The 247,500-nt window shown below is 43.0% G+C and overlaps 9 protein-coding genes and 1 long non-coding RNA gene across 15 annotated transcripts in view; 5 read left to right on the plus strand and 5 right to left on the minus strand.

Annotated features, from left to right (window-relative positions):
- Positions 1–6,764: 6,764 nt before the first annotated feature.
- Positions 6,765–8,460, minus strand: ascl1b (achaete-scute family bHLH transcription factor 1b). The gene has a single exon (XM_030054549.1). The coding sequence runs from the start codon at positions 8,296–8,298 to the stop codon at positions 7,687–7,689; it is 612 nt and encodes a 203-aa protein (XP_029910409.1). The 5' UTR covers positions 8,299–8,460; the 3' UTR covers positions 6,765–7,686.
- Positions 8,461–16,715: 8,255 nt separating this feature from the next.
- irf7 (interferon regulatory factor 7) lies at positions 16,716–22,074 on the plus strand. 2 transcript variants are annotated; one of them, XM_030054547.1, is made up of 10 exons: positions 16,716–16,814; positions 17,512–17,665; positions 18,090–18,261; positions 18,353–18,441; positions 18,625–18,676; positions 18,835–18,966; positions 19,243–19,445; positions 20,123–20,324; positions 20,505–20,620; positions 20,804–22,074. In XM_030054547.1, the coding sequence occupies exons 1-10, from the start codon at positions 16,807–16,809 to the stop codon at positions 20,969–20,971; spliced, it is 1,296 nt and encodes a 431-aa protein (XP_029910407.1). In that variant the 5' UTR covers positions 16,716–16,806; the 3' UTR covers positions 20,972–22,074. The 2 variants fall into 2 exon arrangements, with proteins under 2 accessions (XP_029910407.1, XP_029910408.1); XM_030054548.1 differs by lacking the exon at positions 20,804–22,074 and having other exon boundaries at positions 20,123–20,313; positions 20,505–20,586.
- A 560-nt stretch (positions 22,075–22,634) lies between these two features.
- Positions 22,635–36,588, minus strand: phrf1 (PHD and ring finger domains 1). 2 transcript variants are annotated; one of them, XM_030053329.1, is made up of 20 exons: positions 36,499–36,588; positions 35,554–35,630; positions 35,076–35,223; positions 34,829–34,963; positions 34,459–34,652; positions 34,257–34,340; positions 33,937–34,070; positions 33,655–33,746; positions 33,148–33,326; positions 32,491–32,623; positions 32,222–32,346; positions 31,922–32,112; positions 31,626–31,748; positions 31,291–31,445; positions 28,437–30,741; positions 26,851–28,025; positions 26,538–26,614; positions 25,919–26,083; positions 25,595–25,723; positions 22,635–25,151 (listed from the first exon to the last, which is right to left on the minus strand). In XM_030053329.1, exons 3-20 carry the CDS (start codon positions 35,161–35,163, stop codon positions 24,999–25,001), a joined length of 5,637 nt encoding a protein of 1,878 aa, XP_029909189.1. In that variant the 5' UTR covers positions 35,164–35,223; positions 35,554–35,630; positions 36,499–36,588; the 3' UTR covers positions 22,635–24,998. The 2 variants fall into 2 exon arrangements, with proteins under 2 accessions (XP_029909189.1, XP_029909188.1); XM_030053328.1 differs by having other exon boundaries at positions 35,076–35,227.
- A 2,012-nt stretch (positions 36,589–38,600) lies between these two features.
- Positions 38,601–40,136, plus strand: LOC115360125 (uncharacterized). Its single transcript, XR_003928309.1, has 2 exons — positions 38,601–38,780; positions 39,261–40,136. It is a non-coding gene; the product is annotated as an uncharacterized LOC115360125 (long non-coding RNA).
- A 2,140-nt stretch (positions 40,137–42,276) lies between these two features.
- On the minus strand, positions 42,277–80,601 carry rassf7a (Ras association domain family member 7a). Of its 3 annotated transcripts, XM_030054224.1 has the most exons (7): positions 80,509–80,595; positions 75,999–76,130; positions 48,721–48,915; positions 47,081–48,021; positions 44,573–44,747; positions 44,353–44,460; positions 42,277–42,586 (listed from the first exon to the last, which is right to left on the minus strand). In XM_030054224.1, the coding sequence occupies exons 3-7, from the start codon at positions 48,821–48,823 to the stop codon at positions 42,555–42,557; spliced, it is 1,359 nt and encodes a 452-aa protein (XP_029910084.1). In that variant the 5' UTR covers positions 48,824–48,915; positions 75,999–76,130; positions 80,509–80,595; the 3' UTR covers positions 42,277–42,554. The 3 variants fall into 3 exon arrangements, with proteins under 3 accessions (XP_029910084.1, XP_029910086.1, XP_029910085.1); XM_030054226.1 differs by lacking the exon at positions 75,999–76,130 and having other exon boundaries at positions 80,509–80,601; XM_030054225.1 differs by lacking the exons at positions 75,999–76,130; positions 80,509–80,595 and adding an exon at positions 67,832–68,246.
- A 3,882-nt stretch (positions 80,602–84,483) lies between these two features.
- On the minus strand, positions 84,484–98,789 carry lrrc56 (leucine rich repeat containing 56). Its single transcript, XM_030052776.1, has 13 exons — positions 98,662–98,789; positions 97,278–97,452; positions 95,740–95,827; positions 95,246–95,306; positions 93,837–93,933; positions 92,728–92,925; positions 88,649–88,826; positions 87,836–88,102; positions 87,395–87,462; positions 86,618–86,760; positions 85,894–86,042; positions 85,246–85,560; positions 84,484–84,842 (listed from the first exon to the last, which is right to left on the minus strand). Exons 2-13 carry the CDS (start codon positions 97,437–97,439, stop codon positions 84,667–84,669), a joined length of 1,902 nt encoding a protein of 633 aa, XP_029908636.1. The 5' UTR covers positions 97,440–97,452; positions 98,662–98,789; the 3' UTR covers positions 84,484–84,666.
- A 953-nt stretch (positions 98,790–99,742) lies between these two features.
- On the plus strand, positions 99,743–119,625 carry LOC115360678 (GTPase HRas). Of its 2 annotated transcripts, none has more exons than XM_030053742.1 (6): positions 99,743–100,008; positions 111,124–111,280; positions 113,369–113,547; positions 115,079–115,238; positions 116,033–116,157; positions 116,396–119,625. In XM_030053742.1, exons 2-5 carry the CDS (start codon positions 111,170–111,172, stop codon positions 116,150–116,152), a joined length of 570 nt encoding a protein of 189 aa, XP_029909602.1. In that variant the 5' UTR covers positions 99,743–100,008; positions 111,124–111,169; the 3' UTR covers positions 116,153–116,157; positions 116,396–119,625. The 2 variants fall into 2 exon arrangements, with proteins under 2 accessions (XP_029909602.1, XP_029909603.1); XM_030053743.1 differs by having other exon boundaries at positions 111,127–111,280.
- Positions 119,626–125,496: 5,871 nt separating this feature from the next.
- Positions 125,497–134,016, plus strand: tsg101a (tumor susceptibility 101a). Its single transcript, XM_030053946.1, has 10 exons — positions 125,497–125,538; positions 126,308–126,395; positions 126,520–126,585; positions 127,378–127,541; positions 127,938–128,064; positions 129,848–129,905; positions 130,331–130,425; positions 131,693–131,895; positions 131,992–132,231; positions 132,371–134,016. Exons 1-10 carry the CDS (start codon positions 125,497–125,499, stop codon positions 132,458–132,460), a joined length of 1,173 nt encoding a protein of 390 aa, XP_029909806.1. The 3' UTR covers positions 132,461–134,016.
- Positions 134,017–134,655: 639 nt separating this feature from the next.
- Positions 134,656–142,812, minus strand: ldha (lactate dehydrogenase A4). The gene is made up of 8 exons (XM_030054114.1): positions 142,698–142,812; positions 139,503–139,628; positions 138,443–138,560; positions 138,142–138,315; positions 137,387–137,560; positions 137,104–137,221; positions 136,132–136,255; positions 134,656–136,003 (listed from the first exon to the last, which is right to left on the minus strand). The coding sequence occupies exons 2-8, from the start codon at positions 139,626–139,628 to the stop codon at positions 135,839–135,841; spliced, it is 999 nt and encodes a 332-aa protein (XP_029909974.1). The 5' UTR covers positions 142,698–142,812; the 3' UTR covers positions 134,656–135,838.
- A 16,165-nt stretch (positions 142,813–158,977) lies between these two features.
- brsk2a (BR serine/threonine kinase 2a) overlaps positions 158,978–247,500 on the plus strand; it is a 192,266-nt gene continuing 103,743 nt past the window's right edge. The window contains 1 exon segment of the mRNA XM_030054053.1: positions 158,978–159,352. Within this exon segment, the coding sequence (XP_029909913.1) occupies positions 159,259–159,352 (94 nt within the window). The 5' untranslated portion in view covers positions 158,978–159,258.

Below are 247,500 nucleotides of genomic sequence, written 5' to 3' on the forward strand. Positions count from 1 at the left end.
CCTGGTCCTCTCTAGCCTCATATTCCCCTTTTCCACCAAAAAGTTCCAGATCTGAAATCTGCCGGGTCTTGCTCATGGAAAAATGTTCCAGGGGCAAAATGAGCACTCAAAGCTCTTGCGTGTTTGCATTTCCATTGCATGCTGAGAGGAGCAAATTTAATGCAAATAGGGAGGAGATGACTAGTCATTCTGTGTGTGAGTGACAACAGCAAAACAGTGAACGCGGAAGATGTCAGAGCCTTTGTTATGTTCATAATTATTCACTACAGCGCTGCTGTGATGTTGCACTTGACTTTGGAGAGGAGACGCGTGGGGGTTTCAAAATGAGATTTGGGAATGCAAGAAAAGTAAGAACTGAAAAGAAAAACTTGCTTCACATAGATTAAAGGAGATCAGCTGTGACAGGGCATGCAGCTGCAAACAGACACAAACAGTATATTTTTTCTCTAAATTACAAGCTGAACAATCTCTTGATAGAACAACCCTTTTAATACTTTGTGTTTCATAGCTGTTATGTTTTTGTGTTTCTTGCATCATATGTTTAACCAATCGGGGATGTTCAGTGCTAAAACTCCACCCCGCCATCCCGGACCCCTGGGAGCTCAGAGAGTACTAATTCAGCTGCATGGACAATTTTGGGGCCAAGAAACCCAACCCCCAGGGCAAAAAGATGGATTGATTCCTCTAGGGGGAAACAGGGGGTTCCTGGTTCCTCAAAAGGATTCCTGTGCTCTGAATCCTCCTCTCTTGTGTACAGTGAGATCCTGCCTTCCTCTCTCTTCCTAGTCTCACTGTTATGCACATCCCTACCCCTCTAGCTTCTTACTTCATCTTTCTTATCAATCCCAGGCCAGACTTCGCTAGTCACATGCCAGTCTAAGACACTGAAACTTCCTGCTACACTACAGCTCAAGCTTATAGTGCAATCATTGTGTCCATCACTCTCTTTCCATCAATGGAGCCTCAGCATTAGCCTCAGCTCTCCTCTTCCTCCCCAACCCTGGCATTAGCCCATGCAAGCCCAAAAAACACATCTCCCTCTCCAGCTCTATACAAGCTGTCCACTCTAGGCTGCAGCCTCTCTGAGCCATCATTACAGTCATTAGGCAAGAATAAGCTCTGTATCACAGGAGTCCACCAGCATCCAGTTTAACCCAGCACAATTAGCACATCCGTTGGAGTAGAATTACCCTGTAAAATGAGAATGCTCAGGACAAAAGAGGCAGGAGAGTTGGGATTGAAAAAAGAGGGTAAGTGTGAGGGAAAGGGGGAGAGAGAAGGAGAGGAGAAATAAGGGAGGACAGGGAGAGATTAAAATTGTTTGAATTGAGTCCACGCTCGCCCCATTCATTTGGTATTCTGCTCAAATCAGGGCTTTTGTTCAGCCCGGCGTAAAGTAGTGTCAATCATCTCGACCCGGTTTTGTAGAATGGGGAAATTTATTATGAATTTGCTCCTGCAAATAATGAGGACTACCCCCTGCCTGCTCTCCCTTTCCCTCCTCCCCTTCCCCAAACTACCTCCCCTCGCTCCCTCCTTGCCCCCACCCCCATATCAATGCAGCAGAATAGGCAATAGAGAGTGAAGTTAGCAATCTCAGGGCCACTCGCACTCTGGACCCACATCAAAGTGACAGAGACGTCCAATCAGATTTGTCTTACAGGCATTACATGATGAATATGGTGCGGCCGCAGCACAAAAGCGCCTTTGTGTCTCCTCCGAGCAGAGACTATTCACAGCCCGCCACAGCCAGCCAGAGTGGAAGTAAATGGCCAAAAGGGCCCAGGCCAAAAAAAAGCACCCAAACTTGTGCAGCACAATGGCCCATGCAAATCACTGCCCCCACCACCTCCACCCCAACACACAACCCCACCTCTTCCATCCCTCCACCCTTCAGCCCCGAGCTTGGTTCCTCCTCTGCTGGGTCGTCTGAAGTTTAGGGCCTATTCACACACATACTGAAGTGTCAGTTAAAAGTGCTGAGCTGCACGCATTCAAACTCCTTTTTCCATCCTCCTTATTTGAAAAGAGAAAGATTTCTTTTTTTAGAAAGACAGAAGAAAAACATGAGTCGAATAACTGACTTTTTTGTCAGAGAGTAAGAGCGACTTGGCGGCTGTGAGCAGAGGACGCCTATTTAAGACTTTTGCTGTGGGGAAAGAGGATTTCTAGCACTTTGGAGCGCCCTCATGACATTTGCTTGCATGAGGTAGAAAAGATAAAATGAAATCTGATGGGCCCCATTTGGCACAGAGAAAGCCATTGTACGTGCTTTGTTTAAAAGTTCCAGGTATCCATTCCTTTGACACATGATGAACAATACGGCTCAGTGCATTGAGTTAGTAGGCCACTGAATCTGACTTCTTTAGAACTTTTTTACCAGATGCAGATGAGGAGACCAAAAGACCTAGAAATATGTAATGCAAAGGATATATATCTTGACCTTTTTCGGGGAAAAAACACTCCAGGAACTAAAGAGCTTAAGACTTAAGTAAGAATTAAATTGCAAGGGACTGGACTATGTTCACGTTAGGCTGCATCTAAAGCAGATACTCCACATGCAGTTAGATTTCAGTATCCATCAAGGCATCGTGATAAGTGTGCATGCATATAGCAGGTATTTTCAGCTGCATTGGTTCAAATTTAAAGGTAGATTAAAAAACAAGCATGAAACCATCTAGACCCATGGTGCACCTGTATGTCTGTTATTTTCCAAAAATCAACATGACAAATTCACAAATGCTGCTTCACATGAACAATATTAAAGTAGAGAGAGATTCAAATACTTTTTTTTTTTTTTTTTTTTTTTTTTTACAAGGATAGATTATCAGCTACAATACAACTTTGACGAGTGTCACTTTGGCATTTCCTGGTTGGACACACACAGTGTCAACTTTGACAAGCTGCATCCAAAGCGCACTGTGCATGTGTCCCACAAGCAACACAGTCATCAGAATAAAATGTTACCATTTTACATTTCTGCAAACCAATTGATATATTGAGGAATCAATAATTCTGAACCAAAAATTTGTTCCATATCTACATTTAGACTGACAGCCAATGTGGTGGAGCCTGCGTCAACATCACGTGAATGTAAGGATAGCTCCTTACCTTCTTTAGCCACCTTTGTTTGCTTCGTTTGACACCAAAACTAATTGGTTATGGTCATGGTTAAGGTTACTAAATGTTAGCGAACATTCACTAAAAGTAGTTAGCTAAAAACAAAGCTCTCAATTAACACAGGGTTCGAATTGCAGCCTGCAGAAAAAATCCTGTTGATTAAGCCATCCGCCATCCCACCTACCTCTTAACCTTGTGTTTGTCCCTCACTTTATAAAACATTGCAAAACTTGAAAAAGTGACATTTCATTGTAACTTTGATCCACAAAAACATTTTTTCCAACATTTTTTTGGCCAACAAATGTCCCTTGCAGATCATCAGTGAGTGAATAAGGAACCACAATTTGCCATGCAGAGCAAGAAAAATCAGTATTTGGCATAAGAAGTAGTGTATCCACTACCCAGGGCTTCACTAAATCACTGGCAAAGAGAACAACAGAGCTGCCTGTGGACCGGGTGAAAGGTCATGAACCTTTAGCGCCTCCGTTCACCGACCTTCACAACAGACGCTACACACACATTACTGCCCCTTACTCTCACTGAGCTTTCTGTCTGGAAGTCGACCAGTGTGTGAGTGTGAGTGAGTGTGTGTCTTTGACTGCGTGTGCACATACACAGGTATGTGGCAGTGTGATTGCATGTGCATACACCTCTGTGCATGTGTGCATGAGTGTACCCCAAATCAGCCGAACATTTGTTTTCCTTGTATGTTAAACATAAACGTGTCTGTGCCGCTGCTTAAACATTAACACCTCTGTAAGCACTGGCCAAGGCTGTGCACCATCTATCTACACATCCTATCGGCGCTTTTATCTCTATTCATCTTGCCTGTATGTTATGCTATGTACAACAGTATGGATGATTTCTGCAACTGTAGGCTACAACTGTAATTCCAGTCTAATTTCACAGCAATTATAAGGACTAGTATGCTTATTACATTTCTGCTGTTTGTTGGGTGCATTTTAAAGAAAAAAAAAAATAAAGCATATGAAGTAAACATTTATGGCACTTTCACATAGCCATTTGTTATACAGTGCCAGATTTATTCTATTTAGGAGCCATTCAATTAGAGCAAAGTCAGTCTTGGAATTTTACGGTCTAAAAATAAATATGTTTTCTGCCATGACAGGAGAACTTTTTAAAGACAAATGTAGACAGGTTTCTGGCCCAAGAGCCAGTTTTCCCTGTTTTATAAGTCCAGTGGCCCACTTACTGTTGAATCTGGCCAGCAGTGGTTAATGCACCTGTTGCTCAGCAGAGAGAAGCGACTCTGGTGTGTGACGGGGTGAACATCTTCCAAATACTGACACTTGATGAATGGGTGATGATTTCAACAAGTGCACCTCTTCCCTCCTGAGCAATGTTCAATTAGAATAAAATATGTGTCTCTTTCTCCCAGATGTTCTTTTACTTTCTACTACTCTCTCAAAAAAAAAAAAAAAAAAAGAATGAATGAATGGATATGAATATGTGGAGCAAAGGCTACATTCCGGAAAATGAGATTGAGAAGGTTGTAATTAAGCACAATAAACATTTCAGCGAGTGACTTGCAAAAGTCTTAGAGGAGAAAAAAAATGCTCCTTATAAGTAATTTTGTAACAGATACACTTGGCAAGTGGCAACATTCATTTTTCCAGTCTGGCACCCACTGCTGCTTGTCATCGTGGATTCTCCTTCCAAATGATTCACGTTGTGGGACATAAACACTGGTGAACGTTATTGCCGGCGGGGTCAAAACAAAAAATGTATATAGCACAACAAGACTGTTGAACTACCTCCACAATACACATTTCCAGCGCGCTTCCCATCCGATATTGCAATCCATATAAACGACGCTCATCTGCTATTCATGCAAAATGATCAAGTCTTAAAAATCCGCAGAGTGCTCTGATGCCTGCATTCAGGGCAACAGCTGAACCCCCACCGGCGTCTCCGGTATCATTATCTTGGCCAATTTAGTCATATATTGTGTTCTCGGTACGTGCGCAGCCGGGATTTCCAAAGCTTTACGCATACATCAGGGGTTTATGCATGAAAATGCTCATGCATGACCGAGTTGTCTGTGATTGATTAGTCATCATTTGATTGCCCCAAAGTGAACATCGCCCTCGTGTATTGTCAAAGTGAAAATTACCCACCGCCAAAGTGACATGAATAAATCTATTTTCTGCCTTGCTCCCTCCCTATATCTTAATGGCCCAGGAGAAAATTGCATATCCATCTTAGGGGGACAAGAGACAAGCGTTTATTTTCACTTGTGCCCTGGCCTCTGCCTGACACTGAAGGACATTAGAAATAGCATTTCACGCGTATAATAATGGGCCAGCGGGGTATTTCTCTCCAACACTGGTTCTCTTTTTGAGTCCTGGTGACGTAGAAGGTTATATAAAGCAAAGAGTAATTAATGTCATTTATCACTTATTTGAGTTTGTCCTGCCTTTACCGACAGGACTCACAGCCAACGCGAGCCGTTGACCAATGGGAGCGCCAGAGCTTTTGTCACAGAGTGGCAGGCACGTGGCTTACACCTGCAAGCTGCAGTGTGTGTGTGTGTGTGTGTGTGTGTGTGTGTGTGTGTGTGTGTGTGTGTGTGTGTGTGTGCGTGCGTGTGTTGGAGGGGGCGGGCATTTTCAGGTACAGGACACAATGCAGATCCCATTTCTGTTACTTTTGGTAAAAAAAAAAAAAAAAAAAAAAATCCAATTATCCATCAGTGAAATATGCCACGTCACAGGTTTGACCTTCCCTGACCCGCGCAACTGCTCACAACTTTATCCCCCTTTGATTCAGTATTCCCTAATGTCTTACTTATGTATTTTCTTCAGCATATAGGAACTATAAGGCCAGTCTTAAGCATCTCAGCATCTCCACTTATTTATTAATTTTCCCACCCACAGAGAGCTCCAGGTGAAATTAAACTCGTTATTTTTCATTCTGCCTGGCTGATTTTGGCATCAGTGTTTATTTATAATAGACGATCTGCCATAATACGCATAATGAGGCGCAAAGGCGCACACAATAGTGTGCACAATGGGGTGTTGTGCTCTCCATTTCGCAGGAGATGGGCTTTTTGATTGGGCTGTGTGCGTCCTGAAAAACACAGTTGGGGATACAAGCAGTCTACAACCCCGGGTTTTATTTAGATTGATCTCAATCGGGCAATAAGAATTTTGACCCTTTGCATTGTCTTGCTGACTTTCCCCAGGCCGTATTTCAAAGTGACTATACCCCTTTGAGAGGACTGAATTGTACCCCTCGGCCCCCTCCCTCCTCTCGCTCCAAGCCCTCTGGGCTATTGGGTAAAGAGAGAGCATGCAAAAGAAACAATGCAATGCATGAAACGTAATATTAATCTCCCCGTCCTGAATGCAGACAAAGCGCAGTAGAAGGTGCACGTCTATAATGGTTATTGAGTGTTCACCCAGCTGCGCAATTTTCCCCGTGTGCCCAACCAAGTCGGGAAAAGGTCATACCGGGGCTTTGAATAGAAGAAGAGAAGCTCCCTAGTTTGCTCAATAACCACCCCCTAACACACACACACACACACACACACACACACACACACTCCACATATTAGCATGTACAAATGTGCAGTATGAACTAAAATGTAAACTGATAAAGAAGCAAACCATTACAAAAGCACGTAATATAAATAGATTCATCTTTATTTATAAAACTTGTTTTACACAAAATATATCTGTTAAAATCGTATATTTACATTTTAGGCTACGGGAAATGGAGAACAAGTGCATACATTGATAAAGGTCTCCTTGTCATCTATGAAAAGAAAAGAAAAAAAAAACTTCAATCTGTCACAGGTAGTTGTAGCCTTGATATTGCTGTCCAGTCATACGCATACATGCCAACTTACTGCCTTGCTGACAGCTGGCTATCACTGTCAGGGGAGTGGCAGTGGCTGTTGTTCGAGAACATTTGTTTAACTCAATGTACAAAAATATTTCTTCATATTAAACAATGCATTGTATAATACAATTCCGTTATCAAAGGAAAACATGTACAACAAGAAAGTTCAAATCAGTTGACGCATCATCTTTGCTGTATCTTCCAACAGAGGTGGCAGCTGAGGAAGGCAGTCCTGCTCTGACAAAACAGTCTTCAGACAAGTCCTCATGAACTACAGCACAGTCTCTGCTAAGCCAGCTGTTTCTGATATTAATTGCACTTATTCAAACATTAGATCAACAATTCTTTACTTCCACGCATCAACTTGACAGTGTGTCCATATCCCTTCTTCTAGTAGGAACTTTAGAGCGACTGTTTATGCTTTGCAACAAGAGTGTCTCTCTCTCTCTCTCTCTCTCTCTCTCTCTCTCTCTCTCTCTCTCTCTCTCTCTCTCCTGCTTTGCTCCTGCAAAAGCAGCCCAGGATAAGGGAGGGATGCAACAGATCACTTCCAAACACAGAGAGCACACGCCGATGCCTTGCTTCTAGTGCAAGACTGATGATCGGATGCGTTTGTCAAATGTCAGTCTTTGTCAGCATTTCTGAAAGAAGTCGGTCGCTTTGACGCGCACATGCTGCTGTGTAGTTTCGCTGTTGTCAGTCTCAGTACCTGTCGAACCAAGTTGTAAAGTCCAACAGCTCCTGCTCCTCTGAGCTCAGGGGCTCGTAGCCGCCCTCATCTGATGAATAGGTGGAGTGAGGCGACTCAGGGTCGGCAGAGTAGCTGTTGGAAAGAGTCGGGGATGGTAACCCGCACTGGAAAGCAGCCGACACAGCGTCATGTTCGTCCAGGAGCTGCTGCAAGGCCCTGATGTACTCCACCGCTGACCTTAGGGTCTCCACTTTGCTCATCTTCTTGTTGGCGGCGCCGTTGGGCACATGCTGACGCAGCGTCTGGAAACCCATGTTGACCTGTTTGACCCGGTTCCTCTCTCTTTCATTCCGCCGGGCCACGGCCACAGGTTGCTGCTGAGGGATGGAGTAGCCGAGGCCGTTGAAGCTCAGGCGCCGCTTGCAACGTAGAAGTTCCGGTGAGCTGGAGCGCTGTCTCTTCAGCACTTTGGTCTTGCTTTGGTAGCCGGCCGCGCTGGTGTTGGGGTGCACCGCCGGGACCGCGCAGTCCTGGGCCGGGGCGTGCAAGGTGATGGTAGCGCGTCTCTCGGTAAGTCCAAAGGTGCATGCATTCTGCGTGGTGGTGATGGTTGTAGTTTCCATCTCGCCAATGCAAAGACAAGGTTGTGGATGCACGGGACAGCTGGAGCCTCAAACGCTCTGAGGAGGAAGAAGCACGGGAAGGCTTGGCAGTGCACAGCTCTCGTGTCCTTCGCGTGGGGACCGTGTGGCTTGCTTGAGTCCAAGTCTCTCTTGACTGCGCCTGCTTACTCCACGAGCCGATCTGACCCAAACTTTGGCAGCACTCCTCTTTTTCAACACGCGCCCCCACACACACCCCACCCACCCCTTTTGGAGACGCACGCTTCGTCGCGAGGCCCCGCCCCCGCTGTGTGATTCTTCTGCTCGCCGACTCCCCCGGGCCAGGCGCGTGGCTCCGGGAGCTCAATAAACAATCCCGAGCTTTCACTGCGCCGGGAGCACGCGCTGGGCTCATTTACATTCCAATGTCTCTAACTTGAAGGCCCATTGGTCGATTCAAACGGCCTGCAACCGTGCGAAAAGAAAGAAAGAGAAAAAAAGACAGAGAAAGAAGAAAAAATAAAAGAGAGAATGAAAAAGTGAATGGTTTGGTTCTTTGAAATGCCTTTTGAATTTGACAATGTACCCCTGGCAAGTCTTCAAATTATCAGTCTTCCCCCCCTTCTCCATCTTTCTCCTCTAGCTCTTTACAATCACAAATACCAAGGACGCTGTCTCCTGTATCCAGGCTACAGCTTTAGAGAGGAAAATAAATGGCAAGCGTGTCTCTGAGCAGAGTAATTGGCAATTATAAAGCTCGCATAGAGACACGATTAATTTAAAGGTAAACATAATGTTTATGACATGTGGGAGACCCGAGGGAGCATATCGCAGCCGTGCTTAATGACCCTTCAAATGAGTGCGCTGCAGGTGCAGTTTGTCGGCACTTCCTTCAGCCAGGATAACAGCCAATCCTTATAGAAACCGTCTTCCATAAGTCCAACACGAGAAGTGTAGGTACCAGTCTCTTAGTGATGAACCACAACTGTTTTATATGCATTACACACACGCCAATTATAGTATTGAAGACCGCTCCTTTCCTATACCAGCAACGCAAAAATGAATTTACAGTGCAGATCCACCGATGCTGCGGTGCTGCTTTCAGCACCACGTTTGACTGGACAGTTAACGGCACTATTGGTCAGCCTGTAGACTGGCATCGTCGTCGCCAAATATATATATAGGCCAAATATATGGGCTATGTGTTTGTTTGTTTGTTTGTTTTTTCCCCTCAGTTTGTATTTTCACAAATTCTTAGAGATACTTCATATCCATGAAGAAGTCCTATTTCCGCAAACTCTGACAATGAGATATTGCTCTGCATGGAAATGTGGAAGGGTGTCGCTGCCCGAAGGCCACTTACGCCCTCTGGCGGCCAAATATTATAACTAACCTGTTCATTTTCTCATCCTTCTTTTCTCATTCTCATCTTTTAATTTTCAGCTCTTAGTTCAGTTTTTATTTTATTATTATTAATAATAGTAATTTACTCATATACTTTATGTAGATAGATAGATAGATAGATAGATAGATAGATAGATAGATTCATATTGACTTTATAGCATTTTTTATTAATAATAGTAAAACAAATATCTTATTACAATTAATAATAATAATAATAATAATAATAATAATAATAATAATAATTGTTATTATTACTGATTAATAATGAGCACATGCTTACATTGGTAGAAGGTGGAACCTTCAATTTCACAAATCACAGGTCTTAATTCCCTTATTAATTAAATTAATTCTTGATTCTTGATAGGTTAAGAGGTGTGTGTGTGTGTGTGTGTGTGTGTGTGTGTGTGCCTGCATGCATGCGTGTGTGCGTGCTTGTGCGTGCACATGCAGCCATCCGATACTGTCCATATCAACTTCGTATTTTCCCCTTCCCCATGAGCATCAGCCAAAGCTTACTTAGCGACAAACAGTCCAACTGAAGCTGGGAGGGCAGGTGTATGATTTTAACAGTGGTACAATGTCTCTTCCCAGGTATAACTCATACATATACTTTATATAATTGGGATAAGAAAAACAATGCTTCTGTCACATACAGGTGCAAAACACACAGAGAACAAGAAATAACTAAACTTGAGCGGCTTTGGGACTTTACAGTATATTTCCCATACCATACTGTATTATATTTGAATCATACAGTAATTTAATTGGTAATTTGAAAAGAGTTTGACAATACATTTGCCTGCAGGACATAGTTTAGCTGATAGGCTGGAAAAAAAGGGGAGATACGCCTGCACTATACTGAGTGGGCTAATTCAGCATTAAAAAGAAAAAAAGAATAGAATTATCATGTGATGAACCTCGAGTATGAACTGGAATTTGACTAGACAGGAATATAATTCACCATCATGTATGCTCTGCTAGGCTGCAGTGAATGGTGGCTGCTTTGGCATGGTATTCCCCAGTTTCAAAAACCCTTTATCTTCCCCTTTCACTCCTGCCTGGCCTTCCCCTGTTGACACCAGAGGGCGCCTTGTGAATACAGAGGGGAAGCCCCATGTTTGAAACCAATTATTCACTTTCACACGATGCAACTTTTCCCCCCCAAGTTAGGAAGTTAATTATTATATCATTCTCCTTAAGTTCCCTTATTCTTTTTGGCGTGTAACTTAAAATGTCACCCTTCGGTGGAGATAATTTTGTGTAACTGCTTTGCTGCCTTTAGTACTGGATTACTGGAACATATTAAGAATATCATGAAATGCTCTTAGTAAGTTTAGGCAAATATTTGTGTGCCCTACATTGGTGGAAATACAATGGTGTTTAAATTAAATTTCCATTTATTCCAGAACATATTATACACTACCTACTTACATTGCAAAGGCCAGTTTCCTTTGCTTGAAATATAATAAAGTGGCCTTTGTACAATTTGAATCTGTTACAGCGTTCAACATTAGGCCTATATCCTGAATGCAAGATCAATAAGATGAATGAGATAAATATTTATAAATGCAATCTCTGTAAATTGTCTGAAAATTTTGTTGCATATGTAATATATGCAGGTATGTCAGTTCATCAGGTAGTCAGTATCTCATCACTGGTCCTCACAAGCAAAAAGCAAACAACTGATGAACAGATAAAGATGATCACATAGAGCAACACTCTTACCTTTACTCTCTCCACATGTCAGCTCAGTCATTGGTTTGTTTTTAGCTACAAGGCCATCCTTGGTACACTCCCTTATTATTTATCTTATCTTGCTACATGTCCGTGAAAAGTAGCTCCTATGAGTTGGGTTCGCAGGACATTGACTGTTCCTGAAGCCTCTGATTCTTCTTGAGGCTTTATCCTACACGATTTGGCTTGCAGTACAGTTGACCACAATATACCTCTAAATCATCTGGTGAACCACAGTGGCATCCACTGTCCCAAATTTCCAAGGGTTTAAATGGTGTTTCAACAGTGTTCAGCAGCGTTAAGATTCAAGATTCAAGATTCAAGACAATTTTATTAATCTCTTTAAGGGCAATTTTATTGGACAGCTCGCACAACAACATACGCACAACACATAAAACATGGACAGAAAATTGATAGCGGTCTGTAAATTTCACTAGTCGCCATGATAAATTACATTAAAATGTGAACAAAGCACCAATAAATATGTTCATTAAAAATAGGAATAATAATAATAATCAATACAACACATGATGATAAATTACATAAGGGTACACAGTACTCAATGCACAATGCAATTCATGAGGAAATGTTTAGCAATTGGACAGCAGAGGGGATGAAGGACTTTGAAAAGCGATTACCCTTGCAAGCAGGTTGGGCATAACGACGCCCTGAAGGCAGTAGTGAAAATACAACACCCGGAAGTACTTAAAGTGACTTCCTCAGAACCTGTTGTTCCCATAGAGAACCTAGGTCTCTCCAATGATCTTGGAACAGATTTTCACAACTCTGTTCAGGCTATTCTTGTCTCTAAGTGACAGGTTGTTGAACCAACAGATGAAAGAATAAGTTAAAAACATCATAAGTTAAGACATCATCTTCTCTCTCAAAGTTGACCTCATTACACCCATTCTGCCTCCCCTCACTGGCTCCTCAATCAGCCAATACACAATATGGTACATGGACTTGTTAGCCAAAGCCCCATCTCTTGTTGTTTGTGAGCACATTAACCCCAAGCATCACATTTCTCTTTGTCTCATCTGCTTATTTATGTTATTGTCATTTTCCATGTTACTGTCCATTTGGCTATTTGTCCTGTTATCGATTTCACCTTCTCACTGCCAAATAATTTGTCCTTTGAGAGAAGCTTTTATGAAGGGCTGTATAAATACATAAACCTGACCCTGGTGATGAAACGTGCAATTTCCTCCTCACTCTTTGAGCCACTTAGTCATTGTCTCCATCTCCATATTTCTCTTTCATAAACACGTACACAGATACTCACCCACACAATCACACAAATACACGCACACACACATAAATAGGTAACAGTGTCTTGAAAGTTGAGTGCCTTTCAAGCTGAGGCGTGCTCAAGTCCCATTTACAGGTAAGGGTGTGTCAGGTTATTTCCGATAAGGATAACAAGTCCTATTAAACAGCCTGAAACTACAGAAGTACAACAAAACCCTGACTGTTTATATCTCACCAGCCTACAAATCACTGAAACCTCCCTGGTGAATCAGCCATACTGCTTATCATATCTAAAGAGAGAGAGAGAGAATGATGATGAAATATGTTTGTTTACATCTGCATGTGTATATGTGTGTGTAAATGGTGATAAAGAGTGGTGACAAAGCAGGGGAAGCACACAAGCCTGCTCTGCAGAGGTTTAGTATCACAATATTAACTAGAATTCCCCAAAATCCCCTTTAAAACATGATCATTGGAGCCTAAATTTCAGGCTAAAAATTTAGGCCCAGAACTGAAATCCATATTGTTCTGGAAAACTGAATGTGGGCCTGTCTTGACGCCTAAACTACCTTGCTTGTGCATTCTTGATGTATTGTTTCTTGCACACAGAAACTGAAATGAACCATACAATCAAATATTCTGTCACATCGACATCCAGTACAAAACCAGCATATTTTCTCACCTTCTTTTTCAGTGAAAGGCTGTCTGTGACGCCTGACTATTAGTTGATGCAGGCAAAGTAATGCTGCCAATGATATTGCCTTTGCCTTGTAAATGACAGTGTGAATAAGGATGTGAAAGCCTCCTTGTGTTGCCTCTAAATACTGAGCGACATCCTTCCTCAGTAAAAGTGATAAAATGTTTCCTACCGGGGCTATGTTTAAGGAGAGAACAGTACTTCCCATGAGCAGGAAGAGGGAAGTGATCCAGTAAAGAGTGTTACCGCTTCCCTATTACTTAGAACAATATGATCATATGAGGCTGGATTCCATAAACTGTTACAATCTAATGTGCAAGTGTGTGATGCTTGGGTTATTATTACTCACGCAGTCTGTGGTAGGTATGGAGATGAAAAAGGTCAAACAATGAAAAGCAGCTCTTTCAAAGACGCAACTATAAAGAGAAGTGGACAAAGTGCCTTTCAATTTGCATGCTAAAGCAACACCTTCATGATACCTGACTTTGTGCTCTGTGACTGGGGAATAAATGGTTAGATAACACCCTGGAATGAGGACGAGAAGTTGTGCATTTGTGATTTCTTGCTCAGTGAAGTTATGAAATGCTGATGGTGGAAAGAGGAAGTATAATTTTGGTCCAAGCTGCGTGGTGGTAAATGGTAATGTAGAGCTCATTTCATTCAGATGAGGGCATCCCCACTGCCACCGACACCCACTGGATGATTATAAATACTCTGTCTCACACCAACACATGACACAACCATACACCTGCAAGGCTCTAATTCTGAAAGTCCCATGTAATACACTTGAATGAACTACACATGCAATATTGATGACAGTAAATTCGGTATCGTCTGAATTCACTGGAAGTGATTTGACCTGGCTTTAACAGGTTTCATCAGATGCTATTTTAGTGAACTATGGCTCTCAACCAAAAGTACATCAGGTCAAACAGGCAGGGCTTCTTATATTTATCCAACCGCTGTTTGAGAGAACAATGTGCAACTCATCATCATCTATATTTGGCAATCACTGTGAAAAGCCTTCAGGGCATGAAAGTGGAGTCTTAGAATGAGTCTGTGTATTTCTGAATGAAAATGTAGTTGTGTACTGAACATGTTGGGAACTCTCTTCAGAGACCTGTAATGAAGAACATTGCCTTTTTAATATTTTGAACTTTGAATACTGTTTGTGTCCTTGCATCACTGTGTGCATGTTAAGTTGCACTCCTTGCATTAACTGAATGCTGCATTTCTGTTACTATGTTGCAATCAAAATACAGTGGAAAGATATGCATCAGCCCCGCATGACACAGTCATCCCACAAGTCAGGGTTGTAAAGCACAAACCAAGCAAGATTTCATCACACGGCTCAGTGGGAGAGCATCCGAGAAGCCTGAGTCGAACATTACTTGGTTTAAAATTCATGGATTAATTGAATTGCATTTATAATCAGTACCACTCAAGAGGACATATGGCTACTTTTGTCATGCACAGACCCACCAGATGTGAGCCTGTGACTCATAAGGGGGCCCTCGCACAGTTCAACAATCAAAACATGAGGGCTTGGCTGGGACTACACGTTATGAAGAAGCTTTTCAGTCATCTTCTAAGAATTTTACAGAGATACAAGCATTTCTGCAAACTTCCCAGACCACAAGGAATAAAATCTCTAAATACTATATTTAGAGCCCAAATCATGCCATCTCTGTTTACTTTACCACACAGTGAAGTGTATCAGATTATTAATTCATTTTATCCAGAATCCCTTTTCCCTTTTTCTGGGGATGATAAAAGGCAAATCTTCCTCCTCTCCTTTGGATGTTTTACCCACAAGATTTTTAAAAGAGGTGCTTCAGATATTTTGGCAATTTTGAACAAGTCTTTATCTACAGGGGTTATTTCTCCAATTTTTAAATCAGCTGTTGTCCTGCCTGAAATAATCAAACCTTAACACTGATAATCTCAATAATTTTGCACCTCTATCTAAATGACCCTTTTGCCAAAGGAATGGAGAAAGGGGTATATTCTCAGCTCATATCCTTTATGAATAACAACCCACTGTTTAAAAGGTTTCATGCCATTTTTTAAAATTCATCATAGTACAGAACCTGTACTTCTAAAAGTCTTCCCTAGCTATGCAAACATCATATGTGGCATTCCTCAAGGTTCTGCTCTCGGCCCTCTTTACTGTTCTCCATTTACATGTTTCCACTGGGTCAAGATATCTGTAACTCAAATATTTCTCTCCATTTATATGCAGACAGTACACAAATCTATTTATCCGTAAATGCATCAGACCTCAGTTACCTCACTCATAGACTGTCATAACTGTCTTGCAAACATAAAGTCCTGCATATCCAGTAACTTCTAAAAAAAAAAAAAAAAAAAAAATGACAAAACTGAAGTAACAGTGTTTGGACCCAAAGCTCTCAGGGATTATGTAAACCAAACTTTAGTTTCCCAAGGTTTGCAGTGCAGAAATCTGGGAGTAATCTTTGATTCAGACCAGAATTCTAGCAGTATCACCAATATCAGTGGCATTCAGGGCCGGTTTTAAACTGTATTACTAATTTTTAAATCACTGGTTGTCCTTGACCCCCTCTTAACCCTTAACTGTTACATTGTCAACCTTCTCTGGTCTTGGTCCCCAGGGTGAGGCTTGAGACAGAGGGTAGCAGTCTCAAGGGCTCCACCACTGATATCGGACAAACTCCTTTAAAAACGGTCCACTTTTCTTGTTGTTTTATGCATTTGTTTGCTTATTTATGCTAACATTTTTATTTCATCATCTTTTATCTGTATGTCTAATTCTTGATTTCATTGTGCATTTTCTGTGTTTATGTCTGTGAAGCACTTCAGAAACTTGTTTTTGAAAAATTCCATACAATTAAAATGAGGATTATGATTATGGGCACGATGAAGATGATGATGATGATGATGATGATGATGATGATGACTATTATTATTAAATGTGCTATGCAAACAGTATTTCTGAGTGACTTTGTCTAGACCTACTAATAAAGCAATCTACTATGGCGAACAGCTGGATTATCTTGTAAATGTTGATGACTGCTGTGATTTTGAGCATGACGCAACGATCCACATTGTTTCCGATAAACCACTTTCACTTTCACATCAGGCCTGCAGGATAGGGATGCCAACTTCCCACCCCTTATTTAATCGATGATCCCGAGTGTGCATCCTGTCCGACGGGGTGTGCCTTCGATTTGGCAACCATAAGCATTCTGGCAGTCTGTTTCTTGCCCCGAGTGAGGGAGAAAGTCTCGCTTCTCCTTGAATCAAACGCACCCCTTCGTGCTATCGGAAATACCGGCACCACAAGGACTCTCCTCCCACTCAGCCGGAGGGGGTGTGAGGCGATATAAAAGCATGCGACTATTGCGATGCAAAGAAGCAGTGTAGCACTTCTTTAAGAACGCCGAGGGACCACGACTGTAGAAGAAATGCAAAGGTAGGAGGAGTGCATAAAATATCAAAGATCAAAATCTCTCTCTCTCTCTCTCTCTCTCTCTCTCTCTCTCTCTCTCTCTCTCTCTCTCTCTCTCTCTCTCTCTCTCTCTCTCTCTCCCATCTTTCTAGTAATGTTAAGCGGGTTTACATGTGTTGTGATTTCGTCAGAATGCCAGGCTGATGGCAGATTTGTACAAGGAGCTTCATTCACAGGCTTGTCTGTTCTGCGCCTTTAGAGTCAGTAAATGTGTTAGTAAACGTGAAATCTTCAGTTTGGCCATTTGTTGACTCTCAAGAGCAAACTTAGCGGTTTTGCCCAAACCGTTTACGTCATACATAAAGCCTGGAGCAGTGCCGAGTGGGATGGTCCAAGTCTCTGCTCGCTTTGGTGGAGCATTGTACTTTAGGCTCTGCAGAGTGCATGCACAGTATGAGAATAGAGTGTGACTCTGTCTGGTTGCTGTCGATGGATTATAAGTGTTTTTATTTCCTCTTTCCCCAGAATGAAATGTTCATTTAAAGAGCAGTGAAAGTTTAAGACGCACGCACGCACGCGCACACACACACAAACACACACACACACACACACACACACACACACACACCACACACACGACAGTACAAGACAGTTAATGCACTCTGCATAAACTTAAATTCTCTCTCTGTCTCTCTGCCTTTCTCTCTCTCTCTCTTCACAGTCCCCCCAAGCCACAGTTTGCCAACTGGCTCATAGAGCAGGTGCAGACCGGCCAGTACAAGGGCCTGTGTTACGTGGAGCAAAACAAGTTCAGAGTCCCCTGGAAGCACAACTCCAGAAAGGACTGCAACGATGAGGACAGTAAAATATTCAGGGTAAGTCAGTTTCCTGTATCATGTGACTGCGGTGCTGTGGGAGGGTGGAAAAACCTGTTTTGATAAAGTGTTTATGGCCTTGAAAGTATTTACTGTAATGAACTTATTAACACCATAAGAGGTCTAGAAGGCATAGTAAAACTCCCAAGTCCCTCTTGGAATATTATAGTGATAGGAGATAAAAATGCAGTTACATATTATATGGCCATTTAATATAGTACCACATGCACAAGTTGTTATGGGGATATTATATTAATTGTTCTGGGATGGATTGCTTCACTCCATTAGGGTCAGAGTGCTCATTATGGCAGGTGTCAGTTACAGCTGGAGACAAGTAAAGTACTGTTTTGTCATTTGCAAGACATGGCTAATATAGATTGCAATACTGTTGCTTTATTTAAATTGTCATTTTAATGGTTCACAGGCATGGGCAGTGGCAAGTGGTAAAATCAATGAGTTCCCTAACGACAAAGCCAAGTGGAAAACCAACTTCCGCTGCGCGCTGAACAACCTCACCAAGCGCTTCAAGATGGTCAGTGATAATTCCAAGAATTCGGAGGATCCTCATAAAATCTATGAGATCATCAACACTGAGTGTAAGGCATTAGTAATCCAGGACTTCCTTGGGAGTAATGCGGGACCATTTTGAATCGGATGACTTATAATGTGTAATATCTTCCTCTGCAGATAACTACGAAAGCCAGCAAACAGACGACTCCCCTGATGATTTCGACATCTACAGCTCCCCGATCGAATACTTGCCTTCAGGCACTGAGGTAGAGTACTGGGTGCAACCACCACACTGTAGCATACATTAACACACTCTTCACTCATCTTTATTCTATCATGTTAACTGATCTCCCACTGGCTTTTTTTTCCCTCATATTATTTGCCGCTCTTTATCTGAAATGCTAAAGTTTTGTCTCTTTTTCTTTTCTTTTTTTTTTTTCTCCTAACAGCACATTCTTCTCAACCATTTAATGACCTTAGACCTTGGCAGTAATCAAGCAGGTACAGTGCCTTATCCTGTGAACAGCAGGAAATTATTCTATTCAGCCATTCCTGTCCTTCAACTTGTTAATTTGGCGGAAGGATGTTTTTGTGATTATAACGCATGGCTAAACGGGGGTGATCTGTGTTTAATTGTTTTTAACTGTTGACCGTGACAGAAGAGCAGCAATGGACAGAGAACTACGGCCAGCAGCCCGCAGCCGTCCCTGTCAGCTACCCTGCCATTCAGCCTGCAGCAGCAGAGCCACTGCCGGGCTCAGGGACCCACACACAACCACCCATCTACTGCCGTATGTTCAGCCGCTAGATAAACCACATTCCTTAAATATAGTCCATATGCATTGTTAAAACTTTAGTCCAAAATAGCAGCATATGGCAGAAGTTCAGCCGTTTTTTTTTTTTTTTTTTTTTTTTTTTTCAGAATTGTTCAGCCATTATACACAATTTTGTCTTCCCTTTAATTCATGTGTTTAAGTCTAAATTTATCCAGTTAGATTGTAACTGGACACGTTTGTACACAAACTGTAATCCTTAACATTTTATTGTTAACTGTTTTCTCTTCACAGCAAATCCAGAGCCAGTGTTCAGCTCACCTCCCCAGCCATCCATCTATGACCTGGAGATCTCTATCCACTACAGGAAAAGAGAAATGCTAAAGTTTTCGCTGCGCAGTCCACGTGTGCAGCTCCACTACCAGCAAGAGGCCCCTGAACTCAACGCCCAGCCCATTTGCTTCCCCACCACTGCCGGCCTGCTGGACCGCAAACAGGTACAACACGATTTTCATTTGTTGAAAAATTTACCTAAAAAATTGAACACAGTTACAGAGGCAACTGTTGGCAATGTGACCTGCATTCATTGGTGCACTTTGTGAAGCAGTTACTTGAGAGAAGCAGAAAAAAAAATCAGTGTTAACATAAGATTATATTATCTGTCCCATTGCAGAACAAAAGCCTCTTTCTAGACTCACCATTCTGCACCGATGTTCAAAAACTGTACAGGAAGAAATTCAGCAGAAAAGAGGAAGAGATACTGATCTCTGCCTGAGCTGAGCTGAGTAGGGAACGGAACTCTTATTTTTTTTGTCCCAAGTATAAAAACTTGTTCTTACCATGCTATCACTCCCTCCACCTGTGTGTGTAACCCACTGCAGCACGCAGCAAGTCCATGTCTGTTCTGTGGTTAGAGCTGAAAGTCTGGTAAAGACCTGAACTGAAACTGAAACTGAGGTCTACGTAAAGCAGGCAGGATGAGGGAATGTGGGTATACCCACCCAGACAAATTAATGAAAGGAATGCATTGAAGATCACATACTGGGGAAATGTATCAGTATTACAAAGGATGGGATTTTGTCTTTTACATTGATTTATATTGCTGCATTAACCTGTGCATTTTTATTGTATGGCATTAACAGTTTTTTTCTCAACACAACTTCCTATCCACCAGATTGAGTACACCGAGCGCATCCTTAATAGCATCCAGAGAGGCCTACTCCTGGAGGTACGGGACACAGGGATCTATGCCTGCAGGCAGGATAGGTGCCATGTGTTTGCCAGTACAAATGACCCCAGTGTGGCCCATCCAGATCCAAGGAAGCTGCCCCCAAATACCATGATTGAGCTCCTCAGCTTTGAGAAGTATGTAAATGGTAGGTGTGGATGAAATCTGTTCCCAAGAGGCATTTTTACAAAACAGAGCTAGCATTATTGAACTATTGGCAAGGCTTGGGTGTTAAGAAAGTCTAATCCGTAAATCTAGTTAGCTTTTGTCTGAAGTCAGCTTTAGGTGTACAGTACAATGTTCATGCTTTGGCCTGGATGTGTTTCAGAACTTAAGCAGTTTAAAGAGAACAACGGTGGCTCCCCTGACTACACCATCAACATGTGCTTCGGAGAGAAGTTTCCCGATGGAAAACCCCTGGAGAAGAAGCTCATCGTAGTCAAGGTAGCGCTCGGTCTTATCTCCTGTGACCATCACCTTGCAAACACATAGGGGTTCAGCCTCCTTAGAATGTGTAAAATCTAGAACCACAGTTCAGCTGTCATCGTTCTCTCTCTCTCCACATAATCTGTCTTTTGTCTTCCTCTTTTTTTCATCTCACATCTGTCTCTCCCTCTCCTCCTCCAGGTGGTTCCTCTGATCTGTCGACACTTTCATGAGATGGCACAGCTGGAGGGGGCCTCATCTCTTCACAGCGCCAACGTCAGCCTGCAGATTTCACACAACAGCCTCTATGATCTCATTAACTCTGTTTTCAGTCTGCCGATAGCTGAAGATCCGTTGCAGGTCTTCTAGACTAGATATTGCAAGTTCACCTCCCACTGACTTCTTCTAGCCCTCTATAAAAACTCCCAAGCCTAGCCAAATGGCGAGCGAATCCTGTGGCATCCTGAACATGGCAGCTGAGGCCACAAGCACAGTTCGAGGTTACCACACTTAATGAAGCTCCATTCCATTTTGGGCTAGAAATATGTCTTATGTTTTGCACTCATCTTCTGTTCACTTTATGAATTCTTTTCTAATAGCACTCTTAAAGTATTGGAAAATGCTGACTTTATTAATATCCTTGCACCGTTGATCCAGGTAGATACAGAATTGTCCAGTATTGGACTGATATTTTACTTGAGTTGATGTTATCAAAAGGCCAGTGGTCTGGAGTTATACTAGAGTTTTATACAAACAATTACTTGTAAAGGTCAAATCATCTCCATAACGTGTGATTCATTTGATTTTATATCAGACAGAGGAAGGCTAGCATGCTGTAAATCTGTTCTCACACGTATTTTTGTAAAATATTTCTTGCAAAGTTAGGGAATCCATGTGTCATACTTTTTTATTTATGTGTCATAACCTGTGTGTTGTTGACAATACTTTGCACTTTTGCTGGGTCATGCTGTTAACCATTACTGTTATTTTGCTGCTGTTCATCATTAACATTCAAACTAAGCCTTTAAACACTTGAATCTCACCTGGACTGTTTCTGCTACCCATATACACTGATTTGCCGTCTCATGCAGCCTGTACTGTTATATACATTACTCAGGAGATATATCTGCATCAATAAAGACTGCCGGCTGATTATTGGCTATCATAACATGTTGTTTTATACAATTTATACAATTTTTATATGATTTGTGTGAAGGATTTTTGTCTGGTTGTATGTCACATTCAGGCCCTTTTGCATTGATAAGATGCACTGACTCCATGCTACCAAGGCCATAGGCCTGAGGCATGCCAGACACAGGGAGACAAGACCAGGCAGATTTGCTCCTTTCATGAACACAGAGCTGTTGACCTCTAACACACTTAGGTAAGGATATCTCCTCTACATAAGGCATGCCAGTGAGCAACCCTCAGAATTGGTGTGGTATTACTCATTCACACTTGTAGCGCTCATACTCTTCTCTTCAGCTGATCAACAATAAACATCCTTTGCATAAGACATGACAGTTTCCTGAAATCTTCACTTTTAGACTTGATCATAATCTCACTAATTTTCCATCACAGTTTCCATAGTGTATCTGATCATCCTTGACACCTCTGCTCATTATCTACCCGGAGACTGGAATAACAAGGTACAGGGCAGGTATTTCAATAGCATCCTTGCAAGCATACACTCGAGCAAACCAGTTTTATGACCACTACAGGATTTTCTCAAACCTTTACCCTAGTCTCTGTGCAGTGCCTACCTTTGTCCATCGTAATCTGACTAGGTGATTGTTAACCTGTCACATGGTCACTGTGATAGAGGTGTAAGTATTTAGTCCAGATGAGGATTTACTCTATATGGAGGCAATATACAGTGAAAAACAAAATGCAGGGTGAAGGAAATGTTCAACAGATCATGAGACCAAACTGTTAAGGAAAATTCGTTAAAGGAGTTCCCCTGATGGACCTTCATTGCATTCCCTCAAGTTCATTCATTACATTATTTAATGATGATGCAAAATAAAGGTCACACATTGCCATTTTTTTAATTAAAACATTGTCCCAAAAAAGATATTTACAAATGATCATGCAGAACCTCTGTTTTCCATCCGCCGTGGCTCAGATTGAAATGGTAACACCAGAGAAGTCAGGTGGTTACAGGCCAAGACACTGCAGTGGTGCAAATGCCACTATGATCCTGATAGTTCATCACCTACATGAAGCCTCGCCACAGAAGTGTCAATCCAGTCAAATGTTACCACTTCAAGCACCTTAATCCTTATAGAGCATCCACTTAACAGGACTGAACATGAGCAAATAAAAGCGGAGTTAAACAAAGCCTTTTCATAACGATTTATCATGTTGTGTTCCCTCTTTGAAACACCTGGCCTATTAGATCAAGTCAATCAAGACAGTGAAATACATTCAGATGAACATGAGCACCTCTTGTCAGTTTCTCACTCACACCTCCATTTCATAGACCAATAAATTTCAGTGACAAGGAACAAGGCAAGTCCACCCACTCCCAGAGTCTGTGCTGTATCTGTACTGTAGGCACACACGCTATAAACACAAATCCTCAACAAGCAGAGATGATTTTTCTTTCTCTCTTGAACACATACTCAACTTAGGTGTAATATGTTCAATCAGGATTAGCAAAAGATACCAAAAAGACTCCGGTTTGCCTAAAAAAATGTGCATCCAGATCATGATTAATTTAACACAGACTTCATAGTTGACAGTGAAACAATACAACCATGTGTTTGCTCGTCTTATTCCCTCCCATCTCAACATTTGTCAGTGCTGTGGTGTCCTGCATAGGCCCATGTACTTATAAAACACAGCCAATGTGAAATGCATTCCATTAACTTCAACATATGGAATAGAAATCGATTTGATATAAGCTTGCAATTATCAAATTATCAAATATGAGATTGCTAAACAGATGCATCGCAGCTGACGCACATTTTAATACAAGAGGAAATGTGGTTTATATTAATTATCTCCGTGGACAAGAGAGCACCAAGTTGGACAGCAACAAAACCTGCGCTTGAAACATGATTTGCATGAAGGCGGGGTTGTACCTCATTGGGTCACAAGAAGCAAATTCTGTTTGACAATCCCTCTAACTGAAATAAAATCAAAGTTATACTACATACCGAGTATATAATGTGTTAAGTGTTAAGTCTGCTGCTTGATACAGAATGCCCCAGACACATTAAAATTCACTTATTCAGGGAAACAGTGTGATCATTTTTATTTTTCCCTGTTTGGCACATGAACCAATGAGCCACTTGCTACGTAGTTCTCCCCATTTAAATTATAGGCTGATAAAAAGACAATGGTGAGTTTCAAAACTTTCAAAGAAGTATTTTAAGAAAACACAGAAGTCAAAAGATGACGTCTACTATTGGAGAAGTGGGTCTTTTTCATTTCACACTTCGGAGCTAAAATCAGCTCTACTACGCTGGCCCCCCGTTTTTCCTGTTATGCACCAATGTTCATTGTGGATGGTTAATTATCAGTCATCACAATGCAGCTTAGCTCAGTAGTTCAATACATAAGTCACTTAATGTTATGTTAAATCATAAGTCATTATACAGTACACGCGGACATCAGAGATGTGGAAGACCGATAACAGAGGCATTTGAAAATACAAAACATAAATCAATTAAATTTATGAACCATAAACATTCAATCATTCACGACAGGGATCCAAACTGAAAGGTAACATACAAGTGGATATCAAATCTATATTATTTACAACCAAATCTAAAATTGTTTTATTAGTCTACCTATATTTTTCTACAAAAATTGCATAACAGTGTCTTTCCTCAATGTGACAATCTTCTTAAATAAATCTCTTCTTAAGTAAATCTCAGCTTATTTTCTATTCCATTTCTTAACCAACAAAATTGCTTGCCACTGATAAATACCCCTTCCCTCCCACAAAAACAAAAAGGCCATAGAAAACTAAAGGTCCACACTGCATCCTCTAAGACATTATGCCTGTAGAGGAAAGCTACCTGAATTATCACTCAATGAGAGGGGTCTTTGAGATCTGCCTCTTTAAGACACAACCTCTGGATCTCTCATTAAGCTTTGAAGCAGAACTACACAATGACCGGTGATGGCAGTGACAGTCCGAGAGCGACACACCACTGGGTTTTTCTTCAAGTGATCAACAAAAAAGTGTTTGTTTTCTCAAAAATGCATGAAAATGCAAAAGTGGATGCAATGGAGAACACCCCAGTTCCACCTCAAAGCAGTGAACAGAAACAAATATAGCACTATTGAGTCCACACCCAATGGTATGATCCAGTGGGAATAACACAAAGATGAGTATGTTTGAGTGCTTGGGAGGGGTGCTGCCGTTCTTGGCCACGTTTCTTCTTCATGGACTCTCAGAGTTTTTCATGGCCTCTGCTTGTGTCTTCCCTTCCTCTCCTTTCTTATGTTTCCGGGCGTGTTTGTATTTGTCCACGTATGCCTTGACCAGATTGGCCACCTTCACTGGGTTGATCTCCCCACTCTTGCTGTGGCATACCTGATGACCAGGGGCAGAATTACATGCAGGTTACTCAGGAAAAAAAACAAAAACACACTCAAAAAACAAAACAAAACAAACAAAAAACACCGACATGTACGCCCTTTTCGAATGGGTTTAGTTTTACAGTAGGATGTCAGGTTTTTTATGTATGACAGATGTCCTCAGTAAAATTGGTCTTGCCCGAATCAAACATGTCCTTTCCTTTGATAAATTTAATCCTGTCCAAATGGAAACCCATGTATCATATTTAACAGACAGACATGTTCGCAAAGGTTATTATCAATATCAGATACTACAGGCCCTTTATCTGAACTAATCCTGCTCAAATAAGCCTTTAGTCACAGAGAAATATCCCAGCTGATTTATCAAAAAGCTACTGGGCTTAAACTTCCTGAGGGAATGAGTAAGCTTTCAATATCTTGGCAAAACATATATCCCACCTTCTGGACCGCCTTGCGTAGAATCTCTTTGTATTCATCTTTGTTGATATCTCTCTTCTGGTAGAATGGCTTGATGGCTAGCTTCACTTCCTCTATAGCTCTCTCTTGCATGTGCAGCTTCTTCAAATACTGTGGGCAGGAATGAAGCATCACTCATGTCATATTGAATCACAATTATTCTCAGACCACTGAGGCCCCAACAGAACATTCAGAAATTTGTGCTTTAATTGGCTTGATGTCTGTTCTATTTATTATATACAGCTCTGCATTTGAGAAAGCAGAGATAACATGACTCTATTCTGAAACAATGAAAGCCCACTTCACCTTGTCTTTCCTCGACAGATCCCCTTCCTCTGCCTCACTGGTCTCCCCTTGCCCAGTGGTAGATAACCCTTGAGGAAGTACACCATCAGAGCTAGAGGAGGCACTGAGGTTACCAGCACCACCCTTCTTAGAGGGGTCAGTGCCAGGGACAGCACCTGGGGTGTCCTGTGAGAGTCAGGGGGGGTGTATGCAAAATAATAAATTAGATATTGTGAAAATAAGAGAAGAAAAAAAAAAACATCAATGGATGAAAAATGAAATGGATGAAATGAAAAATGAAAAAACAATGGATAACTGCAGATAAAAGCTGTGGCCTGCACCACATCATTTTAACATTATCTTAAAGACTGTTATTTTGGAGGAGTGGTTTCCTCATCAGCATAACAAAACAAGTTTTGGTTTCCATAGTTCATGTTTAACTTTCATTTCGCCTGAAATCGTTTCAGCATCAGTTGCAGTTTCAGTCACATGACTAAGGCAACGACAACACAGTTGCTCACTTTAAGTAAAGACTGCCACCCTCTGGTCATTTAATCACTGCAACAGACAGAAGGCTTCTGAAATAGCTGGATGCTGCATGTATCTGAGTGGCTGTGCAGTAACAAGTGGCGGATCCTACCTGACTGAGTGACTGAATCGAGGAAGAGGGTCTGCGAGCTCCTTCTTGCTTCAGTTTCAGTTTATACAGCGCCAGCTCTGAAAAGGGGGGAAAAAGATGAGAAAAGAAACATTCAAAAAGCTTTTAACCTGAGAGCCATATATGTAAAACATTTTTTGATCCCTGCTTAGTAAAATAAAGATTAAATATTCCAACTTTTTGGTAACTGATGTGTGTATCAGTATCAATGAGAAAAAACAGCCATATAGTCCATTATATGTTCTTGTTAATGTCTATTGGTAGAAAGCAAATTAGATCTACTGGAAATACTCACTACTTGCAGATTTCTCAGGTTGAGGTCCATCTGGCTCCTGTATGTTCCAGGTAACCCTTTTCACTGGGGTTTTGGATTTGGCTCCAGTTGTGGCCGGCGCCTGCTCTCCTTCACTCTTCGCCTGCTCCCCTTCCTTCTCCTGTTTGACAGTGGCACCACTTCCCTCTGTCTTCTCCGACTTCACAAAGTCAAGGTTGTCCAGCATCACGTCCACATTGAAGTCATCGTCAGACTCTGAGAGCTGCTCAGGTTCCTGCTTTACTGGGGCTGTCAAAACAACAGGGCTTGGTTGTCCTGTGGGGGGCGCTGATGCTGGTGGAGGAGAGCTTTCCCTCTGGAGACTGTCTGCTGTGACAGCTGAGGATGTGGAAGGTTGACTGGCCACTGTCAAAAACGAGGTGACATTAGTGGGTGACTGATGGCTCATCTCTGGAGAAGTGGGCTCAGATTTAATTGTGACAGTTTCATAAGTTTCTTTGATGGGAACCACTTTCTCTTCTTTGATGTCCTTATCTATGTCTTTGACATCCACTGGAGGTGTTTCAATTTCTTCTTTCTTGAGTGGTTTTACACTTGGAGAGTCTTCAAATATATCAAGAGAAGGCATTTTCTCTTTTTTGATTTCTAGTTGTGTGACCAGTCCTGTTGAGGCTTTGCTCTCTGGCCTGAGGTCTTTATTTTCCTTTTTAACCTCAGAAACGGAGGTGCAGGATGGCATCTCACTCTTTTTCATTTTAGCATCTTTGACTTCTTTGATGGAGCTTCGAGAGAGATCCTTCTCTTTCCTCTTGTCTTTTAATTGTCTTGTGTCTTTAGAGGATGAACTAGAGGATCCAGATGCTTTCTGTGAACTCTTGGATGATGCCTCTTTTTTCCTCCTCTCTCTTGAACTGGATCTAGACCTGGGTCTCTTTTTGTCTTTTGATCGTGATTCAACCTTGTCTCTTGAATAGTGCGATGATGACTGCGACCGTGCGTAATCTTTCCTCCTTTCCCTGGATTCTGATCTGGACCTGGACCTTGATCTTGATCTTGAGCGAGACCGACCACGCCTCTTATCTTTTGATGTCCGACCTCTATCACGATCACTCCTTCTGCCATCATCCCTCTCCCTGCTCCCTCGCTTAGATTTCTTCCTCCTTGATCGTTCTCTGCTGCTAGAGCTGGAGTCAGACCTAAAATCCATAATGACAGATAAGACCCTTAACTGAGAGACACTACTGGCTTCTCAGTTCTAAAGCAATCTTTACACAAAGCATTTTCACCCTGTTATTTGTGGATCAGAATCTATTAGTTTGACATCTGTATAAAGGTTTCAAACCAGGGAAAAGGGGGGCTAAAATAACCTGGATCTGATCCATTTTATGACCTTGGAGAAAACCAGTCAAGCCTCCAGGTCATGGCTATGCCAAGGTAAAATATGGAAACAGAATTCTTAATTATATTAATTCTATCCTGGTTTTATCATAACATTTTATTTTTTATTACTGTCAGCTGTGTAAAGACGGCTAAAGAAACCAAAAAACACATTACATGGTTGGCACACAGAATACTAAGCAAATGATAAGAGTCAATTACATATTTACCTGGATCGTCTTCTGTCCTTGGATCGTGATCGCTGCCTTTTCCTGCGTGATCTATCAGAGGAATCAGACTGAGAGCTGTCTGACGAGGAGCGTGCCCTCCTCCTTTCTCTCGATCTTGACCGCCTGGTAGCCCCCTCTCTGTCTCTGTCTTTGTCTTTGTCCTTGTCCTTTCCCCTCCTTCTGCCTCCCTGTCCTGAGGCATGTCGGTCTTCTCTCCGACTTCTGCCTCTCTCTGAGCTACTTGAGCTAGAGCGACGCTCCCTAGATGACCCATCTTTTTTGGAGTTGTTCTTTCCATGGCCCAATTCCCTGGCTGGGGACCTGGACTGGGAGATGGACCTGTTTGGACTGTCCTTGAGCTCAGATTTGATCTCTGCCTTTTGTTTTTTCTTGGTGGGAACTGAGCTGGATGCTAATGAATCCGTCTCGTGGATAGAGGGAGTACTATTGGAGGTTGGGACCGTCTGCCTCGTCTCATCCCCTGGATTTTCTCTGTCACTCTTTACAAGATCAAAGCTGCCAGGAAGACATGGTGTGGATTCTGTTGTCTCTAATTTCAAAGGATTTTTTAAGCTGTGGCCACAAATTTCAGGTTCCCTGGCGCTGGAGGTGGGAGCTGAGCTGGATACTGATGAATCTGTTTTATGATTAGAGGAGGTACTGTTGGGAGTTTGGACATTCTGCCCTCTCTCCTCTCCTGGGTTCTCTGTCTCAGTCTTTACGTGGCACAGGCTGTGAGGAAGAGGTGGTGTGGAATTTGTCATTACTGATTTAAAAGATTCTCTAGCATTGGCTAACCCTGGTTCTTTCTTAATTTCAATGTTAGCGAATACTGATAGTTTCTCAAATTTACTATCAGCTAATCCTGGTTCTTTCTCACGTTCATTATCATGTAATGTCTGTTTCTCAAAACTAGTGTCACGTGATCCTGGTTCGTCGTTAACGTCAGTGTAAGGTGATGTGGTTTGTCTCTTAAAATTACTATCAGCTGATCCTGGTTCTCTCTTAACTTTGACATGTTCCCTCAAGGCACCGTCCTCTTGTGATACATTATCCTGAGCATTGGTCCTCCTTGGTTCCTCCTGTGAGATCTTAATCTCCTGTGTTTCAGCTTTAACCTGAACCAAGCCTTGCTTACTTTGCCCTAACACTTCTTTCCTTCCTAGACCAGGAGCCTTCCTCTCAGATGTTGTGTGCTGGGTTTTGCTGTCATGACTCTCTCCGTCACCTTCACTGTCTGAGCTGTTGGAGTCTGACAGAGTGGGATGAAAGGGATCATACACATTACTATCTTCCCTCTCCTTTTTGACGGGTGTACATGAGGCCAGCAGCATCTGTTTATCCCTGTGCTGCCGTCTCTTTCTTGCCTCCTCATTCTCTGTATTCCAGCTCTCCTGTGTACTCCTTCCAACAACTGTGGATGATGTATTGCTTAGCCACCGCGAATGCCACGAGTTCCCACTGGAGTTAATGCGGAAGCTCACTGCTGATGATGATGCTGATGAGGAGGAAACGCATGGCTGGCTGGCTGAAGAATCAGTGGAGGAGGAGGAGGAGGAGGAAGAGGTGAACGAGTTAGAGAAGGATGATGAGGGACCTGCTCTGTCAGGTCTTTGTCTGTGGGTCTGACCGTCAGCCCTGCCTTGCTGCTGGTCTATACTTTTCTGCCTGTCCTTGTCCCCAGCAAGATTGTTAATACCCGTTTCAGGCAAGCCATTACTACTGCTGCTTCCCGTACTACTTCTGTTACTGCCACTACTACCATTGTGACTGGTGCCACCATTTGTGAGACCACTGGTCTCACGTTTTATTTTTGGTATCCTAGGCAGCACTGACACATCCACCCACACAGGCTTCGTAGGTGGCTTTTTAGGTTGGGATGATGATGATGATCTATATTTGCTCTTGGAGCTGGAGTCTGGATTGGGGTGGATTGAAGAGGAGGCGTTCCCTGTATAAGATTCACTGCGGGCACTAACTTCACTGGTTCGCCGGTGGTTAAGTCCAGGAGCGGGGCTGGGTCTGTTGGGGTGGGGGGGCTGCAAGCGAGAATGACCTGCAGGTGGTAAATGAGAATGGGGAGCTGCCTGGGTATGGCTGGCCTGGGAGGGGGAAAACGGAGACAGGCTAGGAGAGCTCTGGGAGGAGGAAGGTCTTTTCAGGAGGCTACTAGAGGATGCTGGTAGGTCTCCGTTACGTTGCAAAGAGAGAGAGCTGCTTCCTGGGTTTGGTGGCAACCCTGGGTTGGCCCGAGTGCTGGTTTCTCCTGAACTGCTGCCGGGTTTCAATGCGGGTGACAAATTCACTGTAACACAAGAAATTTGTGAATGATTAAAATGCAAATGTTAATGTTAACAGCTGGATAATCAAATTCTCTGATGTGTTTAATGATGACAGGAAGTGAAAAATGAATTCAATATCGCTAATGTTTCCCAAGGATATGGTGCAGGACAAAAAATCAGAGCTTATGCTTGATCAGAATCATCCTTCATTTGTCCAGGAAATGTTGAGTGTAGGCAACTTAAACCTACACTTGGGAACATAATAACGGCACACACACAAAAAAAAATTAACTAAAAAGAAAATCCAGCATCAGGCCTTATCATTCAACCTAAAACAATCAGCACAATTATCCACATGGTGGCTCTTGCACCTGTGGACAAGCCACTTTGAGATGGCTGAGGTTCAAAGCAGTGTGGACTTTGAAACATATTAAGAACAGCAAAAACAATACTACCAAAAATCAAGGCCAGTGTGACATCTGAAAGCCTGATACAACATTGACGCTTGCTTAAACAGTGTTTTAATCACACTGGTGACAATTTAAAAAGAAATAAGCCATACACACACTTACTTGGCTTTGTAGCCTTGAGGGAGCCATCTCTGTTGATGACCACATCCGAGCTGTCCATCAAGAGCATGCTCTGCCCTGACAGGATGCTCCCCAGCAGGTCAGGCACAGGGGTGGCCTCCATAATGCTCGCTGGCTGGGGGATGTCCATAGCCCTCCTGGTATACCATGGCAAAATCAAACATGTAATTAGGCTCGCCATAATTCCCAGACATTTACCCAAATTAGATTCCATATTGTTTACAACAAAGCTTGTGTGGAACAGTATGAGATACAAAATGTACGAGCAAGTGTGATGTTTATGACAATACATGCCAAGGCAATGGGATGAGTGATACCTGGAAAAGCTGGCAGTGATTGGTCGTGCTACAGGCTGATGAGAGCGAAGGGCAGAGTGGGAGATGCCTCGTCTCTTGGCCTCCAGCAGAGATGTGACCCGGGCGTGCTGCTCGTCATCCTCACTGATCAAGCAATATCAACAACATTCAGTTTTGAGAGATAAATTGACTAGATATCTGTACAACTACTTAAAATATCTAACATTGTATGTCTTAAAGACTTAAATGCGTACTGTCCATATACCTGAACAGCTGATGGTGCTAATCAAACAATGACTAACAACATATCTTATTACCCATCAACAAATGGATCCAAGTCACATGGATCTCCATATACAGAGAGGGAGGCAGCGCCTATGTCAGCCCGCATGCTGCCCAGACTGTGCTCTGAGGGCCGGTACACTGTGGGAAGAGATGAGCCCTTCTTGGGCTTTGCAATCCCAAGGTTACGGGCAATACGGCCACGGGGTGTTTGCTTTTTCACCACCTAGTGGAAGCAACAACACAGAAACATACTGATAAGATTCAGTGTGTCAAATATACACAGTTAAATAATGAAAAACCAACTGCCTCCTTCTGGGGTTGAACAGACTCACCATCTTTTTTCTGGATTTTGTTCTCCTTACTTTCCGTTTCCGCCTCTTCACTCCTGTACTGGCTGCTTTGCCCTTTTCACCTTTACCTGAGGATGTCTTCTTGCTTTTGCCTTTTCTCCGCTTAACTATAAAAACATTGACATTCATCCCTCAGCACTAACATATTACTATTCAGACTTCATGCTTACATGTTTATAAATCCACATGCTTACATTTTCACTCAGCTGATTTTGGTATGTGTCATGTGTTTGAATGTGCATGTGTCTTACCTGTCCTGCGCCGGCGGCTAGACATGGCACGAGGTGTGAGGTCCCGTATGTACACAGCTGTGTTGAGCCCAGCCACCACGGCGTTTATAGTCTCATCCAACCAAGTGGACTGCATCAGATACCTGGGAGCCAACTGGTCAGAGAAAGGCTGCATCAGACCCACGGACTTTCACACACCAGTCTACCTAACTCCCACACATGCACTACCCTTCAAACACAATCTCTGTGATTACCAATAAATTTAAACAAATGCCAGAAACACACATGCCAAAATTTCTCTTTTTTTTTTTTTTTTCAGAAACACCAAAAAATGTTATCAAAAAGCAACAGTCTTTGATGAGTCACAAATGTCATCTCTATAACTAATTTGCACCGTAACAAATTTCACTTGCAGGATCCAACATATGTAGCAACATGAGCATACGTTGTAATAGTGAGTTATTTTATATGGTATTAAGACCACACTCAAACAACTGGAGTCGAGGTTCTACCTTACATGAAATGCAAAGAATCCACAGCAGAATCCACACCTTCAAAAACTCTCTCTACTGAAAGGCCATGGTTATCATTATGTTTCAGCCACTGGGGCCTGCATAAGACATAGTAATAACTTGTTAAAAAAAAGCCAAGACAGAAGCGCCACGCCTCATGCCAAACCTGTGCTGTGCGTGCCTGTGTGATGCGATGGCGGTTGACGTTGGCGCGAACCCTCTCGCTCTGTTGGGTTCGGGCGATAGCTCGGGTGGGCCCTGCCGCAGAGGATCGGGAGCGACTGGTAGTGGGACGGGCGCTAGAAGAAAGGCTCTCTGTCTCACTGAGCTCCTCCGCTGAACCCCCTGGGTCAAGAAGATTTAATTGACTCATGTCAAAGGATATTGTGAAAGAATGTCTGAGTTTATACAACATTCTGTTTTGTCTGATAGTAGAATTTTTAATGTAGATTTTGTACTGCATGATGTTGTGAATAATTCTGTAAGTTAGGGAAAAAAACATGCTATAATACAATATTTTCCAAGACCAATAATTTACCTAATTCAATTATGTAAAGTAGTTGTCAAAAAAATTGTCAGATTTTTTTTTTTCTTTTTCAAAAGACTGCCTGACTGTAAAAAAACATTTTTTTTTTGAGAAACTTCAAAGTGCACAAAACTTAAAAAGGCTTACGTGAATGACGGTTATTGGCTTCACACTCAGGACAGAACCATTCCTCTACAGGAACAGCATCCAGAGGTGGTGTGAGACACTCCATATGGTAGCTACAATAACAACAACAACAACAACAACAACAACAACAACAACAAAAGAGAGAGAGAGAGAATAAAAGAGAAAAAAGTGAAAAAAGGATGCCAAAGGCACTGACAACATTTATTTGTAAACACTTTGACAAAGTGGACGATTCCAAAAATAGCTTTCCAAACACAACACAAGCATTTCTCTCCCTCTCACCCTGCGTCACACCCGTCACAGAGCAGGAGGCGGTCCTCGCGGTCACTGCCCCCACACACCTCACAGCTGGTGTGCTCCAGGTCCAAATCCACCGCATCTTCTTGACCTTCCTTCACAGGCTTTTGCACTGTGATCTGAACGAAACCATGACAACAGATATAACACACAGGCAATCACTCAACAGAAGGGATATCAAGTATAATGGCTGTTGGATAAACAAAGGCTGAATGAATGACTAAACAATGAGCAAAAATTGAGTTCCAAAAAAATCAAACCAAAACAAACAGACAATTATGTGCGTGGAAGATGAATGCACTCACCATCTTCTGCACTTTGCCTCCAAAACATTTCCTTAGGTATATGTTGCTGAAGACAATGCGGTCTACAGGGCACGAGTTTGCATTCTAAACAGCGAAGAGGAAAAACAGAGATTAGCACTGATGCATTCTGCTTCCATTAAAATGTCCTCTTAGTAATACAATGCTTGCTCCTTTGACTTCCACGACATAAAGTCCGACCCACCTTGGACCACTCAAGGATGCAATCGAGGCAGAAGTAGTGCTCACAGCTCTCCGGTGTGGCCACAGGCTGGCTGCTGAATGAATTAAGGCAGATGGGACACTTTTCTGTGTCTTCATCTGAGCTAAGCAACGCGAAGTCAGCAGAGGTTCCTCCTTCTGCTCCCTCCACAGCCTTGCCATCTTCCTCCTCCTCGTCTGAGAAAAGCAGGCACAAAGATATTATGGGTTATACTTGAAAAATAACTAACATAACATCTTAAAATGCTGTATTGTAACAAGTGATCACTCAAAATATAATTATAGAGGATATTATTCATATGCCTAGCAGAAAACTACTCTGTGTAGCTTATCGTACATTCACAGATGCTCACCATCACTCTCATCCTCCTCATCCTCTTCTTCTACCCCCTCACCATCTTCCTCTCCATTAAGGTCATCATCCTCTTCCTCCTCACCACTGTCTGAACCCCCATCCTCAGAGTCCTCTCCAACATCATCTGAGTCATCTAGAGGCAAAAACATAAACGTAACAGACAATGGGTGAGGATTCAACAAAAGCACGTCTTGATTCATTCATGAACTCCATTTCTACTGAGGAAAACAAGTTATACACGCTACCTGAGATGGCCCACACTGCTGCCCTCTTTCCTTTGCTGTGGGATGCATTGTGGTTGATCAGCTCATCCTGGCTGTCGTCTTCATCCATGGCTGACCATCAGAAGATCACCAGAACAGTTCTCTGGGACTTATTCTCTAAAAACACTTTCTGTCTTTGCAAGAGAATATATAAGGAATAAATAAAGTTTGCACAAAGTTTTTATTTATCTACTTATTGATTTCCCCACATTGTTCACATTCATGCAATAACTGTCATAGTCCATATTTAATGAGTAAAAAAGATAATGAAAGACAGTGGGTCCAAGGTGATAGTGCAATGAAAAAAATACAAATACAGTAAAAAAATAACCAAGACAAAAAAACATTACTTTATGGTGCACTAATGTGAGGTACAGTATTGACTTGTTACAAAAGTGTACTTGCTTACCAACTGAGAATAACAGGTAAGACTCACTGCATGTAAGCTAAAGCTACTCACCTTGCAAAAGACAGGTGATGAGGTAATGGCTTTGAAACCAACTTTATGGCACTACAAGATGATGCTTCACTTCAGTCCTTAAGGACAGACAGCACAAAAATTACACTGCAATCAGCAAAAGTGATAAAAGTGGCACCAACACATTGCAACAGATAAAAAAAAGAAAAGGCAGGCTGACCCCATCGTGCACAGTTTAACTTGTGCAGATGAATGGGAGTTGAGAGCATTAATCAGCAGGGTCACCTTTCCCCATTTCCTTGGCAACTTCACAAAGGAAACTGCACCAACTGGGGCAACATGTAAACAACTAAGAACGTGTAAAGGTGCAAAAAGTCATGCAGTGAAGGAGACAGTGGCAGCGATCTTAGCCAAGCCCACATGTGACAGTTCAACAGCACTACTGCCTGCAAATATACAACTAGTTTATTTTAAAAGCGTTATGAAGCCCACCGAGACAGTGGCACTGGACGTCCCATGAGGGCAGGGCACATCAGCTGTCTAAATATACGTCTCAAATTAGATTTATACTGATTTTAGGGAAACGTGTTACCCTAGCTAGCCTGCAAACTCTGCTAGGCTCATGGCTACATTTGTAAACAAAGAAGAAAACCAGATAGCAAACAGGCGACACACTACACCTCAAATAAAATGTAAAAGCAACGTGTCACACACGCACCAATGGGCTCTGAATAATACATTTGTCGCTCTGTAACATTCGTATTGTTGCACAAAAACGCCAGCAAGCCAGTTTAGCTACGCTTTGGCTAGTAACATTAGCGTCAGCATTAGCCTCGGCACTGCTAAATTTAGCTAGCGTCAACTGAGGGCTTGTTCGGGATCTGCACTGAGGACGTTCATAAAGTGGGGCACTGCCAGGCAATTTTCCATTTGGCGCACATAACGCTGATGTGCTGTTCAAACGTCCAATGTGTATTTTACACCTACCCTATTTAGTTGTGTGAGGCATGTTTTCACTGATTTGAAGTCTCCACGGTTGTTGAGTGACACCGCCGGCTGGGTACGGACGGAAATGGCCGAGCGCACTCAGATCACTGTGGCACTCTTAAAGAGACACACGAATAACTTCACCCGAGGCTTCACCGTCATCTATCAATACCTTAAAACACATAATTGATCACATCAGCAGTTTCAATCAAACGTGTTTGACCCTCCTGCTTGTTGACCCCATTTTTTGCAATAGACAAAAATAAATGAACACAAAACGAAATGATGTACAATTCAACATAAGCATGGATGTAATGTGCCCTTTAGGTTCAGTCAACACACTTTGTGATTGCTGAGTAGACTGACATCAGTATTTATATCTTTAAATCATAGCTGCACATCATAATAATGAGTAGCAAGCTGCTGTAAGTTTTTAAAGAGGAAGGCCTTTTGAAAACAGTGTTGATTTTAATGTTAATAGCCCTATTAGCCTAGAGTAGGGTTGTTGTTTTTACAGCAAAGTCATATTTATCTTTATTTACCACCGCATCACTCCCTAAAATACACTGAATTTCGTTTTTATTTAGTTCTCTGCTCAAGGCATGGGCTACATCATGTATAATTTCTTTAAATTTATACATTCACTTTTTACAAACATTAGTGTCACTGAATGAAGAAGCCTTTCTGCAAGACTAACGTGAGCTGTACTGAATACCACATTTTGTGAATTAAACTACACACAAATGTGCAGCGGATTTATCAAAACAGCCATCAAGTGTTTGTCGCCCCCTGCCGGTGACTGTAAATACAGACAAAACAGCTGTTACATAACACGAGGTAATCCTGATTTGCTACTTTGTATAGTGAGGTAATGTGTATCCTGTCTGGGGACTTTTCTCTAAATAACCCCCGCACAGCTGTAAATAGACCAAAAATGGCTTAGGGAGGGTTAAACCTCGCGCAGATAAATTGTACAGAATGTGTCATGCGGAGTCCGATCGTGTCATATCACACACAACTGAGAACGCCATGTTCCCTTTCTGACAGGACCACATCAGACGCTTTATTGTTATTACCTATAAAGCAACGAAATCCTTCCACCAACATGCCCAGCTAGTTCGACAATAATTTATTTTTCGTGCTTTACATTAGAAATCCATGTGGCGTGGTGTCAACTCATAGTCAACGGTGACAAAAATCATTCCTAGAGACCGAGCGCTACTGTAGATTATCACATTAGTTTTGCTGTAATATCCCTTTAAGATATATTGTAAGATTATCATTGTTCTTTTCATAAGTGCAAATCTCAGATCTCTTAAAGTTAAAAGTTGTGACCCTAAACATGATTATTATTATTATTAGTAGTAGTACTATTACTATTATTATTATTATTGTTGTTGTTGTTGTTGTTGTTGTTGTTGTGAAACTTACATTCAAAGCGATATTATTTAAATTCATGTTATAGATACTAGAAACTACTAGGTGGCCATTCCTCTCAGGCGGATAGGTTGGCTGAAAAATTGCGTGTTGCCTCTGTCATCATCATCACCACCATCATCATCATCATCATCATCAGATCACACTGTCATGCTGCATCCTTGGTACGTGCACAGCCACACTCTCCTCATGGCAACACTGTACACAAGCAAGCCGAGTTCAACCACTTTGAACTGTAGGGGTAGGGGCGTCCTTTGTCAAAGCGGCTTAAAATGCGCCTTGCCCGCCTCTGAGCGCGGCTGCCAGGTCATTTTTCTTTCTCTGAGGCGAAAGAAACGTTTGTCTCATTGACATTTGCGATAAATAATCGAGGGGACCGGAAAAGTGTCGACGTGAAAATGGTTCATTCCTAATATAAGACGTGCAAAACCGAACGCGCCGCACCCCAACTATAACTCTACAAATCGACTAAACCCGCTGGCTGTGCAAAGCCCGCCTCCTATGTGATCCCATTTGTCAATTATATTGGACGGGCGAGTCATTTAACACCAAGCGGACACTCCACTGGTTGCACATGATGCCAGTTCCTTTTAATTTGCATAACCAGGTCAGGTTGCAGATGCAGGGGAGTGGGCAGGGTTGGGGTAGTGCAAGTGAACTGAACTTCTACGTCGGTGTACACTGTATTCCTAAAATGCACCTAACTTTAATAATGTGCTATGATTTATTTGTGAGGAAAAAAACACTGCCCGTGTCTGGATGCATGGTGTACAGTCTCACATCATCGTCATCAAATGATTTTTTTTCTCTTTAAAAAAAATCTTCCAAAAGAAAACTTGGGACTGGTAAGTAGCTCCCTTTATCTGCCATAATTCTTTATTTCGTCAATAAGGTGTTGATGCACGTATCCAAAATATCCACGGCGCTCATTAATGCAATCTACATAGTTTGCTTTACAGTTTTCTTTAAATTTAATTATCAAGCGTTTTAGAAGTTGATCATGACAGGTGAGACTGAAAGCATGCCAAATATCTCGGGAACCAAATGTATTTTGATATGATAGATTGGATGTCCAAGCCAGCTGAAATTTCCTGCGTACCGTAGTTTATTTTATTTATTGTCTGGATGTGAAATAGATTTGGAAACTTGATAAAATACATGTAGTTGAGGTTATTTGATTAAATATTCTGAATTAATAATCCATCCAAAATATTGTAATCATACTAATGATGTGAATAAGACACATAAGCCTCCACTGGGCATGTAATTATATCTGATTTAGTGCTGTTTTGATACAAAGCCATATTGTGTGTATTATTCCACAGATGGTGTTTTGGTGGGGTTTGCGGTATAATCGGTGAGATCTAAAAGCAGGTAAGCCACTGACTAACGCACATTGTGCCAGTTTCCAGTTCCACTGTGCGTGTGACAGCGGCTAACCTGGTTTTGGGAATACTTCTCACACTTTGGCCCGTCCTAGACCAGCCGCAGCCAGACTGGCCTCCTTGTATCTGCAAACAGTTCATCATGTCCTATGCACATTGTTGGGATAGGTCTGGCCATCATCACTGCCCTCCCAGTGGTCTCCTTTTGTACTGTATGTACTTCCTCTTATGTACAGTCACCCTGCTCAGGGCCTGTAGCTTATGCATTGCCCTCTTATGGAGCTGACCTCTCTAATGCCACCTACTGTCAAGAACACTGGTGAGTGTTTTTTTGGTTATTTTTTTTTCTCCATTTTATGTCTCATCTGGGTGGTTTAGCAAAGATAACCATCATCATTAAAACTCATCATCGTCCTAAAGCTCTCTTGTTCCCAAACTGAGGTTGAGGGGCTCTTATAGGGTTCCTTGAAGATGTTCCAGGGGGGGTCTTTCAATTACAGCAACTTGAATTTGATTTGAGGATAGAACAAAGACAGAATGACATGGCAGAAACTGTACTGAGGTTTCACTTTCACTCTTATTTCTGCAGCTATTGTTAACACTTGTCGGGTTCTGTATGAAATTATAAACGCAAAACATGTACATGTTCCATGGAAGAACATGGTCTGTGGCCTAATGTGCATCGATTTGAGGGGCTTTGACACAAAAATGTGTAATGCGATAACTTGTATCCATCTCCATACTACTCATATGTGTCATTTAAGTGTATGTACAAAAGTATTTCTAAAGTGACAAGTAAATTTTGTGCTCAAATCACTTGTGGCATCAGCTTTCTTTTTCTTTTTATTGTTTGTTTGCCCATGTAAAGCTTGTGCATGGTTTCAGTGAGAATGGTTTATTGCTTCTGGTACATTATTACTAAATGTGACACGGAGGAATACTTAAGTGCAGTATGTCAGACTCATTAACTTGTGGCCCATTCATCATCATAATGTGGACGTGCAGATGCTCACTCCTCACTCCATCAAGAGAGCTCCATCCCAATCATAAAAAAAAAAAAAAAAAAAAAAATGAAATGAATAAAGTGCTAGTGATGCTATGTCTGACACAACCTGTGCTCGGTAAATTCACACTGATCAGTAATCTGCATAATTATATTTTACGTCTTTGAGTCCAAAAGTGGCAAAAAGTTCAGCTCTCAGATCCCTTATCTCATCTCCTCATGTAAATGTGGACAGGGTTCATGTGGAGTGCTATTGTGCTTATGACCAAAAATAATTCCCTCACCATGGTGTCCTGAAACATCAGCATAATCTGTTAATGTTCTCCTGTTTATGAGATTGGTGTCACTGGGGTTAGATTTTAGGTGGGTGAAGCTGAATGTGTGTCACTGTGTATAACTGAGAAAATAATGCATGTGCAACAGGAGAGTCTATTAATGGCCAGTGGTCATCCAAGGATTTCTTTAATCCAACATCTTGTGTTTTTTTTTCACTTCTCATTAGTGGTCACATGATCTAACATTGAATATTACACCACATAGCTGTTATCTAGCATTGCCTAGCACCACAGTCCGAGATTTTGTGCCCTAGCTGGTGAGAAAATAAAAAACAAAGACTGGTTTGACTTTGTGCATAGGTGTACGTGTTGGCACTAGCCTTCAGGTTCACAGGTAGGCGTCAGTAAAGTTGCACCAGCCCATGGGCTTGTCCAGACAGTGGGAGCTTATCTACCCCCTGCCAACCCAGACAGCTACAAATCTTATCTCGCTAATCCCATTCTACATAATTATCTTAATATTAAAACTGACCCTCTGACACATAGTAAACTCTAAACTCATCGGAGTTAACATTGGTCTAAGTGAAAAAGATGATGCTGACCAAAAAATATATGTCTATCAAGTAATGATATTTTTGTACATGTGTGTGTAGATATAAATGGGAAAAGCATATGTGCTTGGCTTGGGACTCTGGGACTACCTGACCAGTGTGAGCAGGAGAAAGTATTTATAGAACTCCACAGGGTTTCTGTCCCGGGCTAGTCGGAGCACTGGGGAAGTTCACGTCACTCAGTTAAGACGGCCAGCATATTTACTCTCCAGGGTAAACAAACAGGCAGGGGGTGGAGGAAGAAAGCGTAATGAGGAATGTGAATGCGCAGAGTTGTGTAATTGTGTGTTTATTCTGTCGTGCTGAGCTGATTTTTATCGCAAACCTGTTAGGGAGGCAGAAAGTAACAAAAAGATGAGTTACTTTCTTTTTTATACTAAGATAGACTGAATAAATGCTTCATTCACGATGAGGTGTAAAAGAATCTAAGATCTTCTGGGGCCAGATATCCTGCTGCTGGTACAAACAAAGACGCAACTTCATGTTGATAGCACTGATGTATATGAGGAGCATCAGAACTGCCAGCATGTATATTTGAAACTGTATACACTGTTGGTCAGCATTATCAAATGCTCCAAGGTCAGCAATATAGCTCTGTCCTTTCATGGCAGCTAGTCTTAGGACATATGCTTTAGAGATATACCATGTTATAAAACCAATCACAGCAGCAGCTGGTGACGCCAGGATGTTTGCCCGATTTCCTTCTGCACCCCAGGATGCATTTTGTGAACGTTCCTATCATCCACTTGTGAATACTACCTTTGAAATGCTCAGAAATGATTGTGCTGCATTATAGGACTCACTGTACCACAAGTAATGAGGAGAGCATACATTTTTTAGTGCCTATAATATATTCATAATGCATTTCACATAGGAGTTTCATGGGACTGGAATTTTTAGAAAGTGTGTACACTGGCATGTTAATTATTCACTGCAGGACATTCCTGATGCACTGCACCTCCATTCCTTGTTACTGTATTAGTAAACCAACCAGATTATAATAGGACATGGTTCAGTAAAAAGGGCATTGAGCTCAAGGTGATTATAAAAAACAACTACACAACAGGTTACCTAAAACACAATGCACAGTTTTTTATTATACTTAAATACACAGTCATAATAATAATTGCTCTAGGTAAAAGTTTCCTAAATTATTTTACAATTCATACATATACTTTGCAGTGTTTACAGTAGCAAAATGCTGTAAATATATTTGTCATATGTATATACAGTATGTATATAATGATAGATTGGATAATGATAATAGTTACAAAGAAAGGGGTTAAATATGAGGTGACGGTGACAGAACAGTGAACAAGTTTCCCTTGGCCCTGTGGTCCATGTTTTATCTCCATGACGACTCTCGGGATGTCAGGACTGCAAGACACACAAAAATAAGTGGGGGTGATGATCCTTTTGTTTGGTTCAGTTTCACACTTTTCGGTAAAGATACAGCAGGAGAGACCTGGGTCAATAAAGATATTCACGCATGCCTATGATGAACAGATGTTGCCCCAGATCACTGATACAGTCCAGACATTAGGTAAATGCCTTTACCCTATAGGGAGGTTGAGGACTGTGTTTGAATTTGACAATCTGATCACAGATCGGATTATCAGAACCAGTGTTCTGGGACAGTATTTGTTTCAAGCATGCTTCTACATTAAGGACTGAGATGTCTGGAGACTCCAAAGCAAGGAGAGGTTGTGTAATCCCACAAAAAACACCACCCACAAATTAGAAAGGAAAGAGCATACTCAAACACACATTACTTTGACCTGTCAGTGTATTAGACGAACATATGATGAAAGGCTAAGTGCTATAATAAATATTGCTTTAGGTGTGTTTTGGGTTTTGGATCATCAACTGCGGATAATAGGAACAAAGAGTCCCAAGGCGCTGAGGACAACAGCTTTGTTTGTTCACTTGATGCTTATTATTAGGACTTGGGTAAGTAAGCTCACCCTAAATCTACAGTATGCCGAGGCACAGTGCAAGTTATGACAGGTCAAATGTTAGGTGTGATGACAGCAAAGAACCAGGAGCGTCCATCCTAATTGAAGAAAAGAAAAAAATAAAGGCAACATCTTGACAAACCTTGGTCCTTTTTTTTTTTTTTACTACTGAAATGTATTTCGTCCATCAGCATGAAGCCTGACAAAACAGACTAGCAAAAGCTATAAGCTCCCTACAAGTATCTGTATCACCTTCAAACAAAACAGCAAAATACATTTTGTTTGTAGTAAAATGAGGACCAAGGTTTGTTTCACACAGGAAAAGAATGGGACAGTGCAATACATTTTGCAGAGCCCTCTGTGAAAGGCTCTTGCTCTTTGGAAGTCAAGCATCACCAAAGTACAAGGCATTGTATAGATATACCCCCTTACATATAAATAATATCCATACATAAAAGGCAAACTTAAACAACATTTTTCGTATCTTTCCATATCACAGTATAAAAACACCACTACAATCAGAATGTCTGTTACAGCCATTCCCCAGTGCGAAGTGTTACATGATAATACAGCTTATTTATAGTGAAAAGCAGCTGTTGATAGAAGGTTGCTGACTCGAGGGTGGGGAGATCACTCTGTGTCACAGAGTGGAATTAGGAAGGAGTTCCCAGCTGCATGAAAGTAAAAACCAGAGCAGCTACTGTTAGTCCAGAAGTAAACAGTGAGAGAGAAGAAGGGGGAGCTGCGGGGGTGGAGAGAACAAGAAAGGGTGGGCAGACACAAAGAATTAAAGACAAAGTGTATAAATCATGAAGAGTACAGTAACAGGGACTGAATTAGAAGAAGGGGATGTTGATCTACAGCAAATTAAAATGGACTGTAGAGGCAGTCAGGGACAGGAATCAGCAGCAGACTGAGGGATAGGTGCAGGAGACTGTCAGCGAGGGGATGGTCTTTAAAGGTAGAGGACAGGGAAGCTGTTGAGAAGCAGCAGGGACCCTCCACCATGCAGATGCCTCCACTACCCGACACCAGAAATGCTGACTGTAGCCACAACGTATGAACCCAACAAACTTGGGAGAGAAAGTAGGGAGGGCAAGGGGCTCTGGGGCCACAGGACGGGCAGGACAGGGCAGGGCAGGGCGGGGGGGGGCAGGAGAGGAGCAGCAGGGTCTCACACATACACACCCTCAGGGTTGAGACTGGACACCAGAGGGTTCTGCAGGTTGCGTGGATGTCCCAGGAACTGTTTGGCAGTGGGGCGAGGCAGTGATTCCAATGGGACTACACTGAGGCCTAGAGGAGAGAAAAAAGGGGTTTTAGGGCGCCAATCAGCACTCTACAGTCCAATACCACAAAACGGTGCACCTGTCAGTGCTTTTATTTATGTGGCTGTTTGTGTTCATACTTCCGTTCCTGTATCCATCCTGCAGTAGATGTGCCAGTTCTAGCTGCTCCAGTTGCTCCTGAAGCTCTGTGCGTGAGTGGGTGTGTGCTGGCAGGACACCTGTCTGTTGAATAAACTGCTGCAGGTTACATTGCCTCAGCTCCTTATTGAGCTCCTCCAGCTCCTCCTGCTTGGCCTGTGAAGAAGAGAGCAAGGAGCAGGGAGTGAGTTTGTGAGCTAAACCCAGTCAGCCCTTGCTCACTAAACCTGAACACTTTGCATCACTGTGACTGAAAGTGGATGTCACCTGCCAAAATGGCATACACCTAACAAGCCTGTTAACTGTCATCAGCAAATGTAATGTTCAACTGCATAGTTGGAGTAACAGTACTAACAATAGGACACCTACAGCAGTATTATACTAAATAGGACTGTCTTTCCTTCAGCCCATATTAATTGTAAATTCATAATATTTTTTGACCATTAGGGGGCAGCAGAGTCTACAACACTTCTCTCAGAGTGCTGGTGGACAACACCGCCTATCAGTCATCATCAGACTGTTCAGCAACACTGAATCATCACAACTACTGTCTGCAGCCTTCCGATTCCATCAGATACCAAAAGCCTGGGGCATAGCTATGGGGGGGAAACATAACAATGCACATTTGTCTGCTGTATTTCAAAGTTGTCTTGTTAACCTGACTCCACGGGAAAGATATCCGGCAGCTGTGATTATTGATAAGGTGGAATGCAGACACAACCTCCATAGAGACGCTGGCATCACCCTTACACACGCAGATTAAACTTTGACGCACACAAACAAGCCAGTCAATCAGCCTTAATTGACTATCTATTTGTGCTTAATCAATGTGTCTGCACAGCACAGGGAGCAGCAGCAGCCTGCTGTGGCTCCTGTCCCCACGTCCAGAGTGTGTGTGTGTGTGTGTGTGTGTGTGTGTGTGTGCGCAATTGATGCTGGATAGAGACAGCCTGCTGATGCAGTTAACACCTGCAGGTCTTTGCCTAATGACAGGAACGCTATGCTCATAACTACCAACACTTAATCACTCGGCTGGCAGCTGTGCCTAAACTCATCAGATGAGCTGACTGACAAGACACCCAAGCAGACACCCCTTGTGATAAAAGAACAATGTATGAAATTATACTATATATATTATACTTTATTATTATACTCTATATAGTACCAGGGTTGAAGTGTCATTAAAAAAAAAAAAAAATAATAATAGCAAACTATTTCTTCCAGGCGCCTTCCAACTGCCTGGGTGGTACATCTTGATGTCTGCAATGTTTGAATAACGTTACTGTATAGGCCACATTACACGTGTGAAGAAAGATAAATCTCACGTTTCGTTTGCTGCAGGCTCCTTTCTAGCTCATTAGCAGCTTCTCGTGCTTGCCTACTTAACATTCAACTTGACCACAGCACAAAGTCCCACTGTCCCATAACATCTCTTCCCAAGTTCCATAGACCAGGCACTAAATCTATCATGAGCTCAGTGCCTCACTCCCTGAGGCAGACACTCTCCTGTTAAAATGACTGACTGGAACAAAAAGCAGCTTTTCACTGTGTTTTAATCAGTTTTGTAGCCGGTGGCACACAGCAATAACTTGGACCCGATTAGGATGAGAAGTGGATGCAATGGTCTTATAGTCCGGATGGTCTTTACAAATGAGGATTGTGACAAATTCAAACAGTAAAACATTAAAAACTTTCAGGAACACTGACCAAAAACATTTTCACTGCACATCTGTTTCCGTGTGACAAAACACTATAAACAACACCTTCTAACACACCAGAATAAAATGATAGAATTTTCCTCACTTCTCTGGGTGGGACTAGTGTTTGCCTCAGCTGCATAAAGTGGATAAGTCGAGTCTCAGGTTTCATGTGGATCATGAGGGAACTTGAGTTTCACTTCAAACTGGGTTAGGCTTTTATTTGGAGGATACAGCATACAACAGCACTCATATCTATGACAACAATCATCAAATGTAAACAGACAAACAATGACACCACAAACCTCAACAAGTTGAGGCCCGGTTGATTCAATAATTGCGGCCATCGTACTATCAAACAATCCTCTTTATTCTCTTTTTTCCATATACAGGGTACAAGCAGAAGTAGATACTGTCAATGTAATATAAACACCATGAGTAATCATGTGCCGTGAGCTCACAGGATAGATAATACCAGCCAAACCAGTTCACCTAGTCTTAAAGAGATGCTTCCAACAACAAAACATACAAGGAGGAATCTCTGTATACAGTAAAGTCATCATGTTTCCTGAACTTGGTTTATTTCTCCGATCATTACAGTTAATTGTTTCTTTTTATTATCATTTTTGAGTGTCTTTGCACTAGTGTGTGTCTGCTACAGTATGCAGGTAGGAGAGGGATACGGGAGATAGGATAGGTAGAGGAGGGTCTGTACTATATCCCTCTAGTGACAGCACAAGAGCTGATGTGGACTTACAGCCCTTTCTCCACGACCCTGACCTCTCTCCTTACCTGCAGCAGAGACTCTGCCTTGCCCAGAGCCTTTTCAGTCTCAGATAGCTGCTCCTCCAGCTCTGCCTCATGCTTCTCCTGGCTCTGGAGCTCTGCCTTCACAGCATCAATGGACTCATCAGGCCCGTTGGCTCTCCCAGCTTGGAGCCCATCTGCCATACTCTCCCGTTGGATCTCTTGCTCCAGCTGAGCCGAGCGGACCGAGAACTCATGGAGCCGCCGTCCACAGTCATCCATCTTGGCATGAAGCTCCCCTAGCCTCCTCCTCATTCCTCGCTCCCTCTCCACCTCGGCTTTTAGCTCATCCTCCCAATACTGCTCATGGGCCAGCTCCGCCTGGTTCCTCCGGAGTGCTTGCTCCAGAGCATCCATCTCTTCCTGAAGGCGCTGATCAGAGACTGGTGAGGGACAGGGAGAAGGCGAGGGACGCTCCCAGGCACGTGAATCCCTCTCTAGGGTTTCTAACTGGGCTTCAATGGCCCTCAGTCTTTCCTGCTGTTGAAGAACCTGCCGAAAGACCTCCTCTTTAGACGGGCCTGCAGGTGGTGAGGGAGAAGGGGATGGAGCATGAGGGTATACAGGACTTGGAGAAGGGGAGGGGGAGGCTCTTTGTTCTGGAGAGTCTCGAGGAGACCCCCTGAACTGTTTGACTTTGGTTCTTGGAGATGTGGATGGCCCCAGGTTGAAGGTGAGGGACTTCTTGGGCTGGCTGCGTTTGGAAGGCTCTGGCTCTGGATGCTTGGGCAGAGGGAGAGGGGTTGTTCTGTCTTGTTTAGACCCAGGCCCGTCACTGCTGCTAGGGCCAGTGCGGCGCAGAAAGAACTGAACTTCGCTGCCATGTTGGCCTAGCTTGGCCAGAGACTCCAGAGGCCTCTCTGTGGCCAGCAGCTGCCTCTCTGTGTCCCTAAGACGCTGGATCAGAACATAACGGCCTGTCTGACCTGTGGACAGAGAGACAGATACAGTCAATGCAAAGACACACAGAACCAAAGGGAAACCACAAAAAAAAAACAAAGCACCGAATCTGACATACACCTTGACAAAAAGAAGAAATAGGAAAGAGAAGCGTAACTCTCTTCCTTGTGTTTTTTTCACTTCAGTCTAATTAAGGCAGTGAGTTTGCCTATGCAAGTCATGATGAATGAGAAAATGACATCAGACACATTATGTTGACGCCAATCTCTCCCTCCCTGCCATTGAGAATAGAAATAAAAGGCAGCTCTATAAGACTCATACAACATATAAAAATGTTCAAATAAACTGAAGTTTCCACAAGGACCCTGAAATTAGGACAAACCCTCCCTAATGACTGGCTGGCAGGCAGCTCACTCATGGAAGGAGGAGAGTGCTAAATCTGGAGTTGAGTTGTTTAATGCTGCCGCGGCGTATGGCTTGAGCACAGCCTGAGGATACAGGGATGGAGCATCGGCTACAATCCAAACTGACCCCCAGACAGTCCAGTAGGGCACTTCATTTAGGTCAGAGCAGAGTGAAAAGGTGAATATAAAACTCTGATTTGTAAAGGTGATGTTTTTAAGTGTGCATATCCCCCAATTATCTATTCATTTTGGGCCTTTGGAAAAATAATAATGTAACTAGTAATATTATGTTTTCAGAAAAAGTGAGCTTTAGATACTCACCAATGGCCTGGGCCAGAGCAATGACCACATCCTGACAGGAAGTCTCCTCTGACAGGCCACATACAACCCGCACCACACCATCCACCCACACTTTTAACTCCATCTGGGACCAGGCAGGGTGAAGGCTAAAGGTGGTCTTCAGATCAGTTCAGGTCTGCTCGGCTTGATTCAGCTCAACGCTGCATGGCAATGACTCTGCAAAAGATGGATAAAAGAAAAGACTAGTTAGAAATATGGAGACGCAAACCATAATGAATCCAAATCCTGGCTCCCAGCTGTCAGAACAGACTTGTGACAATGAAGAGACAGCAGTGTGTTCTTGCAGGTTACATATAGTTAAGTGCCATTTACTCCTGGCATTAAAATGTGTCTTGAGTGATCGGTTTGCGATCCGATTGCATTTATTCACATAAAAATCCAGGTGTAACTGCATCCAAGACATTAGGGGAGGATTAAAATTGGGGAGGGATTAAACTCTTTGGCATGGATTAAGATCTGGTTGCTTAAATCACCTCAGGAGGTGGTTTAAGCAACCAGATCCAAAAGCAAGGGGAGGAAGAGAGCAATCAGATTTCTATCTGGCTGCCACTTTTTGATATTATAAATGTAATGAGGACAGATCACATATGAATCAAATCTGGTCAGTTATATTAATGCCAGGTGCAAACAGGGTCTTGCTCAAGTACATTTAAAAAAAAAAGATGGACAGACATCCAATCTAAACTTGTAGATCATGACGTAATCCCACCTCAACGTATGACACAATTTGCTGCTAATGTATACACAACCCATCGCCAGCTGTCATACACAGCATCCCTTATCAGCCATCTTCTGTTGAACACCTAAGGTGTCAGTTTCTATACCAAACAGTACTTGACGTCAGTTGTGCTGTTACTGAGTGTTACTGAGTTGTATATTTCAACTCCAGAAGCCCAGGGGTAGAGCAGTGTAGCATTTTGTTAAGTTCCCAGTGGTTAGTTAAGAGCCCCAGCGGTATCTTGTGGACCTGGGAGCATAAATGCCAATCTGTAACCCAATTAAACGCTCTGCTGCCCTCCTTCAAAGCCGTTATGATAGCTTACTGCCAAGGGGAACGGACAAGAAAACTGGAGCAACTCAAGTGTGTCTATGTTTGGGAGAGGATGTTTGTGTGTGCAGAAAAAAGAGAGAGACAGAGCACATGCATGTGTGTGTGTGTGTGTTTGTGTGAGAGATCCAGTTTGAACCCTCTCAGCAGGACCAGAACTGGGTCTCATCAGACTTCAGAGAGTGGAGCAGCAGGTAGTCTAGCACAGGTCTGGACAGCATGCATAAGCTGGTTTCACCTAAATGAATGTTGTCATGTTCAATACTCTCTGTCTGAACTTTTATGGCTATGCTTCAAAACAAGGTAATAATATACCGCAGTGCTCATAAAAAAAAAAAAAAAAAAAGAAAAAAAAGAAAAAGAAAAACGAAAAGCCTCGGGCGGTAGTAAGACTATCTATAGAACATGGCAAAGTAAACAAAACTTTGTAACCTAGGTGGGTAAAAGACAACTCTTCACACAGTCAGACAGATGGTGTTCTCTTTTTGTGTCTCTCTGGTTCTCAGTGGGAGGTGTTTAAAACTGAGCCCCTCCATTATCTTGCCCCTCATTCAGAGCCTGGCTGTGCTCCACTGGTTGCCTATAGGGGAGCTGCTTTGGAGGAATGCACTGACTTCATCTGCCAGCCGGAAGAATTCCTGCTTTTCTTAACAAAGCACTAACCCTGGCCTGCTCTCCCCTCCTCTGCTGCTGACCTGGCCGCCCCCTACCACCATTACTCACCCACTATTTAGATGCCAAACACAAACTCGGCTGGGGAGCAACAGCCTATCTGATGTGGCAACAACATCACACAGAACAGCTCAACATGACACCACATACAGAAGGAATGACAGCCCAGGACAGAGAGTGAGCCTGCAGAACGAGATCACAGGAAATGAGCGGGTGATAAAAGGGATGGATGATCACATGAGGTAGATATTCCTTTGTGCGAGGCGGTGTCATCTGGAGGAGAAATCTGATCCAGAAAGGGAGTGCTTATCAAACCCACAAACATCAGAAATTCCAGCACGATAGAGTTGTCAATATTTTTCTTTGAGAGAGCACAGGGTGTGCAGTGTTGCAATACATAATCACCACGAACAAGGCGTGGACACACACACACACAAACACGTGTACACACACACACACACAGAGTATACAACCAATTACTCATATACTTAAAAATGAGGCTTATCTCTTTCTGTTACAGAAATGTGAGCATGAAAAAAAATTCAAATAATTGCCAGTATCACTTATCTATGGAGGACTAAAAGGGACAGAATGAAATAAATAAATACATCTTTAAATAAATACTTAAAAGTGTCATTAATTAATTAAAATGGGAATTAAATAAATAAATGTGTCATTAAATAAATAAATATGTCATTAAATAAATAAATGTGTCATTAAATGTGTCATTAATTCATTAAAATACCAGTTCATTTAATGTAAAAACATATATATAATTATTTCATTATTTATTTAATTATTTCATGGACCGGTGTTGCAGTGCTTCATGAATTAATTTTATCTGTCAAACTCACCCATCAAAGTCAGTGGGCGGATCCTAACACCTGATTGGTTACCCGGCACAGCAAGCCAAGACAGATCGACTTCAGATAATCGATTGATGCAGAGCAAGTAAACATATTCTAGAGTGAAAGTTTTTAACTGTTTTGCTTAACCCAGACGCTCAGGTTGCATAACCTACAGCCGAGAGACTTTACTAAACATCAGGTAAAGCACGCTGCAAGAACTGAGGCTCTCTGCTTTGATGTGGACACACTACGCCAGCACGGGATTTTACCTGCGTCTACACCGGCAGCCACCAGGGAGAGGAGGGAGCGCAAGCGGTGCAAACGTAAACAAATGAGGGGGAAGAGAGCCGGGATCCACGCTAGGCTACAGGCTACAGGCTACAGGCTACAGGCTACAGGCTAACCCCTCCAGACCAGCAGGACCGTGGCTCTTGCTCTCTAATGTTCGCTCCCTCGACAACAAGCTGGACGAGCTACGCTTGCTAAGAGACACCCGCAGGAGAGAGACTGCTGTGTGCTTGCTTTTGCGGAGACATGGCTCCATGGAAACATCCCATCCCTGCAGGAGTAGAGCACTGAACACTGTCAGAGACCCTCTCCCCCGCTCCACAAATACTTTGAGCTGCTTCCATCAGGCAAACGGTGAAAAGCAAAACCGCCAGAATGAGCAACAGCTTCCTCCAGAAAGCTGTTAGACTTTTAAACTGCTGACTTTACCATCAGTCGGGGATCCTAAGTGAATAACTCTATCTCATTTTGTGTGCACTACTGCTGTATGTGTAGCTTAATGACAATAAAGCTTGATTTGATTTGATTTGATTTGATTTGATATTCTGACACACTTGGTGGCGCAACCTTTACTTGGTTCAAGCAAATGGGGGATTTGCAGGAGCAAATGTTACTGCGGTGCGCGATGCGTGGTAGATAGGTGCAGCCACAAAATGTCGAGAAGTTGCCCAGAACTACTCAGAGAAGCAGTAACTTTAACTGGAGAGGCTCTCAGCAAAACTCCTCCGGCTCCGGCAGACTTCCAGGCTTCAGACCTAAGCAATCGATTGGGCTAGATTCACGTTAGTCCCGCCCACTGACTTTGATGGGTGAGTTTGACAGATAAAATTAATTCATGAAGCACTGCAACACCGGTCCATGAAATAATTAAATAAATAATGAAATAATTATATATATGTTTTTACATTAAATGAACTGGTATTTTAATGAATTAATGACACATTTAATGACACATTTATTTATTTAATTCCCATTTTAATTAATTAATGACACTTTTAAGTATTTATTTAAAGATGTATTTATTTATTTCATTCTGTCCCTTTTAGTCCTCCATACTTATCAGCTTTGGTAAGAGCTCATGCAAAGGAATGCTACCTTACAGGCCTGTGTTAGAGACAAGCATGCAGGCTCCTCACGTTGACAGACACACACACACACACACCAAAAGTAAAACACTGTATCACAGATGCAACAGTTAGTTGAAGAATCGATTAATTGCCAACCATTAAAATGATCATCAACTATTTCAAATGTGAAGGGGAATGTGGATGAGGCATATCGTGACCGTGGGATTGCGGTAATCTGGTTATCGCCACAGCCCGACTCCTTACCAAAGCTCACTTCCTTCATCTTCACGTCACGGAACGCAAAATGTTTACAACCCCTGATCAGAGGTTGAACTTTTCACCTCTTTGTCTCTTTCCCAGTAGGAAATTAGGCCCTTCTTAATTAGCTTTGATGCGATTTGCATGCAAACACTGCTGACACTCTGCAGATATGAAACCTAAAGATTTTTTTTTTCTTCTGTCCAAGAATTCTATTCATCAACAGTCAAAAGTAAGAGAATGCACACACACACATGTACACACACACATTCCTCCCAGACTCCCAAGATTGTCACTCTCCCATGATGCTTCATTGTTGTACCTCCTGGCCAGTGAAATGTGATCAACTGCACTAACAGGAAACAAACAGGCCTGTGAGTCTCAGGTTGCTGCCTATTCTCACTGTCACAGGCACAACAACACTGAGAACCAGACATCCGCCTGACCCAGCTCATGTCACCGCGCAGCCCTGCAGCCCTAAGTCAATTCTCACAGTAATACAGATGATGCAGAGGCAGCTTTAAATTGTTTCAAAGGTCTAAATGAAATCTAGCTTCGGAATCGGGAGGCAAATGGGCCAGTAACAAATAAGGTGTTCAAAATAGTCCACAATAATGTATTATAATTATAATAATGTGTGTAACTGTTTTTGTTTTACAGTGGTTGAAAGATGGAATTAATATTTTACAATTTTAAACCTAAGAAACCAGTTATGAGTGGAAAACAAATACTTTTCATGTATTCAATAACAGAAAAAATGGTAATCATGGTATCTAAAAGTCACATGCCATTGTAAATTCCCCAAGAAATCTGGATTTATAGTTTTTTATAGCTATTTTCTTCAGGTGTCAACCATTTCTTTATCCCACAGGCCTTGAATGTCAAACGTCAGACTAATGTAAATAATGTATAAAAAAAGACTAATGACTTATATCAGTGTCTAATGTTTATAATTTTGTAGATAGTGTATGTCAATACACTTATTCCACAAAGGTTAGGGTGCATCTACAGTAACACTACACTCAAACATGTAGATCTCGACTCAAACATGTAGATCTTGGCTGTGACATCCACACAAACACAGGCTGCCAACCAATCACTGCTCAAAATCAGCCTAACTCTAACCCCACTGCACACACACCCATGCTAATCCAAGCAACCAAAGCATTCAAAAGTCATAATTTTATCCACATGACAAAACTCCACACCTCCAAACCTCTAAACCCCACCCCTTAGCCTCAGGGCATCCAAAAGAAAGAGGAAGACAGAAAACGGGAAATCTCCACACCCTCACCCCCTACCTCAACATTTGCCCTAACCTAACCCATCCCACCCAAACCCACCAAAACACTCCAGCATGTCAGAGAGAGAGAGAGAGAAATAAAGCATAAGTACAACTTGCTTTAGAGGTGATCAAAAATAACCTGAAGCAATCAAAAATCTGTCTCTCGCTGCAGATTGAGACACAAACACATCCACAGTAAAGCCACTTGAGGGGCTGAAAAACCGGCTAAGAGATTAAAGAGAATATGACGAGTGAAAGAGACAGAGTGAGAGAGGGAGCGAGGACGAGAGGGAGAAAAATGCCGACAGACGGGCAGATAGACAGAGGAAGAAAGACTGGAAGAGAAAAGAGCAGCGATTAGAGCCATGTGCCCTTCCTTCTCTTCCCTCTCATCATCACTCACCCATCCAGCTAGCCCGCTCCCTGTCTTTCATCACCCTGCCTCTGCCTCTGTCTGTCCCCCTTCAATAACAGCTTCCCAACTCCACAGCGAATTCAACTAAAGGCAGAAGTGGTTAGCATCACAGGGCAGCAGACACGCGGGGCATGATTCGGCTTGTCTGTGTGCCACTCTGTGTGAGCAGCAGTGTCAGAATCAATAGGCCTTTTGGACAAGCTGAGCACGAAGACGCTTCCATATGCCACGCGACAGCTGCTCACATGGAATCAAGCATGGCACATCAAGCCTACACACGCGTTTGAACATCTGCAGATAGGGCAAATTCTCCCCGTCATGTATTAATTAAACGGACACTTTATGAAATGTTTTGATTTTTTCATTATTTAAAATAAAACACATAATCCCATCTGGCTAAAAATGAGAACTGGATGTTGCATTTCTACATGGGAGATGTCCAATGTTTTTCATACACACGTAGGTGTGCATGCACCATAAATCAACTTTTTGGTCCACCAGCCACCGTGTCTTGTAGACTCCCGAATTCTACCAGCCACTCATATTTTTTAAGCAGCCACTATTCAACTTCAAGCACAGAGTTTGCAACTTTCGCATGCTTTGTTTAGATTTTTTACCAACATCCATTAATTCTCAAATAATATAACTTACAACTGGTCCACAGGAATTAAAATAAGTGAGCACAGCAAGCAGATGCTAGGCACTCCCACCTCACATTTCAGAAAAACAAGATACATGAACATAATTTCTTGTATAATCACGGAACCGTGTTTATTAAAATAAACTGTATACTGAAAAATTACTCATTTCAACTTAAAAAGCTTATTTGAAAAACCATCCGATGATAGTTTAAACTTTCCAGAAAAGACACCCTGTGACATCAAACAGTTTTTTATCAGGTCACCAATTACAATGAAAGGAAAAAGCTGCTGCATTTTTATGGTTACAATTCATCAGCATCAACAAGGAAGCAATTTGTCTTGCTACTGTCAGGGGCATGGATTTGACAACACAAGCAAAACAAACATTTTAGCTGGAGGGGTCATACACCAGTAAGTTTCACATCTCCCCTTTATCATTATGTCACCACTTTTCTTTGAAGAGACGCCTTTTTTTCTGAGGTTCACCTAAGTCAGACTAAACGGTCTCCTGTGAGGTAGACACACCATCAGTCTTTTCAGGATCTGCCGGCCTCTTCACTCCAGATAGATAACACCACATCTTGAACAGTTTAAACTCTGACACTCTTGAACCGCTAGTGATAACAAGTTTAGCTCTGATGCTATCGCTCCTAGCAGCAGAGCCTGAATAAATATTAGACAGTGCTCTCTCTGGCTGTCAGTATTGTCAGTCATGAGAACGTGTGTGTAGTGTACTGCATCACGACAGGTGTAAGGTCTAACTGGTCAACTGTGAAACAAATTGCCAAATCCTATGCATCATGCAAAAATCAGGAGTGTAAGAAAATATCGGTGCACTTCAGTATCACAATATTATGTTTTATGAGAATGTATCAATTTTTAATTAATAGTTTACATGCAAAGATTTTTGGCAGACAGTGGTTTATTAAACCCTTGCCCCACTAGATAGTAGTGTTATAATTTATCTTCAGTCATTTGACTCTTCCACTCCAACTTGTCAACATAAACTGAGACAGGAAGATGTAAACACATATCAGTTTTCGAAAAATTAGACTTTACAAATACTGGAACATATCGCCTTGCTTACAGTATCACAATATATTGAAATACAACCCTTGTATCCGCATACGTCTCATATTGCCAGAGTCTTGCCAATACACAGCCCTGTAATTGGTTTTTCATGTTGGTCAAATGCCTTTTCTTGTCGAGGTACGTGGCTGCTGGCAACTCTCAACTCGTATTTAACCTGCCACCATAGCTAGTGGGTTTGGCAAATGTACACACCACTACATTACCTGCATTTGGCTGGCGGCGGGTGCTAACCTCCCACCTTGGCACATGCACATGCATGCATAACAATACAAACATACTGTACATATACAGGCATGCAGATGGTTGAATCGTACACACCCTAAAACCTCAACTTCCCTCGCAAGAGACAGAAAGGTTGATTTGTGTTAGTCATCTGCAGTACTGGGAAACATACCATTGACAATAAAGGTTATAAGAGGAATTTCCAAGTAAAGTCAACAATTGGCCTACAGGAAGTGTATTCTCCCTGTAGGCCAATTGATAACTTTACTTGTGTGACTGGTCTGTGTGTGTGTGTGTGTGTGTATGTATGTAAACTACGGATAATTTTACCGTGCTTGTGCAATGTTCAGAGGTTAGTTGTGTGTATGACTGTGTGTGTGCATGTGTGCCTGTGTGTAGAAAAACGAGTCATTCAGTCCTATCTTTATGACAGCCTTCTCCAGCTCAGAGCTTTTTCTGTGCTATCTCTGTACTCACAGAAGGCCAAGTGACAATGACAGGAATAAAAGGTAAATGTACATCACACACGGCTTCACATCTGAACACACACATGCACGCAAGCACACACACACACACACACACACACACAGACACACTGAGGAGACACAAAGACAGAGTAATTGCAGACAAACACACAGTTCTTGACAAAACATCTAAGTGTCCCTATCAGTATCAACACAGAGAATAGGACCCTAGTCCATGCTGGTTTAAGTGCAGTGCAAAGAGACATGAGGCCAAGCCTTGCTGTTAGTGGACAATGGACTGAGCCCCGGTGCCAGGGGAAGCTCTGCCCTCTGTGCCACCCTGCTCCAGGTTGGCAGGGACAAACAAAGACTGGAAGAGGCAGTACCACGCTGGCACCGAGCAGCCTGGTCCCATCTGTACTGTAGAGACACTACTGTTGTTATGGTTCCTCGCTCAACAGACAGTGTAGTCTTTTTTGTGGCCTCTGGCATTGTTGAGTTGTCTGCCACACCATGCCAACAGCTTTTACTGCCATTCTTCTCCGTTCACATGTTACGGCTGATAAAACTAATAAAAGTGAAACCAGATAATTTCTTTCATCCTCCCTCACCTCCTGCTTTGCATTCCTCCCCCTCCTCCTTCACCATCCAATGTTTCAGTCTACCCAGTGAACGCAGTAAAGCAAGAGTTTGTGTGCAGACCAATGAGACCAAAAATACCCACAAAAAGTCCACAACATGCTCATATTTAAGAACGGTGTACTAATTATTTAAAATGGTTTGAAAAATTATCCTTTTTGTACAGCAATTAGAAGTTCTCTGTGGAAATCTTGTGATGAATCACATTACCCATGAGATTCATCAAAAGATTTCCACAGAGAAGAGTTTTCCAGTCGCTTCTTCAGGCTCAGACAAAATTTTAAGTTGTAATTGGCCAAAAAAAATTTTTTATGGTGGAAAATCTTCACAGTAATAACATTTAAAGTATGTCATTTCCAATGCCTGTTTGTACACTGGTGTTTTGACAAACACACTTCCCAGGTGTTTCAACAGCAGAATGTTTCCATTTTCAAAATGCATACCAATGTGAAATGGTCTTTAAAATTACATGGAATACTCCATGCTGCTTTAGGCTCTAGTCTAGTTTAAATGTCTGGTCTAAAAAAGGTGACTGTAGTAAAATCAGTTTTATTGTTTAAATAAATCTCTTCTTAAAAAGCACTTTCATAAACAAGCCATTTTGTAATTGCCACTTTCTTCTTCTTTTATTCTATTCTTACACTTCAAAAATTGGACTGTACAAATGTCTTTCATATAGCTAGGCCAGGCCTAGCTATATGTCTTTACTCTTTTTTCCTTAATCAGTCTATTAATTGTGACTGTCTGACAGAAATATTTTCCTCCAGATCACACATAAAAAGACATAAATGGCCACTAAACAAGCCTTAAGACACCAGTAGCTCCCAGAACACCACAACACCCATGCAGAAGTCATTATCACAGCAGGGCACCAGTGGCTGCGGTCAAAGAGCAGGGAGTGGTCCACCAGGCATGTGAGGAAACTAAATCTCACATCTGAAGGGGTTGCATGACGGACTTTGATTCCTAGCTAAGTTTCCAACACAGACACACCTCTCAGACTGCAGCTAATTTGCCTTTATGGTATGTGACAACTCAGTAAAAAGTTGGAAAAACAATAGAGTCACAGCTGGATGATTTAGTTAAGTCTGGGAGGCCTTAACAAAACATCAAACAGCAGTCTGTTCGCTTTGCAGTACGTGCACAGAAAGCTCTCCTGTTGAAAAGCCAACAGGGCTCTCTCCATGTGTTTGTTTGCTGTGGGTGGAAATATACCTTTTAATTTGTTTACAGGTGTTTGAGTATATGTGTGTGTGTGTGTGTGTGTGTAAAATGTGTGTTTTTGTATACAAGTCATAGTGAGTGCGTGCTTGCGTGCATGAGTGTGTATGTTGCTGTTTCTTTTCTCCCACAGAGGAGGGCCAGGCTGCAATGGGCTCTCTAGACACACTGCTTGCTAATTAGACTGAACGGTTGCCTGGTTCCCAGCGAACGGAGCTTCGCTGAGGCTTCAGCACACCTGATGAATAATGCATTTTTTCACAGCACATTAATTTCGCAAATATTTCTCTGAACAAACTCCAAATGCATGTGACCAACCAGCTCTCTGAAATATCCCCCATCCGCCTGTCTCTCTTCTATTGAGATGCTAATGATTTAACACAGAGGAATCAGAAACACTGCTAATAAGCTTTAGTTGGCGTACTTGCATAGAGGGATCCTTCACTACAGCCTTTAGCGCACTCCCCAATGTAATGATTGGCTTGTTCAAGTGTGAAATCTCTATGAGAGTGGATCAGTAGTTCATTAATACAGGGGACACCTGTGACTCCAAATGAAGGGCAAATTAGTGGTGACCTAACAATTAGAAAATCTTGTTACTGGAAGGTCGCTGGTTCAAATCCCAGATGAGCTGGGAAAATCTGGCTGAGGAAAGTAAATGAGCATTGAACTTAACCACCAATAACTCAAGTGGAGCTGCTCAGTGGCCACCAAGACCAAGGTATGATAATCTGTAACTGCACGCAAACACTAAAATAAACTCATGTGCGCTCAGTCACCAGTCCCTAGTGTAAAAAGGCAAATATAAGCACACTGCCCTATGGCTTCATGTGTAAATGACATTACCTATTTGAAATGGTTTCACTAATATAAGACTAACTTATTTTGAGAAAAGGTGATGCTAGAAATAGTAGACTAACTCTGTATCTGCTAAACTTACCCAAAGATAATAAGTGAAGACATCTAGTTGTGAAACACACATATCTGAGTCTGAGTGATTGATGACTGACCAAGCTTTAAATGTGGTTATTGTGAGATACTCCAGTGGACCAGACATCTAAAGCTGGCCTAGATGCAGCCTTAGAGACAAAGAGTCTGTTCATCACCTGTGGCTGTCACTACCCCTGGAGACACAGTGTAAAACAGCACTTAGTGTGAAATCCCAGTCATCATGAATCACCAGCAGCACTCACTCAGAGAGATGGTAACCCTGCCTGAACTGGAAGAGGGAGAGGGGTGAGTTTGAAGGGAGGGGTTATAATGCAGAGGGGAGAAGGATACAAAGAGACTTTTTTGAAAAGTTTAAGAATGCAGTTTTTTGATATTGTTACATCTACCAATATAAGGCAGGTCTTGTACACTTTTGAAATTCAATGAGAGAGCAAGAACAGATAAGAGAAAGTCCACAGAGTGTCTGGCAATGATAGTTTACAAAGCCCTGACCACTTAACAATGCAACTAAATCACACACCTTGCAACATGAAAGGCTTACTCATACCTGGATTGCTGCTATTCACTCGCTTGCTCACTTCAACCCTGGAAATTGAGCGGAGGCGAGTATATTAGAGGAGAGGAATTTGTTTGCGCTGACTCATGGATCCTCCCACACAGCCAGCAGCTAATGGTGAGAATGATAATGCAGGCTTGCTCATAGCCTCTAGAAGGCCGGGCAGAGCTGGCCTGTGAGTCCACAGAGAGCTCAGCTCCACATGAGTGGCTTGGCTGCCTGTTAGCTGAGGCCAGGCGAGCACAGGAGTTCGTATTGTTGGTGGGGCCGGGGAAGAAGGCTCTCAGACTGCTGATGGGCACCCATGTGTAATTATATACTCCCCACCTGACTCAGCAATGTCCGCTAGGGAAGGAGGACATCACTCTGTTCCCAGCCCCATTCACACACCATACACACACAAAGGGAAACACGCTCATGTACATATACATTATGCACACAATATTCACATTACATTCCCATAAATACTTGAGACAGAAAGACACGCAAAAAAAAAAAAAAAAAAAAAAAAAAAAAAAAAACAGCCAAAATTAACGTGCTAGGGGGCTGAAAGACGGCAGACGGACTGACTCGAACCAAATGATGATACCACGTCTGGGTCTCCAGCACCACGATGTAAAACTGGAACCCACTCATTTTGAAGGATGCAATTTACACCAAACATGCCTGGATTTTGGTAGCCTTTAATTTAACAAGACAGTCTATTCATAGCTCATTTTCTTTTTTGATGCATATGTGCGTGCTTCACTCTCACTTCTTGTGTGTGCGTGTATGAGTGTGTGTGTTTGTGAGTGTGTGTGTGTGTGTGCGTGAGCAAGAGGAGTCAGGAATGTCACGGCCTCCAGTGCCACAGGTTTGAAGCTAAGCTCATTAGTAATTTAAAGCTCTCTTCCATGTCTGCTCATATCAATTATTCACTCCTGTTTTTTTGTTTTTCTTTTTTTGGAGTCTTATGTTCTTAAAGCACAGTATAAAAAAGGCTTCCAATTACCCAACAGCACTCTAATTAGGTCCAAAATGTAAAACCATTTTCTGGAAGCCGACATCTATGTTATCCAAGTCAATGGTTTGACTAATTATATCCAAAAGAGAAGTGAAATGAGCACAAGCAAGTTGCAGTTGCTTAGCGCAGAATTCAAGGTATGGTTATCCAAAATACAAGAAACATGAATGGGCTAGTTATCGTAATTCAAACAGCTGAAACTCCTCTAAGCAGTGTAATGGGGAACAATGAAAGAAGGGTGTTTTGTTTTTATGTTATGTATTTATTTGGTTATTTATTTTAAAACTTTGATTCCATGCAACCTATGATGCATTGTAAATTTACCAATTTTCATTCTGGATGAAGGTAATACGGCCACTGCCAATAAAATGGCACACAAGCAGGCTTCTACACATAGCTTAGTTTGTGAGTGTCATTCAGCGATGCCCCAAAGACTTAGGTTGAGTCTTCGGTAGGCTGTCATCAGTCCAGCAAAGAGCAGGTGTGCATACTTCAGCAGGGCTGGACAGATTAGTTAACAGTAAAAATATATGACTCCTGCAGAAAAACATGGACCCATCTGTAGAATAAATGTTTTAACAGATGAGAGCGCGGCATTCCACCCAGCCCACCCTCATTCCCAGTCGTCATTCTTAGGTCATGAATGCTACACAGATAGTTCACAAGTACTACAGCTAGCATGGTTCATTCACCGCTGGTTTCAATTAGACCCAACTTTGAAAATGAAAGCCAAGGTTCCTGACAGTGACTTTCTTTGAACTGCCGGGGTGTCGGAATAAAAGCTACAGGCTACACAGATTAAAATGTTGCTCCATGGCTAAGGTCACTCTGTTACGCAAAAGTTCTCATCTCACACCCTCCTAATATTTACCTAGGGAGTGAATGGTTGTTCCAGCATACCTGGCCCTTGGAGAGAGGGATACGGACAAACACAGCCATGGAGAGAGAGAGATAGTGTGTGCGTGTGTATGTACACACATGTGTAAACATTCACATAACCTCAGGAACATGTAAAATCCCGATACAAACAGAGGAGAGGCTCTCTTTCTGTTGCTATAAGGGAGACTAAAAACAAGGCTGTGCTGTATGTTGAAGTGAGGTTAGAACTTGACAGCGTCTGTGTGTATGTATGTGTGTGTGTGTGTGTGTGTGTGTGTGTGTGTGCATACATGTGAAAGAGTTGGGGGTGCTCAAATAGTACAAGCACTCTGAAATGTACGTTTTGAAACAATGTGTTGAGTTTAGCCAATAATAAAGCCTCACACATCCACACAGTTTTAAATTGCTCTGCCCACCTGTATATGTACAGCCTTACTGTCGCCATCTAAGTGAAAAACACTTTATGAATGAAATGTGTTATTGTAAATGGGTTGGAACAGAGAGATTGAAGCCGTGCAGACAGGTTGGTTAATGTGAGGAATTTGTCATATAAGGCAGAAAGAAACATATCAGCAGGGAACCTCTAAAGTGTTTTCCTACCACAACAGTGTCTGCCTTTGTTCAGTATTTTATATGAAACTTGAGGAAGGCATAGAGTGTTACTAATGTGGGATAATCACAGTATCATGTGTTAGGATAAGAATAAAGAAAAACTGAATGTCTTAACTGATGGTACAGGTTGAGTGTGGTATCTGTTTGTGCTGCCTGTGCACCCCAAGATTTGTGATGGGCCTCTCAATGGGCCTGATTTATAGATTGGTGGGGAGGCATCACATGCAACTCTGTCTACCTTCATTGCACTAAGGAGGAGTAACGATCATGACAATTACAGCAGTGGGATGGATGAACGAACAGTCTCGATGAGTAAGGAAAAAGCAGGAGAGGCAGGGTGTAGATTTACAGTGTTATTCCCTGTATCCTAGAAGCACCTTTGGGAACAAGGTTGTATATCTGTCTGAGGTGGCCTCTCATCACAAGAAACCTGCTTTCTACCCCTCTAACTCACTATCACCAGGATACTTTCATCATGGATATACACAAATATGTGCGCGCACACACACACACACACACACACACACACACACACACACAGTTTAATACTGACAAGGCTGCTGTTGTTGAGTTCACATAAGAGAGATAAGTCGGCTACCCCCTGGGAATGACAAAGAGGGAGGAGAGGGATGGAGCAAGGAGGGGGGAGGGCTGGATAAGACGGCACAAAAAGACGAGTGTTTGTGAAAGAAGGAGTAGGGTGGGGAATTTTCAGCAGTAGGCAGACAGACACAAACACCAAGTCTGAGATATATCAAAATGAAACTGTCCAAACAATTTCTATGGTAAGGGTAGCTATAGTGAAATGGAAACGACGACAGATGAGAACTTTGGGAAGAGTTGGACATCGGTTAGGCACCAGAAGTCTGTACGACAGGATTGTTGATATTAATGTGAAATGGTCTGAGTCAAACATCGCACCTTGAACCACAATGAATATGGTAACATAACACTGAGAACATGACTTATCTATTCATCTCTACGGATGGGAAATGTGTCCACTCTGCTCTCCTTGTCATCAGACTGTGGGAGGAATGCTGGTCTACCACATGAAGAGGCAGGATCTCACATGTGAAACAATGTGCCTCGCAGAAGAGGTATACGTGTGTTAAGGGTATACACTGAGCAACCAACAGAACGACTTCTCTGTGTTTGCATGTCTGACTAAATATGAGCTTATGCAAGCATGCACATTTGTGTAGCAGTATCCGCCAGCTATGAGCAAAATTTGGTTGCTTTGCTTCGCTTGATCATATAGATCTATTCAATGACAGCACCGACTCCAGGCCTCTCAGCATGACGGAAGAGACTGTCAAAACCACCTGCCTCTCTCCTCTCCTGTCAGTTGATTTAGTGATTCCAACCCCCGAGGCAGACATCTTCTCCCCCTGTGCTGGCGTCTTGACCCCCCTCCCAGCCCTGTCCTGGGCCCTTGGCGGAGGCACCGCGTTATTTACTGCCTAGAGAGGTCTGTGTGCAGAGTCAACACAGCATGGCTGGGTGAACACGGGAGCAACCCATCGCCCAGTCTCACACACATACCCACGGTTGCGATCAACACAAACACAGTCACATGACCCTCCCTGAGGACTGGCAGAGAGGCTTACCTTGTTACAATCACTACACACAGTTGAATTGAGAGCCACAGACAGACAGAGGGACACACACAATCATGTCCACACTTATGACCATAGCAACCATGGTGGAGACAATGCTGCCACCAACCCTAAACAGTTCCTGAAGGATGGAAAAGGTGAAGCTATGGGTTTGATAAAGTGAAAGAGCAGACACCCATGAAGGAAAAATCCATCTGACATGACAACACTCAGGTAAGCTTTACTGTCAGCTGGATCCACTTAGGAACATATCCTTAGGTGGACTAAGCTACACAAAGTCATTCTGACAGTAGGAGGTTTAATCTAACCTCTGACCTGGACGTGCTGCAGGATTGTAGAGGGTTTAGGCCAACAGACTTTGATGCTCACTGACCTAAACCAGACCTTTTCTACATTTCTCTATAGCTTCTCCTGAACAGGTGGACTGAGGATAAAACAGCACAATGCATAGCAGCGGGCAACAACCCTTCTTTCTGTTTCTGGTGGGTCCACGAGCTTGTTTTTCTAGCAGATATATGTGCTGAAGTTCTGCAGCTAGAAAAAGCAGAACCCCAGTGATATTCTTTCTCCAAACCCCTCCTTCCACATCCTCTCAGTAATTATAACCTTTCAGCTGACAAATCTACAGGCCCTGATGTGTTTGTCTTTGCTTCCTCTTACAACAGGTGAAGTGAAGCCTGTGGAGGCTGGGCTGAATGCCAGGCTCTTTCTGGTTCCGCTGGCCAACTACATATCAGCCTGCCTGTCACACCAAAAACACCTAGAGAGTGAGGGAGGCGCTCTCAAGGTGCGATCCATCACAAAAAAAAAGCTTTAGCCAGAAATTTTGATAAAGAGGATGACATTTTCTTTGGTCGAATGAGAACTTGTAACATTGTGCACTGGGTTGGGTATTGAATACAGTACTGGCACGATGTTCCCCTTTATCTCATCCAGTGGAAAAAGAAAGTTGGCTATAGTAAACTCTGTAAGGATAATTTATTTAGAGGAGTACAGATGATTTGATAAATTGAAAACTGGGTTGACTTTGGATTGGAAATAAGGGGTGTGAAGGAGGATGAGAAAGCAGGGTGTGAGAGATGTGCATGTGAGGAGAGGAGGACTGGATCAATCTTTTATCACTGCAGTGTGCTTTCATCCCTAATGGATCCGACATGAGCATAGCACAGCACTACCTTCCGTCACATTGCACAGGCAGGGGAAGGACGCTCGGAGAGAACAAGACAGAGAGCAAGACAGTGAGGAAAAGCAAGACAGAGCGACAGCGTGAGAGAAAAAGAGAGCAAGGGAGGGAGAGAAACTGGTTCAAAACACCAACCCAAAAATAATCACAACTCAAAACATGCAAACATATTTCCTCGCACAGACATGCTGTCATAGCCTTTCCAATTACCTCTGGCCCTGAGTGCATCTGCAGGAGGTGGAAAACTCTCCTGATAAGGAAGGCAAGAAATTAAGTCACTTCACAGCATGAGGATGAATGACTCTGAAAATTCACGTCATGAATCCCAAGAGATATCTGGCTGTGCTTGGATGGACAAGCCTCCGTTGCTATCCGGGCTGAATGATAGACACACTGACAGAGACAGACAGACAGACAGAGTATGGCGTTGCAGGAGAAGAGTGGAGTCCATCTGTGTATTCGAGCAGTGCAAGAGCAGTAAAAATAACATTGCGGAGAACAAGACATGCCGACTCTCAGAGGACACTCCACTCTCTCCATGCTAAACAGCCTCATTCATGTGATGGAAAATGAGAAATATCTAGGCAGCGAGAGAGAGAGAAGAGGAGAGAGAGAGAGAGAGAGAGGAAATGAGGTGCTAACTGAATAAGACTGTTAGGAAAGTAAAAGTTTCACTATGCATTCAGACTCCTAGCAACCACAACCCCACACTGCAATGTGATTTTAAATTTAAGTGAGTTCATCGGTAGGTGTAGAATTCATAGCTGGAAATACAGGATAAAATTTAGCAATGTTTAATGAAGCAACATTCAAATAAAAATAAATAAAAACTGAACAAAGATAACAACATTTAATGTTGTTTTTGTTCTATGATCTTCAAGGAAGTGAGCCGCATGTTGTCCTCAGACCACATTTCTCTGGTTGCAGAGAACGAATGGACTCCAAACAACTGGTTTCTCCAGTTGTGGGAAGGTTGTACACACAGTCAGCGTCACCGCTTCATACAACTGAGCGGGATGGAAATTGGGACAACTGAATGTAAACAAGAGCACATAATGCACAACTGAAAAAAGTAAGTGGGAGTTTATTTAAAATGGATAATTAACACTAAAATAAATGCATAAATAATAAATGGAGGGGACTATTTAGAGTTAATAGCCTAAATTCTGGACTCAAAGCTGTCCATGTTGCTTCAGTTTCGCTCTCACACAACCATCTATTATGCTGACATTATCTGTGTGAAACTAAGTTCACTGTGTGAAACAGACAAACACAGATAACACATGAGGTATGGCTGCTTACTCCCACGGTCAACCAGGAAATAAAAATCACCTCTCAGGAGGTTTCTAATCGATTACTCTGATTGGCTAACAAATGCAGCCTGCTAATGAGCTCTGAGCCCCCTTATCTGACACACACCATGCTGAGAAATGCTAACTGGGATGCCAGCCATGCATAATGATGAGTCAATGTTTAAAAAGGCTTCAAGTGGCTTGGTGCATAAGACTTAGACTACGTGGGCATTTGAGATCTGCAGAACATTAACAGTTAAATGTGTTTGGAACCAGCAGCGAGTAGGGTGAACTCTGCCCTTACCCTCCATGAATTAATCTTTAATCCTACAACGGTAAAGGGAGCTCTGTGCGTGATAGGAGGCCTGCAAGAGATAGCTTACTCACTTGTCTACCTTACTGTAACACAGTAAATGCACATGCATGAAAACATGCATAGTGAGGCCTGCTGCCAAAACTCAAACCCTGAGAGCAACCTTGATGAAAAAGTTAAACATAAAGAGAAAAAAAAAACACACACCAGTTTCACCCAAACAGGTTTAAGTCCTATTAGGTATGTCATATAGGAGTACTGGGTGATAGGTCTAGCGTCAACAGGTACATTTAAAGACACAGTACAGTTGTCCTAAGACTCAACATACACACATATACACACACCTACGGAGTTCATAGTCTGACATAGTTGTTGTTCAAAAACACAATTGGGAACATTCAAAGCTACAGAGCGGGTAGCCGACTGTAAAGAAACTTCCCAACAATGACATTCAAACTGGCAAGGGCACACACACAAAATCCCTCTGAGAGAAACCCTGTCACTCACCAGGTGGGGGGATCGTTCCCTTCTCTTCAGCGCCTTTTCTCTTTTCTCCCTTTATCTTTCTGTTTGTCTTTTTTTTCCTGTCTGTGTCTCTTTCCTCACTCAAGGAAATCCTTTCCTCTGACAGAGCAGCAGAGCAGGTTGAGCGGCTGGTGTGTGAGGAAGCAAGTGGGTATGTGTGTGAGGAGTGTGTGAGTCCAGCGGAGGTCAGAGGCAGTCAGACGTGGACGCAGGAGATTAGAAAGGCTGTCGCTGCTGCTTCCCCGCTCTCCCTCTCTCTCTCTCTCTCTCTCTCTCTGCCTTTTCTTCGTTTGCTCGCTGGCTGCCTCAGGAATGTACCTCTCCTGGGTGTCCTCACCACAGCCAAGATCTGAGAGACTGCATGAGTTTTTTTTCTCTCTCGCTCTCTCTCACTCACTCTACCCCTCCTCCTCCTCCTCGTCCTCTCGGTCTCTCTCACCCACATAGAAACACACCCTCCTTAGTCACACCCCCCTCTCTCACTCTCCTTCTCCCTTTCTTTAACTCCGCCCTGACACACTCTGCTGACAGAGCAGGTACCTCCCCTTCTCAGGTAATTTAAGTGACAAAGGTTTTCATCTGTCTATGTATTAATCTCTATCTGTCTTTCTGTATCACTTCTGCCAGTTATTCTATCTCATATTTTCTATATCATCAAGCTACACAAGGACGTGTTTATACAAAAACTCAGAGACAGGCAGAATGAACTGTCTCTGCAGCTGTGTGTGTATGAATTCATATAGATATGTGTGTGAATGAGACGTAACCTGAGGCTGTAGACTTATGCCCTCTAGCCTACAGTCACATGAGCAGCTGATTATGCAAATGAGTCGCCCAGGTGATTTTCTCTTCCTTTTCCTGGAATGAGGTCATAGTCCAGCACTCCAGGTGCCAGTGTGTGTGGTTGTACGTGTGTATGTGTGTGTGTGTGAGTGTGTATTTGAGTAGAACAACGCCCTGTGGGAAAATGAGAGAACAGAGCAACCTAAATCTGACCAGTCTGGTCCAGAGACCAACACATGCGCAAACTATCACAACAAAATATCACAACAAAAACCTGACCCATTACAAAAATATGTCCCTACCTCATCCTCTGTCTCCACAAACATAATCCCCTTCACACACACAAATACATACACACGCAGACACATACACACACAGAGCCACCAAAGACGTGCATGACCAATGGGACCGGCAGTGTGTGGGAGCCTCTCAGCAGGAGTCAAGGCCTGTTTTCTATTAACACCTCTCCCTCTATCTCCATATCTCCCTCTATCTCAGATTTGACCCATTTTTGCCTGTTTTTCTCCCCTCCACTGCCATCTCTCCCCCTCCCCCACCTGAAACTAAAGGCTGGCCACAGATACTTGGCCTGAGACAGAGTAGACCTGTTGAGTCTGAGCTTAAGTGGAAGTCAGACAGCACTGTCCCTCATGACCATCCTGAAAAACACCAAAACCAATGTGGTATTGAGTGAAAAAATATGCTGATAGATTAGGCTAAAATATAACCTATTTGTGTATGATGAATACGAAAATCATATGACTAAGCATACAGTAATAGCCTAAGCTCAACATCTGCTGATGTCAGCTCTTACTCGTATTGTGTGCAAAATGAACGGCTTCATGAATAAAGCATAGAATGACACAGCTCTTAGCAGGGACAGGAATGATCAACCAAGTTATCAAAATAGAAGATGACTGCAAGCTTTGGTCAAACTTATTTTTTTCTTTCAACATTCACATAGAACCATTCAATTGATAACTTCTGTCAGTCCTTTTCATATAATATTTGCAGTGACTTTAAGCCTCTTCCTGACCATTTTGCAATTTAGTCGAGGGTTGATTAACAGCTGAATTTTAGACTGCTTCTTCCATCCATCCACTCATTAATCTTGCGTGAGCCAAGAACACCAGGATGATAAGAAGTTGTAAAATAAATGCTCTTGTCAGAAAAACGGTGGTAGGATTCTGGGCTAATGATGTGCAGAAAAGTAATTCAGAAAGTGGAATGACCAGCCAGAGGTAATGCAGGAAAGGCTAATAACAAAAGAGAAATTACTGCCAGTCTCAGAATTAATTCTTGAGCTTCAACCACATTGCTGCACAACAATAAAAAGTGCTGAGGTAATAATTTACATCTTGCTTCTGCCTAAGATCACTGTGATTATGGAACTGAAAGCGACAATTTGATGAGAGACGACCATTTATTTGGTCTCACGCTCACTTTGCGTTTATGTGACTTCAGACTGTGCTCTGGGCTAGTGTGGGCAGGCTGTTATAGCACCAAATAACAAGTGTGTGCATTATATAAAGCACATGCTCCAAAAATAGATTTCTGGGATTAATTGCATTAATTTGATGAATTAACTCACACAAACAAAAGAGCACATCAAAAAATGTCCGCCCCTAGCTTTTAGCCAGTCTGAGTCAGAGGCCCTCGGAGAGTCGGTTCACATCTTGGCCTGTTTCACTCTTCTTTTTACAAAGTAAAGCTTTTGGCACATCTAAGAGCTGTGTTGTCTGACAAATCACTTAAACTACATTCTAAAATAAAAAGGAAGCAAAGTGGGGTGAAAACCCCTGAGGCACGGCTTAGGCACCAAGGGCCACAGTGAAAAAAGGCAAAAGTGCCAAAGAGAAGTGACGTTTTAAAAGCCAGCATACCAGTGAGAAGTAACTACACTATGGTTCCTGACAGGCGTTGTTCCTCAGTGGGCTGCTGGAGCCAATCACATGCTTGTCAATCATCACATCCATACCAAGTTTATTTACGCTGCTAGGCAGCTCTGAAGGAGTGAGTAAGCAAAGGCTTAAAGAGAGTGAGTCCTCCTTATTAGTTTGAGTGTCTGAAGACAGAGAGACAGCAGGGCTCAAATCATGACTGTTGGGTAATGGTATTGTGATGTTGGGGATTATCAGTCCAAGACTTCACTGACACCTTCCAGGCATTCCTCAGGGTACCTCCCACTGCCGTACCTCCCTCATCCCACCCTCCCCTCCTGAACCCACATATCATCCCTCTCTTTGAGAGTGACTCAAACATTCTTGCAACCCCCTTCCCTTCCCTTCCTCCTCCTCCTCCTCCCAACCTCCTCTGCATTCAGCAAAGACGCAAAAGAAAACACAGATGAGGTCTAAAAAGCTTTCTAATCTATGCATTCAGCAGAAATCCTGCCTCATTTCCTCCTTCTCTACCACCTAGCCCAGCCAAACAAAGAGAGAGAGTGGTCTCAAATCCATACTCCAGATAGCTGTCAGCCTTCAATCATAACCTACTAATAAGTTAATTCTGTGACAAGGGAGGGGTATAAATCTGTCCAAAGAGGGGTAAGTCAGCCATATCTCAGCTCAGAGGAGACAGGAAGATGGCTCTCAGACTCAGAAATAGACTGGATGGCTCTGGCAGTGGCTCAATAGGTTCTGTGGTGGGGAGCAGAGACAGGGGGATACATGCTGTTAGTCTCTTTGTTGGCCATTATGCACCAGGCCTGAATAGCATTAAATTGGGCTATGGCTTGCCCCTCCCCCTCCCCAATGTCAAACCCCTCCCTCCTTCTCACTCTCTTTATTCAGGCTTTCGTTGAAAACAACCATCAACAGGTGGAGAGCAGGACAGTCGAGACTTAAGCCTAGACAGAACGAGAACTGATAGCTCTATTCCCAGAAGCTAAACAACTAACAAAGTTCTGAACTTCTGTTGACATTGGTTTTCATAGTCATGGCAAGCAAGGCAAGGTAGTAATGCTCTGTTTGTGCCAAACAGGCCTAAGTATAGCATTGCTGTCTCATTATGGTCAGGGTAATGCCATTGCTTCTGTAGTATAGCTATGCCTTGTGTATCATTAAAACAGGCAAGATGGCTTTCACGACCGAAGGTAATTGCACTGTTCAGACTTAAATATAGCACATCCCATTCCAAGAACAGACAAAGACTTTTGTTTTCTTCCCTGCAACCTGGCTTAAGAGATGTTTTGTGTTTTGGAACCGACTAAATTTCACTATATCATCTCTTTACAAACATCAAGAACTGCACTGACTATGTTATTTTATGGGAAAGTGAGAGGGCAAAAGGTGAACAGAGGAAAACAAAATGAAGAGGACGGGTGACTAAATCAACACATAGAGCGTTGGTAAACACACTTTGCATTGCTCCAAAAACAAGCAAGGATGGGAAAGAAAAGACACACACACACACAGCCTTCAGCTTTCCCTCTGAGGACTCTTTTTCAGGCTGCACTAACGAAGCATATGAGTGAATCTTGGTTTGGCTTTTAGAGCCTTCCAAGTTGTCAAGATTCTGGCCAAACTTTGGCATCGATCCTCTCTTTTTCTCCCTCTTTATTCAGAAACCAGTACAGACTGGCTCGGGGCAAACACATTCCTGAAACAATGTGACGTTGAATTTTTTAAGTGCTGTATGACAAACTACTTTGATATCAGATGAAGTAACAAATTTGGACCTAACTCTAAGGTTGTAGCCTTGTCCTTCATTACTTTGAAGCCATCCTGTCAGATATAGATAACTAGAAACTCATTAGGTCTCATCTTGTTCTTTCATCCAGTCTAACCAGATCAGTTTGTTCTCATGCTTCTGCTGAACCTGTAGCCTCCCCCCCTCTCTCTCTGGAGATAAAGTTGTACCATTAGTATCACACTGTGCTGCTGAGCATTGTTCGTCTCAATAAAGAGAAATAGGCTACAGCCACCCTGATTGGTACTGAGCGGCAGAAAGATGTGATGGTGCTGAGACAAAGAAAAAGATGAGCTGGAAACACACCAAGTTGGATCATGGAATGATAGGGACAGAGCTGAGCCCAGTGGCCTGTTCACTGCTTGTCCCCTCTGAGTCTCAGACTCAACTCAATTCACAAACACTACCCTTTAATTTCTCTCTCTCTTTCTCTCTTCCTCTTTCATGCAAGGAGTTCTGAGTGGACCAGTGAACAAAAGCTTTCCAAGGTTAAGTCAACAAGATGTTCCCGACAGTAACCTCCCCCATACAAAGCTCTGATCCTGGCAGTGCCAGGGACTTGTCGGGATGGAGCAATGGGGGCATGAATACCATGTGCAATGAACACAGAGAGACGGACAAATGGGCAGGAGGGCTGAGCTACAAACAAAATCAAAACTATCAAGAGTCTGTACATTTATATATCTACTTCCAGGGCCAGTAATTTATTACCACCTGGCTAGTGTCGTAACATTTTGAGCACTATTCTTCTTCAGACATGCCCTGAGCAGAAGTGCCATAATGTTTAAACTTAACAGTAAACACACAAAATGTTACGACATGATCTAGATGATAATAAATTCCTGGGAGCAGATACATAGTGTGCAGACTCTGTTTAGGCCTATTGTTCTTTGACTGCTGTAGTTTTGATCCTGCACCTATTGTTATTTTTGAATGTGTGTGCATTCCTGGACTTTTCTTCACAAACAGAATTATACAAAAAGAACCACAATGAATGTGATAGTCTGACACTGTCGAGACAAGGTATTTGCCTAAACGGGGTGTTTGAGAGTTGGATTGATGATGACCTCAGTAATAACAAAAGCCAATGCAGGGGGGCTATTGGATGGACAGGAAGTATGGGTTAGGGAAAGGGGACCTGTCAGGTGGCTGGGGGTCAGGGGTCAGAGTGGACAAAGGATGTGTAAGCCCCATATAGACCAAGGGAGAGGCCCACAGGCTGCGGTCACTGACTGTCTTCCTGAATATGTATTCCTAAATTTGTGTATCAAGTCTAAATGCTTTATAATTTGTCCTCCATATATGGTGAACGGTCACTTTCACTTTCCCATCCGCTTATTCCAAAGAGCTTTGACAATACTGCTCTATCTAAAAGAAAGGGTTATCCAAACACCTGCAGGAACAATAGCATTTAAAAGCTTCCCCTGCACTAGACCTGTCATCTCTTTTCCTCTGTGGCTTTACTGGATCAAAGGACAGCTCTAGCTGTGCTATGGTGAGAAAGTCAGCCTTGTAGCTAAAATCATCCCCCTATAAGCGTACGCACACAAAAACACACACACATACCACACACAAACAACACATGATGATACTGACGCATAATGAAGCTGGTTCCCTCTAATCATGTCATTCTCACAACAGACTTTGTAGTTTTTCATACCGAAGAATAAGAGATGCAAAAAGGATTCACCAGAGCCTGAAGTACAGACACTTAAAGACCTGTTGAATTTTAACAAGGCTGGTGTTGCTGCCATCATCATCTTTATCGGGTGGTAGAGGGTTTGAGTGCGTGCAGGAGTGGGTATGTGCATGAGAGTGAATTAATGACGCATTTGTCTGTGTGTGCATATGTGTGTCTGTGGCTACGCTGGATTACTAATTAATGCTAAGACAGAGGCCATATGTGTGGAAGTCTGTGCGTCTCTCCCACATATCTCCCACATATCAGCAGGAATGTGAGGATTGTTGGGTCAGCAGTGGTGACATCATAGCAGCCCATCAGAAGCAACAACGAGGCCTCAGTGCCAGTTTCCTCTTGATTGCATCAGCCATGCGATAACAGACTGTGGATCGATGACACCCACTCCAACCCCGCTTCCTCCTCGCTTTATTACTCTTCAGACACACCAACATTTGATACAGACACGCAAACATTTAATATGCCTGAACACATCATATTCATAACTCTGGATCCACTGTTCAAGTATATTATACTTAACAATATTGAGTAACGGGAATCTCCCCACCACTGTGGAGTCTCACCTGCTCACGCAGGTAACAACAGACATGAAATGCATCCATGGTGGCCTATTTTGTGGCTTCTAACATGAACAAAGTGTATCTTTTTAACAAGCGCCGGCGCCCCACCGGATGACCTCACATAGGCGTCAATGGGACTCTACACTCTTCACCTGCTTTAAATGGTCTAAGGTCAATAGCCTTAGAAAAATGGCGCAAGTGTTTACAAAGAGACAACAGCACAGCCTTAGGGGAAACAAAGCTTGGTATAGGAAAGCGTACGTGTGTAGGGACTATTTTTCAAACAATGTTGCTATTCTCATTATTTCCTGTGGTCAGATCAGCAGTCAAAAAGGTCAGTGAACCTAGCTAGCGCCACTTTGTTGAACAACATTATTCTCATTAATATCTGCCACTTCTGCCACAGACAGGCTTCTTTTATTTATACATTACTTCTCTCTGTAAGACTCAAGTATCAGACAACAGATGCTATTGTGTGTGTGTGTGTGTGTGTGTGATTGCGTGCTGAGATGATCCCATAGGGCATCAGATAAAGTGCACCTGAAGGAGGGACCGGGAGCAGGCTTTCAGCGTTGCCGCGGTAACTGAAACACAGAAGTGACCACCTGCTTTGTATAGAGTAGCGAGAAGAGCACCACTTCAAGACAGTTGTGTCAAAAAAAAAACAAAAAAACAAAAACAAAAACAAGACAAAAACATTCACATAAAGTGGCTCGATTCCAAAACACAGCCCATATCGTGTTTGTGCCATGATGAGGCATGCAGAGCAGAGAGCGCACAGCTGTTGAATCTTTCATGGAACATAAAAAAAGAACCAAGCCATTGTGCTGCTCTCATTACAGCGCACACAAACTTTGCCCCATCTAGACTTTGTGGGTCATGTCGCCACACTTTTGGTTACAGCCTGCTCTGCTAGACAGTTTACACGAGAAGACAATCCAACCAAGCTCAGGGACAGTGCGTTGTTGAGTTCGATGCCCTACCATGACAAATTCATATCTGACATACGCTGTAGGTTAGCAGCCACCGCATGCCCTAACGCTGGAGCTAAATACGAGCTTTGAATGATTCATTATCAGCTTAATATCGCATAATCTAATTGCATATAATCACAGTGCTAAGCCAGCATATTTCTAAGAACCTCAAGTGATGTTACCATGGTGACTCATACCATCGATAAGAGCATCTGTCAGAACAAGATAGATGACTTACTTAAATTCAACTTAAAATCCAGAGTTCGAAATGTACAGTCATTGTTTTAAGAGTCTCAAGAGTCTTGTCTCTGCTGCTTACTTAGTATTATTCTCACAAATAATGAAAAACAGGTTTGGCAATGTGGTCAACTGCAGGAGAAACAAAAAAAAAGTGTAAACTCTGCACTAAAACCTCTGCAAACAAGGCCATTTGTTTCACTCACCTCCTGCAGTCTAACGGTCTCTCTGACTGCCAGCCTGATGAAAAAGGAGTAGAGAGAGAGGAGGAAGAGGGAGAAACCAACCCTGTCACTGTCTCTGTGTGTCGTGCTGCTGCGCTACCTGATCCACCAAGCCTGTAGGAGAGAGAGAGAGAGAGACTCAGAGCAGTGGAGAGGGGAGGGGGCAGCAGCACAGAGAAGTGAAGTGGTGCCGCCATTCCCCGTCACCCTGGAAACCAACGCTCTTTCAAAGAAATCGGCCAATGGCAAACACCGGCAATTGTGTTCAGACAAAAAGTCACATGACTGCCGAAACGCCGCTCCCTATGCACAGAGTGAGGAAAAGAGAAAAAGAAGCGTGGGGGTGTGTGAGAAGGGGGTTGATAAAGAGAAGAAAAGGAAAAATAGGGAGACAAGACAGACAGATATGGGGTGGAAGATAGATCCTGACAGTGGCTACATAAGGAAAGAGGGCAAAAAAGAGAGAGAAATGAAAAGACGGGACAAGCAGTGAACAGGCCACCACCAGGTCCAACTCTGTCCCCTTCTCCCTCACTGTCCCACCACCATCACTGCTTTTCGGCTACTCACTACCAAACCGGGTGGCTGTAGCCCGTCTCCATTTACTTCCTGAGAGGAACAATGATCAGCAGCACAGCATGAAGATAATGTTACAGCTTTACCTCCAGCTGACACTCTTAAACATCACCTATCAGGCTATTTATATACTCAAAGTATTAGGAACTCGTTCCGCATTCGACTGTCAAGAGGACTAAAAATCCTCTTCAACCTGTCTGGTCACCTTGATCTCTTCTTAAGTAAACTCCACAACCTTTAACTGGGATTCAGCTGCTCAGCCTCCACAGAGAGAGTAGTTTATCTTAATCTTTTGTTCACTGTGTAAGTAGACTGCCTGCTGATAATGTTAAGTGTTAAGATGAGGGTTGTTATAGTTTTTTTTCATTCGTTTTTAGTTCTTGTTAAGTTATAGATATATAAATATAGTTTAGTTGTTATTTAGTTTCAGTTCCAGTTCTAGTATATTTAGGAGAAATGATCAAAGTTCAAAACAGGTATTTTGTATACCTTTGTGGTGGGTATTGTGTACCAACAATAATGATACATTCTTTTTAAAAACAAATTATTTATCAGTACATGCACAACTAACACAATGCTGGGACCTCATGGTTTCATGCTGTACTAACAATACGCACTAGCTAGCAGAGTCAACAGAAATCTAAATTCAGATAATTTAATTCCAAATAATCCTAACCATGATTCTGGCATTTTCAAGCATTTCAACATTTCTGTGTGGGTTGAGCAAATGACAACTCTGGCACTTCTTCTGCGCCTAACAAGTATGTCTACAGGATAGCACCATCTCTTTCCACAGACAGAACTAAGTAAAAATAGTCAGCAATTCTTCGCCGAAAATTCATTCTCATTTTACTTTGCTAAAATCTTGTTTATCTAAACAACACAAAAACTCTTTGTACTTATATAAGGTTCCGTATAGTACTCTTACCAGTAGAAACGATAGTTGTACTTTAGCTTTATTTTTTCAACGCAGTCTCCATTTCTCAATTTTAACAGCTCCTTTTCCTCTTATTTTACTAAAATACCCTCTGTTAGGGTTTTGATGCATGGAAGCCTAGTTGAAGGAGCAGTGGTAATCACTTGCCACTCTGTCAACTGCTCACGTCAGGGAATAAAAATTACAGCTAGAATTTCAAGTGTTGATTCCCAATGGAACATTAAATGATGCAGCTACAGATGTTGGGCAGTAGGTTATTACCCATACTGAAATCACGCATCTATTACTTTCTCAGCAACAGACACTTGAGCACAATCATCTGCTTCATAATATGTCGCCGCAGCCCCACTAAATTACCCTACTTCAGCAGTGGGAGACAGGTTTCTGTCTCAGAAAACCATTTACCAAGTGAAAAGGGCCCAATTACGCCTCTACAGTGTGGATGTGACAGGACAGCTGATGAGCCATGGAGAGGCAGGAAGAAGGAGGCAAAGCCAATAGTATCCAGCACATGGACAGCAATGACAAGCCTAAGCCTCTGTCATTGATTTATCTAAAAAGGTAATGGAGAGGACTAGCTGAGGATTAACAATTCTGTATCAGCTTGTCAATAGATTATAAGCACATTCTGGCTGTGGGCTTACCCACAGATTCTTGGGATATTATTCTGAATGGAACATGCGTCGTGGAGATTACGCCGAGTCATAAAATGACATCAAATCTGTAGCCTGATCCAGCTTCAAAAGAGAGCAGAACAATCACGTACAGTATGCAATTCTGTTTTGTTCAGCCAGCTCATAGCCTATATGTTCTGCTTCAGGCAAAACAGAGGATTGAGCTGGCATGAATATAAAAACAGAAGTTGGCTGACTAGGTTTACCCTTTTACAAAGTTTAATCAATCATATGAGTCATTGCTTGACAGGCGCATCACAAGACAACAGACAGGCTAGGTGAAGTTTACGTCTATTGCTGTATGTAAGAAGCCATGTAATTAAGCGAACATGGTAGCTGGTTTGTGCACAGTCTAAGGGGCCCAAGCTTCCCCATGCTAGTTTGCTCTGAAGTGCATCTATATTACCCAGCAAAAAAAGAAAATTTACTCAAACAGAAAGGAGGTCTGAGAGAAAAACATTAGAGTGCAGAAGCTGATTTAGGGTAGAATCTCAGACAGCTCGGTATGATGGCATCATTAAGTTGGTGAGAAATCCTCTGAGGGAATGGTCTTTAGGTCATGCCAAAAAGATGCCTGTCATAAAGCCACCGTGATAAACAGACTCTGTGAGATGAAGGTTGTGTGTGTGTGTGCATGTGTGTGTATGTGTGTGATCCTCAGCTGGTAGACAAGCCTTTTTGTGTTCCCTAGTTTGAGGCAGCTGGACAGATGAGTCACCATGGAGGGATTTCATCAAGGGGAGGGGAGAAAGAAGTCAAGGAACTAAACACTTTACTGTCAAGCTTTTGTTCCACTTTTCAATTTATTCCTGCGGTATGACCAGAACTGCAAATGTATTCATATCTTGGGAAAATACTCCACAGCATAAAATTGATTTTCAGTGCAGCACTAAGCCTAAATCCGTTCCCAGAATCACTGATATCTGGCTGTCTAAATTTAATTTTGCCTGGCTATATCATCAGGCCAATTCGTCTAAGGGTTTTAGATTGTATATGATCAGCCTGAATGGCCATAAGGAGATGATGGTGAAGATGACCAGAACAAAAAAAGACTGAAGAACAATGGGATCAATCTCTCTCTTTCACGGTCAGTCACACATACACACACATACAAACAGCATCTGACAAAAAGCAGTTAAGCATTACCCTTGGCATCTTCTCCCTCCTCACACTAATCAGAAAGTGAAGACCGCACACTCTTTGCAAAAACATCAAAGCTTCCCCCTTTTCAAAACACGCATGTCCAAATAAATAAATAAATAAATAAAAAATAAAAATTTTATAGCTAAAACTAGAAGGCAACAACAACAATTTATAAGGGACTTCAAGCAGCAGATACTCACTTGGTTGCACACCAACATGACTGAGGACAGGAGGGGTTCCCAGACTTTTCTGGATCCCTCCTTTAGACCTCAGACCACAGTCTGATCCCATAGATCCACATCTAAGGTTTTTGCTGTGTCTAATGTTAGTGGCAGAATACATAAACAGTGAATAGTGTGAAAGCTAAAATGAGAGCTGATATAATTTACTCCTTGCTGGGAACTACTAATCTTTTTTTTTCTCCTCATAGTGGGGTCTACAGGCTCCCAGGGGTCCTTAAGAAGCTCCTATAGGCAAAACAAGGATGAATGAATGTGTAAATATTATAACATTATGGCTTAACCTCGCTACTTTGAATTTATTTGATAGTGTTAATGTATTATGACATCTATACAATGTAGCTAGCTGAAGCTTAACACAAACCAAAATCATGGGGCTAAATTGCCAAATGGTGGCCGGCAGTTTAATTAAAGTAAACTTGGGCGACATGAAAATGAAAAGGTCTGAAAACTCCCAGTCTGGGGCTATGTAAGAGATTAGCTGGGAATCCAAATACAAGTGTGAGAGTCGTCTTCTAACAACTGGTAACATCCAAGACACAAAATGTCAGTGACAGACAGCTAAAAGTTAGCATGACCGATTTTTGCACAGGACATTTTTCAACTTTGCGGTGTTGCTGTTACTTTCCCGTAACGTTGGCGTCAGCTGCTGCTCTAATATCACCTGTTGACACCGGTTCAGATGCAGGTTTAGTTAACTTAAACCATGTTAGCCCAACTATTTGAAACCCCTCTATCAGTTATCCATGAAGACCAAAGTGGGAGAAAGTTGTGCCCGCGTGCATTGACCTCCCATCCTCCGGCAGGTGCACCGCTGTGAACAGCACGTGACGCCTCACCTGCCGGTGTTTGTTCAGGTATTCGAGTTTCACATGAGCTTGGCAGAAAAAAACAAAGGTGCAAACACTGATGGTGCAACTTACTGGCCATATTGCGGTCATTCTTAGTGCGAAAGACAAGTGAGTTGCCGGCTCCATCTCCGTCCGCGGCGGAGTCCACCACGCGAGTCCGAGGGAGGAAAAAAAAAAAAAAAACTTCCGGTCAAAACTTCCAAAATAAATGTCCTATTGAGGAACGTGAGCTGTGTAGAGTTCTTCCTCTTCTCCTTTCTCCCTTCGTCTTTTTTTGTTCATAGAGTTCATAGCGCAGCAGTGAAAATAAGGATATGAGGAAAACTTAGAGGTAGCTTGTGCTGTCTTTTCAAAACTGCCCATGTCATTGTATGTAGTAACAATGTTATAGGACATTGACATTTTAGAGCTGCAGCACAAACTGATGATTTAAGGAGGTGAAGGCCTTGGAGTCTGAACCTTACAAACTAAATAGCAAGCTGCTACATGCTTTTCCAAAGTCCCAAACACACTGCCATAATATTATGTACAACATGTATGCTAAACTTTCAGTACAAAGAGCTGCTCAGTAGATTTGGCCTAGTTTAGTAGGCATAACCTAACTCAAAAAATGGCATCAGTAAAGAGCCAAATGTCGCAATTAACTGAAGTGACTAAAAATAGTGGACAGAAACAATAGAAGTTTGGTATTTGCGTGACAAAGTGACACTTCCTCAAGGCTAATCAACATTGGAAAGTGAGTCATCATTCTTCTGCGACTGCTCAAAGCACAATGCCACAACAGTTTCTTGTGGCTTTTGTTTCTGAGGAAATAAATAGATTATTAAGCATATCATTAAGCCCTCATCTTTTTCTAAAAGCATGCCAAGTTGTTGTAATATAAAATTGATGCATGCAGTATTACTAGGCCAAGAGAAAACATGTTTCTATCCCATTCCCCTAGCATTTTCTTTTTTCCTCCTCAGCAACAGGTAATTCCCAGTGCCTGGTGTTGTTCTAAGTTACTGAGCACATGACCTTCTGACAGAATGAGCGGAAAATGCAGAATTACATCCAATATATCAATTCAACACAACAAAAACATGAGCTAAAGGGATGCCTTTGTTTGACTTGTAATTGAGAGTGGGGAGCACCTTAAATCTCTCTCAACCTCTCTCTCTCTCTCTCTCTCTCTCTATCTCTCTCTCTTTGTGTGTGTGTGTGTGTGTGTGTGTGTATGTGAAATGCATCTCAACTGTATTTTCAGCAGACACATTTAATTGTATTGTTAGGGCATACAATTTCATCATCTCTACAACTATCAAAGGTTGGATTAAATTCAAGCACTTGAAGGGTAATTTGGTTAAGTTTATGTAATTTCTATACACCTTTATTGACTACATGTCTGAATTTGGCTGTAAAAATGTCAACATAAATTTAATTATGCTGCCTAAATACCTTCCAGGGAATGGAATGTTCCTTCCAGCAGGATTCTGTTGTCTTCCATACTGTACAAACAGCTTTTCGCGGGCCTGTCCCGACTCATACTGTTGGCTTTTTCAGTTACACCGCCTGTTGGTAAAACTTGCCTGTCTCAAGCCGGTACAAGAAGAAAGTTTCCTCTTATAATTATCTGAACATCCACATTCCATGACAGTTGTGGTGGTGTGAGGTGATTTGCAGTGGTCTAATATAATTACTGTACACCTATCTTCTTGGCTGCAGTTCCAGCTGGGAAACATTATGTATGCAGACTGATGGTAACTTATTATGTGCGCTTCCCGTCTCCGATTGCTTTGATGGAGTCTGTTAGGGACCGTATAACTGCAACCTATCTGACATGATCATAAATCTCATCCAATCACAGGAGCCAAACTGTTATTTCTGCTAGTGCTATTCACAGCATGTGTTGACACAGTTTTCTTCACTTCAGTCAGTTAACAAGGCAGACATGTATGCCATATCCCATATTCATTGAACTTTGGTGTGTATGAAAGAGAGAGAGAGAGAAAGAGAGAGAGAGAGAGAGAGAGAGAGAGAGAGAGAGAGAGAGAGAGAGTCAGAGTCATTTTGTTATTGTTTACTCTATTATCTAATATCTTAGCCTTAATAACATCATCTTCCCTCAATTTTTTTTAAACATCTCTCGGGAAGTCGCTTCACAAAGCAAATTTCTTAAGTGGTAGTATCGCAGGCCTGCTATAATTGCCTTTTTAATTTGATTTGTTTAAAAGACCATCTCCTTGGATCCTGCCTTCTCTAATCACAGCAGTGCTTTCTTAGATAAAAGACAGTGGAGGCATGCTGTATGATTATTACATTTCCTGCCCATAATAACAGTAAGTGACCAGAATTGCATAAACAAGACAAATCATTACTGACCATCGCTTCAGCCATTTGTCCTAGTGTAGCTGCTTAACTATATAATGTACATGAGCGGCAACTGCTTCTGTTTTAAGAAAAATAGTAGTGTTTCTGGCAATAACTGATTACTTTCAGGAGTACAAAGTATACGAAGTGCTGAGGTGTTGCCGAAGATACAATGGTAAACATTCTGTATTTACCTACACACACCAGGCCCACCTGGTTTGCCATATAATCTGGTAATAACTGGGGACCGGAGGCAAGCTTCTCACCAGTCAGATTAGGCTGCCAGTCTCAGCCAGCTGTGAGAATGTCCCCTTACAGTGAAATTACAAGTCTATTCAGAGAAAGTAGGTGGACTCCATCCCACTTTCCCACCATAAAAGGCCTCTTCTTTCATTCCATTCTCCTCAGCCTGTGTCAGGGGAAATAATGGCACCAGCAAGAGGGGAGCGTGGTTGAAAACGCCCGAGCAAGGGGGCCAAGCAATCCCGCAAATCAGCCAGCTGTGTAAAAAGAAGATGGCTAATCAAGAGATGATTGGAGGAGGTGTCAGTGATGGTAGAAGATGATGGAAATGTGAAGATGAGAAATGCACTCATCAGCCTCGTCAAACAAGTCCTCTACATTCTATATAAAATCTGTTTCTAAGGACACGTGTGCATGTGTACACACACACACACACAAATGCATTCCTGTCTGACATGTGCGGATCTCTAAATCCCACAGTGGTGCTGAATACCAGCAGTACACTGTGGTTGGGTGACAGCCTGTGCTTTGTTACTTTGCTTCCTTTATTTGCATCCTGTTGCTGCAGACAACAGTGAAACATAAATGACAGGCAACCAGAAAGTGTGGTTTTGTGTGTGCATCTTTGAGTGTGTGTGTATGTGTGTGCACATGTGTGCGCAAGTGAGTGTGTGTTTCTTTCAGGTATTCCAGCACAAGACTGGGCAAGTTGAAAAATGTCAACGTGGTGGTTGTAGCCATTCCACTGAACTTGCAACATTTGGATGCGGGTAAATGAAAATGAAACCAGGACTCTTCTAAATTTTACAGCCTTAGGAGCCAATCTGTCTCTGGGTCTGAACCTCCAAAATAGATCCCAAGTGTGGAGCAGGACAAAAATCAGTCCAAGGTTGGCCTTCACAGCACTGTATGCCCTGTCTGTGGATTATAAATTTCCCACAGCACATGGACGCAATTAGAATCTCAGCTACAGTAATACACATAAACTCTAAATGTGCTTGGTTTGCTCTAGTTTAACACTCACTGTATTCCATTTTATAGATCAGAAAACATTTCCCCCTAAATTAACAGTGTGCAGGGCCAAAATTAGTGTACACTACATATACATATATATGTACGCTGTACATCACACTCTCACTTTAATTGTTGTACACTGTCTTTGTGATCACAGGTGGAGAGAGAAAGGTTTGAATAATCAGTGTCAAGGTGCTGGACTGTATGATTTGTTTGATCAAGGAGGTGGGGGGGTGGGGATTAGATTTTTGATTTAGTGTTCACAAATGGCGCCCTCAAGTGGCAAAATTATGATAATACATCATGACTTCAATATCATCACTCCACAATGTTCTTTCTGGAGGGCATTAATCTTTCAAATAAATAAATAAATAAATAAATAAAATGCATTCTAAAAAAAAAATAAACACATAAAGTAAACAGAACAGCACTGAATTTAACTGTTTATATGTTTTTTTATTCAATAAAATAAATTTAAGGTAGAGTTATAACAATTCAGAATTTCACCCTGAGAAATGCAAATGTGAGGTATTATTTACATTAACATGTAGTTATTATTCAGATAAAAACAGACAGGCTAATCAGATACCTTGTTCTCATCATCAGTACAGTTATGGTCTAGTCTCAGTCTAGGTGTGAGCTCCCTCTGCTGGGCTGGAGTGTGTGGTGCAGCTGGTGTTTCTGCAGCGCTGCCATAGCTGTATGAGGACGCATTATTGTTGGTCTGTTCAGAGGTTTGGACGGCTGATGCTTGTTGACAGACTGCACTCTGGATGCATCCATTTCTGTACTATAAAAAACTAAAAAAAAAAGAAAAAAAAGAAAAAAAGAAAAACATTTCTAAATATCTGAGACAGTGTTAAAACATATACTGAATATACGCATAAGATATAAACAGAAATCAATCAGCTGAAGTTTCATTCAAATGAGATATTTGGAAAAAAAAAAAAAAAAGGTTTATTCCTGCAAATGCCTTGTTGCTATTTCATGGAAACTGACATTTCTACTATATTCAGTAATCTCAGGAATTCAGATATTTGCATACCAGTGTTTTTTTGTTTTTTTGTTTTCAAAATGCATGTATAACATTTCATAAGAATGTTATTAATGGAAAAAGCTGTTATTACAGCTCTGGCAGTTGTGTTTACAAAAATACATACTGTAAACACTGATATCTCAAAGGAATCTTTAATAAGACCATACCATGGGTTCGTGAGCCCTCCAGAGAGTGGTGGAGATTGGTGGTTGGCCGGTGGGGTTTATGCGTGGACGGCGGGATTTTGGGTCTCACCACTTCCTGGCCCCACTGGAGTCGCATGTCTGTCTTTGCCGGGGATGAAATAGGTAAAGGCTGTCCACCGGCCAACCTGCGCTGAAGTCTTCGTGCACGAACCCCTGATGGCTTCTGGCTACCAGCAGCTGCCGTGGTGCTCAGAGGAGGAGAAGGGAACAGGGTGGTGTCCGGGGACAGGGACAGTCGAGCCACATCACGGGATAAGGCTTCTCCGTTGGACATGTCTAAAAACCATTGTTCAGAAGACAGCAGTTACAGCCAGGAACACAAATTAAAAACCATTTCTTTTTTTTTTTTTCAACATTTCAACTGTCATACAGAAATGATCATCCTAGAAATGTAGTGTTTCCCCTTACAAAAGCACAAACACAGTATTCAAGTAGGACTGTTTTTATAATCTGTATCATGTATGTTTGAATGTTTCTAATTTACATCTTATTGTGAGTATGTTACCATCACACTTATCACTTATACATTCACTTCTCAGTATTTTTTAACAAGCAAAAGCAAATCTGTTGACTGAGTGCTCATCTAGGTAATCTGGAGAGGTAGGTCACCTTCCCTCTCCTCTCCGTCCTCTTCATCACTCCCACTGCTCTTTAGAACTCCAAGGCCATCTTTGTCATCATGTTCCTCCTCTTCTTCATCACTGTGCTGAATAGTCAGGACCTGTGGTATTTTTTCCATCTCTATGGCCTGCAGACGTCTGTAAAACAAATTACTATTATTATTTTTTTTTATTTCCTTATCCATCCACCTTGGCATCATCAACCATACCTTCATGTGAGTCATGTGAGTACCATCTTGTCTACTCTAACAAAGTGATAAGTAGAATGAATTGCTCTGACTATGGCCTGAATCAGTGTGAGATGCTTTGAAATGATTCATTCACGATAAAAGAAAGAAAGAAAAAAAACATTGTGATGATCTAACAGATGCTATAAATTGCAACCTTTTGTCAATTAAATTTCTTCCTATAGAATATATAATGTGAAATTAATTCCATTAACTGTTTTTTTTTTTTTCACATTTTAGAAGACAAAGGGCAGTCTTACATTATTGCAAATGCTTACTTAATGGATCTGACATTTCGGCTAAAAGCACTGAATCAAATTGTTGATTTGAATCGCAGTTTGCAAACTTGAATCATTGTTCCAAAAAAGAAAGTTGTTCTTAGATCAAATCACCAACTAGTGAATCATACATTGAACTGAATCTAATGTTAAACCAAAGATTCACCGCCTTTGTCACGGAGAAACGAGGTGAATAGGTGGTCAGTACTTGCTGTGCCGCTCTCTCCAAGCCCTGAGCTCAGCAAACATATCACTGCGCTCTCCCATATCAGGCTCCTCAAGGTCGTATGTGTGTTCCGGGACATAGATGGGCAGGTCATGGGGTGTGAACATGGATATGGTGGGCGCCGTCTGTGAGAGCAAAGAGGAGGAACATGAGCATGAGCGGCAGGAGAGAGGAAGATAAGATGCGATACAGGAAATGATATAATATGGAGGATGAGACAGCACAAGAACAATCTGAGAAAAAAGAAAGGCGAACGGACTGAACAAGAGGGGGCGATAAGACGAAGAGAGAGAGAGAGAGTGACAGCAGCTGTGTGCATATGGCAGTATGACAGATAGTATGGTGTTGGCAGTGAGAGTCCCATCTGTCATGTCCCCTCTGACACAGCTGCACCCCCCACACCTCTCCACCCCTCCATCCTGTGTCCTCCCATCACCCGGCCTGTCCTCCCAGGCTCCTGTCCTCCTTCTAATAATGATCTCCTTCTGTTTATTCTGACATGACATTAAAGAGATGAGCTGCCTGTGCCAGCCAGCCATAATGGTCTGTCACAGCCCATAAAGATTTCCCTTCATTCAGGCTTCTTTTTGCTTTCACTCTGCAGTAAACACTCCTCTCTATGGACCACAACATGCAACAAATGATAAGGTTAGTATGTTAGTATTCATTTATTCATTGTCAACCTTTGTTAGGGACAAAATGTTTTCTTGCTGAATTGTAGGAATTTGGTTGTTTATTATTGTGATGCATGCCACCTACCCTCAACTTTTCTCGCCTTGCTCGAAGAGCCTGAACCGGGTTCCCACAGAACAGGATCTTTCCAGCTCCTTCAAAAATCAACAGAAAAATTTTAGCACATGAAATCACTGTTTTCTGACAAGATAAAATCCTCCTGGTGGCACTGCTGAGCAAGGATTACCATGGAGGATGTTTTTTTTTTTTTTTTTTTTTTCTGCAGGGTGAGGTTAACCAGTGTGAAATCAAATTATCTTGAAACAAAAAATGAAAATGTAGTGAGGGAGGAAAAAAAGAATATAGCATCTGAGTTGTCTCATGGGTCAAGAGCTATACCTCAGCAAATATTTCTGTCAAATATACAAAATAACACTAGTGAAGGGTTCACAACTGTAATGACAATAAGTCTTTATTACTCCATGGGGAAGATTATCAATGTGGAGAACATCCAGCAGAGTGCCTTACCATGTGTCAGGATGCTTGTGTCTGGATCCACTGCTGCTGGGTCTGACTCTGCAGACCCAGGTCTGGATCCGGGAGGAGAAAGTAGTCTGGACCCTGTGGCTGACATGGGCCTGGGCCCAGAGAGGGGCCTGGGGCACGCTGATGACATGGGCCTGGGCCCAGAGAAGGGCCTGGGGCATGCTGATGACATGGGCCGGACACAGGAAAGGCTGGAACTGGGATGCTTGGCAGAGCTGTTGTAAGGATATGTAATATCTTCTGTCTCCTCTACAGTGAAAAAAAGAGTGGTCCACAGTCAGTGATACCAAAAACAATATACACATATAACATATTTACAGGCCCACCTTTGATTTGAATCAAGTTTGGGCATATTTTCTGGGAATATCAGAGAAAATCACCGGAGGTGTAGGCAAAGCAGACTAAGAGAAAGTGGGTATAAATGAATCAATACCTGATCACAAAATGACTCCTGAAATGGTAAGTCAATTAATTGATTAGTCGATGGATATTAAATTTGGTCATTGTAATCTTGATAATGCATTTGTCATTTTAATAATTTATCAAGTAAGTATCTAGGGATGGATTCAGCAGTATTCAGTAATTTTGAGATTGTGGTGATGGGTGAATTTGTGGGTTTTGATGTTTAAAATTTGTTTTCACAGACACAGAAAGCCAGTGGGATTGATGAATCAGAAGGAAAGATTATGTTTTTTTTGTTGTTGTTTTTTTTTTTTTATAGGTAGTATTCACACAAACACACATACACATATGCACAAATAAGAGGAACTGCACACGCCACACACACAAACATACCATCGTCAGCAGCAGCTTGAGTATAGTTGCAGTCTCTGATGGAGTTTCGGAGCATGGCCCAGTCTTCTCCCATGATGCCGCTGCAGCTCGGCCCGTCGTCCTCTGCCCTCACATTGTCTAGGTAACGCAGCTGAGGGACCAGCTCCCTCACAGCAGCCCGGTATCTATACTCTGTCGTCTGGGCGGGAGAGAGGGAGAGGAGGCAGAGGGAAGAAAGAGAGAGGAAGAGGACAGAGAGGGGTTTGAGAAAGTGAGAGATGAGGAAATAGAGAAGAAAATTAAGGAGTCAAGGATGGTGAGGAGAAATGAAGTATGCCAAGATGATTACGGACACTATCACTATAATGCATGCAGAATAGTATGAAGTCTGTCTGGTAAAAGAACCCCGGTAATCTCACAATCAACTCCTATAAACTATATACAGTGACATCTATCTCCTATTAGACTATTTTGATAGTATTATAGACTGCATCATGCCCCCATAGATGACAAAGAACAAGAAAGTATTGTGATGGGATGAGAGCATGACAGGTAATGCTGAAGTCATCATATTGACTCATCTTAAGAAACAAAGCAGCAGATGTTACAGCCCATCAAGCCGATGATTTACTAGCAATCCACAGGTGGATTGCTGCATGTGCCAAGAGCTGTTAGCCAATATCCACAGAGTCACGTTAAGATAATGCATATTAGCTACCCTGCAAGCAGTCCTTCTGCATTCGGTCTTGCCCACAACGTTTCCTTAATGAATCTGTGGAACTTAAGTTCTAAACAACGAGACAAAAGGCATCGAGCTGTGTGGGTTGATAACTGAATGCTAATAAAGCCTATAATGTGCACTTTGTACTGGGGTCTGGTCTTTTATCTGTGAAGAGAGAGCGAGCAGGAAGAGCCCAGTAAAAGCCCTGCGCTACTGAGAGATCAAATTAGAGTTCAGTGCTCCTGCCCTTCACCAAACCACACAAGAGGAATGATAGTTTGGCAAGAAAGCAAATCCAAGGACCCCTCACTCACTACAAAGAGCAGGCCTAATGCATATTCAGCTCAGCGTCTCCCCTCATTGCCCTAGTTTCCTAATTAATGCTCTGCTGGTGGGTGTAAATAAACACATTCACACTGGCCCAAAAACCCACTGCATAGCGTGTCTAGAATCAATGCATGGTGGAAAAGCAGCCTTTTTATATCCAGCTATACTCAATATCATATAATGTTGGGTCATGGAAGAGTTTCTGTTAATGTACACAACATTAACATTAATGTATGAATCACATTTCCACAGAGATCAAATAAATAATCATGTTAATTAGTACAGAAATAAATGCTGGCAGTGATATCCATTAATAAATAATTTTTTCTGTGACATGATGTCTCCACAGAAGTGTATGTCTGTCAGTTGTGTGCCTGCTATGTTTGACTAGTGATGTCTCCTGCTCTCCCGCTGTCCTGTCCTGTGTGTTGAAGGCACAGATACAAAGCAGTGCAATCACACAGATGCTTTCATGTCTCCAAACAGGATAATTACATTTTGGACATTATCAAACAGACCCATGAGGCTGCTAGCCTGCTAGCACAGGAGAGACAACCAACTGTCAAACGGTATATATCACATCAACAAGATACATTTGCAAGGGGACAACATCTGCCGAATGCGGCCCTTTGATGTCAGGGATTCTCCAGCTCTTGTCAGGACCGCTGCAAGTCCCACCGAATGAGGATCCAGGAATTCTCTCAGCACGTCCTGCTGCACCTCAAAAACAGTGATGCCCACTTTGCTCTCAGCATCCCTAAGTCTTAAATGTTATCCTGCTCTTCTCTTCTTTCCCTACACAGGCAACCTGCAGCTGCTCATAGAGATGTACCAATATATTATTTTTGAGACTGATACTGACATCCGACACATGACAGCCAATACCAATATGTATATTTGTAGGAAGCCAAATACTGGCAGTAAAAATAATATTGGACCAATGCTGATATTACCTCTTAAAGCTGATATTGAATGTAACCAATAGTCTGCTGATATATATTTTAGTCCATTCCTAGTTGTTCACATCAAATTCAAAACCATGGTTTTGCCATAAGAGCCTGCTGAGTGAGCTGTACCCCTCTACCTCCATGCCTCAACACTCCAGCCTCAGTGCTTTACTGCAACTGTGAGTTTATGTTGCATTCAAGACACCTGGGAACTGGGAAACTGCCTAGTTCCAAACAGAAAAAATGACCATTTGAGCAGCCCTCCAACTCAGAAATCCTTGTCAAAGAAAAGGAGTTCTTCACAGAGCTCCAGGTTCTCTGCAAAGATGTCATGTAAATGTAAATCAACATGACAGCTCATAATGAATTACATGGGATTATCATATGAATAGTACAGTGGGTGGAAGGTACAAACCAATAACAACAACATGGAGTTTCAAGTTTCCTTCTGTGCATGGTATACTTTACATTTTCATTACTAGACACTGTGTTTGTGCTTTTGAAAGATGTATTGTGGCTCTGAAAACAGCAAAACAAAATGTAACATTCTTCTAGGCATTCATATTTTTCTCCATTTACAAGTAGGAATTTTCCCAGTTCCTATTTCTCTAAAATGCAGCATTAGCTTTTCCGTCCCTGCGGTGACCTTGTCATTGCTCCACCCATCCTCAGCTCCTCTCTCTCTTAGCTCACAAAGGCTGGAATGACCTTACATTGCTGCCCTGACTTCAGTCAGGACAACAGGGTCACTCCCTGTCTTCCATCATGCACTGAAACTCTTTTCATGAAATATTTCTTGTCCCCCTGGATTGCATTTCCCCCTCCCACATTTTCCTACCCGACTACCTCCATTTGTTAAAATCTTGAAGTACAAAATATCTGCTCTATCCTTCTCCTTCTGGTTTCCTTATTTCTGAGCACTTCTAGGACTAAAGTTTTTCCTTTCCCCCACCGATCCTTTGCATTTGTGTCTTATGTATTTGTGTGTGAATGCCTTATGTGAGTGGGTCTGTCTTCTTCTTCCAACCACCTCCACTCATCCATCCCCTCATCCTCTCCACCCTCCTCATCCTGTTGCGATGGCTTTGTGGCTGCTCATCGTCCCTGTGCTGGGGTGCTGTGTTGTCTGCCTCTATTGAGGCTTCCTGCTGCTTGTTCTGTTCTCTTAGATTTTCCTGCTAGTGTGTCTTCTTTAGGTCATTTCATATCTTTTGTAAACAACTAATTTAATTTAATTTTAATTTTAAACTGGCCAGGAAGGGGCCCCCTCTCTGTGGTTCTTTTCAAGATTTCTCTCCTTTTCCCTGTTTCATCAGTGAGTTTTTTTTGGGGGGAGTTGGGAGGGTTCAAGTCAGGAGTCATCCTGCTGTCTTTGATGTAAAATTGTGGGCCAGTAAAGCCCTTAGAGACTGTAAATAGTGATTTGGGGCTCTAAATAAACTCAAACGTGAACTTCTTACACAGTTAATCCAAGGTCAGAGTAATATCGTGTTACATCTCTCTGGCAACTGTGGATCTGACCATCACATTGCTTATTTTTTACTGCTTATAATGACATTTTTAAACTCAACGTGCTATTTCACCCAGTGCAAGTCTTCCTGAATAAGAGTATAAGCTACATGCATAAAATGTAAATGTGAAACATGAAAAGTTGGCTCATTTTAGTAAGCCATACACACAGAACACACTGAAAGATAGACAAAGATACACACATCCCTTCATCTGAGCCTCCCCTCTGGTGTGTATTGCACTGATGAATGCAATCCACGCCACATTATTCATCATGATACAACTGCTGTTCAAAAAACAAAACAAAAAAAACTGTTAGTCTTAACTACACTGTTGGTCTTAACTCACTGCTGTCTGTGACTCCACTTCAACTGTAATATTGCTGATTTGTCAAGATCTCTGTCTGCTGTGACAGAAAGGACAGACAAGGACCCAGGCAAGGACATACAGATAAGTCAAATAAAGCAAAAGCCAGCATTTGAAGTTTCTGATGTGAAACCTGCAGAGTATTGCAATACACCTGAGCCATCTGTTTTTGCAGCTGGTGATGACAAATGCATATAATTCAACGCAAACGATTCTGTGCTATTATGTACCTGGGTAGCGGTGGGGTTTGGGCGCACACACACAGGGTTTCCTTCCAGGGTTAGCGTGTCAAGTTGGCTACACAACCCCAAATACGAAACTTGGGCAAGGTCATCCACATCATTCCCTTCCAGATCCAACAGCTGTAGGTTCTCCAGCATCATAACCTGGCTCAGGTCCGACACACTGTTATAGGGCACATACAGCTCCTAACAGAGGGAGAGGATGTACACAGCGCAGTGTGCAGGAACATGAGGAAAGATATTGAGCCAGAATATTTAGATGAACAAAGAAAGAGAGTCTTATGAACCTCTTTTCTTCTATTTGTTTGTTAAGGAAAATTCACCTGCAATGTAAACAAACATAAAAAGACCAAAGAAGACCATGTATTTTCAGTAATTTACATAAGCATGTTTAATGATGTTAATGCACCGTGTGTGCTAGCCACAACATTGCAACCTGTGTTGGTTTGAGAATATCAATCCATTTGCATGAGTGTGAGAATCAACAGAATCAACAGTACAAACAGCATCAGCAAATGCAAACCTTTAATTACAAGCCTTTGCAGTCTGACATCTAGCTAGCCAAACTTAGTGAAAATGAAAATGAACAGAAAAAAATGAAATGCAATGTTTGTGTGTAAAACTGCTGACGCTTTTATTAAAAGTCATTATGTGACCCACATTACTCCTAATTTTTTTGCAATACAAGATAGTTTGTTGTTAAATGCATTTAAATTGCATGCCATGTGTAAATCATGCACTGTTTTGATGGCTATAATGAAAACCAGCAGGTCTCTCAATCATCCCCTCTCTGTCTGCCACCTGGGGATTCACAGCTTGCTGATCAAATTGATTACATGGTGTCAAACTAAAGTAAGACAACACAAAAGAAAAAATGTGTTGTAATATCTTTGATCCTTTTAACTCAATCAGTGATTTCACAGACTTTGCCGATGAATGCATGTATGAGTGGTTGCAGCTATTGCAAATATGTGCCTGTTAAAAACTTTTATGAACACTTAAGTTAAGAAAGTAATAATAACGCTAAAGAATATTTCTTTCCTATATGAAGGTTTTTGTAAATCTATATTGAACCAACTGTAGCCTACAAACTCTACCTTGAGAGAAAAAAAAGAAGTGATGCCCTCGAGGTCTTGCAGGCAGCAGTGAGACATCCACAGCTCCTGCAGGTGGGAGAGTGTGGTTCCCAGGTCTCTGAGGAGATGCAACAACACATACTTGAGTTAGAGGTAGGAGTAGAAGTTTCACAGCACTGTAAATCACAGAAAAGGCAGAAAATGCTGTTGAGTCCCTTGGCCATTACAGTCAGAAACTCCTTGCTCTTCCCTCATAAGCAGGATTCTCTTCTGCCTAATACTTTTCCCTCCTGAACCTTCCAAAGGAACCTCAGTCAGTGTATCTACAACCCCGTAACGCCCTTAGCACCACAGCCCCCACAGCCCAGAGCAGGAAACTATCAGAGACTGTGCACATCCGGCTGGCCCTTCTTTGCTCCTCTCAGGGTGTGGCAGACATCTTCCCTATCTTTATGTAACAATTCTCCACTTGTGCTGCCGTAAGAACAATTCACAATGTGTGTGTGTGTGTGTGTGCGTGTGTTTGTGTGTGTCCCATCCTGGAAGTTTATTGCTTCCTTTGTATCCGATATGGATGACACAGCTGTGGCTGCAATCAAAACCGATAGGGTGATCCAGGAGAAGCTGTGCCTATTCCCTGTCATTTCCACAAACAGTGAAGACACTGAAAGCTGAAACACCACAAACCCCCCTGTATCCTGTTGTGAGACGGGCAGGTGAGCCGCTTCCCCGGATGGATCTTTTTCCCTAACCAAAAACGATGATGAAAATCTCATCTGTTAGTGCATGTCTCGTTTGATTTACAAGCTACAACATTCATCTTCCGCAGAGAGACAGTCCTCCAGTTACAAGTCCCTTTTGGCCCGCTGTAGTGGAAGCAAAGCAGCGCCCTGCACCTGACTACAGTCATACCACAGACTTCCATCACTTCACAGATCCCAGTCAGCTCTCACCACCTTTGCTTCCCAGCACAGTCATTGAAATGCATCCCCAGCCTCCTGCTAAAGGGCGTCTCCCCACGTGAATGTGGCCAGTCTAAACCATGACAGACAGTAATCCCCAAGGGTCCATCACCGCTCTGGTTCCAATTACAGCTCTCTTTGTGGAAAGATGGGCAAGCTCCATGCTTTGGACCTGCTGCTTTGTTCTCTTCAACACATCCTGAATATCAACCGAACTGTAGCGTGAGAAGAAGTATGTATATCAATAACGAAAACACCGCTTTTTTCAAGACAGGATCTGCCTTTCAGTCTCAGCATTTGCAGCTGGTTTGCCTTCTGTATTATTCCATGAGCTAATACCAAGACGTGTGTTTGTGAGTGCATGCGTGGGTGGGGAGGGGAGTTACTTTCGAGGCAATATAATAACCTTAGAGAAAAAAAAACAAAACAAAACAAGATGATGGCTGCATTGTATACTTTCATGCTTACCTTACTGACATGATCACACTGTTGTTCATATTAAGCTGCACAAGCTTGGGCAAGTAGGCACCTACAAGATAATCAGATAAAGAAAGACATATCTCTTTCACATCACAACAGGGTGACTACTTGACTGGGCCTTAAACTGGCTGCCTGGCTCACTTTCAGCCACACCTCATCAGGTGTTTAAATTGCATTCCCGAAAAGGAGCGGAACCTATGGCGAGTAGGTGTGATTCACCCATGTACAGACAATGCTCCCTCATGCCCACACGTGTAGGGTCTAGAATTTTCTGAGGACAAATGTAAGCATGACGGAGATGTTCCTATTCCATTATCACCTCAATCAGCTTACACTGTGGCAGGAAAAACAGAGTGGAAATCTACTACTCTTGATTTGTGTGTGTCACTACAATGCATTTGGTTTGGTCTCTTACATAGAGTATATAGAGATAGATAGACATTGACATATAACACAGTATGTTTTTCCTGATCATCTCTTACCAAAGTTACCCAGAGTGTGATTTCGAGTGTCCACGCAGATCTCCAGCGAGGTCACCTGGCAGAGATCTTGGGTTCCACACAGGGATGCCTGGGAGGGACAGGAAAAAGCCTCACACACTGTCTACCGGCTGATCTTTTACCTTTTGGTTCTAGATATTGCCGTCTTTCAATCTCCTAGTTACATACTGTAGCCATGCTTTGATACATCATTCAGCGTTTCACATAAACCCTATTCCTGTGACTTTCACACAGGGAATAATGTAAAGTGTATGACGCCAATCTATCTCCCCACCTCACCTTGAAACAATGTTGTGCACAAACTGTGCTCATGGGATAAAAGGCAAGAGCAATTCAGTTGACAGATTCTGTAGTGCGCCGCCCGCCTATGAAAAGCTACAGCCTGCTCGACACTAACACCACAGCTGATTATGGATGGGAATTGTTTCGCACTGCATGCCTTTTGGCTCAGTATAATCAGAGCGACGCACATGCACCACAGATAAATCACACAGATCCCCAGTAGCTTAATGGCCCGATCTCCCTCCATGCATCCAGCTGTCTCTGCCTTTCCCTGGCGGAGACCAACACCCCTGAAAAACCTCATGAAATTACCACCGAGTATGGCAGGAGCACTGTGATTTACACAAGCCAGACAAATAAATCATTTTAAGACTAATGTGGTATAGAAAAATCTAATTAATTTTGACAACGTATATCCTTCCCCCATTTTCCCCTACTTACTTTTCATAAAGCAGTCAGACATAGGCTTAAAAGTAAGGAAAGCAACAATAATGGAGTCATCTCATTATAATATACATTAAAAAAAAAAAAAAAAAAAAAAACACGATACAGAAGTGTTTGATCTTATGTCTTTGATGACATGTGCAGTATGCCACTCTTTCCTCAAGACCAGGCTCTATGGGCAACATTATGGGTCAAGGTAAATGCGTTAGCCATTGCTGTTAAACAGTGGTTCCCAGAGTGGGTCCAGGTTACCCCAAGGGTCTTTGGAGAAGTTCCAGGGAGTCCCCAGGGAAAAGGAGCAATAATTTAATTATTATTTATTTTCACTCCTTGTAAGTTAATACAATAAGAGTATGTACAACAAAGATTATTTTGATGGGGGAAAGTAGGCAGTGCGAGCGAGAGGGATGGTAAATCTGATTGTTGACTACAAATATCAATCATCTTTCTCCAGAACTGCTGACTCTACCTTTAATGCAAATCTATTGTGGAATCCTTGATATGGCAAAAAAAAAAAAAAAAAAGAGAAACCCCTGTTGTAAAGAACAATGAAATTAAAATAGCTGTAAAATACAACAGCACACACTGTGATTACATATTGCTTTCATAGTCCACAAGTAATCCCAGACACAATGGCTATCACACAGATTAACCTGACTAATGAATGGCCAAAGAAAAGGCCCAGCTTATGTGCGTATGTTAAACACATGACAGACAAAAACTAGGGAGAACATTACAGTTTTAATAAGTGGGATGAACACTGACCGCATCCTTAACCAGCTCCATGACCTTACCAGTTTATTTGGACTAAGGTAAGGCTCCACTTCAGCTTGGGCATCCTCATATTCTTTACTGGCAGGCGTGGGGTTCAGGGGGCCTGATCCACTAAACTCAGTCACCACCACCCGAGGTGTACCAGGCCGGACCTGAGGCACAGACCCATGACTGCAACTCATCTCTCCCGGTTACCTGAATGAATTAAATGAACAACAACCATGGGTGCAATTTCCACCGCTGACAACAATCCACTGCCAAGAACAAATGGAGAAATATGGACAGTTGTCACATTGTTTTGTCAGTACTGAACACTTATATGGATGCACTTTCTGTGACAATGTAATAGGACAGGGGTTTTAAATCTGTCTTTTCAGGAGGCCTCACACACTCCAGATTTTTGGGCAAGCACACCTTAATTAATCAACATCTCAGGACGGCCTGGATTAACTGCATAACTTGTGCTAGTCCGAGAATTAAACAGATATGTAGGATGTCTGGAGCTCCCACAGCTCTGGATTGAAAACCACTATAATAGGATAAAGCCTCTAAATCATTACTATACAGTAACAGTGACGGTAAGCTAGGCCCTGTGTGTCTTTTCGCACAAACAGAATAGAACAATAAGCACAATTTTGAGCTGCAATAAAAGTAAAGCATAAGTATAAAAACATAACCAAGTTGAATGTTGACATTTAACCACATCACATTGAGGTGTATCATATTTGAGCAAGCTAGCAGGACTACCCTGAGTCATGTAAAGTTGTGTAAAATAAATAACTAAATAAATAACTTCTTTTTAATAGAGCACCTGTCATACAAAGGATGTAGCTCGGGGTGCTTTACAACAAAATAAAGACAATAAAATGCTGACTACTAAGACACAAAGAAAGACATTAAGAAACAAATTAAAACAAGGGTAAATTAAAAAGGCAGTAAAATTAGCAATAAAAATATGCAAAATATGTGGAGGGGCAGTAAAAACAGAACTTGGTAAGAATAATAAAACATGGAAGAGACAGTAAAAGGTAGTTAAAAATAAAATGACAAAGTAAAATAAATAGGATTGTTGGACAGCAGCAGAAAATGTAGGCGCCCTAAGAGGAGCAAAATATTGTTTAAAAGGCAAAATGTATTATTGACAAAAATAATCCATAAATAAATAATCAGACCGTAGCTAGGGCCCAGAAAACAAATTATTTTGTCAACGAGGATCTGGGAAGATCTAATGATGGCTAACTCCTTGTTAGCCCTTGTTTGTGTCAGCTTTGCCTCCATGGATGTGGCTGCTATTGTTGACATGAGGCAGCAGGGCAAAAAGGAGTTAACAGTTATTTTAAATTCCCATCTTATCCCTACTATATTCAACGCTAACCTTCAAAAGAATTTTTATATTATCCGTACCTTTTACTTTGACGGTATTTTATCCAGTGTAGCTACATATTCACATCGAGTTCACTTTGCATGGCACGCAAGCAAAAGTTTGGTTGACAACTGCACACCACTTCCTGGATACGGCGCTCGGAGGCGCTTGGCTCCCTGGGATGTGTAGTCTATATCCTCAAAACCAAAAAATACGGACAAAACGAGCAAAAGAAGCAAACAAACTCTACCTTCTTCAGCTAAAAGTCAATTAACCGGGAAAGTGAACTGTAAAGACATTTATTTAAATTTCACACAGTCGAAATAGTGTTTGTTTTTATAAATAAATGTCAGCATTGATTAGCTCTAGCCTACTATAGTCCCAGCTGTTCTTGAGATACTAACCCACTAACTGGTATATTTAACCAACAGTTATCCTGAGTTACTAATAGGCCGTCACTCTACTGTTATTTAAAATATTATTTGAAATAGTCTTGACACGCCCCCGGTTGTCAGATGCTGCGTTCAAGTGCTCTCCGTTAGCTCCCGCTTCCCAGGTGTATGTGCTCACTGAAACGCTGAAACGTCAAAATCACAGGAAAGCTGAACTTGTAATAAAGCCAAGTGGCACTTGGAGCCGCACAGAGCTACTTTTTGCCTTAATGGCAGAATGACAAATATGTAACACCCGTGGCTGTATTCATAATCCCAATCTATCATAACTAGACTATGTTAAGCCTAATATTTTTAACTAAATAGTAAATAAAGAACACACAGCAAAATGAATTTATTGCAGGCCTATAATGGAATGAAAAATAGTGACGATAACTAAACATTTAATCGTGCTGACACGGCTTCATTGATTTCTGTTTCTTAAAGGTTGCATTTTCCTCATGCTGGGTCGCTCGTGCGCGCACACGCTATGATTTCCATATTTCCGACAGCAATTAAACTCAGCAGTAACATGCATGGTAACCGGGGCGGTTCTATGTTTGATAGAGCTGGGCGTGGGCTCAACACTCCTCATCCTCTCTCTCTCTCTCTCTCTCTCTCTCTCTCTCTCTCTCTCTCTCTCTCTCTCTCTCTCTCTCTCTCTCTCTCTCTCGCTCTTTCTCTCGCTCTCTCTCTCTCTCTCACTCTGGAAGCACATTGTTCAACGCGGGCCCATTTACCCAGACCGAATGAATGCCTTGCTGCATTTTTACTGAAAACCAAACAGTTTCTGTGGGGAGAATAAGGTGCGGATATTTGACGACGGCAAGAAGCGGACCGAGAAAAACTGATCTCATCAGGCTGAGGCTGAGAAGCCATTGAGTTGATTTTTTTTTTTTCTTCTTTTCCCGGTAGACGAACACGTCGCTCTTGCCGCTAATTAGATCTCTGCTTGTTGTAAGTATGCAGTGCACATTCCAGTGTGTGCGAAATTTGTCGTTCTCCACTTAAAACAGGGACTGTTTTGCTTTTATTGTCCAAATGATAGGTCCGCTTTAAAACGCCTTCTGCATTTTGGAGATCAATGAAGATTGCGGACTACAGTTAACAGCGTACATTGTAATTCACACCCGGCAATCTTTCTCTATCTGTCTGTCTTGCTATTAGTGTTGGGAAAGGGTTTGCAAATTTTGGGGGATTTTACGCACGGCTCAGTTCATCATCATGCTTTACATTTCAGCCCGATAGGATAAACAATCCCCCATGAGTTCGGATGTTCAAAACTTGGCCAAGGAGGGACTGCTGTGGATATTTTACCCATCCCTGCTTATTTCGAAGAAGAAACCGAGTGTATTTAAATTCCCAGGTCGTGAGAGTGTTATCTTATGTGGCTTCTAGTGTTAACATTGTAGAGACAAACTAGACCAGAGGGCTATTGACGATAGTGGCCGCACAGACTAGGGTGACGCCCCGTCACACTGAGTGAAAACTGAATGTAGCACTGCGGAAGTTACATTCCATTACAAGGCGTTTGGAAGGCTGACTTGGAATAAATTTTATTCTAGGAGCTGCTCGTTAAACTTGTTCATTAAGTTGAAAAAGGGGAAACTATGCCCAAAACCAGTCAGGACTGCAAAGGAGGCTAAAGCTTACCACACTGTTGAGGCATGTTGTTATCTATTAATATTTATGAATTGAGTTTATCCTCCTCGGGCTGACATAAATGACAGAATCCAGAGTAAATAGCACATTAAACAGCATCACAATGGCATGAGGATGAGGTCTCTTGAGGATACAAAGTAGAAATTGCTTTTCTGAACATGTAATTAAATTTTGTACAGTCTGTATTGGTGACTGTTTGCCTAATGACACACTGGGTTGACTACCTCCCTCTTTATTCACCTCTGCATCCCTGCTGCTGACCAAAGCATCTATTCTAGGACTGAACAATATGTGATTTGGGTCCTTCAGTGATCATCATATGTCAACAGAGCTATGGATTTAAGTCAAGAGGTCCATTTACAGTCAAGTGAAATCAATGTGTGTAGGGTTCGATGTCCAAGTCCAGAATTGAAGCAGCTGGCTGCCACCAGGACTTGTGCCAGCCAAGATAGAGGTGTGATGGTAATCTCTTGTCCCTTTCTCTGAACAGCTGTAGACTGGGCTCTGCTCAGCAGCATGCCTGGTATGAGACAGCCTGCTCTGGATATCAACATCACATTTTGCAAAAGAGAAACTGTTCATATGCCTCAGTTCGTGGTGATTTCATCTGTAATGTGTGCAGGCCAGTGTGTGTCTGTGGCTGAATCAGGGCTTGGGAGAAGCTGTCAGGCATGTTGGTACGCAGATTTTAGGGATGGTCCTCCAGATGTGAAGTGCTGTTGTAGTGCTGACTAGACATGGTCTTTGTTCATCTGCTTTGCAAGTTGCTCCTCTGTACCATGCGGTGTGTTGTTAAGTGAATGCTGATAAAGCAAGAGGTTGGAGTGTTTTTGTGTATTTGGAGAGCTGACTGAAACTTGGCGAGATCTTCCACAGGCTCACTGACAGCTTTGTGCATCCATCTCACAAAATGCTTTCTGTGCAGAGTGCTTTTATATGGTATGTAGACACACAGACACAGACACACACACTCAGAGGGAATAAAGCAGATTATTCACGTAATTCTCAGATTTCAAGAAGACCACTGATGAATTTAGAGATCTCTGGTGTCTGATGAGCCTCATGCCCCCCCCTCCCACCCCCCAGCTGGCAGTCCTTTGTGTGGAGGTCAGCTGGCCTTTTCATCTCCGCTGCTGCCTCCACCATCTCACCCTGCCCGAAAAGCTGAAAGGATGACCCAGTAGGGAAAAGGTCACTCGGGCTCCAGCGCCTTCAAGAGCTGCTGCTTTAAGCATGCATGCACATAAATACACGCACAGATACACATTAATTCATGCTGAAACCCTATATCGACTGGTTGATGAGGGAGAAAACTTGACGATGAAGTGTTTGTTAATGGATTTTTCTCTCTGAGTAAAACTGTCGTACAACCCAGTCTTGATGCTTTTTATGCCATCCCTCTCTAAAGGAGGAATCCCATGGATAATTATATGGAGAGCCCTGTGAATCTAAAGGATTACAGCCACCATCCCCATCCAGTTTCTCTAACTGGATTGATGAATGAGTGAATTGATAGACTCCATGACTCTGGGTTGTGTTAAGCCCTCCGTTTCATGTGTTGTGCTCAGAGGATAGAATAGTGATTCCTCAGCTGCCTGTCAACACTGATGTTTAAATGCCACTTAGGACGATGATGTCATTGGAGAGCAGTGGAAGGGGGTGGTCGGCTATAGAGGCTCCAAGATGGGTCTTGGACTGTCAGTATTCGACCATGATACATCCCTGGAGAGGTTCTCCTTACCATCATTGCTCCATTAAAAATCTATTATGCCTGCAGTGGGCTTGTGGCTCTGCCAGTATGGATCCTTTAACCAATTAAGCACTTTAATGGAGAGCAGAATGCATGTGGAGAGAGATGGCCGCTCTTGTGCCCTACTTACAAAGTGTGTGTTCTTTTGAAGCAATGGGATTGTTTTCCAGCTTAAGAGAGCCTCTATGAAATCACAGAGACAGGGATAAAATTAAGCAAGTTGTCTCGACCGTAGCCATCAAGTGTTTTGAAGATAACACAGCTGGATTAGCAGACAAAATATTGGCTTCGATAAGAAGGGAGTTACGGGTCCTTAATGTTTATTTATTTATTTATTATTATTATTATTATTTTAAATTTTATTTCCTCCTGGTTGATCCTTCCCTCCTGCGGTTTGTGTGCCCTTGGCGTTTGGAAAGAAAGAGTAGCCCTCTTCCCTCCCTCACCCCGAGCCACCCTTCTCCCATCACCCCTCTCACTGCTCTGTGCTCGCACCCTCAGTAAGCTGTCATGTAAGATTATCCTCTCGGTCCAGGCAGGGCTCTAGGGTTTCAAAACGAACTGTTAATTTCCCAGGCTGGAGGTGGCAAGCTATAAATAACCCTAAACACAGACGTATAGTGCTCCTTGAGCGAAAGGGAGCAGCCATGCAGAGATTTTGTGGACCTGGGAATGGAGCGGGTCAAGAGCTTGCAGACACCGCAGCTGTAGCCTGTCCCTCAGTCATATATGTGAGCAGTGATATCGGGATGCCTCGTATTCTCTTTTGATGAACTGACTTGTTATCCTGCTATGGGAATCTCTAATAAGGTTGGCTACAGGATTTTTGTGTCTCTCAGATTAGCCCAACATGCAGCTATATTTTGAGAAAACGATAAAATAGGCCACATTTTGTTGTTTTGTATCTTTGTGGAGCAGTGTGTATTCTTGAGTGTGTCTTCATGTGCAAATGGGGACACATGTTGTACTTATGGGACTAATTAGGACTCTTGTTGAGGCTCACGGTGCTCTGACACTAATTACTGTACAATATGACAGGACGGAGCAGAAGAGGGTATGGCTGGTGTGTATGGCGCCGCCTTAGGTACAGGACAACCAGGGAGATTTGGAGAATGAGTTGCTGTCTTCTTTCCTTGTGTGTTGATGAAATACATAAAAAGACAGTCAAAGATAGGCCTACACAGCAGATAAGGATCCCATGTGATTTTTTCCCCCCTCATCTCTCCATTCTATCTGCACGGCTCAGCTCAATGCACTGACAACAAGTGGCTCTGCAGAAATGACAGCAACTCTATCAAAGATTAATTTTGTTATTCATCTCCATATGTATGTGTGGATTATTAATCAGCTGCTGCCATGGCCTACTTTGAGAGGAGATGGCACGACTGTCTGTTTTCCTCCATGCGTCTGCAAGTAGCAGGCCTAGGGTGTTTTGAATTTGGGTGTTAGGCTGTAAATTTCAGGCGTTTGGCAGGTGCGCACATTCAGATGTGGTTGTTTAAGAGGCGCACAGTAATTAAACGTGTCAAAATCTGGAGAGGTGTGTGTGTCAGAGTGCACCTGTCATTCTTAAGTTTTTTATTCATTGCTCTCTATGCAGTTCTGCACTTTACCCCATTTACCACGTTTCACTACGTTGACAGATTAGGCTGATGTTTGTGTGTGATTGATGTCTTTGTAGGCTGTGTGTGTGTGTGTGTGTGTGTGTGTGTGTGTGTGTGTGTGTGTGTGAGTGAGTGAATATGCATGCAGTGAGGCTGGAGAGGTCTGATACAGCAGTGGATATTATTATGGTGGACTGATAGATGATGACTCAGGTTAATTCAGGCTGAATGGGGCAGTCAAGGTCAGATTACTAAAGGTGAGGTTGAAGGATCACACCGGCCCTATTTTGACCTCTAGTCAACAGTTAAGCTCTAGTCAAAGCAGTTCACTCCCTTTTGTGTTTAAAAAAAAAAAAAAAAGTAAAAAAAAAACTGCTCTGTGAAACTTGAAAGGTGCTACACATGGGTAATTTCATCATATTTGCCAGCACGTACTTTAGCTTACATTTCCGTAAATCGATTAAAATTTGCATACATGAAGGGATCTGTTCTTCAGGCACGTTCAGATTCTGCTCAGCAGCTCTCTTCAGCGTTGTTGTGAGCAGATGTGACTGACAGCTCGGAGGGCAGAACCCCTGTATATCGGTCACTGATGGGCTGAAAGTTACACCCATATGAAATTGTTACTGATTTGATCTGGAATGGACTCAATTTAGTTTCTATGATTGCACCGTGAAACAAGAAAACATGTTATTTACACATTAAGTAGAAACAGAGGGAGTCCTTTCTGCTCCGCCTGGTATACATCTAAACTAAGCAGGTAGCCCCAGTTGCACCACCAAAGAGTTGTCAGCATGTGGACTCAAAAACTACTTTGAGCTTTGAACACAGAACACATTTGGTATTAATTTGCAATGTTTTAGAGCGTAAAACACTTCTCGGCATAATGCATGGTTTTGAAAGCGGAACGTATTTGTTATTATGTGTAAATTTGAAGTGCTTACAATACAGTAACAAATTTTAGAGTTTTTCCCATTTTTTTGGAACATGAATGCATTTCTTGTCTGCTGACCACTCCAAACACTTTGCCCATTCGCACTACACATTAACACACTGATGACAGAGGCTACCCTGCAAGGTGCCAAGCTGCCCATCAGGAGCAGTTAGGGGTTCAGTGTCTTGCTCAAGGACACTTGGACACACTCTCTGGAGGAGCTGGGGATCAAACCAGAAACCTTCCACATTACCAGACCACCGCTCCACCTCCTGAGCCTGGAGTGAATTGGAGTAAATTAGCGCTAACTTGTAAACTACCAAAGCATATTCTCTAAACATTCACGCCAGGATAAAGTCAGATTTTAATAAACCAAAGCAGAGTAGAAGGCCACAGAAGAGGATGGTGAGAGGCGGAGGAGTGATATCTGTCAAGCGTAAAATCTCACCGGCATACCTGTCCTCTTCCTCCACACCTTTGCAGCCTGCCAGTTTGGACTGGGAATAAAATGCAGCCTGATCTCATCACTGATCTCATCTAAATCAGTGGCACACCCATAGTTGCCTCTTTCAGTGGAATGGATCAAATAAAATCTCCCCCGTTATTTTAGTTTTTAATATTTGTTTTTCATGTCGTGGCTGCCAAAATGAAGTAGTGGCGCCTCGACCAAAAGAGCTCCAGTATGAATCCTTGCCCTGTCTGTAGCATGTAGCCTACAGTGTCTCACCAGCCAGTGAAGGTCTCTGCCTGTGCCAGCATCTGTGTCTACCCTGCAGAAAGTCTCTCCTCTGCGCACAGCTACTGTTTATTCAGCCAGAGGAGACTATGGGGAGTGAGGCAAGCTCTGTGGCTCCCGCATGGTCTCTGTACTCCAGCCAGGGCGAGCTGCACCATGTACCAGGTTGATTTATTTACAGTGAGGAAAAAGGAAGTTAAATGTTTGGCCACAAGATTGAGGGGTCAGGGTAATTCCCTTCCTGTTGTGCTGGAGAATTATAGCAGTCGGAGTGTTTTTACAAGGAGGCTACTGTTGATATTGGTGATGGTGTGGAGAGCTACCTGTTCCATTAAGGCGATGGGATGGCTCACTGGATGTGTTGCAGCATCATGTGTGTGTGTGTGTGTGCATGTGTGTGTGTAAGTGGAGTGTTCCTTCTGTCAGCAAGTGAGCAACAAGTTGGCTTTTCCATCAATCATTAACATCCAACCTTCTGCACATCAGCGAGTCTGCACAGTCACACACATACACACACACCTCAGACACACACAACACAAACAGAGGCTCTGACAGAGGCGCATGCAGATTCTATTAATACAACACCTCACCCAGGGACAAATATAGGAGTTTCTTGGAGTGTGTCCGTTGCTTTTGACTCCCGCCTTAGCGTTAGCCTTGTATGGGGAGTTTTCTCTGGACGCTCAGGCATTGTGCTCTCATCAAACTGTCCAGAGGCCATGTTGATGTCACCTGTTACTCCTCTCCACAAGTAAAGGAACACTTCATCTGTGTGTGTGTGTGTGTGTGTGTGTGTGTGTGTGTGTGCGTGTGAGAGAGGGAAAGAGAGAGAAAGCACAAGAGAGAGTGGGTGTGCATGTGTTACAGCCTAAGTGTTCCACTCAGGCCAGCCAAAGCGTTGATGTTAACCGCTGTTCAGTGTGAGAGGAGTTGGAGTAGCAGGACTACATGGAGCTGCTCTCATTCTCCTCTCTCTATTTGGTCTTTATGTGAGTGATGACAGTTTGTGCCCTGCAGAAGGTAAAACGGCATACATGAATTCTGCCGCACATAAAACCATGACAGGCTGATAACACCCTGCAGCAGGTGTTACAGGTTAGTTATCTCAACGTTTAACCCTCCTCAGAAGGAACACAGGGAGCGCAATGAGACGCTGTCGACGAGCGTGTTGAGATGTTTAACCCCGTGTGACTTTGTTCCACTCTGTGTGCCATGGTTCCACCCTACGCACCATTGCTCTTTACAGATCTGAAAGCAAAAGCTAGGTCTGAGCCGCCAGGCTTGAGAAACAGTCCCTGCAGAGAGGAGGTGTCAAACCATGTGCCGAGAAGTGCAGAGAGGCTGCAGGTTATCGGTCCAGTCAAACGCAACTGCAGGAGATTTCACTGATTAGTTCCTCCTTGAGGGTGCGTTTATCAGTGAAATTACCTGGTGTCGTAAGTAAATAGTTAGTGACTGATGCTCATGGTTCCAAAATTTTGGTAGTTGATTCCAGTTCCAGTAAAATCCCATGATACTATCAATGCCAATTTCAGTACCATAGCAAAACAGAAATCCCATTCAACACACAATTATATATTTAAAAACTTTGTGCAAGCCATAACAAGTTAACATTATTTGTTTCAGTATCCAGGTTATATTAGAATAAACAGAACACAGAGTTACACATGCAACATTGGCTATAGCCTTCAAGTAGAACAGAAAGCACTGCAACGAAATATGAATTTCAGCGTAGAATAACTGTATGAAATGTCCAGCTGTAACAATAAGTGATAAGATCACGTGCTCACATTTCGATCCATAGTCTTATACACAGGACTGCAACTTTACAGGATCATACCATTGATTTTGAATATTTGACCTGTTTACTACAATTTACCCATTGCATTTTATATTGCAACACCATTTTGCAAATCATGTGGGGGTACTAAAGATGTCACAACTTAGAATGGAAATCCTTTGGCTAATGATATGGCCATCCTTCATAACCCATGGAACTGATAATTCGCCATGCAAAGCAAATGTTTCCCTGGGAACTATTTTCCAGTGGAAGACCGTTTCACTCAGCCCAATTTCAAGCAGTTTAAGTTATCAAATCACAACAGTGCTTGGTACCTAATTATCGATTTTTGTGACATTCTTAGGTGTAATCCTTGGTTAGAATGACTCTTGCGGACTCTTAGCCCAGGATAACACATGGTTTACATGAGGAGGAAATGTTAAGTCTGTTAGGAAATGATTGCAAAGTCTGTGTACCCAGGGTGTCAGGGTGGAGCAGATACAGATACAGATAACAGGGCCACGCGAGGATAATACTCTCCTGTCACTGATGTCATAACTGCATATTGGCTACGTGGTCCAATTTTATGGTGAAAATGGAGATGGCTTAGCTTGCTGACCTCTCATAGTCAAAGGATTTGAATATCACTCGAGCCCCAGTGTGAGCGGCTTTGCTGTATATCCAGTTCTGTTTTTCAGTTCATTTCTAGAGCACATTTCACAAATAAAACTGCAAAATACACTAAATAAAAGCTGTACAATTAATCGAAATCCCATTGCAATCACAGTATGGATCCAAATTGCAGCAGCTGCAATTTTTTGATAAAGGTTAAATGTGATTTTTTTTTTTTTTTTTTTTTTTTTTTTTTTTTTTTTTTTGGGATGAAGGTTAAAGTTAAAGGTTAAATTGTTGAGCCACAGAGATGCCCTGGCCTACAAATTATAGTCTCCAGACATGTAAAAAATAATAATAAACAAATAAATAAATAAATAAAACCTGATGTTTCTGGTGCAGACCCCAGCAAAAATCACATCTTCATTTTATTTATTTATTTATTTTTTATTTTTTTTTCCAGTTAAAATGAAAATTATAATGTGGGAAAGATCGCTCCCACTAAATTGCAAATATTATTGCAATCGCAATATATGTCAAAATAATCATAATATGATTTTTTTTTTTTAACCATATTGTGCTGCCATGCAAAATACAGAACAAAAGTAATATTGCTTTGGGTCTCAGAGTAGACACTTTGATTTATATTTTTTGAAGCAGGAAACATGCATAGCTTAAGACTTGACTTCTTGAGCACTTCTGTAAAAGAGAAAGTGAAAGTGAACGTACAACTTCCTCCCTCTACCTTCCCCAACTGGCTCATGGGAAGGTACAGGAATCCCCAGTGATTTTCCCCTGAGCTCGGTCGGTAGCGGTGACATCACTGTGATAACATCAGCTGACGACTCATTGTCTTCAGTGTGATGTCAAACGGAGGCCGTATCCAAGGGAGGGTCCTGCAGTTGCCATGGGCCGTCAGCAGAATCTTCTTGCGGTTATCTCTGGGGTTGTTGACACTTGCCTTTGATTTGATCTCTCAAAAACCGCCACGATAGATTCAGCTCTTCCGACCTCCTGACTCATTATATGCTTTTGTGTCTTATGGTGCACCAGCGTGCCGTCGTCAGGTCAATATCAGGGTGTAGATTTAGCAACTGTGTGATGAATTAGCCGTACAATGAGTCACACAAACGCATCTTCACCACAGCTGCCACTGTCTTTACCGACAACACCCATATGACTTCTTTCTCTGCCCGTTGACTCACCTCCCCTGGAATTTCACTGGCCAGCAGAGTGGTGGTGGTGATGTCAGCAGCTGTGTGTGTGTGTGTGTGTGTGTGTGTGTGTGTGTGTGCGTTTGCTTGTGTCTAGGCACATATGCATGCATGCTTCCAGCTGACTCGATATTTGACACTGTGACAGCGCAGTCAAAACAAGCTCACTTTATTCCAGATCTCCCACATCCATTGAGCATGCTTGACACACCAGCGTGCGTGTGTGTTCCACGGTAACCGAATCACTGTGCTAAAATCTGGATTACTTGCACTGTCATTCTGCTACGCTGCCGATCTCCGCCCGTCTCTCTGCCTCATCCCTGCACTCTGCTATCTGTCGCTGTATCAGTCCGTTAGTTACTAAGGTGTGAGTTTACAGCACGCTCTAGCTGAGTTATTGTGTGTAGATTCAGCAAAGCACCTCACGGCTAAAAGGATTTTAAAGGCTGCCTTACATAAATTGTTGCTTTTCCCTCCCAGCACAGCTATAAATTCCAAATAAACATACAAAGGTAAACCAAAAAGGTGAAGCCTAGCCTAAATCACAGAATATGCATTTGATAGCCTCATTGAGCACAGGTTTGGAGATGGACTTCCCCTTTGGGAATGCAGTTTGAATTTTAGCTGTTATCATGTTGTTTTACAAATGCTTTCCTTCGAGATCTTACCCAGTAGGTCCAGAAATTCAAGTAAAGTTATTGTTTACCTCTTAAGTGTAAGTGTGTAAGCTTGGGCGTATGTGAAATGGATCTAAGTGCTGTTTTGTCAAGAGACCGATGTGTTTCTTTAATAATGCACCTTTGATTTATGGCCATGGCAGCCCTGTAATATTGACTAGACCTATTAACCGGGTTCAGTGGGTCCATTGGGGGCAACTGGAGACACACCTGGAGTCATAAAGTCCTCTTTTAGGCCTCTTATTCTGTTTTCCCCTGGACTGATCCTCATGGAAGGACACTACACAAGCCACCAAGAAACAGTTCATCTATAGGAATCGTCTCGCTTTATTATTAATCGTTGAATTGATCTGGTTCTTTCTAAATCGGGGAAACGAATGCAGATCCCTTTCAAGGATATTTCAAAGTTTTTAACGCGTCTTTGTCACATGAAATCATTGTTTGCTGTGTTCTCGGCATTGCTTATAAATTTGGTAAACAGTGACTGGCGTATTGTTATTTCCTCCAGTCTCTCAGATGCGCTGCTCGCCTCGTTCTCTGTAAGCACACAGAGGTAGGCATCAGTAATGTGAAGCCTGAGTGATGAGGATCAGTCTGCCAGTGTCATGCCCCTCTCTCTCTCTCTCTCTCTCTCCCTCTCTCTCTTTTTTCTCCTTTCCCTCCCTCTCTGCGCTCTCCTCCCTCTCATACACACTCTTGCTGCTCACATTGAGCGAGAGAGGATTGGAACATTGAGTACCTTCAGCGCATTTTTCACATTCCCCTCTGAGGGTCTCAACCTCAGCCCCCACTACACACACACACACACATACACACATGTACGGGCGCGCGCACGCACACATCACCAGTGCTTTTCACCGCTGGGTAGAGATGGTTTGTGTTGTCTGTAACAGTGGTTGTGAACAGACCCCCCCCCCCCCATACAGTGTAAGCCATGTGAGGAAAAAGACATTTAGGCAGTCCAGTCGCAAAGAATAGCTGAGCCCTTGTCAGAGCTCTGTTGTGGCTCTGTTCAAGCTTGCCAATGCATATGTCAGAGAGATTTTTTTTTTTTTTTCACAGCGTGCTAACCTGCCCTTTTCTCTGCTCCCTTTTCCTCTCAGCAGCGGTGGTGTGTGGTGAGCAGCAGCAGCAGCAGCAGCGGTGAAGATGACGGAGTATAAGCTGGTGGTGGTGGGAGCTGGAGGTGTGGGCAAGAGCGCACTCACCATCCAGCTGATCCAGAACCACTTTGTGGATGAATATGACCCCACCATCGAGGTATGACTCTCTCCTGCACATTCTACAGGTCATTCCACTGGGGTAGCTTCTGTTTTTGGTAGGGCTGGGTGACATGGACCTATTCAGTCATCATGGTGTCATCAGATCTCTCTCTTTATTGATTATTGTGATAACATTGCAGGAGGATATTAATACACAAGAGATGTTTGTCAAATAATCATTAATAATGTGGATATGATGGCAAAATATAGTTTTTCTTCAAACAAGGTATAAAAAAAAATCCACCATTTGTTTCCAATGCTAATGAACTTTTTCAAGAATTTTCAAGAAATCAAATGTTTTTTTTTGGTTTTTTTTTTTGATAACAGCATGCTGATTTGCCATTTACTGCCTGGCCCCAAGAGTTATACTTGCTCCCAGAAAAATCCTAAAACAGTGAAAACTGTATTGGAAACAAGTGGGATTATTTCATTTTATTGTCAGATTTTTTTTTTTTAAGCTTAATTTAAGAAAAAAACAAACAGATTTTTAAGACTCAGTGTAAACCTAATGGCTTATCAGAATGGATATTTTTTTTAGTGTAGAGCTGAATCATAAAAGAGCTAGAACAGTCTAAAGTTGCTTCCTTTTACTATAATGCAGCAGTTGAAACCACAACACCTCTGCCATACCATAATATCATGATGTCCAAAATCCTAGACAATCTAGCCTCATGTCTCGATATAGATAAGCCTCAGTTTTGGGGCTTGGAAACCACACAACATTGTTAATGTCCTCATAAATGTCCCTTGAATTGTTGTGCAAAGCTGATTATGGTGTAAACATCTGTGTTTGTGGCACAAATGTCCACGTCTGCGGCTGACCGCTGTGTCAGGATCGTGTCTGATGTCCCCCCCGCCCCCATCACCGCTCAATGAAATTGTCTTGGTCCTGCAGAGACTACTGCTCCGTCCAAACCGAGTTATTTAATTTACAAGCGGATGCTCTGGCAGTTCTCCAAAAGGTCAGGTTTGGAAAGAAGTTACTAATTTTGTTTTGAGGCGAAACATTTACTCGTGAAAACAAGACACTGAGACGCTGTGAAGAGGAGGAGGAGAGCCAGAGAGAGAATGCCTGTCTGTTTTCTCCTCTCTTCCCTCTCTCTCTTGCTCTGTCTCTCTCTCTCTCTGTCTCTCTCTCTTTCTCTCTTTCTCCCCTCTCTCTTTCTCACCACGCCTGCCTCTGGCCGGACAATGTCCTTTTTGTGTATTTGCATTCCTGGCCCCTATGCTCTAACAAACAAAGGGACGGCACTCCATGTTTGTGTGGCTGTGTGTTGGAGGGCTAAACATTGGCTCTGATACCCTGCTCCTCTGATCGCTCACTATTGGATCTGACCTGGAATTGGGCAGGGAATTTATGGCGGACAATCGGCTAATACGCGCTCAGCCGCACATCTGTGTGTGTATATTAGCATAATTGTCAAGCGCAGCACTGGGTGCACAAGGCCGAGGATATCTGTAAGAAAGCTGTCACATCCCCAGCGATGGTGTAGTGGTGAAGCCCCACCCACAGCTGCTGCCTCTGCTGACCTGGAGTCAGATCCCACCGGGAACGTGTCCCCTGTGTCTCCATCTCAGCTTTCCCTGTTTTTCACTAAAGAAAAATTGCAAAGGGGGTGGATTGCCTGCTAGGTCCAGGAGCTAGGTCGATATCGTAATATCATACTCGATATGATCTGGGATTTCGCATATTGTAAAATCATGATATGGCATAAGTTTTGTCTTTTCCTGGTTTTAAAGGCTGCATTACAGTAAAGTGATACAATTTCCCGAACTTATTCGACTGTTCTAGCTGTTGTATTATTTGACTCTACCTTTGTGGTCATCATATCCACACTACTGATTTTTTTTTTTTTTTTTTTTTAGCACAAATCCCTTGTTTGTTCATATCTTGTGAAAGGACCAAGTGTCATCCCTACAATATTGTGACAATACCAATATTGAGGCAGTCGGTCAAAGATGTCCTGATATTTGATTTTGGCCGTATTGCCCGGCACAAGTGCCCGTCTCTCTTGTTGAACCGTTGATATTTTTGCAACATCTCCGCTATGCTCTAACTTTTAAAAGTCCCTCAACCTTTTTGCAGGACTCGTACAGGAAACAGGTCGTGATTGACGGGGAGACGTGCCTGCTGGACATCTTGGACACTGCAGGTCAAGAGGAGTACAGCGCCATGAGGGACCAGTATATGAGAACAGGGGAGGGCTTCCTCTGTGTCTTCGCCATCAATAACACCAAGTCTTTTGAGGACATTCACCAGTACAGGTGTGTGAGCGAAAGAGAGAGAGAGAGAGAGAGAGAGAGAGAGAGAGCGAGCAGGGGCATTGAAGTATGGACGCAAAACCATTTGTCAGTACTGTGTAAGCTGCTGTACATGCGTATTTGTATATTCATTGTGTTGGTGTGTTTCAGGGGCTCCCATGGGGTCTGGGTGGAAAGGGGTGTGTGTGCCAGCTCTCTGCAGTAGTAGGCTGATGTCATGTTGTAGCGTTTAACACGGCTAAAGAAAGCTTAGCCCCCGACTGGAGGATTACAGCATGCTGCCAATGAAATCGATCCTGACTCAATTAGAGGAGAGGGGAGAGGTAGTACTCCCAAGGACAGGGAAGGAGAAAGGGAGGGAGGAAGAGGCAGGGGAGAGTTTCAGCTGGAAGATAACAATATTCTCTCTTTCTCTAATTTTGAGTTTCTCGCTACATTTGATATCCACCTGCCAGTCTTGCACACGACAAGCAGAGAGGCCCGCGTGTTAACTTTGCTTCTCCCTGTATCGTGCATCTTTCAGGGGGCTCTGAGTTTATTGCAAGTGCATTCATTTGGCTTGCTGCCACTCCAGCCCAACCGTGTTTGTGCCAGCTTTAACACAACTGCTGACATCACTCTGAAAGGTTGGACCATTGTGCTGCTTATGAAAGCACGTATGGATCATAGGCTAGCTGCTCCAACAGGAGACGGTCTGCCTCAAGTTGCCAAGTTATTTAAAGATCTGTTATCTGTTTGACAGGCAGAGAAGGCACGGCTTCTTTGTGGAACCGACTGCTCCTCTAATGTTGGCACACACTGGCACGTTGGCACAACGCACTACCTGCCTACAGTTGGGCCTCAGCTCTGCACAGGCACAGCGTTTTGATTTTTCTCCTCATTTGAACCCACCAGCACTATAATACCGTCCACAGAATGCCGCGGGCTGATAAGATTATATCTGCTGTCTGTTTTCGCAGGTACTTTTACAACCTGCATTAGACATGAAATTCCTGCCTCACCAGCATTATAAGGCACGGTCTAATCAAGCTGGCGTGCCTCCTGTGACACGAAGACAACACATCGAGTGTGGCCGTAAACCGTATTAGCGCTGCTGACTGCAGATGTATCAGGCTAGACTGACTGCACTGGTTGTAATGCAACCTGCTGCACTCTGGCTGAGGGAGATGAGGGGAGGCAGGAGCTGATAGATTGATCTGACCCATTCCTCTCAGTCAGTCCTCCTGGCCGGCTGGCGTTTGGCGCTGGCTGCTGTAGTGATGAGGTAATGCTGTATGCTGCCTGCCTGCTGTCCATCCCCCTCCCTTCCTCTCTGCCTCCCTCCTTCAGCAGTGCAGCACAGCCCAGCGCCGGTGGGCCCCGGCTCTTCCTCAGGGTCCTAGAGCTCCCTGGGTGGTTGTCTCTCCAGTGGTTGAGCTGGTGTTGTTTATGAGGCGCAGGGGATAAAAACATAAACTATAGAGGTGATCAGATCCTATGCAGAGTACATGATTTCACTGTTAAACCCACTTTTTGTTCTCCTGTCACCTCACAGAGAACAGATCAAACGTGTTAAGGACTCAGATGATGTCCCCATGGTGCTTGTGGGGAACAAATGTGACCTCCCAGCTCGCACTGTGGACACACGGCAAGCCCAGGAACTGGCTCGCTCCTACGGGATCCCTTACATTGAGACCTCTGCCAAGACACGACAGGTACTGAACAACGAGGACACACCCACATACACAAACACCCACTGTCTCAAAACCTTTCCTTTCTCTTTTTCCTCTCTCCTCCAGACACATTTCATCATTAGGAATTCCTCTTTTTCTGGCATTTTAAATGATTTTGAATCACCTGACAAAATTGCAGTGCCAAATGCGATTTCTTATCATAGTTGTTCATCTCTTTCATAAAGTCTCAAAACTTCCAGGGTGTGTTGTTTCTGTTTTTCTGCGACATATAGCATCTGAGTCAGTTATTTTATCGGTTATGGCCAGTAATTTCACGTTTTCATAAATGTGATGAATGTATAGCGCCTGTGAAAAGCGATGAATGCCCCTCGGTGTGATGTATTTTGCAGAGCTGGGAACATTTTATTATGCTGCAGGCAATGACTCATAGCCAGGTTACCTTGGCTTGGGAACAGAGCTATTTGAAAGGCCTCACAAGGACAAGTCACTGCATTGCTCCTGCTGTGACTCGCTGTCACACATGATACAGTTACATGCACACTCACACACTCGATAACAGCAACATGTTGGTTATCTAAATTCAAGAGATGGCAAAGACTGTAGCGTTAACTTTTTAGATCATTGTGACTACTTGATTAACAGTGTCTGAAATGATTGTGGTTGCCATGGTAATATTGTTCATCCCTTGAATGATGAATATGCTAAGGGGCTTTGCTGTCATTTAAAATGATGTGCGGTGCACTGTACTTAACGCTGACCTTTGTGAATGCACACATTTTTCTCTGTCGTTTCTGTGTGTGTGTGTGTGTGTGCAGGGAGTGGAAGATGCCTTCTACACACTGGTGAGGGAGATCAGACAGCACAAGCTGAGGAAACTTAACCCTCCTGATGAGAGTGGTCAGGACTGTATGAGCTGTCGCTGTGTGGTATCGTGATGCAGGTCAGATATTTTCTCAGCACATTTAACTTCCATGTTTCACAGATGAACATCACATTAGGCCTGTTTTGCAGAAACCTGTATGTGTATTTGTGTATGTGATGGCTCGGTCTAAAAGGAACAATTCAAAACCATACAGTCCTGCAATTAATAATTCAGAATGTTTCAATTCAGCTAATAAAATGGCACATCTCCTCTAACATCTCTTCCTCTCTTGTGTTTCCCCCGTCTCCCCCCGCAGCTCACTGTTGCAGGGTGAGGAGAGGTCCTACAGTGCATAGCAGCAGCATGGACTTGAAGATTGAAACAACTGAATGATGAAATATAAACTTTAAAAAAAAAAAGAGAGAGAGAGGATGATCGAAGCAAAAGCTCGCAAGGAAACCAACAGAGCTGACTGTACCATAGACCTTTATGGAAAGGAGGACTTGGACCGTTGCCTAAGTGGCTGGCTGTACTCGTCCTGATCCGGTCCCTCTTTTGGTCCATGTTTGCCTGTGAGCAACACCACTAATGACTCTTTGTCAACTCCAGTGTGGTCTCGCTGGGCAGCTCCACAAGTTCCTGCTAACTTATTGTTTTCAGTCTCAACACTGGTCTTAAAGGGGGTGTCACCAACCCCCTCCTACCTTGAAAGCCTAATTCCTCCCCCTACGCCTGCCCCCCCCCCCTGGAAGGACTTCCTGGACTGGACTGGAATGGACATTAGTTACCCAACAACCCTTGAATAAATGCCCCATCCCATCCTACCCTGCCTTTTGCTTCCCTCGAATGGCTGTGTAGTAATCTCATTATACTGGATACAGGGGTTGGAGTCTGACATGAGATGCCACATGGGAATTACTATAATTTGTTGTCGTCGTTAGTCGTTGTTGTTTAACAGTTAGCCTAGCTGTAAAAAAAAAAAAATAATAATAATAAAACTAAAAATCTTGTTTTATTTTGTTTTGATATGGAGCTTTTTTGTGATTGGAGGATTTGAAAGTGATCACTGAGAGCTGTTTTATTTAGGGTGACACCTGGTTGACATTTTTCATGACCTGTCTGACTTTAGTTGGAATTCGTCCGGGGATGGACGGTGTTCTGTGTTTCATGGAGAAATCAAAGTTAGACGGACTAATTTTTCCAGAATGCAGCTGCTTTCTCACTCATAGCCCCGGATGTTTGTGCGCTAAGGGTTGTCTTTGTGGAATAATAGTAGCAATGGCTTGTGTAGGTGCTGGTGCAATAGGATTGTCTAACTGTCTGACTTAGGCAAAAGGACTGAGTATAAACCATCTCATGTCTACTTACTTTTTGTAATTCTTTGGTTTAGGAAGGTAAAGTGCATTTTACTTGCCTTCATCTTGCCAAGGCTGGTAGGTAGTTACATTAGGCGTCAGGGGCAAACACCATTATAGCTACAATTATGCAGCGGCCATGACAGACTGTGGGTTGAGACCAAATCAACAACTAGTTGATTTTTCTCATTTTATTAGGTGTACACCCGTTCTTTACACTAAGTTGAGTTATTAAAGGCATTTCATTCTGCACTGTTGATAAGGCTCAGGAATCGGGGTCCAGGTAGGTTTCATCTCAAGATCCTGGAGCCTAAGAGTTGGCGTGTCACCAGTTATCTCTGCAAAGCGTAAGGCACAAGTCCGGCCTTACAGTATGATCTGTCAGACAGTAACACACACCAAACTATTCTCAGACTCAGCTCTTAAAAGGAAAAACAAACCATTTGGTGCTAATCATGTCTGAACCATATTGATTGGAAGTGTAGTGGATGACTGATAATTAATTGGGTTTTGGGGGTGCACCGCTTTGTTTCTAGCTTGTGCTCTCCAAAGGACTGCTGTGTGTTTATCTTCTTGCCTTATTTGTTTGCTAGTTAGTACCTCATGTATGCAGTGAAGTCTACCTGGGACAAATGTTTGGTGTTCTGTATGTTTCATTGTTCTGTTTGATTATGTGTGCAACTGAAGTAGAGACGTGTGTTGAGGTTAGACTTGCACTGTACAGTATTTGATGTTTGAATTAACCCAATGAAAGACAGGCCGCGCCCCCAAAGTACTACACTGGCAGAAGGGTTTCTCCTCATGGCATGCACGTCCAAATGAATATGCTTGTGTTTTAAAGTGACTGAAATTTTCAAAAAATGTAATGAAAATGCTTTTCGTGAGGCCCACTCTAAGCCATTCTGCCTGGCGACCATAGTTAATTCAGATGGCCTAAATTGTGAATATCCATTAAAGTAATATGAAGGTCAACCCCTTTGAACTCATTTCCTTTGAGATTTCTGTCAATTACAAGAAACTGTTATTTATTAAAAAAAAATTCCAAATTACACCCCTTGGTATGGGCATAGTGAGTTAGCACAGTATGTTGCGTAAGAGACTCTTATGTTCTCAGTTTTCTCAGAAGTTTTGCCCTCTCCCAACACGCTGATCTCCAACTCTAATCCATGACAACATTGAATTAAATTGTTTGCGCAAATCAAACTTTTGCCCAGTCCCCCCCTCCCACACACCCCTACCTCTGCATGATGGCTGATGATGGAGAAATCATCCATCATGCTTAGCGATGGATGGAGTCCCACACACTAAGATGCAATATTAAGATGCAAGTGTCAAAAAGACATCTCAGAGGATATCTGAATGCTTTGAAATGCTCTGTCACTGTTGTCCCCAGATGGAAAACTACAATATTTTTCAATTTAGACTTGATTTTGTACAATTAAAACTTACTCACTTATAATATGGCTTAAAGAAATGTGATCGTGTAGTTATCGTGTGGATGATAATGGTCAGGTTGTCTTAATCACTTGTTTATTTCTTGGCTAGGAGGGCGGTTATAAAACTGTGAATGTCTCAGTGACTTATTAGATACGGTTTGATTTGCTCAGAGAATCTGTTAAAACTTACTCCAAATTGCCTGTGTTAAAATAAAAAATACACAATATTGAAATGATGAAGAATTGACATGTTCAGGGTTGATCTTTGGTTCTGCTGTTAGTTGTGTTCTAGCTAACATTTATTTTTTTTCGCCCAATATGCTCACCTTTTTCATGGATAAGGGTATGGAGGTCTTAACACGTATTTACAGTCTCCAAAGTATGCTTGTCCTTTCCCTGTGTGTACCTTTATACAGTACATCCTCGATAATATCAAATTCCACAAAACTATGCATTCAATTCCCATTACAGAAGAATATCAGTGTCATGTTGCAGCAGGGATCCTCAGCCAGCAAACCACAATTCTACATGTCTGAATCGCTGGCAAGCATGACAAAAACTATGTGGACCATTGGGAGTTTTGCACAAGGATACAGTGGGCTTAAGGGCTTGTTTCTCCCTTGCAAACTGTGGAATGAGGCGTGTGGAAGAAATTTGTGAAAATGTCAACTGTTTAAATATTTAAGATGTATTTACTCTTCAACAATGTGGCAAATGTATAGCAGGACGGGAATAAAGATGTCAAGATGAACCCACTTCTTTGTCCCAGATGTATTAACTCTGATAATGCGTTCTTCTCCTGTCAGTTTGAGCACTGCTGCCATCTACTGGCAGGTCTGGTATATGTCAGAATGACTGGATAATCCGAGGGACGGCTTGACATGTCATGGCCAAATATTGTTTTTCCCCAAAAAATGTTTAATGATTAACTATGTAACAACACAGAACAGCTGCAGGATATGTTCTGACATAAGTACAACTTGTTTGCCATCAACACTGTCCTGTTCTGACCCAGCTTTGCCTTATGTTTATGCAGTTTATGCATTTGTGACATAGACATCAAACCTGTAAACTCAATGTGCAACTCTTCAACCCACTGGCCATATAATGAGGGCAAACATAATCCTGGTGCAGATTCAAAGGGCAGTCATAAACCTCATCTCAGACACACCAAGGCTTCTGGCACAGCAGTGTGTCCCATGCAATGACATTTACTACAACTGCTACACTGAACAAATAAAACAGTTAAGCCAAATGATCTTTCTAGTGGCCCATGTAAAGCATGTAGATTAGTTCCAGAAGTCATTACACATAGCTCTAGATCACATGTTCAAAGAAAAAGCTATGGGGGTTGAATTCTTATAACCAAAACAAAACATAAAATCTAAAGTTTAACCTTTGAATGGGCAATCATTCTTATTCTTAAACTTTTTCTGAAAAGCACTTTAGAGTCATTTCAGAGAGTACACAGTAGGTAAGATTTGCTTAATGTCACTTCAGTTCAAAAGAAAGCTGGAAGCGTGTGTGTGTGCTTATATGTACAGTGCGTGTGAGAAGGAAATATGTGAGTTTAGTTTTGAGAGAGTTTTGAAATCTTTGAACAATTCATTCAATTCAAAGTCATTTTCATCAAATAAATAAATAAAATAATAAATAAATAAAAGTGCATACATACATAAATTAAATTAAATAATGTACATTACCTCTTAATAACAATTACAAAGCTTTACAAAAATCCAATTAAAAAGCTAAAATTAGGAATTAAAAGTAAAAAAAAAAAAATGTCAACAAAGCAGAAAACAATCAAAGCAAGAGATATATTTCGATATTGATATCTGCAAGTAAATTAATGGCTTGCCTTCTCTGATTTATTTAATCCTGACTCCAAAATTGGAGGATAACTTCTCTACCACAGTTTGCCACCAGTTAATCATTAATATTATTATAAAACTAATTAAATTTCTTCATTAATTGGGTCAACATTATCCACCTGTCATGTTTGTTCAAGCCCTGTAGCCTAGTTACTGCATTTTAGGGCTTAATTTGCATAACTGTGATGCAACCTTGTGATTGGCCCATAAGAGTGGTAAAAGATAAGTGGTTATCCATAAACCCAGGAAACAGGAAACAAGGAGATTGGAGACTGGTGGTAGAAAACATACAAAGCAAAGTAATATTTTCTCTAGATTTAGTTTTTTCATTAAACTGCAATCATGACTACCTATGAAAGCGTGGATGTAATTAAGAAAATGCTCCCTAAGGTAAGACCATTTGTCAGCAGACTTTCTCTAAATCAAAAATCAACAGGCGCAACATAACGTACATTACTTACAGTTTCACATGCAGCCTGTTTTCAGTGTTTGTTCTTGTTGTTTTTTATGAAGACATATCTTCAACGGAAACATGTGGCCCATGAAATATATGTTGCATTGACCCACTACAAATACCTTGAGCCTATCATGGATAAATATGGTAAGAGGCACAACAGCACTCCTGTTTTGTCATTGCCTGCTACTGTGTAAGTGCACATGAGGGGACTGTCAGTCATTCACATAAACAAACATTTCTTGGATATGACATAACAACTGCTGCCTGTTTCTACAGTTTTCAATGACGGCTCTGTAAAGAAGTTGATGAGTCTATCAGGAACCATTCCTGTCCTGTATAATGGTAACAATGACCTGGCTTCTTATATTGTATGAGTTTATTAAATACTTGAATGCAACGTGTTGAAATGCCAATCAATTCAGTAGAAAGCAAGTGAGGAAAAAGAAATGTTCCTTGTTGTTATTATTAGACAAAACCTACAACATCCCGGTGTGCCTGTGGCTCGAGGAAAGCTACCCTGAAATTGCTCCCATCTGCTATGTCAAGCCCACCCGGGAGATGGTGATCCTGGCAGGAAAACACATCAATAGGAACGGTGAAGTCCTGCTACCCTACCTGCAGGAGTGGAACCATGTGAGAAAAATGTTTAATGTCACCAAACAGGACTGTGTGAATTTTTTTTTTTTTTTTTTTTTTTTTTGCTTACACTGTCAGACTATAAACAGATCAATACTCAAATCCAACCCTTTATTTAAGCAAAAGTTGCACCATCAAATTTTTAAAAATCCTGCATTACAAGTTCTGTATAACTAATGGCATTAAAATGTGCTGAAGAATCAAATGTTAAACTAGTCATTGGGAAGAATGGCTCCGTATGGCGCCCCAATATAGTGTTGGTGGCTAATTTAAACTCTAACAATGCATCATATGCCATGTTTTGTATGTATAATCCTATCCTGAAAAATAACTAGGAACTGCACCTCACAGATAATGTATTGGAGTAAAAAGTATAACAGTAAATAGAGTGCCAGTACCTCAAAACTGTACTTTAATACAACGCTTGAGTATATGTGCTTAATTATTTTTCCACCTCTATAAGCACTGAACCAATAGAAACCACTTTGCCCACTCACTTTTAAAATATGATTCACATCATTTAGTTTAATTCTAGGCTTGTTTAATAGCTGTGACATTTATTGGGATGTAGTTTAAAGCTTCACAGGTTACGTCGCCTTGACTTTTTTCCTTTTCTGTGTCAGACTGAATGTGACCTAGTGAGCCTGCTTCAGGTGATGGCTGCCATGTTTGGAGAATTCCCCCCCGTGTGCATACGACCTCATTCGGAGCTGGAGCAAGTCTTTTGTAAGTAAGACTCAGACACAGGCGGAAAGTTACACTCTGCATTGTGCCAAAACAACAACAGCCTATTGCCCCAGATAGAGGCTGATGTTGATAAAAGAGAAATATGACCCATATCTAGGCCGCACCTGCTTTAGTGTGACAACAGGCTCGGCGCTCATGAGATTTAGGCCTGAAAATAAACAAGCATTATTCCCTTGTCGTCCCGTTCACAAAGACGAGCTCTCATTAACGAACCTGACTTTTTTAGGTTCACAACAGTTCCACAGACAAATAGAGGGCCTTCTGGAAACTGATGGCGGGTCATTCCTGCGTTTGAACAGAGACGATGGTCAACCTTTCCAGCAAGAAAATGAGACCAACTGTTAGCTGCTGCTGTCAGCTGAGGATAGTGTGTATAAAGCATTGTTGTTTGTGTTTTGTTATGTTTCATCTATCGCTGGGAAAACACATTAGCCTGTATTATGTGATGTCACTCAATCAGTCATTCAAGCCAAAGGACAAATAAACATCATTTGTCCATTTTTTTTTTTTTTTTTCCAGCAACCACATTTTATTATTGGATTGCCAGCTTAAATAATTGTGAATGTGAATGAATGGTATAGTATGTAATATGTTCATGGACTACATTAATTTACATGTAGCTCAAAAAAATGACATCATGGAGCTAAATCCACAAATGTTGGCTGTGCTCTTCCTTCAGGCCACGGCGAATAGAATAGAATAGAATAGAATAGAATAGTTGCCTGTCTGTCACACACATATCAGTCATGAAATCAACTATGTGTGCAATATAATGTTGTATCTTCTGGTACTACTTCTATCACTGCTTGCAAATATTTAATACAATAAAAATACAAAAATGTTCTATGATTTATTTTGAAGAATGAGAGACAGAAAGAAAGTTGGAAAGGAAGAAAGGCTGCACCAAACGTGCCAGGTCGACTGTTCCTGTTGCTTCTGGAGTCTAAAAATGTATATTGTCATCATTATGTAACGCACTTTGGATAAAAGGACTCACTAAAGAGCATTTCATGTCGGCTGCAGATAATGTCATCTGGGTTTTGGCACAGACGGCTTTTAATTAAAGCATCTGAAGGTAGAGAAATTAAATTTGCCTTTGCAGAGGGTGCCTGGTGTCATCTGCCCTCATGAGGTGCTTGTCTTCCTGAACCCACTTGGTATCTTTTGATGCGTGTATCACTGTAATTAGTTGAAGGTGAATTGCATTGCATCTTATAAAAAATCTCATCAAGGCAAATTTTTTCTGGTGTTTTGATTTTATCTTTACAGTGATTTGGAGCTGAATTGTTAACTGAGGTGCTTTATGAACACTACTAGCTGTATGGAGCTGTAAATGTCCCATTGCTGCCTCTTGGTGCCTGTCTGGGAGTAACCTGGTCTATGAAAACTCTGTGGGAGAAACTATAGACAGAGAGATGTGAAGAAAGACAAAACTGAAGAAAAAATATGGACACATAGGAGTTTGTTTACTGTGTAAAGAGTTATAAAACACTCCATATTATTATTATTTTAAATATATATATATTCATATATATATTAGTTTTTCTAGACTACAATTTACAAGAGCACAGGAGTAAAATTAAGTTTTGCAAAGAAATAAATAAGTGACAATGAGTTTGAGATTCCAAAAGTAACATCCTTTTGGGAAGAGTGAGACTACTTTATATATTTTGTTTGATGAACGAAAGTAAGTCACTTCAAAGGATTTTAGAGTAGTTACACTCCCAGAAAAGATGTGCTAACAAGCCTAGTTTGTGGTCTGGTTGTTGAAAAAATATAATATTATATCATTATAACAGAAATACCACTGAGCAAAAAAAAAAAAAAAAAAAAGATTAGGCTAGATTGTAAAGAGGGAGGTTGACATCTCTTGGACAGGAAGGTAGGGGAATTTTTACACCACTTGGAGTTGCATTTAAAACAAACAAACAAACAATAAATAATAAACACTACCCTTTCAAAACGTCAGGATCAGATTCCATCACTTCAGAGGCTGAGTAACTGAATTAATTTTCATTTCAAACAATATCTGAAAAAGAAGTGTTTTGTTTGTTTGTTTGTTTTATATTCATATTATTTATGTTTATTTCTGTTGAAATAGATGTTTAGGGGGTGGCACATAAAGGTTGCTGTTTTTTTACTGCAACAAACCCTTTTTGGGTCATGCCATAAAATAAAATACATAAAAATACAAACACACCAGGGGACATTACACAAATCACATAAGAGTAATACTGAGTAATACTGACTTTATGTGAACTTTACTCTTACGAACATGAAATACAGTTTCAACACCGATATTACTGAAAATATTATTTTTATATAGCGTAGTAAAAGAAGTGGAACAAAACATCTATGAACGACATAAAGACATTTTTTTTGTTTGTTTTTTTTTGGTAATACTTAAATAAAATCAGTCTCAATCATCAACACTTCATGAATTTTATGTGTTTCTATATAAGTGTTAGTAGAATGGTGTTACTTATTTTATCGGTGAGGAAAAAAATACATTATTGTACTGTAATTATTACTGTATTGTTAGCCCAACACACGCCCGTTTACGTCACACGGACCGGAAGTAGTCAGGTGAAACGCCGGAAATCTCTCTTGTTGACGATCGGATCAGAGCTGTTTTTGCTCTTGACCTGATATTATTTTTTTGCCCACCGTCCACGCCTGGTTTGTATCAGATCGGCGAGGCTCGTTGCTTGCAGGGGACACATCACCCCTCCTGGTTGATTTAAGGAGTCTTAGGACAATCCTCTGCGTAGGCCCCGGGCTGGGCTAACGTTAGCTTAGCATTCCCTGAAGTCTAGCTAGCTAGCGTTGGCTGTTCCCTCAGCTGGCTTCAGTAGTCAGCTCTCTGTCGGCTACTTTTTCTTTCCACAAAACAGTGATAACAACCAGCTTAAACCATGGCAGTTGTCAACGAAGGTGCCCTGAAGAAAATGCTGAAGGTAAACAAGCTAATTATCCGTCCCGTCGCCTGTTAGTCAAACAGTTAGCCAGCATCACGGCGGCTAACGCGAAGCTAGCCAGCTAACGTTAGCCGTGTCAAGATTTCCTGGAATGGGAGATGGGAGATGTCTTTTTCTTCCCGAGAGTTTTCTGGCTTCATGTGGCATTTTAGCAGCGACTTTGTCAGAAACCGTAAACCGTAAATAGTTTGAAGGCCTCGTTTACACAGTCAAGTAACGTTATTTTGTCAAAATCCCTGCACCTGTACATTTACGCTTTCCATTTGGCGTGTATAGTTAGCCAACATTACTAGCACTAATAATACAAATACTAATAATGATAACATTGGAAACGAAATGCGTATCCACTAGAAAGATATAGTAAAGAGAATAATTGAATAGAGATATAGAGAATAAATATAAAGATAAGATATCGAGAATAATCAAGAATGTCAAAGAGCAGATTTTGTACTCTTATAATGATTGCGAGTTAACTTATTAAATTTTGTCTTATTAGAATAAAAATAATTTTCATCTGCTCCAATGTTAGACCATTAGGCCATATAAGATGTAGATGGTATTGCTCAAGACTTGAATCTGTTGTCGCAGGTTGGATGTAAATACTGACAATCAAGGTGGAAGTTGTTTTTTTTTTTTTTTTGGAAAGAAGGCACCTAATTTTATTAGCCAAGTGCCAGGTGTTATTTCTAGACCTTCAAAATACTAATTTGCATTGTCGTATCTCATGTTTTGTGTTGTCATTTGTCAGCAATACAAATACAGAGACCTGACTGTTCGTGAGATAACCAATGTCATCTCCCAGTACAAGGACTTGAAGCCGGTTATGGATGCTTATGGTAAATTTATTCAGATTTATCTGTTACATTTACAGGTGTGATCTTGGGTATATGTTGCATGTTTCTGTGCAGGGATACAGGCAGCTCGCTTTGCTGGTTGTTACAGGCAGTTCTTGTTTTTCAGTGTTCAACGATGGCTCCACAAGAGACCTTATGAGTCTAACAGGAACAGTCCCAGTCAGCTACAGAGGTAAGGATCAACTGTAACCTGTTCAAATTGTAAACATGGACCCTACACAGATTTGGACAAGTAAGGAAAGGAGATTTGCTAGTTCTCATGTTTTCGAACTTAAGAACTTGCTAAATGTTTCAGAAAAGTGTCAGTAAGTATTGTTCTTCAGGCCTGATACATATATGACACTGACAACGCATTTAATGTAGGTGTAGAGCTGTAGAGTAGATGTGGCCCACTTGCCGGTGATTTCCAAGCCATTATCAGCATACATGACATTTAGAATCAACCAGAATCTTAAAATCCCCTTAAGAAATTGAGGAAAATGTGGAAAATGTCCAAAATTTTTAAATGAAAAATCATCTGGGGAAAAAAGCTTATTGTTTGTTCCTCAACAATTTCTGAACTTTCAGGAGCTTTCATTTAAAAAAAAAAAATCTATTCCTCTCCATTGTCAACAGTAGGTGTAAATGTAACAGCTCATTTTCAGTTTCAAAATATATTTAAAACTGGAATCTGCACATAATATATTGTAAAAGAGTGCATGTCTTTGGCCCAAATAAATTCTGTCTATGGTTTCCCCCTCCTTATTGAAGTCAGAGCACAGGGCCGGCTATACAGCAATGCCCCTAGAGCTAATAGAGCTTCAGTGATTTGCCCAAGGACACTACAATAGGGCAGATTCTTGCTAATAAGCAGTTCGAACCCAGCTTATGCGACTGAAGAACTATTTCTCGATAACCACTTGATCACACTGCTCCTCCCCAGAAAACATGACAGATCTAAACAGAGTTTGTATGTCTCGTTTAGGTAACGTCTACAACATCCCAGTGTGTCTGTGGCTGCTGGACACATACCCCTACAACCCGCCCATTTGTTTTGTCAAGCCTACCAGTGCCATGATGATCAAAACTGGCAAACACATTGATGCTAACGGCAAGATCTACCTGCCTTATCTACATGAGTGGAAACACGTGAGTATGATGGTCTTCATTTTAGAGTTTTGCTGATATCGGCATATTAACTCTGTTTTTGACTGTTTATTTGGGTGTTGACAGTGTAAGGTGTTTGTAAAAAATTACATTTGTAACCTTTTGATTGGTCTAAACTAGAGACCATCCAGCAAAGACAGTATATCCTGGTAAGTCACGGCTATTTTGGAAGATTTTAGGCATGGCAGTAAATGCACCCAACTGATGTGCAAAAATGGGGCAGGCATGAGTGCAGTAAGCTTTTATGGCTTTAGATAATATAGGAACTATGGCTGGCCTGATGATGTTTTGAAATGGAATTTTGCATCTGTCACTTTTTGTTTATCTGTTCCTCCCATCCCTCCACACCTTCTCTCTCCACCCTCATATGTGTTACAGCCCCAGTCAGACCTGTATGGTCTGATCCAGGTGATGATTGTGGTGTTTGGAGAGGAGCCTCCCGTGTTTTCTCGGCCCACCACACAGGCCCCCTACCAGGCCTTCCAAGCTGCTGGACCCCCTAACTGTGAGTGACGTAGCTCTCTCTTGTAAACAGAGTTTGATCTGGGATGTTTTTTGATGTTGTCAAATTTGCCCTTTATGACTTTTATAGCTGGTCAAGGCCTTGTCTGATGGTTGAAATAGACAAGATGATTCAAAGACTAAAATAAATGTCCTGATGACAAGAATGAAATAAAAACATGACCAATCTTTCCGCAAAATTTCCTGATGTTGTCTGAATCCATTCAAAAGTTACACACTTGGATTCTTATGCAAAGCCATGTCCAACTTTGGCCAATCAATGTGTAAAATTAATGACTTCTTCAGTGGCCCATGATCAACCTTTTGACCAAGATTCATGCAAATTTGGTCATAACTGTTTGAGATGTCATGCTAACAACAGAAACAGAAAAAGGTCAAACAGACAGAACTGGGCGAAAACATAACCTTCGTTCAACTCCAGTGGCAGATATAATTTGTGTGATTAGCAAGAAAACCATTTCAGACCATTTCTTTCCCCCTGACAGAAGAGCTGAAATGTTTACCATCCAACATCACATAAGACTCATCTTAAAATTCTGTATTACTAGTTTGTAATTTAGATGAAACGTTGGTGTGGTAATACACAAAACAGAACATCTACCATTGCCATTTTTGTTATTCAGTGGTCTGGTTATGCATTTTGAAATCCTCACTTAGATTGGTTGTGTAAACAGCATTCTATTTGCATTAGATGTTGTTCCTCTTTTTTATTTGTTAGTGTTTAGCTTTCTTGGTAACCCTTTGCCTGCCTCCAGGCTTTTCATGCATTCAGTAGATAAAGAATTACTTCATGAATACCTGACCTCAAAACAAAATTCAAGACATTATAGATAATCCTATAAAACTGCCTCTCATAGAGGAAACTGTGTTTTGACAAATTTGACAAACTGTTAACATCACTTCTTGCTGAGCTCAACTCTACGCAACTCACAGCAGCTACATTTTGAAAATGGATTTTAAGCAGGCCATGCACACACTGCATAAGCTCTCGCTTGTTATGCAGTGTGGTGTGAGTGAAGATGAAAAAAAAAACTTGATTCAAGGATTTTTCTGCATGCATAGAATACATTGAATACATCAGATAAACTGGTAGACTGCTGCAGTTTTACTTCTCTAAATAAAAAGCCTGCTTGCATGCATGACCTGTTTAAAGAGGTCAAGAATTTGACTACCCACCCATAGTGGGTTTTGGCTATCCTGTCAAGATGTTAAGGGGAGAATAATTACCTGTATCTTTTAATGGCTGCAGTAAAGACATAATATTGCTAAAGCATTGTTTCTTACTGGAACCAGAAGGTCAGAGTTTCATAGTGTCGGTAGTAATTTGCCACCAGAAAAAGCAGAACTGTGGGTCACAGCAATAGTTGCTGTAATTACCTTTGGACCAGAGATAAATTTATCAACCTTGCTGCGGGTCTGTTTGGTGCACTGTTTTACTGTTTTATGGCTCATTTGGCTTAGGTCCAGCATATGCAAAATAATGCCTATTTTGTGTTTGTGCTTGTATTTTAATTTACACTAGATTGTCAGAAAAAATCTAAAATACATTTACTCAAAAGAAAGCTTTCCCATTGTTGATGTGCATTAGTCCATTATCACACTGTGCTGTAGTGATGCACTTATTTTTTTCAGCACCAGATGGCGCTCACATACCACCATAGCCAATCAAATTAAAATGAAAGCAACAGTATGTGTGTGTGTGATGGTGAAAGGACATATTTTGACATGTGTGTTCCCAAGTTTCATTGTCTCTCTGTCTCTCTCAGCCTCTTACATGCCTGGCATGCCTGCAGTCTCCCCCTACGGACCTAATCCCAACCCTGGGTAAGAAGTCTGCCATGCTGAGTTCACCCTCCTCATGTCCACCTACCACATTGCCTCACTTGGCTTTTCCCATCAAACCTGTTCTTGCATGTTTACTTTAGTGGTTTCATCGAAGCATATCACACTCTGGCACATTTACACTGCAGAACAGGTTCAGTTTAGTAGGTTAAAGTCCAAGACAGTCAGTGCCCATCAAGGGACTGGTGCTGGAAATTAGCTTCAGTTACACACACACACACACACACACACACACACACACACACACGTGCACAGTACACCGCACACTGCTTTTGCAATTGTCAGTGTTCTCTGTGCTTGTCCCTTACAAATAATTGAATAAATTAAAACTAAACGAACTAAAGATAAAACTCTGGAATGTTTAAGAGCAGAAAATAAAATTATGTTTGTTGTGTATAATTTTGCAGGGGCTATCCAGCATACCAGTACCCAGGAGGAAACTCATATCCAGCCACAGCTGGCCCTGCACACTACCCCACCCAGACCCCAGTCTCCACAGTGGGTATGTATCACAGTATTCAGTATTATGAATGTTGTAGTTCTGTCTTTCAATGGGGCCATTTGAAAGCTATAATTAGCAACCAGGATATTATGAAGGCTTAATAACAATTCTTAGAACAAGATCCAGATAAATTCATTCACTAATTGTAAAATGCCAAAGGTTCATCCACTCTTCATACAACAATACCTTTCCACCTTTTTGTGACCTTTACTTAAGTCTGAATTATGACCTTTGACCTTCCATCTTGGTCTCCGTGTGACTTCGGCGGAGCGCTGAGCCGCCAGTGAAAGGTCGTTGGTGTAACCAGAGTGGGGTGCATTAAAGGCCAAAGGGTGGCATGGACCTGAAGGGAAAGGAAAGCCTCCCTGTGTTTATATTTAGGATGGGAACAGTCACCTCTCACAAAGACAGACCTACGGTCAGGGGGCCCATCTGCTGTTCCAACATCAGTTGTTAGCTGGGACAGTGAAGTGCTGGTCAGGGATCAGTATACAGGGAGGTTTTATCCATCTCCTATATTTAGTTATGTAGAAGAGATAAATTTGCCTGTGGGCTCCTTAGCACTAAAGGCTGAGTTAACTCTGACATCCATATTGCTGACACAGGCTGGGCCTGACTCTGTAGACATCCATGCCCCATCCCCCACCCCTCTACTGTCTCAGATCATACTGAAAAAGAAGTTGCATAATGTCAAGGACATAGAGCCATACCTGTCTAATGGAAAAATAAATTCCTCATGTAATGTACAGCATTATGTCTAACAAATGACTGGTTTGTCTCTGTCTTCTATTTGAAGGCAAATTCAGTGGAAGTACTTTCCAATATAAAACTATCATCGGTTTACGACCCTTAAACTTATCAGTATTTTTTTTTCAGTTATACAATTAGAGATATAGTTTGTATTCACATATCTTAATTCATTATCAGGTTCCAAAAGTAAACTTGCATTATTGGGCAAGCCAGCTTTTTGTTATAATGCCCCGTCACCTTGGAATGAACTGCAGAAATACCTAAAATTGACAAACTCAAAAAAAAAAAAAAAAAAAACATCTGATTCATTTTGTATGCTCATTTCATTCACTGGTTTTTGAACAGCTGGGCTCCAGACATTAATTTAAAAAACAAAAAAAAAAGAATGGCTTGCATGATTTTATGCTCACTGTTTTTCATTTGAAGCTAATCAGACACAGAGACATTGACATTAGACATTGAGGACCAGACTTCCTCCACTGCTTTATCACGCCACAAATTCTCTCCTTTTGATCAGGCCCCAGCAGAGATGGCACCATCGGCGAGGACACCATCCGTGCATCTCTGATTTCGGCTGTGAGCGACAAGCTTCGCTGGAGGATGAAAGAAGAAATGGACAGGGCCCAGGCCGAACTGGACGCCCTGAAGCGAACAGAGGAGGACCTGAAGAAAGGACATCAGAAACTAGAGGAGATGGTCTCACGACTGGACCAGGAAGTGGTAAGATTCTCTACTTTTTCTAACTCAGATGTCTATTTTTACCCCTCCTGTCCTCTGCTGTAAACGTATTATTTGTAATTTTGATGTTTCTTCCAGTCCGAGGTTGACAGGAACATTGAGCTGCTGAAGAGGAAGGACGAGGAGCTGAGCGAGGCCTTGGAGAAGATGGAGAACCAGTCAGAGAACAACGACATTGATGATGTTATCGTTCCCACGGCACCACTGTATAAACAGATCTTGAACCTCTATGCTGAAGAGAATGCCATCGAGGACACCATCTTCTACCTGGGAGAGGCCCTGCGCAGGGGCGTCATAGACCTGGAGGTTTTCCTCAAGGTGACCACAGCAACTCAATTACAAGCAAATGCATACGTTGCACACATGGTGTCTTCAGTTCTACTCCAGATGGTGTATGGCGATTGCCGTCCCAAAGTGGTTTTACGCTTGCTAACTGATTCTCTTTCTTCTGTCACAGCATGTACGCCTTCTGTCCAGGAAGCAGTTCCAGCTTCGTGCCCTGATGCAGAAAGCTCGCAAGACGGCTGGCCTCAGTGACCTCTACTGACCCACACTAATTTACCTGAATACATGCATATCTTTGTTGCTCTTCTCTCTTGTGCTCTCCCTCTAGCTTTCTCCTTCTCTTGATCCCTTCTCTTATATCTCTCGCCATAAACACAAATCTCCCTCTTATTGCATTTCAGTCCAACCAGCCCCCCCACCTTCCCACTTTGATTCCCAGTGAATCATCCTCTTCTTGTCAGGCATTGTGTCCTTTTTGAGGCAAAAGTCTGAGTAACACCAAAAGAGAATCTGATCAGAAAAAAATGCAAGAAATGGACTGTTCTGTTCAGCACTGGAATTTCAAACTGTGCAGCCATGTTTTCAGTATGGCGTCATTTGTTTAGTTGTCATACCAACAACTGATTTGCTTTAAATTATTATGCAGTAACAGTCATGATACACTTGTGAGACATGACACCATTGCTATGCCTTTACTTTTGCCATGTTGAAAGAAATGTGCATCCAGTCTAAACGAAACACACTGCCACCACAATGTTTGTATGTGGTTGACACAGACAGCATGCTCACACACATGCCATATTGGTAGAGATGAGGTGTGAGCCCATGCTGTCTTTTTGTGACATTTGCCCTGAGTGTTCCCGGTGTGACTGGGTCATCATACAGAGCTGGCTAAGGTGTGTGCCTGCTCTACGATAGCCTACAGACTGTTGGGACTCTGTTTATCAGGCAGTGTCATTTGGCTAGTAAGCACAAATTGGGGCCAGATCAGTAGAGAGCCCTCTAGGTCTGAGACCCCTCAGAATGAAAAGGTTAGGCTCTGATATAAATACCCAGGGCAACCTTTCAGGAAGGACAGGGGTTCAACCTTATGACTGAATGCTGTTTGAGGTCTGGGTCATGTTCAGTAGCCATGGAACCAGAGGATGTTTTTTCATACAAAAGAGGTGATTATGGACCTGAACCTGTGTTCATTCACTCTCTTTTCTGGGTCTTTTACTGACTCCCATGCCACTTGCCCACACTTCTTTCTTTCTCCCTTTTCTCTCTCTTAATGATGGTGTGAGTGAGTTATGTCATTGTAATGTCAGCTGCTCAGGTCTACCACTCAGTCTGGCTTACATTCTGAGTTAATCAGTCAGTCATGTACAGTGTTTGTGATCCAACCCTGTACAGTGTCTCTTAAGGTGGATGACAGTCTTGACATTCTTTATTCAAAGATATTGCAAAGAAAATTCCTTTTTTTTTCTTTTTTCTCTCACAATTTTCTGTATTTTTACTGTCTACTCCCACATTCTCAGCTCTTCTAATACTTTTGAGGTTTTCAGCAAATGTAGGAAAAGTTGTGAATAAGGTGTGTCAGAAGGTACAACAAAGAACTATTGTACTAATCAGAAAGTTAACTTATGTCAAGTTTGCAAACAGTTCTTCTTTAAATTAGTTTTTTACTAAATGCACTTTGAATTGTATGATAAGTATATCTATAGTTTTTTTTTCTTTTTCTTGTTTAGTTTCCAGTTAAACCATACACCACCTGTTCTTTTATATCTGTAGATTATGTAAATCAGTACAATTAAAAGAAATCTGATTTGATGCTCATGTTTTCGCCTATTTCTTAAGGAAGCCTGGGTGTTGGGGCTGAAAAGTATCATTAAAAAAAATCAAATGACAATTATTTGGACAGGCATTTTGTCTCTATAGCACCATAATACTTGGTTCATACTGGTATTTTGTCACATTTTATATTCATCCAAAAACTGGAGCTCCTGTGATTTTGACTATTGCCAACTGGCCAATTGCGATTTCAGTAGTTGATTAATTATTCAGCCCTACTGGGTGTGTCTAGAAATCGCAGAAAACCCATGTTGCCCACTTATCTTTAAACTCAACAGGCTGTAAGAGGACAAAAAAAAAAAAAAAAACACAAACCAGCTCTAATGCACACAACACTTCAGTGGTTAGTTTTCCACTGATTGTACTGTACATAGGGTGATGTTTTATGAATACTGCTATTTGTCTGTATGTGTGATGATGTGAAGGAAGCGGGTCATGTTGGTTTTGCCTTGATCTCGCATCTATAGAGGCTAGTGACCGCAGTTTAACCTGCATTAAAACCTCTAATCTGCCTTATGTGTTAACCCATAGCTCTGCAGTGAGAGCAGCTGAGTCAGCTGCCTTGTTCCCATGGGCACAAACTGCATTTGCTTGGTTGTATGAAAAACAGGAGGAGACAAAAGATGAGTTGTATCATCATCCCATTAGATTTATTTGGTGTTAGAGCAAAATGGAACCAATATCCAGCTGCCATGGCAAGTACAGATAGTCAAGTGATTGATCAGTCATGTCTAATGGTTTCACTTTTCTGGTTAAATAGAGCATTTGTATAATAAATAGTACAACCATGCTTCTCAAAGCTTGATGTCCTTCAAAGCCAGAGGGCAAAGATTAAATAAAAAACCCTTTATGATACAGTATTTAAGGTGCATAGACAAACAACACCATCGGTGGTATTGTTGCCTACAGTTTTGATTCTCATTGACCCATTGCCTTTTTCCCATTGGCTCTCTGTTGTCCATTTGTTGACACAGATGGTGGCACCTCACCAGAATTTGTAACAGCAGGGTTCTACCAAATCTGCTGGTTCAACCCTTTTAAATCCTTAAGAATTGACCTTTGCTGCTCTATGCCAACTCTATGGAACTTGCCTTTCATGGAGTTTCTTTTTTGTCAGTGCACTTGTGGTTTATTCTGTATACAAAATGTTTCAGTGCTAACCAGGGTTGTGTTTCTCAGAACAGGTAGTAAGACACTTTGGTGTCACAGGTCCAGTTATATCCGACAGTGTTGTTACGGCTTGGAGTGAAAAGGAAGCCCTCTACATAGAGAAGGGAATGACTCCATTACTCCAAACAAAACACCAACAGAGATCCCAAGTGGGAAAAACCCAACTGGCAACAAACAGTGAGTACTTGATAAATATAAACTACACATAAGGAGTGTATGGAAGACAGCATTACATAATAATACATACTGACACATATACGCACAATTTACTCCATACTGCAAAGGCCTTACAATCTATATAGACTGGACAACGGTAACACTGCCTCTCTTCTACAGAAAACAGACTGAGCTGTAAGGCTTTAGGTTTGAGGTCTGCTTCAGAGAATTCAGTAATGTAGGGAGAAGGGTGGGGAGGTGGGAGGTAGTGAAGGCAAATGACACCTGTGTGTGAATATCGACTGACCATGTGAGGCTAATGCTCAGCTTCCACTGGTTTATCTCCAAATGCCTTTTGGATATTCAGAGGTCTCATTCACACAACGCTTACGGGAACACACAAGGTACATTAGGAGGGATTGAGCCACACACTGTTAATGTATGGACTCAGGGTGGACTGGGGAAGTCAGAGGCAGGCTCTTCAGAGGGTGAGCTCCTTCTGTACACCCCACAGGGTCTCAGCGCTCTTCACCAGCTGCTTCTCCTCATCTGGCTTCAGTGTCATGTGGATGACGTCTGTCAGGCCGCTGTTGCCCAGGACACAAGGGACGCTCAGGAACACCTCATCCTTCACGCCGTGCATGCCCTGAAAAATGGTATGGTGGGGAGAAGGATTAGGTCAGTGCAAATTCATGCGTCCATGAATATCATCAGCTTAGCTTTGATATACAATAAGGTGTGTAGCCTGTTGGGAGACTCTGCCTATCTCCTCACCTGGACCAGGGTGGACACAGGGTGCACCTTGTGCAGGTTCTTCAGGATGCTTTCCACCAGATCAGCCACAGACATACCGATGGCCCAGGAAGTGTAGCCCTTCAGCTTGATCACCTCATAGGCACTGTGATACAGACACAAGAACGCAGACACACATACTTCATAATTATTCCCTAATATCTTTCAATGGTCAAAAATCTATTTGAGATGAGTAAAAACGCTGAGGTGAACAGAGCTCTTCTATGCCCTGGTGTCAGTTCTCTCTATTGTATGCCAAAGTACTTCTCCCCTTGTAAATACTTCTGATTTTATTCCCTACCTGCAAGCTTCACAAATGTCTGCCATGTGCCAGCTACAGTACATTACTCAACTGATTTGCTCAAAGACCTGGCTATAGCAAAATGAGCCAAAATGACGGCATGATGATTAATGACATGAAATAAAAGTGAAATATCAAAGATTGTGGAAGGGCAAGCTGTCTTACCCTTCCATGACTATCAGAAGAATAAAACAAATTCCAAAACACAATACACTTAACAATTTGAGATATATAGACACTGGACTGCATTTATAAGGGAGGTCATGACCGTTACTGTACACACAAAGCTGCATAACTGCTGAAACATACTGTTACACACCATTGTTTTCACTGGATACCCGGCTGCAGCAAGCTCTTAACAGAGAGGTGCACTGTTCATGTCACTGCCTGCTTTTTGGCTTACAGCCCCGGCCCAAATTCCTTACTGGCTTGACTCAACTCCATTGGATTCAATTGTTATCTTACTGTAACTGGATAATTAAACTCTAAAGATTTATTTCGATAAAACATCTTTATGCTTCCTAACTAGACAGGTCTGGACCAATGTTAGTATGCATATAGCTGACTGCTTTGTAGATTAGGCTGTTGGTGCATGAGAAAAAGGCAGTATTGTAGTTTCCAGATAGTTAACTCCATATACAAAACACACTCACCCATCAACCACCTTCTTATGGACCTCCTTCCAGTTCTCACTGTCACCATCAACACCCATCTTTGGGTTGAGGGCCTGGAGGGAAACGCCAGCAACGTTCACACCACTCCACACGGGCACTGGGAGAGGCAGAGAATAGTGATAAGTCAATTATCATCAGTGCCAATTCATAAACAGAGGGGCAAACTGACCCTGACACTCTGCGCACAGCATCATGCAACCACAAATTTGTATAAACTGTTGGTGCTAAAAAATAGATCTTATTTTTGGTCAAATCTGCATACCACTGGAGTCGCCGTGCTCTCCAACGATCCAGCCGTGGCAGCTGGATGGGTGGAGGTGGAGCTTCTCTCCCATCAGGTGGCGGAAACGGGCAGAGTCCAGGTTGGTGCCGGAGCCAATGACACGGTGACGTGGGAAACCGCTCAGCTTCCAGGCAACATAGGTCAGGATGTCCACTGGAAGAGTGAAGAAAGAGTGGGGACAAACCATGAAAATTATTTATCATGCTGAGTGACAGGCAAAGCAAACCTATATATGCACTTTCAAAAGTTCTTCACATTTCACCAGTTTCACCATTTTTTTTTTTTCAAACTATACAGTGCCTCCTGTCTTCACAACCTAAGTTAATATTTAATTTTCCACTTTCTCTCATTTTCATCCCTTTGTCCACCCTTTGAAAAGCCTCCACATATATGTGTACATAAGTTCCTCTGTATATGTAGTTAACATGTACTGTGTTTAAGTGTGTGCATGTATGTTTTATGTGTATGCATGACATATACATAAAACATGGCACCGTATCTCAAGCAAATTTGTGACATTTGAAAATCCAAGTCAGGCTGATGTTCCACAAGTAGCTTTTGACTCAAAAACGTTATATACTACACGTAGTAAATTATTGTGCCATTTTGTTTGTGTTCTCAAATCTCCTGACGACTTTTTTCTCCCTCAGCTGAAATCTGCTTTTTCAACACTGTTAAATGATTTATATTGAGACATGCAAGAGAAATACGTTCAAAATGTAAAGAGGATCAACCTGGGTTGGAGACAACCAGCAGGATGCAGTTGGGGCTGTACTTGACGATGTTGGGGATGATGAACTTGAAGATGTTGACGTTGCGCTGCACCAGGTTCAGGCGGCTCTCGCCCTCCTGCTGGCGGGCTCCAGCAGTAACCACCACCACCTTGGAGTTGGCTGTCACACTGTAGTCTGCCAAATGGAAGATATGACGGCTCCATTAAAGCCACCAAATGAGGAGTACCATACCAGAATGAAAATGAATTTGCAAAGATGAAATGTGGTGGGTCCTAGTGATAATGCTGGTGAATATTCTCACCTTTGTCGGCCACAATCTTGTGTGTCTTGAGGAAGAGGGACCCGTGCTGCAGGTCCATGACCTCACCCTTCAGCTTCTCCTCCATCACATCAACCAGGGCCAGCTCATCACACAGGTCCTGATGAGCATATACATACATAATCAGTATGCATATACCTCACAATGCACTATGATCCAAACAACCTGTAAAACTCGTTCAGTAAACAACAGATTTTAAGGGAAGAAATAGCACACCAACAACCTCAGGCTCTGTATATTCATCAAACCGTAGCATTGATACTTGTTGATACAAGAGGTTTCTCTGTTTCAACTGGCAAGAGACAGCTACTAGACTGTTGTGAATGGGCCAGGACAGTCCAAGGGGAATACTATGGTAATCATACATCCAACAAAACACTACAGACACTGATTTCACTACGTTTAGGTTGGATTAATGAGTAAAATGGCCCACTGTAGTGTTTTTTGTTTGTTTGTTTGTTTTTTGCAGTGAAAAGCTGCATATTCCTCTGTGGCACAGGACCAGACAGAACTGGCTTTGACCAAATATTAACAGCAATCCTATCAGTGTTGGAGGAATGACACAGGAAACCCTGCCCACATTCTTCTGTTGGCAAACACATGCAGCATTTTCTCTTGCTTGAACTGATGGATGTGTAACGACAGCCCTTGTTTCACCTTGTTTGCAGGTCCATTTTGCAAATCCTTGTTTTTTCCATTCAAAATACTAGAGCTGATACTCTGGATCTGCTGTTTCAATCATGGAGGTCTGACTTCATTCTTCTCAAAAGTTTACCTAACACCCCTTATCCCTGGCTATAATTTCCCCTTTGTTCCCAGTGTTAAGACCTTTCTCTTACTCTTTTGAGCTATAATCCCTCCTACATTCAGTCCAATCTAATCCTCTTTTTGTCCTTTTCATCCCTCTCTTACATTTACCGACATACAAGCAACCACCGTTAACAATATGCTGTTAGCATTCTTCATCAATTCTAGATCACTCAGTCTTTCATTTACTCATCTTTTCCCCCATTCTCCCCTCCCATTCCTCCTTCTGTCTCACCTTGAGCAGGACGCTGATGGCAGAGGCCATGCCCACCATACCAACGCCCACCACTGTCACCTTGTTCCTGCAGCCAACAGGCTCCTCCTTCATCACATGGGTGATCAGTTTCTCCTTGGTGGACATCTGAAAAAGAGAAGGAGACACATGTGAGGGATGCTAGTGAAGGAGAAGGAAATATGAGGGACACTGAGGAGAAACAAAAAGTTGTAGGAGGAAGAATAAGGAGAGACAGATATAAAGGAGGGAGCGATAAGAAAGAGGGGATAAGAAAAGGGAAGCAAAGTAGGACTGCGACTGACAACATTTTTTCATTATTAATTACTCTATAAACTCTTATTTCTCTATTAATCATATTGTCAATAAATTATCAAAAATAATTCCAAATGCCCATCATAAGTGACCAGAGCCCACAGAGATGTCTTAAAATTGCTTACTTGGTCTGAACAGCAGCCAAATAACACCTTAAGTGCTTCAGCACTAGTCAGAGCTGAGAAATACTACAGGCAGGGGAGTAGGGTAAGAGTGAAAGGGGAGAGGCAGTGCTACATAATGTATGGGACAGTTTGAATGCCTGGGCTCATACAAACAAGCCCACACAATGTTACCTCACTGTGCCCTGACTGGCTGAGACAGATATGTGTTCCTCTTTCACTTCTCTGCACTTTCTTTAACATTGCATAATCAAATGCTCTTTCCTTCAAATGACACCACCACAGGATTTCCAGGACAGTTCATACAAAAGTCAAGTTTGAGATGCATATGCCCAGCATCCTCGTCATGTAGACTGCCATAAATGGTTTACAGACAAGAGGTTGGCCACCCTTATCACTTCCTTCACAGCAACCCCTGGGTCTCCATGGCAACCACGGCCTGGCCAAGCACTGCAGCCTGTTGCCACGCAGCACAGACCATCCCCAAGATGACGTCACACAAAACTATTTATTTCCTGGGTTGAGCAGACATGGCTGACTGGTTGTGGGCTCCTTTACATCATCACCATGACTAGGCTTGTCCTGCCGTGTGGTGTGGACACCAAGCACGTAGTAGAATAGCCAGCAGCAGGATTAATACTTTATATTATCCCCTTGAGAGGCTATTTAAGACCACCTCTCCATGATGGGATATATGAAGTGGGACAGCATACACAAGCAATCTCCAGTTATCCAATTATCTCTCCCTCAGAGGATGAACTCCAAGCTTACTAGACAGCAGGGCTGGCCCTTAGGTGGGCTAGTTTTGCTCCTTACAAAGGCACACTATGTTGGCATGCACAGTACAGGATTACCACATAGGTTCAGCAATGTGGTTACTTCCTTTATCCACTGTGGAAATGTGCTATACAATTTATAAATGATTTCCTTTGCAGCGTGACTGCATGAGGATTACAAGGGGGATTATTAGTAGCTGAAAGAACTTAATGCGATACTGTTACAAAGAAAGGAGATGGGTGTTTTGTGACAAGTGGTGGATTATGCGGATTTCTACGAATTAAGTAATTGTTACCAAATTATATGTACAACTGGGAGACTAAATGTCCCATGTGTGAACCATTGCACGCTGGTGTCATCATATCTCCTAGTACACGCTATGACACATGACATTTACTTAAGCTGAAAACTGACAGGTCAGAGTGGGCTCTCTGAGCTCTGATGGGGTGTCAAGTATCATGACTGAGGTTCAGTGTAAGGCCTTTCATGTTACTCAATAGCAGCTGGCTATGGATGGATCATCTCTCTGCACTACTCCAGAAGAAGTCAGAGACACATGGATGTTTGATAACTGGATCTCAGACTGGGTGACACTGCACAGCACCAAAAAGCACTGAGAACTACAGCACCATCCAAACTCTTTTTGCCTTCAACATGTCACCTGCCAGATTAATTTGGCCAACAGAACTTTCCCTGGACTTTCTCTTCATAGCACACTCAAAAAATTGAATCAGTACCAGTTACTTACAGAGCCCCTCAAATGACAGATCATCATCCACAAGAGTTGCCAAATAGAATAATCAGAATAATGAGGAAAACATGTGCTAAGAGCTCATAGAACAGTGATCAGGTATGATTTTTAACCAAAAATATGATTATCATGCATGATTGTCATGCATGCATTTCTGGAATATCACTGAAACCTAAACTGCGATAAAATGAGGTAGGTGTGGCTGCTTCACGGCCTCACTAAGCCCTGCTTGCTGATAGGGCAGCATCTGAACTACAACTGTCCAAGATGCACAGGAGAGCTCAGAGGGACTGAACCGCACCCGCTCTGTGGTTTGATTCAGTCCGGATCAAATGATGATGCGGCATCGATAACAAGAATAAGAGCGTGCCGGAGCGATGGGGCGCAGAAGTGAAACGGGAGGTGATTGGAGCATTGGAGGCAGCTGGTGACATTAGACGCTCGGTCTTTCCCCTCCTCTCTCTTTTCGATTCGGTCGCAATCAAGAGTCGAATCAACACACTCAACTGACTCGCGAATCGAACTTCATTGAATGGATGTCGGTCACGTACCGGGCATCACCCTGGATGCATAACACGAGACACTTGCGTAACGTTATGCACAGGCTATAAGGATAACAAAAACATATAATTGAATAAACAGGGAAGAAGAAGAAGAAAAAAAAAACATTACTAGTTGTAAAAAGATGATAAATTACCACCAGTTCTTATTCTTTAATCATAGCCTATTGGGATATATATACGCTTAAATAATGTCCATAAACATTCTGTGTGAGCAAAGGAAATTAATAAATCTGGCCAGCAATGTTTTGAAAATGGGCTTTTATAAAGAACATTGCTTTGAACGCTTCAAGAGATATTAATCAGGCATGCACGTTACAGCAATGAGTACGACACTCTGGTCCACATCCTGTTGCAGTACTGCTGAACTCTGATTACACAATGAAATGTAGTAAACTGTCAAAAAATGAAGCTCAATCCGAGGTGGACCGCCAGTATCAGCTCTCTTTCCCATCCATCACCTCCAGTCTACAGCAGCCTGTTGATTATAGCGACGTGCGTCTCTGCGCATCCACTCGGCCGGCACATGAGGGTAACTTGACGCAACGAATGGAAACGTGCGTCAAGTTCGCCAAGTACCACAGCTTCATCAACGTAACACCGTAAAGTGTATGAGCTGATGGACAAATAACTCTTTCCCACACAGCAGTGTTTTCTGAAAGCGGGTTCTTACCTTGAGGTTTTAGTCGAAGCGGTGTACGAGAGAGGTGGAATGTGGCTGGAGTGCCTCGGTGCAGCTTTTCCGCAGCAGTGGTGCGGCGGTGGGAGTGTTTCCCGGTATTTAAAGAGTGGCCAGCCTCTGTAGACGTTACGTGCTGACATGCTAATGAGGGCGGGTGGGTCTTCGGTGGAAGCTCGTGTTGTATGTCACGTCCAAACCGGGGAAGCGTCACGGCTGTGGGCAGAATGCGGCAGTGAGAAAATGAGAGCATCCTGTGTAGTTTACCCTGTTGCATATGGCCCATAAGAAGGAAACAGACATTACTGTGCTTTGAAAATGTTAGCTGAGGCGCTGTCAGTGTCCAAGGCAACGTTGAGGAATACCCAACACGCACGCGCATTTATGAAATTAATACCACAACTTGAACTGGGTTGAGATTGAGTTAATTTCGGTTTAAATCTGTAAACTTGGATTAAATCTGGATTTACTCATTTTAGACTTCGTTTAGATTAACTAACTAAGTTAATTAAGTTAGAACTAATCTTTGCTTAGAATACTACTACTACTACTACTACTACTACTACTACTAATAGCCTAATAATAATAATCATAATAATAATACAGTTAGTTTTGTTTTGTCAGGGAACCATGATGTCATACTCTTGAAGGCTTCTATGTTTTGGTGTTGCTAAGATGAAGCAGACTATTACATAAGTGTTTCTGCTAAACACTAAAATAAATCTTCTCTCTCTTTCTCTTTTGCCGTCGTTCCACTCTACCTCGTGTTCAATAAAGCCTCTAGAAACGGTGTAGCTCAAACTACATCCTTTTCTGCATGTCATTGTATCTTTTAATTACAGTTTAATGACACTGCGTATCATTTACAGAGGTCTGTTTTATGTTCTTTAAGATGTCACTTGAGTGGAACGGATACAGCAGGCCAGTGAGTAACCTCATGGAAACTCCATCAAATGTTCAGGTTTGAGTCACTGGAGGGAAGTATGTATAGCTGCCTACAGCTTTATAGCCATGTGCCATTTAGATTAATGCACAGCCTGTTAATAGTGTGACGCAGCTGCCATCATACAGTTTGTAAACTGTAGCTGAAGTTTAGTCCAACTGTGGCACACATTGTTTCAGTCTGTGATCTTCACCTGGCTGTTGATGAGGACAACCGTGTGTAACCTGTTTCATAAAATGTAGCCGAGACACAGAGAGGAAATGTACAGTCAGGAAGAGGATGGGGAATTTGGATGCAAGCCGAACTGACGTCGCCATCCTGGTGAATAAACAGAATCTCAACTGCGCCCTCTCCTGTCTGATTTTAGTTAGTGCAGTCCCATCCTGTATGAGCATAAAACAATGAGCCTATTATCTGTCATTCCTTTTGAAGGCTTTTATTTTTTTAGTCTTCATTTTTTTTTTTTTTTAACATGTTCTTATATAAAGATGGTTGGACTCTTGCGGCATTTTGGTCCATATAGGGCCATATGGAAAGGTGTCGTCCTCCCCAGATGTACCATGTGCAGATGGTCAGCCAGGATTTTTTTTTTCTTTGTGATGGCAACTTTTCTCGGATTTTGAAAAGCTTTAATTCCTTATTGTGCTTAGAAAAGTGGCAAAGTGGTGAAAAATACAAAAAAAAAAAAAATAACAACATAAAAAGCAACAAAAGGGCAAAAGTGGACAAAAGACATAGAAGCAAGTCTTTGAACTGTGAAATCCATCTGCCATATGAGCTCACTTTAAACTGAACCTTTAACCATATTTGCAACAGGTGTGAAATGTAAAGTAACATCTTGCATTTAACATGATACTTCCGAAAGGAACATTTCAATATGCTTGTATAATAATATGTTGAAACAGTGCCTCCATGTATACACATACTGTGGCGTTTTGAAAGCATTCTTAGCAGCAAAATCAGCAGTTGTCTTTATGCAAACAGGTGTGCGTGGAGTAAAAAAAAAGCCTTCGGTTGCATTCCAGCATTTCTCTTTCTGTATTTCAAACATAGTTATGAAAACGGGTCTGTAAATATTTGCTATACATTCAACCAAATCCAAGCTTAGAGTTTATCTACTGTTATTGTAAGTCCTTTTTATTTCTCTGTTTGTCTTTCTTTCCTTCCCTTTTTAACCTTAAGTATATCTAGTTTTTCTGCCCCTTTTGTGCAGCTTTTTGTATAATACATAATAAATCACTGATACAAGTTGGGAAATTCTCTTCCACATGGAGTTCAGATTGCAGCTGTCCCAATTTGGCTTTCAATGTCTTGGTCAAAGGCACTTCAGCAGGGTGGATGCATGCTGGCATGGGGTTTTGAACCCTAATTCTCTGGTAGAGTTACAGTCTCCCAACTCACTGTGCCATTCAGCTGCCCCATTATCGTATCTAGTAATCCTACAGAGACTAACAGGAGTGTCAAATTTATAGAGATAAAGCTTTGCTGATGGGATCCTATTAAGGAGAAGTAACCCCATGAAGGCAGCATATTGTCGATTCCCCCAACTGTAATGTGGCGCAAACACACAGCAGCAGTGAAATGACACCTGCAGGGAGACAAACAAACAACAGCTCCAGGTGGATTCCAAATCCAGGTGGATGAATGAAGAAGAAGAATTAGGAAATGATACCAAGGGTAGGCCTATTTATGTAACCTTTAGGACTTGACATCATTTATTCATTCATTTTCCATACCCACTTATTTCTTATCTGGGGCCTATGGCACTTATCAAATAATAATGTATAACTGAATTTATAGACATCTTGCAGTCTGTATCCCCTCTTTGCAAGCAGGCTTTTTAGAAATCAACTTCTGACTGCTTGCTCAGCTTTATCCACACTACCATGAGAATCAGTCCCAGTACCAGTTCCAAACCTCTGAAAAGCAGAGATGTAAATTATGCCTGACAAAATCTGGTATTTTCTTACCAAGCATGCACTTTCTTGGATTACCAACCAGGCATAGAAGCAACATGCTCTGAAGCTCCTCACCACCAAGGGATTTGGAAGCCCTGTGTTCATGTACAGATACATTTGCAACATCTAATTGGTTTCAATAGGAATACATGTCCATATGTTAGGATTAGAAGAAATATCTGATTATAGTGATGAGTGGATTCTGGTAGGCCTGTACAGGTAACTGTCCAGATAATAGCCCCTTAATTGGACATCTTACTCAAAGTCCAATTTAAATTGTGTGTGCATAGATGCTTTGTTGTTGCTGTTGTAAAAGTAAGTTCATTTAGCTACTGCATGTCCATTTGCAAGTAGTAGCCTACAGTGAGTAGTGTGTTGACTGCTATGACGTCGTCTTTAAATGATAATGCTGTGTTGATAGAAGTGTTGTTCTGCATGTACAACTCCCTTTTATACACACTTGCTTAGTATTTGGTAATCTTCAGTGGTAGGGCAATTTGTAGTATTGATGGGTTTAGCATTTGGCTCTGTGGGTTCTTGATGAGAACAGATTATCAGGTGAATGATGATCACTGGCAGTACTGGCAACTTGCATTAAATGCTTGGTCTGGGACTCATGACAATTTTGGCATGCAGGCAGGCCCTAAAGCCTTTCCTGACACTCAGGTTCAGTAGAGTATGCATTTAGAGTAACATGTACAGTATATGGTAAAATGACATTACGCTTAAATAGGGCCCTCTGAGTGGTCATTGTTAAAGCTACCAGAGTTACTTTGAAAGAATCTGGAGGCTTCATTTTAAGAAATTAGTTTTGGCTTCTCACCAGACATAGAACTGGATGAGTTTCAGGTATAATTTATCTTTCATACAACTCCCTTGTCTGCTCTAGTAATTTCACTAATTACACACAAGTTAATGACTATTCACTAAAATAAAGCCAAACCACAAGGGTTACTTATTATGGCCAATAATGTGTGACATATTATTTAAAATAGAGGATGCGACTGATACTGAAATAGATCTATAAAGCATGATTGAAAACTAAACACAGGTTGTGGGTCAGTGAGTGGTTGTATGTGGACAACATGGACCATTACAAACCCTGTGGTCTGTTCAATCAAAACAAAAGTATATGAGGCATACGGTGGCTAGCTTTTCTTTAAAATAATTCCTTATATGTACATCTATATATTTTTACCCCACAAAGGAAATTTGCTGCAATTTAAATCTCTGTGTATAACAGTGTAGCTTCTGGCATCCCTAATCCTTGTAAATCCATTGTGCCGCTTTTCTCTCATATTTCAGTTCTGCCTTAACAGAGCTGCCACTGTGCTGTTAGAAAAAAAAAAAAATCATGTAAAGTCTTGAAAATTTATAGTCATGGTTTCTTGCCCCTTACTCTGTTATTTGTTTTATTTCTAGCCATTTCTTTTTATCATCCAAACAAGCAGATCACCAGCAGATGGTGCTATCATAAAAGCAGTAAAGCAGCCTCCGGGCTAATCATTACACTGTTGCAACATGGAGCTGATTTCTCATTTGAGAACATGGATTGTTTCTGTTTAAGTATCCTCTGTCCATCTAATTGTCCATCAGTAGACCAGTCTTCCTAAATTGTATGCTGAAGATGAATCTGATTATGCTCTCCGTCAAGCTTACATGTTAGTCAGAGCAACACTGAAATAAAGCCAAGAAGATTGATCAGTTATCAGCTCAGAAACCGATTCATTTGGACTGATTTAACATTGATTTAATTTATGAAACAAGCACTGATTTATGAAATGAACTTTATTCTGACCTTGACCTAATGACCCATAATCTACACAGATTCCCAGGAATCCTCCAGGTACTTCCTAAAGGGTCTCCAACCTTTTGTCATCCAAGAACCACTTTGAAAAAACTGAAAGTGGCCATGGGCTATTCATGTCTTATATTACTTAAATCTATTCCCTAAACCTCTCGAGTTTAGCTGATTCTTGTTCTCTATGTGACATATGACTTTTGACAGACACCACATTTCAAAAGGAGCACAAATTAAAATAGCAAAATTCAAAATTACTATTAGATGTCCCCACAAGAGAGATAGTAGGTTTTTTCCACTTACATTCACTCTTATACAGTCATTCAAATGTTCATCTATCAGCCTTGTTTTGAATTTAGATATTATCACACTAATATCAGAAAAAGCTGTTTCACTAAGGTCTGTCTAGCCAAACAAGGCAGATACTTTCAGGGTAGCTTGATTCATGGTCTCATAGTCTTGAAGTTGTAAGAGGTTGGGACATTTTGTGTCTTTGATTGGACTGAAATAGGAAAGGGGCTCCAAGGTGTGTTCACATTGATTCAGTGATTTTTTTTCTCCTTTTTTTGTACGTGATTTTAAAACCTTTTGATGAGCTACTTAGAAATAAGTGGTGAATTGCTGGCAGCTACACCTTACAGACCCTGCCCTGACCCGGAGGATCCCAAACTGAAGAAATGTCCTTCACTATAGTCTGAGAAGCAGTTTTTTAGTTACAATGTCCTCATAGAGAGAGAGTGTAGTAGCGTCATCTTTTTATCAAAGGTCTACAAGAAAAAATACTGCACAATAGAGTACTAAATCAAATGTAGTGGATGGCAGTCTCATCTCCCCAGTATAAATAGTGTCCATTAAAAGGCCCTTGGTATAAAAAAAAAGAAAAAAAAAAACTGTGTGAGTAGATGTGTGTGCATGCGTGCGGCCGTGACAGTGTAAACAGTGCAAGAGACAGATATAATGTCCACATTTACAGTGATTCACTCAAGCCCAAACTTTCCCGAACTTGAAGCAACTTCTCGTCCTTGCTACCAAATTACTCCTCTTTGTCTCCATCCCCTACCACCACTCTCGATGGTCCCCAGTGTCCTTAAATGTGCCAATTCAATAATTTCTTTCCCCCCCAGTGGAGTAAAGAAACACTAGTTTGTCCTGTTAGCTTCCCCTCTCACTCCCCAGGGTCAGGTGCCAACATGCTGTTATTGCACAGGGCATTGGGACCGCTGTGGGTCTGCTGTGGGTGATATCCTACCTGTCTCAGCCTGCCGCGTAATTGAGGGGAATCTAATCACTTCGCCCCAGCTTCCTCCTCCAGCCCCTGTTTAGAAATAGAACTGAGGCCAAGGAACAACCCGCATCAATCATAAGAGGTTTCTCCAGGGACCCAGATTACTCCCACAACTCTGTCGGAGCAACATCCAGCGGCCAGCCCACTGAAGTTACCTCACCACAGACATTTTAACCTGAAATCCTGCCCATTTTCTCGTTTCCTTTTTGCCCACCCACTCCCCCCTGTCTTTTAACCAGGCTTAAACCTCATTTTCCCTGTTTTCCTTTCATCCTACCTCTCACTTTTCTTCTATCCCCCCTTTTCTTTCCCTCATATCTTTCTCCCCACTCCTTTCCTGTTCCCATCTCTCCATCTGCTCCTTTTCTTGGTTTCCAGACTCGCTACATGCACACCTTCTGCCTACGATTGATAACGGTCCTGATGGAGTTCCTTTATTAGCCACCCACAGGCAGATTAACTAGAGCAATAATACACCAATCAACAGCAATTATGCACTGATAAGCCAAGGGAGAGCTCTGCTGGTGCAGGGAAGGATGTGGCAATCGTGGAGTGATTGGGTGTGTTTTATTACAGGATTACAGGTTGTGCAAGTATGTGTCTATGCATAAATGTAAGTGCGTTATACATGTGTGATAGATTGAGGGCACTTTGTTTTTTGCCTAGAGCCTTAATCCCTGCATCAGGGCTATTATTATAATCAGATGTGAAATCAGTTTCAGTCCGCAGGTCTTTATCAGGTGCTAATTGAAAGGCAGTGGCATCAACTCTGTGCAACCCTGCTGCGATCAGACAAGTTCTTCCTCTGTCTGTGCAGCCTAATAGTTATTATTGAAAAGACGAGTTTGAACGCAGTGACCCAACTGAATAAACAGAGGTTTTGGATCAATATGCTGTATCATTATTCACTGGGTGTACTATTATGATTGAAGACACCCCTTCACCCATCATTAGAGCATATTAAACCACTTCAGTTACAGTGTTGGCACTCGTTAGTTTTTTGGTTTGCTGCCTGAACAACAGCCTGGCATTGTTATAGAGCAACTAAATGATGATGAAAACGAGTGGAGGGGTAGATATGAGTTTCCTGCCTGCAGGCATTCACACACCAGCCAAGTCTGATTCCAAGAACAGCTGTGTGGATTTAACCTCCCTCTCCCCCTCCCTCTTTGTAGTGCACACAAGCACACATATACATACATGAAAGCACATGTACCCACACCATCGTGCATTGTTACACACACACACACACACACACACACATGCACACACAGGACTGCTTTTTTAATGTGAGACCAAAGACCCTGGAAGCTGTTTACTGTTGAGCTACTGGGAAGCCCACCAATCTTCCATTTCCAGATTTGCTTTATACCAGAGGACTTTTTTTTTTTTTTTTCAAACTGTGCTTGAGCGCCTATATACATGTGCATGAATGTGCCCCCCCCCCACCCCACCTGTCCTCTGTAATAATAATCCAGCATTCATATCAAAGTGGACATCCAATTATGTTTTGTTTATAACATTTGGCTCTTTCAAGATTCAATCATACTGCAGCAAATGGTGATTAATGCTGGTATTTTGAATGTCAAAAGGCAGAGTTGAGTTAAACAAGCAGTGGGGCTGCAGGCGGACAGCAGAGCCCAGAAGAAAAACTCAGACTATGGGTGTGCATGAGACTCTTTCTGTTGAGTTTTTACTGATCATGTATATTACTCCAGCTGTTTAGGTGTCAGCATCAACCCATGACCTCGAAAAACGAATCGCAGCGCAGAGAATGTAAAAGAAGTTTTTGTGGAGCACGGGACTTAATACAGTTGCTCTCACAATCTCCGCACTAATTATTTCAGAGGACTTCTGATAGTGTGGTTATACAGTCTATACAGTGCGTTACAGAGTGCGGCAGGGTTGCCTCACATTCCTTCACATCTCAGTGGAGAAGCTTTGCAGAGCCTCCTTCTCCCAAGCCAATGACCTTCCCACCTGTGATTGATGTGGGAGGAAAGATGTGTGTGTATAGGCATAGGCTATCTGGGGTGTGCGCACGCATGTGCATGGATGCGTGTGTGCTTGTGTGCATGAAGGGGTAAGGTTAATTGAAGTTGTTAGAGTGAAAATGATTCCCTCAGGGGGACATAGGGGGATGGAGGGTTGGGGTGGGGTGGGGGCGGGGGGTCTGCAGCAGTGGGTGACAGAGAAAGAGAAGGAGAGGGGGATGAGATGGATGTATAAAGGGGCCAGTAGGGGGGTCAAAGGGATTGCTCCTCACCCCCAGTGCTCAGAGTCACTGATACATGAGAAGAGAGAGATGAAATGATTCATCTAAAGGTCAAATGTGTCTGTCCTTCCCTCCATCTGACACCCTCCTATTGCTGTATTCTCTTTATTTGATCCCGTTTTTTCTCTACAGCTTCTTTTTTAGCTTACAAATTGACTTCTCTTTCATAATTTGTCCTATTAATTTAACTTGGTTTACATCGTAACCTTTACAAAGCCAGTGTGTGTTCCTCTCACGCTTTCTCTCTTACACATCAACCCTGTCTGTCTCTGTCTCTCTTTCTGTCTCTCTTTCCCTCCTGTGGCCTTTCCCCTCTCCTCCCATACTAACCTTCATTTCACAGATGACAGGTTGGCTGTCTGTAATCCAACAGATGCTGGGGCGGGGAGGCCTGACCAACTGTTTTAACTCCAATCAGCTTTTATTGCTCTCCGGAGGAACCCAGCGCCACCCCCCGCCAGCCTGACATTTCAGAGAGAAGGAGAGTGGAGGGAAGAAGAGCAGAGGATAGTATGAATATGTACATATGTATATGTGTGTTTATGTGTGTGTGTATGTGTGTGTGTGTGCATTGGGGGGGTATAGAGGGGAGGAATTGATTAAGGCAGGGGGCTGATGGGAAAAGGGTGACAGTCATTACCCCCTGTGCCTGGTGAGGGGCCAAACCGCTGGTTTCAATCAGCTCAGATCTGTGTATCTGTGTATGTGTGCGTGTTTGTGTGTGTGTGTGGGTGCACGTGTGCATGTGGTGCAGTCCACTGTCAGCAGGGATGGAGATGTCGCTGGTAATGCATCTGCCACTGTCGCTCGTTCCCGACAGCCCAAGCCACCCCTGCATCGCACGCGTCTGTCGCCTTCTTCCCATTCTCCATCCATCTCTCCCTCACACTCCTCTCCTCCCCACCTCGATATCCTCCGCACCCTTCCCCACTCCCTCCCTCAGAGACAAAGACAAAAGGTGCAAAGCTGCTGCAAGTTGCTGGAGTATCACTTTGAGGCTGCTGTTCAGACAAGATGCGGCTGTATTGCTGGTTGTGCCATTTGAACGTCCTCTAGCCCGAGCTACTTCTATCCCTGTATCCCTGAATGTCACTGCACAAAGAGTTGTCATCAAAAGCATTACATGTATATCACATCACTTTGAGCATCAGAAAAGATTATTGGCTGAGTCGGAGGGTAATAGAGGAGATTTCTAAAAGCATATGGCCTAATTGTCGAAGAAATATGCAGACAAATTCCTCACCTGTGACAACTATAATGCAGCTGCTTGGACTGATGAGGAATGCCAGAAGTGTTTCTACTAGTAAGTCAGCTGCGATTTTAAAGTGTTTACCTATTTAATTACCACCTACGGTTATCTGGTAATTTTCTGGTATGTATTTGCCTGGTAAGAACACAGCCCTTTGGGGATTGTAAATGAAAGGATTAGCTCATATTCAATTGGAATAATGAAGAACCATACAGAATAATAAAAAAAAAAAAAAAAACACTATTACACTATATCCTCCCTCACTTTCTTTTGATTTTGATACGCTGGTGGCCAATACCGCTTGCTTGCAAATCCTCATCTCATTCAATTTCATAGCACAGTAACAGACATCCGGAAACTATCACTCAGCTGATAACAGGGTATCTCTTTTTATCTGTTGATGAATGGGGTTTTAGTGCTCTCTGCAGAGCCGTAGGCCACTTGAACTCTGCAGCCTGACCTGGAGGCTATTAAAGCCAGTGAAGACCATAGCTACATTTATGGGCATGTGAATCTTCTCTTGTCTAATCACTTTTACTGCTGCTGCCACACAGGGGTGATATGACCTTGGCTAGATGCTTGTGTTGTTCAATGGTACATTTGCAACATACTCGCACACATAATGCTACAAGACACACACACACACACAGGTACCCAGATTTGTCCATCCAGTGTTGCATCCTTTTATTCATACAAACATATAACTTTGGTGCACACACACACACACACACACACACACACACACACAAACACCTATATGCACCACCGCAGCTTAGCTTTTCTATAGTAAGGGAGCGAATGACATTGCCAGAAGCAGATCTCGAATTGGCTAGAGAGGAAAGCTTGCTTTAGAGTGCGTGTGAGTCATTTTCAAGGGTAACTGCTTTTTACTCAGCCAGTGTAAGACAGAGAACACGGGAAAGGTCACCTATGTAGCCAGCCACATTAGCCACTGCTCTACATTTCTTCAGCAGCGCCTGAGTGGGTGTTGGAAAATAGTCAGTGATTTTGTAATAGCTGTACTTTCATTTGTTTGATCATGTATCTGCAGATGTGTCATAATAGGATCTACAATAGGACTGATTTGGGGTTTGCTGAGGGAAATGCCTTTGAACAACGACGCGGATAAAGAGTTTGAATGGCAAAGTGAAAATGGAATAACTACTGTTTCAGTGGCAAAATAATGGAGAAAAACAAACATCTAGACTGGTTCTGTCACACATTCCCTTAGTGTATAGCTACATTACCTTCTCCTTCAGCAACTCTCCAGAGGAGATAGGCTGGCAAACACCATGAAATGTTATGTTTTTTTATGAGGCTTATAACATCGAGTGATCACAGCGCAGAGCATAGTGCTGTTATTTGGTTATACTGCCTAAATGTTTCTACTTACAAACTGATACCAGACAGAAGGATACCAGGGACTGTCTGTGCTGAATGAGTGATCGGTGCATTTATTACACTTGCTTTAGTCCTTCACCCCACGTTACCATTAAATGTCCTCATGATTAGTGAGGCACACACAGGCAACCTAATTATCCAATGCCACAGCCAAACCCTCTGCATGATTACTAACAATTTGCTTCTTATACTGCAATTATGTTCTTTGCAGTGGCGAAAAGCTGTGATTAAAGAGGAACTGCTTGTTTTGTGTGCATTGTATTTGTGTGTGTGCATGGGAATATATCTCTAAGTGCACAGGTAAGTGCATGAATGCATATGCTGATGAATTATTTTCTGTATTGTTTCATAGCCAACTGCAATATTTGCACTAAGTGTTTGATTTTTTTTTTTTTTTTTTTTTTTAAATGAAAGTCATTTTTGGATTTTTTTAAGCAGTTTCCATTGTTCTGGGCATGGTTCCCATTTTATGTCTCAAGTCTTGTTACAGGATGAAGAAATTTGCCTCTGAGACGATCAGCCTCAGTTTAGATCCTTGCAAATTTCACTGCTAACAGAAACAACGCTGTTGAGGGCTCAAAGGCAGCGTTGCAAGAGAGAAGAAACAGAGGCAAACTGGGTCAGATGACTATGGTTGTGTTTTCATGATGTCAGTGGCAACAGAGAGAGGTGAGATGTGAAGAGGAGAAAATCCAAGACAAAGGTCTGCCAAAATCTTGTCTCACAAATTTTGGATAAAAGTGTCTATTGTCATAATTGCAGAAGAACAATCACTGTTTCCATGGCCTATTAGAATAGTTTGGAGATCCCTGTGGGGATTTTTTTTGTGGTGGGAAGTGGCGGGGGTCGATCAAGGAATATGCATTTTTCTAACCAGCAGGGGGCAGTGGAGTTACAGCTGTATGTGTGCGTGTATGTATGTGTGTGTGTGTGTGTGTTTGTGTGTGTGTATGTGAGAAAAATGGTGTATTCCCAGTGGTGAACATTCCCTCCACAGCCTCACCCATGGGTGCATCAGTACACAGCCAGTATACTGTACTGACATTTGCAATGCACACCAGCCTACCACCATTGTGCATGCATATGTGTATGTGTTTGTGTGTGTGTGTGTGTGTGTGTGTGTGTGTGTGTGTGTGTGTGTGTGTGTGTGTTTATGTGCATATGTGTGTGTGTGTGTGTCTATGCATATGCACATTCCCACTGATTTGCATCCACAAGTGGCCGGGGCTCAAGTGTCCCACACTCCAAAGTCCTCAGCATAATGCAGAGCCAAAGACGTGCACAAGTGTCCTCCAGTGTCTGGATAATTATGAGACTTTATTCCCAGGTATACATGTGACTCCGAGACGCATTCCTGTGCTGCACATGTGACACTCATTGTTGTGTTGCCTTCAAAGCCATGCTTATGCCGAGTTCATAGATCTGGCTCACAGCGCACCACAGCTTGGCACATAAACACACATTCACTTACACAGCACAAGCACACGGACATGACAGGCATGTTAAATGTCTCTCATGTGCATCTGAAAAGATCTTTGTGTCCATCTCTCATTTTGCAGAAAAAGTAACCTGCCCTATTGTGTCCCTTGGGTGCGCCCTGCCTGACCTCCCCCAGGCTTTTGTGTCCACAATGGGAGAGAAGGCTATTGTTCCACTGAAAGCCGTTTCACCTGAACATTGGATAGCGATAGCTCTGAAATGGAGCACGAGAATGAGTAGAGTATTGTATGTATTTTGGATATAGAATGCATAATAGTATATTAAATTCCCTAATATTTATGTCAAGTTCTTTTTACCACTGCCGCTGTTTCTGTCCCTAGTGCTTTTCTCCTATTTCCCACCTGTGTAGTTTTTCCCCTTCAGGGCAGGGACAAAATCAAATATCATAATATCTTTCACTGTATAGATCCGTGTTCATACTGTGATTATATTGTAGGGATGACTCTTGGTTCTTTCATGAGATATTTACACACAAGAGATGTTTGATAATGTGGATCCGATGACCAAGCAGGTCAAGGCATATAACAGAACAGCTAGAACAGTCTAATAAATTCAGACAATTGCATTCCACTACTGTAATGCAACCTTTCAAAACACACCACCATATTATGATATTACAAAATCCAAAATACCAATCTATCTAGTCTTATGACACAACACCAAGATATTGCTTTATCACCTAACCCTATTCTTCTATCTTCATTAATTTTTTTTTCTATGCCTCCAAGCTCCTAAAGACAACAGGTGAAAAACAAGCCTTGCACTTGACAGACAAAAGTCCGGTCATCCTTCCATCCACCTCCACTGCCCTTTCGTCTGTCCCTCTCTTCTCCAGCTTTTTAAACGTTTGCAGATGGACACTAATAGTCTCCTCTGTATGTGGATGACACACTAATTAATCAAGCACACCACGCTGGCTTGTCCAATAGCAGCCAACAGCACACAGTTTAGCTAGACATAACCAGCTTGTACAACGCTGAAGGGCTGTGTGTGCATGTGTGCGTGTTTGTGTGTGTAGCAGTTGTTCCTGGATGGATAAATTGTAATGTATCCAGCAAGTGCATAGGCCCGTTTGTGCCGTGTGTGTGTTTGTGTACGTGCATGTACGTGCTTGGGGTTGGGTAATGTGTTTGTGGCCCCCTGTTGCACTGGTCCAACTCTGCAGTGGAGCTATTCATTATATCATAGTAGGGCGGTGATATTACGGAGTCTGGGCGCTCTCTCATGTCCGGAGGTTGTTGGACTCTTGCCACACATCAGGCATGTTCACTTTTTCCAAATTCTCCCCCTCCATCTCCCTCTCCCTCTCCCTCTCATTCTCTGTTTTTCCCCCTCTCTGGCTTACTTTCTCTTCCAGTGTCTCTCTTTCCAAGTGTTCCAGCTTGACACTGTGCATTTCAAGTGAAGAGGTCTTCCAAATTACACTTCATTCCAAGACTCAATTGATTTCAAGCCTTCGTTGGAGCATTGTTTAGTTTGATCAGTTATTTGGGAAGAGACTATTAGTATGCACATCCTGTGGAGGGCTCCAGCCTGCGGTTGCAGTCATTTGCTCCCTCTCCGGAAGACGGTATATTTGTGTTATCTAAAAGAAGTCTTTGATAATTCTGTCTTGCTTTGCTTGAATGTGCCACAAACATCCAGAAAAAAAAGGAAGCTGTTTTGAATTTTGTTAATCCTGTTGATTGGGCTCTGCAGTCTGGTGGCTCTGTGGGTAAACACATGTAAACATGCACACAAACACGTGTTTGCATGCACACAAACACCAAAACTCAAACACAAGCTCAGAAGACTGTTCAAGAAAAATAGACTTCCATCACAGAGAAGAGGGAGAGAGGGATGTAGGTCGGAGAAGGCAGAGGGGAAGAAGTGAAGAGGGGATGGTGGGGAGAAGGGAGGTATAGGCATGGTGATTAAAAACGCAAGCTACAGATGTTTGTGGAACACTTCAAAGTGGTGTGACTGCCAGTGCCAGTGCTGGGCATGATGCATTATTGAGATGGTGCCCACCTGGCACCTGGCTCTGACATCACATGCCCGCTCCACCTGGCACCCTGCAGTCACATGGGTGTCACTCTGAGGGGGTCACACCTCCCAGCACAACACAGATCCCAGTGAGATGAAGGGTGTTGGGGGAAACGGCACATTTGCTGTGCCCAGACCTCAAAGGCACTAAACTGGGGCACACTGACGCATGTACAGTTTATAGACTTACAAAGACTGAGAAGTCAGGAATTGCGTTTATGCCAAGCATTGCAATGCATTTCCACACTCAGTGTTGCCTGTGTATTAGGTAAGCTTTTGCGATGTATGAATATTTTAACCCCTCCCTGTAGGATTTAATAAAATGTCTTCATAAGAATTTTATTTCCTTATTTGTCTTGTACAGTAATTGCCTGCATGTATGTTTACAACGCTGCACAATCATGAAATGTTTAAGCAATATAATGTTTTGTCTTGGGTGCCAGGGGAAAAATGCAAATTAGTTGATGCACAACAACAACTGATTTTTTTTTTTTTTTTTTTTTTGGTCTAATAGATGATTGAATTGAAGAAAACAATTAGTAAAATTCAGTAGAGTCAGTATTATGAATGTAATGAAAGCTGAGGAATCTGTAGGCCTACCTTTGCTTTGATGCAGTCTATAACATTGGTGCAATCCTTTCTTTTTATTACATATATTATTATTTTATTTTAGTTGCCCTTGCAAACTATTATTCCGTTGAGGAATATTCAGAGGTTGCACCATATGTGTGCTTGTGTGTGTGTGTGTGTGTGTGTGTGTCCTGCAAGTGTCCCCTGACACCTGTACTCTCACAGGGTGTGAGGAACAGACAGAGGCCAGAGCCACAGTCACAGGTCTCAGACCAGTGGGGTGTGAAATGAATCAGAAGGCCAACACACTCATTCCTCGCTACACACACAATCACTTGGTGGTTGTGTTTGTGTGATGTGTGTGTGTGTGACTGTGTGTGTGTGACTACTGCGAGAGGAAGAAAGCAGCAGAAAGAAGAGCAAGGAGAGACAGAGAGAGAGAGGGAAAGAGGGCAGAGACGACAAAATCTGAACACCACGCTGCGGAACATTTCTCAGCTGCAGCCGTAGCTCCTGAGTAAATAAACCGAATACATATTAATAAAAAATTTATAATATTGATTCAATCTGTTTTGCTTCAATTTTACTTGCTAATAAACGCCCATCTCGCACCTTTTGCACTCATCGCTGGCTTTCCTCTTTCTGTAACCTTTCCCAAGATTTTCCTGGGAAATCTCTCCGTCAGTCAGTTCAGAGGGTGTTGCTTTGTTTTATGTAAACTGTGGTCCTGAAAAGCCCTTTGAGACTGTAAACAGTGATTAAGGGCGACAAATAAGCTGAAATATTGATGAGCAGTGTTAACTCCTCTGGTGAGATACAACTTGATAAGGAGCCTGAGCTACTTTATCTTGAACAGATTAAAAATAAATAGGTCAAATGTGTAACCTCTGGGGTTCAGAGCCCTAAATCAGGGATCATACCCCAAAATTAACTTTTTCCTTTCAAAACCCTAACTAAGTGTTGTTGTTTTCCCCGCTCTTAAAACTTACACTGATTCACTAAAACGTTCTGTTATGTGAGTTTAAAAGAAAAATATGTATGCTGAAGATTAACAGCTGGACAAATTGGCTCCAGGTGAGCCCACCTTCAACTCCATCCCTCGATGTCACAAGCTGCAACTATTTTGGAACGAGCGAAGTTGCTCCAGCAACAAGAAACTGGGCGGTGCTACACGGGGCGTGCGGCTCCCTGGTTGGCTCGCCGCCTTGTCAATCATCCCCGGCGGCTCTGCAGCACCTCCCACAGACGCACAGCGGCAGCGCAGCCTCGTCCATCGACAATGATATTCAGACTGTAAGGCACTTGCGGCTCGTCTGCAGCAAAAGGAGAAAAGAGGAGCGAGAAAGCGAAAACCTCACCTCCTCAAACAGCGAGTGAGGGAGAGAGAGAGAGAACGACAGAGAGAGACAGACAGAAAGGAGGTTGTGGAGTAAAAAGAAGAAGAAAAAGAAGAAGAAGAAGAGGAGAACGGCGGCTCGGAGCTCCAACGAGGAGTGTGTTATTCTCTGCGCTTTATTATAAAGTCTCTCATTTCCACACAGATCCGACATGTCATCGTCCGGTAAAGACAACAGCGGTGCCCAACATGCCAATTACGTGGGACCTTACCGCTTGGAGAAGACACTCGGGAAAGGACAGACAGGTTGGTTGGGACAGCTTGCTCATTGCATCTCCCTCTCGCTCTCTCCTCTCTCTCTCTCTCTCCTTTAATTGCATAATTTATTTTCGGAGCGCTCCGCAGCGAGTTGATATTTGGCCGGCTGGGTGTCTGCAGGTGACAAATAACTAACCGCTTAGTTGCAAACACCTGCCCTGCTTTGTAGGGAATTTGAGGGCTGTTTTGTGCCAGCGCTGACACAATTATTATTCACATTATGGGACAGGAGGGGATTTGGGTGATGTTGCTTTACTGGTTGGCGTGGGACTGGGTGTGTGTGTGTGTGTGAGAGAGAGAGAGAGTGCGTGCGCGCGCGTGTGTGTCAAGGATCAGTGTGGAAACCATCCAACACCACGAATGATGACAGTGAGAAGAGCTATGAAAATGAAGTTCTTGTGTCCCGCCTCGCCTGTGTGTGTGTGTGTGTGTATGTGTGTGTGTGTCCAGTGATTTGAGCACAACGCCGCTAATCCTGATTTGCCTGATACCTTGATCTATTCTTAGTCCGTGCAGGCAGGCTAGGCAGGCGTTTCTCCTATAGGCTCTGACTGCAATGCATGGGTTCCCTCCGACACCCCACCTTGACATACATTACACCATGAGCCTCTCGCAGGGCTGAGAAAGAAGAGCTACACTGATCTATATTCATACACTCCAGGGTTTTGAACTGGGCTTCCTGAATGAGAAGCACCAGCTGCTTTAAATCTCAGCATCTCACTAGGAACAGCAATGACACTGCAGTTTGTGAAAGTTGATAAAGAATAAGACACGAAACTGCATTTGTTTCCCCAAGTGTTGGACACTGTTTTGTGACAGGCTTGTATGCTGTGTGTTGGACCGCTGCTGTGTATGCTGTATGTGCATGTATAGTACAGTTTGGGCTCGCCATGCACGCACGCACTGCCAGGGGACGCGGTGGTACCTGGACAGTGAGGAAGAATCCTCTGCGGTCAAGTGCACGCAGTCAGAGGAGCCATGTGAAAGGAGAGGCAGGCACAGCCCTGTGTCGGCAGAGATGGCAGAAGGAGTGATGCAGCATGCTCTGTGCAGCTAGCCGTCCTTTAGAAGAGGCAGAGAGAGAGGCAGAGAGGCACACTATCTTTCCTTTCCTCTCCTCTCCTCTCTTTTCTCCATCTCCTCTCCTCTCTCCTCTCCTCTGCTGAGAGATTTTCCTCCCATCTGTTGTCTAAAACGGCTACAATAGGCGTTACTTCCCCTACCCAGTCCAGCTGGTCATGCTGAGCTGCCGTGTGTGTGTTTATCTGCGTGCGTGCATGTGTGTGTGTGGGTGTGTGTGTGTTCCCTCAGACAGCGTTGCCACCTTGACGTAGTGTCTTGGTCAGTTCATTCACCTGATCCACCCCGTGTTCACCAAGGGGTTTGTCACATCGCCTTCCCACGGTGTCAGTGTACCTGTGTGTTCATAATTGATGCCTCTCCTTGACTGTATGACTGCACAGAGCCTGTTAATTACATGTGTCCCAGCAGAGATCCGTTATTGAATTTCAATTTCGAAAAACATGCTGCATCCATTGACAGTTTAGTAGATACTAGTTGCAGTGTAAAAGGTCATACCATATCTGCAGCGTGATACATTTACTACGATTTCACAGCGTAAATTAATGTTGCAGGCTTCGTGCCAATCAGCAGTTTCATAACAGATTCATAACAAATGCAGTATTAAAAACATCTTGGCTAGTCTCCCTCTTTCCTGCTACTCATGTTAAATCATTTGTGTTCACAGCAGGGAGCCGCGACCAGACTGAGCTTTCTTTCTGGGCACTCAGGAGAGTTTAATGGCTGTTTATGGTGGTTGAAAGCTGGAAATATGGTCGGCTAGGTACAGACGTTTTAATAATGTGATGCTGTATATATTTACCTGAGAGTGGAATGCATTCACCGTACTATTCTGACATGTCAAACCCATGGAAGCGTGCAGAACGTGAGCCACAGGTCCTTGTGAATCATAACTTCTCTCCGGCTTGGAGGCTTCCTCTGCCCTTACATGTCAGGCCATTTCGGAGTGTCATTTTTTTTTTAGAGCATTTCAGCTGCAAAGACCTTTTTGAAATTATCTTTGAATGCTTTTGGCCTGGCATTTCAGTTGCATTGAATGTTTCAGACTTATAGAAATATTTATAAACAGGGGCGTATGTATGTGTTATGTTATGAGAAGAATCAATTGGTTACTGGCGTGTGTGTAGCCGCTCCATGCCAAACCAATTCAGATTAATGACAGTGCATAATGTCCCATTTGCCCATTAACCATTTGTTAATCTGTCAGATCTCTTTCCCAGGCCCAGAGGAGAGGGTTGGCCTGGCAACTATGAGCGCCCAATGGGTTAGTCTTGAGCATGAGTGGCAGCTGGGACTGTCCAGTAGTTAAGTCCCCCGCTGGCTCTCCCAGGCTGGGATTGGCTGGTATTATTAGAGGGAGAAAGCGGAAGGCCCCTGGTTGATCTGACCATCCTGCTCAGAGGAGTGGTGCTGTTCCGTGTTCATTAAGCGATTAGGCCTTGTCCTGACACACACACACACACACACACACACACACACACACACACACACACACACAGCTACTGCAGTGGTTCTGGTTTGGCTTCCTGCTCTAATCCCCTACACAGCCAAAGTCCCCTCAGCTCTCACTCACGCACTCACGTGGCCCAAGGAAGCATGGGCTGAGCTACTCCAGCTTAGCCGCACGGCCCTCCCACTTTACTATACAAGCTCAGATAGACATAGACAGGCTGCATGTACACACTTTAGGATGCATGGAGTCACTGCATGTCTTTCCCAGTCAGGGGAGGGCTATAGCGAGTACAGTACAGCTTTTCTGCCTACTTATCTGTCTGTCTTTCACATGCTCCCTATCTCTCTCCACTTCTTTGACTTTTGGTTTTATTGCTTTCCTCCTCAATTTCTCCTGGCCGTGTGCGCCATGCTTTCTTTGTCAGGTGTGCAGCAGGCCCTGAGGGGGTCTATAGATTCGGTGTGTCTGCATGGCTGGCTCCTGATTGGGGATGAAGTCACAGAAGCATGGAGGCCATTTTAAAACCACAGATAGAGTTGTTGTGCTTGAGTGGCGGAACCTGGCCAGGGCATTATGACTATGAGATGGTTCATATAGCGCCTGTTTGGTGTCTGCGTCTGAGTGTGTGGACTTAAAATGTGTGCGTGTGTGTGTGTGTGTGTGTGTGTGTGAGATTCCTATGCAGCAGCTTCTTCATAACTCATGCATTGTTCTCCTGCTACATTGCCATTCAACTCCCTTTTCTATCAGCCAGTGTAATAGCCCCATACTCCGTCTGTTTGGTTGTGTAACCTTGTTCTTTATTAGCTTCACGAGCCTTGGAGGAGTTCTAATTGATGCTGCTTTACTATGGTAACCTGACAACCGAGGGAACATCATTAAAATGTAGAACTCCCTCTACATTTCTTCATTACAACAGGGGTTGGAGTCACAGCTTTCTTGCATTTCGGAATCTTGACGCTCTGTTTGACAAGGCTGAAGGCTATGGATTTGTGTTTTCGCCAGTGCGTCTCCTCAAGACAAGCTGGCTCACCATTTTGCTCACTAATGCACTGGAAAGCACTGCCGTGGGTTGCTTTTTACTCTGTTCCTGAAGGTTGTTGATTAGTGGAATAGAGGCCTATTGTCTGGAAAACACTGCCGGTTAATCCAGTCTAAGCTGCTGTTTCCATGAGACTTGGATATTGACTGGGTTAAAAGTTGTGTGCGGGTGTGTAGGCTCCTTGGTTCTTTGAGTGACGTTTAGATAGTCAGATTCTCTGTGCTTCAGGGGCTTCCATATTGACTGTCCATCTGACAGCAAGCTGCCTGTGATGCTCTCTCTCTCTCTCTCTCTCTCTCTCTCTCTCTCTCTCTCTCTCTATCTGCCATAGCAATGCTGAAGTGGAAAGACTAAGGCCACAAGGCATTTAGGCCAGATTCCAGCCGTTTTTGCTGTCTCCATGTCGGTGAGATCTCTTGCCGGGTCATGACTCTGGGCCTCACTGTCTTTCTATTAGTGTGTGTGTGTGTGTGTGTGTGTGTGTGTGTGGCGTGAGAGAGAGAGTGAGGCGCAGAAGAAGAGGGAGAGAGAAACGTCCATTTTTCCCATTTCCCCTCATCTGTGTGCACTCTCATACTCACACACTATTAACATATTGACCATTCTGGGGCACTAGTGAAATGCACAATAACGTAAAACCGTTAATTTGACGTTGACTGATAGCGGGTGAGCTGGTGATAGGTGAAGCAGATCAATGGGCATTCTCCGAGATTTCCTATCTGGCGGAAGTGAGCCACGCTATCACAGCACATGATATTCCTGATGATGACAAGTGAGGAGGGGAGAGCCCAGTCGATGCAGTCAATGGAAAACCACTTTGCAAATCTGCAGAAAGTGGCCTGAGTGTGTGTTTGTGTTTGTGTGTGTGTGTGTACATGCGTGATCCTCGTGAACGAGGCAGGTGCTGATACTCGCCGTGACCTGTGCGTGGTGTTACAATCATCTGGTCTCCAGCCGAGCGCAAACACAGGTGGCTGTCTTCACTGTAGTCACAAGATTGCTCATGAAAACAGCCGCCGGCTTTGACCTAAAATTGGTGAAGGGGACCAAATGAAAGGCAGCGGTGATGGACCCGTGCTCTGGTGGGCCTGTTCGAGAATTCAGGTCAGAGCCCTGACCCAGTGGCTGTGCTGCGCTCCTCCCGGCTGGGCAGCGCCTTGTCTGAGACAGCTGGATCAGAGGTGTGGAGCGCTAAGCCAGGCCTGCACCGTCTCAGCTGTTTGACTGCCTGGCTCAAGTCAAAGCCCTGCTCCCTCAGCCCTGAAATGTGTCCTAAGTGGTGTGAGGCTGGACTGTGTGTGTGTGTATGTCTTTGCTGATACACTGCTAAAATCTTTAGTGGTCATTTAATCTAATAATCAGTTTGAAAATGTTTTTCTTAAAACAGGTAAAATCTGCCAGTGGGATGGAATAACCTTACTTGTTTCCAATGCAATTAAAGTTGGCCTCAGGATTTTTTTTTTTTTTTTTTTTTTTTTGGCAAAAAGTATAAATATGTTGAGACAAGGCTGAGTAAGGCAGATCAGCCCACTAGTATCAAGAGAAAAAAAATCTGGAAACAAGTTGATAAACATTGGAGACAAGTGGGATTACCTCATCCCCCTGGCAGATTTTGCACTTGTTTTGAGGAAAAAAAAAAAAAAAGATAGATTTTAACATTGAAAATGAGACTAACTGACTTGTTCAGAGGTAATTTCTGCAGTGTGTGTATGATGTGTTTGGGCTTGTGTGGTTGTATGAATATTTACTGGCTTGTGTGGACGTGGGTGTGTAAGGCCACTGTTGCCTCATTTCTGGTAATTTCTAGGCATGGATAGGATCAGCTCACGCACACACACATACACACACACGCAGACACAGACACAGACACAGACACTAACCAGGGATGAGCTTGTAGCCTTTTTGCTGTCTGTGACTTTGGGCTAAGGTTATATGGTGATGGTCTCTGTCATTTACTGTGCCTCTTCCCCTCGCTCCGTCCCGCTCTCCCTCTCTGTCCCTCTTCCCCCGGCCAGTCAAGATTCATACAGAGATGCAGCCATGTGGTAAATCAGACAAGACCTCGGTGGAATTGCATCGATTGGGAGGAATGTATGTAGCCAACGATTTTCAAAGATTAATGATGGGGAAAGAGGTGGAGAACCGCGGGAGGAGGAGGAGGAGAAGAAGAAGGAGAAGAAGAGGAAAAAACCTTGGGCAGGGCCGAGCACAAAGCGGTCTTGAAACATTCTGAGTGCAGTGGAGGTTATTACTTAAGGCACTGTATTGATCATTCTCTTCATTATTTCTCCCCTCCTCCCTGATTTTCATCTCTCTATCACTGACCTCCAGAGGGGAAAAGGGCTCAATCTTTAGATGGGAGGTCAGTGGATAAGTGACGGACTAGCAGACTAAGCTGTGTCGTGCCACAGTAGATCAGCGTGTGTGTGTGTGTGTTTGTGTGTGTGTGCTGCTGAATTTTTTTTGGATAGGCCCCATCTTGTCCTATTTGGGTCCTATTTGGGCTTAACGCGGCGCATCCACCGTCAGTGTTTCTCTCACCTGTTTCTATAGCGAGGAGAATCAGGTTAGGGCGACATAGTGCTATGGTCCATTTTTCCTCTGTTACAGCAAGACACAGTACACACACGCACACACACACACACAAACCAACACACACGCACCCATCCATAGTCATACTCACACAATCTCTCTTTTTCTCTCCCTCACTCTCTCTCCCTGTCCATCTCTGTCTCTCTATTGCTTAGCTTCCCGTCTCCGGCTCAGCTGCTGTGTGTCGTGTTATGCGTTATCGCCTCATGCTATTTAAAATTTCACGGTGCCAGTTTTCCAGCGCGGCAGAGAGAATGCAGGCAGAAACACACCATTTCTGCTCTCGCTTAGCGCTCCAAATTGTTACATTTGTTTAGGACCTCGCACTGTTGCTTCAATAAAACATGCCTCGTGTGTCACCAGACATCTCTGTCTGTACCAGCCCCGATCTGTGTGCCCTTTGAAGCTGCCAGTCAGCCATTCAACCACTCAGTAGCTGCTTGCTGATCCTAGCTGCTGTGTCTTTTTGGTCTTTGTCAACAGGAGGCATTTAAGACATACAATATTAAAAGTCCGTGCACTTAGCAATAGGCTTTATCAGCCTGCAAGGACCCGTTTCTCTCCCTCTGTCTCTCCTCTCGTCTGAGGTTTGAGCACATTGTGGCTGTTTTCCTGCTGCCTTTTTGGCAAGGTGTTCCATTAAAGAACATCAGAATCAAATGTCTGTATCTCGCTCTCTGTCTCGCTGTCTCTCTCAGCTCAGATTAACCCTTGCTGAGCCGCCTGTCTGGCTCTGACTCTGTGAGAACGCTGGGTTGGTTGCCAAGGTTGGTTGTCTGGTTGTCATGGTTTCCCTGCTTCTTGCTGGTTCCCAGTCTGCCCTCACAAAGAAAGAAAGGGAATGCTCTCTTTCTCTCTCTCTCTTTCTCTCTCTCTCTCTCTCTGTTGCTCTCATTGTCTTTCCCTCTCTTGCTCTGTTGCTCTCTTGCTCGCGAAGCAGCCAAAATCTAAAGTTAGCATCATGATAAAATGTGAAATCCTGTGCCGCTTTGTGTGTTTGCATCTTTATATGACTTGCTGGGGTTTTTTGTTGCTCTGCTCCATTGTGTCTCTGGATGTGAGCGTGGGAATGGATATGAAAGTGTGTGTGTTCACATGTAAGCTACATGTGTATGTGTGTGCACGCTTGCGTCGCTCGTGTGTTTGTGTGTGCGCTCGGACATACGGTCATGGATCAGACAGGCTTGCCCTGCTCTGTGCTCAGCGCTGTGTGCTGTGTTCCCATTTAAATCTGGGAGATTAGCACATGTGGGGAGCCTAGGCTTTGGCTGCTGTCAGCTCAGCTAGCCTTGGCAGGCTGTCCTCAGATCAGGGGCGAAGCTCTGGACTCCCCCCCACTCAGCGCTCTCTGTCCTGCTGCACCTTATCCATTAACACATAGACGGGTGGGCTAGTGACCTTGACTTTGGTACAGTCTGCTAACTGCTGCTACGCACTTATTTATTCACAAGGCAACATTTAATATAAAGTTTTCAAAATTTGAAGAAAATGTAAATGTGCTTGCTGAGTTCAAAGTGCTGAAGTGTTAATGAATTGCTGCTCTTAGTATAGCAAATGAATGATGTAAATGATATGAAATATACTGCCTTTGCATCAGCAGGAGTACTGGCAGTCCTGTCCAAAAAGAGTGCGTCAGTGAGAGTGTGTGCGCTCATTTAGTCTTTGCAGTGAGTCTTAGATGGCAGGAGGAGGGTCATTGTGATGCATGCAGAGTTTCCACTGTCACTTGCTGTGTCGTTTGCTCTTTAGGCTACGAGGCACTATGCCACCCATGCTTGAAACACCTGAGATGTGGCTTGGCATCTGAAGTGAAGCAGACAGCCCTCAACGAGATCGGGTTAGATGAGCACGACTGGTCACAAACCAACAACCTGCGCTGGCCGCCTGTCTGTGGCACAGACATCAGACGCTTGGCCGGGCTAGAGAGAATTAACACTGTGTTAGCCAGCTCGCCTTAGCTTATCTGAGGAACCAACATCAAGAAGGCTGTGATTCACCAAGACAGGAGCGGGAGCCGACCCGGTTTGTTATTCTGATGATGCTGCGGGGTGTTGTTGCCACTTTATTGGAAAACCACCTGGATCACAGGTGTTACTACATCAGTGGTGTGGCCAAGACAGGCTGGTTCTTCTGTTCTCTTTTTCTGTTTTGCCACTCCATCAGAGAATGGGTCAGTGCTTTGAATTTGCTGCCAGGTGAAACTCTCCGTCATCATTATGGATTAGGATGAAAATCAGATCGTTGCGAGATGTCATACTTGAGGCAGCAGCTCCGGTATGAGTCTCTGTGTTTTTCCCCCTTTTGGCCTGAATCGTGGGTTCAGTCTGTGCTACTTTGCTCCAGATATCTGGCCTTGTTGTACTGGTTTGTGAAAGTATCACAGTATAAATCTTTTAATACAACCACCATGCTCTCCCATTTGGCTTTTGCCCTATTTTTATTGGCTGAATTTCCACCAGTCAGCATCTAGCCCTCTCCCTGTACAGTGATGTAACCTTTTTTTTTTTTTTTTTTTTATTGATGGCCAGCAGAATATTCATAGGCAACGTGACTCTTAACAGCTCAAAGGATCAGGTATCGTTTTCAAAATGTGTCACTGGGTTATTCAACCATGACTATTTTGCCTTGGGTCAATTAGTTGAAATCAGTACTGGTGTAATTAGAAGATTTATGAAAACACACCCTGCAAACCCAAACTCAAATATTTATTTTGCACTAAATCATTATTAACTTTCTTTTCCCTCTAATTGGACAAGAATCGGCGAGTCGGTAAATCAAATTTCATCTTTACTGTAAGGTCAGAAGCAGTAATGAAGGCCTGAGTACAGATTATGAAAGGTCTTTTAGGAAAGGAATAATCCATCAGCCAGATGACCTTTTGGCTGACCCCAGCGTGCACTCTGCAGCTACTGCAAGCATCGCGGGTCGCAATATGTGACTTAAGATATGAACAGCAGAAGCTCTATATCTTTTCTTTCTTTCTTTCTTTCTTTCTTTCTTTCTTTCTTTCTTTCTTTCTTTCTTTCTTTCTTTCCTGGCTAATGGGACAGTTGATGGAGTGATTAAGGCAAAGAGTGAGGCGGCAGGGGAACATTTCATCTCTTTATCCCAGATGGTTGGCTTTTTATTCAGTACCGAAAGCTGCTTATTTCAGAGATGGCTGCTGATGTTGCGGCCATGCTTGCATGCTGCAGCGTGTGCATGCGTGTGTTAGTATGTATGTGTTGTTGTGTTTCATTGCACACGGCGCGCTCCTTTTTCATGGGCTTTCTGCTGATACGTACTGTAACCGAGCCTGAGAGTTGTAACTCATGGGACACACGCAGATGAACATGAGAGAGACAGAGAGGGAGGGGACAGGCTGTAAAAAAAAAAGAGAGACAAAGTTGCTGAGTGAGAGAAAGAGTCACAGCAGTAAAGCATCTCTCAGGGTCAATGCCTCTATTATTATTCAAATCCTGTATAGCACTCACACAACCACATGGACGCATGGTCGCACGAACACAGGGGCGCGCAAACAGACAGGCGGACGTGGAAGTGCGCACACACACACACACACACATGCGCACGCACACAAACACTTACGCAGGAATGTGCTGTGCAGCAGCAGTGTGGATGATTTTTAGTTTCTACTGGAATCCCAGCTCTCTCTCTGACTGCAGCAGAGCTCTGACGTCATCACTGGGGGAAATGCAGCCACAGCAGGAAGGGCTGCTGTCAGTACAGAGCCTGAGGATACACACACATACACACACGCTCACGCATAAACACACACACACATACTCACGCACAAACACTTTGCCATGCCTTTAGGAAATTTAGGAAGGCAATGCCTCTTTTCTCCGATCCTGTCCTCTGTTTAACCTCAGCTCCGTTATGAGTACAGGAGCTATGGAAAGTGTTTCACACAGCCAGTATATAGAAAAATTGTATTGATGTTGACTTGAGACTTGCACATACATGCCTTTTCATGGATTGGAAGCCTCCTCGCTTGCCTTGTGAAGAGTAACCATAGCAACACAGTGACACGTTTTCATGTGTTACTTCACATGCAGATAGCATGAGTATGGCTGTACGCATGTTTGTGCGCATTCATTTGCACAAGTTGAGTTGTTATTTTGGCTGGTCAGCTCTGTTTGCTGTCTCTGGAAGCTATTTTGATGTATTATGGTTTGTGTAATGAGAGCATGAGTATGAGCAAACAGGTCTGTGTCCATTTGTCTGTGTCAGCGTCTCCATGCTTGTGCACATGCGCCTGTGAATGTTTTAGAAATACTGAAGACATACGCAGGTCTACATGTGGCGCTGCATTACTTGTGATTGCGTTGTTATGTTTGGAATCCAGTGATTTTTCACCCTTTGTGCTTCAGGGGCCGTACAGTAGATGCAGCTTGGTCTAGGTTTATCTTGACTTCAGCAGTCTAGTGAATCCCTCATGAGCTCCATTTAATTATTGTATGCTTTATTGAAGTTTTTGCAAGTTTTCAACTTATAGGGATTTGTGAACATCAATACTAACTGAAATTTTCCTGTACTTGAAATATTCAGTGCCAGTGTTTAAAATTGACACTTTTTCCTCCAACAAATAACAAGTGCCCTCTGCTCCTGAATTTTATGCTTGTTAGGATGGGAAAAAAAATGATTGGACAACACAATTCAAAACAGTGCTTTTGAGATTCTTGTAGGCTTGGCAGTTCTGTAAAGCAGTTGTTGAAGAGACTCACTTGCTGCCTTTGAATGAACAATTAAATGCTGAAGAAATCTGCAAAGAAGTCCAGTTTAAATGTTGTTTTTATGTGGCTGTATTCATAGAAGTAACACTACCCGATTTGTAATTAATGCCCAGTATTAGCCCATTATACACCATTCTATCCCATACTGAAAGACTGTTTATTGTGGCTGACTTAGTAGATACTCCACCACCTACTAATTGCCCCTCCTTCTCCTCATCTTCTCCTATATCCATTATGATCATTCTCCTATTTTCTCACAACCCCTCCCCTTCTTGACCCCTCTTTCTCTTTCTCCCTCCCTTCCTCCCTTGGTGCCTAATGGAGGTATTCCCCTGCAGCCTCAGACCTTGTGCTGCCATTCTGCTCAGGTAGGGCTCATTTCATGCAGGGCGATTAGATCTCACTGGCAGCAAATGGGATTTTCAGAGCTGGATAAGCCAGAGTGTTTTGGGCCTGCACAATGGCAGGGGGAATTCAATTAAATCTTTACATACACTCCCGTGCATTTGTGCGCATGTGCACACGCGCATGCAGATGGCACATGCACTCCTATCCACATGCATTCTGCTGGTTTCAGTCAATCAGTCAGTCAGGCATTCATTCACTAACTCACTCACTCACTCACACAGATACACACACACACACACGCTCAAGGAAGCATGTGCATGAAAAGATCCACATAGACACACACACACACACACAAGCACACTAACATGTACACTTCAGTGGCTACGGCATTTAGCTGGCTTTATCTGCATGGCTTGGCTAATTGTTTTAATCCCTCAGCTATATGGAGCCTGGTATAGGCTGTGAATAGTTATGAGACTGTCTCTCAGTCACCCCTCTTTTAGTCCCTCTGACTCACGTTTCCTCATCTCTTTCATACAGTAAAGCAAAAGAAAAAAAAAGCCCTGCTCGAGCATAAAAACATCCGTAAATAACACATAAAAACATTTACTTTATGTGTAAATGTGTAAAAAGGCTAATTTGATATGGAGGGAGATTGTCATCGTCTCTCTAATGGAAGAAATGTACCCTGTGTTGGCTTTATGGGCCAGAGCTGGTAATTGCTTGTAAAGACTGATTGGAGCAAAATGTACCGTCATACTTTATGTTATAAACCACAGGAAAAGACAGCAATAGTAATTGGACAGTGATGGACTGGCTTAAAGCCCGCGCTTTGAAAATAGGAGCGGAAAAAAGATGCTAGCGCAATTTACACGCGCTCTTCAAGTTTTATCATCTGTCATTCAGTTTTTTAATTCACTTACTCTCCCGGCATAGCGTGCAGCCCGCTGCTCCTTTCCCTGTAATGGAGAATTTAGAGGGGCGCTTGTTTTTAACAGGACAAAATAAAGATCTTTCTTAATGAGTTTGGTCGGAATGAGAGAATGCATCATCTTCTGAGTTGGAAATAGGGAGCGTTTGGCCTTGTTGGCTCATGTTTCTAATGCCCTTAAGCTTGTGATTGTGTCTGTATGACTTGGGCTGATTAGGCTTGCTTTGCACCCGAATTCATTACTCCTTCTTCGCCTGTGTCATTATACCGCAACCTCTTATATTCACTCCTTAATGAGGCTTTATGAAATATTCAAACCTTTACCTGGAGGAGTTCAGAAACAGCCTCTGTGTGCGTTTGTGTGCCCGCGTGTGTGTGTGTGTGTGTGCGTACCTGTGTGCTCGTGTCTGTCCATGAGGGTGTATCAGCTCCTTTTGATCTCTCTTTTTGCACTGACAGACACAGCCAGACAAGAGACAGACAGAGGAATAAATTTACACACATGCAGAGTACAGACAGACATGATTTGTGTCTCGCTGTAATGATTTGTTATTCCTGAATTTACCGTCCCAGCTGATGAAGAGGCCAGACTAGATCAGGCTCATTAAACCTGAGAGATATGTGCTTGTTGGCTGGGTGTCCATGTTAGCCCTATCCTGGGCCTCCTCTAGTCTTATTTCACAATCCTGCCTTCCCTCTCTCTCTCTTGCTTGCTAAGTCCACCAGTAAATCAAGCAGAACCTTTAATTAAAACACACATCCTTTCCTGCCTTAAACAGTGTAAACAGGCACAGCTGCCGGCACGCACACACACTACGCTCAAAGACATACACTTCAACTAGGAACACAAAACACATAGCACTCCTCTTCCTAGGCTTCTGTATATCGAATCCAAACTGGCACAGTGAGGGCTGGACATTAACATCACCACCTGATTACTTAAAGGGCCGGTGTCCTTAATTCCTCAGTTCTGTGTTAATTTAGGCAAAGATCTCCTTCCCCTCTGTCAACCGTCCCCTCCTGCCGTTGCACCCTTTGAAGATCTCTTTAATGAAGTGCTCTTGTTCGCTGGGAATCATACTGTAGCGGTTTCTGTGTCATGTGTGAGGAGTCCCATGTTTGAGGCCGTAGAGGTGAGAGCCGAGGTACCAGGAGCTCCACCAAGGCGTTCTCCTGGGGCTCAGGATGTGTGTCCAGATTACGGAGAGATTCATTAGGCGCGTCCCAGGACTCATATCAGGGACTCTTCTGGTTCACACAGAGAGACGCTCCGCCTCGCGTGCCCCTCACCTTCACATGCACCTCACACACATGGCGGTCTCATGTGGTCTCACAGAGCGGCTAAGAGTGATTGGTGGAGAGGCAGAGAGGGGTTCTCTTATCTGTGTCTATATGAAGCAGCCCTGTATGAAGTGATTACTGGTCTCCCTTCGGGCTCTTGTACAGCTTAATCGCGAAAGAAAACAAATGGTCTTCTCTGCAAAAACAGCTTGTAGGTATACCCATTTGTGTAAATGTAGGGGAAAATGAAAATTCTGTCATTATCTACCCTCGTGGCAACTGAAACACAGGTGTATTTGTCTATGTAAATATGAACTATACAAGGAATAACTAGCTCAATTCTGTAGCAGCACTCTCCAAAACAACTGAAGTCCATAGGTAGTTCCAAAAAGAGCAAAAAAAAAATGACATGATCGTTGACCTCAGTTTTTCAAAACCAAACCATTGCATTTATACTGTTCTTTAGTGCAAATTTATAGCCGTTGAAAGTAAAACAGTTCACGCTAATGCACACCCAAGCTCTGCATGTTTACACTCTGCTCAAAGAGAGCGAGATCTCTCTCTCTCTGATGTATGGTGAGAAAGACACTTCTGTGTGTCAGCTGGCGTGGTTGCAGCTGATAATGATACACATTTTCGGGAACTGTTCCTTTAAAAGTGCTCTAGATCTGATAAGTTGTGCCAGTATCTGGAACAGGACGGATCTACTTTGTTCTGATTGGCAGCAAGACCTCTACAGATTTTACAGCGTATTATAGATGTACTGTAAGCGTCGAAGAGCGAGGGGTTTGTGTCTGGATGACTGTGTGTGCAGTGGGTGGACATCAATAGATGCTTTTGTGCTGTTTCATGGTCTGCGCTGTGTTTGTGTGTGTGTGTGTGTGTGTGTGTGTGTGTTTTCTGAGCGGTATATACAGTGTCAGCACAACCACTATGGCCATTAGTTCTAACCTCAAACACAGAGGTCACATTACACCCACAGCCTCTTTGTGGCCTTTGGAAGAATTCACATTCAACACACACACACACACACACACACCACACACACTCACAGAGCCTACTCCTTCATGCACAGACACATGTGCGCGTGCAGACCCTTCCTGTGGGGGTTCATTAGAGGTAGATTATTCAGTGCTGAGGGATCTGATAAACTGGATGAAGCTGCTTTGGCTGTGGTGCTGTTTACTAATCACCCTTAGATGATCCATACACCAAACACACATGCACTGACACTGCTCCGTAACACCCTCCGTGGCAGGGAAAACAGTTGTCCACATGCGTGTGCTCACATCCTTGTGTGTGCATATTTGAGCTCGTGTGAATGTCAGCCTGGAATAACAGCGACTAGTGTTTATGTGTTCTTGGTTTAACTTAGGTGACCTCTAGGGCGACGTCGTATAAAGAGAGACAAAGTCCATCCAAGGACATGGCTGGAGTCAATGAAAGACAGGCCTTTTTTGGGGTATTTTAACCCAAACCGTAACCTTTGCCTAACCTTAACCATGACAACAAAGTGTTTTTTGTTTTTTTTTTTTTGGGTGGGGTTTCTGCTTTATTTGCTAGTGACTGCAGAGGACAGGAAAGGCAAGGGATGGAGAGGGAATGACATGTAGCAAAGCATGACATTTCCTAACCTTAACCAAGTAGTTTTGATGCCTACACCCAACCAAACTGCGACCATTGTTAGTGCAAATCTGAAAATGCTCAAATATTTTGTCCGAGGAGTCACTGGCGAGCAACATATTCTGCCATTTAGGTATGAGGACTTGTTGTGAGTGTATATGTCTGTCTGTCTGTATGTGCATGTGTGTGTGCATGTGTGTGTGTGTGTGAGATTAATCTTTAAGGGCCCGGGGTGACAGGGTCAGAGTGGAGGTGCCTGTGGAGCTAATGACAGTGATTAAGATAGGGGTTGGTGGGGCTTAACCTTCATCAGTTTCCTTTCCTCTCCACGCTGTCCCCCCTCAGGACTTTGGTAACCTTATCACTGACGAGGAGATGAGCAGAGCGCTGCTGGGAACAAGCCGGTGGACCTCTTCTCTCTGAAATGGATTCTGTAATATCTGAACCCAGGCATCACCTTTCCACACTTCCTCCTCACAGTCCTCCATCCTCTGCTCCTTCACCGTCTCTCTCTCTCCATGTTAATGGCTTGATGTCAGGAACCGAACATTGCACTGCAGAGATTAGTGGCTACAGTGCGTGCCTCCCATCATACCGCTGTCTGTCCAACTGTTGCTGAATCTCAATAGTATCCCTTGAGATATTCTTTTAGGGCTGGGCGATACTGACAAAATCAAATAATAGGATGTCTTTGACTGAATACTTTGTCTATTTGTTGATAAAATCCCCTAGCATTTTTTCTGTTGGTCTGTTTTCGCAAAGTACATCCATAATGGCCCGCGCTCAGCTGGTATTTCCTATCCATTTTAACTTTGCATACCTATTTATCTATAAGTAATAAAAAGTCAAATACAAGCCTATTACCAAAGCATTAAATTATGGATAGCCTCATTTAGCTATGCACTGCATGAGGGTCAATTTCAAATGGGCCTTTGGGCTTCTATCACCTATCCAGCATATTATTTGACACAGCTGTGTTTGCTTCATATATTGTGCTCATATTATGCCTAATGCATGGCAATTCCTGCGTTGACCTTGACGGGAAAGAAAAATCTAACCTTAACTTAATTAGAAAACGGCACTCTTTAACAATTACAATTCTTTGTATGTTAATTTAATAAGTTCAGAATCTAGTTAGTCCAATTATAATAACACAAGTAACAGTCTATAAATTACTTCGACCAGTTATGATTGTAAAAACAAGTTAATTAAGCCACACTGTTAGTCTATGAAATATCATTTTAATTGGATGTATAATAGCTTTAAATTGCCTGGTTGTCCACATGTTTTTGATCAGAACTTGCAAATGATCCCCACTGTAAAGCACTCAGTTGAAGCCATGCTCTAATAGTCGAGTTCGTCAAGCCCGCGGTATAGTCGCACCAAATCCACATCCTAAACCCAGCTCAGTTGAAGAAAGAAATTAGAGCTGAGGTCTTTTAATGGGCTTTACCCACTTTGTTCTTTTTCAAGTCGTTTTCACTCCTCATCTTCTCACTTGCCTCTCCCCCACAGCTTCTTCCTCACCTCTCTCATCCCTTCCCTCATCCTCATCTTCATTCTTTCGGTCCCTCCAGCCCCTCCTTTCTTTCCACCACCAGCATTCTCCCTCACCATTCCCTTGTAGAATCACCCTCTATTGCTCTCTCTCTCTCTCTCTCTCTCTTCCTCCATCCCTCTGTATTACCCCCTCCCTGTCTAATGGGATCACAGATGAACATGTCTCCCTCTCTAGCTTCGCTCTCTACTGGATCCTCACTTATCGCTGTGAAGTTAATGAAATGGAGTGCAAGGATGACCCCTTCCCTCCCTCCGTCCTCCCTACCTATCTTCATCCCTCCCATCCCTCCCTCCCTCCCTCCCCTCTCTCTGAATATCTTTATTCTCGTGTCCTTGTTGTTCCTTTACCTGACTTTGCATCTTTATTCCACATAGTGCAGTGCTTGACTAAAAAGACTGTTCTAAAGATTTTTTTCCCCCCTCTGTCCTCCCCTGTCTTCTACTCTTAATACCATTCTCCATGCACAATCAATAAGGCTGCAAATGTATTTCTTTCAATTGATCTGTGTTGGTAGCTCCCGCAGTCCTGTTTATATTTCTATGTCCTGCTGCCTCGCCTAATGTTGGAATGCAAAGAACTCGATGCAAATCATGTTGCATGCTCAGTAAGCACAAACACCACCTGTCTCTCTATTAGAGGTGTTCAGAAAGGCTACTATTTGCGTTTGTATCTGTGTTTGTTCAGCAGCCAAATTATATTTGCAGTAGCATTCTGAGAAATTCTAAAGTGAGTGGGATTAAACCAGAAATGGGTATGGTTTAGACTGATATCTAAAAAATAAAATTGTGTGCATTATGTAAGCTATCAGATATTAAAGCATTGGTCATAATAATGCATATAAGAATATACTTTTTAAAGACTTGATCAATCTTTAAACCTGAATGTTATGTGTCCATAAACATAGGCTTTTTAAACGCAATAAATAACAAGCACCATAAACAATTATAAACAGGCAGAAAATCTCTATCCTGAGTTTATTGTATGCTAGTATTAAACGCATGAGCCCTGGGAGGAGACGAAGGAGTCAATTATAAATTGAAAAAAAATCCATGTTGTCCTTTCTGTATGGATCAAAATGTAAATCCTCATTCTTACTCTGAACTATTCCCCACTCTGAACAGTCAATTATAAACATCTTCATTATAAACTATCCTATTCTATGAACTGCATAGTTAATTATAAACATTTTCATTATGGGCAAGCTCATGCTTTAAACTTGAAAAAAAAAAAAATCTTTGAGATGAGAAGTGCAAATGAAACAGTATACTGGTTGAATATGATTAATATCATCTTGTTTATAAAATCTGGTTTGATTTTTACCATTCCTTTTTGTTTAATTGTCCTATTCTGGGATGAACAAAAATGACGGAAAAGCTCAAGTTTCCCTGAGAGGAACTGCCAACATCTTTGCCGTCTGTGGCCCTACTCAGATTTAGGCCATTAGTGAAGACAAGGGGAGACAGATCCCTGCTGAGTTGTGCAACCACTTGTTGTCAAACCAGCTTGGCCTTGCAAAGTCTGTCAGCAGAGCAGATAAGAACTAAAAGAAAAAAACAAAACAAAATGAAACAATAAAAACTGGCCTTACTAATGCTAAGTTACAGATTTAAATGGAGCCAACACAAAGCATGTTCTCTCTCTCTCTCTCCCGGCACCAGCAGACTGACTGGTGAACAGAGAACTCTGCCTCCTTCTTGTCTTAGTTCAATGAGAAAAGCCAGTCAAATTGTCAGTTTTAATGGCAAATCTTTTCTCCACAGTTATAAGCACACTATTAAAACCGCTGAGTAACACTGATAAAAAGTTGAAAGGGAAAAATATTTGTATCAAAAAGTCATTATTCATGTTTACCTACTCTTTACTCAGCTGGCCTTTTTTAAGGCTTTCTCTTTTCTCTTTCTCTTTTTAGTCATATTAGGCTTTTAGATTGAATGTGTACAGAATGTTTGTGTGCGTGTGTGTGTGTGTGTGTGTGTGTGTGTGAGTGCATATTCTCACATATGTGTATTCTGTACCTCTCTTCTTGTCACAAATGTCAAGGCGTGGGCTGGCCCACACAGAAGGCCTGGTCAGTGGGCCGTGCATGTGTATGATGTTGTCACCACCTACGTGTGTGTGCTTGTGTGTGTGTGTTTGTGTGCACGTGTGTTTGTGGTGCCTGGCTGGTCTCTTATGTACAAACACTGCCTGTAGCGTGGCCCATGGGCTAGTCAATAAAAGGAATATATCTATCCTCTGGAGAGATCTGTCATACAGCCATATGACTGATATTGAACACATGCATAGACACACACGTGCACATTAACACACACACATGCAAACACACTCACAGGCACTGGTGCACCTGGCGAGTGCAGGCAGCATGTCAACATCTCACAGCAAGCGGTTTCAATCAAGACAGCAATGTTGCAGTCAGACCCCCCTCTGCTTGTATTCGCTCACCTTCCTATAACCCCATCCGCCTACGTACACACACCCACACACCCACAAACATGCACACACACATTTGCAAATGCACATTGTTATGTATTCGCAGTGCTTTGGTGCAAGAAGACGCCATCGCTGAGCCGCTTTCTGCAGGGACACATGCTGGTTGGAGGGTGGGAGTACGATTGCTAGTTATTTAAACACCTCTCTCTCTCTCTCTCTCTCTGTGTATGTGTGTGTGTGTGTGTGTGTGTGTGTGTGTCACTGCACCTGTTTGCTTCAGCTTTAGAGAGTACCTGGTAGTCCTCACACTTGTTATATATAGTCACCATGGTAACTGCCATAATACTGGGTGCCTATGTGAGACTATGGGCGGATGATCCCACTGATAATTATAGAGAAGCTTGCTCTCAAAACACTTTAATCTCTCATATAGTCATCATCACACCTGTATCTTGCACCTTTGGCCTCTAATCTCTTTTTTTTTTTTTTTTTCTCGATATTCCTGTCCTGTCCTTGCACATTTTGCCCCAATAGGGTTAAAAGTCTGAATCAACTCCCCATCCGCTTTGATCAGAGAAAGAGGGAGACGCAGAGAGAGAGACGAGGGTCAGGTATCTAGGGTTTTTGCGTCTGAATCCACGGAGCTTTTGAAACTCTAGCCTTGTTACACAGGGACAGCTCTAATTGCAGAGAATAATAAGCCATCAAAGGCCTATGAAGGAATGGCCAGTCTGCGCCGAAACACAGAGAGGATCAGAGCTGGTAGTAATTAGTTGGAGAGGTCCAGTCTGATGAGGGAAGAGCATGGGTGGACCTTTCTTTCAGATAACAATCTCTATGAGAGGGGATTTGAGAGGGAGATGTGATATTTGCTTGCGGAAAAGAAGTAGGTGAAAGAGGATGGGGAATAAAGAGGGAAGTTTAGAGAAAAAGAGAAGGATAGATAGATGGGTAGGTAGATAGATAGACAGATAGTGAGATAGTCCAGCTGAGAGAGAAAGACAGAAAGCGGGGGAGGGAGACTAAGGCCCACTATGAGGATTAAATCTCAATTTGGCCTGGGCCTGTGAGATTACCAAATTGCCCACTCGAGTGTTATGAAAACGCATGTAGATTAAGTTCGCGCGTGCACATGCATGCACGTGCACGCACGCGAATGCACTCACACAGTCGCACGTGCAAGCATAATTCAGTGGATTAGGTCTTGGTAACCCAGGGGTCAGGGTGAAGCAGATGGCTGCCCTCCGCACTCTTATGTAACCAAACTGAGAAACACAATCGTCACTTTCCTGAAGCACAAGTGTACACACACACACACACACACACACACACACACACACTAACCTCATTCCCAGGCCCTCTCCTCCTCACAGAGCAGAAAGCCTGCAGGACCAAGGTTAGTGTAGAAAAAGGGGGGGGGAGCTAATAAGACCCGCCCACTGTCCTCTCATTGGTCTGTTGAGTTGTTCATCTGAACTTGAACAGGAAGATGTGAACTTCTCATTTTTCACCTTCACTCTGTGGAAACACATTCTGCTGCGCTCGCAGAAGTGGAAACGCAAAAATTCTGTCTGTCCAGTAAAACCAGAAGTTCAAGGAAATAGAGGAGTTTCATCAAAGTTAACTCACACATACACACACACACACACACACACACACACACACACACACACAATGCGCACAAGTAGGCGAAAGTACTCCAGTGGCTAAATTTGTATATGCATGCTATTTTCACGTTTACTCCAGCGTATGATTTTTGAGCAGCCAAATCAGACAAGGAAAAGCGAAAGTGACGGATGTGTGAGGGAGAGGATGAGCAGAGTGACAGAGGAGAAATGGAGAACCAAGACAGACGGGCTGTCAAGTGGTGGGAGGGCCCTGGCACGTCGCCAGGGGGGTTTGGAGAAGTGCCAGACAAGCAGGCTCGTATACACACACACGCGCACACACACACACACACAAACCCAACACTTCCCAGTAGGGTGCAGGGGCGAGCCAAGGTGACCTGAGTAGGTGACAGGGGGGGTCACCATGCCAACGGGGCTGACTGATGTCACCACGGCAATATATGTCACATGCAGCTGGGGGAGAACATAGGGGATAGGGGGGGTCAAGGTTTGTGTGTGTGTGTGTGTGTGTGTGTGGCAGGGGGAGGGTGGCGGGGGGCAGGACCTGTGTGTGTTGGGGGACTCGAGGACCTTGATGGAGTCAGATGGAGTCAGGGCCTCAGAGTGCACACTGACAGGCTGACATTGAGGACGGCTGCTCGGTACAATGTGGGGCTGTTGTAGGGCAAGAAACCCACTAAGTGTGTGTGGGTTTGCTGGCGCTCTGAGGCTGAGAGGCCGTGCAGAAGAATCTGTGCACATCGTAAGACCTTGTAGATTTCATTACCTCCACCAGCAGAATTGGACGGGGATTATATTTTTGCTTCATTTCATCTGTTTGTTTGTTTATTTGTTGGCAGAGTATCTCAGAAAGTTTTGACATTTGTACAATTGGCAAAGAAAGGGCAGATTAACTGTTTAATATTGTAATTTTCCAACAACAAACATTATGCTCAATCAAAGAAGAGTAAGAATTGACAAACGTTTAATTTGGTCAACTCTGTGATGTGGAAATGGCACACCTTGACAATTGCATAGCTGGCAGAGGCATGCACTCTACTTAGTGTCAGCTCTCTGTTTTGGTTTGGGATCATCCCCACTAGCTAGTGTCTACAAACACAATGGTGAAAATGGGTAGATTGCGTAAGGTCAGTACAAATAGACGGCGGGTATCTATGTTTTCATCACTTAACAGGTAAGCTGACCAGTGGGCCGTTCTCCCAAAAACTCGGTGTTTTAATTAACGTGAGAGCTGGCCTTGTCTCCGGGGCTGGTGATTATGCGGTGCTCAGCGCGACCCTCGGTGAATTGCCCGGTGATTTCACCAGCTCAGGGGCTGTTTGGGTGCCAAAAGAACGACATGATGACGTCAGGTTCACGAAAGGGTGTGTTCTCAACAGAAGTCGAGGACAGCAACAAACGGCACCACGGAAATGGCATTCACCTTCAGTTAACTTCACCAAAGCTTTCCTAGCAAATAATAGTAATGACAACTGTGTTTACATCAATTTCATGTGTTGTTTATGCCGGCCAGATGATTAAAAAATGGTGCTTTAAGTAAAGAAGCAGTCGTCACGCCGGCAGTTGCTAGGAAGACACGCCTCTCGGCTCCTGCCACTGCAAAAACGCAAAATCTTACCAAGATTATTTGTCTTATTTCAAGTCAAAATATCTCATTACACTTAAAATAAGACATGATCACCTCATTAGTAAATTGTTTTTAGACAGTTTTCACTTGTTTCAAGTGAAATTTCACTTGAAACAAGTGAAAATTTGCTTGTTTCATTGGCAAAATTTGCCAGTGGAAAAAGTGAAAATTCACTTGAAATAAGTGAAAATTAGCTAGAAACAAGAAACAAATTTTGCCAATGAAACAAGCAAATTTTCACTTGGTTCAAGCAAATTTTCACTTGAAACAAGAGACAACTGTCTAAAAACAAGTTACTTCTGAGGTGATCATGTTTTATTTTAAGTGTAATGAGATATTTTGACTAGGAATAAGACATTTTTGACTTGAAATAAGACAAATAATCTTGGTAAGATTTTGAGTTTTTGGTTGTCACAGGCTCATTGGATCCAGACCAGCAATTATGTGGAGCCGTGCACCATCATTTTTTTTTTTTTTTTTTTTTTTTTTTTTGGGTGGAAATGCTCAAAATGGTTCACAATGGCACCGGCCCCTGTGGAAAAGGGCTGTGAGTTAAACAGTGAGGCATTCAGAAATATCTCTGTCAGTCGTGTGAGATACTACAGTACTGCTGTCATTTTGCTGTCCCAGTGTACGCCTCATTATTAGCAGCTTGCTAGAAGGCTAGAGGCTCATAAACTCTGTCCCTGTCCCTGTTCCCTTAAGGAGGAGGCTGCAGACGACACAGGAACCTAATTACCCAGTATGATTCACTGGTTTCCATTGCACATTACAGAGATAGACAGATAGACAGCAGGGTGATTCAACCAGCCCTCCTGAGTCTGGATGACACCATTCTCACACATGTGTGCACACACACACACACACGCACATATACGCAACACAGAGGTACCCAAGCGTCTACGTATGCATACATGCCCGTCACCTGCAGTGTCAGCGCCTAAATCTGTCATTTTCATACCAACTAGTCACCAGTGCGTCACGTCTCTCAGCCTGTTTTCCACCCTAGGGCTAATGCCTACCTTTGCATCATCTCTATTTGTATGATAATAGAAATATAATAAGATATGCCACTTAGAAGTTACTTTCTGTTTAGATTTATTGCACTCGAACATGTATTTCACTCGGTGAGACATTTTTTTTTTTTCTAGTATGTTAATCTGTAGTGTAGCGCCCAGAGGTGCGAGAGAAGCTTCAACCAAGCTGTGACATGGTGAAGGATCCTGGGGAAAAAAGAAGCGATATGGGGGGATAAAGGAGGCTTAGACAGAATTACTGTCTGAAGAAACTAGGAAGCAGTGTTTGAATGTGACCTAGAAGTGAGAATCCTTTCATTGATTTTAATTCACCACTAGAAGGTCTTTAACAGCACTTCGGAGACTGCGCCGTTTATATGTACGACCCCGCTGGTTCATGTCTGTCAGTCCCCAATTAAAATATTTTTAGCCTCCTAATAGCTCTTCATTTTGTGTGTTTTCTCTGCTACCGTTTTCCCCAACACAGTCATCTTTTTGCACCTAAACTAAAAAAAAAAAAAGATTCATACGACTAAAGCCTCTGTAAAGTGATGAGTCTGTTTGATGAAATCGAGCACAAGTGGTTATCCCCTGTGTCTCGCAGCACAAAGGGCCGACGGGCTTTGCACTATGTGGGCATTAATGCAACAAAGGTTAGTCTAAGGTTAGCTCACGCTCTCTGGCCTTGTCTGGGTGTGAGGCGTCTCTTGGGAAGCAAGCACTCTGCGGGCCTCTCTCTCTTTCTCTTTCTCTTTCTCTCCGTCTGTTTCTCGACTGCTATTAGTTTCTGCTCTCAGTTCATCTCTTATTTATAGGTACATATCATGCACATGCATACATATTCAGGGTGTGGCTAGCGCTGGGATGATAGGGGCTCCCATTACGTGCTCCGGTGAGTGGAGAGAAGGGTGAAGATGGGGGGATGCACAACCTTAAGGCGGCGGGGTGGCGAGTGAGGCCAGACTGAAAGATGGGAGACACACGCACACACACACACACACACACTCAAACGCACACACTTCCCGTGCAGAAAGAGTAATAATAATAGTGTAGCGTTCATTCATTTTTTTTGCCGGAACAGTCATTACTGTCATCAGTGGTCCTCCCTGAAGCACTTACTGTCAGAGGACACAGACACGCACACACACACACACACTCATGCACATACATTGGATACAAATGTACTTACCCTTTCTCTCTTTCTGTCTCTGCCCCCACCACCACCACCACCACCACCACCTTCTCCCGTGCTACTGGTGAAACCTTGACATGACAGGCCCCCTCCCGCTTGGCCCCCCATGGCTGCCTGTCAGCCAGGAGACAATAGACACCAGGGCACATTTGCCTTTCTAAAGAGGCAGTTCTGCTCACCCTTCCTCCCCTCCTCTCTCCCCTCCTTTCTCTCTACATCTTTCCCCCTCTTTCTGTCAACGGTGATAACTCATTAATGTGTCACGGACCTGTGTGCATGTGCGTGTGTGCGTGCGTGTGTGTGTTACATCAGGGCTATCAGTGCCGGAAAGCCAGTGAGCTATGTGATTGGGTTAAACACAGGACATAAGTGAGGTAATGGGAAGGCCAGCCATGCTCTCTCATGTGACCAGGCTCTTCAACTCTGTACACACCGGTTTACAAACGATAAAGGTTCCTACTTGAATTTCAAATATTTACTCGCCGTTCATCCCGGCGGATGATGCGGGCGCTCGTGAGAAATTCCTCTGAAAAATTCGGCTCGTCTTTGTAAATGTATTTGCACACGTCGTCTTCTTTAAAATGGGATTTTTTTTTATATCTTTGTTTTGATAGGGAGAATGAGGGAGAGGAGAGGGAGAAACGGAGACAAGACACATAAAGATGCTCATCCGGTGCCCCTGCCCCCTCCCGTAAGACGATGGAGTCTTGTTTCAAGCGCCGCCTCAACTGAGCTCGGTTCAGCTAGAGTTAAATGCTTTGATCAGAGCGCTCCCCGTACGGCGTGTGTCTGACCGGCGTTTGTTAACCGGGGTTTCTTTAAGGGTGCGTGCCGCTCAGCATGGCGACTCAGCAGTTGTGCAAACTCAGCTCTGCTCCCCTCAAGGCTGGGTCTAGAGTGTGTGTGTGTGCCCGGGGCGCTTCTTCCTGAGTGGTCCCTGGGTGCTGCTCAAATTGACATAACAGTCACGCACACACACACACACACACACACACACACAGAGAGAGAGAGAGACAAGCACAAGCACAAGCAGCTGTACATGCACATGTGAGGACTGACACAAACACGCACACACGTACGGAGGCATACATCCCCGCAGAGATAAACGTGTACACACACACACACAGACACACACATACAGACACACTCAGAGACACTATGGCCCCAGGCAGTCGGGTTCAGTGAGATGCTTAGGAAGGCTAAGGTGAGGGTGAAGACGGGGCGAATACAACATAATACAGCAAAGTAGCTTTCCAGGTCACGGCCTTACCCCCGACTAGTGGAAACAGCTGCAACTCCTTTTTTTTTTTTTTTTTTTTTTTTTTTTTTTTGCAAACCTTTTAAAGTATGTTTCAACCCTCTTAACCCTCCTGTTATGTTTGGGGTCAATTTGACCCCAGCCAATGTTTAACGTCTTTAAATAAATGATTAACATCTTTTTCTTTTTTTGCTTCATATTTAATGAGTGTTCCTAATGTAATGGGTACTACCGGGTAAACATGAAATTGACATGATGATGTGTTTTGTAATGCATTGGTTATAAATAACAAAAATCTGTACTTAGAAATAATATAAAGCCATTAAAACACCAAAAAATAATATTTCTTTCCAATTTTAGATCAATCAGTGAGATTTTTATGGTGATTTGCATATTTTTCCATTGTCGCGTAATAGGAATACTGGATGTATAAGTGGGGGTGGGGGGGAGTTATGTTTTATTTAAAGGGCTATTTAGGTAATCAACAAAAAAACATAAAGTACTTGAAACATAAACTTTGATAACAATTTTAGTTATAATAATTTTGTGGAAGTTTTGACTGTGGAAGTTTAAACATAAAACATGCTCAAAAATGTGAACATAACAGGAGGGTTGATGTTTTAGCCTTGGTTTGTGAAACCCATTTGAGTGAATGGGAAGTTGATTGAAGCCGAAATTGTTAGGCCTACCGATGTCGGTGACTGACTTTTTACGGCTTCATGCAGTGAAAATTAAAATGTTAAAAAAAAAATGCCAGTGTAAAAATAAAGTTGACACACTTTCAGTCAATTGGCAAGTGCTGCCGAGTTGTTTTCCATTCAGCCGCTCACCACTTGAGAACATGGTTGACAGGTGAAGTAGTGGCAGTTTGTCTTCTACTGTCTGAAGCATTTTACAGTCCTCGCGCGAAGCCTCCAACATTTGTAATTCCTCCAGGATCATTGCTCAGTTTGTTTTTTTTGTTTTTTTCCTGACTCGTGGCCATTGACTGGCTTTGCCGTTCCTTTTAATACGCTCGGTCTGAGGATGTTGTTTTTTTCAATTTTCATCATTGGGTGACAATGCGGTTTGATTGAAGCGAATCCTCTTGGCGTGGATTTGTTTTCTTGGCCTAGATCAGGGCTGCGCTTGGGGGGAGGAGGGACTGGGGTGTGTGTGTGTGTGTGTGTGTGTTTGGGGGTGGTTGTTGATGCTATAGAGCAGCGGCGCCCCAGTGAAGTTGATTCCTGTCAAGCCTGCAGCACAGCAGTCAGAGAGGACTTGACCAAGCGTTTAAACACTGCTCTAGGATTTGTCACTAGCACGGGCCGAAAGAGTGTGTCAGTCAGCGAGATTTGTGAGTGTGTGTGTGAGTGTGTGTCTGCCCATGTGTGTGTGTAATGACAAAATTGAGGGTGTAAGCAGTTCAGAGGAGCAAACAGGGTTGGAGGACTAGCTGTTGGCAGTGAAGGCAGACGACAAGAGAGAAGTTGTGTTTGATTGAAACACGGAGGTCAGCTGTAATGGAGAAGAGTGTGAATGAGCCTGAAGGAGGCGGCTGGTCAGTCAGGGCCGCTGAGGGACAGGAGCTTGGGGAACAGTGGCACAGATGTGCTGATATTGAAAGAGCAGGGGTGGGATCGCACATGCACACACTCACAACACACAAACACGCTCTCATTAGCTGCGTTTCCATCCAAATTATGCACCTTTTCAAGCGCATTTTTGGAAAAATTGGCAAAGGAAAATGTGAATCAGTATGTGCACTTCCATCAACCGTGATTTGCAAATTGTATTCAGAAGGGTGCAACTGTTGGCTATTACATTATCAAAGTTGGCCAATCAAACTGCTCAAAATATGGAGGGATCTGAAAAAAAAAAAAAAAAAAACGAGCAGCGAAAATGAATGAACTGTTCCCATCAACCAACCAAGTCTTTGTTGACCTGCCAGCTTGTCCACCTCGGCCAAGTGTAAAAACACGGTTTTTGCCAAATTTTTGGAGAAATTTCAGTGTTTCCATTCAGGTTTTCCTGTGTACAAATCCAGAATTTGCATGAAAACGGGCTGATTGAAACCCTGCGACTTGCACAGAAACACCGACACACTCCTTCCCCCGGGCCTTCGCAGCGTTTTCATGTCTCAGACCACCGAGCAGATGCACATTAGGGCTACAAATTAAAAAAAAATTGAAGGTTTTTTGTTGTTGATTTAGTGTTGAATGGCGCAGCTGTCACTGTTCATGGCGGAGATCGTCGTGGTCAGAGAGAAATTTACGACCGCGGTAGTCACTCATATGCATTCTCTGTAAATAAAATAATAGTGAAATTACAAATTAATCAGGTCCCCCTTAGGAACCTGCTCAAGGATCAGGGAGTATCCCTGGATCCCACTTTGGGACCTGCTTATCTGTTAATGCATACACACACACACAGGCAGATACACCCACACACACACTCACTCTCACACAAGCGCTTGTGTCTGCAGCCAGGCTCGCGACCTGAGAGTGTAATGGAGGTCTCAAGACACAGTCGCAGCGAGTAGAAGGGGCGGGACAGAGGGATGCTGGGTAACAGATGAATGATGAAGGGAGGAGAGGAGTGTGAGAGGTGCAGGTGGAGCAAACGACTGGAAGGGGCCTCTGTGTGGTTTTGCTTTGTGCGATGGTCAGGGCAGGTGGTGACTGACTGGCAAGTGTGTGTGTGTGTGTGTGTGTGTGTGTGTGTGTGTGTGTATGGTATAGGAGGGTCACAGGATCAGCACAATCTCTGCGGCTGGTCAATCTGATAGCGTGGGGCTTTGAGATTTCTAGGAAATGTGGTCTGTCTGTGTGTGTGTGTGTGTGTGTGTGAGTGAGAGAGTTTCTTTTGTCTCTGAGGTCTTGAAGTCCCTTGAAAGCGGCGTAGAGGTGGGGGTTGGTGGACTTGTCACTTCACAGGGGCTGCTGTGATGCTGCGGCGGCGGCGAGCGGGGATTCGACTGTGTGAGCTGGCCTTGAGGGAGCCAGAGCCTTGGGAACACCAGTCAGCCAGCTCCGTGAAAGACCATTTGTGTGTGTGTGTGTGTGTGTGTGTGTGTGTGTGTGTGTGTGCGTGCGTGAGACGAAGCCGACGAGCGTGTGAACCTGCAAATGTTTGTTTGTTTTGTGAGCGTTTATGGGAGTGTGTGTGTGTGTGTGTGTGTGTGTGTGTGTGTGTGTAAATGTGTGTGACTCTTTAAATTAGACTGCCTCTGCAGGATTTAAATGATAATGGAGCCATTGACCCTGAGAAAAGCTGCATTTGCGAGTGTGCATTTTTGTGACCATGTTGGGAAAAAAAAAAAAAAAAAAAGAGGGCAGCAAGTGAAAGCACTGTTTGACTGTGTGTGTGTGTGTGTGCGTGTGTGTGTGTGTGTGTGTCGTGGGGGGGTGCTTTTCTGTGCCTGCTCGCTTTGTCCTTCCTGTCAATGGAAAGGCATTGAATGAGGAGACAGCAGTTTAACTTTGTGTGTATGTGTGTGTGTGTGTGTGTTTATTTTGGAGTTAAATGTGTTTTCCTGTTTTGATTGTTTGCAGTCTTAAGGAGGAGACCATACTGCACGCACACACACACACACACACACACACACACACACACACACGGGCTTGGCTTTTATTGGAGCAGACAAAGCACACAGTCAAGCAGCTGGTTGGTGCGACAGCCACAACAACATTAATGAAACACTTATCATCTATCCAAACATATTAACAGACACTTAGAGAGAGAGGGAGTGTGTGTGTGTGTGTGTGGGTGTGTGTGTGTGCGTGTGTGTGTGTGTGTGTGCGCGCCTGTCTCTGTCTTTGTGTGCATGCGTTGCTGCACGAGTTGCTGTCAGCGTGCGTGAAGTGTGTATGGGGGTGAATGTGAATATATTTCCTTGGAGTCACAGTCATACAGTCCAAGGTCAGAGGACTGTTTTTTTTTTTTTTTTCTTTCTTTCTTTCTTTCTTTCTTTCTCTCTTTCTTTCTTTCTTCCATCCACACTCACTCTCGTTCCCTCCGTCCCTCCGTCTCCTTCCCTCCCTCTAATGGATGCATCTTTTCATTCTGCTTTTATTCCCTTATTTTGTCCCTCCTCCAGTCTCGCTTTATCTTCGTCTTTTTTTTTTTTTTTTCGGTTTCATTAGTTTTTTTTTTTTTTTTTTTTTTTTCAGCGCGCACGCCCCTTTGCTTGTTTGTACAGCGCGGCGTATGTTATCTTTGAGAATTGCTTTTCCTTCTCTTTGCTGTTCCTATTCTTTTTTCCTCTTTATCACCTTTACTTTGCCTTTTTATCATTCTGCTTCCCCCAATTCTTCTTCCTCTCTCTTTCCTTCTCTCTCACCCCTCCCGCCGCTGTCCTGGTTAATCTGGCCCTGCTCTCCGGCTGTGCCCTCATGTCCAGATGATGCATTAATCCAGGTTACCCCGGCCCATTGTTTATGCGATGCACCCCACCCGACACAAATGCATACACATGCACACACTCACAAAACCCCCCCCCTCCCGCCCCCCCACCCCACCCCTTTTATTGTCACCACATCACGCAGGCTCAACACATGACAGGCGAACAATAGACCGATGGCGCCCCTGACAGTGTTCAATGTAATCTCGGATCCTTAAACGCAGGCGTCGCCGACAATAAACGAAGCCATCATTTCATTTCACAACCATTTGGAATCATCATGATAAATTCATCGGCTGCTTTCCCTGTGATTGATCGCTCGGGACGCCCGTCTCCGTGACCTCTGACCCCTGTCTGTTGCTCGATGCATATATCCGGCTGTTATCGGCCTGCTCATTGTCTCCTCGGCTGCTCCAATTCAATTTGCTTTGCTCGGCGTCCTGTGATCAGCTTCCGCGAGAATCCGTGTGTAATTTTTCACAGCGTTCTTGATTTGGATTATAAATGTCTGGTCTGATAAACCTCGCGAAAGGTCACGTAGATCAAAGACTCTGGAGTTTTGCTGCTTGATCAATCATAAATCTCACCTTCTCCGATATTCTCATGTGGTCCCCGGGGTATTTCGAAATGTATTTAACTTAAATTATTTGTAGCAGTGATTAATTTCCCTGGGAGGTAGATCTGAGACGGTGGGTGCTTATGTGTGTGTGTGTGTGTGTGTGCGTGTAAGACACTGTGTCCTTGAACAGGCTTATTGCTACAGCTGGAACATCATACACCCTCCCCTCTCCAGCAGTTCTGTCTCACTGTTAACTCACACATACACACACACATGCACATGCACACACACACTCACACACTCACCATCCCCCCCATTACCATCCAGGCTCTCCAGCCCATTCTTCCCGTTTCCCCCCCTTTTTTTTTTTCCAGGCTTAGCAGAAGATGGGGAAGGCGTGAGATGGAGGACGGTGGGGAAAGAGGGCCACTAAAGCGGCTGGCATTTTTACTGGAGGACGTAAATCAGGGTAGCGCGCGGCCCCGGGAGTTTATCCCCTTCGCCCTCCTCTCCTACGTGTGGAGCCGAGATAGAGGGATAAAGAGCCGGAGAAGGCCAGAGATCGAGCCGAGATGAGAAAACAGCTGCGCTTGTTCCTTCCGTCGGCGACACAGGGAGAGGCGTTCAGTCGTTTACGGACCGATTTCTTGAAACCCCATTTATTCAGCAGATTCCCTCACATAAGCCCGTGCACTTGGGGTTAGACAAATACGTTACACTGCCAAAATTCGACTTAGTCTGCCTTTCATGTGCACGGCGTATTGCATCACAAAATAGAGCGCATGGGAAACCGTATAATGCGTAAAAAACAAACAAACACCAAAAAGAATTTGCGATTGCAGCGCTATGAAGCTCTTAAAGGCAGGAAATGGACACAAAGGAGGCAGATACAAAGATGCCCTCGCAGTTTCCAGTAAAATTAACCTGAAATATAATTTTGGCACCGACATATGATGACTTTATTTGATTTTGAAGAAACAGCAATCACACTGTGAAACCTGGTAGACAAATGAGGGAGTTCACATTCCTTCGGCTCTTAATCACCAGCGTGAGTTTCAAAAAGATCTCTCTCTCTCTCTCTCTCTCTCTCTCTCTCTCTCTCTCTCTCTTTCATGCCATCAAAAGGCGAGAACAATCTAACTAAAATCCTGCGTTGGTGAGACACTCCGAATAATTAGTGCGTACAGACGATGCGAACTTTATGCCGAATACCCTTGCAGTCTCTGGGAACAAGAATGAAATAGTTTGAGTGGATTTGCTGTTTTATGATGTTTCATCTGCACCGTTGGATTTTTCTTGCTCTCTCACTTCAGCCGCTCTCTCTCTTTTTTTTTTTTTTTTTTTTTTTTTGCTTTTCTCTTATTCTTAGTCTTCTTAGTCTTTCCATGCCTGGGAGAGGCACAGCAAAAGCCTCAGGCCTAACACTGCTCTTTCCCTCTCTCTCTCTCTCTCTCTCTCTCTCTCTCTCTCTCTCCCATACTTCCTTGAGGCCTCTGTGCATTTCAGCCGCAGGTCAATCCTTATGAAACTCTGTGAAATCGTTTCTCAACTTCATCCCGTTTTACGTCGCATACATTCCCGCATAGATTGATTTATTGGCAGTCAAGTCCGACCCAGGCGCTTAAACAAGTCGTGGTCGATTGAGAGACTTTTTTTTTTTATTCGTGATTTCTCGAGCCACACTGTGACAAGTGTCTATTTTAAGGAGTCACTCAGGCCTGCGCTGAGTACTAAAATCTTTTTTTATCTTAAAACAAGATGGCTTGTGAGATGAGGGAATCCCACTTGTTTCTAATGCTAATCCACTTGTTTTTTTCTTGAAACAGGTCTTATTTGCTCTCAGGAAAAACAAATCCTGGAACAAGTGAAACTACGCTGGAAACAAATGAAATTATCTCCTCCCTCTGGCCGATTTTTTTCACTTGTTTTAAGAAAATAAGATTTTAAGACTGAACACAAGACTAAATGACTTACTAAAAAGGATTTTTTTTGCAGTACAGCCCTTAGTGCCACTCCCTCTTTCTCTCTATCTGTTTTTCTGCTTATGAAAGTTATTTCAAAAGTGAATGAGCCCTAACAATATTCTCAACATGAGCAGCGACACACAGCACCTGGTGCTGCAAAACAGCCGAGGTACCTCTTGTGTGTGTGTGTGCGTGTCTAACAGCATATGTGATTTCTTTGTGTTCCAGTATTTTGTGCATGCGGTGGTGATTTTTTTTTTTTTTTTCTGTCTCTCCCTCCCTCCTGTGCAACACGTTCCTTTGATTCCATTTTGCGAGTGAATCATTTCATGGGTGTCACTACAAGTTGTGTTTTCTGCTTGAGCAAAGATATTGAAAAATCTTCCACCACATCCATCCATGGATTATTGTCCAATCTGTTTGATGTCAGTCCCCATTCCAGTCTCTCTCTCTCTCTCTCTCTCTCTCTCTCTCTCAGTTCAATTCAATTCAAATTAATTCAGTTCAGTTCAATTCAGTTCAGTCCTATGAGGATTTATTGGCATGACGTTTGGATGAAAACATGTTGTCAAAGCAAATATTCTTACATAGACAATCTAATGAAAACACTGAGTAAACACTATATTACGATAAAGAAAATAGAACACATACAGTTAAAGAAAATGAGTAAAGGCACCGGAAAGCGTAGAAGTTAAATATCTGAGGCCTGTTTCTGGCATTGTGACATGCGGTGACAGACTGCCCCGCCAGCTGTGCAGCAGGACCGTCTTCACCAACAACGGCTGCAAGTTGTTTGTCAAGTTTGGGCTGAAGCCGCCGAATTCGGGGATGAAATTCTTCTCTTATCATGTTGTATTTTGAACATTTCTGGTTTATGTTTTTGCTTTTCCTGCGCCGCTTGGAGACCAACTCTTGTTTCCTCCAGCCGTTCTCTCTCATAATGACCTCGTCCAAATCACCGGCTGTACACTGCGGGTATAAGCCTGCCATCGGGCGACTATTTCTGTTGGCATTCTGCTCCCCCTCTGCTAACTCCCAACACTATTTTGCAAAAGCCCTGTCCCTGAATCCTGGGCTTAGTGCCTCCCAAGATGGTTGTGAATGGTTTAAAGAAATACAAACAAGTCAGAGAGTCTTTTTTTTTTTTTTCTCCCTATAGCAGAATGATAATGCGTTGAGCCATACCTTTCTCCGGCGCTGGCGCAGCACTAAAATGAAGTGTGGAGGCCTGGCTAGGCGAGACCAGTGACAACCAGTCTCCACAGCAATTTTATGGTCTATATTTAGATAGGAATTTTCTCTTTTTGTGTGGACCCCAGATTTCACTTACCCAGAGAAGGATTGGTTTAATAATGCTGTGGAAAATGTGGAAAGACAGTTTTTATTGGCGTATTTAATTTTGATAATACTTTTCTGATAGAGTAATATCCTCCGTTTGTGATAATATCAAAAGGTCATCTGCTCTCTCTCTCTCTCTCTCTGGTTCTCTGTCTCATGTCATCATCTCTCCCTGCCTTTACTTTTGCTGTTATTATCTGAGGCCTGTGTACATCAACAACTCCCTCACTTCATTAGCTGCTCACATGGAGGTGAAATTCCTTTTTTTTTTTTTTTCTTTTCTTTTTTTTTTATATTTGTGCCTCAACAGCGGGATAAAGACAGGTGATGAAATGAAAGGCAAAGAGTTCACAGCCTGTGCCAGCTCCTGTAAAGGAAACATGAAGTCTAATAATTGTATTCCTATTCTAAACAGCTCTCTGGAGGCGTTTGTTCTTGGTATATTGGCTAGCTGTAGCTTTGTTGGCTAGACGGGGGAGAAACCTCCAAGAGCTTGACTGTTGGCTCTCTAAGAGGAGGAAGAAAGAAGAAGTGGAGTCTGTCTTTACAGTGCGAGTCTTTTTACGTAGTGGGCTCTCTCTCTCTCTCTTTTTCATCCATTCCTTATTCACTGCCTCTCTAATTCTGTGCAAGCGGGGTTGCAGAGTGCCAAGTGAAACATTTGAGAGTAAGACGTCGCTATTTCCGCCATAGCTGTGGCCAAAAATCAATACAAATATTCTTGAAAAAAAAAAAAAAAAAAAAAAAAAAAAAACGAGGCTGTGTCCCTGAGTAGCTCCCTACCCCTCTGTACCCAACACCAGCCTTATCTGCCTCTCCCAGCTGGGCCCACAAGCATCAGAGGCATGGAGTGGTATAAAGCTTGCATTTAAAAAAAAAAAAAAAAAAAAAAAGTGTTTAGATTCTGTGTGCATGTGTTGTGTGTGTGTGTGTGTGTGTGTGTGTGTGTGTGTGTGTGTGTATGTTTGCTTGGGTTGGTGTTTTATGCAGCATATGTGTTTTTTTTTTTTTTTCATGCGTACAGTATATCTGCTAGTCTGTGTGTGTGTGTGTGTATGCGTGGGGTCATAAAGATGTCAGCGACACTTTAGAAATGGATGGTGCGATGTGATGATCTCCCCACCTGCTACTGCCACTGTCAAAGTCACACACACACCTTGTTTCCTGACCATGATGCATTGGGTGTGAACTGTGTAGTGTGTGACAGTTCAGAGCGAAGGATGGAGAAGAGCAATTTGTCACAGACAAATACTGGATGTTGGCTGAATCTTACTCCAGAGGCTTACTCTCTCTCCGGTTTCAATCCTCTCTCTCTCTCTCACTCTCTCTCACTCTCTCTCTCTCACACACACACACTCTCTGTCTGTCGCTCTTTCTCTCTCTCTGCCTCCCAAATGAAACATCTTGTTTCTATCTCTCTTTTATGTTGTTGCCTGCGGATCGGGTTTCACATGGTCCCTCAAAGAGAATTGACAGAAATAGAAAAAAAAAAAATCCACTGGGATATGTTATACCCCCGGCGGCATATACATTACAGGCACAATTATGTAAAAAAGAGCAAGAGTGCTGCTCAGTGTTCGACTAAACAGGCCTTCAAGTGGGAAATGACTCTGGTTTCAACAGAGGTTCCAGAAACAGCACAGCCAATCCTTATGAGGACGAAGCAGTTCTTTGATCATTACTTAAGAGGCAAAAAGACCTTCTCTCCGTCTTAATTTCTGCCCGTCTTACCTGGGACCGGAGGCTAGAGCATAGCCAGGGAGGCAGCGGAAGAAAGGCCTGTGCACTTTGAAGTTATTGAAATGAGGGGAGGAACGGGCGGAAAATACCGGGGAGAGCTAAGTAAAGAACTTGTTGAGCTGCTGGAGAGGTTCACCCAAACTGTCAGCCTCAGCTCTGTCTCTGATGTGTTTTTTTTTTTCTTTTTTTCTCTTGAAAGTGAGAATATTTGATGGATGTTAGCTTTATGTCTCCCAGTAAATATAATGAGCAATTTTCTCTGTTATTTACAGAAGGAACAGCACAGTCACCACTTCTATCAAAGCAGCGCTGGCCATACATTGACTCTAATGAGGAAGGGTCCGCTTGTGTTAACCTCTTTGTTTAACTCAATATTATATTCGACGAACAAGTGAGAATCTGTCAGAATTCACTGATTCCATGGAGAGAAATCCCCTCCAGCGGGCCTCACTCTGGAGGGCTTGCTGCTCTGCTCTTAACCCTTTGGAGAGTGTCCGTCAGTGACAAGAGCCTTGACAGGGTCAGAGCCACGACATCTGCAAACAGTGAAGACCTGACACCAGTGATAACCATAGAGAAAGCCTCTGAATGGAGCCATGGGCATCGATGATGTTCAGCCTGTCAGGTTGTGGCAGAGCATGGAAGCTTCCCGAGCGGCATCCTCAAAGGGGAAGTGAAGGGGAGCCTCCGTCTGCATGTGGGGGTCAGACGTGACAAAGCCTGTGGAATAAATAAAGAGTGTGAGCGATGGGAAAGATGGAAGAGACGAAGCGGGGCGGGGGGGAGGGGGGGGGGTGTTTCTCCACAGTCGTGACTGACCTGCACCTGTCCAACACGGCAGAATGTTCTTTGGTCAAAATTACAGTGTGGAGTTTGGTCATTGTCTCTGTTATTTCCGTTGGCATTTCCGTTGTGAATATAGATTGAACACGAGATGGGACTTGTTTTTGTTCTGGGTGGGGAGATGAATGTGGTGCACAGGTGGCACAGAGAGGTGTCTCATTCTTTTGTGTATGGATGGACCTCATGCATGTTTGAGTAGGGAACATGAATGATACAATTACCTTGTCCCAGGGTGCAAGCCAAAACCTATTTCCACCTTAATACAGGAAATAGTGGCTTATCATTCCAAAAGAGCTGACTTTGGAAACGTCACGCACTCTGTCCCGTTCGCCAGAAAATTAAAGCAACACGGATGCAATATATTAGAAACTTCAAATTGAATAAAAAAGATACTTCGTTTCTGTACAGATGCAATAAAAAAGGGCGATACACTGGAAAAAAAAAAAAGAGAAAAGTTTCTGCCCTCAGGAAAAATATAATTGCTAAAATTCAGCATTTATTTAAATGTTTACCTCATGGAGCTACAGTGTTTTGTTTTGCTCATGTTAGAGCGTTAGATCTCGACTAACTAATTTGTTATAAATGAGATGTCTTACACCTCTCCTGAATCTGTTCACATCTTCATGTGTTGGAGTGCTACATGTGATGAGACTTATGCTGTTACTCCATGACTCCCGGGTTGATTTTTTTTTTTTTTTATGTGTGTGTGTGTGTGTGCATGTGTGCGCACAGGGTCGGGAGGAGTTGCAGGGGGCACGGAGGGTGTGTGTGCATGTGTGTTTATGGAGGAAGTAAACACCACAAACACGGGGAATGTTTTAAATAGTCATTATGCGGCAGAGTAACCGCTTTGATGCATTTAGCTCTCAGGCAATCTATTATTGTGATTTAACAATTCTATGATAAATATTGGCTCCGGGCTGCGCGGCGAAAACACTGACATGCTTTAACCACTTCACTGCTTGAGCCTAAGCTGCACTGGCAGGTGCACATCGCGTAGGCTCAGTGTGGGAGCATCAGCAAAATCCTGGGCTAGACTTGCTAAACCTAAGGGTGCGGCAAAGAGTTCATGTGCAATTTACATGGTTAATATGCCGTTGAAAACTGCACGGGGCCTCTGTGATTGTGTGTGTGCACGTGTGTGTGTGTGTGTGTGTGTTTGTGAGTGTGTGTGTGTGTATATATGAAAGCAGTATCACTGTGGAACGTTAATTAGTTCTGATGTGTTTCCCATTTCATCCACAGCTGAACGTTCCCTGTTCACAAACCTTGATCAGCGTTCATTCATTTCAGCCCATTACCACTTTCTCTCTCTCTCTCTTTCTCTCTCTCTCTCTCTCTCTCTCTCACTCTATCGCTGTCTCAGCGTCCTGATATGTCAGCTATTACCCTGCTAATTTACACAGAGATGGGGAGAGGGTGAACCGAGTTAGAAAGGAAGAGGGGAGGCAAAGAGGAGAGCACACAGCCCCCGTGCCCTCCGTCCCAGTGTCTATGCGTTCTTCCTAATAGCTAAATGTTTTCGGCAGCTTGTTCATTTTCCGCCAGCTTGGGAAGCTCTCGTCGACGGAGAGGTTTTAAGATGAAATATAGCAAATTAAGTATGCTTAATCTGTTTTACCGCGCAAAATAATAAATCTGTAAATGATGGATCATGGGAGTTTGGGGACCCTACTGCATTTGGCTGTTGCAATTTATAAAAGTTAAATAGGCCAGGTGTGCGCTGATTGGACCTTATTCAAACAGGCCATTTAAAGTGTGTCCAATAAGTTTTTTTTAAATTTTTTTTTTCACCATAATTCTTTGATACCTCTGTGTTCACTGGCATTTATTTAGTCTGCTGTGTCTGAGCATGTGCAGCTTTGTAAAAGTTGCCGAGCACCGAGGGACATGCAAGTCTCATGTGATCCTAATGAAAATGGGAAAGAAAAAAGGGAAAAAAAACCTTTAGAAAACAGTTATATTGAAGAAAAATTAAACAACTAAGTGCAGTCTGTCTCACATACAGGTAATAGTGCTATTTCTGCTATATCTACTAACACATTGTAGTGGCAGTTAGATAATTGGGTCATCACTGGTGCTTATTTGGTGGTAAAAATAAATATGCCTATAAATAGAAATATATAATAAAAGACCACCTAGTATAAATGTTATATTAGCAAAGCTTACATGCAGTTTTTAAATCATGCGCACGCTCGTTCAGAGTTGGCGAATGGTGCATTCGACCCTATAGATGTAATTGTCACGTAACACACACACACACACACACACACACACACACACACACTGAACAGTGCTGTGGCATCTCAGTCATTCTCAAGGTCAAAGTTGTCCCGTCTCCCCTCCGCTTGTCCCCATTTATCCCCTCTATAATGGGAAGTGCTGACTGGTTTAGGACATAGGTCTTCCAACCCCCCACCACACACACACACACACACACACACACACACACACTCACACACTCACACACTGCAACCTTTTGTAAATGTGTACACCCTACATGTGTACATGCAGGCTTTTGTATATGAAGGCCTGTATGTCTGTAATGGGTGCTCTCTGCCTATAATGACTCACATTCCATACAATATGGACGTCTTCCACCCCCTTCACTTTCCTCCATCTGGCTTAATGTTCTCCTTTATTTCATTCAAACTATGAGTCCATTTGCTCATTCTTGCTAGAAAGAGAGGTGTGAGAACATCCATTCGTTTAATGAAAACATACAAAATGAAAACCTAGAGGTCTGACAGAGAATATTTAGGTCAACAGTGGAAGGTAGATCTACCTCTTTACCTCCTCCTCCTCCTCCTCCTTCTTCTTTTCTTTATTAGCTCTGTGCGGCTGTATTAGGATGCTCCCCTGGGAAGAGGGAACGAAATTAAAAAAGGGTAAGGGGACTGAGCCTGATGGACGCATTCATATTTATTTTTCTTTCCTGGACTGAGACACAATCTTGCTGTGTGTGCGTGTGCGTGTGTGTATGTGTGTGTGTGTGTGTGTGTTGGGCAAATATAGGGTTAACGACTCCCAATGCCCGGGGTCTATAGCTGTCCTAACCCTGTCAGTTAGCGAGGCCAGGTAATTACCTTAGAATGACAGGTCTGGAGGGCAGTGGGCAGTGTGTGTGTGTGTGTGTGTGTGTGTGTGTGTGTGTGTGTGTGTGTGTGTGAGTTTGTGTGCCTCATACGTGTGCATTCATGGTGTGCTCGCGCATTTGTCTGTGTACCTGTACATGTTTGTGTGTGTGTGTGTCTGCAAGGTATTTAACACAGGGGGGGTTGGGAGAGATCCGAGCTGGATGGAGAGGGCCAGCGTTTCTTATCCCATTCAATTCAATTAGGCAGTGTTTATTGACATGTGCAGAGGACCACCTGCTTGCGTATGCGAAGCACACAGCCAGCAGTTTTGACGTGACAGCTACACCCGAACGCACCCGCTCCCATCAGATTTGCACATACTGTTAGTGGGTGGACATTATTTTACACTAAACAAACTGAATAATTTGAATCGCTTTAATTATATATTTATTTCTTCTCGCCTCCCCTCCCCTCCCCTCTTCTCTTCTCCTCTCTGTGTCTGTGGTGTGTTTTTGGAGGTGGCGAGGCTTTGTTATTTCCAGTTGCAGTCTCGACACTCAAGCTCCACCGATTTATTGAATCAAGTCTGCGCTGAGTAGATAGTGTTGCTGTAGTCAAACGCTGTGCTCACAAAAAAAAAATACACACTTCTCCAGCAGTTGTTCCTTTTTCAAGCATTTTTCATTCAGATACTTTACTATGTTTATTGCCTGTCAGTTGGTGTTTATTTTATACAGCCACTATATGTTTTCCTAGGCACATTGAGAGGGATGTGACTGAAAACGGCCGCTCACAACTTGTAAAAGACAATGAGTGTTGTTGCCATGCCTAAGTTGATGATCACAGACATTTCCCCTCTACTTCTCTATCCTCAGGCCATTGCTGTATTTCTTTATGCTACACTCTCATCTTATTTATCTCCATTCCTGGCATCCTCTGTCCATTGCTCTACGTCAGTGTGTTTGTGTGTGTGTGTATTTGTGCATGTGTACATGCGATGCGTGCGTTGTATGTGTTTGTGTCCTCGGAGATTTGAGCTACTCAGCTCCCGTCACGGTTTCACTGAGGTGGGATTTATCCCGGGATGTGTTCAAAACGAAGCCCCCATCACAGCATACTGCGCTGCCTTAATCCACAGTGGGCTACACAGAGGAGGAGATGAAGAAGAAGAAAGAGACTGAGGAAGTGGAGGACAAGAGAAAAAGGTGCAGGAACAAAGGCAAGAGGCAGGATGAAGAGGAGGAGGAGGAGGAGGAAGAGCATGTGAGGTTAGAAGATTAGGACAGAATCAAAGAGAGTGATGACTGAAGTTACAACTGGATTACCAGCTATGGGTCATATGTTTCACCCCCGCAAGTATACAATAGACGCACTCATCACTGGATACCTGTTAGTGCATGCTGGCTACATCGCTGCAATGCTCAGCAGCAACTGTCAGCACGGCCTCACGGTTCAATAGCGTACTTATCTATCAGTAACGAGCATGGAATTTCTCATTATCGTCTCTGTCACCGTCTTCAAACGCTGCACTTTTTCATCTGTGCACTGTATATGTGGCATCTCTTCCTATTGTCACTGTTTTTTCTATTTTCTATTTTTCAAGAATTTAGTTGCAAACAGGTTTCTAAGGGCGAGGTACTGTAAGTGCAGACAATTTACGTCTCCTGCTGCTGGTAGGACTCTGATTCTTGCAACAGCAGAACGCTATCAATGCTTCTCTTATCACACTTGAAACATTTCAATATATCATCCAGTGAAACTAGCATTGCGACAGGAGAGCTGAATAACTGCTTTGACTTGAAAATGGTTGCCGAAATCAAATAGCCCAGGAACAATGGAGAGACGTATACGCATAAATAAAACAGTCTCACTTTTAAACAGCCCATGTTGAACGCAGACACTGACAGAGGCGTGGATGTGAAAACCTATTCATTTTCCCCATTTAGAAATTGCCTATGGGACTGTAAGGACACAGCTACGTCATGATTGATTAGGTCACTTATGGGGTGCCATAGAGGAATGGGAAGAGTGTGAGTTGATTGTAGCGAAATGGAGTGAATGAAGCTGGAAGCTCGTGGTGGGGACAGGAGAAACAGAGGGTCACCAAGTGGAGACGGGGAGTCGAGTGTCCATAAAGATCTGTCTCAGCTGCACTGCGAAGGTCGGCTCCCTTTCTGGCCCTCAGGCCTGATCACCTTCTCTCCTTCCTCTCAGTCCTGCCTTCACTCTGCATTTCTTCCTCCTCTACCCTACTTTTCTCTCCTGCCCCATCAACCCCCACCCCCCAACCTCTCATCTCCAGCCTTCCTCTCCTTATCCTATCCTCTTTTCTGCCTGTTGAGTTCAGGAGAAAGATATCTCTCCTGACCACACATCATGCTTTAATCTCATTCATGCTTTTTTTTTTTTTTTTTTTTTTTTTTTCATGGCAGTTTGCGATTTGGCAGCTACAGGTTTGGAATGCTTGCAGTACTTTGGCGGTTCCCCACAGGGCTTGAATTGCATTAAGGTATAACTGTGTTTGTGCAGCACCTTTTAGTCCCATGTTCACAATAAGGGAAACTAATTCAAAGGGCTTCTAAGTGTAATCTTTTAAGCTACACCTCTACTCCATAATACCTCCCCTGCGATTGTCTGTGTGGGGCTAGTTAAGTCGCTTGTTTTGGAGACTTACACATTTCATAATCACACTCGGATCTCATCTTGTGGGCTTAGACTCTTTCATTCAGTGGGGCTCTGGCTGGGTGGGACAGCAGGGTGCATATTACAGCTTAGCATCATGCACAAGGGCGGCCCTCACTAAAACATTTGTATTGGCTAATAAACAACATTATAGAAAGGCTATTCCGTACGCTGAGGGAAACTGTTTAACATCTTATTTGGGGTTTGGAGCTACGCAGTTTTGGTTTGACGTAAGTTCCACTTTAACAGGGGTGATGAAATCTTGATTATTCATCGTATTAATCTTTTAGCTAGCTGTGGGATTGTAGGAATTTTGTGTCACCAATTCTTGCTGGTACAGTAACTCTAACTGCAATGATATAGCACTTCAATATTCACTTAGATCACTGAAACTCCCGCTTTGTCTCTGCCTGCGTGTTGGTAGGGGGTATTTATGAGCTAACTGCTTTCAGTGGGGACCGGAGGCTAAGTTGCCGCAAAATGAATCACAGCATATCCTATGGAAAATGTGGGGCCGGAGCCGAGGCAAAAGGAGGAAATGAAAAGGGGGTTTTATTTTGCAAAAAAAAAAAAAAAGAGACGGATATAATCCAGAGCCATTCTCCCTCTTCTCTCCCATTGCTGCTTCCCCAGACAGATTACTGGGCTTTGAAGGCCCCCTCTGCAGAGGCACGTTTTTAAAATGGGGGCCACTGGATGGGATATAGAGGAGGGTGGGGGTGGGGCATAGGATATAACTCAGAGAAGATGATTAGTATTGCTGTGCTCTGTGTGTGTGTGTGTGTGTGTGTGTGTGTGTGTGTGTGTGTGTGTGTGTGTGTCAGTGAGAGTGAGGCAAAATGAATAGCTGGACTCAGTGTTTTGTGCATGGGCATACAACTGTGTGTTCACATGTGCAAGTATTTATGCAGAGTGATAAACCATTGAAAGGTATGACAGCATCATTGCGGCCACTCACTCCCTTCACCTCTTTCTTTTTCCTACCCTCTCTCTCTCTCTCTCTCTCTCTCTCTCCTTCTTCCTCCTCCTCTTCCTTCCTCCTGCTCCACTCCCCAGTGATGTGGTATAGTTATAATCCACTCAGACATGTTCTGATATTATTTTTATCTGTTGAGGATGTTGAAACTCACCCACACACTCTCTTTCACTCCCTCTCTCCCTCTCTCTTTAAATCCCTCTCTCCGGCTTTTTCTACTTACCCCATAGAGAGACAGAGAGAGGGAGAGAGACAGAGAGAGAGAGAGAGAGAGAGAGAAAGTGAGTGCGTGAGAAAGAGAGAGCTACTGTGTGTTCTGTCATTTCTGTGGCAGCCATTATGCGAACCTGCTGTTTGTTTATTTGTTTTTTATTTGTTTGTTTGTTCATCTGTGTATCTGGTAAAGACTGCATGATTGCTTGTGTATGTGCGTGTCTGTGTATTTGTGTGTGTGTCTTCAAACATTTATGTGCACATCCATCTGACCGCATGTATGTTGGGGAGGGGTGGGAGGTGGGCAGGTTAAAAAGCATGGGTATCTCTGTGAGTATGTGTGTGAATGTGTATGTATGTGTGGCTTTGAGTGTGTGTGTGTGTGTGTGACTGCTTTTGTCATCTACTGAGTGTGTGGTCCACAGTGGGCGATGCTTGTTCACGGCAGGCCACGTCTCTTGCCTTGCTTCGACTTTGCTTCCCACTTCTCTGCAGGCTGTTTGATCTCGGGATGGTCTGTGACTGTGTTTGTTCTGACAGTGCATGCATGGGGCTTTTTGCCTGGCAGGTAAATCCAAAAAATATCAGGAGGCCTGTGTTTGCTTGAAGGTGTGTGCTGAGTTTTTTGGAGCAGGTTGGCCTGTCTCTTAGCCAATTTAATGAGCACGGAGTTACTGAAATAATTTTTGGCTAACATTTTATGTGAAGAGGTGTTCACAAGACTGAAATTACACATAATTGTGTTGTCACAAAGTGTCATTCAGTCGATTACTTCACTTGCTCTGCAAAGTTGATGTTTCTTTCATAGCAACTTGACATTAGCCAAGGTTACGACTGTTGTCATAAGTGGTCTTTGTCACTATGTCACTTTCAATAAGAAGCTGATGTTTTTGGGCTATGGTTACGACAATTTAAGAGTAGCCAATGCTCTACAACCTGTCATAAACACGACACAGCAGGCATACTTACTGACATACAGATATGACAGTTATGACTGCTGGTCTTGGAGAATGGAGGAACCCAGTATGAAAACCCACTTGAAAGGTGGAGAGGACTCAGACATTAGTTATAGGATCTTCATTATTAACATTGGTGACTTGAGCTCAAACACAAACTTGATGTTTCTTTTTGAACCTCTTTGAACCTCTGATGGTCCCATCAGTGGGTTTGTCATTGCTGCTCGGCGGTGCTTTGTTCAAACCCCCAGAACTTTATTTTAAATTCTAGTGGAGATCTCAACTTTCCCATGGACATCAAATATGTCCCACCGACTTACAGGGAAATGTGTTTAAAGTGATGCACAACACATCTAGATGCTTTCTGTTTGATGTAATGGTGCAGCCATAAAACAACAGCGTGTTGGTTTTGAATATTTCACTGCATGTGAGTGTGATATAGCTTCCATGAAGCATTGCAGCCAGCAGATACAGAAGAAATATGTGACAATGTTGTACAATATGGATTACATAAAAAAAACTAACAAAATTGATATCAATTAAGGGTAAGTCTTCTTACCTAGGAAAATGCTGATTGTATATATTTCCAAGTGTTTATGACCATTTTCCAGGGGCATATTGATTTACTTTGAGCCTATAATCTCATCTCTTAAGTGGCTGAACAACAGGCAAATATCCCCCCAAAACTCTGTGTATTCCTTTTAATACTAAATGATGTGAGAAAGACTTACTGTGAAGCCTTTCTCCAAGAGGAGCTGCAGCAGTATGGAGTTAGTTTGTATTCTCTGCCTTCATAATGTCTCTGTAGCAATCAGATGCCACTTATGGCCAGTTATGTTGTTTTATTTGTGGATACAGAGTCACATGGACGGCGTCAACCCAGATTCACATGGCAGGTTAGACACGTGTGAGGCAAGCATCGACTTCAAGTAGCGGTAAACGTTTGTCTTTTCGTAACACATACGTGATTCATGGCTACCAGTTCATGGATTAGCAGTTTCAGGTCAAATTCTCTGTTCCTGTCGTTTTCCTTTCACGTCTTGTGGATTATCCATTCATGCTTTCCTAATGGTTGCTGAATACGACCTGAACGTCAACATCTGCCGCGTTGAGTGAGCCATACCTCCCAGGCGTGGGAATACCCACAATGCAGCACTCTGCGGCACTAATCCTATTGGCTGCTGACGAATCACCAACATTCTGCAGAATGCGTCACTGTTGTGTTGGGTGCCAGAACCAGGCGAGGCTAAATGCTAAACTACACCTTGAGCCTGTCAGATATGAATGAGCTGGAGGACACAGAATGGAGCTGGGCCTAGATTAGTGTGTTTGTGTTTGTGTGCACGTATGTGTGCGTGTGTGTGTGTTTGTGTGTGTGTGTGTGTTTACGTCCTTTGTGTGTGTTTGTGTCTTTGTGCGTCAGTGTGTTAGTATATCAGACACTGTGTGGGCGTTTTTTTGGGGGGGAGAACCTCTCCTCCAGTGGAGTTGAATTAGCAGAGCTTATGGAACGATTTCATGTTAATGCTGCCAAATACAGTTCCTTAATCTGCTGTGATTCCCTGTGCAGCATGGTCTTACTGCTGAAGAACACCCTGATTACTCTCCTATCGCATACATTAACTTTTACTCCCCTCTGGAGTTAGAGGTAGAGATGGAGAGGGGTTTTTAACCAGAGGGATGGGCGGACCTGCGGGGAAAGGGAAGTCAAACAAAGCCGCAGTGGGAGAGGGAAAGAAAAGCTGACTGAAAGTGGGCAGAATAGGGAATTCTTTTATCAAAACGAAAGGGTGGGATGATAACTGGGGGCTGCTGTCGATAAATCGACACAGGTAACTATGGGGGACTTGATCTTTTATTCAGCCAGTGCATCCCTGACTGTTTATCTCTGCTTTTTTAAATATACCAGTGCTCCTTGTCTGCTATTCAGGAGGCAGCTGTAGACCTTTAAAACTATGCAAAGCCCACAGAGGGTAGATAGATTTTATGAGTCCTATTTAAGAATGGACACAGTACATATAGCAACAGCGACGAATCCAAAAAAAAAAAAAAAGAAAAAAGCAGCATTTATTTCCGTTGACCTGGGTACACAGCTGAAGGGAGCAGAGGGGTTTTAAGTACAAGAAAACGAGGGGCAGGGGCGAAGGAGGGGGGGTTCGGGGCGCTGGATTTAATTTCCGCTTTGCACGGTGAGATAAGTCAAGCTTAATGAGCTGACAGAGAGAGATGGAGGGAGCAAGAAGGCTATGAGAGCCGGGGCACAGAGAACAGAGGAGAGGAGAGGAGAGGGAGGAGGGTAAGCGATAGTGGAAAGAGGGGGTATCCTGCAGATTTTGTCAGAGCAGACACATGGAGAGAGGCAGCAAAAGGGAAGGCTTAGGGAAAGAGGAAAATTGATGGAGGAAAAAGGGCCAGAACTCTTTCAGGAGTGGAGATATGCCAGCACTGGAATCCCTCTGTAAATGTCTACATGTGTGCTTTTGTGTGTGTGTGTGTGTGTGTGTGTGTGTGTGTGTGTGTGTGTGTTTGATCAAGAATTTGTTAACATGTCAAAAATGACAGTCGACGTGGAGGCTGCCCATATTCACGCTATCCTCGGGGAAGAGTTGAAAGATACAAACATTTGCTATTCTCATGTGTATCTGTGTTTGTGTGTGTTTGAGCTGGTGTGTGTGTGTGTCTGTGTGTGTGTGTGTGTGTGTGTGTGTGTGTATGTAAAGACTCTCAGATGAACCCTGCTGATTCCTACTGTGCTGATGGCAGCTTCAGGACTTTTGCTGACAGCAGCTTATTTACAATGAGTATTTTTTGTGTTCTCTTTTTTTTTTCTTTTCTTTTCAAGGCGTTGACATCTATAGTTTTACTGTGCCTGTTTTTTCCCCTCATTCCACAGTGGTTTCAAACTTGCAGTATGACATAGGAGCCCCGAGAAAAGTAAAAAGACATATATGTGAATGAAAATAAAACTACCAATTCATACTGCTTCCCTGGGACTGCATGTATACCATCTCATTATGTTTGCCAGTGGAGAATTGACATGGAGAAATGTGATTGGAGATTTTACCTTAGACTTACATCCAATACCCGAGGATGGATCATGGCTCCATGAAGCCCCATGACACAAGCATATTTGACGGCTTCTTTCTATCCCCCAGACAAAATGCATACACAAGACCACTATAAACAGTTTGTCTTTGGGTATTTATATAAATATGCAGATTGGACAAAAATCTACAGTATTGGGGGCCAAGGCTTAGAGCACTATAAATTTATTTAGATACATTTCTATATATTGAACAGCTTTTATTTTCTTTTATTTTCTGTGTCAATATTGCATCTATCAGTTTCATGTCACTTGTCTGGCTATCCCATTCACCCTGCCTATTCTTCCATTCCCTGCCCCCTTTTCTGCCTATATACATACATTTTGTAAACATAGTAGATTTCCCCAGAGGCCCCTTGGACACTGTGCACTGGCTCCATTGGCCTGGTCTGTAATCTGACCTTGCTGATACCAAAAGGCCTGAGTGACATCACAAATCAAAAGCTTGACTTTCTTTTTTTTTTTTTTTTTTTTTTTGGCCCACAGGAGCCTGTATTTCTCAAAGGTCTGAGCCTGCATTGTTCAGTGCAAGCAATGCATCAGATTGGCACTCAGCACCGGTCAGTAATTAAAGTTTTGTAGACTTTATCAGCAGGAAAAAGAAACAAAGATATCGATTTAGTTTGTCCTTCTCCATCTGTAAATGCAGCCAGCTTGCAGTTCTACGCGGTGATGTAAGGAGACAAAATAGTCAGGTAGAGTAGACAGAGAGAGTTGAGAGGGGGGACTTCATGAAAATGAGGGAATAGTAGGTTACTAGTTGAAAGTGTGTGAAAGGTTGCAGCGGCACGCTCCTATAGAGACTTAAGGGAGCTGTCCTGGTGCTGTTTGCATAAGCCGACACCAGGAGCTGTCCGTGGTCCTGAAAGAAGCAGCGAAGCTCTGCTGCCTTTAGTTCTCCTCACAATCGTTCCCTTCTTAGAGACAATTCCTGAGCGCTATCGACATTGCTTCACATTATTGCCAGCTGCCAATAAATCCTCCGTTTATTAGACCACCGTATTGATCCATTTTTTTCCTCCTCTGATCTCCCCGACTCTCTCTCTCTGCCCATTGCTGCTTAATCCCTTCTATTTTTTCCTCCTTTTTCTCCTCGTTCATTCAGAGGGAAATGTCAAGCTCTATCTCTGTCGCTAGGCGGTGAGCTCCATGGAGGGGGGGGTGGGGTGTGTGTGTGTGCGTGCATGTATGTATGTGTGTGTGTGTGCGTGTAGGGGGGTGGGGGGTGAGGGGGGTGGTGGTCAGAGGGAGTTCACCCAGATTCAGGGCCAGCTCTGTGGGGAAAGCAGTGCCACGGCCCCCTCCTCCGAGGCCTTAAGTGGGAGATTTGCCTAAATGTCAGCGTGGCTTTGATGATGTGACCGATAGAACTGAAGCACAGCAAAGGATATTTACATTTACATTATTATTGCTTCAGCATCCCAGGGCAGACATTTGACATCATGATCACCGGGCGAAAAGTCTCAATCATTTGCGTTTGAGAGGGAATAGGCCCCAGTGTTTTTTATTTTTTTTTCCCCCCTCCACATTATTGCTCTGTATTTCTTTGTGTGCATATATGTGTGAGTAAATGCTTTGTTTTGTGTTACTCGATACTGTTACGATGTTGCATGCACACAGGCGAGTATCTGAAAATGCCAAACAGGTGGAAGATAAGCTTGAGTGATTTGCTGTGCGGCCGTGTGCATACGTGTGTGTGCACCTGTGATAATGTTCCCCTGAGATGTGACATCTGATGTTTGATAGTTTGTGAATTTGTGCGTGCATGTGTGTGTGTGTATGTGTGTGTGTATGCGTGCGTGTGTGTGTTTGTGTGTGTGATGTTAATCAGGCTGTCACACCAAGACAGAGTCCTGTGGGGAAAAGCGTGTTGTGTCTGGAGTTCTCCACAGGATATCCCCTCACAAACATACAAAACACTGATGTGTGCACACACACGCACACACACACACACTCTCAGTCTTTTGCTCGTTATCTTTGTTTTCCCTTTCCTCCTTTATGCCTGCATGCTGAGTTGATGCCTGAGGTTCAGGCCGCATCGTACACAGAAACTCTAGATTTGAAACTAGACACCAATAGTTTTATTTTTCTTCTAGGAAGGGTCCGCCAGGTGCTACTGTACAGGAAGCAGGATGAAATAAATAAAATTAGATAGAAAAAAAAATAAACAGGATGAGAGGAAGGGGTACCGTTACTCCCCTGTAGCAAGTTACAAGGGAGTAACGGCTCCTTTTGCCACCTTTTCTCACACATACCACAGCTGCTTGCATCATTTTCACACCCTGATGTGCATCTACACACACACACACACACACACAGAACACACAGAGCTTGGAAGGTCTTTTGTCAAATCATCACATTGGATCACACATGTTCACACGGGTAGATCCACGCTCCCTGTAACACGTATAGATCATTCATGACTCTTCTTTATTCTCATACAGGCACCAACACCGTACTCTACACACACACACACACACACGCACACACACACACACACATACACGCACACATACCGTGGCCTCAGGGCTGTAATTTGTCATCTACTACCCATTAGCGCAGGTGGACAGAGCAAACGAGAGAAACAGGAAGCGGCAAACAAAAAAAAAAAAAAAGAGAGGAAGCCGTGGAGAGCAAGAGAGAGATTTAAGAGCTGCAGGGAAAGACACGATGACACCGACAGAAGATATCAATCCAGTGTCTGCGCACAGTAGGGCTTTTATTTTTGGATTCATTTTATTGATTCATCTTTTTTTGATTAATTGAATAATCTAATTAATCAAATGTATGAGTCAATTAATCGGAGGCATTTAGAAAATCAATTTTAATGACCACTACGGACAGAAACACGTTCCTCATGTTGGTAATCCTCATAATATCTGGTTTGGGTGGCCACCGGACGTAAACAGGCCTTCTGTTGCGGTCTGTATACTTTCGCTTCAAGTGTTTGTGCATAACAGTTGTACTGCTGTGATGAGCCAATTTGCAGAGCTTACAGACCACCATACTGTTGGGTCGCTGTCTAAAATACTCCCACACTTTAGAGGACTGTGGGCGAGGCGTTGTAGCTGCAGCTTGTTCTACATGCTTTGAGCACACGCAGCCATCATCGTGATGCGTCGACGCACGTTATGCAAATCGACGTATATTTCCGTAATCGATGATGCCGTTTGCACCGATGAGTCGCTACATCCCTCGGAAGTATCTTTCGACGTGTTTTCTTCTTTTTTCTTGCGTGTTCCCGTCTGTGTAAAAGCGAACAGTAACGGACAGAATGCCTCGCCGCAAAGGCCAGGGAACTCTTGGCATTTACGTTATTAGATGTCCGCTCGTGTTTCCTTTACCACTGTCAGTGTTACGCGGCAGAGGGTAGACGCTGGCATTTCTGACTGTCCAGTTAGACCCTGAACTCACATCCCGCTTCTCTATTTGCACAGTCCTCACATCAGGATACACACACACACACACACACACACACACACACACACAAACATACGGTAGAGGGGGGTTCAGGCTCCAGAGAAGGCATTGATTCTGTTTAGCTGAAGATAAGTTGCATGAATATTTTAGTGTGAGTTGATACACATGCACACCGCATACACAAACACACATGCGCGCGCGCACACACACACACCTCTCTCTGATTTATATCTCGGCTGCGAATGTTCCATGTAGATATGCGGCTTTCCGCAGGGCAGAGGAATATCAGATCAATTATTGAAGTGAGCGCATTTACATATACTTTTAAAAAGAGTCAAAACAACAACAGAGGCAACGCTAACAACATTGTCACCGTCACAATCATCATCATCATCATCATCATCATCATCATCGTCGTCATCGTCGCTGGTTTATGTGCCAGGATGGGCACCCACTCCGGGGAGCAGTGCATGGTGGGAGAAGGTCACCATGATCTGAGAACTGCCGGCTTCATTTCCCAGAGTGCTGCTTGAGTGACTGGTTCAGTGACTGTGTATGTGTGTGTGTGTGTGTGTGTGTTTGAGGTTGAGTGAGTGATGTCAGGGACCTGAGCAGACAGCCTTTTTTCAGCTGCTGTTAATCACACTCCATCTCTGACAGAAGCGCGGCGTTCAGGTCTTTACTGCACTCTGCCTCTCTGCCTGCCACCAGCAGCAGCAGCAGCAGCTTCTCTGTCTCTGTTTCCACCTGGACGTCGGCTCCTCAGCTGCTGTTTTCCATCCCCAGAAATAAAACGGATGGCCTATGTGTTGCTCATCACACTTTCATTTAATCTTCCTTCCCTACTCCCCTTCCTTTCCTTGTCAATTCTACCGTTGATCCATCAAATATTTCAGACACCGATAATTTCTCACCACCAGCACAAAGTTACAGTTGGCCCAAGGTGGCTGCTAGATTGTTCTTTTTTTTCTTCTTTTCTAAAGGTCGTATTAAAACTCAGACATTGCTCGTCCGATTTAGACGAAACTTAAAAATATAATATAATAATAACTCTTTTCTCTCTTTTTTTTCTCTCTTTTGTCTCTTACGGTGACTGTAAACAAACCAGCGCACGAATAAACACACATGGACTAGAATACTGACACAGTGCAGATCCAACTTACCATAAGGGACTAGCACTTGTTAATTTGACAAGCTCCTAGAGCAGCTGCCCATATGCCATGTATGGTCCCACTGGGACACTCAGCCCAACACACACACACATGCACACACACACACACACACTGATGGAGGTAGGGGCAGAGGTATAGATATGAATGCAGTAATAGTGTGTGTGTGTTTGTGTGTGCATACGTGTGTGTTTGTGAAAGAGAGAAAGAGAGAGAGAGAGGGGAAAAAAGCAACTTAAGACCTGGTAATATCATTAGATTATTGTGAGCGTCTCACAGCATAAGGCAACTTGTACACAAGTAAAGCTGATGAAATGTGATGGCTGACCTTCTCAACAGACTAGGTACATGTCTATGCATCCACACACACACACACACACACACACACACACACTAATACACACACATACCAAAAAGCTACATGCCAAAAGTGTGCTTCTCTCGCCGGCTCATTCACAAATTTTGTCCGTGACTGGTATCATAAAAAGGTCATTGCAACATCTTGTCTCAAAACGGTTTTCGCATGTTTTTAATCCAAGTGGTTTTTATTATTTCAGTGGGCTACTCCACGCTTTCTTTGAACTTGAGCAGCCTCTACTTCTATCCCTCCGCTCTCAGTTGAGTGCCAGATGGTGCAACCCATCACTGTTAACAGACAGAGATGGGAGAGGGGAAGAACAGTGGGATGAGGAGAGTCGGGCAGGAGCAGAGCAGGCCCATGTATTATTAATTGTGAGTAATAGAGGCTTGTATGGCTGTATACATTATTGAGGCCAGGTCCTTCCGAGGGCAGTTAAGCTGAAGTGGCACTTGGCTTAATGGATTGGGACAGAGTCAGACCGAGAGCGTACTTACCAAGCGCCAGGCGTAAAGTTAACACCTGTTTATACAGCGCCACACACGACGGGCCGCCGCGAAGCCTGGAACCTTAAAATCGCCTTCGTTTCGTCACGAAAAACTCCAGTGATTAGAAAACACCCCGCTGGTTACAGTTAAATTCAACAAATATCCAGCATATTGTGAATTGTTTTTCACCGCATGAAATTTTCAAAATGAGGGTGCATGCTGTTATAGATTTGTTAAGTCAACTTTATTGTAATGCCATGTTTTTTCTTTAAAAATGTCCACTTTGTATGTAGTGCAGGCTCTTACTGTTTGTGGTTATTTTGTAGTGGAAATTTGAAGGTAATATACTCTAATGCAAATGTGCTTTTTTTTTTTTTGTAGTGTGTGTTTGTGTGAAGGATGGGGGGGGGATTTCGTGGCAACTGCTAAACATGAATGAAAGCACATTTGTCTGTCAGCGCAGCAGGAGTCCTGCTCATCTTCTGCTGCCTCTGAGAACACACCACCACACACACACACACACACACACACCTGCCCACTCAGACACACAGACACTGTGCGCTCGCAGCGGGACACAGCACACACACACACACACATTCAGCACTGTGCATTTTTCCCAGTTAAATGTCTGTGTCTTTGTCTGTGAGGCTCAGCCAACCTTTCTTCCCCTGCCTTTGTGTACGTATGCAGCAGTATAGCGGTGTTGCGGGATAATCTATGTCATATTTACAATCTGATATGGCTTTTACAGTGTGCCGTCTCAATATTGCCACAGATATCTGCCTACCTCTTACAGCAGCGATCTAAATCTCATATTATTAGTGTTGTTTTCTGGTCCGCATTATCATGCACCGTTGGCTTTTCTCGTGTTTTCATGTGTAGGTATATCAAAGCATGACACTGATATTGAGAATCTGATATGAGAGGTGTTCAGATTCTTAATGTATTTGCTGTTGCATAAGTAATCCTATATTTCATCTGCATCGGCTGACTTCACACACACACACACACACACACAGCTGTTGGACTGTGCAGATCGGAGCTGTGTGAATGTTGGTTTGGGTAGGAGGAGTGTTGGGTGATCCTCTCAGCTCGGTGGCAGCTCCTGTCATTGGAAAGAACAGTATCACTCTGCATTTACATTGATCCTTATTAGGCTGGGAGATTAAACCTTCAACAAATGCAAGCTAGCTAGGGCTGCCGCGCTGCATTGGCATTTCGCTATACCACTCCATACACAGGCCTGCACACACACACATGCACGGGCACACACACATGCACACACTCAATCACCACTTTTACAGTCATGCTTCGGTGTTAATCTAGGACACAGTTACCAGGAGACATTTTCTCTGTCTGAACCTTTTTTTTTTTTTCTTTTTTTTTTTTTAATTGGGATTTTCTAATTCACAGTTTCATAGCAAGTCAAGACTTCTTGTGATATTTTTGGCTTGTTGGATTTCCAACTCCTGCAATTCAGTTTCCAGAATAATTAGCTTTTGGAATCAGCAAAAATTGGCTTTAGAATCTAATTAATTTTCATTTTTCTAATGGAATCATCAGGTATTTTTGCCTGAAACCAGTTTTTTTTTCATTTCCATCCCCCAAACTTTCCCACTATTTCATTCCATCAACTAATTGTACTCCATCCTTCCAGAAAAGAGGCACATACAGCCGAGTGTCTTTGGGATGGATGGAGGTCTCCTCGATAACAGGACAGGTCATGTGGTGTTGTCATGTTGTGTGGCGTGCGGATATTTCATGAGCTATTTGTTTCCCGACCTTGCGATGCGTTGTCGCCCTGGCCGCGAGCCAGCGTTGCGCAGCGCACAACACCTGTGTCTGTTTGTGTGTCTGTGTGTACACGTGTTTGCATGTGTGCACGTCGTGAGGAAGATGCTTATCTTCAGACAAAGCAGAGGAAGGGAACAAACACTCAGTGCACACAAACTCAAGCGCAAACACAACATGATTTGTTGACCTTCAAATATTGAATATCCATTAAAATTTTACTCAGAGAAGTCATTGGTGTTTATACGTACGGAGTGTGCACACGCCGCGCTGGAGCTGATTTTCAAATGAAACAGTCTGATATATCATCAAACCGCCCTATTCCATATGTATATATCAGCTCAACCTATATAGTCTGTGATGTTCTACTGAATATGGATAGGCCTGCTTATACTGTTTAAGAAAGGGAGATATGGGCATAGGATGAATGTGTGTGTGTGTGTGCGTGTGTGTGTACTCATGCATGTGTGCACTATATGTGTTATCTCTCTCTGCCTCTGAGAACACCTCTTCTGTTCTGATAATGTGAGACTCATTCATACTGTTCCCCGTAGGGACAAGAGAGAATGAAATCACAGGGATCATATACATCGAAGGGAGGAGAGATGTATAGAGAGCGAGAGAGAGAGCGAGAGAGAGGGAGAGAGAGGGAGAGAAAGAGAGAGAGGAGGAGGATGTCATTTGCTGGGTGTCTCATGTTGTGTATTCTACAGAGAGGAGAAAGATAGGAATCAGGGTGTGTTTCTGTTCTGACATGGACGAGGAGCCGCAGAGCACAGACCAGAGCGCAGATAGGAGGAAGGAGAGAGAGAGAGAGAGAGAGTCTCGAGGGAGGGAGGGAGGCGAGGGAGCAAGGCAAGAGAGAGGGTTAGAGCGATATAGATCAGGACCTGGAAGCTGTTCTCCTCTGTCCTGTCATAGATGAGAGGCAAGGTGATAAGGAGAAAGAGGAGAGGACAGAGAGAGGAGGACACGAAAATGGAGGGGTGAAGAAGGGCAATACAAGGCATTTTACTACTCGTTTACAAATGGAGCAAAGGGTGAAGGGATGTCTGCGAGAGAAAAAAAAAATGCCACAGAAGTCACTCCAGAATGGAGTAGAAACTTCAACAGAGAACACATTTGGCTCAATTTTTTTTTTTCTGCACCATGCAGCTCCAGAAATAGCGTTCCTCCATCGTTATAGCAGTCTCACACCAATGCAATGGGAATGCAGTGTGAAAATATCAACATTTAAATGCAATGATCATCAGAAGACGCCTCATTGACTGCCATATAAGCTCATGCAGAATTTTGCAAATGGTGTCGCCGTTTTTCTTTCCTCGCATGAAAATTTCTGATGCGCGAGCAGTTATAGAAACCACACTGATTCTGTTTTTGGTTTCTTATAAAATTTGTAAGGATTTCTGAAACAAAAAGGAGTACAGTGATTCTAGCTTTCATTGATTTCACCACTACTCCTTCTATGGTACTGTCACATTGGCACCATAACCCAATATAGCAGTTTCCTCAGTTGAAATCTCATGTCATCAGCAAATAAAATCAATCACACCTGCAGTGCAAGTAATTCACATTGACTTCTGGCATATGCAAGGATCGGATTTCAAATTGGCACATACAGCCAAGAGAAACCCAACCCGGTGGAGGAGTTACAGTTTCTGGCAGCACCTGATTCTGTACAGCACGACATTCTCAGAATACAAATTTCCACAAAAAGCTGCCTGGTTCGCAGCCAGTTGTTAAACAGGAATAGATGGTACAGTCGCTGAATGTGTTTTGTTTAGAGTAGCTTCTGTTAAGCATGCTACTATCACTCCCACTATTTTTAGCTCACAGCATGCTAGTAAGGTTAGTTTACTTATACCTATATCCCTATTATGTTTAGCTCATCCTGCTTGGCAGCTCCAACTGCCCATACTAATCAGATTGTCCTGCCTAACTGTACCTGATGTTAAATCCTGATTTTGTGCAGTGTGTGAATAAAGTTGATGGACTCAGATTACTTGACAAGGTGCTCCAGCTCCCCTTGGGAGATCTCCAGGCATTTCAGAGCATGCTGGGAGATGCAGTTCTTCCAGGATGCCCCAGTTGTTCTCCCAGTACAGCTCAAAAGCGAGGCCCCTGGAAGGTGGGGGGGGCATTCTTACTTGGTGCCCGAACAACGTCAGCCGCCTCTTGTCAGTGTGGAGGTGCAGTGGTTCAACTCTGATGTTCCTCCAGGTTGTTGAGCTTGAGTGACGCCCTATGAAACTCGATGGAAATCATCCCCCAATCCTAATAAATAAATAAATATAAATAACTAATAATAAATAAATACTACTAATAAAAAACTAACAACAAAACCCTTGTGCATGCTTTTCATATGTGTGTGTGTGTGTGTGTGTGTGTGTGTGTGTGTGTGTGTGTGTGTCTCCATGGTGCTAAAGAAAGGCCATATATTAGGAATAGTAAGATGTTGATTCAACCACACTGGTATACGAAATTAAGTTATAAACTTCTCTGTGTATTAGAATTGTGTGACAGCTATACTTAAACTCACACACACACATGCACACACACACACACACACCTACGCGCACACACAGAATGGAACGGCATTGCTGGACATCACCCTGACACCTCATTGCTGTTATTCCCAGCTTGTTGCCCTGGAGACCGATGGCATGTAGCTGCAGGTGGGTGCAGAGGAGGGTGTTGATGTCTTCCAGTCTCTCTCTTGAGCTCGGCTCAAGGTCTGAAGATCACATGCCAGCATCAAACAAAGGATTTGTCCACAGGGACAGTCACACACACACACACACACACACACACACACACACACACACACACAATGCTGTGCCATAGCGTTGTGGCAGGAACATCTGTCCTCTGTCTCTGTTCATTGCCCTATATTTGTTTCTGTCTCTGTGATTTTTTTTTTTTATTATTTTTTCTGTCACACCACTGCTTTAAGTTCAACTAGTTGGGTTTTCTTAATTCATTCTTTCCTCTACCTGTTAGTCTCACTGCCCCCCCACCCCTGCCTCTCTCTCTCTCTCTCTCTCTCTCTTTCTCTCTCTCTCTCTCTCTTACTCTCACTCTCTCGCGCTCCTCTCTGTGTTCAGTGAGATTATGTTACTAAGCAGAAGTCTCCTATCAGAATGTTCATTGGTGGAGCTCATCTTTGGCTGGAATTACATAACGGCTCCCTCCTCATCTTCATGCTGACTTACTTAGATATTAAGATAAACACCAGTCAAGTGGAAGCAGAAAACTCACTGAATATTTTCACCGGGTTCACCATTCTGTTTCTTTACATCTCCAGCTCAGTAGTCAATATGCTGCCAAGAGAGGGCACCAGATAAAGAACGAAATACATGCACATACACTCACTGCTCTTAGCAGTTTTTTTTTTTTAATGAAGTTCAGAGTTGTCAAAAGAATTTGCTGAGTGCCCGATGAATATCTGAGTAAACTGCTGAGCTGCCATGCTTCATTTGACTGTACTTTCTTTATTGAAACTCATTTTTCTCAGAGCGTTGGGTAAATATGTGTTTGGTATGGCTGAAGTCGAACAGGAGAGAGAGAGAGAGAGAGAGAGAGAGAGAGAGAGGGAGTGTGAATAAGTGACAGAGAGGGAGGAAAGGAGAGAAAGAAAAAAACAGAAGGAGAAAGAGGGAGAGAGCATCATCCTTCCTGAGACAGCGCCGGTCGTCACGCTCCTCTGGACTGCTGGAGCTTCAAAAGGCCTCCCTCATCTGCCTCGGATATGGAGGGGACTGTTGCTAAGGCGGGGGCTGTGACCCAGCTGATTCTGAGGTTTTGGTTGCTAAGGCGGAGGAGATGTGATCCATCTGTCAGGTTGTGATCTGGCTCTGGTGCCTCTCAAACAGAAAGGGGGAGAGAGAGAGAGAGAGACTGAGAGAGAGAGAGTGGGGGGAGTGACGGAGGGGAGAGAGGAAGGCAGTGAATGGAATAGAAGAATGGGTGATGGATTGATCTGGACTGAAAGAGGCAGAGCCATATGGGGTCCATTTTTATGTATGCCCATCTATCACTTTGTCTATCTGTTTGTGTTTGTGCATGCGTGCATCAGGTGTGTGGTAGAAAAGGAGCGGATGATGCAGGTAAAAGCCCTTGGCTACGAACAAAGAAGCCTTAGGGCTGAAAGTGTAAGTCACATCAAACACAGAGGTACTTCAAAGCAGCTCCATAGGTTACACCTCATAGGAGAGCAAGACTTCAAACGAAGCCCAAACATACAGTACGACCCAAGACATCAATTACAGCCCGTTTCTTTGAATAGCACCGGTAAGTATACTGATACATGGCTTTGAATGGAAGCCTTATCCTTGTATTGGCTAGACATTTAAGGTCAGACTTTGGCTGGATTTACACAAGAACAGAGAAGTCTGGTTTCATCCTAAGTGCACAAGGTCTTATGGTTTTCATGTTTACGCCGCGCGAAAAAATGGGGCTAAAAAACATCAAGTTTTCTTTGATGTTCCTGTGTAAATCCAGCTTTTGTCTTACTCAGAGCTTCCTCTTACCTGCAAAGCTCATTCTACCAATCTGCCGCGCGTCTTCTCCTCGCGCCGCAGAAGACGCGTACATCCTCGCTCCCCCCTTCTCCTCCCTTCCGCCTCCTCCCTTTTTTCTTTTCCTCCTTTTTCTCCTTCTTGCAGGAGCCTTTGAAGAATAATAGGTGTGCGCTGGGAGCTCTATTGATTTGGTCTCGCCGTGTTCAGGGAAAAATTGAGCTTTATTTTCTCCAAAATACAGACCAAAGAGGAAAAAATTGACCATGTTTTAGAAGGCCTTTCACATCCAATTTGTGTCTATTTTCCTTTCTTTTTTCTTTTCCCCCCTCTGCTGTTTTGTCTACTTGACCAGTTCTGCCTGTTTTTCTTTAACTTTGTTCTGTCAGTCTTTCCCCTTGCTTGTCAATCTTCTCTTTGTTTATGTAGTTTCTCTCACCACTCGCTGCACCTTCCGTCCATTTCTATTTCTCTCCCTCTCAGTGCCTCTGCCGTCTTTTTTTCAGTATCTGTTGTGTGTCAGGCGCCAGGCAACACCCAAAACTGGCCACACACACTCACACACACATACACACACACATACATAGGCATGATCGCAGACACACAGAAAAAACTGACCGAAACCTTAGTGTCCTTACAGAACCTCCCGTCCACACCTCTCCTCCATCTTTCCTGCTCCACTCCCGGCCCCAAGCGCAGTAACACAAACTCATCACTCATCTCACGCACACACAAACACACACACACAAACGTCATGCAAGCCTACACACATAAATATACATGTCTGAGCGCACGGTGTATACACATAAAAAGACAAGGACAGGCACACACCCTTGCACAGAAACACAAATACACACACACACACAGAGGAATGCATGCGTGCGAACCCACATAGGAGCTGAGTAGCATTGACGAATGTGAAGTAGCTGTGTGTTGTGCGCCTCGGGCACTCCTTCTAGCTACTGATGCAAGTTAGGGCCAAGTGGCTGCTCTTTCATGATGCTGAGACAGTGCACGACCACCAATTATTGCAAATATGATGAATGGATGGATGCTGCAGATGGATATATCAGTCTGTAATTACCTGGACGTGGAAGCTAAAATATCTAATACATTGTTTGAGCAAATTAATGAATAGCTGTTTGAACAGATAAAAATAACCTCGGTATTTGAGGGTTTAGCTCCTGCATTGGAATGCTGCAAGAAACTGCAGTGGAGCTAACTTGCCAAGATAAGGAATATTGAATTAAATGAAATTGTATGTGACTGAACTGAACGGTTAGGCAAGAAAATGACAGATTGCTTGAACCGAGTGAATACTTGGAATGAATGAGTTATTTTCAGGCTTGCTCTGTTGACCCTGGTTGTTGGACCGTTTTAAACTCCTTTCACTCTTTGAGTCAAGGATACGTGTATACTCCGCTACGCCTCTGTTTTTCCTCTGTCCCTTTCCCAGCATCTGTGCCAAGGGGAGACATTACATAGGTCATGACCTGTCTACCAGCTCTCATACCATAAGCTATTCTGGTCACTCAAGAACATGAGAGAAAAGGTCACCAAAGAACTGTCTTAGTCTCCGCCGCCCTTGAATATTAATAACCCAGCAGCTTTGTCTCCTCTTTGGAGTGATATCTCAATGCTAAATTACCAGCGTGTCAGGGTTTTGAAGCATATGATCCAATTGTGACAACCCGCACACAGTCGCTGCTGGGGAAACAGCAGATGTGCGAGTGCAAGTTCCACTTTGTGCTGTGATCTATAATATGAAGACACGCCAGGGTGCCAGTATGCCAGACAGTCGATAACGTGTAGATGTGCAGATTTGAACTCACTTTGCAGCAACGTGTCTTGCACTCGCACTCACATTTGTATGCGCCACACCAACATGGATTTGCATACCCTGTCTCTGATATGATAGCGCCAAACACATCACTGCTGCACATCAGAATGAATGGGAATATCAGAGAGGATGGGGACGGTGCGCAAAAAAAATGTGTTCTTGGCTAAGGATTTCCTCCTGCTCTAAAAGCGACTGCTAGCGTCATTGCTCTGATTAAGTTGCATAAGAGAAAAAGAGGAAATTTGGCCTCATTTCATTCCCCTGGGAGACAAAGAGTGGCGGCGGCGGTGGTGGGGAGGGACAGAGAAACAGAAAACAAGGTGTCCTTGTGATCACATTGCAGCACTTTGAAAATGTTTGTCATTTGATTGCTCAGAGGTAGAGAAGGATTTAGAGCAAGCGCATGGGAAGAAATGGTTTGGTGTATGAGGGGAGGGTGGAGGGTGGGGAGGCAGAGAGGGAGGGAGCTGGAAAAAAGGAGCTCTATAAATAGTGTGTGTGGTCCCTGCAGCCTCATTGTGGCAGCTTTGACTGTGGACCTCAGATTACACAGAAGGGATTTAACCTGTGGCGTCACCCAAGGCTGCAGCTTATACCTAGCGGTTGTGTGTGTGTGTTTGTGTGTGTGTGCACGCTCCTGTTTAATACCATCATTTTCACCTGTGGGAACATGTTTGTCGGTCTTTGGATCTGTATGCAAACCCTTAATTTTGTATCTATCTGCATGCATTCATCTATCAGATGGCATCCTGCTGTATTTTGTGCAGAAAAAGCAAGAAATCCACACTTGTCGATTCTCGTGTACCTGCTAAACATTTATACAGTCATACAGTATTGAAAGGTGTGCAATAAATTCAGCAGGGTGTCATGCTTAATGTATTCCTATTCCAAGAGAGGGAACACACAGTGCCAGTTGTCTGCGTCTCCACTGGTGTTGACTTCTCCCCCAATGTAGCCACATGGAGGGGGGGAAAGGCGGGCATATCACTGTATCCCGAAAGACACTGCCAGGTTGGCTGTCATGGAGGCTGCTTACATCTGCATGATGATATGCACTGAGCACAGACTTGCCAGAGAGGGTTGACCTGGTAGGGGGTGCACGGAGAACAAATAGTATGAAGGAGTGCTGAGTGGAAGAATGACACCAGCGATACGGGGAATTTTGCCCCAAGGTTAGGAAACCCAGTCAATGATTAATGCAGCCGTGTGAATATTGGCTTTTAAAGTGGCAATCGGGCAGAAGAAAGGTTTTTCCTTCTTTTTTTTTTTTTTTGCCAACATATTTGGTGATAAGCTGTTATTGCTGTGCTGTACCTGCACTGCACATTTCCAGAAATCACTTTACAATGTAACAGTATGGCCACTGTGATGGGCTTGAAATAAATGTCCAAATCCAGCCAGTGTTGCAAAGTTTCTAGCCGAGACCATGCCCGAGAGAAAGAGAGAGAAAGAGAGAGAGCACCCAGGAGATCACATGTGCACTTACACAAAAAAGAAACCAAGGAAGAGTAGCATAAAATAAAATCTTTTTGCTCCCATCGGGCTCAGGTTGGGTTGCTGACCTCTAACTGTGATGTCTTTTTCCCTGGTTTTCAGGTGACCAAGTTTAAGGTCCTTTTACTCGCAGGCCTCTCTCCTTCTCTGCTCAGTTACTGTGGCTATCACTACTCATTCTAACTTCCCGTTTCTTTTTCTTTTCAATACAAACAAAACTGCTGTTGCTGCCACTGGAAACCTAAAATGCATCACTTCCTTCACGCCAGAGGATTTTTCTTGGGAAAATCCTGCCTTAGACCGGCTGTTCGGAACATCAGAGGCAGCAAAAATAAAAGCTTTCATGAATTGGGTCCAAAGCAGATTGAATCACTGCCTTGATCTATCAGTTCCATCAATTCTCATTTCATTTCTGTTGTTCACTGGCACTCACTCTCAAAAAGGTAGCCGAGTGCCCTGACCTAAACCGTGCCTGGAGTTCCTCGAAGGACACCGAATGAGCGTACCCTTCCTCAACTCAAACGAAAGTGATCTTGCAGGATCAGCTCTCTGTGCAAGGCCAACAACAATACTCAACAACAATATTGGGTGTGCACAATTTTAAATGCTAGGGGTGCACAATTTTTAACTGACAGTATGTTAAACCCCACATTTTGTGGCTCAGCACATAAACATAAAAATAATCAGCGTATTAGTGATGAGCTTTTCACCTAACAGCACAGATAATAATCCCGTGTACGCCCTCAGAAGCACATGATAAGAATCTACAGTGGACCAGCGGAGGGAATTGAGAAATCTATGGGGAGACTGCTTGACCCCATGGACTGCCACCATAAGGTATAATAAATAGTGGAGAGTGGGGCTGACTTGGCTGGGAGCTGGGCTCACTAGAGACAGGGGAGACATGAGCAATGCATCTGAAGGAATGAGATATGCATGCATATATACACACACACATCAGTGAGAATGGTTTTATACATTCATGCAAACATAGACTCAGTCCCAAACACACACACATGTATATGGTATGTATGAATAGACACAAAGGGATTTGATATCCATAGGGGGACGCAGTGGGTGAGCAGGCAGTTCTTTCTTTGAAAAGTTTGACACTTAAGGACCTCATCCCCCAGCGGACTGGGCTCGAATACCATTACAGCCCAGTGGCATGGAGTCAGCACTGTGTCTAATGAGGCGATGATGGAAGCAGCATGCCGTATGTGATGAGAGACAGTGAGAATTTCCAGTTGCAGTAAGGCGAGTTTTTTTTTTTTTTTTTTTCTCTGAGTGTTGCAAAATTTGGAGTGGGAAACGAGGGAGCAAGTGTGTTGGCGTTGGCTGGATTGTCATGCAGTAACGCAGAATTTTACACCACTGCTTTGATTAAGAATGGATGACTGTGCTCTACTCTTTCTTTCTCTCCCTCACCTCCTGTCTTTCTTTTCTTCTCTCTCCCGTCTTCCCCACGCTCCTTCCCTCTTTTTTTTTCCCCCGTAAGGAACCTGATACTTAGGCGTAGGAGAAGAGATGAAGGGACGGACGACTGGAGAAGATGGAGAGGAAAAGATAAGGAGGGAGAGAGACAGCAGGAGGGTGGAGTGAAAGATGACTGACAGGAGAGGATTAGAGGGGATAGAGGGAGGGAAGGAGAGATGAAAGGAGTAACAGGTCCGTTTCCTGCTTATATAAATGTTTGAATTATGAAGGTGCCGCTGCTGATGTGCTGCTGTGGATATGCTGAACCCCTTCATCCCCCTCTTCACACACACACACACACACACACACACACACACACACATGCACAGCCCTGCTCCTTCTCTTAGCCAATCACCGCACCACACTGCTGTATTTGGGTCATAGCAATGTGTTGCTGCTGTCTCCACTGGCAGATGCATTGTGCTGTAATCTCCAAAAAATAGGCTGGGGGGAGGAGAAGGAGGAGGAAAGTGGGAGAGGAGAAGGGATGGTGACAGAAGCTAGGAGCCATTTCCCCTCCCAAGAAAATGAACCCTCTGTTTTTTTTTTTTTTTTTTTTTCAGTACAGTATCTCTCTTTGCTTTTTCCCCCTCTCATTCTTTTGCCATCTCTCCATCCTTATTTCATCTTTACAAACTTGCAGGCTTTTGTAAGGATCACAGCTGTCACAGGAGTCTCATTCCCCCACTCTCCGCGCCTCCTTCACTTTTATTCATGAGTTGATTCACACTGTGCCCAAATCATCAATGAAATCTTCTCAAACTCCTGCACTTAAGTGGATCTAAAAATCACTGGTGTTTAAGGGAAACGTCAGAGCCATTGATTTCCCGAGCGCTCAGAAGCCCTGCTGATTTTTAAATGAAGGGTCCACTGGGAGAGAGCATGAGCGAGAGTCAGTGGAGGAGAAAGAGGCAGATGCTAGGCAGAGATGAGATGAGAAGAAATTGGGATTAAGACAGTGATGGAAAAAGAGATGATGAGAGATGAAAAAAATGAGGTTTCACCCTTAAAATCGTGGAAGAACACCTGTGGCAGATAGATGGAGTGACTTCTTGTAGTGTGAGGAAATTGGTCTAAATCGAGAGCTGTCTCTCCGTCTCAGTCTCCCTCGGCTCCCCTCTCTGTCTGTGTCAATACTGCACCTCCCTGCTTTGACCGAACATGAAGAACAAGATGACTGTAGCATATAGACATTGTGCGACAGGGATTGCTGGGTCCCAGCGTGTAAAATGGGTCATGGAAAGGCTGCATGAATCCCTTATTTTCTCAATGGCAAAGGAAATTTTAATATCATGCAGCGTAGGCACAGTCTCTCCATCCTTCAGTCCCGGTAAAGCACCGCTGACCCCGATGCCCTGCATGAGCAACGATGACTGAAGAATAGTTGAAGCTTTCTTAACTAGCTGACAGTTTTTCCAATTTCCAATTGTTCCTGCCTAAAAACAACATACTCCCGAAACAAAATAAATTCACCACATAAAAAATGGATGATGAGTTATATATTAATTATGGTTTTGCAGCCTCTCCTCGACCTGCTGGTGTGTTGTTTGCCTGGAAAAGGGAAGCAGGGAATGCTGGATTCACTAGAAATTTAAATGACATGTGATGTCCAACAAATAAATAGAAAACAAATACAGAATTCACTGTGATGATGGATATCAGTGCATTGAAAGCTTAACTACTTTTTGACAACATAATATTTGGCAGCTGTTGAGACAAATAGTACCTCTACATGTGCGTTTCTCATTCATTCATTCATTCATTCATTCATTCATTCATTCATTCGGTACCCTGACCCATGGTATTGCGTCCTGTAGTGACCCAGTAGACTGCCGGCTCTCTGGGATCGCTCGCTGACCAGTGACTTTCAATCTGATGCTTGATCCAGTGAACTGACCGTGAACCCTTTCACTGTGTGTTGGTGTGTGTGTGTGTGTGTGTGTGTGTGTGTGTGTTTTGAGTGTGTGTCTAGTGCAGTGCTTTTAGAGTTTAGGGCTCTCTAAGGGGTCCTTCACAGGCTTCCAGGGGTCTTTGAGAGGCTTCTAGCAAAATTAAGAATAGTTTAACTTCACTAGAATTTAATTCACTGCAAATTTCCATAATACACACACACAAAAAAAAAAAAAACAGTATTGAAAAATGGAAAATGAGTGATTATTTTAACATCATGTTTTAATCTCACCTCATTGGATCCATTTGTTAGTATTCAAGTAGAAACATCGAAACAATTTAACAGAAACCATAATATCTTTTTATATTAGGGCAGAATCACTTCAAATAGCGGCCTATAACTTTTTCATGAGTTTACCTTGGGGTCCAGAACATAAAAAAAAAAAAAAAAAAAAAAAAACTTTGAAGGCCCCTGATCAAGTGATCTTCCAAAAGACTGACCTCTTTAACAGCAAAATGAGCCGGCAACACTTTGATGACTGTGATGTCGGGTACCTACAGTTTTTGTCGCGCAAATTCACATTTGATCACAAAGTAAAATAAATAAAAAGAGGACACAGACGTTTACATAGCCAGTTTCCTTAGCTATCTGTGAAGGGAGGGTAGAATAATGAACTTACACAATCAGAATCATCATAACTAAATATCTCAGACAAAAACTAGAAATAATCCCCCTGTACTTTACATCTGACTGATGTTAAATAGCAAATAATAGAGTGCATTTCTGAAATGTCAACTACTGATGTCCGCTGAGTATCGACAACATAGACATCAGTAATCAACCAGACTGATGTGATGGCATCGTCACACACACTCTGCTCCCCGTCTTCATCAGTGTGTGTCTGTGTGTTTGTGTGAACATGCTTGAGTGTTTCGAAATATAAATAACTGTATGAGTCACATGGAGTTCAGAGTTAGCTGGGGTGAGTGCTCCTTGTGTGTGTCTTTTTGTGTGTGTGTGTGTGAGTGCTCCTCTTAGAGGGTGTGTGAGTGTATGTGTGTGTATGTGTGTTGAGCTACAAAATAATGCTTCCCTGAAGGCTCCTTCGTGCAGTTTATTACACATCAGTCCCATAACGACGACCATCTCTCTCGCTCTCTTTTTCTCTCTCTCTCCGTCTCTGTCTCTCCCCTCCACTTATTCCTCTTTCTCCCCCGTTTCGTCTGTCTGTGCTTGCCCGTCCCTCCTACGCCCTCGTTCCCAGCACTCAGCCTAACAACCAGTCCCTCTCTCCACTGTATGGTGATTTACTCTCCTCTTACTCCTCTCTGTCCGTCTCTGTCTCTCTCTCCCTCCCTCTCTCTCTCTGGTGGCGGGTGTGGGATGTAGGGACCACTCCATGGCTCTGCCTGCATCGCTGCTCACTCTGGTGGCAACGATAATGACAGAGGGAACGAGGGATGAGGGACCGAGCGAACGAGCGAGAGGAGCAGAGAGATCGAGTGCTCTTCCACAGTGGTTGCCAGTGACTGCATTAAGCAGCCCTCTTATACACACCAAAGGGTCTGACGAGGGATGCTGTCATCTACCCTCTGTTGATGTGTGTGTGTGTGAGTGTGTGTGTGTGTGCTGTATGTGCGTAGGTGAGAGAGATTAATGTGAAGGTGTGAATGGGCGTTTTGTTGACTTGCGAGGTAAATCACATGTAGTTACACATACATGTTGACGTGCATGCATGTTTATCACATATGTATGTAAATGCTTTGTGTAGGGAGGGGGCATTATGTCAAAATTCAATATATAGCAGTTGGCCTGGTTGATATATCGGCTACATATCATCTGGGTTTTTGCTGATGTTGTGATAACGTGAGGTTATTATATGGTTGAAGTGTTTTGTCTTTTGGTGATTGTAAAGGTTTCATAACAATAAAGGGATGCAATTTATTTATTTGTAACTTATAATACTATTCGAGCTGTTCTATTATTTTCCTCTACCTGCTTGGTCATCATATTCACAGTACTAATGATTATTTATCAGAAATCTCTCATGTGTTAACGCCTCGTGAAAGGACCAGCAGTCGTCCCTACAGTATCATCACAATACCGTTATCAAGCTGTTCAGCCGGAGATATTTTGATATTTCATTTTGTCCACAACCCTCAGTCCTAATCTTACTTCAGAAATGTGACAGTACATATCGTGGAGCAGAAAAGATAATCACAGCATTAGCTAGCATTGGTGTTATTGTGCTGTAGTAATCACAAATGAGATTTCACAAGCCCTCCATCAAATTGATATAATTTGCACTTTGTAATGACATTTTTAAATTGTTGTTTACATTCTAGAGAGCCAGTGCTATTGCTAGGAGGATCTGTAGCGCAGGAATCAACATAATTCTGCGCGGTCATACTTTTTATTACATCACGTCACGATTGTCCTGAATTACAAAACCCGTGTCACATATAGATTGTATTTTGAAATCACCTCCAAATCGCCCCGTTATCCCTGGTATTGCAGCATGTGAAAACCAGCCAGGCTGAGTTTTCCTCAGATGTCCATCCTCTTTGAGCCGCAGTCGACAGAAAAGCCTTTTGCAGACTCTCTTGACCCCGGTTCTACCTCATCAGCTCTGAGGTGAATCTCCTCTCCCACCCCCCTGAGGGCTGAGGGCTCCATTCAGACTTATCACACCCACACGCAATACTCTATCAGGGTTTCCTCCAGAAAAATTAGTAGGCATGGTAGCAATGTGGCGGGCGAACAGGCACAGGGAGGAGTGTGGGTTCTCACTTGAACTACAAGCACAAGTTACGTTGTATTTTAATATTGTTCTGTATGTATGGGAAACATTTATAAGCATTTATATCACATTTATAAAACATTTTTGTCATAAACTGGGAAGCAACCAGGCCCAAACAACTAAAGATCTATAGCCTAAAATTGGGATACATATATTATATGTCATTATATATGATATAGGTCTATATTATGTCGTTAATTTTATACTTTTTCTCCTCTGTGCTCCTCTTTTTTCCATTGCCCTCTTTGGCCCAGAGTGGCCAAATTCAATGAAAACAACAACAACTTGACAAATGAAGCAGTAACTCCTTTAGCCAATGTGCCACAGTGTGCTTGCAGAGGTCTGAAACGGAGATTTAAAAGTGCAGAAGTTTTCGTGGACACTGTTTCGTGAGCACTGCGTTATGTAATTTGTCTTTTTTCGGATTTTGGTAAAACTCGGGAATTTTTGCTGGAAACCGTAACTTGTGGGTTTCCTCATTCTTCTCTTTCACTTGTCTAAGACTCTTGGCATTTGCTGTAAGTTGGCTTTGGCTCACATTAAGGAAAGGCTACAGAGAATGAATGTAAGTCAGCTAAAAATTTCATCGCCATCTTAGGAAGAAACTGGCTTTAACCTGGAAATAAGCATTTCTGATGGTAGCTATCCTTCTAAGTTGTTACTGCTGCTTGAAATAGGCACGATCAAGAGCTACGGTTGCCACTGAGAGCTGGAGAAAAAGAAATGTATTGACATCTGGAAACCTCGGGATGTGTTGCACACTCAGACAGTATTGTTTGAGAAATGCACCAATTGTCCATCTCCTGCTGTGCCCCTAGTTCTCGCATTCATGCTTAAAATTTGTTTTCTCCAGCAGCGCAAGATAGCCCGGTATTCAGGTCAATATCATTGCATGTTAGCTAATGACATGGATACTGTTTTTTTTTTTTTGCAGCTGAACAAATTTATAGTGAATTAGATGGAATTAAAATAACTTGTCTGTGAACTGCAGCTGATTCCAATCTAGCGCTCCCCACATCTTACAGAGGTATGAAAAGGAAATACTTGACCCCATTTCATCACTTGATGGCACATGTCATATCCCATGGGCTGAGGCAGGGGAAGATGTGCCTTTTTTATCATGTGCAGAAATAGTTTTAATATTTTTAGCCTTAGAATATAGCTGAAAACCGCCTTGTCTTTTGGAGATCTTTTTTTTTTTTTTCAAGGTGTTATTTTATCAGGTGGGCTCAAGCAGCCGAATCTGCGTCTCTCACTTCCACCCCCTCACTTTCTCCGCTCGCTCCCTTTTCTCTTTCCAGTCACGGCGCGCGCTGTGACAACGGTGTGTGAATGCTAACAGGGAAGTCGGGATCAAATTATGCATCTCGGTGACCTATATGTATGTGATTGTGTGTCCTTTCATTTTATTTTGCCTCAGTGACAGGAGGAAGGGAGTAAAACCAAATTAAAACATAGTTTGACACAAAGTTGGGCGACAGAACGTCCCGGATACTGTGTTTGTTGTCACAGTATGGAAGACGCCTTTGAATTAGTCTACTTTACTTTGTCACATCTTTGCTGTGGTATTCTGCCTGTTTGTATTTTTTTTTTTTCATGAAGATATAATAGTTTTTTTTTCTCATTCAAAAAGCAGAAAAACAACAGCCAAATACAGTAACCCAGTAAAGTCCACCATGATCTAACATGAGGAATTTTAATATATCAGTACTCCTTATTGTATGAGATGTGCTCGGTAAATAATTGATGGAAGGAAATTTTCTTCTCTGCCCCACATGTTGTTCTCTCTCTCTCTCTTTTTCCCTCGCTCTCTTTCTGAGTCTCTTGGTGCCCCATTAGTTGAGCTCTTTGCTTCCTCTTCTCTTACACCACTTAGGCCCATAGTATGTACATCCACGCATGCAGACTTATATACACAGAGTTTAATTGGGCCCTAAATATCCTCCAATCTCCACATTTTACCATTCTCTTTGAAGGATATGTTGCTTTAGATGGTTGCCTTTCCTCTGCCAGGCTGTTCCACTCCACTTTGGTGTAAATATCCTCTCTCTTTTAAGTTTCTTCTCCTCTCCAACTTCTCTTCTCTTCTCTTCTCTTCTCTTCTCTTCTCTTCTCTTCTCTTCTCTTCTCTCTTCTTCTTGTCATTTCTAATACTTCCAGCTCCGCATTTCTCCTCTGTAAACTCCTGCTAGGTAAACCCATTGACCCCGGCTTCCACCGTCTGCATCCTTCTGGGAGAACCTGACCTCACACTGGCTGACCTGTCTTTTGCTCTGGTAGTGTGGGTGCATTTATAGAGCAGTGCGTTTGCTGTACTGGTCTATTGCTTGACCTAGCTTTAGTTTGATACCACATCAGTGATGTACATGTGTGTGTGTGTGTGCGTGTGTGCACCCTGTCCTCTGTCTTTCCATTTGACTAGGTTCCCAGGCTGCATGATTTGCTGGTCATGGCGAGCCAGAGTGGTTTGAGTGTGGTTCGGGGGACTGAGTAGAGGTCCAGGCTGTGGTCAAGATTCCCATAGGGCCTTTTAAAGTCTGCTCGACAGCTGAACAGGAAAACAGACCATCAGTTTCAACATTTGAGGACTCGCCAGCCCTCTTTCATGCGCTGCCTTTCTCTTCTTTCTGTCATTATTGCCTCCCCATCTTCCCTCTTTGCTCCCTCTCTCTCTCTCTCTCTCTCTCCTCTGTAATATTCTGACTCTTCCAGCCTCTCTGCTCAGATCCCCCTGGCTATGGGAGTTGAATGCTGCTCATTATTGAGGCCTTTACACTGATTCTGCTGGAAATGTGGCTCTCTGCAAGCTGGTGTGAAGCAGCTAGCTGGCTCACTCTGACTGGTTCTCTGTGTTGCCGCCTGGGAAGCAGGGGACTAAAATCCCTGGGAGGGGGAGTGCAGACGCAGACACTTTAGAGCCAGGCACAATAAGCACGGCTTGTTGAAGATGGCCATTGAAGAGAGGTGGGGAGGGAGAGGGACAGAGATGGAAATGGCAAATGAAATAAAATATAGGTTTGTTGTAGACATAGAGAGATTCGACAGTAGAGACCCCCATACTGACTGTCACAGGGGCTGCAGAGATTGCTGCCAGAGTATAGTACACACACACACACACACACATACATACAAATCATTAGTGTCACCCCATGTTGTTGCTGTTTCAGTAGTCAGCATTTTAGATGCGACATGGGCTGGAAAAAAAAAGTGAAGAGAAAGATGGGGGAAAAAAAATTAATCTGTAATTTGTCACCGAGGTGTCAGTGTTGTAGCATGTGATAGCGCAGAGACTAATGAGGGGAATTGTTAGGCTGTTTGCTGAGCTAAGATTGCTCCATCAACAGGCTCTGTGCTGATCACGTCTACCTGATTACACCATGTTCAAAAAGCCTTTTCAGGATGAAAATGGCAAAATCAAGGATAAAAAATGACTAAAACAAATAGAGGGATGAAGGTGTTGGGCGCTTACACTCAAAAGCAGAATGCACACACACACACACACACACACACAGGCACACACATTTCCCATTTGTATGTGCTGTATAGTGGGATAGGTGCTGTGTTTCCTCAGGGGGCATACACCTGTTTTTCTTGACGCCAACATGAGAACAGAGTAAGAGAAACATAAGGTCTTTTACCTCTCCGCTTCATGTCAGTAACTGTATAGCCTTAGTGGTATGCTATTGTTTGATAGTACTGTAGATAGAAAAATCAATAAGAGCTTTAGTTTTGTTATTTGGAGACTTGGAGACTAATGTACAGCTCCCCAAAGAGAAAAAAGAAAGTGCCTACATTTTTTTAGAGATGTTTTTATCCCTCAAGTGAATCGAAAAGGCTCAGTATCAAAGATGCTTCTTTGAGTTATTTTACAGCATGTCAAGTGAAAGCTAAGGACTTAGGGATTTTTGTTGACAGCCAACTGCTCCAAATGTTAAGGGTGTCAACTGTTAACCACTGTTGGTTTTTCTCACCTTAGACATTTTTTCTTTTCTTTTCTTTTCTTTTCTTTTTTTTTTTTTTTTACTTCCCCCCCACACACTTCTAGCCATTGAAGGGTACCTCTACAACAAAACGGGATTGATAGAAATCACAGTGACTGTGATTTTTAGTCTCACTAAAACTCTAAAAATAGAAAAAAAAATTCCTGGAAAAAAAATCCAAATCCAAAAATCGAAAATTTGTAGCAAAAGCCAGTTGTGCCTCCTAGTATCATTTTTTTTTTTTTAATTTATATTATGTGGGGGAAAAACATGTTTTGTAGAAATAAATAAAAATGAGATAACATTTTGCAAACAAATCCTTCAGATTTAAAGGATCACACTGGTGGTTTTGCATTGTTACGTGTAGTATCAACAAAATGTATATATTTCATGTTTCAGCCAATGTCTCCCCAAAGTCATATTTTAGAACTCTGATATCATTTTTCCTACCTTTTTTCCAAGCCAGTGGTTTCCATTCATTCCACTGTGATATGAAAATTAACTTTCAGAGATGCCCTTTCTCCACTCTAGCATTCCATCACCGTTACAGAGTCGCCGTCATGAGTTTTCCCAAAAGCAGCAGCACTGTTGTGTTTTGATGACTTGAAAATGGACAGAGTGAAATTGTCCCTTTACTGGAAATATCCCCAGGGAATCATTTGCTTTACACAGCCAATTATCAGTTCTGTGTTTTATGAATGGCAACTACTTTGCTAGTAGTATATCACAACCAAAAATTCAAATTTGAAAATCGAGGGAGTTTTATTATATGTCGTTACATCTTTAGTACCCCTGCATGATTTACAAAAATGGCTTGTTGCAGTGTAACATGTGTAAACTGTAGTAAATGGGCCAAACATTCAAAATCACTGGTATGCTCCTTTAAGATTTATCACCAAGAGGGAACATGCTGCTGGATTTTTGGAAGTGCCCAGGGTGTTTTCATTCAGTTGCAGACATTCTTACATCAGCCTGTGGTTTATAACTGTCATAACACTATATTCAAATACAGCCAAGAAACACAAGTGGCCTTTTTTTCCCCAGTATAACTCTGTCTGTCTCATGTCTCTTGAAGATATTGCCGTTAGAGACTTTCTTACTCTTGTTTCTTGAATATTGATCAAACCGTCAAAAGTCATGAGAGTCACATGCATTCTACATGACTCTTGTTTTAGAGCGAATTTTCTCTTTAATATTGATTTTTGCCCCCAGTTGCAGGATCCTCTTCCATATTGACATCGTGGTAGAGCTTTTCATTTAAGAACAACCACTGGGGTATTTATTTATTTTTTTTTAGGCCATTGTATGGGTGGATTATAGTTTCGTCTTGAATCTCACCGTGGGAGTGAACTGTTAGCAGTCAACACACAGAGAAAGCTGTCTTTTCATCCCAGACACAGCTTCTCCCATCTCCTCCTGCCGCTTTCCTCCGTCAGACCTCTCCATGGACAACACGTGCCCCGCTGTCTTCAAAGTAGTGTATTTGTGCACGTGTGTGTGTGTGTGTGTGTGTGTGTGTGTGTGCGTATGTGGGTGTCTACTATAAGAGTAGTCCCCCAAGCTGGGGGTTAATATCACCAAAGAGAGGTCTCTATCTCTATTAGCAAGGGGCAGAACTGCCTCTAGGAGACAACAATTACCCTTTATGTGTGTGTGCGTGTGTGAGAGAGAGTATGTGTGAGTGTGTGTGTGTGTGTGTGTGTGTGTGTGAGTGTAGCTATGTGTGTGTGTAGGGGTGTGAAGGTTGTTGGTGACAGCCCAAAAATGATGAGCTGGTTACTACTGAGATCAAATGATTAGGCCCCCTGTAGAGCCAGGATCACTGGTGGAGGACAGACAGACAAACACACACACGCACACACACACACACACACACCAGCACACACACACACACATACCAGCAAACACAAGCACACACAAGCTGCTCTGAAAAACACACAGAGTGTTAAAAGGAGAAACACACACACTGCTATACACACACTATGACAGGACAAGGACCTTTATTCCTCTCACATCCTGAAGTGACACCATGTTGCTTTGTTGCTGTGTTCAAAATCAGTGGGTTGGCTTAAAGGAACAGTTCACCCATATTTTCCCACTTACAGTCTCTCAAATCGGTTTCTCTGTGGTTTGGTGCGGTTTCCAGCCTGTCTCCTGGCACCCCAGTAAAATGGCACAGGATGGATATTTGTGGAGCTCAGATGGTCAAAATTTCACATGTGAAACATTCAGCAGCAACAGTGTTTTCCAAAAACAGTGTCACGGGTCCCCAACATAAACCACAGCCCTTGCAGGCAAAGTTATGTCAGGAATTATTTCCAGAGGAAGAGCTCTGGTGGACAGTTCCGATCCACCCACGAGGAGCACAAATCTACAGTGGATATACAGTTTACTGACAATAATTGGCCGGAAATAGTTCCCAACACAACTCCACAAACAAATACCCATCTGCCTCTATTGGTATTGGGGTGAAGGGAGATGGGTGAGATCGCAGCAGAATGGAAACCCCACCAAATCACACAGAAACTATCTGGATGGGTAAATTGCTCTAGAGTAAGTGGGATTTTTTTTTTTTTTTTTTTTAAGTATTCAGGATTAACTTTTCCTTTGTGTTTGGGTACTGTATGTGAGTGTGTATGTGTGTATCTGTCCCACATGCTCCCCTCTCTAATAAGTCCAGGCAGCTTTTTGGGCTGTGCGCCCCCAGTTTGAAGGGGGGGGAGTTTGGACTTCATTCCTCTGATTCCCCCTCTGCTGCAACCAACCACTCCTCTGACCTGGACAGCAGCCATAACATCACCTTCATCCCACCAGAGTGAGACATGCCCAGGCTTACAACCCACAATCTCATTGATATGGAGCGATTTAATGAGACAGCTCAATTTGGACTGAATTTTATCAGTGTCCAGACTGGTGTGGGAATGAGACATGGGAGCAGCTCAAGTGTAATGGTTTCGTATCTTGTTGGCTGCGGCCTATCTCTCACAAGGGCTCCTAGCTTTCTTTCTGATCCACTTCTTGATGATGTCTGTATGTAAATTTGCGTGAGAAAGAGATGATGGGCGAACAGTAGAGCTTATAATAATAATCCTAGTGAAATTCTATGATTTGGTTTATTACTCAGTATTACTTTTATCTATTTACACAAAATGATTTTATCACATGGCGCCCGAGATATGTTTTCGCTTTTTTTCGCATTCTTTTTTTCCTTAAGGTGCAGCAGCAACCAGGTGTTTTTACCACTCTAACCATTTTATTTATTGCGGTCCTTATTTTAAAAATCACTTTATGAATAATTCGTTATTACTTTGGGGTGCATCTACAGCTGTGAGACAAAATTTGCACAAAATTTGTATGTGTTGTCGTCCTTTGGTTTAAAACCAAAGTATTTCCATTTTTAGGAACTTGAGGAATGTTTTAACACTCACACTCAGTAGAGTGATTTTGCTGCGTAATGTCATCCCAGTCTACTCTTTTCAACTTTCCTTGTCTCTCCCAACTCGGTGCATGTTAGTCTTCGTTCTCTGTCTCCCACCAGAGCTGCTTGCTTCTCTGTTTCAACTTGTATTCGGGCTGCATGGATGAATGTTGGGCACTGAAAGGTTTTGACTGGTCATACACATTGGAAGTGACTGATATACCACAGTGGGTCTCTGAGGGGCAGTGGAAATACAATTAACACTTCATTATCGCTGAACTACAGGATTACTCAATGTTATTGAGCCCTCAGAAATTAAAGCCAACAGCCTTGATTTTCTTCATTATTGGAACATAAAAGCCTGTATTTATCATACAGTTGGAAAAGCAAAGATTGTATATCAATTATTTTATCCAGTGACTCCAGCCTATCCTGTTTAGTGAAAGTAATGGATCAGATCAATATTCAGTCAACAGTTAAAGTTTCACTCTGTATTGGTATTGTTATTGATGGAGGAAAGTGGTGCCTGTTCATCTTTGTTAACCAGCGGAACAAAATCACAACATATAATAAACTACAATTAATTGTGCAAACCTCATTGACAAATCCTGCATACTTTAGACTGCATGTGAGAGTGTGAGAGATTGTGTGTGCACAAGTGTGAGAGTATGAGAGCGAGCGAGGGAAAGAGAGCGAGAGAATGAGTGTAATAGTCTGCCTGACAACACCAGGCTGCTGACTTAATAAGAGCGAGCCATCTCCTCCTGAGGGACTCAACCTGTCCGCTGGAAACACACTCTGACCTCCGTCCACAGGCATTACCGTGGAAACACAGAGGCACCGGTGACAGAATATGGACTTTCCTGCAGACATTAAATTAATAACGCCATGGAGGGATTTGATCGTACAGTATTGTCTATGTTTCACTTTTGTTACGTCGGTATCACGGTTGGCAGAGCTAGGTGACAGAATACGAGATTAATATATATTACATCAATAATGTATATAGGGATATGATTGTATTCTCTGTGTTATTAGATTGTACTCATGCTGAGTACACATGATTAAACAGAGGATGAGGAAGGGATTTGTAGAGATAGTGATTTGGTTTGCATTGTGTGCGTATAGCTTAGAGTTTGTATGCCTTCGTGCCTCGTCAGTGTATACAGTCATTTGCATTGGACTCTCTTCGTGCCCTGCTCCCCCCCCCCTCTGTGTATACATAATTCCCCTCATTGATTTCTGGCCGGACTATTTGTCACCCACTTACTCAAGTCAAATTAGAAAGCGCTGTTCGTCGTATCCACAATCCAATCGATTATGGTTGGGGAGGGGGGTGGTAGGGGTGGGGGCACTCCCAAACTAAATGTAATGAATATAATGTTTACTGGGGGAAAAAAGCCTTCATGGATTGTGCGTGTTTGTGTGGAATTAATGGGAAATTTCCAGCTTGACAAAGCATGAGTTATCCAGTATTCGTGTGGATAGAGGGGAGCTGCAGCGCTGGGCTGGTAGGTGTAATTTACATTAGCACGAGTCACTGGCTCTGTGGCCCTTCACAACACACAAACCAGCAACACACTAAGCCCCTAGACACATAACGCATTAAACACAAACATCCATTTGGAAATAATGCTTAAATGTAAACTCTCACCTCTCTCTCTCTCTCTCTTTGTTTCTCTGCTATACAGTCATACCCGCTTTGTGTACCATAACTAAACATGCATGATAGCTTTCCATTATTCATTGAACGGACTGGAAATTCCATTTCCACGTACCCGCTCATTTGCCTAAAATGCTGCACATTTTTCCCCTGAAAAACAAATGAATGCTTTTCTCAATTAGAGAGATTGACTGAAAGGGTTCCAGGCCCAATACCTGTCGCTGTGTGTGTGCATGTGTGTGTGTGTGTGTTTAAGAGTGAGTGTGTGTATACCACAGGTGAAAGCTGAAATGAGCTCTGGGGTCCCTCTGTTGTCATTTCTTTCTCTCCCCACGGTTCTCTTCATCACTCTGCTGTCTCTCACAAGGAGCGGGAAAGTTGACATGGAGGGAGAAGTGCAAACAAATTATTTTTCATCCGTGCACGGTAATAGGTAATGTGAAGCAGCTGCGCGCTCTCATATTCATGCACACACTAACTCATTATGAGCACACACAAATACAGACACACACACATGCACACGTGCACTATGGGATGGTGAAAAGTAGTGTTAATGAAGCCCTTTAGTGGAGTGGTCTTTGGAGAAGCTGCCAAACATGTGAGAGCCCCCCCGCCCTCCTCCCCAGCACAAGAACCCATTACTGCCAATTAGCCCAGCTCTCGGAGTCCTAATGGACCCTGTCACACACACACACACACACACACACACACACACACACACACTGACTCACACACAACCACTCTACAATTGGGAAAATAGCAGCCTAATTTTAGCTTGAGAGCTGGAAGGCTGTGACTCAAGCACAGGCATCGTGCCGCTGTGATGTAAATCCAGATTACAGTATAGATGTTTTGGTAGTGGAAGAAGGAGCTGGCCAAAACTCATGTGGTGAAGAGCCACCGCATAATTTGATTCTCGCGTCTCCCCGTCACATACAGCATGCTGTTTTGTATTTGTATAGATGCTCCGTTGCTGTACAGTGGCAGCCATAGCAGTCATCCTTCCCAGAGCTCGTCTGTGTTTCATTTGCATAACAAAATGTGCATTTGTTGGAATCAAAACCCAAGCATCGCAAGCCAATACGCACCACGTTGTTGCTTGCATGCTGAAAAGACAGCAGACTTTGAAATAGCGGCCGCTTTTGCATACGGATCAATTTGTTATTTGTTGCGAATGTGCCTCCATTTTCTCCCCACCTTGAGAGGAGATTTTGTGCTGGATAATTCAAAAATCCTCACTTGCTGTGTGCTGTGAGCATGTCTGATCAAGCCGCTTCGTACCGAATCACTGAACTGCCTATTGCATTAACTATATAGTTGAAGTTCAATGGAGACTGACAGTTTCTGCTTGTCTCAAAAGCGAGATTTATTTCCAAGGATTTGTCCCTGCGAGGTTATCTGGATGTCAGTTCCTCTAATCATGTTCGGAGCAACTCGTCTCGTCTCACAGAAAACAAGGGAAACTCATCTTGGAGAAGAAAGTGTCGAGCGTGAAGTTGCAGAATAAACAGTCAAGATAGTGTTGCCTGTACAAATCAATTCAGTATTAGGGCTGCCAAGCATTAACCCGGAGTCTCGGCAAGGTACATTTTACGGTGAATGAGTTTGGGGAATGTAGTTTGTTTAGAAATAATGCAACGTGGAACACTGATTTACCTCTCTCTTGTTATTTTGGCTATCAAGTTATCCATGAAAGCTGGTCATACACACGCCCTGTCTTCTGTGTCAGTCTACTAGGGGAAAAAAAACAGAAATGGAAGGGAAATAGGGGAAAGGGAGTGCTGAGGAGAACTAAAGATGAAGGAAGAGATAGATGGAGATAGAGGGTAGAATGAAGTTGAGGAACAGGGAGCAAAACGCGGAGTACAGATAAAGGGAGAGAGGAAGAAAAAACGATAAGCCGAGCAAGGTCAGTGCTTAAGGGCTCGAGGAAATGAGCTAGAATCAGAGGAAGAAAGGGGTGAAGATTGAAAGAGAGATAGCGTATTGTCCTACACAGCAGAACTTCTTCATGTTGTAACAGAAATATGATTACTGTAGCAAGTGGGGGATTGCCACGGGCTTTGCAGCGCATGTGTATGTGTGTGTGAACCTGTGCATTGTGTCCGTTTCACCCTCACCCTTTTGTTTGCTCATGCTATTAGCTCCCATTCATAATAGCTTCACAAAATGCAGGCCATTTTGGTACAGAGAGACAGAGAGAGGCTAAGTTCAATTTTGAATGATGAAGTAGAAACGTCGGAATCTGCCTGAGATTCTCACTGCTGGTCCTCAGCTCTGCCCACATGGGAGCATATTCAAAAATGTCTCTGTACGCGCTACTAATGCTAAAAAGCACAAGTATCCATTGTATGAGCATGACCAAAGAAACTGAGAAATGCTTTGAGTGGCTGATTGACATTGCCGAGATACAAATTCAAGGACAAATAAAGATACAGATGGATAAAAAACGCCGTAAGAATGTGCAAAATTGTGCAGAAATCAAAGTAGGTTGACAAAAAACAAGGTGAACTGTTCATGTGGGCAGATGAAGAGGGAGAGCTCGTACTGAAAATGACAGATGAATACAAATGGCTGGAAAATAATGGAGAATATCCACTCTGATGAAAGTCCCATCTGTGTCTGGGTCGGCGTATCCACTCTGAGCATGTGCAAAGAAGCAAAGTCTCAGCGGTGATGTCACCATTATTTCAATGTAGTTTTCATTGTCCACATCACAAAAGGAAAGTGAAAAAAAAAATGCAGACCATTCTCCAGTGAGACGGTTTTCCAGAAGTTGTATTTTTATTGATCAAATATGCTGTTGTCAAGTGGAACGGAAGCCAAAATGGAGAGAAAGTTGCTTAACAGGAAGAAAAAATAAATAAATAAAAGTCTCTTTACAGACATTGTTTAAATGCTGCTTGGTTTCTGTCCTACCAGTTAATTGCAGTTAATTGTATTCAGCTGACATCCCAGGTGTAAAAATAGAGCCTCACTTGATGATAAAAATGAAAGGCAGCAGGGATCCATGTCCTGAGGGCCAGAACTGAAAACCACTGGAAGAGGAAGCCTGAAGGAGCAGGCTTTAGACAAAGGTGGGAGAAAGAGGGAGGGTCTGCTTTAGAGATTGCGTGTGTGTGTGTGTGTGTGTGTGTGTGTATGTGTGTGTGTGTGTGCACATGCTACTACTGTGCTGCAGCAGAAGAGGGAACCTCACAAACTAAGTTGGAGTGTGTTATTTGTGCATGTGTATGTATGTTTGTGTGTGGGTCAGTCCATTGATTTATACTCTCGTATGTACCTGCTTCTTTTAAGTGTACCTGTGTGTGTGTGTGTGTGTGTGCGTGCGTGCGCATACATCTGTTTGTGTGTGGCGGAGCAGGGAATCCCGTGTCCCACTGGTGCCCTGCACTGTTCAGTGGGACGCACCTGAGCCCCACTCTCAACCAATCAGATGTTTGTGATTCAGGTCAGGCGCCACATCTCATGTGGCCCAGAGGTAGAACTTGACACACACTCACAAACACACACACACACACACACACACACACACAGCCATTATTTGTCTTATACCACAAGCAGGCAGCAGCATCCAGTGACAACAGCAACAGTCAATAATGACCCGTCTTTCCTCATCTGCCTTAATCTAACTCATCTAAAATGCAGAAAAAAAAATAGGTGTACAGCTCTACTTTTTTTATTCTATATGGACTTTATTTCTAATTGTTACAAACGACTGCTGACAAATTACAATTTATCAACCGAAAAACTAAGTCATTACTTTTGTTATTACTATTGTTGATATCCAATTGATGTTGAAAATTGTGATTATTTCATGATTATCTTATTTGTTTTCCACATAATTAGTCATTATCTTCTCTGCTGCTGCAGGTGTGCGCTGAGCTTTACTTTAGATGCAATATGGCAGAAAATGTAGCTTTCTGAGGGTGGAAATATTGCCGCTGCTTTGATTTTTTTTTTTTTTTTTTTTTTTTTTTGGGATGTCAAGAACAATGGACATCAACGCTGTTATTCTGATTATTCACACAGTGGTGCACAGGCAAAGAATTGGAGTTATGCCGCTTCAAAAGAGGACTGGAGAAATCACCAATATTTGCTCTGGAAAAGGCAAATAATGCAACAAGTACTTTGTGGATTTGAAATAATATCTAAAAATGTTTGATTTGAAATCGAAATGTATAATGAGTGATTCATTATTTATCCGTATGGAGGAAAACTGGAAAACAATGCAGTGTTTGTTTCTCCTTATTTGGTGTGAACACCTACATGTTTGCGTGTCAGGGTGTAGCGTGCGCGTCGGAGGGTCTTCTCAGGTCAGTGCGTGAACGGCGCGTCTAGCTGGACGGACAGGGCGAGTGTCAGCCGCTGACCTCCCCTCGCCATGACAACACACCGCAGCACGCAACACAGCACAGAGGTATGATGGTCAGAGCGAGGGGGAGGAGGAGAGGGGAGGCGAGGACAGGAGGGAGTGAAGACAGAAGCGGAGGAGGGCCGAGGATGAAGAAGCGGAGGAAATGGGGAAAGTCGGGGCGAGGTGAAAAACAGGCAGCGATGTTTTCCAAAGTCAAGCATGAAATATTTTCTGTGCCTGTAAGTGGAAAAAAACTTCATTACAATCTCATGGGTGGACGGACATGGGTTCACTGGTAGAGAGAGGGAGAGGGAGAGCGAGAGAGAGAGACAGAGAGAGACAGAGAGAGAGAGAAAGAGAGAGCTGTTTTCCTCTCTTGTGGTTTCATTAATTTCTGTTATGGTTCCAGATATACAGACAGACTACTCAGTGTGCTGCTGTGTTATATATAAAAGGCTGGTAATCAAAGCAGACACAAGACTTCCCTGATTCCCTATCGTTCTCTCTCTCTCTCTCTCTCTCTCAGACACACACACACACACACACACTCAGACTGGACACTCAATAGCTCTCCCTCCTCACAACATAAACTTTATGTTTCTTGAGAAATTGATTCTTCTTCACACAGTGGATGTACTGACTAGCAGCCAAGTGTAAAGACGGTAACTTGCAGGGAAAATAACCACAGAGATAAATACTAACACTAACAAAAACAAAACAAAACAAAACAAAAAAAGGATGACCTGTCGATCCAGCTGTCCGTGTATGTTCTTGTTTAATTGAGTGACTGCATTTCATCCTTTTTTTTTTTTTGGCATCTCATTTGAAGGAATTTCTGATCCCAAGGGTAGGCCCACATGAGACTCTGATATGTTGCTTGTAACTTTCCCTGTCATTTTCACATGGTGAAGAAACAGACAGATTTCCACATGAGTCGAAAAGACTATATGCTTTTCTGGTCTATTCATGCCATTGTCCTCAGTGCTGTACCCTAATAGAACCATCACTATACAGCTATCCGTCTGTGTGTGTATATATTTGTATGTGTTTGTGTGTTTTTGGGCTTAAACTTGTCCCTGTGTTGCCCTTCATTATAAAAAAAAAAGTTGTTCTGGTCCTCAGTTTTGATTGGCCGAGCTACCTTGGAAACTGTTGTAAAGTGCTTCTGGGAAAACACCATTATTTTGAATTAAAAGTCAAATTTTTATTGAGCATTTACTGCTGTTATTAAAGAAACAAGGCCACGGCGATTTTACAATGTGGCTCCAAATCGGCTCTGCGCTGCTCTGAAATCGCTGTGAATCACGGCCTCTCGGGGCTTAACATTTCTTAATGTTTCCGCTGCTGCCCGTATGCATTACCAGATCCTCAGTTAGTGGTTGGTCGCGGTCAGTAGCCGCTTGCAGAGTGCTGCCTGTTTCACCCTGACGGATTAGAGTGTGACGTCTGAGACTGCCACCGCATGCTGATCGGGCCAGCCAGGGCCGGATTAATCTCCAAAGATACAAGACTCATTTAGATTACACTCTAACACACACGCACACACACACACACACACACACACCCACGGCTGCTCGTACGCACACTCACTTATTGCATGCTCACATATTCGCACACCTCTGTTAACATTCCACCCACTCCTTCACTGTCTCTCTGTGAGTCTTTTTTAGTCTATTCCTTCCTCCCTCTGTGTCTGTCTCTGTTTTCTTCACTTGCTCTCTCTCTCTCTCTCTCTCTTTCTCTCTCTCCCTCTCTCTCTCCCTCCCGCTGTTCAATCAAAGAAAGTCTCTCTTCCTTTAATTAGTAGTGGTGTTGTTCTCCTCTCCTTCCCCTGGCCAGCACCACTAATATTGCAATTAGCTCCTGTAGGAAGCTTTCAACCACAGCCTTTGTTCTTCACCGCGTTGTAGAGCGGCCCACGTTCCCGTGTTGCTCTGCAGAATATTATATGTGTGTGATGCGGAGTTCCATTTTAATAGAGGAGGGAAGCGTAATCAAAGCTGGCCTCATTTTACTCTGTCAGAATCATAACACACATTGTTCATGCGGGGGGGATGAATGATTCTCTTTTCTCTCTGCTGGGAAGGTCTTTGATTTTCCTTCTCTCTCTTCTGCCTCTTTTCCCCCCCCTTTCCTCTCTTGCCTCCTCCACTCTTCCTTTTCCTAATCCTCCGCTTTCCTTAGTCGCTTCTCTCCTCCACTTCCCCGTAGAGTGCCACATCCCTCTCTTGCCCCCCCCCCCCCCCCCCCCCCGCCCGTTCGTCTCCTCCTGCGTGGTCTCCGCAGCTCTCCTCCGGCCGGCCCTCGGGGCAGATAGGAAAGGTCGTAAAAAGGCGATTGATTTCACCGGCGTGACACGCTGTTAACCTATGAGAGCGAGCCGACATTGTACCACAGTCCGGAGCGTGACAGCTGGAGAGACCAGTGGTTGTTTAGGCCGTAAACTTCCTGACACGGTGCCTCTCACTGCCCCGCGGTCTGGCTTTTACAGCCGATGCTGCTCACGTGAAATAGGTTTTTATAGGTGGGGGAAATGTATATCATTTAACGATGTTGTTTAAGGTGGAGGGCATGTGCTTCGGCGTGCATACACCGAGGGCCCGGGCATTCGGGAGCTGTTTTCAAGCATAATACTGCCGTGTTCTGGGTAAAGAGGAGGCAGGAGAGCCACTGGCGCCCATGGATCCATCCATCTCAGTGTGAGTTAAGAAGAAATAGACTTGCAAGCAGTGGGGGAAAATTCAAGAGAGAGTTCTGTTTATGTTTTCTGCAAAGTCATACTTTTTCTGGGAGGAAGATATATTTATTTTTTACCTGTCATAACATTGTTAAAGGTATTATTTGATCTCATGGCAAGCGTTCATCTGTATTCTGGTCTTGTGTTTGTGTGTGTGTGTGTGTGTGTGTATGTATAGTATGAGTGTGTGTATGTGTGCGCATGCAGAGGTTAGCATGCTAACTAAACATCTGCCTTTCAGGTTGAACATCTGATTCCCTTTCCTCTCCCCTCCGCTGAGACAAGCCCAACAACTTTTCAAAAGATGCTTCTCTGCCGGATAAAACTTTTTTCCCTGTGATCATGGGGACAGAGATAGAGGGATGGGAAGGTTGAGAGAAGTGAACGAGTGTCACACGGTGCAGAGAGAGGTGGGGAAAAGAGCAGGGGGAAAAATCTCTAACATGAAATAAAAAAAAAAAAAAAAAAAAAAACAGCAACATCTGTGCGGGAGCTTCAAACACCCTTTGAAAGGGAAAATGTGATTCCGTTCGGGATTCTCTGGCTTGGTAAACAGCCGGGTTTTATTTTGGAAGGCAGTCAGAGTGTGTGTATGCATGTGTGTTTGTGTGTGGGGGTTGCTTTGGAGGGGATGAGGGACTGTCAGAGCCGGGCTTGGAGAGAGAGGAGGAAAGGAAGAGAGGGGACAAGCGCTCTGTGTGCTCTAACTGCTGCTGGGCAGGGACGTACCAGAGGCTGAATCCGCCTGAACCCACTTCACCCACCTTTTCAGACATGTACACCCTCTCGGGATCCTTGAGCGGAGATTTTTTTTTTTACCCACATTTTGCCCTTTTGATTACCTCAACACCACTGCTGATGGGGGGCTGCAAACTCCATGCTTTTTCACTGAAATCCCAAGAATGTATATATCGTCAGTGATGCGGTTTGAAGCTAGATTGTTCAAAAATACGCCGTTAAAAATTGTGCGAAATGGAATCTGCTGTTTAAACTTCACTGTTCAACTTCTATTCTATGTTGTTCTGTTCTGTTAAGTTTTTTGGTTTTTTGCACATTGTTTTTTGCACATTGGGTACTTAGATCTTTAGATCTCGAGTGTCATCTTTTATTCTTTATTTTTTATTTACTTAATCTTGTACTCTGTGGATACTGCTGAAAACCTTCGGGATGAATAAAGTATCTATCTCTCTCTCTATCTATCTCTCTATCTAGTTGTGTTTTCTTGTATTCTGTGCTGTATTATTTCCATTCTATTCTATTTGGATCCATTTCCAATGTGTTCTGCTGTGTTCCGTTGTATTCTGTCATGTCCTGCTCCGTTTAGAGATGCACCAATCGATTGGCCAGTGACTGGAATCGGCTGATTTTCTACTTGATCGGCCATGAACGGCGACCGGCCGATCAGTCTCAGTTATAACACAGTGGTTCACTTTGTGCACACGGCGGCACAGACAGTAATGACACAGCCGTACACACACACACACACACACTGAACGACACGACTAAAGACACAAAGCACATATATACTGTTTACTTAGCTTGTTGCCACTCTCAACTGGATCTAAACTCTTGTTGTAGCCTGCTCTCCCTGTCAGTCATCATCACTTAATTCTCTCCCCGTGCTCTGTGTAACCATTTCCATGCCGTTTTACTGCCTTTTTTTTTTTTTTTTACATTTGTTACATGCATACAAAGATACAAGGATACAAGGAAGTTTATTGGTCATTATACAACAGGTTGAATAATGAAATTAAAGTGTGGTTCCGTCTTGATTGATTAATTGACAATACAATGTCTTTTCAAAATAAACGTCTGTGAATACAGTACCAATGCAATTTACACATGACGGTGCACATGTGTGAACCATGTATACTTTCTGGTGGATTTCACTTGTACAAAAAAAAGTTCTGTCCAGGAACTTGGAGCACTTTTTTTTATTTTGAAGTCTGTTTGAGTGAGAGTGAGAGAAGGTCCACAGTAACCGGGTGCAATTTTTGAGAAAATGTAAAAGTTATTTAATTAATAGTAAGATTTTTTTTTTTTAATGAACATTCAGTTGCATTCTCTATTCAAGAAAAGATGCAAAAATGTTTGTATATGCTGTCAATTATAGCTTTAAAACTGGAATCGGCATGTCAGGCGGAAGTCGGAGGAAAATTGGCCGGTGCATCTTCTATTCAGTTCTGTTCTGTTCTATTCTATTCTATTCTATTCTAAACAATGGTATGAAATGTGAGAAATACCCCAGTCTACTTCTCATGTGAGATGAACAACATTCAGTATTACCCGCATTATTTGCCTCTAACCTTGGTTCTCTCTCTCTTGTCTCTCCTCTCTGCTTCTCCTGGCTGAATGAAACCCTGGCCTTCATCTCCATGGCCTTCTTTTACCTCCACCAGGTAAGACAAAGCACACTAGTACTAAACTGCCTCCCACTGAAATGTTATTTCTTACAGACCCTTGACTGAGCTCCGTGTGCGGTGGCGCGACTACTGGTGTGTTGGAATTAATATAAAATATTAAAGGAAATGTGAACCTTGAAATAGTGCCTGCTTTCTGCAGACATGTAGTTAAAACTACACCAACCTTGGGTTTGCTTTTGTGAAACCAGGATACGCTCAGTGTTATTTTGAGTGCAAGTTTGAATTTCAGAGGAGATGATGTGTAGTCTGCTCTGTGGCTTATGGAGACTTATTCAGGGCAGGAGTGCTGCCTGGTCTGACTTGGCTGCTGTGAGCACTGCAAACACCGTGGTCAACTTTTGTTGTCGGGTTTGCTACAATAATTTCTTACACTAAGGCAGGAAAAATGTTGGAGGAGAAAAAATCAGACTTAGAAAAATCGAGGCGAAAAAAAAAAGTAAAACAGTTATCAGACAAAAGAGGATGAGTGTGGATAGCCCCGACCAATTGCAGAGACGTCACGGCAGACCGCAATCAATACAGGGTGTGCTCAGATCACTTTTTATCTGGGGAGCGATTGTGACAAGGTGTGGGTTTCCAAATATGACTCGTTATCACAGAATGAGTCAACAAGAAGTCCTACAAAACTTTAGGGGAAAGAGTGTGCGATTGTTAGTGTAGCATACATGATTACATCTGCTGCTTCCG

This window comes from Myripristis murdjan, chromosome 6 (assembly GCF_902150065.1).
Source record: "Myripristis murdjan chromosome 6, fMyrMur1.1, whole genome shotgun sequence".
NCBI lineage: Eukaryota > Metazoa > Chordata > Actinopteri > Holocentriformes > Holocentridae > Myripristis > Myripristis murdjan.

Bases quoted from the DNA above. Each gene is read 5' to 3' on its own strand.
- ascl1b (XM_030054549.1), bottom strand. From the start codon at position 8,298: ATGGAAACTACAACCATCACCACCACGCAGAATGCATGCACCTTTGGA.
- irf7 (XM_030054547.1), top strand. The intron at 19,446-20,122 runs GTACAACACGAT...CCTATCCACCAG, and splicing joins GCCTGCTGGACCGCAAACAG to ATTGAGTACACCGAGCGCAT. The intron at 20,621-20,803 runs GTAGCGCTCGGT...CTCCTCCTCCAG, and splicing joins AGAAGCTCATCGTAGTCAAG to GTGGTTCCTCTGATCTGTCG.
- phrf1 (XM_030053329.1), bottom strand. From the start codon at position 35,163: ATGGATGAAGACGACAGCCAGGATGAGCTGATCAACCACAATGCATCC. The intron at 30,742-31,290 runs GTAAGTGTGTGT...CTTGTGTTACAG, and splicing joins CCTCAAGGCTACAAAGCCAA to TGAATTTGTCACCCGCATTG. The intron at 25,724-25,918 runs GTGAAGTGGGCT...TCCTGCCCACAG, and splicing joins ATCTGTCGAGGAAAGACAAG to TATTTGAAGAAGCTGCACAT.
- rassf7a (XM_030054226.1), bottom strand. From the start codon at position 48,823: ATGGAGTTAAAAGTGTGGGTGGATGGTGTGGTGCGGGTTGTATGTGGC. The intron at 44,461-44,572 runs GTATGAACACAA...TCTCTCCTCTAG, and splicing joins GGATGGATACAGGAACGGAA to GCCTCAGTGTAGTCCCATTG. The intron at 42,587-44,352 runs GTGTGTATGTGT...TGTGTCTTGCAG, and splicing joins GTCCAGTCTCAACCCTGAGG to TCCTGACATCCCGAGAGTCG.
- lrrc56 (XM_030052776.1), bottom strand. From the start codon at position 97,439: ATGAGTTGCAGTCATGGGTCTGTGCCTCAGGTCCGGCCTGGTACACCT. The intron at 88,103-88,648 runs GTATGTTTGTGT...TTTTCACTGTAG, and splicing joins TCAAGCTGCTGCTGACGATG to AGGAGACAGAAGATATTACA. The intron at 87,463-87,835 runs GTAAGGCACTCT...TGATTTTTGAAG, and splicing joins CACAAGCATCCTGACACATG to GAGCTGGAAAGATCCTGTTC.
- LOC115360678 (XM_030053742.1), top strand. From the start codon at position 111,170: ATGACGGAGTATAAGCTGGTGGTGGTGGGAGCTGGAGGTGTGGGCAAG. The intron at 113,548-115,078 runs GTGTGTGAGCGA...GTCACCTCACAG, and splicing joins GAGGACATTCACCAGTACAG to AGAACAGATCAAACGTGTTA. The intron at 115,239-116,032 runs GTACTGAACAAC...GTGTGTGTGCAG, and splicing joins CCTCTGCCAAGACACGACAG to GGAGTGGAAGATGCCTTCTA.
- tsg101a (XM_030053946.1), top strand. From the start codon at position 125,497: ATGGCAGTTGTCAACGAAGGTGCCCTGAAGAAAATGCTGAAG. The intron at 130,426-131,692 runs GTATGTATCACA...CCTTTTGATCAG, and splicing joins GACCCCAGTCTCCACAGTGG to GCCCCAGCAGAGATGGCACC. The intron at 132,232-132,370 runs GTGACCACAGCA...CTTCTGTCACAG, and splicing joins ACCTGGAGGTTTTCCTCAAG to CATGTACGCCTTCTGTCCAG.
- ldha (XM_030054114.1), bottom strand. From the start codon at position 139,628: ATGTCCACCAAGGAGAAACTGATCACCCATGTGATGAAGGAGGAGCCT. The intron at 138,316-138,442 runs GTGAGAATATTC...TCCATTTGGCAG, and splicing joins CAAGATTGTGGCCGACAAAG to ACTACAGTGTGACAGCCAAC. The intron at 136,004-136,131 runs GTGAGGAGATAG...ACCATTTTTCAG, and splicing joins CTGTGTCCACCCTGGTCCAG to GGCATGCACGGCGTGAAGGA.